Raw genomic sequence first — 288,358 nt, 5'->3', positions numbered from 1 at the left:
CGGCCGACACGCCCCCTCAATACAACTCTATGGCAGAGCCGAAGCCCTGCCTTCGGCAATCTCCGGATCTGCCATAGAGATGTATTGAGGGGGCGTGTCGGCCGCCGCTTCGTGCGGAGGTCGACATCCGCTATCTGGCCGGAGAGCCTGGCCCCCGTACAGAGAGATCGCAGGGGGCCCCAACGGACGGACCCCCCGCGATCTCAAACTTATCCCCTATCCTTAGGATAGGGGATACGTTTTTCACCACTAGACTACCCCTTTAAAATAATCAGTTAGGGTGCGTTCACACTGCCGTTTATTTTCCCCTTTTAAGTTCCGTTGTTGCTGCTTGTAAACGGATTAGAAACTGATGTAAAATAATCCCATTGATGTCAATGGGATTTTTTTGCAATCCTTTGACATCAGTTTGCACCCGCCTGCTCTCATTTCCGGTAGTTTTTACGGGAGAAAAGACTGTGCATGCAGTATTTTCTCTCCCGTCAAAAAAAAAGGAAGAAAAAAACGGATGCAGTAAATTTAACATTGAAGTCTATGGAAAACGGATGAGCCTTTAATGTCATCCGTTTGCAATCCGTTTTTTGATCCGGTTTTACTTCTGAACACATTTTTTTTGGTTTAATAACTGAACAATAACGGATACAAATGGATAACATCCGTTTGCATCAGTTATTGTCCGTTTTTTTAAATGTCCGCTTTTATTTTTGACGGGAGAAGAACGGGATGGGTCTAGACTAGAGATGAGCGAATTTACAGTAAATTCGATTCGTCACAAACTTCTCGGCTCGGCAGTTGATGACTTTTCCTGCATAAATTAGTTCAGCCTTCAGGTGCTCCGGTGGGCTGGAAAGGTGGATACATTCCTAGGAAAGAGTCTCCTAGGACTGTATCCACCTTTTCCAGCCCACGGGAGCACCTGAAAGCTGAACTCATTTATGCAGGATAAGTTATCAACTGCCGAGCCGAGAAGTTCGTGACGAATCGAATTTACTGTAAGTTCATTCATCTCTAGTCTAGACGCCCTTGTGAATGCAGCCTAAATAAGTTAAAAGACGCTGATTCTGACCCTATCATTTGTATCTTTTTGGGCACTAGCTTTCCCCTGCTCTGTGCCTGCAAAAAGAGCATGCTGATGCATACAGAGGACTACTAAGCTCAGAAACCTAATAGTGATGCTTAGTAAGACTCGAGTAATTGTAGGCTTAGAGCGTGGGAAATGCATGCGAGTAGAAAGATAAAAATTACAGGTTCAGAATGAACGTCTTTTAAGCTGTTTACCGGTTACTGTAGTTTAAGGGGCTTTTCTGTCGACATATATATCTTCTTTAAAGAGACTATTATCAGGAAAGGCCCCCTGTTTTATTTTCTAAAGATTTGGCCCTTACATCCTCTCTGGCTACACAAATGCCCCAATCTCACAAAACCCCTCAGATGGGAATTAAGGTTACTTGTAACATTTAAATTATAGTATAATTTATTACCAGTGTTCAATAGGGACCTAATACACAGGGCAATTATCGCCTAACCAGGATGATGTTGTCCTACATAATAAGCCTAATAATAAGCCGACAAACAAGCAAAAGCCACAGCTGATCGCATTATTTTAGCATATTAAAATATCATTATTAGGTAACCATACATCACCCTGTGTAAACTGGTGTGTGACCAATAAGGATGAAAGGGAAGGGCCACACGAATGATCCAGCGATTGTTTGTACAGCCTTGCCTGCACATTAATCCAGCCATGAAAAGGCACTTAAGCCAAGTGCCAATCCCGCTCCATACACTTAATTAAAAACTTTTTTGTAGGGGCCTAAATAAAAGCAGGGACCTTTCCTGGTCCACTACCTTTTAGGGTAAAGCATACATAGTGTCAGCGCCATACTGTAAATGTATAGGCATTTTTGCCAAGGGGTGTTACAGAGCATCATTTTGCTTGTTTGTACTTGTTCAATAGTGAAAGGATATTTGTTATCAATAATATATATATAACTATATATATAAATACATGTGTAATATATATATATATATATATATATATATATATATATGTGTGTAATATATACAAACCAAATAGAATTTGCAGCACTACTTATCAGTCCTTAGTATGTGCGGTGCCAGTGCTCACAAAGACCCCATCAAAGTCCATCCATAGCATAGAAACCAACCATTGGCGCAGCACTCGAGAAAAAAAAATAAAATATTTGATTTATTTTCTCGTGTTAGGCATTACAACGTTTCAGCTCCTCCTGGAACCATTTTCAAACATATATATATATATATATATATATATAACTGTGCTAGAGCAATGCATAAAATCTTTGGAACGATGTCCATACCCTCTAGGCCCATAAATTATGAAGAGGTTTGGTAGTTAGTTATAGTTCCCTGCTCTTTAGGTTGTGAGCCAGTTATAAACAATCAACAACTTTTAGGGGTGCTCCCCCAAAGCCGGACTCCCTTGATAAAGTCAGCGTGAGCTGATGAAAAGTCGGGGGGCGCATGGCTAGCAACTTATTTTAATTAGCGACCATAAAGCCAGCATCTAAATCAATACATATGTGAGTCCATAGCTAAAAAGCTATCCCAAAATAGTGGAAGTCTGATATATCAGAGGACTCACAGATAGCACCAGCTGAGCAGCGGTCGTGTTTTTAAATGTGCACCAAACACTTATTTTGTCTTCCATTTTCATTTAAGAGATATAATAAAGCATTGAAGTTTTAAACGGGGGGATTTCTAGTTTTAGGGTTAACCCCTTTGGAGGAGCACCCCTAAAAGTTGCTGATTGTACCTGGAATCCCCAGGGGACTTGTTGTTTATAAGTTATAAACAATGAAAGGTCATACTGGGCCACATTAAATATAACAAAATGTAAAAAGAATATTAAGGGGCTATGGCTCTTACCCCTGTATTAACTAGCAGTGATTATGGTTTGACCCTAGTACTAAGTTAGTTCTAAGTACATAGTAGTATCTAAAGCTGCAACCAGCTGGAGAGCCACATGGGGGACTCCCGACTCCCAAACCAGTGGCCAGGGACCTACAGATGGTTAAGATGACTTATAGAAGGGATTATTATTGTTAATACCCTGTATGATGCTTGTTAATATTACCACCTTGTAATGTATATTAGTATTGTAGGAATGTAAGAAGAGTCCACAAAGCAAGATAAATGCATAAGAATGAGATTATGCTATATTTGCTTCAGCCAAAATAATGTATTAATGTGGTGCACAGTCAGTGGACATATTGAATAACATTTATTAAGTAACCTACTACAGAAAGAGGGTGCATCCATTCTGCCTGTTTTTTCAGTATTTTGAGGAGTTATATGCAGATGATCCCATGAAGTATCAGTCGTACCGGATTTCACTTTACAGACGGATCATTGTATGTAAATCATGTGCCTGATTGTTCTGTCGCCTTAGCCGTGTCCTAGAGAACTAACAGTAATTCAGCCTGCCTGGCTGCCTGTCCAGATACGTGTGTGTGAAGAGGCTGCGTTGTGTCCATTACCCCCACAGCTTTCCGTCTCATTGTTTCATGTCTTCATGTTAAGTCCTGTGACAACTGCACATTTTCTTACTAACTCCAGCTAATGGCAAATTGCATGTTCAGTAAGCCAATCACATTATATGTCCATATGACCCTGTATAGAGTGCAGCGGCTTAGATATCAGCTCCGTTGTCTTTCTGGTCAACAGAGTAAGTATTTTTCTTCTAATCCTGTGATTTCATTCTAATATTAATCCTTAGGTCATTGGACTCTGGCCCTTGGTAATATAGGAGAGGTATTTTGCCAGTTCATATGCAATGTCCATATGGACTCTTCACCATCTTAAGAATCTGTCACATAAAGGTTTCCCATCCTTATTGTTAAGTTAAAAAGGTACCTGCTTAATGGTAAAATAAAAACAACTGTAACTTAACTTTCCCAACACATACCCTGTTGTTTCTTTTTCTGGATGTACAAACTTTCCCATGGATGTAACATTCCCTTTAATTTAATATTTTTTTTAATCTCTTGTAATCTATTTTATGGCACTCGGATGTGTATGCAGTGAGCTCAAATGCTGAGTTTGCTCTGTTTGCATGTAGCAGCTGTCTTTTATAGCAGAGAACATGCTGCAACAGTCTGGGATTGGAGATAAAGTCAGATCCACTTAGATGCCACAGTCAGTATAAGATATGGTATCTAAATGGCTAGATAGAGAGTAGGAGACTCCCACTGTCACCAGGTCACAGAATGCAGATGAGGATTGAAGGATATCAATGAGTAGTCATGGCAGCTGAAGACCTAATAAAGACCCCCACTTCTGCCATCTTAGTGGTCCTGTAAAGTCATACTAGAGTGTTCACAGGCAGGCAACTAGATTATTAAATGGGATTGGAGGCCTCTTTAATAGGGATAGAAACATTACTCATTTTGGGGATAAAATACTATATAGTGTTATTCCTATTAACATATAAATATATGCAAGACTGACATGTTATTTATTTATTTATTTTATTTTAAGAACTGTACTGAAGACAAGGGGACAATGTGGAGGAATTGTGTTTAGGAAGTCTTAAGATAATACATTCCGAGCTTTTTATCTATTGTTCCAGTGTATTTTACCAGTGCACTTGACGACATCCCAGACATGTGAATGTCATAGGTGGAACAATGTACAATACAATCTACAATAATGGGCAATGGCAGTGACATTTCCTGACTTCCCCCTTTTAAGTCTTCATTATTTTTATTAGTATTACAGGTGATAACTTCACAGTTGGGGTCCTGGCATTAGGTGATGTCAAAAGTGATTGCCAGCCCTATAAATTGAGTGCCAGTAAACCATTTCTTTTTGTTTTTGCTGCCTAAGGGTCTATTCACATGTTTAGTATGCTGCGCAGAGTTGATGGACAGGATTTGAAGCTGTATTCAGTCAATTAATTGCAGATAGAGCTACATCACATCCAAGTTAAAACCACCTTTGCATTTTTTTCCCCTAGTCTGTAGTACACCTGCGGATGGGTAATAAATTAAAGGGGTACTTCACTGGCCAGCGTTCGGAAGTAAATGTTTCGAATGCTGTTTTCACACTGCCGGGGTCAGCCTTGCCCCTCATGACATGACATCATGGCCACGCCCCTTCAATGCAAGTCTATGGGAAGGGGCTTGAAGGCCGTCAGCAGAGTATTTAAACTAGGTAAGTGGGGGGAGCACAATTAAGCAAAGCTAGCAGATAGTGGGATGGCTAGGTTAGAGAGGGGTCAGGAATAATGGCGGGTGGAGAGGCGACATGTAGGGGAGGTTAAGAGCAGTGGATAAGGAGATCCAGGTGTTACAAACCAGCGAAACCAGTGCAAATAAATGTAGCCCAAATAATTGTAACCCCAATAACTAAAAAAAATACAATTAGCCTCAATAACTTAAAAAATAACATTAGCAATAATAACTCAAACTCCCATTAGCAACAATAATTCAATGGATTCAATTAGCCCCAATAACTCAAAAAATCTCATTAGTGAGATTGTATATATAAAACTTGATGGAAATGTAAAGGGCATGTTCAGAAATGCCAGAAGCCTAGCAAATAAAATGGGGTAGCTTGAGGCCTTGATACTGGAGGAACATATTGATATAGTTGGGGTCACTGAGACATGGCTGGACTCCTCGCATGACTGGGCCGTTAATCTGCAGGGGTTTACATTGTTTTGCAAGGATAGGGTGAACAGGAAAGGTGGTGGTGTATGTATGTTAGAAGCGTTATGAAAGTCAGTGTGAACGATGCCATGGCGTGTGATGATTTGAGGATGCGGAATCACTGTGGGTACAAAAGGAAGCAAACACTGAAAAGATAATTTGATGTAATCTATAGACCCCCCCCCCCCCCCCAACACCACTGAGGAGATAGAAGGTCAGCTGCATAAACAAATAGAGTGGGCTGCCTGGGCCGGTACAGTGGTAATAATGGGAGATTTTAACTATCCAGATATAGATTGGGGTCCGGGGTTGGCTAAAACAACAAAGGGGCGACAATTCCTAAATTTATTGCAGGATAATTTTATGGGCCAGTTTGTGGTGGACCCAACAAGAAGTGATGCCTTGTTGGATCTGATCATTTCCAACAACGCAGAGCTGATTGGTAATGTAACTGTGCGGGAAAACCTTGGTAATAGCGACCACAATATAGTTACTTTTGGCTTAAAGTGTAGAAAACAAAGACAGGCCGGGAGGGCAAAAACGGATAACTTTAAGGGTCTATTCGCACATACAGTATTCTGTGCAGATTTGATGTGCAGGATTTCAAGCTGTGTTCAGTCATTCAGTTTACATTGAAATCTGCAGCAGAAAATCCTGCGTATCAAATCTGCGCAGAATACTGTACGTATAAATAGACCATAAAAAGGCAAATTTATCTGGACTGAGAGCTGCACTACAGGACATAGACTGGGGGGAGGTGTTGTCAAATACTGATACAGAAGGTAAATGGGAAATTTTCAAATCAACTCTGAATAGCTATACAGCTAAATTTATTCCTAAGGGGAACAAATGTAAACTATTAAAACTAAATCCTACATGGCTGACAACTGATGTTAAAAGTGCAATAAACAATAAAAACCTTCAAAAAATATAAATCTGAGGGGTCAGCTATAGCATTTACAAAGTACAAAGAGCTTACTAAAATCTGTAAAAAATGTAATACAAACAACAAAAATTCTAAATGAGAGACAGGTGGCCAAAGAAAGCAAAACAAATCCTAAATATTTTTTTTTAGATATATCATTGCAAAAAAACAAGGACAGAACATGTTGTACCCCTTAATAATGATAATAGGGAGGTGGTCACTGGCAATCAAGAGAAGGCAGAGCTACTGAATGGGTTCTTAAGTTCTGTATATACCAAGGAAGAGGGAGGAGCTGACGCAGGCCGGGCCTATGCTGGTAAAGTAATGTACTGAACTGGCTTATTATAGAGATGGTGCAAGGTAAATTAAGTAAAGTAAATGTAAGAAAATCTCCGGGACCGGATGGATTACATCCAAGAGTTCGTAGAGAACTAAGTTCAGTAATTTCTGTACCCTTGTTCATGATATTTAGAGATTCTCTTGTGTCTGGTATTGTGCCGAGGGACTGGCGCAAGGCGAATGTGGTACCAATCTTCAAAAAGGGCTCTAGGTCTTCCCCAGGTAATTATAGACCAGTAAGCTTAACATGCATTGTGGGTAAATTGTTTGAAGGACTTATAAGGGATTACATACAGGAATACATAGGGGATAATAGTATTATAAGTGATAGCCAGCATGGGTTTACTAATGACAGAAGTTGTCAAACTAATCTAATTAGCTTTTATAAAGATGTGAGTAGAAGCCTTCACAGAGGAATGGCTGTGGATATAGTGTTTTTGGATTTTGTAAAAGCATTTCATACTGTCCCTCATAGACGTCTGATAGGTAAGTTAAGGTCTTTGGGCTTGGAAACTTTAGTTTGCAACTGGATTGAAAACTGGCTTATGGATCATACCCAGAGAACGGTGGTCAATGATTCGTACTCTGATTGGTCCCCAGTTATTAGTGGTGTACCCCAAGGTTCAGTACTGGGCCCGCTGTTGTTTAATTTATTTATCAATGATATAGAGGATGGCATTAACAGCTCTGTTTCTATCTTTGCAGATGACACCAAGCTTTGTAGCATGGTATAGTCTATGGAGGATGTGCATAAGTTACAAGATGACTTGGATAGACTAAGTGTCTGGGCTTCCACTTGGCAAATGAGGTTCAATGTGGATAAATGTAAAGTTAAGCATCTGGGTACTAATAACCTGCATGCGTCATATGTCTTAGGGGGGATTAAACTGGGAGAGTCACTGGTAGAGAAGGATCTGGGTGTACTTGTGGATCACAGACTACAGAATAGCATGCAATGTCAGGCTGCTGCTTCCAAAGCCGGCAGGATATTGTCATGTATCAAAAGAGGCATGGACTCAAGGAACAGGGACATAATACTCCCCCTTTATAAAGCATTGGTACGGCCTCACCTGGAATATGCTGTTCAGTTTTGGGCACAAGTCCATAAAAGGGACGTTGTGGAGCTGGAGAAGGTGCAGAGACATGTGACTAAACTAATATGGGGCATGGAACCTCTTAGCTATGAGGAAAGATTAGAAGAGTTACAATTGTTTAGTCTTGAGAAGAGACGTTTAAGGGGGGATATGATCAACTTATATAAATATATAAATGGCCCTTACAAAAAAATATGGAGAAAAACTGTTCCGGGTTAAACCCCCTCAAAGGACGAGGGGGCACTCCCTTTGTGTGGAGAAGAAAAGGTTTATTCGCAAGGGGCGACACGCCTTCTTTACCATAAGAACTGTGAACTTATAGAACAGTCTACCTCAGGAACTGGTCACAGCAAGAACAATTGATAGCTTTAAAACAGGGATAGATACATTCCTGGAGCAAAATAACTTTAATGTTTATGCAGAAATATAAAATCCCATCCCTTCCCCTTTATCCCACCACACTCCTTCCCTTGAATTTCTTGGTTGAACTTGATGGACGTATGTCTTTTTTTCAACCATGCTAACTATGTAATTTACATTGAAATCATTTACATCAAATCCTGTGCATCAAATCTGGTCTGGATACTGTATGTGTGAATAGACCCTAAAGAATAAAATAAAAATGGATCAAAAAGTTGTCTGTACCCCAAATATGAAAGAGTTAACTAATTCTGCTAAAAACAAGACCCCCATATAGCTCTGTCAAGGAAAATAAAAATGAGCTGATAAAAAAATAAAACAAAAATGCTTTGTTTTTAAGAGCTTAAGACTCCACATAGGTTAGTGACATCACAGGTGGTGACTGGGTGGGTAGTGATGTAATGAGGGGTGTGGGCCCTATTTTTTGAGCACCCAGACTTGCTGGCTCACAATCCATCATTGCTGCACCTGCAAGCAGGGGTGATCATGCAATGTGTTTAAAATAATATATAAATCTTCTGGAGGCTTTCTGTTTTTAATATTGATGATAATAAAGAGGTATTCTGAGGATAATTTGTACATTTAAGTACCAAGGGTGGCAGTATGGCATAAAAAAAAAAAAAAAAAAACTCTACGCACCTTGCGGTGTTGGTCCCCCCCCCCAGCAGTGCTTCCTGTTCTCCATCCCCACATGTGAGAAATGCTGTCTCAGCTAAACTCAGCAAGCATTTCCTATGTGTAAGGACAGTTTTATCCTGGACACTTTAAAATGTAACATTTTTCTTCTGGAATACCTCTTTAAAACACTTACAGATGTGTCTATAACCACCACCACTGCTTGGAAACCACTCTATTATGTACACGAGTGAATATACTTTTTACTTAAATTTACAGTATTTTAACACAGAAGAAACTTTTACATCCGCCCCATATTAGATTTTAGCACAGTGTGTAAGCTACTGAAAGCCACTTGATGGCGCTATTACTTTCTTTCTTACTCTTCAGTCACGTTTTTGTTTTACTAACCGTCTTTATGTAGTATTTGATTGTGTTTAGGAGGGTGTTGTTATTAAGTTATGTTACTATCTGTAGGATCTAATGGAGCAACTTGAAAAGCAAGATAAGACGGTCAGGAAACTGAAAAAGCAGCTGAAGGTGTTTGCAAAGAAAATCGGAGAGCTAGAAGGTAATTCTCCAGCTTTTAATGGAACTGCTGTGTAGTGTGAAGTATTACAAGTTTTCTATTTTCATTTAAGAAATTATAATTGTGGAGAAGGGTTTCTACTTGTGTGTAATGTTTAATGTTATCATTTTATATGTAGAATTATTAATAACTTATATTTCTTTTCTAGTTGGTCAAATGGAGAATGTGTCTCCTGGTCAAATAGTAGATGAGCCAATCCGCCCACTTAATATTCCCCGTAAAGAGAAAGACTTCCAAGGAATGCTGGAGTATAAGAGGGAAGATGAGCCAAAGCTGATTAAGAACCTTATATTAGGTAAGCATTAAATGGGAATCGTTTAACCTGTAAAATTGGAATAAAATATGTTATTACTTAGGGAATGATTCAACCTCAAAATCAGTGCTGAATCCATGGCTGATATGGCTCTGATTTTGATGCAATTTGCCATACTGATCAGCACCAAATACAGATTTAAAATGGACATAAGTGATTTTTAGCTCCACGTTTTGAAACTGAGGGGCTTTACACATATCAAGTAACATATCCTGTTTTTTCAGCACTAAATGCAAAGTGACAACCACTTCCAATTGAACTGAATTAATTCCAGTGGGAGCTGGTTTTCAGGCTGAAATAAAGATGCAGAATAGCCTCAAAATCTGCATTCAAACCTGCACTGATTTCTAGTGTAGTTTTCACCAAACAATGGCTTATGTGCCTTGTGCCACATTTGAATTTAGAGGAGTAATGGTATCATGGATGTGATTTTGGCAAACTGGGGCATGTAACGTGTGACTTTGTGCCCAAAAAAGTGACAACATTTTTACTCTTTCACATCACTGTTTGTCTCTCTTGGTACATCGGGGAAAATGTCAAAATGATATGCCGACATGTCCATGTATGGACAAGCATGGGTCCCATTTATTTCAATGGTCCGAGGTTTGGGTAATTTTCTCAACATATCTTAGTTTTGCTTTGGACTGAAAATTGCTGCAAGCTGCGTTTCTCAGTCCGAGTCAAAACTTGCATACGCTTGGGAAATGACCTGAATGTAGTCACTTGCTGATTACGTCTGGGCAATCGAAATGAATGGGGCTCTCCCAGTACAGACATGTCGGCATGTAATTTTGACATTTTCCCTGATGTATAATCTGGTGCATTTGTAGACTGCCATGTCTAAGTGTGTGAAGTATACACTATTAGTAAATCTTCCCCATTATTCACTAAGGTCATGTAAGTTGGTTCAGAAATTATGAAAATGTTCACTTTATTTTCGTTGTTTTCAGACTTAAAGCCTCGTGGTGTTGCTGTGAACCTTATTCCAGGTCTGCCAGCATACATTCTATTCATGTGTGTGCGACACGCGGATTACCTCAACGATGACCAGAAAGTCCGTTCCTTGCTCACTTCAACCATTAATGGCATCAAAAAGATCTTGAAGGTCAGTTATCACTATGTGATAAGAGAAATGTAATAGTCACCTCTTTTTCTCTTGTTATCAATTCCTAACCTAATATCCATGGGGAAGATGCTGCCCATTTGTTTTTCATTCAGGAAACCCCTACTCTAAGGCTAGGTTCACACAGTGGTTGTCCCCTGTCCCGCTATTCTCCCATCAATGCTTACTAAACGGACCATTTTACTAACGGATGCAAACTGATACAAAGGGATGCCATTTAGTGGCATCCTTTTTGCATCGGTTTTTCATTCGTTCGTATCAGCCGCCTACAGACTCCTGCAGCCACTACTACTACTCCCATCATGGAACAGACTAGTTTCCATGATGGGAGTAGTAGTTCCCCGGCTGCGGGAGTCTGCGGGCGGCTGGAGAGACAACAGTAGTGATTGTACTACTACCCCCATCATGGAACAGAGTCTGTTCCATGTTGGGGGAAGTAGTACAGGGAGTAAGGGATGGAACACACTATGTCTTACTTCTGAGACCCGATGCGAGCATACGTTATTAACCAGGGGAATGGGCGGCATGCTCTGTTCCCCAGCTGTGTATATAGTGTCTTTTACTTTCATTTTCAAATCCCCGCCGGGAGCCCTGAGTGGCCATTCAGGGCTTCCGGCAGGGTTTTTAAACTTGCACTGTTAATAATCTAATGTTGTTCCCCTGACCCACGTTCCGCATCTTCTATTCCCTGCTGCTGGTACCCGACGCGCAATTAATATTCCCCGCTGCCCGTACTCATTCCCCGCTGCCCTACTTCAACATTCCACCGGCACATGTCAGTCCATTCCCCGCTGCTCATCCCTGTACCCGAACAAATGCAGACACTATTCTAACAATTAGTCTTTATTCATAGCACAATAGTTTAAAACACATCACCAATTTTTCTGATCAATAGTTCTTGTGTTATGGATAACAAATACAGTAGAACAGAGAGCTGAACCTTTCTTCTCGTACGGATATATAAAGATTTATTGTGTCATGGAATATCAGTTCTACTGCTACATAGACTCTAGTTAGGCACATCTATTTAGTTTCGTTCCTGTTCTACACTATTTGGCAGCACACTGGGTCATGTAGCTGATGATCAAAGCAGGCGCTGTGTATTTGCTCTATTTTTGGAAGGAGTCCTTAGAGACTCTGGGTAGAAGCAGTGATGCAAGTCACTCAGCATGACTGCGGCCATAATACTATTAACAAAAAGAAGTGAGATAGTGAGACTGTAATGTATGATGGCACCAAGCCAGAACTGGTATTCTTGAAGGCCCCTGAAGAAGTGAGATGTTCTGCATCATGGCCTCTTTCCACTGCTGAACAATAACATGGTTACCCAGTAGACTCCTGCCAAGACAGCTTAGTCTTAGCATTTAACCCTTACAGTCAGTCTACATATAACTTACCACACATCTGTGTAATGTCGTGTGTACTGGGTACTTTTACATGTAAAATTTACTGTACCTCTTTGAATTTCTACATTTATTGAATTGACCTGTCAATCTAGTTTGCCAGTAAAGTTAATTATCATGTGTTTATTTTATTTATTTTTAATTTCAGAAAAGAGGGGATGACTTTGAAACCGTGTCTTTTTGGCTTTCTAACACCTGCCGATTTCTTCATTGCCTGAAGCAGTACAGTGGAGAAGAGGTACCATTTAATCTGATTGAATTTATCAAATATATATTTTTAGTTTAATACATTAACATTGCATTTCTATGGTTTCATTCTGAAAGGTTATTCTTTAAAATTACCCTCGGAAACCTTTACTATTGTTATATAGGTAAAACTTCCTATATGATAGGTCGTGACAAAGTCAGCAAAAGGAAAAAGTTAGGAGTCAGGACTTTTTGTTAATGGCCCAGCACAATTTTTCAGATTTTGCGCGATACACTAATTTGTACTGGTATCACTTCTGCAAAGTTTATTTTTTTCAGAGATTTGATTTCACCAAAATTAAAGATTTATTTTTTTTGTGTCTAGACTATTGACCATGCAGGATCAGTAATGTGAAGTGATTTACATTTTTTAGGGGGGATTTTATATATATATATATATATATATATATATATATTCTTTTTATTTATCTTAATTGCACGCCATAATTGTTTTAATGCTGCAATTATGGAATTTAAACAGTTAAATGAGACATCTGGGTGATCTCACAGATAGTAGCCAGTACCTGGCAAGTATAGTTCAGAAAAATCCAGCTCGCTCCACCAATGCGCCCCCGACACGGATCCGCACCCAGCCCGGTGCACATGGATTCAAATAAGAAGAGGAGATGATCCAGCGTGGGTCAATAGAAATCCAGACTTTATTAGAACTCACAGTAAAAGCAGTAAAAGCAACCAGCAGATCAGACGCGTTTCAGGCGCATGCGCCCTTCGTCAGTGATGTCATCCATCTGCACAGGTGTCAGTTAAATACCGACCAGGTAGTGGGTGGAGAGTTAACCACCAATTAAACTACACTTGGACCGCTGACAATCGGTGCAGAGGAGGATACTAATACAAAACATGGACAAAATGTTAGTAAAAGTACAAGAAGCTAAAAACAATACACTAATATGCAATTATGCACAAATGGCTTGTACAACACAGGATAATAACATGGTGATATGAAAAATCATATAAAATGTACACCAGTTATAATTCGCTGTGAAAGTGGAACAAACGTGTGTGTGTGACTGCGGTGCTAGTAATGGAACAGCAATTCTCTCTTTAAATTCAAACCCTTCGGTGCACTGGTGCCCAAGGTGAATTGCCAGAATGCCTCACGTTCCAACAATTTTCGCCGCACACAACCACCACGAGGTCCTATGTGAACACGTTCAATAGCATAACTTTGAAAATAATTAATGTGGCCACCATGTACAATTTTAAAATGTAAAGATGCTGCCGATCGGTTTCTTACGGCATTGCTAGTTATGTCATTGAGATGTTCCAGCGCTCTTACCCTAAGTTTCCTGGAAGTGGAGCCTACGTATTTAAGTTGGCACTGCGAACACTCAATGATATAGACTACATTATGGTGGTTACAATTAATATAATCTTTTATCTGATAATTTTTGGTTTGCTCTGCATTGGAAAATTGTGTGCATAATTTGGCATAATTGCAAGTTCTACAGATCCTACCGCCACATTTAAAAAATCCTCTATTACTCAACCAGTTATTTCTATTAACTGTGTTGGACAATACCAAACTAGGGGAAAGAATATCTCCCAGGGTTTTTGCCTTTTTTGGGACTATGTGGCAGCCTTTGGATAATATTTTTGCTACAGTTTCATCCTGTCTCAGGAAATGGAGATGTCTATTGATAATATTCTTGACCTGTGTAAATTGAGGAGAATAAGTGAGTGCTATGACCGGTTTGTTCTGAAAATTAGAGCGACTGTGTTGTGAACAGTTAATAGATGGAGAAATTAGACGAGAACGGTCCTTTTTAGCAACAATAGTTTTAGCTCTGGATAAAGTACGTTTAGTGTAGCCTCTATTCGCGAGCCTACGTGAAGCCTCACTGATTTGAGACTCGCAAGTAGAGGGACCACTACAATTTCTTTTTATCCGTGTGAATTCTCCTACTGGAATAGCCCTGATGGTATGTGGCGGATGATTACTATCAGCTCTGAGAATAGTGTTACCTGCAGTGGGTTTGCGGAACGTTGAAACAGAAATGATATGATCTGGTGCTGAGCTGAATTCAAGGTCAAGGAAGGAAATGCTGGATGGGTGTGAATGGTGAGTGAATTTAAGATTGTAGGAATTGTTATTAATGTATTCCAGGAACAGTGGTATGGCAGACATATCACCCTTCCAAATCAGGAGGAGATCATCTATGAATCTGCCATACCACTGCACGTGGGAAATAAATGGATTGGATGTAGAAAAGAGGTACTTGGATTCCCAATATGACATAGTCAGATTGGCTAAAGAAGGTGAATGTCTAGCGCCCATGGAAACGCCACTAGTTTGAATGAAGAACATGCGGTCAAAAGAAAAAAAGTTATGTGTCATGAGATACCATGTGCTCATTTTAATGAATTCTTTTAAATCAGAGGTATAGTCACTGTGGTTGTCCAAATGGTACATCAGTGCTTCCATGGCGACATGCCAGGGAATACTGGTGTACAATGAGACAACATCACAAGTTAACCAACTATGCTCTAGCCTCCATGTTAGATGTTCGAAAGCTCTAAGGACATCTCTAGAATCTTTAAGATAACCAGGGACCCTTTGGACCATGGGCTGAAGCATTTGATCAGTCCATATGGATAGTTTTTCTGAAAGGGAACCACAAGAAGATACAATCGGTCTCATAGGGGGGGGTGAGATTAGTTTATGGGTTTTGGGTAGGCCGTACATGATCGGGATAATGGGTTCATCCACCAGCATGTATTCCCTGTCCCTGTTTGAAATGACACCCAAACTAACCCCTTCACTCAGTAGTTTATCCAACTCACTTTTAAACTTGGCGGTAGGATTAGAATCCAATTTTTTGTACACATTTGTATCCGAAAGTAGATAATTAATTTGTTGCATATAAATCGCCTTATCCATCACAGTGACTGTGCCGCCCTTATCAGACATTTTAATGACTATATCATCTGCAATACTAAGTTCATTGAGAGCGGCATTTTCACTGTGCGAAAGGTTACGATGTTTGTTGGGCAGTCCTGATCGACTGTTACCCAATGCAATTAAATCCACCTCCACTGCATTTTGGAATAAATCCATACCATTAGTTCTAGATTGAAGAGGATAAAAGTAAGGGTTAGCATTTCTATGAGCAGGGTTGCTATTGGTAACTGCATCTGATTGTTCTGCAGCTAAATCTTGTAATGTGCATAAGGCCACCTGCTCCGAGAAATGTAATCCACAAAATTCGTTAACATAATTATTACGAGAAATAGGTACATTGTAATCCATAACAACATCTGCGAAAAAATGTTTTTTGATTGTCAAATTTCGTACAAACTTGTTAATTTCACATAACATTTTAAAGATTTGCAGATCGTTAGATGGGGAGAAATTCATTCCCCTACTAAGGACACTGATTTGGTCAGGAGTGAGTGTCCTATTAGATAAATTTAACACTGTTAATTTCTCATCACTTGGCTCCTCAATCTGGGAGTGGCCACGTCTGTTGTGTTTTCTTCCCCCCCTCCGGGAGGGTTTCCTTTGCGCTTGGAGTTTTTTGAAAGATGACGCTGTTGAACAGCTGAAGACTGTGAAGTGTCCGATTCTGTGCTATCTCCATTGGCTTCCGTTTCATACTCAGATGAGCTGAACGTAACTTTTGGTTTGCGATTGCGATTTCTTCTTCTATAATTTTTATTTTTATTTTTGAGAATAGATTTGGGTTCACTTGATTCCCATTTGCCCCACGCATAGACTTGATTGGTTTCATAGTCCCGTATGTCCCGCTGTAACTTGATTTTTTTGGTTTCCATGATGTGGGTTTCCATTTTATTAATGCGCTCATTTATTTTATCCAAGAAATCTTTATATTCAGGTAAATCCTTGTACAGTTCAGCTTCACTCTTAAATTTGTCAATGTCCTCTGTGAGGGTCTCTAATCTGAGAGACTCGAATTTAGTAATAGTCCTCATAATACTTTTGGAACAAATGGTAAGAGCCTCATTCCACTCATTCAGCATTTCATCACAATAGACAATGTTAGGAATTTTCCGGATCCGTAGACCTCTCGGAATAATTTCTTTAGTTAAATAATTCGTGAGAGTGGTGTGATCCCACCATAACTTCATTTCCTGGAATTGCAGGCGTTCAAGATTATGCATACATACTTTAAGGTTCACCAGATTAGGTTCCTGGGATCCTGTAGCAGCAAATAAATTGGCTGCTTTGGCAGAACGGTTCAAGTTAGCCATGACTGCAAAACGCAATAGTGAACTGGGTTGCACACAGTACCTTGCTTATGATCCTGTGAAGTTCTCTGGAAGGTGGTGAGCACGGAATGGCTGTAGAACTTGGCAAGTATAGTTCAGAAAAATCCAGCTCGCTCCACCAATGCGCCCCCGACACGGATCCGCACCCAGCCCGGTGCACATGGATTCAAATAAGAAGAGGAGATGATCCAGCGTGGGTCAATAGAAATCCAGACTTTATTAGAACTCACAGTAAAAGCAGTAAAAGCAACCAGCAGATCAGACGCGTTTCAGGCGCATGCGCCCTTCGTCAGTGATGTCATCCATCTGCACAGGTGTCAGTTAAATACCGACCAGGTAGTGGGTGGAGAGTTAACCACCAATTAAACTACACTTGGACCGCTGACAATCGGTGCAGAGGAGGATACTAATACAAAACATGGACAAAATGTTAGTAAAAGTACAAGAAGCTAAAAACAATACACTAATATGCAATTATGCACAAATGGCTTGTACAACACAGGATAATAACATGGTGATATGAAAAATCATATAAAATGTACACCAGTTATAATTCGCTGTGAAAGTGGAACAAACGTGTGTGTGTGACTGCGGTGCTAGTAATGGAACAGCAATTCTCTCTTTAAATTCAAACCCTTCGGTGCACTGGTGCCCAAGGTGAATTGCCAGAATGCCTCACGTTCCAACAATTTTCGCCGCACACAACCACCACGAGGTCCTATGTGAACACGTTCAATAGCATAAATTTGAAAATAATTAATGTGGCCACCATGTACAATTTTAAAATGTAAAGATGCTGCCGATCGGTTTCTTACGGCATTGCTAGTTATGTCATTGAGATGTTCCAGCGCTCTTACCCTAAGTTTCCTGGAAGTGGAGCCTACGTATTTAAGTTGGCACTGCGAACACTCAATGATATAGACTACATTATGGTGGTTACAATTAATATAATCTTTTATTATTATTTTCAAATTTATGCTATTGAACGTGTTCACATAGGACCTCGTGGTGGTTGTGTGCGGCGAAAATTGTTGGAACGTGAGGCATTCTGGCAATTCACCTTGGGCACCAGTGCACCGAAGGGTTTGAATTTAAAGAGAGAATTGCTGTTCCATTACTAGCACCGCAGTCACACACACACGTTTGTTCCACTTTCACAGCGAATTATAACTGGTGTACATTTTATATGATTTTTCATATCACCATGTTATTATCCTGTGTTGTACAAGCCATTTGTGTATAATTGCATATTAGTGTATTGTTTTTAGCTTCTTGTACTTTTACTAACATTTTGTCTATGTTTTGTATTAGTATCCTCCTCTGCACCGATTGTCAGCGGTCCAAGTGTAGTTTAATTGGTGGTTAACTCTCCACCCACTACCTGGTCGGTATTTAACTGACACCTGTGCAGATGGATGACATCACTGACGAAGGGCGCATGCGCCTGAAACGCGTCTGATCTGCTGGTTGCTTTTACTGCTTTTACTGTGAGTTCTAATAAAGTCTGGATTTCTATTGACCCACGCTGGATCATCTCCTCTTCTTATTTGAATCCATGTGCACCGGGCTGGGTGCGGATCCGTGTCGGGGGCGCATTGGTGGAGCGAGCTGGATTTTTCTGAACTATACTTGCCAAGTTCTACAGCCATTCCGTGCTCACCACCTTCCAGAGAACTTCACAGGATCATAAGCAAGGTACTGTGTGCAACCCAGTTCACTATTGCGTTTTGCAGTCATGGCTAACTTGAACCGTTCTGCCAAAGCAGCCAATTTATTTGCTGCTACAGGATCCCAGGAACCTAATCTGGTGAACCTTAAAGTATGTATGCATAATCTTGAACGCCTGCAATTCCAGGAAATGAAGTTATGGTGGGATCACACCACTCTCACGAATTATTTAACTAAAGAAATTATTCCGAGAGGTCTACGGATCCGGAAAATTCCTAACATTGTCTATTGTGATGAAATGCTGAATGAGTGGAATGAGGCTCTTACCATTTGTTCCAAAAGTATTATGAGGACTATTACTAAATTCGAGTCTCTCAGATTAGAGACCCTCACAGAGGACATTGACAAATTTAAGAGTGAAGCTGAACTGTACAAGGATTTACCTGAATATAAAGATTTCTTGGATAAAATAAATGAGCGCATTAATAAAATGGAAACCCACATCATGGAAACCAAAAAAATCAAGTTACAGCGGGACATACGGGACTATGAAACCAATCAAGTCTATGCGTGGGGCAAATGGGAATCAAGTGAACCCAAATCTATTCTCAAAAATAAAAATAAAAATTATAGAAGAAGAAATCGCAATCGCAAACCAAAAGTTACGTTCAGCTCATCTGAGTATGAAACGGAAGCCAATGGAGATAGCACAGAATCGGACACTTCACAGTCTTCAGCTGTTCAACAGCGTCATCTTTCAAAAAACTCCAAGCGCAAAGGAAACCCTCCCGGAGGGGGGGAAGAAAACACAACAGACGTGGCCACTCCCAGATTGAGGAGCCAAGTGATGAGAAATTAACAGTGTTAAATTTATCTAATAGGACACTCACTCCTGACCAAATCAGTGTCCTTAGTAGGGGAATGAATTTCTCCCCATCTAACGATCTGCAAATCTTTAAAATGTTATGTGAAATTAACAAGTTTGTACGAAATTTGACAATCAAAAAACATTTTTTCGCAGATGTTGTTATGGATTACAATGTACCTATTTCTCGTAATAATTATGTTAACGAATTTTGTGGATTACATTTCTCGGAGCAGGTGGCCTTATGCACATTACAAGATTTAGCTGCAGAACAATCAGATGCAGTTACCAATAGCAACCCTGCTCATAGAAATGCTAACCCTTACTTTTATCCTCTTCAATCTAGAACTAATGGTATGGATTTATTCCAAAATGCAGTGGAGGTGGATTTAATTGCATTGGGTAACAGTCGATCAGGACTGCCCAACAAACATCGTAACCTTTCGCACAGTGAAAATGCCGCTCTCAATGAACTTAGTATTGCAGATGATATAGTCATTAAAATGTCTGATAAGGGCGGCACAGTCACTGTGATGGATAAGGCGATTTATATGCAACAAATTAATTATCTACTTTCGGATACAAATGTGTACAAAAAATTGGATTCTAATCCTACCGCCAAGTTTAAAAGTGAGTTGGATAAACTACTGAGTGAAGGGGTTAGTTTGGGTGTCATTTCAAACAGGGACAGGGAATACATGCTGGTGGATGAACCCATTATCCCGATCATGTACGGCCTACCCAAAACCCATAAACTAATCTCACCCCCCCCTATGAGACCGATTGTATCTTCTTGTGGTTCCCTTTCAGAAAAACTATCCATATGGACTGATCAAATGCTTCAGCCCATGGTCCAAAGGGTCCCTGGTTATCTTAAAGATTCTAGAGATGTCCTTAGAGCTTTCGAACATCTAACATGGAGGCTAGAGCATAGTTGGTTAACTTGTGATGTTGTCTCATTGTACACCAGTATTCCCTGGCATGTCGCCATGGAAGCACTGATGTACCATTTGGACAACCACAGTGACTATACCTCTGATTTAAAAGAATTCATTAAAATGAGCACATGGTATCTCATGACACATAACTTTTTTTCTTTTGACCGCATGTTCTTCATTCAAACTAGTGGCGTTTCCATGGGCGCTAGACATTCACCTTCTTTAGCCAATCTGACTATGTCATATTGGGAATCCAAGTACCTCTTTTCTACATCCAATCCATTTATTTCCCACGTGCAGTGGTATGGCAGATTCATAGATGATCTCCTCCTGATTTGGAAGGGTGATATGTCTGCCATACCACTGTTCCTGGAATACATTAATAACAATTCCTACAATCTTAAATTCACTCACCATTCACACCCATCCAGCATTTCCTTCCTTGACCTTGAATTCAGCTCAGCACCAGATCATATCATTTCTGTTTCAACGTTCCGCAAACCCACTGCAGGTAACACTATTCTCAGAGCTGATAGTAATCATCCGCCACATACCATCAGGGCTATTCCAGTAGGAGAATTCACACGGATAAAAAGAAATTGTAGTGGTCCCTCTACTTGCGAGTCTCAAATCAGTGAGGCTTCACGTAGGCTCGCGAATAGAGGCTACACTAAACGTACTTTATCCAGAGCTAAAACTATTGTTGCTAAAAAGGACCGTTCTCGTCTAATTTCTCCATCTATTAACTGTTCACAACACAGTCGCTCTAATTTTCAGAACAAACCGGTCATAGCACTCACTTATTCTCCTCAATTTACACAGGTCAAGAATATTATCAATAGACATCTCCATTTCCTGAGACAGGATGAAACTGTAGCAAAAATATTATCCAAAGGCTGCCACATAGTCCCAAAAAAGGCAAAAACCCTGGGAGATATTCTTTCCCCTAGTTTGGTATTGTCCAACACAGTTAATAGAAATAACTGGTTGAGTAATAGAGGATTTTTTAAATGTGGCGGTAGGATCTGTAGAACTTGCAATTATGCCAAATTATGCACACAATTTTCCAATGCAGAGCAAACCAAAAATTATCAGATAAAAGATTATATTAATTGTAACCACCATAATGTAGTCTATATCATTGAGTGTTCGCAGTGCCAACTTAAATACGTAGGCTCCACTTCCAGGAAACTTAGGGTAAGAGCGCTGGAACATCTCAATGACATAACTAGCAATGCCGTAAGAAACCGATCGGCAGCATCTTTACATTTTAAAATTGTACATGGTGGCCACATTAATTATTTTCAAAGTTATGCTATTGAACGTGTTCACATAGGACCTCGTGGTGGTTGTGTGCGGCGAAAATTGTTGGAACGTGAGGCATTCTGGCAATTCACCTTGGGCACCAGTGCACCGAAGGGTTTGAATTTAAAGAGAGAATTGCTGTTCCATTACTAGCACCGCAGTCACACACACACGTTTGTTCCACTTTCACAGCGAATTATAACTGGTGTACATTTTATATGATTTTTCATATCACCATGTTATTATCCTGTGTTGTACAAGCCATTTGTGCATAATTGCATATTAGTGTATTGTTTTTAGCTTCTTGTACTTTTACTAACATTTTGTCCATGTTTTGTATTAGTATCCTCCTCTGCACCGATTGTCAGCGGTCCAAGTGTAGTTTAATTGGTGGTTAACTCTCCACCCACTACCTGGTCGGTATTTAACTGACACCTGTGCAGATGGATGACATCACTGACGAAGGGCGCATGCGCCTGAAACGCGTCTGATCTGCTGGTTGCTTTTACTGCTTTTACTGTGAGTTCTAATAAAGTCTGGATTTCTATTGACCCACGCTGGATCATCTCCTCTTCTTAGTAGCCAGTACCTGCCAGGTATGATGTGGGCCCGGGTCCCCCTGGCATGCGTTATACTACTTCATCTGACCCATGATGTAAATGTATGTCATGGGTTGGGAAATGGCAGGCTAATAAAATGGGATGAAAAAAAACAAGGCGCCATGATGAAATTTTCAGACTCCATGGCTACCTGGCTCCTGGGATTTGTAGAGCCTTGATATATGAATTAATGTTTAAGTATATATTTTTAACTTATTTTACAAAAACAAAAAAGTGATATATCCACTTTAATCTGGATTAAGTATTGTTCACATCAGGTTAAGAGTATACGTTACAAAATACCACCAGGACTCACTGTCTTTAATCTTCCTCCATCTCCAGGCATTTATGAAGCACAATTCAACCCGGCAGAATGAACACTGTCTCACAAACTTTGATCTTGCCGAATACAGACAAGTGTTGAGTGATCTGGCTATTCAGATATATCAGCATTTGGTCAGAGTGCTAGAGAATATCCTACAGCCAATGATCGGTGAGTAATATTAAATCGCTAAACTGCTAAACTTTTCATTTTAATAATAATGTTAGGGATCAAAAAGGTAGTATATTGGAAGAGCCTGGGGTTAACCCCTTCCCGCTACAGGACATATGCATACGTCCGAGCTGCCGACAGGTTTGTGCAGCTGGATGTATGTAATGTGCATACGTCCTGTATTAAAAGCTTCACTGCGCGACTCTGCACGGTGAAGCCACGGTGATGTCTGCTGCTTTTGGCAGCAGGGGATCTCTGTGACAAGCAGAGGGACCAATCAGAACGGTCCCACCCCGCGATCGCTCTGATTGGCTGTCCTCTGACAGACTGACCAATCAGAGCGCAGATCACGTGATCGGACTGTTCTGGCTCTGTGATCGCGCTGTTGACAGTCAGTCTGTCAGAGGAGAGTGTGAAGAGAAGAAGTGCTGCGGACTGATCTGCCGTTTTCACGGTGGATCAGCTTTATAAAGTCACAAAAAGAGCTAAAAACCACTCTATTATCCCCCTCATCACCCCCTCCCCCCTGCCATCATCCTATAGTACACCCCCCCCCCCTTCTCATCACACCTCATGGCCCCTTATTGCCTCTCATCACCCCTGAGACCTTCGCCCCTTGTCCTCCTGTGATAGCTGTGGCGTGCTGATTAGTATTTTTCAGTATAAATCAGCCGTCCGCTATCACCAGAGTCCATGATCGTCACCTCTTGTCCCCAGAATCTGTCGCCCCTGTGATCATCACCCCCTGTCACCTGTGATAGTCGCTCCTGTGTCACCAGAGACCGTCACCCATGTCCCCTGTGGTAGCTGTGGCGTGCTGATTGGTATTTTTCAATATAAATCAGCTGTCCGCTATCACCGTCCATCACCCCTGTGCCATCTGAGTTTGCTGTCTGCTGTCATCTGAGACCGTCACCCCGTGTCACTTGTGATTGTCGCCCCTTGTCACTGTTCCTGTTCTCATCCCCTTGCTATAAAAAGTAAAAAAAAAAAAAAGCTAACCCTTTCCTGTCATTCCTTTGTCACTCCTTTGTCACTCCTTTGTCACCCTGTTACAAAAAAAAAAAAAACACAAAAAAAGTCACCCCTTTCCTGTTGTGGTCACCCCCGGTTTTTCGTATTGTGTGTGTGTGTGTGTGTGTATATATGTATATATATATATATATATATATATAATATGCACAACATGTCCAGCACATCACAGTGGATGTATTCGCTGGAAGAGGCCTATGACTATTTGGCCTAAGAGACGGAGTCTGTGAATGATGATGAGGACCCCTACATTCCTGCTCACATCCTCAGCCGACTCCTACTCGGGGAAAGACTCATCAATTGAACCCCCAGAGTGCCCCCCTGTCCTGGGAATTACTGGCAAGATTGTGTGGGATTTGGTGCACCCCACACTAGACCAGGGATACCACCTCTACCTGGACAATTTCTATACGAGAATCCCCCTATTCAAAAGCCTCACTGTACGTAAAAAACAGAAAGGCTTCCCCAAACCTCTGCTGGCACACCCCATGCAAAAGCATGAGAGCAGGGCACTGTGCAGCCATGGCATATTGTGTGTCAGGTACAAGGACAAGAGAGACGTCCTTGTACTAACCACAATACATGGCCATGCCACGACCCCAGTTTCTGTATGTGGGGCCTGTACAGAAATCCATAAGCCAGACTACATCCTGGCTTATAAGAAGTTCATGGGAGAGGGGGGGGGGGGGTACTTGTCTGACCAGGTGCTGAAACCATACAGCACCATGAGAAATCAAGGGCCTGGTACAAGAAACTGACTGTGCACATGGTACAGATGACCTTATATAATGCCTTTGTCCTGTACAGGCATGCCAGCCAGAGGGGGACATTCTTGGTGTTCAAGGAGGTGATGATAAGGAACCTGATATTTGGGGACCAGGAAGGTGCAGGCCTCAGCACTTCCAACGAGTCCTCACGGATTGTGCCAGGGCAGCATTTCCCCAGTGAAATCCCTCACACTGGGAAGAAGCGGATGACCCAAAAGAGATGCAGGGTCTGCTATAAAAGGGGGATCCGCCGGGTCGGGACACTACATACCAGTGTGAGACAAATTATTTTCATTGTACCCCAAAACCATTCCAGCAAAAACAGTGGTACAGTAGGCCCTGGACAATCCTTCCCCTCTCAGCCATGCCATGTGCCCAGGCCGCATAGACCATGCCACACATTGGGTATTGCCGTACCCAGGAGAACACATATAACAATTACTGGGGTGTATGTCTCCTGTGGCGCAACCTGGGCACAACATTTTAGGTGCTGAAATGGCACACAGGTGTTGCAATCACAATTTTTACTATGCACAAACTCTATGAGCATCATCTTTTGGAAAACCTCTTTTCGGTCAAAATGCTCACTACCCCTTAAATAAATTCTTTGAGGGGTGTAGTTTTCAAAGTGGGTCACTTTCTAGTTCTACTGTTTGCACTGCAAATGCATATAGTGTGAGAAAACAGATTCTGCATTTAAAAGGCGCTTCTTTCCTCTTGTGCCCTGCTGTGTGTTTAAATACCAACTTATGCCAACATATTGGGTACTGGCGTGTTCTGGAGAAATTTCCTAACAAAATTTGGGGTGCTAATATTCCTGTGTTACTTGTGAAAGTGAAAAAAAATTGGTGCTAAAAGTGCAAAATACACATGAAAATTTTAAATTTAATTTTCACAGCCTAGTTCTACAAACTATCCTCAAACACCTGTGGGGTCAAAATGCTCACTACTCCCATAAATGAGTTCCTTGAGGGGTGTAGTTTTCAAAATGGGGTCACTTGCGGGGGGAGGGGGGTTCTACTGTTCTGGTACTATGGTGGGCACTGTAAACATGTATGTTGTGAAAAAACACATTTAAGCAAAATCTACATCCAAAATGTCAAAAGACGCTCCTTTCCTATTGTGCCCTGCTGTGTGCCCAAATACCAACTTGAGTACTGGCATGTTCTGGAGAAATTGCCTAACAAAATTTGGGGTGCCAATATTCCTGCATTCCTTGTCAAAGTCAAAATATTGGTGCTAAAAGGGCAAAATATGCATCAAAATTTATTTGAAATTTAATTTTCACGGCCTAGTTCTACAAACTATCCTCAATTACCTGTGGGATCAAAATGCTTACTACCCCCTAAATGAATTCCTTGAGGGGAGTAGTTTTCAAAATGGGGACACTTGTGAGGGATTTCTGCTGTTCTGGCACCATGGGAGGTTTGTAAATGCATATGGCCCCCGACTTCCATTTCAGCAAAATTCTCTCTCCAAAAAGTCCAATGGCGCTCCTTCTGTTCTGAGACCTGTAGTGCGCCAGCAGAGCACTTAACGTCCACATATGGGGAATTTCTTAACGGGGAGAATTTGGACTTCAAATTGTGGGGTCCATTTTCTCCTATTACTCCATGTGAAAATGAAAACTTTGGAGTAACACCATCATTTTAGTTTTAAAAATCAAATTTTTCATTTTCTCGTCCAAGTTCAATGCAAACCTGTCCAACACCTGTAAGGTGTTAAGGCTCACTGCACCCCTTGTTACGTTTCTTGAGGGGGTTTCCAAAATAGTGTGCCATGTGTTTTTTTTTTTTTTTCCTGTTCTGGCACCCTGGGGAGTTGCTAAATGCAACATACCCCCCAAAAACCATTTAATCAAAATTCTCTTTCAAAAAGCCAAATGTTGCTCCTTCCCTTTGAAGCATTGTAGTGCGCCAGCAGAGCACTTAACATCCACATAAGGGGTTTTAACTTTTGGGGGGCATTTTGGGGTAACGCCATCATTTATTTTTTCATTTTAGTGTTAAAAATCAAATTTTCCATTTTCATGGCCAACTAAATGCAACATCGCCCTCAAAAACCATGACAGCAAAATATGTTTTAAAAAAATTTCACAGTTGCTCTTTCTTTCTTGAGCCATGTTGTGAGTCCGCAGAGCACTTTGTCAACATATGAGGTATTTCCATACTTGAGAGAAATTGGGCTACAAATTTTTGGGGCCTTTTTTATCCTAACACTGATTTAGATTTTTCTCCTCCACATTGCTGCTATTCTTGTGAAACACCTAAAGGGTGTTGAAAACTTTGAGGGGTGCAGTTTCTATAATGGGGTCATTTATGGGGTATTTCTCACAGGAAGGCCCCTCAAATCCACTTCAGACTTAACTGGTCCCCAAAATATTCAAATTTTGACATTTTCGTGAAAATTTAGAAAATTTTTGCTATACTTTGAAGCCCTTTAATGTCTTCAAAAAGTAAAAACATGTCAACTTTATGATGTCAACATAGAGTAGACATATTGTATATGTGAATCAATATATATATCATTTATTTGGAATGTCCATTTTCCTTACAAGCAGAAAGTTTCAAAGTTCGTAAAATGCTAAATTTTCATGAAATTTTGGGATTGAAATTATGCAAATATCGACGGAAATTTACCACTAACATAAAGTAGAATATGTTCCAAAAAAACATTCTCGGAATCAGAATGAAAAGTAAAAGCATCCCAGAGTTATTAATGCTTAAAGTGACAGGTCCTTATGGTAAAAATGGGCTTGGTCCTTAAGAAGTTAAAGAAAAAGATATCTGATATTGTGTGTTTGATCATTGTTTCTGTCTGTGTATGCATTTTAGGCTAGTGGCAAATATAAAACTGGTAGAGTCACATATTTCCTTATTCTGAGGAAATACAGGCCACATTGTCATTCTTGTGCAGATATACACCATTATCTGTTATTTTCAAACTACAGTCCTAAAGACCAAACTATGTCAGAAAATCCTATATATTACTTATGAAATGTTCATTGTTATTAAAGAGGCTTTTCCTCTGCAAAAAAAATAAAATAAAAAAGACAGCTTAGATTAAAGCGTACCTGTCATATCTCACAAAAAAGTTATATGTTAGGCAGAGTTCACACTACGTTTTGTACAGGATCCTGGCCCGTGTCTAATTAATTTCAATGACCCCGGATTCAAACAATGACTCCTGTCGGCACATTTTTGCCCCATATCCGGTTTCCTGACCGGACCTAAACCGTGGTATGCCGCGGTTTTAGGTCCAGACAGAAAACTGGATACGGGGCAAAAATGAGTCAACCATAGTCACTGTTTGACTCCAGTCGGCTCATTAAAATGAATGGATTTTGGAGCTGATCCAACTGGTGTACAGGAGCGCTCGGTTTTCCCCTCCCCTAGCTGGATCCGGCAGCCATAATGTGAATTCAGACTTACTCAGTACCTAATTCTGATCATTTTACATTTTTATGTGTCTAACACCTATATATTTTTTTTACAAATTCCTTTTGTCTGTTGCTCACTTTTTGTCATTCTGTCATCTTCCTCCCTGAGTGCTGGGTTCTCTTTATCCAATCACTGCAGGATGCTCTGTAGCCCCCACCTCCTTTTTTTGCATGCTGCTGTCTGACAGGGCAGTAGTGAGCACAGAGGAGTGTTAGTCCCTCCTTACTTACTGGACTTTTTCCATGCCTGGGCTTCAGCTTGGACAAAGATAATGCTGCAGCCAGTCAGAATTATTTTTGGGATAGTAGGGAGTGTTTTTTTATAAGCCATGATTTCTATAAAAAGGAAATACATTTTTCTTATAAAGTATTTTCGAAAGGTTAATGTTTTGCCAAGATGTACAACATATAAAAAGTTTTTGAATCTGCAGTGCCCAATTAAAAGGAACCTGACTCATGCTGCCTGAACCATGAGCAGTCTTAAACAGCTTAGGGCAGTGATGGCAAACCTTTTTGAGCCCGAGTGCACAAACCGTAATGCACGCCAACCTTTTTTCCATCAAAGTGCCAGCACAGCAATTAAATCAGAATACTGAGGTTTAAGTTTAGAAAAAACAACTTAGGTAGGCAGTATGTTCCCCCACATTAGGTAGGCAGTATGTTCCCCCACATTAGGTTGGCAGTATGTTCCCCCACATTAGGTTGGCAGTATGTTCCCCCACATTAGGTTGGCAGTATTTTCCCCCACATTAGGTTGGCAGTATGTTCCCCCACATTAGGTTGGCAGTATGTTCCCCCACATTAGGTTGGCAGTATGTTCCCCCACATTAGGTTGGCAGTATGTTCCCCCACATTAGGTTGGCAGTATGTTCCCCCCACATTAGGTTGGCAGTATGTTCCCCCCACATTAGGTTGCCAGTATGTTCCCCCCACATTAGGTTGCCAGTATGTTCCGCCCACATTAGGTTGCCAGTATGTTCCACCCACATTAGGTTGCCAGTATGTTCCCCCCACATTAGGTTGCCAGTATGTTCCCCCCACATTAGGTTGCCAGTATGTTCCCCCACATTACGTTGTCAGTATGTTCCCCCACATTAGGTTCAGTATAGTTCCCCCACAGACATACAGCCTTCAGCCATATACAGTGTATGGCTGGAGGCTGTATGACTGTGTACTGCCTCACAGGACGGAGCACTGCTCCGGTCAGGGGTCACGACCAACTGCTATGGGCTATAGGCTGAGCACCGAAGCTGAAGTGTAGTTGGTAACTTACCAGGCCGCCAGTGCGCGTCCTCCTCCTCGATACTCCACTCCTTCGTTCCTATGGGCGCACGCACGGGACGTAAGTGGCGTCCCTGCGTGTGCTACCTTTTAAAGTTAACGCGGGGCCGCAGAAAGGAAGCCAGGACATCCTTGTGTCCCGAAAAGATCTTTCGGGACACAGGGATGTCCCGGTTTGCCCCGCCTGGCAAACTATGGCCGCTTGCCCACAGAGGGGGCTCGGCGTGCCACCTGTGGCACATGTGCCATAGGTTTGCCATTAGCTTAGGGTGCTCTTAAAACAATCATTTTTCTTAAACATTGTAGTGCTTCAGAGAGTTAAGAATTAAGGAAGCAGCTCTTCACAGCTTCCCACCTTAACTTGACTGATAGGTCTCTCATGTAAAGAGGCTGGCAGGCTGTTTTATTACTCCATTGAAAAATTAGCTAAAACTAGTCCATGCTCACTATATTGGGCTGTGCTGTGAGCTACGTATGTTTTTCCCACCCATGACCGTTCTATGATCCACCTGCATGCTGTACTTGTTGCCTTCACATTTATACACTTTACTCCCCATTGGTGGGTAGAACGTCAGGTTTTCTTGGGTTTCTTGATTAGTTGGCCTGCCCAATCATTTATTAAGAAAAATCTGTTTTAGGTAGGAAACCACTTCAAAAGGAACCTCCTATCAGTTTTATACTTCCCAAACCACATGGCGCATGAAACTAATGTAGGCAGTGCACTGCTGAGACACTATGGGGGACAGTTATCAAAGCATATAGTAGGTTTTTTTTGCTTAAAATGGTCGGAAAAAAGTCGCACTTGCGACTACTCTCTTTTTTTCTGTGACTTTTTGTTTGTGCAGTGTCCTAAGCAAAAAAAAAATCTTGCTTACCAAAGTAAAAAGTGATTTTGGACTTGCAGTGGTCAGAGATTTATCAAGTGCGAAAGTTGCAAAAAAGTCGCATCGCATGAAAAAACCTACTAAATTTACTCCAGCTCAGACATGGAGCAGAAAAAGCCACTACCAAAGCAAAAAAAGAAAAATTGCTTATGTGAAAGAAATTTATCAACAGGCTGAAAGCAGTTGATAAATAAGTCGCACCTAAGCAAAAAAATTGTAAGAAAAAAAAAAACAAAAAAAAAGGAATACATAAGCAAACATTGATAAATGTCCACCTATAAGTTACTCTCATTACTCTTGTATGCCCTCAGTTTTCAAACTAGGATTACTGTAAAAGAAACAAGTGGATCAGAGTTATTTATAATGTCCCAAAACTGTGCCCGCAGTTTGGGAAATAGCTAGACTAAATACATAAAAAGGTCTGAAGAATTTCCCATAGACATGAAAGTAGGGGGCGTGGCGGGACATCACTAGGGACATGGTCGTGACTTCACGTCCCCCGTCTCGGTGGCAGCGCCCGGCACAGAATGCCGGGGGCTGCACCGGGATTGCGGAGGTAAGATGTATAAAGCCAAATACCCCTTTAGGGTACTTTCACACATAACTGCTGATTAGAAGCTGTGTTCAGTCATTTAGTTTACATTCAAATCCTGCGCATCAAATCTGCGGACATGTGAACGCACCCTTAATGTAGATTGCAATTTTTATGCTACTGAATCAAATGAAAAGCTCAACAATGTAATCCTATGTAATTTTGATATGTATCATAACTGGCCATTCTTGTTGAATATTTGTTCAGTGAATTTTTTTTTGTGTATTTCAGTTTCTGGAATGTTGGAGCACGAGACCATTCAGGGGGTCTCAGGGGTGAAACCTACAGGTTTACGAAAGAGGACGTCCAGTATAGCTGATGAAGGAACATACACGTTGGACTCCATAGTGAGGCAGCTGAACACGTTCCATTCCATAATGTGTCAGCATGGTACGGATCCAGAGCTTATAAAGCAGGTGGTGAGGCAGATGTTCTACATAATTGGCGCGGTCACCCTGAATAATCTGCTGCTCAGGAAGGACATGTGTTCATGGAGCAAAGGGATGCAGATCAGGTAAGGATGACTGTCACATATGATCTGTTCCCAGAAAGCTGAAAAGATGGTCTATCTGCAAAAATGTTAATTTTGTTTTTTCTTTAACAAAGCCTTGGAATAAAACAACAGTGTTGTCTATTTGGCTCCTGTTGGCCCCTCTTAGTGGTAATAAAGGCAGGCCATAGATCAGGGTTTCACTGCATAGATTGTATATTAGTGTGTGAGCTGTCATCATCTCTTCTAAGAGAAGTTATAAAGGGCTGAGGGGGTCTCATTTACTGATTGGTGGGGGTCACACAGTGAGAATGTCTGGTGTGTTTCTCTAGGTTTAGTTTCTATTTGTCACTTTTGGTTTACTGTTCTGTCACTATTTCCAATAATCACTGAATGTGGCCTAGGTTTTAGAAGTACTTGGATAGCTTTGCTAGAGCACTGTTAGTTGGATTAGTTTTTTGTTCCTAAATTTTTAAATCTTCTTCACAAATAATTGGCTTAAATTGGCACTGTCTTTTTAACATCTTGGGGAAAGGGAGGAGTGGCTGAAGAGAGAGAATCTGTTTCCTCTTTCTCTCCTCCATGATGTCAACACAACACATCTAGTGGAGATTAGAGACCTTGCGCTTCCGCTTGAGAATGCCCCACAGATGCCCCACAGATGCTCAATAGGGTTGAGATGTGGTGAAATTCTTGGCCAGTCCATCACCTTTACCCTAAGCTTCTTTAGAAAGGCAGTGGTCATCTTGGAGGGGGATAAGATGTTAGATCGCGTATTGTATTCAATTATCGTGATTTGTATAAAATTATTGTCCCCATAACTTATCTTTCTTTAAATTTAAAGGGTACTCCGTTAAAAACATCTTATCCCCTATCCAAAGGATAGGGGGGATAAGATGTTAGATCGCGGGCATCCCGCCGCTGGGGACCCCTGCAATCACAGGGCCGGCACCCATCATTCGGTGAATGGAGCGAACTCCGCTCCATGCCTGATGACTGGCTATGCAAGCAGCCACGCCCCCTCCATTCACTTCTATGGGAGGAGGTGGAACGACTATGTACTATCCATCACGCCCCCTCCCATAGACAGGAAGCTTCCGTGTTCCAGACGCCAGAGCTGCCGGGCCAGAGATCGCGGGGGTCCCCAGCGGTGGGACGGCCGCCATCTAACATCTTATCCCCCTATCCTTTGGATAGGGGATAAGATGTTTCCAACAAAGTACCCCTTTAAATTTAAAGAAAGATAAGTTATGGTGACAATAATTTAATACAAATAATATGTGCCATCAGTGTGTTTGTAGATTAGGACTGTTACATTGGGACAAGTGTTCTATGTGGTTCAGCAGAATATATTGCTTATATTAAGTCCAGTTGTTAAAGAAATCAATGAATTTCTACCATCTTTCCTGAGTTTAATATCAAGTTGATTCTTAAAGGGGTACTCCGGTGGAAAACTTTTTTTTTATTTTATTTATTTTTTAAATCAACTGGTGGTAGAAAATTAAACAGATTTGTAAATTACTTCCATTAAAAAATCTTAATTCTTCTAGTACTTATTAGCTGAAGAATACTTCAGAGGAAATTTTTTTCTTTTTGGAACACAGAGCTCTCTGCTGACATCTCTGTCCATTTTAGGAACTGTCCAGAGTAGCATATGTTTTCGATGAGGATTTTCTTCTATTCTGGACAGTTCTTAAAATGGACAGAGATATCAGCAGAGAGCACTGTGGTCATGATGTCAGCAGAGAGCTCTGTGTTCCAAAAAGAAAAGAATGTACTCTGTAGTATTCAGCAGGTAATAAGTACTGGAAGGATTAAAAACATTTAAATAGAAGTAATTTAAAAATCTGTTTGACTTTCTGGCATCAGTTGATTTAAAATAAAATAGTTTTCCACCGGAGTACCCCTTTAAAAGACAATGAAACAATTACACTTTGCTTTGTCATGAGGATTTTTGTTTTTCTTACAAAATATACTCCTTCTAAGTTTTGCTTATGAGTGTAATACGCCCATGTCATCACGCCCTGCCAAGAACCATAGGGAAGGAAGATAAGAAGACCAGACTACGTAGACAATGGACAGGTTACACTATAAAAGACAGTGCTGTTATCTGATCAAATTGCATATGCCGGTATGCTATTTGGGAGATGCTATGTATAGGAGTGTTTCATTGTAATCTTGCCTACGGTAATTAACTAATAATCATTTCTTTTTAATTTGGTACAGCTGTTTCACGTTGTCTTTATCTTATCACAGTAATACAGACATTTTGATTTTCTGCAGGTACAATGTGAGCCAGCTAGAAGAATGGCTGCGTGACAAGAATCTAATGAACAGTGGGGCTAAGGAGACCCTTGAGCCTTTAATTCAAGCTGCTCAGTTGCTGCAAGTGAAGAAGAAAACCGATGAGGATGCAGAGGCTATCTGCTCTATGTGCAATGCCCTGACCACTGCCCAGGTAACCAGATGACTACTTTTACATATTACAACAGCTTAGCTTATAGGTCTATGGACATCATTATTTACTTAGGTATTTATTTAGTTTATCTATATTTTATTATTTATCTATTTATTTAATTTATTTGTTATTAGGCATCCTTGTACATATAATATGGTCTCAAACTGTAAACTTGAGAAAACATAGAGACATGTGATGGTATAAGGCAGTGGTCTAAAAACTGGGGACCTCCAGCTGTTGCAAAACTACAACTCTCAGCATGCCCGGACAGCCAGCGGCTGTCCGGGCATGCTGGGAGTTGTAGTTTTGCAACAGCTGGAGGTCCATAGTTTTGAGACCACTGGTATATGATTATGTCCAAATCTAAGTAGTGGACAAGCTTTGGGTAGAGGAGAATTACCAATTGACCTTCCATTAGTAAGGCTGCATTCACCTCTCATGTTTTACATATGGGTGCCGGATCCGACTGGGGGAAGGGAAAACCGTGCGCTCCCGTACCCCAGCCGGATCAGCCCGTAAATCTTAAAGGGGTATTCCAGGCGAAAACTTTTTTTTTATATATCAACTGGCTCCAGAAAGTTAAACAGATTTGTAAATTACTTCTATTAAAAAATCTTAATCCTTCCAATAGTTATTAGCTTCTGAAGTTGAGTTGTTGTTTTCTGTCTAACTGCTCAATGATGACTCACGTCCCGGGAGCTGTGCAGTTCCTATGGGGAAATTTTCCCATCATGTACAGCTCCCGGGACGTGACATCATCATAGAGCAGTTAGACAGAAAACTTCAGAAGCTAATAACTATTGGAAGGATTAAGATTTTTTAATAGAAGTAATTTACAAATCTGTTTAACTTTCTGGAGCCAGTTGATATATATAAAAAGGTTTTTGCCCGGAATACCCCTTTAATGAGCCGACCGGAGTCAAACGGTGACTCCGGTCGGCTCAGTTTTGACCCGTATCCAGTTTTGTGACCGGACCTAAAACCGTAGTATGCGCGTTCTGTGCCCATGGCAGAGGTCACAGAATAGAAAATCAGATACTCATCTGGCGCTCGCAGGATCCGTCCAGGTGGTCAATAAGGTAAAAGACTACAGGTGTGGTAAAGAGTTCAGTCTTTATTTCTTCATAAAGGACAGACAACGCGTTTCGAGGGATCGCCCCTCTTCCTCAGGTCATGGGACCCATGACCTGAGGAAGAGGGGCGATCCCTCGAAACGCGTTGTCTGTCCTTTATGAAGAAATAAAGACTGAACTCTTTACCACACCTGTAGTCTTTTACCTTATTGACCACCTGGACGGATCCTGCGAGCGCCAGATGAGTATCTGATTTTCTATTCTGTGACCTCTGCCATGGGCACAGAACGCGCATCTTGACAAAACCGCCTCGGCCATCTCGAGAAACGGAAGGATACAGGCTGCCGCGGATCGCACTATTTCGATACCAAGCCCACAACGGTGTCGCGCTCGCAGCGCGACGCAATAAAGTGAGCAACTTCCCACCCCCATTTTTTCTCTTGTCCCCACGAGGTAACGGCACAGGGTGCGCTGGTCTTTTGTTCCCTTTTTCTCCTCCCTTTCTAAAACCGTAGTATACTACGGTTTTAGGTCCAGTTGGGAAACTGGATACGGGTTAAAACTGAGCCGACCGGAGTTACCGTTTGACTCCGGTCGGCTCATTAAAGTAAATGGATTTATGTGCTGATCCGCCTGGGGTACGGGAGTGCACGGTTTTCCCCTCCCCCAGCCGGATCCGGCACCCGTATGTAAAAACCGAGATGTGAATGCAGCCTAGGAGGGATTGTGGTATAGTATGGTGACATTGTATCATGCTATGTTGTGCACCCCTTGGTGGCTGGCTATGCTTGCAGTTCTTATTCTCTTAAGGTATATCTTGCCTTTACTATATGTGTACCATGAAATATATAACATAAGATGTTGTCTTTACAGATTGTGAAGGTGTTGAATCTTTATACTCCTGTAAATGAATTTGAAGAGAGGGTACTAGTATCATTTATACGCAACATACAGGTAAAGTGCACCTTTTCTTCTCTCATATTTACTGTAAAATAGGGACTTACATTCAACATTAGACCCCAAATGAGACAGACACAAACCCTTCGGCTTATAGTGTCCATCCATTGTTACATTTCTGCATACCTGATCTGAGGATCAAATGAGAAAGTGAGGCCAGGGACACACGGCCAAATGTCTGCCTGGAAAACACCGACAGTTGTTCGCACATTTGAATAATCCGGCGGGCCCTAGGACCGATCAAAAAATGCGCCCATCTCATAGACAGCAGTGCATGTCCGAGGGGAATCTGCCGAAAGAATAGACAAGTCTGTTCTTTCTGTGGATGCTGGAATTGGGATTTCCACGGCAGAAACATCTGCCATGTGCACAGTGCAGCAGAATCCCATTAAAATCAATGGGACTCTGCTGCAGCGGAATGTCTGTGCGGAATATTCCTGCAGACATTCCGATGTGAACATACCTTAACTCCATGCAGAGTACTATGCCCAGAGGTTTTGTGCATGGGTTCTAGTCTAATAACACCATGTAATAAATACTAAATGTATAGAAATATATGGCTGGCCACAGCTTCCCCTTATGATAACAGCTGCCAAGAGTTTCTAAAGCTCAACCTGCATCATTTGTTTTTTTACATAAAGACATTTTTTAAAGGGGTATTCCAGGAAAAAACTTAATTATTTTTTTTATTTATATATATCAACTGGCTCCAGAAAGTTAAACAGATTTGTAAATTGCTTCTATTAAAAAATGTTTAATCCTTCCAATAATTATCAGCTGCTGAAGTTGAGTCGTTCTTTTCTGTCTGTCAACAGTGCTCTCTGCTGACATCTCTGCTTGTCTCGGGAACTGCACAGAGTAGAAGAGGTTTGCTATCGGATTTGCTTCTACTCTGGACAGTTCCCGAGACAGGTGTCATCAGAGAGCACTTAGACAGAAAAGAACCACTCAACTTCAGCAGCTCATAAGTAATGAAAGGATTAAGATTTTTTAATCAAAGTAATTTACACATCTGTTTAACTTTCTGGAGCCAGTTGGTATATATCATGGATAACCCCTTTAAATAGAGATAGGATATCAGAACTTGTTGAAGCGGTGGATGCACAGAAGAAGAAAGCCATGGGGGGGAATTTATCATTGTTGTCTGTGGTAGTCGTGTTTTACAGTCAATAATTTTTAGCTGTGAAGGTGCTGACATATGTCATATTTATGATATGGCACAGAACAAATTATAAATTTCTCTGTGCAATACACAGCTAGGAAAAATTACCTCAGCACAGTCAATTTTGAAAGTTTCTGTGATAAGTGTTGTTTTACTGTATTGTATTGTTGACCCTCTGCTGATCCCCATAACTTTTTGTGATCTGTAGTTTTTAGTGGTACAACTTTTGCATATATGTGATGTTTTGGTCACTTTTTTGCCGTGATTTTGGGATATGATTTCACCAGAAAATCTGCAATTTTGTACTTTGGTATTTTTTCACATTTACGTTGTTCACTGCAACATTTTACTTAAATAGTTTGGAGATTTCCGCCCGTGGCTATACCTAATATGTTTAAATATTTAATAGTTTTTTTATTTGTACAATGGGAAAAGAGGGTAATTTTTTTTAGGGGAGGGGCTTATTCACATTTATTAAACTCAGGGGGTGCTGGTACCATATAGAGAGAGAAACCTGTTAGGGAAACAATCCCCAACCTATGACTCTCCGCCGGGAGATTCCATGGTGAAAATGAACCAAAAAAATACAAAATAAGGACAAACAATAAAAACCAGTTAAAAAGGCCCAAAATGTAATAGGGCAATCCTTCCACTAGAGGGGGCAACAAAGCAAACCCTCTAGTGAGCACCCACCCACAATGCTTTATAAATAAGTACAATGCTTCTCCACATGACCCGAAAATGTATAATATTGTACTGGTATGTCCTATTGATTATAAATAGTCCACAATAAACTGTAAGCCCCTAAACAGGACAACGCCGAACCCAAATAAACCCCTGTCCCAGCAATAACCCTCAGGATCTCTGACGGAAATTCCGCCTGGAGATTCCATGGTTTGAACCCGGCCTAAGTGTTATTAAATAAGAAGAAAGTGATTGTAATAGGTGTAACATGCTAAGTAAAAACAGCAAAGCCCAAGAGCCTTATACCTAAATATATATCAATAAAAAAAGACTTACAGTAATGTCCTTTTTGTTTCTTCTAGAAAATGTATAATACTTTGTCTTTTATTTACAGATGCGTCTAAGGGACCGGAAGGATTCCCCTCAGCTGCTAATGGATGCCAAGCACATCTTTCCAGTCACCTTCCCATTCAACCCATCATCCCTTGCTTTGGAAACCATTCAGATCCCTGGCAGTCTCAGCCTAGGATTCATCTCTCGTGTGTAAATAAATCGTCACTGATCTTACATCTCTTAGACCTCTAAGTAACACTGGAAGCATTCTGGAATTCACCATTGCATCCTTAGATACTAAAAGTCACATGTCTCCTGTGAATTGTACATCATGTATAAGAGACTGCCAGACAGGTGGCGTATGGTATCCATTAACTCAAATTGTCTTTACCACCCGCAGTTTTGGGGACTTGCCTTGGTCTTCAACCGGATGTAAGATTTCCTAGAAATAGTATTGGTTGCCTTCCTCATATTAGAAGCACGGATGTGAGGCAGGAAATGTTTCCATATCTGAGGAGGAAGGTATAGCTTATTGTGTTAGGCTAAATAGTGATAGTCGATATGATGAATATCGATGTGTACATCACTGTATACACATAAAATAGCCAAACGACATCCTTATTTATGTTAGGGGTATAAAAATTAATAAAGTCTATCAAAGTATTAGAGAAATCTCAGCTTACCGTGTAATGTAGATGTTTCTTAGCACCGTGGTTTACTATGCATATTACTGTGCTGCTGTGTTTTGTGTTCTTCTGATGTTCCAACATCCGTATTAGGCACTACAAATAAAATCCTCATCTCTTTATTATCCACTATGTTTACAGTTCAATGTGATCTTTGGTAGGGGGAGCCACAACGACTTACCTGGAAAGAAGGAAGCGGCAGCTTAAGCACATGACGATAGCTGATAAAATAACAGTTTTTAATGAAATAAAATGTTTAAAAAGCCTTAAAGAATAAATAGGATCTCATTATCATGTATAGTCCTTTTATGGATTTTTTTTAATGTCATATTTGAGTGTTTAAAGTTCATCACAGTAGGATTTGCAGCTGATGGGTTTAATGATTTTTGCTGTGTTTTTGGTGTTTCTATATTCCATGCTGATGTTCTGTGCATATTATTTATTTCATTATATTAGGAATGTGCTACATCCGAAGCTTGTGCTACCGGAATGGTTTCCTAGTACGTCACTGGCGTCAAAGACGGCAATGCCCTGTAGTTACACCTCCTCTGTTCCATATTAGGGTAGAGTTTTGAGCATGTAGGAGACACTATTGCACTACATTATGTTCTGCTAGGCCACTTTATATGTCTTCACATAGCTGGATCAGAGCACTCTAGTAGTAAATACATCTCTAAACTTTATTTAAGCCTTTAGAAGGACTGGGCCATTGATGAACCCTACTCATGGGATTTTCTACACAGTAAAGCTCATGTTCTGTAGAATATATCTCTGCAGAAGCAAAGCACTGTATTTATTAAAGGGTCCAACACCGTGGCCAAAGAACTGATTTTTGTTAAAGGAATTTCTCATGTATTATGTTTATATATAGTTTTATGACCAAATATTTATTTGCCGTGTAAGATGTCTTTGCACTCTGAAGAGGAGTCATTTTATTCTGTAGAGTTCTGAATGCTGGAAGATTACAGTGGAAAATGCCATAGCGTAACATTCTTTTCCACAATTGAAAATGGCCTCTAATTAGATTTAGTGATGCTAGAGTATATATTGCTCAGAACAGGGCAGGTCCCCATGTGTTTGGCCTAAAGCAGGGTTGTTTATATTCATCTGGTCTGCCTTTCTGCTCGTTCCATTAAAGCTCTTATATGTCTTCAATCATTTATGTGCTGGTTTTTATTATATTGAGTCTTTTGATCATGTCCCTTTTTTATGCCAATATCTTATTTCTGTTCAGTATTCATGTGTATTTGTTGTAGCCCTTCTCTCGAATAAGGTGCTTGGAGACACCCTGTTACTACTGATCGGGTGAGTTTCTCACAGGAGAATATTGAGTGCTTTTTTAGATTTTTGCCTGAATTACAAATGGCATTCAGGGTGTGCGATGTTAGTCTAATGCATGAAGACTAAGGCTGTGTTCACATCTGCATCAGCATTTCTGCCAGAAACCTCCATCATAGATTCTGTTGACTTTTTGACCAAATTATGGACTCTCCAGAAGAACCTATGCTCCCATTATGAGTCATTGGGGGTCTATCTGACTCTGCCTGCATCCATTGTATTGGATGTGGTGAGGAAAAATGACCTTAGGGTAGGCGCTCAGGAGTCCGGAGAATTTCACAGCCAAGTCATGGAAGTGAGTTAAATTCAGGCTTTATTTGTTCATAGCATCAATAACGCATTTCGGGGTCATCATGCCCCTTCTTCAGATTGACAGATTTGTCATTCTGAAGAAGGGGTATGCTGACCCCGAAACGCGTTATTGATGCTATAAACAAATAAAGCCTGAATTTAACTCCCTTCCATGACTTGGCTGTGAAATTCTCCGGACTCCTGAGCGCCTACCTTAAGGTCATTTTTACTCACCACATCCAGTTCACCAACAGGATTTCCCTTCGGATCCATCCTGAGACCTTTGGGCCTGCACAGAATCCTTCTTTTACCTCAGATAGAGGTTACATGCGTATATAATATACGCTCCAGGTGAGCAGCCATCTATCAGACCCCCTATCTACCCCACATTTTGTGGTGAACCCCACTAGCTCCCAGGGTAATGCACTAGGCGCCTTTGTGGGCCTTTCCCCTTCAAAGTGGAAAAATTTTCTTCAAAGTGGAAAATGAAAATGAAATAGAAAGAAGCATATTCTTCAACAACATGCAATTGTAAAGTCACTCCGCATACACCAATCTATAATGCATCAAAAGTTTCTTTGACGAGAGGTACCCCTTAAGTACATGTTAGTTCCATGTATGACCCTTTTCCACTGGCAGTGTGTGGTTGTATTTATGACAGGAAACCACAATGCAGATGTGAACAGAGCCTAAAGCAGATAAAATTATATGTGTGCTAGAAGAAATGTCATCTACAAAAAAATTCATCTACTTTTTATTTGACGCTGTTTGTAGATTGTTGTATCTTGTTATCCAGTTATATCTGGTGATAGAACGTTTCTTTAGGCAAAATAATTTCCAGTATGTTGTAATTGTGAATCCTTCCAGTACTTATCAGCTGCTATATGTTCCACCGGAAGTTCTTTTCTTTTTGAATTTCCTTTTTGTCTGACCACAGTGCTCTCTGCTGACACCTCTGTCCATTTTAGGAACTGCCCAAAGCTGGATAGGTTTGCTATGGGAATTTTCTCCTATTGTGGACAGTTCCTAAAATGGACAGAGGTGTCAGCAGAGAGCACTGTGGTCAGGCAGAAAGGAAATTCAAAAAGAAAATAACTTCCTCTGGAACATACAACAGGTGATAAGTACTGGAAGGGTTAAGATTTTTAAATAGAAGTGATTTACAAATCTGTTTAACTTTCTGGCACCACTTGATAAAAAAAAAATGTTTTCCAGTGGAGTGCCCCTATAAAGGATATCTGTCCACAATCTAGATCAGTGTTTCCCGACCAGGGTGCCTCCAGCTGTTGCTAAACTACAACTCCCAGCCTGCCCGGACAGCTGTTGGCTGTCCGGGCATGCTGGGAGTTGTAGTTTCCCAACAGCTGGAGGCACCTGGTTGGGAAACACTGATCTAGATCTTACTGTATACAGAGAGCACACCACATATAACAGCACCCTCAGGCGCTCAGCCCTGCCCCATAACATAAAGGGGTTTGCCCATATCCTCAGGATAAAGTATAATAATCTTATATCTGAGACCCCCCACAATCTCCAAAAGGGAGAACAGAGTCTCCCCCAAGAACAAGGAACAGAGAATGGAGAGGCAGTTCTGTGTGCACACCTGCCGCTCCATTCATTCTCTGTGCAAGTTGCAGAAGATAACCTGACACTGTACTTGGCAGTTCCCATAAAGAATGAATGGAGCAGTGGTGGATGTTCGCTACCACCACTCTGTTCTCAGGAGAGACTGGGTTCCCTGTCTTCAGAGGAGACTCTGCTTCCTGCTCAGGGGATAACGTGTATTTGTGGGCAAACCCCTATAATCTGAAGCAGGAATTGCAATAAGGGAAAACTACTGGTGGACCACTTGGCACTTCTGACTGCTCCCTAAAACATAAGGAACAGCATGAGCCTCCTTATTTAAGGGAAATCTGTCATCAGGTTTATGCTGTTCTTGTTACGGCGAGCGCTCCGTCCCGGTCACACTTGCCGTGAGCGCTATCTCCATCTGTCCTCCGGCGCGTCCGGGATTTGCATCGCGGGACGCGCTCGCGTGCGAATCTTGGGCCGTCACTCACCTTCTTCTTCTGCTGTTCCCTCCGTACTCTCATCACCGGCGCGCGCGCCCCGCCTCCTAGGGCGCGCCGGAGCTCGGGGATTTAAAGGGCCAGTGCGCCCTTGATTATTGTTTGCACCTATCCCTTCTCTATCAGTATGTGCACCTCCCACAACCCCTTGCCGGATCTTTGTCTGCCCAGTGCCCTAGAGAAAGAGTGTCTTACCTTACCGTGTTCCTGACCTACCTGCTCCGTGAGCTGACCTTGCTCCTGTGCTGCCTGCCTTCTGACCCCTTGCTACGTCACTGTTCTCGCTACTGTTCCGCCTGCCCTGACCGTCTGCTATCCTGACTATGAGTTGTCATATTTCTTCTCCTCAGCAGCCTGTGTGGATGAGTCGTGTCAGGGGTAGCGACCTGGGTGCTGTCTGCCACAGCAAGTCCATGCCGCTTTGTGGCGGGCTCTGGTGAAAATCACCTGCACCTTAGATTCCACTCCCTGACACGACCCAAGTCATCATCCACACAGGCACAGCCGATCTACTTCCTCCTTGCCGCTTACAGTTCTGTTCGTAAGCAGCATAAAGTAGCATCTGACACCCTGCTTTTTGGGGTTGAGGAGATAACTATGCGTGTATTGCACTTTTAGACAATTTGACTATCATTGCCACTTTTTAGCCTGCCCTGAGAAAGGCTTGCATAAACCTGCAGACTGATCCCCTTTAAGAACATTCTTGGTTTTGAGGGGAATGGGGAGGGGTTTCATATACTTACCCTACTTGAAAAAAATACATTTACACATGGATTTACACATACTGTGTAAAACAGAGCCTGTTCTGTTGTTTTTGGCTTTATGGTCACCTAGAAACCTGGCGGGACCTTCACCTATGAGACATTTATGGCATATCCTGTACATATACTATAAATGTCCAGATGGCTATACCCCTTTTAAAATGTTGTTTTGAGGACAATTTAGAGCCCCTCTCTAGTGGGCATTTTGCATATTTCCTAACTCAAAGGGTTCTGTCCCAGTGTGGAGAATGTATAATCTAAGCAGCATTTACTTTTGCACTTATACAGGGAATTAAATGTATTACTTCTTGCAGTCAAGCTGCATGTGCTGTGTAGACATTGGCCATTTTATCACACTGGGAAGAACTAGGTTTCCACGTACTTAATAATCTCAGGAGCTCTTCTGTACAATTGTATTGGATGTGTAGGAAACCGCCTTCCTCTGGCAGCTCAGAACATTATGTCCTGGGGACTTGGTATTCATTGTGTATGAGTTATTAGAAAATTGCCTTTTTAATAAACTACTTAGGCAAAAGTCACTGCTTCTTTTGCATGGATATATTGTAGTCACGGTGATATTGATAACAGCATACCTATAATGCAGAGAGCTTTCTCTAATTTCTGTCACTTATATGGAGGTGTATCATATTCCTTACTGAACTAACCAAAAGAGGACAGGTCTGTTCATTCAACATGTAACTTATAATACTCATTATATGGACATAGATTGTTTGAAGATGTCATGACTCCACTAAAGCCCAAGTGCTAACAAGTGATCTGTCTTGTGCTTAGCAAATGTTTGCATCATTAACACTGTAAAGAATTAGCTATCACTGCAAATTGGAGAAAATAAAAAATTGAGAATATGATGTGGTGTCTTGTGCTTTCTTGTACAGCGTACATACACAGATGCTTCTGCGGCAGCATATCTTTTAAAAATTCCTGGGCAACTTCAGAGCCCAAGACTTTCCTCCAGACTATCTTCATCTACATACTTATTAGCCGGAAGTTCCATGCAAGTCTTAGGGACTTCTGGAAAATCTGTATCCAGATCAATATAGTCATGGGCTATAAAGGAGAGGAGGAGGATTGGCTGGAGAGAGCCAGAAGCAGACAGAATGAAGACAGACTACACAAGTCACACTGCTGCTTCTTCGGGTGTACCATAAAGACATCGTTTTGGTTCTTCCACACCCCATCCTACTACTGCCTGTAATATGATGTAAAAAAACTAAAGAGTGAAAACGCTTGGCACAGGTCACAAAAACATATTAATAACTTTGTGCTCTGTTCAGTTGGAGTGGCAGCAATGCCACCAACACACAATCCATGCTCAGCTGGCACCTCTGAGCAATATCCAACAGGGATGTGGCTCCAGTAAAATAGCAAATATATAATGAACATTATGCCACCTTAAAGGGGTACTCTGCTGCTCAGCGTTTGGAACAAACTGTTCCGAACGCTGGAGCCGGCGATGGGTGCTCGTGACGTCATAGCCCCCTCATGCCATCATGCCCCCTCAATGCAAGCCTATGGGAGGGGGTGTGACGGCTGTCACGTCCCCTCCCATAGACTTGCATTGAGGGGGCGTGATGGCATGAGGGGGCTATGACGTCACGAGCACCCATCGCCCGCTCCAGCGTTCGGAACAGTTTGCTCCAAACGCTGAGCAGCGGAGTACCCTTTAAAGTTATGTTAACATACTGCCCTACCACATTTACATGCATTTTACCCTTGGTATATGCCCTAGGAGCCATCAACTGGCCCTCATTGGCACAAATACAATGATTAGGTTTTGTACCTTAAAATTTCTATAAAAATTGAAAAGGGATATGCCCTGAAACAATCCCAGGAATTCCCCACTTTGGCTGTAGTTAATGTATAACACATGAAATATCTATCTTCTCGTAAAAATATAAAATATTTTGTTATACTCACTATGTTAATATTGCTTTGGACAGCTTCTTTGTTATTTAGCGTACTGCTGGAGACTCAATTACATGACAATTGTTTTCATATCCTGTTTGTGGACCGAGTATTGTGTGTTCTTTATGATATCATTATGGAACTGTAGTTTGTTTTTGGATCCTCCCTTTTCCTTTTGATTTGTCTTATTTGATTTGAATGAGAAAATCTAAAATATTTTATCATAAGAATGGACAGTACAGGCTATGGCAGATAATTAAAGGACGTGTAAATCTTCATTTAGTGTACCTACTAACACTCAACTAGAATATCTGGTCAAAGAAGAAATTCTAGTCTTACCAGAAACTCTAAAAGCGGAAGTCCCTTTCTTAGTAAAACAACACAATGAGCTTTACCTGTGAATTTAGACCTTCATTTTCATGCACTCTCTTAATGTCAGGTATACAGAGGGTGATACGACGCACAGGTACATGACCCTAAAAACTACATTTCCATACGTTGCTTATGCTAGAAGTTTTTTGTAAACTTTTTGGGGAATGTTAAAGGGACTTTCCAAGCAGAATATTTTTTTAAATGCTCCTAGGTTCTGTAATAACAAAAAATAAGCCATACTCGCCTACCCCATTTCCCCACTGCTGCTGTTATGACAGTGCCTGGTCCTCTTTCTGCTTCCATTGATGTTTAATTCTGTCAGGAAACCCCCACTTTTCTCATCAATTCATGAATGTAACAGGAAAGAGTAAATGTCACAAAATATTGTGCAAGTGAGTTCATCCAGGAAGACACCCAGGTGTCAAAGAAACTGTGACAAAAATGGGTGTAAAGGGGTTAAAGGGGTTTTGTGGCCTTATCAAAAATATTACAAACAGCAGAGACCACTGAGATCAGTGACTGGCTGCAGTGTCCCATGCTAAATATAAAGGCATTTCATTGGCGGTGAATAGAAGCGGCGTGTGTGTGTTTTTTTGTTATTGTTTTTACCCACCTTATCCTAAGCCCATTTAACATTTAATTTTTTGACAAGGAAGGAATATTCTTTGAATCAATACATTCAATGGCCGTTTTATTTGGTATACCTTGCTAATACTGGATTAGACCCCTTTTTGCCTTCATTATTCATGGCATACTTTCTATAAGGTGTTTGAAACCGTCCTTAGAGATTTTGGACATGATGCCAATCTCCCATTCCACCAAATGCCAAAGGTGCTCTATTGAAGTGAGATCTGGTGACTGTGGAGGTCAATAGAGAACAGTGAATTAATTTTCAAGAAACAGTTTATGATGTGAGCTTTGTGACTTGGTACATTATCCTGCTGGAAGTAGCCATCAGAAGACACTGGTCATAAAGGGATGGAAGTGATCGGACATGGTGGCGTGACGGTACGAGGGGACGTGGTCGTGACAGCACATCTCGGACTCAGAGGCAGCGCCAGGCACAGAATGCCGGGGGCTGCACCGAGATTGCGGGGGTCTCAGCAATCATACATCTTATGCTTTGGATTGGGGATAAGATGTATAAAGCCAGAATACCCTGTTAGTGTACTGCCACAATACTATGATGATTCCTATCTGTGGCAAAGGTAAATCATATGCGGCAAGCTGCTTTATACTAACGATATACGTATAATAACTTATGGCGGTATTCTAGTGCGGGGTAAAGACCAATAGTTACACTCCTCAGCCTTTCCTCTCTGATTCTATTTCTGACATATTTTCAGTCCTATGATCTGTGTCGTGTAGCAGAAATGTATAAATGAGGACACAAATCTAAAATGCCTGATAAAAACCTAGCACTGTATACATCACAAATGCGCGACCAGAAACTGGGCCAAGTCATGCATGCAGTCTATGTCATAGCCGGGTCCACTGGCCATCTGCTGTAGAGTCAATGATTCATGTGTCATGCACGGTTAGCAATGGCTTCACACAGTACTGAAATACAGCAAACATTAGCTTCCCCTTCTGTGGTGCATTACTTGTAGAGGTTTGTTCACACAGAGGTTTGTTCCAAATTCACGTTTGGAAAATCTCCAGTATATGACAAATGCAACAACCTTTAGATTTGTAGAAGTCTTTTCCATTTACTGTATAAAGAATCTGCAGGCAAGCCGGAAGGAAATAATTCTGATGCAGGTTTTCAATCCATAACGTGTTTATTTATGCTGCGAAAATGCTTATATTATTGCAGATTTTCCCTATTGAATTCAATGGGAAAATCGAAATCTAAAGTTGTTTACAATTTTGTCGCAGAAACCCTTGATCCAGAGCAAAATCTAAAATGGTTGATCTTAAATGATTTTTTTTAAATAAAGATTACCATAATTCGCTCCCAAATCCGCAGAGGTAATTCTGCATCAAAATCCTCACGTTTTGTACACTTTCCTCTGTGGATTCTGCTTCGGAAATGCTGCAGACTTTCCGCTGCAGGATACCTATAGCATTTCTGTCTTTTACCATAAGGCTAGGTTCAGACTACAGGTGCGGCCAGCGCCGACTGAATCAGTCGGCGCTAGGACCATGCGGACACTGCAGTCTCCAATAGACTGCAATGTGTTCCGCGAGTAGTTCTGCCTGAAGAATGAGCAACGCCCAGGCGGAAATTTCCAAGCGGATTCCGTTCACAAATTCCGAAGTGTGAATTTGTGAACGGAAACCCATTCACTATACAGTACATTTTAGTAAGCGGAATTTCTGCCTGCAATTTCAAAGCGGAATTGCAGGCAGAAATTTCCTAGTGTGAACCTAGCCTAAAGCAGTGCTCTCCAAACTGTGGACCTCCAGCTGTTGCAAAACTACAAATTCCAGTATGCCCAGACAGCTGTTGGCTGAGTGCTACTTCTGCTGTCTGTACAAGTGCCCTGAGAGAGCCCCACAGAGTTACTTATGAGGGCATTTCAGTCATGTGGCACAGAGTCGGTTTCAGAGCATGCTTTGGCTATATTTGTATGTATTCCATGAAATAATTCTGATGGAAATTCCACCATAATGAACTACCTATTGATTTCAATGGGATTCAGCAGTCCACCAGTTCAGAATTTTTGCTTTCTGCATTCCAAAAAATATGAGGTCAGACTTACATTGTCCGCAATTCCTTGGCAGATTCCCATTGAAGTCAATGGGGCTTAAATGTCGGCGGAATTTCTGTGTTGTGAAAACACGGAAATTCGGCCACAATTCCGTTCAGCATAGCCTAAGGGTGGGTTCACACCACATTTTTGCAATACAGTTTATCAGGTTTTTGATAAAAAAAAACGGATTCCTCAAAACCTGACTAAACTGTTTCAAAACGTGTGTACAAAGTTTTATCTGTCTATGGTTGAAAACCGTATACGGTTTGAAAAATGATGTCCGGTTGCATGAGTTTTTTAAGAAAAAAAACGTATCTGTTTTGAACTTTTCACTACATTATGAATAAAGTTTCACTTGTTTGATTGAAATTCCAGGGAAAAAAACTGTGCAAAATCAAAAACTGTATGGTGAAAACCGGATGGCACTGTACACACATACAGGTCTGTACGGTTCCCATTGACTCCCATGTTTAAAAAAAACTTATACGGGTCAATACGGTTTTTCACCCGGACCAAAAACCGTGGTAGGCCAGTTTTCCGTCCAGAAAAAAAAAAAGTAAAAACCTGTGTGGTTTTGAAAAACTGAGACAACCGTATACAATATGGTGCATATGGTTTTGAATGGAAAGTCTATGGGCACGGTTTGCTGTACGGTTGCATAGGTTTTTTTTTTTTTTTTTTTTTTTTTTTTTAAATGTATCCAAAAACTGTATAGAAAAACCGTGGTGTGAAATTAGTCTGGTCTTCTCACAGCTCGTTCTGGCGATACGTTGGGGTCCGAACACTCAAAACCCTTTTGATCAAAACTGTCCCTAGTACACGTCATACGTTTTGTGAATACTCAGTGACCCTTTAATGTATTGAGCCAAACAATAAAGGTAACATTAGTTACGGTCTCTTTCACGCTACCGTTGTTACACGGTAGTGTGACGGCCATCAAGGCGGGAGAAAAAATACAGCTTGCCCCGTCTTTCTTTTCCAGCTACTCTCGCTGAAAAACAGCGTCGCCCGACAGACCTCATTGACTATAATGGGGTCCATTGGGAATACTGTTGCGCCCCATCAAAATGACGTCCGTCAAACTAAAACAAAAAAGGCGCAACGGTAGTGTGATAGAAGCCTTACATGCGTGGAGAACCAATGGCAGAATCAAGTCGTGCAGGAACGGAGTTCCTGCACTTTTTCCAAAGCAGGAACACTGTTTCCATTAGCAGGAGTCTTGCAGGACTAGCCCTGGAGTGGAAATCATGGGTGAGTTCCCACACTTTTTTCCCCAGGACTTGACCCCTGCATATACTATTTTTATATGTTAGATCGCTCTATATGATGGGAGTTGTAGTTTTACAACAGCTGGAGAGCTGCAGGTTGGTGACCACTGTTCTATAGGTCCTGTGCAGGTATATGGCTTCCTGTACTATCCACGAGTCTATCGCCCGAGCACGTCCCCTGCAGGTTACACGGTGAGGTGCAGCGCCGGGTGCTGGTCCCTTTAAGCAGGTGTCCTGTACAGTCATCCCTACAGGGACCGCCACACCCGCTCAGGTGCGGGGAAAGGGTGCGCGCTCCCGGCTGCAGGTTAGCGGGGTCGTGGACGCGCACCGGGCAGCAGCCCCTCTGAGGCCAGGACTGTGGTGAGAGCGGACGGAGCCCCCGGCGGTCGCCATGGCGCTGGCAGAGCTGTACACACAGGTAACGTCCCCTCCGTCTGCGGCTTCTCTGGAGTTGCTTCCAGCCGGTAACTGAGGTAAAGTTTCCCTGTAAGGGGCAGTGGCCTGTGTGCAGTGCCCGGTCCCAGAGCCCATGGCCTGGACGTCCTGGACTGGGGGCATCTTATAGACCCCCCAATATAGAGGGCACCTGCTGCTGGTCTGATACTAAACTATTCTCACTCTCTGTAATATAATCCAGACTTGTTTCAATGTCTGATAATCTCTGTACAACGTCATAGTAGATGTTGGTGCTATATAAGAAATTGGATCAGAATTTCCTAACCAGGGATGCCTCCAGCTGTTGCAAAACTACAACTCCCAGCATGCCCGGACAGCCAAAGGCTGTCCGGGCATGCTGGGAGTTGTAGTTTTGCAACAGCTGGAGGCTCCCTGGTTGGGAAACACTAAATTAGTTGCATGCAGTAAGGTGGGATACGGCGCAAATTTCTACCTGTCCCGGATATAGACGATTGTTATGGAAGTTGTAGTTTTGCAACAGCTGGAGGCACCCTCGTTGGGAAACACTAAATTAGTTGCATGCAGTAAGGTGGGATACGGCGCAAATTTCTACCTGTCATTTCTACCTGTCCCGGATATAGACGATTGTTATGGAAGTTGTAGTTTTGCAACAGCTGGAGGCACCCTCGTTGGGAAACACTAAATTAGTTGCATGCAGTAAGGTGGGATACGGCGCAAATTTCTACCTGTCCTGGATATAGACATTATGGGGGAGATTTATCAAAACCTGTTCAGAAGAAAAGTTGCCCAGTTGCCCATAGCAACCAATTTGATCGCTTCTTACATTTTTAACAAGGCCTCTGCAAAATGAAAGAAGCGATCTGATTGGTTGCTATGGGCAACTATTCCTTTGCACAGGTTTTGATAAATCTCCCCCTATGTCACCGCAGACGCATCACTTGTCACCATATGGGGGATCTGACAGCTTGTCACCGCCGCATAAAGTCCCTGCGTCACCGCCACATAAAGTCCCTGCTGGAACCATCCCACAGGTAATGGAGGTCATCCTGCTACTTAACATTATAGATGCCAAATGAGATGCTTTGTCCTATCTTGGTGGCACAAACTGGCAATACAGGTGCCAACCAAAAGGCGTCAAGTTGATTTTGTTGGGTCTCCTTGGTTGTTGTCGGGTGGTGACACTTAGAGAGTCATTCATGTAAAATCCGTGATGTGCACCCAATAATGGAAGTCCAGAGGAGGTTACAGGTCATAGCATAAAAACTATCACTATTATTAGGTGTCATTATTCAGAATGACAACCTACAACTAACTGAACTGCAGTTACAACCCGCCTATAAGGATTATGCCATGATTAGAACTCTATGGGACCGAGTACAGCTCTTGGCGATCTTTAGCAGTCCCGTAGTGAGTGAATGGAGGTACAGTGCATAGACTGGACCACTTCTTCACTCACACAGCGTAGCACAGGACCACATTCTAATTATCCGTGGGGGGTGGTGGTGGGGGGGGGGGGGGCAGTAGACAGACACCCCTACCATTTAGATACTTATCACCTGTCCTTTGGATGTGGATAGCTGCAGGGCTGTATTTGCTATTAGGCACCCGTAGGCCTGTGCCTAGGGCAGCAGTGTTAAGGGGGCAGCAAAAAGTAAAATGATAAATACTTGAGATTTAGCTACTGCTGCCATGCTGTGGCTTAACCCCTTAAGGACCAAGCGTTTTTCTGTTTTTGCACTTTTGTTTTTTCCTCCTTACCTTTTAAAAATCATTACCCGTTCAATGTTGCACCTATGACATCAGTCATTTTACCCAAAAATTACTGCGAAACGGAAAAAAAAAAATTTTATTCAACAACAATTGAAGAAAAAGCACAATTTTGTCTTTTGGGGGCTTCCGTTTCTACGCAGTACATTTTTCAGTAAAAATTACTCCTTATCTTTATTCTGTAGGTCCATACGGTTAAAATGATACCCTACTTATATAGGTTTGCTTTTATCGTACTTTTGGAAAAAATCATAACTACATGCAGGAAAATTTTTATACATTTAAAATTGTCCTTTTCTGACCCCTGTAAATTTTTTTCTGAGTACAGGGCGGTATGAGGGCTCATTTTTTGAGCCGTGATCTGAAGTTTTAATCGGTACCATTTTTGTTTTGATCAGACTTTTTGATCGCTTTTTATTCCTTTTTTTTATGATATGAAAAGTGACCAAATATATGCTATTTTGGACTCCATTGACCGTGCGGTTTAATTTACAATATATTTTTACAGTTCAGACATTTACGCATTTGTTTGTTTTTATTATGTTTATATATTTTTTTATATGGAATTTGGGAAAAGGGCAGTGATTTAAACTTTTAATAAGGAAGGGGTTAATGTGTGTATTTTTAACCTTTTTTTTACACTTTTTTTTTTTTTTTTTTTTTTACACTTTTAGTCCCCTTAGGGGACTTTTAGGAGGAGTCATTAGATTCCTCATACAGATCAATGGGGTTACATACAATCCCATTGATCTTTGTGCTCTGCGCTCGATTGATAAAGCCTGGTCCAGGCTTTATCAGTCTGAGCATCGGAGCCGCCACAGCAGGAGAGGTAAGCCCTCAGGCTACCTCAGTAGTGGATCACCCCCCACACTGGACCACTAGGGACTGGATACAGGCACCTTTAGATGCCGCTGTCAACTTTGATCTAAAGGGTTAATAGCCGTCCGCGGCGATCGCTGCATGTCGGCTATTGACGCCGGCCCCCAGCTACAGGAATCAGCTGGGGGCCGGCATGACGCAAGCTCGAGTCATACCCCGTTAATGGCCATTGGAAGAGCATAGACGTCCATGGTCGTTATCGGGATAAAAGGGGTATTTTACTACTTAACCTCTTCAGGACATAGGGCGTATGGATACGCCCTGCATACCGAGTCCTTAAGGACACAGGGCGTATCCATACGCCCGTGGGAAATCCGGTCACCACCGCTAGCCGGTTGGGGACCGGAGCCGGATGCCTGCTGAAATCGTTCAGCAGGCATCGCGGCATATCGCCCAGGGGGGTCGTTATGTCCCCCCATGTTGGCGATGGCCGCAGATCGCTGGACAATTCAGCCCAGCGATCTGTGGCGATTCCGGGTCAATCGGGTCTCCGGTGACCCGGAATTACTGGCTGATCAGACGGCCCCGAACAGCCATAGCCAGCAAGGGTGAGGTGACACTGGTGCCACCTCACGATCGCCCTGATTCGTCGGCCGGTTTACCGGCCGACCAATCAGAGCACCTGCTGCGGGTGTCACTCCCGCAACCCGCTCCGCCCTTCTTCCGGAGGACGTGATCGGGTGCGGGAAGAGGACCCCGGCAGCTGGGGACCCCGATTCCCGGCGTCCCTGTTGGGATCGGGGCCCCAGAAGCAGCGGCGGTGGGACTGACCTGAAGCGGCGGCTTGGAGCTGAGTGACAGCCTCCTGCTGTTGCTTAGCATCAGCTCCCAGAATGCAAAAAGGGCATGCTGGGAGCTGTAGTTATGCAACAGCAGGAGGCAGACCAGCACAACTCCCAGCATTCCCTTATGGGCATGCTGGGACTTATAGTTTTGCAACAGCTGGAGGCACATTTTTTCTATGGAAAAGTGTACCTTCAGCTATTGTATAACTACAACTCCCAGCTTGCACAAACAGCTAAAGTGCATGCTGGGAGTTGTAGTGGTGCATCTGCTGGTTGCATAACTACAACTCCCAGCATGCCCGTTGGCTGTCGGTGACTGCTGAGAATTGTAGTTTTGCAACAGCTGAAGGCACACTGGTTGTGAAACTCAGAGTTTTTTTTTTACCTAACTCAGTGTTTCACGACCGGTGTGCCTCCAGCTGTTGCAAACTACAACTCCCAGCATGCACCGTACACCATGCACCGTACATGCTGGGAGTTGTAGTTTTGCAACAGCTGGAGGCACACTGGTTGTGAAACACTGAGTTAGGTCACAAACTCAGTGATACATAACCAGTGTGCCTATAGCTGTTGCAAAACTAAAACTCTCCGCATGTACAGTCTGTCAGTGCATGCTGGGAGTTGTAGTTTTGCAACAGCTGGATGTCGTCGTCCCCCAATGTGAATGTACAGGGTACACTCACATGGGCGGAGGTTTACAGTAAGTATCCGGCTGCAAGTTTGAGCTGCGGCAAATTTTCTGCCGCAGCTCAAACTGCCAGCGAGAAACTACTGTGGACCCCCGCCCGTGTGACTGTACCCTAAAAACACTACACTACACTAACACAAAATAAAATAAAAAGTAAAAGCACTACATATACACATGCCCCCCTCCCCTCCCCAATAAAAATGAAAAACGTCTGGTACGCCACTGTTTCCAAAACGGAGCCTCGAGCTGTTGCAAAACAACTACTCCCAGTATTACCAGACAGCCACTGACTGTCCAGGCATGCTGGGAGTTTTACAACAGCTGGAGGCACCCTGTTTGGGAATCACTAGCGTAGAATACCCCTATGCAAGTCCCTAATTCAGGCCTCAAATGCGCATGGCGCTCTCACTTTGGAGCCCTGTCGTATTTCAAGGCAACAGTTTAGGTTCACATATGGGGTATCGCCGTACTCGGGAGAAATTGTGTTACAAATTTTGGGGGGTATTTTCTGCTTTTACCCTTTTTAAAAATATAAACTTTTTGGGAAAATAAGCATTTTAGGTAAAAAAAAAAAAAATTTTAACATATGCAAAAGTCGTGAAACACCTGTGGGGTATAAAGGTTCACTTAACCCCTTTTTACATTCCCCGAGGGGTCTAGTTTCCAAAATAGTATGCCATGTGTTTTTTTTTTTTTTGCTGTCCTGGCACCATAGGGGCTTCCTAAATGCGGCATGCCCCCAGAGCAAAATTTGCTTCCAAAAAGCCAAATGTGACTACTCCTCTTCTGAGACCTGTAGTGCGCCAGCAGAGCACTTTTCACCCCCCATATGGGGTGTTTTCTAAATCAGGAGAAATTGGGCTTCAAATTTTGGGGGGTATTTTCTGCTATTACCCTTTTGGGTCTACAAGAACATGTTAGTGTAAAAAATGAAGATTTTGAATTTTCTCCTTCACTTTGCTGCTATTCCTGTGAAACACCTAAAGGGTTAAAACTTACTGTCATTTTGAATACTTTGGGGGGTGTAGTTTTTATAATGGGGTCATTTATGGGGTATTTCTAATATGAAGACCCTTCAAATCCACTTCAAAACTGAACTGGTCCCTGAAAAATATTGAGTTTGAACATTTTGTGAAAAATTGGAAAATTGCTGCTGAACTTTGAAGCCCTCTGGTGTCTTCCAAAAGTAAAAACACGTCAATTTTATGATGCAAACATAAAGTAGACATATTGTATATGTTATGTGAATTAAAAAAAAATTTATTCGTAATATACATTTTCCTTACAAGCAGAGAGCTTCAAAGTTGGAAAAATTTCTAATTTTTCATCAAATTTTGGGATTTTTCACCAAGAAAGGATGCAAGTTACCACAAAATTTTACCACTATGTTAAAGTAGAATATGTCACGAAAAAAAAAAAAATTCCCACCAGAGTACCGCTTTAAGTACTGGAGTATTCCTTTAACAGTCAAACCATGAAGCTTTTATTGATATGCTAATATCGCATCCAACAAAATAACAAGAGTGGTCCGTAGACCAATACAACAGAACGTGAAATACAGAGATACACTTAAATAATACAGGCACCGGTTGGCATCCCTCAGCTAAGTGGGCTAAACATAAGATATCTAATCAAATTCACAGGCCGACACCCTCACAGAGTTACAGAGTAGTGATAATCAATAAAGTGACAAGCAATGTGACATATCGGGGCTATGTGTAGAAGATAACCATGGTTCCCAGACAGCGTGAAAGTTATCCACCATGTCTTCTTGGATTGCAGACAATTTTTCACAAAGCATTATAAGGTTTAATCTAGAGATTACAGTCCCAACATGAAGACCCGATTGCTTCCACTGCGAAGCAATATGAATCCTAGCTGCCATCAGAATGTGCTGCCTAAGTCGAAATGGTTTATAGCGCATCCTAGTTGGCCCGACCAGGTAAAATAGAATCAAGAAGGTCAAGTACCTGAGTCCAGAAGGATGAGACCACAGGACAGGACTACCATGTATGATAAAAGGTACCATTTATGGAAAAATCGAGGGCAAGATTCCCTAGTGAAATATGTTTCTTGTAAACAAACAGCATCAGGGTGCAATTGTGTATAGTCCCTGAAAGCCTTGCTCTGTTTATGTGGGGAGTTAAAGCCCTTCACATTATGTGAGAGAATTTTACTCATCACTGAGAGATAATAGAAAGCTACAGACAGCAATAATCAACAGTGTAGTACCAGCTCAGAGGGTGCCAGCCTGAAGGAGGAAGAGGGAGAGCCTAAAGCTCAACAGTATGTCAGTGGGACCAATGTGACAAAACAAATAATACAAAATTAACAAAATCAAAACATAAAAACAAAACCAGTAGCACAGGAAAGACAGTCCACGTCACGGACCATCCTACTTCCCGAACCCAAAGTGATGGGTATGGAGGTGCAGTAGTCTGAACCAGAGATAACCCTGCTAGACAACACGATACAAGATTGCAAAGGCAGAGGAAGGGGAAGGAAGGGAGGAAAGGAGAGAGGAGGGGAGAGAGGAAAGGGAGAGGGTGCGTTCGGAGAAAGGAAAAGAGAGAAGAGGGCGAAGGGTAGTAGCAAGGAGGAAGGGAGGGAGGGAGGAAAAAAGAGGGGGAAAAGGAGAAGGGGAAGAATGTGGAAAGGAGGGGGAGAAGAGAGGGGGGGAGAAATAGGGGGAAGGGTGGGGGAGCAAAGGAAAGGGGGAGAGGGGTGGGATGGGGAATAGTAGAGGGGGGGAGAGGGAAGGAAAGGGGGGGAAAAGAGGAGGAAAAAGAAGTGGAGGGAGAGAAAAAGGAAATATAGGCACGAAAGGGAGAGGAGGAGAAGGCCTTAGGGTAACTGGAAAGCGTCCCGATCTCTACATGGAGCAACCTGTGGTATTTAATGCAGCAGAGAGGCAGTCAAGCAGTCGGTAGTGAGGGGTGGTGCTGGGTGCAAAAAGTACACAGGAGAGCGTCCCGAGCAGAAGATCCAGTAACCGCCAGCAACTCCAGCAGCAGAGGTGGGGGTCTCCCATAGCAACCAGGGAAAGTGATCACAACTGAGCTCTAACCAGGATAGCGTCCCAACGGTAAAATGCGATCAGTAATGAGTAGCAGAGCAAACTAAGCAGGATTCCCAGCTCCGGGCAAGAAAAGGAATAACTCTAGCGGCTGAAGGGGTCCTCACGGTGGCGTAGCAGGCCTCTGCGACCGGTGGGGGGGTCGCCGATCCTTGAGCACAAGGGCCCAGGTTCTAGTCGGGCGGCTCGGTCGTTGTGGCAAGGGTGGGGGGTCCACCAAGGCTATTTTCAGATGATTGAAAAGGTCCCGGGCCTCGGGGAATGTCTAGACTACATGAGTCCGACCTTGCAGCTGAAAGGTTAGCGAAAAAGGGAAGCCCCAGCGGTACTTCACGCCATCCCGTTGAAGAGCCAAGGTGATCGGCCTGAACTCCCTGCGGCGGGCAAATGTGGAGGGTGCCAGGTCAGAATACAGGCGGACAGCGGGTGCCATGCCTGGGAGCACAGGGGTATTTCTAGCTGCCTGCAATAAAGTGTCCCGAACCTCTGGATAATGTAATTTCAAGACCATGTCTCTGGGAGTGTCAGGGTTCTTGGGTCTGGCTAGGGCCCTATGAATCCTATCGAACCGGAGCAACTCCGGCTCGAGCTGCGGGGCCAGGGCATAAAATAGATCTTTACCTATCTTACCAAGGTCCTTGACCTCCTCTGGGAGCCCCCAAAGAAGTAAGTTGGCCCGGCGGGATCTATTCTCGAGATCCTCTAGTTTAAGTTCCAGAGCCCGGAGTTGGTCGGAGTGGCCGTCCAGATCATGGCGGTCAGCTTCTACAGCATCAGTGAGCTCGTCCAGCTTTGCTTCCGTGTCCGCCACTCGTCCCAGGTCTTGGATCTGGGTCGAAATGTCTGACACCGCCTTAGCCAGGGAGGTTTGGAACATAGTCTTGATATGGCGGTACATAGTCGCCGGAGTTAGGTCAGCTGCAGCAGGTGAGTCATCCTCATCAGAATGTCGAGCAGGCGAGTAGGGGCGCGAGGCGGCCATCTTGGAGCTAGGCCCCTCTCTAAAGATGTCCGGAATCGACTGAGAAAGCCCCTGGGATAGCTTCTGGTTCCTCTTCCTAGAGGAGCGGGACATGTTTCCCTCCACATCGAGGTAAGTATCTGCCAGGTAGGAGCCACACGTGGCGCTAATAAGTGCTTTTAACCTCCAGTCAGCATGGAGCTCACATCAGGTGCTTCCTATCTGTGAGCAGCACGCATGCGCCCCTCTGGAGTATTCCTTTAAAGTGTACCTATCTTTAACAAAAACTTTTTATATAATGTAGATAATACCATTATATGTATGTTTGTAATATACATTGGTTAAAAATGTGTATATTTTTGTCCCTGCAGCTATTGTCTGTGTGTCTCTATGAGGACAAGCAGGGCTCTGTGCAGTAACAGAAAGCATTACAGTGTGCACTGAGGCTCAAACATCTGGATGATTGACAATCCAGGAGTCTGCACAGATCCCTGCTTGTCCTACCCTCACTTCCTGTTTTTGGACTCATCACAGAGACACAAAGACACAAAAATATACACCATTTTTAATCGATGTATATTACAAATATACATATAATGGTATTATCTACATTATATAAAAAGTTTTTGTTGACGACAGGTACACTTTAAGTTAAATCCATATGGGTCAGAACTGCTTTGAATTTACCTGCAGATGCACATTATGTTGTAGAGTGTGATTGGTTTTGCCACTTTCTGTGGATAGGGGTGAGATCCATGGTGAATCTGCAACAAAATCTGCATGTAACTCATATGGTATCTGCTGTGAAATGGTGAGAGATCTGCATGAAAAATTCTGATGCTCATGGAATGGGTTGCATTCAGTCCGAGTGACCAGCACAGTACGAGCTGTAAAAATGCCCCTAAATAGCTGATAGATTGGCATCTTGGGTGGTACAGGCAGATCTCAAGAATGGCACACTGCATGAAAAATTGCTATGGACTGGCCTCAGTAGCCTTTGGCAACATTATTGCCCATCACGTAATCGTATTTCTCTAAGCCGCATGTCAGATCAGATGGGAAATCATAAATGGAGAAACACTTCTTTATTTTCAGGTCGCGTTAAGATGGCCATAATACAGATGCTTATTTACACCCTTACAGATGCAGCATCCAGAGCTCATGTGGGTCATCAGAAATGGAATTAGAGTCCCATAGAAGCTTCTTCACTGGCCAGCGTTCGGAAGTAAATGCTTCGAGTGCTGTTTTCACGCTGCCGGGGTCAGCCTTGCCCCTCATGACATCCCGTCCATGCCCCCTCAATGCAAGTTACTGCCGTCACGCCCCCTCCCATAGACTTGCATTGAGGGGGCAAGTCTCAAAACATTTACTTCCGAATGCTGGCCAGTTGAGTACCCCTTTAACCTCTTTAGGACACAGGGCGTACCTGTACTTTAGATGCGGCATCCAAAGTTGATTGCCGTGTCTAAAATGAAAGTAAAAGCTTCCCGTCAGCTTAGTCGGGCTGATCGGGACCATCGCAGTGAAATCTCGATGTCCCGATCAGCTAGAACGTGAGTGGAGATCCCCTTACCTGCCTCCGTCACGTCCGATCGGCGATTGATTGCTCCAAGCCTGACATCCAAGCTTGAGCAATCGACCGCCGATAACACTGATCTTTGCCGTGTCAATATTGACACGGCAATGATCTGTGTATGATATCGGTATGTGCAGTCTAATAGCCACTGGGGAGGGGGGGGGGGGCTATAACACTGCAAAAAAAAAAGTGTGAAAAAAAGTTAATAAAGATAATTTAACCCCTTCCCTAATAAAAGTAAGAATCACCCCCCTTTTCCCATAAAAAAAAAAAAAAACTGTGTAAATAACCCTGTGTTCTTATGACCTGCAGGGGGTCTAGGTATTTTTTGTAACATAGGGACAAAAGGCATCTGTATTAGGCTAAGTTTCCACTTGGTTTTTTTTCTGGCAGTTTTTGGATTTCTGCCACTGCAGTTTTTGAGCCAAAGACAGAAATGTATTGAAAAGGAATAGGACATATAAAGGAAGGACTTACACTTCCCCTTCCTTATGGATCCACTTCTGACTTTGGCTCAAAAACTGCAGTGGCAGAAAAAACTGCCAGAAAAAAACCTAGTGGAAACTTAGCCTCAGGGCTGTCTGAAATTGGCCTTGTATAATTAGCAGATTCTTTAAAAAACTTTTGGCATCACTATACTTAGTCATAGTGGTACAAGGTACTGCAGCTTTGCCTATGTGTAGATTATGGATTTGTCCTCTCCATTAAAAAAGATGAAATCTGGAGTGAAAATTGGCATGTTTCGAATTTAACAATTTGCTATGTGCTGTAAAGATCCAAAGCATGCAAATATTGTTTGTTAAATCTTCTCCATGTGCATAGTACTGTTATCTACTGCTGATTCTTTATATGCAAATCCCTCTGGAAAATCCACAGCTTTTGCACTACACATGCATTTGTCCTTATGTTTACATGTGGCCAATTTTTGCTCTTTTCCCTGGTCTCTTTGGTGGAAAACTTTTTTTTCTTTTCATATAAACTGGCTCCAGAAAGTTAAACAGACTTGTAAATTACTTCTATTAAAAATTTTTATCCTTCCAATAATTATCAGCTGCTGTATGCTCCAGAGGAGGTTGAGTAATTATTTTCTGTCTCACCACAGTGCTCTCTGCTGACACCTCTGTCCGTATTAGGAACAGAGCAGGAGCAAATCTCCATAGCAAACCTCTCCTGCTCTGGACAGTTCCTGACATGGACAGAGATGTCAGCAGAGAGCACTGTGGTCAGACTGAAAAGAACAATTCAACTTCCTCTGTAGTATACAGCAGCTGATAAGTACTGGAAGGATTAAGATTTTTTAATAAAAGTAATTTACAAATCTGTATAACTTTCTGACACCAGTTGATTTAAAATAAAAATTGTTTCCACCTGCGTACCCTTTTTAAGCACCTGAAAAAGCAGAAAAAAAGCCATGCATTTCCGCTGTTGCAGGGGAACAGCAGTATTAGGCCACGTTCACACGACCCAAAACGTGAGGGCTGTCCGCACATTTAATTGTTCTGGCGGGCGCCAGTACCACTTGGAAATGCACCGCCTCTTAGACAGCAATGCATTTCCGAGCAGAATCTGTAGAAAGAATAGACATGTCAGGATTTTTTCCACTGTGTGAACAGTGCAGCACAATCCCTTTGAAATCCCATTGTTGCAGCAGTTTCCAAGCAGAGTATTTTTCCACCGTGTGAACATAACCTTACAAGGCAGCCGGTCAGATAAATGATGGTCCATGTAATGCTGGGACTTCCCAAGTCTGCCAGAAGAGGAGATGCTCTTGCTTAGTGGTTTACCATTGTAACTCGTAAGTGTGTGTGTGTGTGGGGTGGGGGGTCCTGAATAGAAGACCTCCCTCTATAGTGCTCATATGCCCAATAGGGGAAAGCTGATAGAAACTTATCAGAAACAATCTTACATTTTAGGTTCTGATTTAGCAAAGCTTGTGTCTAAAACATTATGACTATCAATATGTATTATGTAATATTATCAATTGTGACCACACAGTGTGAATACATCCTAACAAGCTGATCCGATCAGAAAATGTGTGAAACTAGCCTCTATTATCCTGGTGTCCAGCAGAGCAAGAAAGCTTGATGATGTATTATTCATGTCACCAACACAACCTCTGACTAGATTGTTATTCCTGGTCAGAATTAGCAGCTTTCATATATATATATATATATATAAGACCCAAACCCTTTTCCTGTGCCCAGTGCATAACCACCTGAATTAAAAAATAGCAATACCTGCACTATACTCTCTTGGTTTGGGTACTATAAACTGGGGTATAAATGTATTTATTGTATTAATAGGACAAAATACTTTCTATATATTTTTGATATATGCAGAGTTTGTTAAAAGGACATTGGTTATTTATCCCCTACTATTAAAGGGGTACTCCGCTGCTCAGCTTTTGGAACAAACTGTTCCGAACACCTGAGCCGGCAACGTGAGCTTGTGATATCATAGCCCCGCCCCCTCATTATGTCCAGCCCCGCCCCCATCAATGCAAGTCTATAGGAGGGGGCGTGATGGCTGTCACGCCCCCTCCCATAGACTTGCATTGAGGGGGCGGGGCGTGATGTCCTGAGGGGGTGGGGCTATGAGGACACGAGCTCCCGGCGCCGGCTTCAGCGTTCGGAACAGATTGTTCCAAACGCGGGGTACCCCTTTAATTCATGTTAGGGCTGTAACTAATAATTATTGTCATAATCGTTTAGTTTATACGATAATTTGTTCGATTAATTTGGATTTTAAAAAAACGGGATTAGGAGGCCAGAGAATAGTTAAAAGGAGTTATCTGGTTGGAGTTTTTTTTTTTCTTTTTATAACAATACCCATTCTACAGCGCTCCTGTGGTGCCTCCTGTGTCCTGCTCTGGTCCCCGACTGCGATCCTCTTTATGAGCTGCAGCGTGATGCAGTTGCACTTTCTAGGCCACGTGCACACAAAGCGGATTAGCTAATGTTTACAAAATTTTTTTGTTATATATTACATTTTATATTGCATACATTTTAAGATCACAGTTAGGCTAGTTTTCCACATTTTTGGGAAAATTGCCACTGCAGTTTTTGAACAAAAGTTAGACGTAGATCCAGTAGAAGGAAGAAGTATCAGGGCTCGTTCACACAAGCAGATTTCTTTTCAAACCCGCAGCGGATCTCCTGCTGCGAGTTTGAAAAGGGACGGGGCCTCCATGTACCCGCAGCAGATTTTCACCAGCGGAGTCTCCATTGTTGAAAATCCGCTGCAGACCCCATTGAAATCAATAGGGTCTGCAGCGGATTTTCAACAGCGGAGATTCCGTTGGTCAAAATCTGCTATGGGTAACGCACGGAGGCCCCACCCCTTTTCAGACTCCAAGAGCCAAGCCCGCTGAGGAAGCCTTGTGTTAAGCGAAATGATCATTGGGGTAGGGTTGGGGTAGGTAAAGTCTCTGCTGGTCCAGGCAGCTGTTTACATTATTGGTCTTGCACATTATTGTATACCTGTTGGTTGCACTGTACAGTCATAGACAGTACTCAGCTGCATTCTGTTACACACCTTTAGTGTGTGTCCAGTCTTTTACCTTCCTTTTGTCTGTTTGTGTCTGTCCTGGTGCCTACAATATTCTGTCTGTTTTATGTTTTTAGGGTACGTTCACATGAGCGGATTTACAGTGTATTTTATGCTGCAGATCCTCTGGTGAAGGCCCGCTCTATACTGTCTTTACATGTGCCTGCTCGTAGTGGCAATATGTTAGGATGAGCAGACACCCTGCAGCGATGTGCGCGGCATACTCGCACATCGCGGCCACTCTCCCTGCTCTGAGCTAGGCAGAGAGCTCCCGCGATGTATACTGCGACTCGCACATCGCAGTGTGTCTGCTCGTAGCGGCGTATTGCCGCTATGAGCAGGCACATGTAAAGACTACATAGAGCGGGCCTTCACCAGCGGATAAGCAGCGAAATACGTACCCTTAAGCTGTAATCTGTGCTCTAATAAAGTATAATATTTTCTTTAAGTATTTTTGTGTGTGTGTGTGCACAATGCTTCTCTTGGTTGATGTTGCATTAATTCAGTGCACACTTACTTATTTTAGTAAGGTGTTTTTGTTTATTGGTGACCCTTTCCAAGCTCGCAGCGGTAGATCCGCTGCTGGGTTGAAAAGAAATCTGCTCGTGTGAACAAGCCCTAAGGGTACGTTCACACGGGTGGATTTATTTGTGGGTTTCCCGTTGCATATTTGAAAGGGGGCGGGCTCTTCTCGGCTGTCCGCAACAGATTTTCCGCAGCGGAATTTACGCTGCGGAAAATCCGCCGCAAGCCCCATTGAATTCAGTAGGGTCTGCTACGGAGAGCCGAGAAGAACCCACCTCCTTTCAAATACGCAGCGGGAAAGGGTACGTTCACACGGTGGAAAATGTGCAGAATATCTACTTGGAAATCAGGGGCGGACATTCCACTCATCTGCCCGATCTGGCGGGCGCTAGAACTGCTCAGAAATGCGCCATCTCATAGACGGCAATGCATATCTGAGTGTAATCCGCAAAAAAATAGACATGTCTATTACATTTTTTTGTGGATGCCGGAATTGGGATTTCCATGGCAGAAACATCTTCTGCAAAAATTCCACCGTGTGAACAGTGCAGCAGAATCCCATTAAAATCAATGCGGAATTCCGCACGGATATTCCGCTGTGTGAACATACCCTAAGGGTACGTTCACACGAGCAGACCCACAGCGTATTTTATGCTGCAGATCTGCCACTGAATGACCTTTGCATGGTGGCTTTACATTTGCCTGCTGGAGTGGCAATACGCCACTACGAGCAGACACACTGAATCGATGTGCGAATCGATGTGCGAGTCGCTGCGCATGCACGGTGTATTCGCTTCATGAGCCAGGCAGAGAGCAGCTGCGATGTGCGAGTTTACTGCGCATGCATGCTGCAACTCGCACATAGCAGTGTGTCTGCTCGTAGCGGCGTAATGCCACTCCGAGCAGGCACATGTAAAGCCACCATGCAAAGGTCATTCAGTGGCGGATCTGCAGCATAAAATATGCTGTGGGTCCCCTTGTGTGAACGTACCCCAAGTCAGTGTTACCCAACCAGGGTGCCTCTAGCTGTTGCAAAACTACAACTCTCAGCATACCCGGACAGCCAAAGGCTGTCCGGGCATGCTGGGAGTTGTAGTTTTGCAACAGCTGGAGGCCCCCTGGTTGGAAAACACTGCCCTAAGTCCTTTCTTTATATATCCCATTCCATTTGAATACATTTCTGGCTTTGGCTCAAAAACTGTAGTAGCAATTTGCCCAAATTGCCCCCCCCCCCCCAAAAAAAAAACCTTTGTGGAAACCTAGCCTTATAAGTTTTGGCATACAGGTTGGTGGTATCATTTAGAGGAAGCTAAATTGTACTGTGTTCACATTTTGTTTGTATATGTGCTCCTTTCCACTATATGGTATACATCCATGGGCTGCCTCTGACCTGCTCTGTGTTATTTTGCCATGTATGTCTTTTAGCCATTTAGAAAAGCACAAGCAACTAGAAAAGTTGCTAGCAATGATATACAGGATTACCACCAGCCATCTTAAATGCACTATGGGAAGACAAGCCGACGGAGGCAATGTGACTCTCGGGCATCATTCTGTTGGAGAATCTAGTATTCATGTGACCGTTACCTACCTAAACATTGATGCAGACTAAGTACATTTTTCTTTCACCCCTCGTCCTCTTTCAGCAGGATAATGTACTCTGTCACACTGCAAAAATGTTCCGAAATGGTTTGAGGAACATTAAAAGAGTTTAAAGGGGTACTCCACTGGAAAAAAAAATTTTTTAATCAACTGGTGCCAGAAAGTTAAACAGATTTGTAAATTATGAAGAAAGCAGGTAGATGCCAGCGAATAAGAAACTTCACCTTTGTTAAATCCACTTTAAAATCATCGACATGGAGAGACTTCAATAAGACAAACGATTAAAATCCCAGGAATCAGCGCCAAGCATGACGCGTTTCAGGTCATGTGACCTTTCATCAGATGCATGGTGGGAAGCAGAGGGGAGAGGGAATATATCCCAGCCTCCTGATGTAACAGGTGAGTAAAAGTTACGAACCAGGAATTAACCCTATACGCTCCAAAAATAGAGGCTCCCTTCTGCTAAACATTACAGGTGCAAAGTCATAAATCATTAAACAAATATAACCATAGTTACAACATAAGTACAAACAATGTGTATGAGACCTGCATGTTTTAAAGAGACACAAACTGTATATCTAGAGGAAAAAGGTTGCCAAACCACTGGTTCATGGATTAAATTAAATGGATTTTTCAAATGCGGTTTACCCAGATGTGTCGTGTGTGCACATGCTGCCAAGACCTCCACGATTTCAGTTCCCGATTCGAATTCTGTGCTGATAAAACAATTTATTAATTGTGAATCTACTCATGTAATATATAAAGTAGATTGCAATAGCTGCAATGTATCATTCTTAGAGCTATTGGCAGCAGTTCATACACTAACGCATCAAATGTCTCTAAACACTTCAAAAATGTTCACGATGACAGTGTAGCCCACTTTTCATTCTCAGGCATTGAGATCGTTTGTTCACACGATAGAGGTGGCAACCGCATCAAATCATTACGCAATAGGGAAATCTTTTGGATTTACTCTTTGCGCACTTTCCAACCACATGGGTTAAATCTAAAATCGGACGTCATTCTACATTATTAATAAACTTTAGGCTACCACTAGTGCTTGAGTTATATTACTTTTTGTAATTTTATTAACAACTACCAGTGGTTTGGCAACCTTTTTCCTCTAGATATACAGTTTGTGTCTCTTTAAAACATGCAGGTCTCATACACATTGTTTGTACTTATGTTGTAACTATGGTTATATTTGTTTAATGATTTATGACTTTGCACCTGTAATGTTCAGCAGAAGGGAGCCTCTTTTTTTGGAGCGTATAGGGTTAATCCCTGGTTCGTAACTTTTACTCACCTGTTACATCAGGAGGCTGGGATATATTCCCTCTCCCCTCTGCTTCCCACCATGCATCTGATGACCTGAAACGCGTCATGCTTGGCGCTGATTCCTGGGATTTTAATCGTTTGTCTTATTGAAGTCTCTCCATGTCGATGATTTTAACGTGGATTTAATAAAGGTGAAGTTTCTTAATCGCTGGCATCTACCTGCTTTCTTCAAAACTTTGGAGGACTATTTTGCTGTGCGGTGGCAGGGTGAGCTGACAGATTTGTAAATTACTTCTATTTAAATTACGTAATCCTTCCAGTACTTATCAGCTGCTGTATAATACATAGGAAGTTCTTTTCTTTTTGAATTTCCTTTCTGTCTGACCACAGTGCTCTCTGCTGGCACCTCTGTCCATTTTAGGAACTGTCCAAAGTTGAAGCAAATCCCTATAGCAAACCTATCCTGCTCTGGACAGTTCTTGAAATGGACAGCGGTGTCAGCAGAGAGCACTGTGGTCAGACAGAAAGGAAATTTTAAAAAAAGAACTTCCTGTGGATCATACAACAGCTTATAAGTACTGGAAGGATTTAGATTTTTAAATAGAAGTAATTTACAAATCTGTAACTTTCTGGCACCAGTTGATATGAAAAAAAAAAAATCTCCAGGAGAGTACCCCTTTAAGGTGTTGACTTTTTGTAGCACTGCAGATAGATTTTAGTTTTTGAGTGGCAGCTGCCGTCTACAAGATTGCCCACAGCTCGGTATGTTGCTTTGGACCGCAGCTTAAAGAAAACTGTCAGAAGATCACCCGCACTGTTACCATGGTGGGACGTCAGCGCTGTTCGTTCTGTGCTTTGCCGCTTATACATATTCATGCAATCCCCTCCGCTTCCCACTCTTCCTGCGCCCACATCCGGGTGTATCCAGGAAGTGGCACATGGGCAGTAGGAATGAATACAGAGAGGGGAGGTGGAGGGGGATTGTATGTAGATGCGGGTAACTCTGCTGACAGTTTCCCTTTAATAGTCCATTTTTAGCGCTACTAAAAGTCAAAGTGCATTAGCATAAAAATTTTAGCATGTGGACTCTGCGCAGAATCCACACTAATTCCATGTAAAATCTGCACTAGCCAGAAACCACCCAAATGAATGCGGACGCGGAATTGGTGCGGATGTGCGAAAATTCTGCCGTGTGAATATACCCTCAATGGGTCAGAGCTGTTTTGACAGCACAAAGAGGATTTACACAGTATTAGGCAGGGGGTTTAACCCCTTAAGGACCCAGGGCATACAGGTACACCCTGACGTTCTGGGACTTAAGGACCCAGGGTGTACCTTTACGCCCGTGGGAATTCCGGTCCCTGCCGTGCGGGGACCGGACTGGAATGCCTGCTGAAATCATTCAGCAGGCACCCCGTGCAAACCCCTGGGGGACCCCCCCATCCATTTCGACGATCGCCTCAAATCGACGATCAACCGGATCAACGATTTGCGGCGAATCCGGGCCAGTCGGGTCCCCAATGACCCGGAAAAAAAGGGTGATAGGTGCCGTCCGACACAGGAGTGGGGTGGCACTGGTGTCACCTCACGATCGTCCTGATTCGTAGGCCGGAATCAGGACACCTGCTGTGGGGGTGTCCCTAATGGCACCCGCTCCTTCCCTACCCCGGAGGGCGAGAGCGTGTGCCGGGAGTGTGTACCTGTAGTGGGGGCCCCTGATCCCTGGCAGTGGGTTCGGGGCCCACAGAGTGGAGACAGCAGCGGCGGCAGGATGACAGACAGGACGTGCCTCCTGCTGTTGCCTGGGAGTTGTTGTCATGCAACAGCAAAAGGCATAGCTACAACTCCCAGCATGCCCTTTGGTAGTTTGAGCATGCTGGGGGTTGTAGTTAGGCAGCAGCTGGAGGCACATTTTTTCTAGGAAAAAGTGTGCCTCCAGCAATTGCATAACTACAAGCCCCAGCATGCACAAACTACCAAAGGGCATGCTGGGATTTGCAGTAGTGTGCCTCCAGCTGTCGCATAACTACAGGTCCCAGCAAGCCCTTTGGCTGTAAGTGCATGCTAAGAGTTGTAGTTTTGCAACAGCTATAGGCACATTGGTTGCGAAACGCAGAGTTTTTTTTTTTTACCTAACTCAGTGTTTTGCAACTGGTGTGCCTCCAGCTGTTGCAAACTACAACTCCCAGCATGCATTGATAGTGAGTACATGCTGGGAGTTGTAGTTTTTCAACGGCTGGAGGCACACTGGTTGCAAAATGCTGAGTTAAAGGACAACTGCAGCGGCATTACACTTATCCCCTATCCGAATGCTGGGACCCCCCCCCGATCTCCCTAACGGGGCGCCGCCATAAGCGCTAGAGGTCGACGGTGACGCCCCGTCTCCTCCCCGTCCCCATACAGTTCTATGGGGGATGCGGGGAGGCACGAATGCTGCCTCCCCGCCTCTCCCATAGAGATGTATGGAGGAGGCGTGCCAGCTGCAACGTCATGCTGTGGCTGGCACGCCCCCTGCACGGGAGAGCCGCGGCCCCGTACAGGAGGTTGCCGGGACCCCCCCGCGATCAAACACTTATCCCCTATCTTGAGGATAGGGGATAAATGTTTGTAACGCTGCAGATGTCCAAACTCTGTATTTTGCAACCAGTGTGCCACCAGCTGTTGCATAACTACAACCCCCAGCATGCATGGTCAGCCAAAGGGCATTCTGGGAGTGTTAGTAGTATGCCTCTAGCTGTTGCATATCTACAAGTCCCAGCATGCCCTTCGGCTGTCAGTGCATGCAGGGGGTTGTAGCTTTTGCAACAGCTGAAGGCACACTGGTTGCAAAACACTGAGTTTGTTACCTAACTCAGTGTTTCGCAACCAGTGAGCCTCCAGCTGTTGCAAACTACAACTCCCAGCATGCATTGACAGACCGTACATGCTGGGATTTTTAGTTTTGCAACAGCTGGAGGCACACTGGTTGCGAAACACTGAGTTAAATGGGCACTGTCAGATACAAAAACTTTTGATATGTTGTAAAGCATGCAAAACCAATAGGTTTTGCATTTGCTTTCAATAGAAAATTATTTCATTATTTCATACTGAAAAAGCTAGTCAAACAACTGCCCCCCTGCCTGCTTGGACACATACTAGTCCTGCTGTGCACATGCGTCATCACCTATGTCATGGACACACTTCCTTGATTGACAGCTGTGAGTGCAGGGCTCACAGCTGGAGGGAAAATCCTACCACTGTCAGCTTGTGTCCCGCTACTGTCAGTGAGGACAAGCTGGGAGTTGTAGTTTTGCTAATCCTAGGGGAGATGTGAGCAGACAGCATACTGAGGGAGGGGGCGGAGACCTGCACAGTGAGGCCACGCCCCCTCCATTTTCCATTTAAGAGGAATTCAGACTAGTGAGCTAAATTAAAAGTGTAATAAAAAAAAATATAAACTTGCTAGACACATAAAAATTAGGCTGCTTTCACACTATAAAATTCATCCGTTTTAAAGATCCATTTGATGTTCCGTTATGAAAACCCTGAAAATCGGCCATTAAACATCCGTTAGAAGATCCCATACGTCCGTTAGAAAATCCCTTTATAGTCTATGGGATTTTTACATTATCCGTTTTAATCCGTTATAGTTCGTTATTAATAACGGCAGTTATTTTGTGATGGGAGAATGAACGCAAGAAATAGTGCATGCACTATTTCTCCCGTTACTATCTTCCGTCACAAAATAATGGCCGTCGCAGCTCACACTCCCAGTGTGAAACTCGCTGTAAACCCTACACTAATTTTAACACTACACTACATTACACCTACACAAAATAAAGGGTACAACACTACATAAACCCCTACACAGTAACCCCCCCCCCCCCCCCCCAAAAAAAAAGGAAAAACGTCTGGTACAGCAGTGTTTCCAAAACAGAGCCTCCAACTGTTGCAAAACAATAACTCCCAGTATTGCTGGACAGCCATTGACTGTCCAGACATGCTGGGAGTATTGCAACCGTTGGAGGCACCCTGTTTGGGAAACACTGCCGTAGGGTAATTTTGGTATCGGAGGCAAGTCTAATTCTTGCATACAGGTCCGTCCCTATGCAAATCCCTAATTTAGGCCTAAAATGCACATGGCGCTCTCTCACTTCGGAGCCCTGTCGCATTTTAAGGCAACAGTTTAGGGCCACATATGGGGTATTTCCGTACACGGGAGAAATTGCCTAATAAATTTTGGGGGGCTTTTTCTCCTTTCACCCCTTATGAAAAAGTAAAGTTGGGGTCTACTCCAGCATGTTATTATAAAATTTTTTTTTACTTTTTACACTAACAAGCCGGTGTCGCCCCATACTTTTCATTTTTACAAGAGGTAAAAGGAATAAAAATTGGAATGCAATTTCTCCTGAGTAGGGAAATACCCCATATGTGGACATAATATGCTCTGCGGACGCACAACAAGACTCAGGAGTGAGAGCGCCATGTACATTTGATGTGATTTGCACAGGGGATGCTGATCGTTACAGCGGTTCTGACATAAACGCAAAAAAATAAAAAACTCTCACATGTGACCCCATTTTGGAAACGAAATCCCTCATGGAACGTAACAAGGGGTATAGTGAGCCTTAACACCCCAAAGGTGTTTGAAGAATTTTCGTTAAAGTTGGACGTGAAAATGAAAATTTTAAATATTTTCACTAAAATGCTTGTGTTATCCCAAAATTTTCATTTTCACAAGGGGTAATAGGAAAAAAGCCTCCCCAAATTTGTAACCCCATTTCTTTTGAGTATATAAATACCCCATATGTGGATGTAAAGTGCTCTGCTGGTGCACCACAATGCTCAGAAGAGAAGGAGCGCCATTGTGCTTTTGAGGAGAGAATGTGTCTGGAATTGAAGGCTATGTGCGTTTACAAAGCCCCCATGCTGACAGAACAGTGGACCCCCCCCCCCCCACATGTGACCCTATTTTGGAAACTACACCCCTCACTGAATGTAATAAGGGCTGCAGTGAGCATTTACACCCCACTGGCGTTTGACAGGTTTTTTTGAACAGTCGTCCATGGAAATGAAAAATAAGATTTTTCATTTGCACAGCCCACTGTTCCATAGATCTGTCTAACGCCAGTGGGGTGTGAATGCTCACTGCAGCCCCTATTACATTCAGTGAGGGGTGTAGTTTCCGAAATAGGGTCACGTGTGTGTGTGGGGGGGGGGGGGGGGTCCACTGTTCTGGCACCATGCCAGAACGTACATGGCCCGACTTCCATTCCAAACAATTTCTCTCTCCAAAGGCCCAATGGCGCTCCTTCTCTTCTGAGCATTGTAGTTCGCCCGCAGAGCACTTTACCTCCACATATGGAGAAATGAGGTTAAAAATTTTGGGAGGCTTTTTCTCCTATTACCCCTTGAAATGAAAATGAAAAATATGGGGTAACACCAGCATTTTAGTGAAAAAATAAAAAAAAATTATTTTTACGTCCAAATTTAGTGGAAATTTGTCAAACACCTGTGGGGTGTAAAGGCTCACTGTACCCCTTGTTCCGTTCCTTGAGGGGTGTTGTTTCCCAAATAGAGTGCCATATGGGGCTCCTTTTGCTGTTCTGGCACCACAGGTGCTTCCTAAATGTGACATACCCCCCAAAAACTTTTTCAGCAAGTGAAATCATTTTAGTGAAAAAAACATTTTTTTATTTACACATCCAACTTTAACGAAATGTCTTCAAACACCTGTGTGGTGTTAAGGCTCACTGTACCCCTTGTTACATTCCTTGAGGGGTGTAGTTTCCAAAATAGTATGCCATGTGGGTTTTTTTTCTCGCTGTTATGGCACCACAGGGGTTTCCTAAATGCGACATGCCCCCCAAAAACCATTTCAGCAAAATTCACCCTCCAAAATCCCATTGTCGCTCCTTCCCTTCTGAGCCCTCTAGTCCACCAACAGAGCACTTTACATTCACATATGAGGTATTTCCTTACTCAAGATAAATTGGGTTACACATTTGGGGGGGGGGTTCTCCTTTTACCCCTTGTAAAAATTCAAAAACTGGGTCTACAAGAACATGTTAGTGTAAAAAATGGAGATTTTGAATTTTCTCCTTCACTTTGCTGCTATTCCTGTGAAACACCTAAAGGGTTAACAAACCTTTTGAATGTCATTTTGAATTCTTTGAGGGGTGCAATTTTTATAATGGGGTAATTTATGGGGTATTTCTAATAAGAATGCCCCTCAAATCCACTTCAAAACTGAACTGGTCCCTGAAAAATTCAGATTTTGAAATTTTTTGGAAAAATTAGAAAATTGCTGCTGAACTTTGAAGCCCTCTGATGTCTTCCAAAAGTAAAAACATGTCAACTTTATGATGGAAACATAAAGTAGACATATTGTATATGTGAATCAATAGATAATTTATTTGGAATGTCTATTTTCCTTACAAGCAGGGAGCGTCAAAGTTAGAAAAATGCAAAATTTTCAGATTTTTCATGAAATTTTGGAATTTTTCACCAAGAAATGATGCAAGTATCGACGAAAATTTACCACTATGTTAAAGTAGAATATGTCACAAAAAAACATTCTCGGAATCAAATTCATAAGTAAAAGCATCACAGAGCTATTAGTGCTTAAAGTGACCAGATGTGCAAAAAATGCTTGGGTCCTTAACCCCTTAACGACGAGCGCCGTAAATGTACGTCCTGGTTAGGTGGTACTTAACGCACCAGGACGTACATTTACGTCCTAAGCATAACCGCGAGCATCGGAGCGATGCCCGGATCATGCGCGGCAGGTCCCGGCTGCTGATCGCAGCCAGGGACCCGGCCGTAATGGCGAACACCCGCGATCCCGCGGATGTCTGCCATTAACCCCTCAGATGCCGTGATCAATACAGATCACGGCATCTGCAGCATCGCGGTCACTAAAATGGATGATCGGATCTCCCTCAGCGCTGCGGCGATCCGATCATCCAGCACGGCAGATGGAGGTCCCATCACCTGGCTCCGCTGCCTTCCCGGTGTCTTCTGTTCTCATCTGCCTTCCCGCAGACCAGAGCAGAAGATGACCGATAATGCTGATCAGTGCTGTGTCCTATACATAGCACTGAACAGTATTAGCAATCGAGTGATTGCTATAAATAGTCCCCTATGGTGACTATAAGAGTGTAAATATAAAAGTTAAATAGTAAAAAAATAAAATTAAAAAATGTGAAAAACCCTCTCCCCCAATAAAAACGTAAATTGTCCCATTTTCCCTATTTCACCCCCAAAAAGTGTTAAAATTTTTTTTTATATACATATTTGGTATCACCGCGTGTGTAAATATCTGACCTATTAAAATAAAATGTTAATGATACCGTACGGTGAACGGCTTGAATGTAAAAATAAAAAAAGTCCAAAATAGAAGATTTTTTATAACATTTTATTCCCAAAAAAATGTATAAAAAAATTAATTAAAAGTTCTATATAAGCAAATATGGTATCAATAAAAAGTACAGATCACGGTGCAAAAAATGAGTCCTCATACCGCTGCTTATACGGAAAAATGAAAAAGTTATAGGTCTTCAAAATAGGGGGATTTTAAACATACTGATTTGGTTAAAAAGTTTGCGATTTTTTTTAAGCACAATAAGAAAAAAGGAGCGTATAGCGACCAAATAAATGATGCAAAAATAATTTTTATTAAACACACATGCTCAAAATTGACAAACATTTAAAATCTCAGAAAAAGGTGCAAGAGGATCGACTGAAATGGGGGCTACACGAATAGGAATCAGCCTAATAGCTGAAAAGCAGCTGCATCAGGGCATCAAACAATATAAACACGGCACCGCATAAAGGTGATCAGTAAAGTGCATAAGTGCATGGCAATGGTAACAGTACAATGGTTGCTATCCAACAGAGCAAACAGTGCCAACAGGCATTCAAGTATAATACTAAGGTGCTAAGAAGAGATGCAAAGGTAAATTACCACAGTGGGATAGGTTGCAAGCGTGTGTCTCCACCACCCGACGTTTCGCTGTGTGACACCCCGGAAGAAGCTCCTCAGCGAAACGTCGGGTGGTGGAGACACATGCTTGCAACCTATCCCACTGTGGTAATTTACCTTAGCATCTCTTCTTAGCACCTTAGTATTATACTTGAATGCCTGTTGGTTGGTTATACTTGGTTGCTCTGTTGGATAGCAACCATTGTACTGTTACCATTGCCATGCACTTTACTGATCACCTTTATGCGGTGCCGTGTTTATATTGTTTGATGCCCTGATGCAGCTGCTTTTCAGCTATTAGGCTGTTTCCTATGCGTGTAGCCCCCATTTCAGTCGATCCTCTTGCACCTTTTTCTGATTTTTATGTGATTTTAAATGTTTGTCAATTTTAAGCATATGTGTTTAAACAAAGGGAATTGTGCATCATTTATTTGGTCGCTATACGCTCCTTTTTTCTTATTCTATTTATCCTGTGGTCAAAGCGTAAACCTGTTATATCAATGTGGGACTGATGTGTTATTTGTGATTTTTTTTTAAGCGCAACAGTAATAGAAAAGTATGTTATCATGGGTATCATTTTAATCGAATTGACCCAAAAAATAAAGAAAACATGTCATTTTTACCGTAAATTGTATGGCGTGAAAGCAAAACCTTCCAAAATTAGCAAAATTGCGGTTTTCTTTTTAATTTCACCACACAAATAGTATTTTTTTGGTTGCGACATACATTTAATGGTAAAGTGAATGATGGCATTACAACGGACAACTGGCCGCGCAAAAAACAAGCCCTCATACTAGTCTGTGGATGAAAATATAAAAGAGATTTTTTGAAGGCGAGGAGGAAAAATGAAAACGTAAAAATTTAATTGTCTGCGTCCTTAAAGGGGTATTCCAGGCCAAAACTTTTTTTTTTATATATCAACTGGCTCCGGAAAGTTAAAACAGATTTGTAAATTACTTCTATTAAAAAATCTTAATCCTTCCAATAGTTAGTAGCTTCTGAAGTTGAGTTGTTGTTTTCTGTCTAACTGCTCTCTAATGACTCACATCCCGGGAGCTGTGCAGTTCCTATGGGGATATTCTCCCATCATGCACAGCTCCTGGGACGTGACATCATCATTGATCAGTTAGACAGAAAACTTCAGAAGCTAATAACTATTGGAAGGACTAAGATTTTTTAATAGAAGTAATTTACAAATCTGTTTAACTTTCCGGAGCCAGTTGATAGATTATATATATATATATATATATATATATATATATATATATATATATATATATATATAAAGGTTTTGTCTGGAATACCCCTTTAAGGCACAAATGGGCTGCGTCCTTAAGGGGTTAAAGAGCCGGCCCTGATAAATCTTATCCCCTATCCAAAGGAGATGATCGCGGGGGTCCCGCCGCTGGGGACCCCTGCAATTTGTCATTCCGCACCCACCTTTGTGATTCCATCACGCCCCCTCCCATAGACCTGCATTGAGGGGGCAGGGCATCACACGGGGGTCGGAGTCGTGACGTCACGCTACTCCGGCCCCATGGTCATCAAGCTGCACACTCAGAGCCTCCAGCGCTGCAGAGAGCTCACAAAGGTGAGTGCAGAATAACAGATTGCAATCAGACATCTTATCCCCTATGCTTTGGGGCCGGAGTACCCCTTTAAATGTGATGGCTGATCAATGTAAAAGATAGAGATCTGGAAGCTGGTGAATCACTTTCCATGTTGGTCTACCTTTTAAAGGGGTTCTCCGGTGCTTAAACATCTTATCTGCCGTAGATGCCTGATCGCGGGAGTCCCGCCGCTGGGGACCCCCGTGATCTTGCACGCGGCACCCCGTTTGTAATCAGTCCCCGGAGCGTGTTCACTTCGGGTCTGATTACTGTCGATCACGGGGCCGGCAGCGTGTGACGTCACGCCTCCGCCCCCGTGTGACCTCACGCTCCGCCCCTCAATGCAAGTCTGTGGGAGGGGGCGTGACAGCTGTCACGCCCCCTCCCGTAGGCTTGCATTGAGGGGCGGAGCGTGACGTCACCCGGGGGCGGAGGCGTGATGTCACACGCCGTCGGCCCTGTGGTCGATGGTAATCAGACCCGGAGCGAACACGCTCCAGGGACTGATTACAAACGGGGTGCCGCGTGCAAGATCACGGGGGTCCCCAGCAGCGGGACTCCTGCGATCAGGCATCTTATCCCCTATCCTTTGGATAGGGGATAAGGTGTCTAAGCACCGGAGTACGCCTTTAAGGTTAATTCTAGTCCTGTGCACTACACACAATGTACAAAGATACTAATGTAAAGGCTCTCATACTGTGTGGTGATTGTCCCCCTGGTACAGCCAGAGTAGTGCAATGTATGTAACCCTGGAACTCCAAGAGGTTGGATGTGTGTGCCCCATAATATGATTTGAATAGTTTATCCAGGAATAGAAAAACAGAGCTAATTCCTGCATAAAACAGGACCACATCTGTCCTCAGGTTGTGTGTGATATTACATCTTGGCTCCATTCATTTCAATGAAACTGATCTGTGATACCATATACAATCTGAGGACAGGTGTGGTGCTGTTCTTCAAGAAATCACCCCTTTAATTGTAAACAGTCACAGGAGTGTCGCCAGTGAAATGCCCAGAATGAATATCAAGCAAAACATAGTCTAGTCTAGCGCTGCCTGCAGTGTTGTGTTGTTGAATGTGATTCACTTTCTATTGGTCCAGGAAAGACCACTGTGGCTTTTAAAAGGGTACCATTTGCTTTTCTCTCAGTACTTTTTCAGAGTTCAGTCTCCATCTCTTTAGACATTAAATATATATATATTTATTTTTTTATTATTTTTTTAATATTTAACTTTTTTTGAAATCTAAAATATATTAGTATCAAGTGTATTAAATGGGTACTCCGCTGCCCCAGCGCCACGTCCCCTCCCATAGACTTACATTGAGGGGGCGTGGCGTGTTGTCGCAACCCCCGCAACCCTGTGACGTCGCAACCCCCGCAGTCCGCACCCAGGGTTGGGGCAACGGAGTAGCCCTTTAAAGAAGGTCGAACATTCATTGAAATGTCCATAAACAAGAGCTTTGTATTGCTGCTCTTAGTAGTCAGCTGGAGGATTTTCTATTGTAGACAGTAGCGTAACCAGCATCTAATCAGTGATAGGAGATGTTATACTGAGGCCATAAAGCGCTGACTGGATTATAATATTTAGTTAGCTAATAAAGAGAACAGACTGCACAGATGTACACACAGCGGCTACATATAAATGTCCAGGATATGCCAAGCTCACTTCACCACAGGTTCCTGCCAGGCAAGAGCTGACTTAGGACACTTAATGCTGTGTTCCGATCTTCTACAACTGAACCGTAAGGTAATATTATCTCATGATGAAAAACATCAGGCACATCCAGCTAATGGTCAATGGATTGTTATTATTGTGGTGGCCCAGTACGGGAGTTGTTACCCTGTACCCTTGCTGTCTTGTTAGGCAGCTTCCCTTCAGTGTCCCCTGGGCCCCCTTGCACCTGTTCCCCCATGTACATATGTTTACTATGTATTATACTGTGTAATGTGTGAAGAAAGCGTTATCACTTTAAGACTGTTTACCATGTGAGTTGTCATGTGATTGTTAGCCAGGAGGTATCAGTGACCAGGTGACCTAAGGGTGACCAATGAGACCCCCCAGAGCCTCCCCCATAAAAGCCCTTGGTGGAGCCTCTGCTCTCTCTCTTGCTTCCTGCTGTGGTCCAGTCAAGTCGAGCCTAAGTGTGTGTCCAGAGTCGTAGGAGGCCTCAAGTCCAGTCTGCAGCCACAAGCTACCAGCCTGTCAGTAAGCCACAGTCACAGCATTGTCAGTCACAAGTCAGTCAAGTCACAGTCATCTGTCTTGTCAACGTGACCTGCACTAAATTGTCCTCATCTACTACAAGTCCCAGCAAGCGCTTAAGGTCTCTGAAGTCACTGGTCACCTCTGTGGGCCTGGCTGAACTGTATAGACTTTTCCACCTAACCTCAGTAAAGCTACCGTTGTCCGTAACTTGGTGTCGGAGTCATTATTGCCCCTGTGCCTAGCCCAGGATCCAGCGGTATACCTTCAGGTGGTATTGAGGATAAACCACGCCCTGGCATCACAAATGCAAGGGGTTAATGCCATCTGCCCCTAGGATAATTCCATCTGCCCTGCATCTCACACCCCATACCACAACTTTTGGCATCCTATGAACAGGATATGGGTGTGCGCCTTATGCGACAAGTCTTCCCCCAGTCTGAACTGTGTCCAGTATTGTCAGAAAATCGCATGCCGATGCGCATAAAAGTTGTGCCAGAAAGTGTACGGGACTCTATCAGTGGAAAGTGTTTTACCCGAGGCACTTGTGAAATTGAGGGGAAGGTGAGGAATAGACCCTTATCCGGAGAAGGAGCCGGAGAAGTGCACAAAAATGTCCCGCTCTGGACAGCGTCCCGCCCCTGGTTGCCCAGGTTGCCACCCACCCCCCCGAACGCCGGTCCTGCCTCTGTGATCAGACACATCACCTAACATGTTCTGCAATGGAATACCCCTTTAAACACTGCTATACTGGCTGTGCACTCATTACTTTACTTTGTAGCAGAGGGTCATTGTAATATATTTACAAGAATGTGAGGGGTGGACTCACTTATGTCAAGTACTGTACATTGCCCTTTCTGTCTCACAGTGAACTGGGTTTCCTTTTGAAATATGAACAGATATTACCATTCTTCATGGTAGAAACTTCTTGGATAGTCACAAGGTGTTTCTCATTGCTAAAGAGTGGAATGAGTTTGTTTGCTATAAAACACTTGTAAAATACCTCTTACTGGAGTTATTTCCTTATCTTTTTATCCAGTAAACTGTCACCATAAATCAAGGCTGCTCTGGTGGATATTTTATTTTAGTTATTTTTATCATTTGCTATGTTGTAGTTATTTAACCAATACCAAGAGTTAGAGGCTACAACGCCTATTTTGATGGGAATATCCCTTTAAGGATGCAGCTCTTATTGACCTTTTTTGCAATACAAAAGCCATAACTTTAATTGTTTTAAACTTATTGAATGGTATGTGATGATTACAGTGATATGTTTAGATATTTTTTATGACATCTATGTAGTAAAAAATATTGTTCAATACCTTTTCTATTTTTTGTGTGCATATTTTTTTTACTTATCATTTTATTTAATTTTTGAATCTTTTAAAAATTTCCTTTAAGTTTTTATTAACTTCAGATTTTATTTTATATTGTAATTATGATTCATTAAAACGCTTATGTATTCTAATGCAATATTGCCTGTGAATTGTAAGTACTAGGCATCGGTTAGGACATTCCTCTGGTTTTACATCATGAAATAAAAATGTGGAGGAACACTTTAAAAAGTTTTTTCCATGCATGTATTGTTAGAGTGATCTAACAATAGCAAAAGTCCAAGTCAGTACAGTACCAACCTGTATTATTATTATTGAAATAAAATAGTAATAATAAATAATATTATTGTATTGTTAAATTAATTTATATATGGTTCTTATCTGCCATGGCGCTGAACAATGTGGTGCAAAAACATGGAAGAGAATATACAATTATATATACAGTGGTCTAGGCAAAACTATTCCGAAGTGGCTAGCAACAAGGTAGCTTGGTTTGGTGGATAAAGACAAGAAGTATAGGATTCAGTATAGAGGGTTTGGGCCATGACTAATATCTAGAGACTAGGGATTGTGTGATTTCACACTTCCTAACACATCACATTGAAAAGTGTGATAAGCATATTTTCTTTGACCTTAGGAAAGGGTGTACCTTGTTGTGCCTGAATGTGTACACAGCTCAGTGTTGACTTGTTGGGCTGGGCTTTTGAAGAGTTGATATTTGCATGAACTGTTTCATTTACCAATGGAGGTGTCAGGATCTCTAGGGATATTGTCATATAACAGGCGTATAAGCACCGTAATTGTGAGGTTATAGGTAGACATGATGTAACATTACTGTGCACTTTATTTTAAAGTAAGAGTGAAAAAATATATAATAATAATAATAATATATATAGATAGATAGATAGATATAGATTAAGGCATTTGTACCTAAAGTAAAAATAAATAAAATCTTACATGCATTATAACTTAGCAGGAGGTAATTCTGCAATGTTGTAAATGTACAGCAAGTTTTGTTGCTGTTTTTGCAACTCACAGGGTCAGCCACTACTCTTACTCAGTCCTGGGACCCCCAAAGTCCTTTTAGTGACGGTGGAGGTTGGGACCCTGCAGTAAACATTAAGCATCAGTAATCCAGTGGATAAACAATTGTTTATGTTGAGGAAAACCTTTTAAGGATACATTTGACTATGTCCTTAAAAATTACCGATTTGGCAGTTTTGTTTAGTGTACTGAACAACATTATTTGCCTTTTTACACAGGAATTACAGGAGCTTGGAATCTTTAATATAACTGAACAACCTTAGTTACATATATTCACTACTACACGTTTATGTTCATTTAACTCCACCTGACATATAGAGCTCTATTAGGATAGGTTCAAACTATGGAATTTCTTATGTGCAAGCGGAAATTCAGAAGTGTGAATGGGAGTGCGGAATCCCATAGAAGTCTATGGGCTTTAATTTGAGGCGGAATTCTTCAAGCGGAAATTCTGCCGTGTGAATAGACCCTAAGGTAGGCCCTGGACATTAGATTGGTAACTTTTATGTTTAGTGATATCAGTTGCAGAACATAATAGTGACAGTTATGAATTGCAGAATTGTGCAGGGAATGTAGAACTTGTACATCTTGTTTAAACTATTTGCTGACTGAAGAGTTAGAAGCAATATGTTCATACACTGTATAAGTAGAATCTAAACTTGCACAAGCATCAAGTGAATGCAGTCTTGTCACATTATATAGATCACTGATCTAACAAAAATCATTCTGTTTGGTTGCAGTATAACCGGGTGTGGATTCCTGATACAGATGAAGTGTGGAGATCTGCAGAGATCACAAAGGACTTCAAGATTGGGGACAATGTGCTTCATTTGTGCTTGGAAGATGGCTCTGTAAGGCATGATGTTACATTGTAATTCTGTGTAGTTGTTGGTGTACAGTACAATGAACAATGCAGGGGGGGGGGGGGGGGGCATTTAAATTGGCACTCTCATTAAAACCAATTTTTGCTATTGCACTCCACCTGGTAAATAAAAATAAAATTCTAATGTACTTTGTTTAAAAAAAATGAAGTTTTATTTGTGTTAAAAAAATGCCCCCATCTCTTGCACAGACTTTGAACTCCTGCTGGCCTGGCAGAAGTCCAAAATCAGGAATGCTGAGGGGTGTGTGTGCAGCATTATCCAATCATAGCTCGTCTCACACAATGAACTATTCTGGGTTGTGTGTAGCAGAGTGAGGGAGAAAGTTCTCCCCTGTATGGCTTCAGATGATGTCACACCTGCTGAGTAATGCCCCTTCCCAGTCTGTGAATCTGACTGAGCAGAAAATACAGAGCAATATCAAGATAGAAAACTAACAAATAATAAAAATAAAGGCAGGTGGTGGTTTATCATGATGGGGGCAGTGAACTGGGAGGATTATAAAATTTAACAAGATTATGAGAGGGACTCTTTAAAGAATAATGGGATACCTGTTACATCCATAACTGCACACGAAACCCAACTATAATCATTAGGGATGGACAAAACCATGGCAACTAACACTATAGCAGCTGACTCCCATTTAAGTGGGGTGTCATTGATCTCCTGACAGAAGTGGTCATCGTAACGGCTCAACAGGTTCTTCCTGCCCCACCAGCCTTGACTGATAAATTTCTGCCTGTTTAGGGAGGGATCTATCAATCAAGGCGAGGAGAAGAATCTACCAAGGACCACCCAAGGTCAGCATGAAGGTGATGACAGGTTCTCTTTAAAAGTAAAGTAGTGCCAGACTATGTAAAGGGGAAGTAATCACACCATCATAAAAAGGATTTATTGGGGCTTCTCTAACATATACGAGAAAAGGTTGGTTGTTTGGAATCATGAAAGTAGATTTGGTATATCATTGTTGTCTTGTAGGACTTGAAATATATGGTTGAGAAAGGTCTACCTCCACTTAGAAATCCAGACATTCTAGTAGGAGAAAATGACCTCACCGCTCTCAGTTATTTGCATGAGCCGGCTGTCTTGCACAACCTGAAAGTGCGATTTATGGAGTCTAAACATATCTACACCTACAGCGGTAAGTAAATACTGTATCATAGCTGCATGGGAACTGTTTGTACAGAATTATATGTATTATACAACTGGAGCTTTTACAACTTTACAGATTGCCCTAACACTTATCATACTGTTTTAATTCCACCAGAACCCCCTATGATCTCCTGCACAGGACCTCAGATCTCCCTGGAAACGGGATGTGTCGATCCCCGCACAAATCCCCCCTCCATGTATCACTATGCGAGAGCCGGAGATAGTCGAAGGCTGTATCTCCAGCTCTCCCATAGAGATGCATGGAGGGGGCATGTCAGAGAGAAGGGGGCTTGTCCCAGTGGTCATATTTTCTGCATGATAGTTCTCCATCAACTATCACTTTTTTTTCTTTAAAATATCATTCTACTGTATCATGAGGCTATATTTTCTTTCCTTCTCTTATAGGGGTATTCCAGTAAAAAACTTTTTTTTTTTTTTTTTTTTTCAACTGGCTCTAAAAAGTTAAACAGATTTGTAAATTACTTCTATTAAAAAATATTAATCCTTCCAGTACTGTTCAGCTGCTGAAGTTGAGTTGTTCTTTTCTGTCTGACAACATTGCTCTCTGCTGACACCTCTGTCTGTCTCAGGAACTGTCCAGAGCAGGAGAGGTTTGCTATGGGGATTTGCTCTGGACAGTTCCTGAGACAGACAGAGGTGTCAGCAGAGAGAAAAGAAAAACTCAACTTCAGCAGCTAATAAGTACTAGAAGGATTAAGATTTTTTATTAGAAGTACTTTTCAAATCTGTTTAACTTTCTGGAGCCAGTTGATATGAAATTTTTTTTTTTTTACTGGAATACACCTTTAGCCCCTTAAGGACCAGGAGGTTTTCCGTTTTTGCACTTTCGTTTTTTCCTCTTTACCTTTAAAAAATCATAACCCTTTCAATTTTGCACCTAAAAATCCATATGATGGCTTATTGTTTGCGCCACCAATTCTACTTTGTAATGACAAAGACAAAATTGAAAAAAAAAATGCCATTTTGTAACTTTGGGGGTTTCTGTTTCTACGCAGTACATTTTTCGGTAAAAATTACACATTCTCTTTATTCTGTAAAATGATACCCTACTTATATCGGTTTGATTTTGTCATACTTCTGAAAAAAATCATAACTACATGCAGGAAAATGTATACGTTTAAAATTGTCATCTTCTGACCCCTATAACTTTTTTATTTTTCCGCGTACGGAGGTATGAGGGCTCATTTTTTGCGCCGTGATCTGAAGTTTTTAGAGGTACCCTTTTTGTATTGATCGGACTTGTTGATCACTTTTTATTCATTTTTTCATGATATAAAAAGTGACCAAAAATACACTATTTTGGACTTTGGAATATTTTTGCGCGGTTAAATGACCGTGCGGTTAAATTAATGATATATTTTTATAATTTGGACATTTCCACACGCGGCGATACCACATATGTTTATTTAAATTTTTATTTACACAGTTTTTTTTTTTATGGGAAAAGGCAGGTGATTCAAACTTTTAATAGGGAAGGGGTTAAATGATCTTTACTCACTTTTTTTTTTGCAGTGTTATAGCTCCCATAGGGACCTATAACACTGCACACACTGATCTTTCACATTGATCACTGGTTTCTCATAGGAAACCACTGATCGATGATTCTCCTGCTCGACTGCTCATGCCTGGATCTCAGGCACTGAGCAGTCATTCGGCGATCGGACACCAGGAGGCAGGTAGGAGACCCTCCTCGTGTCTAACAGCTGATCGGGATGCCGCGATTTCGCCTCGGCGATCCTGAACAGCTCCCTGAGCTAACCTGCATGATTTCACTTTCACTTTAGACGCAGCGTTCAACTTTGAACGCCGTGTCTAAAGGGTTAATAGCGCGAGGCACCGCGATCAATGCCGCGCGCTATTAGCCACGGGTCCCGGCCGTTGTTAGAGGCCGGGCCCGACCCGCTATGACGCGGGGCCACGTCGTGGCCCCGCGTTATAGAAAGGGAAAGGACTCAGGACGTACCAGTACGTCCTTGGTCCTTAAGGGGTTAGGGTACATTCACACATACAGGATCCTGAGATTTGATGTGCAAGATTTGTAACTGCCGATTAGAAGCTGTACTCATTTATTTTACATTGAATCTGCAGCAGAAAATCCTGTGCATCAAATCCTGCACATCAAATCTGCGTACGTGTGAACGCACCCTTAAGAAAGTCCTCACATTCCTCTGTCAACAGTCACTGGAGGTCAGCCATGGTGATAGAACTCTTTACCTCCCATCCTTTCATTGTGCAGAGACACACTTGACTGAATTTGCCTGTGGAGCTCATAACATAATCTCTTGCTGCCCATGATCTATTGCAGTGGTCTCCAACCTGCGGACCTCCAGATGTTGCAAAACTACAACTCCCAGCATGCCCGGGCATGCTGGGAGTTGTAGTTTTGCAACATCTGGAGGTCCGCAGGTTGAAGACCACTGATCTATTGTTTACATATTGACACATTTCATAGAAATGAGCCAAAATGAGCCAAAATACTAGTGAGAACTAGATAATTGGGGGTCCAGCTGTTGGTTGACTCTGTTTGGTTATATTTGAAGAGACAGGTTAGCAGTGTATTGTCTTATGGGTTTACTATGAGCCCATCCATACCTGTTCGGTTTTCAGAGAAGAGCTAATAGATTTGACACATAATGCACTATTCTTAAAGTGACACTTCTGCAAAGACTGAAAAAGTTACATTTTCCCTGAGGGAAATAGTCCACCTCCAATCTTATCCCCACCATTCTGGAGATCCATTGGAGGTCTTCACGCACCTTCACAGTTACTGCATGGTCAGGTCCCAAACAACAGTTGTCATTTTCTGCAGCAGTAAAACTGCATCTGTGTGAAGATCCACTTGAATTGCTAGAATGATGGGGCCAGGTAAAGTGGGTAACTTTAAAATAAAAGAACATGAAGAACATCAATTAAGGAATGATGTACTTAAAATATATGGTGAGCTATTTTAGATAAATTATCACTAAAACTGCAAACCATTTCCAGTGCTTGTATAGATCTGGCCATATACAGTGATCCCCCGACTTATGATGGCCCTGACATATGATCATTTCAACATATGATGGCCTCTCAGAGCCCATTGTATGTTGAAGGCAGCATGGACATATGATGCTGCTGTGTGTTGGGGCCATCGTACAAACAGCTATCTGACAGCGCTGACAACTTCAGCAAATGACAGATAGTTGTATAATGTCCCCGTGTGTCCCGTTCTGCCTCCTGTTACTCACATGCTGTCCTGCTAACTCACACAGGCTTCCATTGTGAGCTCCTTGTAAGCCCCGCCCCCCAGTGCAGCCATAGCCAATAGCCTGGAGCATCTTGCTGCAGGCATCCAATGAGCTGCTGGCTGCACTCCCCTTCCTTTCTTATAGAGCTGTAGTCGGCAGGATGGTAATGGAGGACATTCTGTCTCCCCTGAAGATATTTAAAGAACTGTACAGTACTGTATGTGATGTCACACATCACATACAATACATAGACACACTATACACAAAATACATCAATGTTTCCCTATCAGTGTGCCTCCAGCTGTTGCAAAACTATAACTCCCAGCATGCCCAGACAGTCAATGGCTGTACATGCATGCTGGGAGTTGTAGTTGTGCAACAGCTGGAGGCACCCTGGTTTGTTAAACACTCCCCATACACTCCACATACAATGGTCATCCCAAAACCAATTGGCAGTTTCCCATAGAGATATGTATTCAACATACAATGGTTCCGAGGCCCCAGAACCAATTACTATTTTTACATAGACATATGTACTCGACATATGATGGTTTCAACATATGATGGTTCTCCTGGAACCAATTAATATCATATGTTGAGGGACCACTGTAGTAGGTTCTGGTTGCATATGTTAGTGTGCACTGGCAACCTGGCTCCTAGGATTTGTCTAGTGCACTTAGAACCTGTCAGTGCAGGCATTTCTGTTCCCATGACTAATAAACTCATGTACAAAAAAGTGAAATAAATAGATGTAGGTTTCTTAGACAAACACACCTGTACAAATATTATCCTGTTCACATCCACAAAGTACTTAACTGTTACTCTAATTATGGGAATTGTTTTAATATTTTTCCAGTTACTGTTTGAAATGAAAAAAACCTTTTTAACCCTTTTGTCCACTTCTACTATGTGCCTAGGTTTCAATTGCCTTGGCACATCAAGATATACAGTTTTGTCATTGTGATGGTGCTGGCTCAGGAGCTGTGCCATTCGCTATGGGTGTCAATTGTAATATACAGCTGACATCTTGCTGCAAAGGCCAGGATTGAAGCAACTACAGCATTTTTGTAGTTTTTTAAGAGAGGAGCTCCCTCTGTTACCTTATTGGTGCCCCTTATTACGCAGTCATGAGGCTCTGATGAGCTGTTATAGCAGGTGGTTGTCTTACAAAGGCCCTGTGTCTGCAATATACACTGCTCAAAAAAAAATAAAAGGAACACTTAAACAACACAATGTAACTCCAAGTCAATCACCCTTCCGTGAAATCACACTGTCCACTCAGGAAGCAACACTGATTGACAATCAATTTCACATGCTGTTGTGCAAATAGAACAGACAACAGGTGGAAATTATAGGCAATTAGCAAAACACCCCCAATAAAGGAGTAGTTATGCAGGTGGTGACCACAGACCACTTCTCAGTTCCTATACTTCCTGGCTGATGTTTTGGTCACTTTTTGTCTCTGCCTTTGTGCAAGAAGGAGCACTGCCAGAGCCCTGCAAAATGACCTCCAGCAGGCCACAAACGTGCATGTGTCCACTCAAACGGTCAGAAACAGACTCCATGAGGGTGATATGAGGGCCCGACGTCCACAGGTGGGGGTTGTGCTTACAGCCCAACACCGTGCAGGACGTTTGCCATTTACCAGAGAACACCAAGATTGGCAAATTTGCCACTGACGCCCTATGCTCTTCACGTATGAAAGCAGGTTCACACTGAGCACATCTGACAGACGTGACAGAATCTGGAGGCGCCGTGGAGAAAGTTTTGCTGCCTGCAACATCCTCCAGCATGACCAGTTTGGCGGTAGGTCAGTAATGGTGTGGGGTGGCATTTCTTTGGGGGCCGCACAGCCCTTCATGTGCTTGCCTGAGGTAGCCTGACTGCCATTAGGTACCGAGATGAGATCCTCAGGCCCCTTGTGAGACCATATGCTGGTGCGGTTGGCCCTGAGTTCCTCCTAATGCAAGACAATACTAGACCTCATGTGGCTGGAGTGTGTCAGCAGTTCCTGTAAGAGGAAGGCATTGATGCTATGGACTGGCCCGCCCGTTCCCCAGATCTGAATCCGATTAAACACATCTGGGACATCATGTCTCGCTCCATCCACCAATGCCACGTTGCACCACAGACTGTCCAGGAGTTGGTGGATGCTTTAGTCCAGGTTTGGGAGGACATCCCTCAGGAGACCATCCGCCACCTCATGCGAAGCATGCCCATTTGTTGTAGGGAGGTCATACGGGCACGTGGAGGCCACACACACTACTGAGCCTCATTTTGACTTGTTTTAAGGACATTACATCAAAGTTGGATCAGCCTGTAGTGTGGTTTTCCACTTTGATTTTGAGTGTGACTCCATATCCAGAATTCCATGGGTTGATAAATTTGATTTCTATTGATAATTTTTGTGTGATTTTGTTGTCAGCACATTCAACTATGTAAAGACGAAAGTATTTCATACAATTTCATTCATTCAGATCTAGGATGTGTTTCCTTAGTGTTCCCTTTATTTTTTTGAGCAGTGTATGTTTGCCCTTTAGACCGTTTTTAAGGCAGGCCCTAATAAATTGTAGGTAAAACACTGACAGGAAATAATACACTGTAATAGGACATGCATAATATAGTTAAATGTCATTGCTGTAATACAAAATCTCCCAAAAATACTGTCAGAATTGTGTTTTTTTTTCTATTAAAGGGGTACTCCGCCCCTATACATGTTATCCCCTATCCAAAGGAGAGGGGATAACATGTTTGATTGCAGGGGGGTCCGGACGAAAAGAGCCCCCGCGATCTCCGGGCCGACGCTGCAGCGTTACGGTGACAGATGCTACGCTGACGAAAGCCTATAGACATGAATAAAGGGGGCGTGGCAGCTGTGTTCGCCAGTCATCCGGCACTGCACAGAGTTCGCTTCGTGCAGAGACCACCGGGGGTCCCCAGCAGCTGTACCCCCCGATAAGACATGTTATCCCCTATTCTTTAGATAGGGGATAACCTGTATAGCAGTGGAGTACCCCTTTAACTGCATAAAAAAGTTCAAACTAGCATGACAAAAAAGCCCTCATGAAGCTACATCGATAGAAAAATGTAAAAATTTACGTCTCTGTTTTTCCTGTAGGTATTATTCTAGTTGCAATAAATCCATATAAGGAACTACCAATATACGGAGATGCAATCATCCATGCATACAGTGGGCAAAATATGGGAGACATGGACCCACATATATTTGCTGTGGCAGAAGAAGCATACAAGCAAATGGCCAGGTAATTTCAGGCTTCCAATTCATTATAATTCAGTGCCTGTTTTTTTGGTTATAACAAATTATCTGGTTTATTTATTCATTTATCTTTTTATATAGCACCAATACTTTTCTTTTTTTGTAATACAGCATTTTTATTGCAGACAAGAAGAGGTGGTCCAGCGCAGGTAGGTATGGAACAGAGTACTTTATTGTAGAATCAAAAGCGGTACATGGATAGCATGGACAAAGGTGACGCGTTTCGGCCCTGCAAACGAGCCTTAGTCATACTACATGACTAAGGCCGTTTGCAGGGCCGAAACGTGTCACCTTTGTCCATGCTATCCATGTACCGCTTTTGATTCTACAATAAAGTACTCCGTTCCATACCTACCTGCTCTGGACAACCTCTTCTTGTCTACATTGAATCTAGGCATAGCCCACACCAGTCCGAGCGCTGCGGGCATGGGGAGTGAGCTGATCTTTCTCTTGTACACAGCATTTTTATTGGTAACAGTTTTTTGTATGTTTTATTTTTTTAATTCCCTTTTTTTATATTTTTAAATTACATTTTCTATTTATTTATTTATATTTGTCCCACTAGGGGTCTTGACTATTCATTTGCCTGATTACTAGTATTATACACTGCAATATTTCTGTATGGTTAAACACTGACCTTTGGCAAGGACTAATAATGGTCAGTGGTTAGCTTTTGTGTCCACACCATCACTGTGCCATAAATATACATCAATTTGCAGAAATTGCATAGATTCATGACAAGAATGTACATCATGAAGATGAAAGTAGTTAGAGGGATATTCCGATCTCCACATTCAGTTTTTATATTGTAGGGCATGTAAAGTTATACACTTGTGTAAATATATATATATATAATTTTCAAACTTGCCTCCTTTTCATGCTACAACTGCTTTTCCCTGCCTCTTGTTTACTGCTCATTGTCTAGGCTACAGGTTACACTCTCTGCACAGAGCAAGAGAGGGATGCTGTCTGCCAGGAACCGTACCTTTATGTAAACATAATTATTGGCACATGGACTCTGCTGCTTGTGTGCAAGCTATACTGTTTTGGTGAGTCATGCAAAGTGCTAGTAGCTTGCACACAACCAGTGAATCCCGTGTGTCTATAGTGCCCCAGTTACAGAGCAAGAGCCCTCCTAGCTGAAAACAGAAAGAAGGAGGAGGTTCGGATCTGCTTGGAGCTAAAAAAATAAATAAATAAAAAAAAGGCAGATGAGAACATCCCTATAAAAGAACATATGCATAGCACAGGACCTTAGGGGTTGGTGCATGACAGAAATTAAAAAAAACAAAAACTGTGAAAAGAGAATTCCTGTTTTTCTCCATTAATAGTTTTTTTACCATTTAACTTCATAGAAATATAAGATAGATCCATAAGGGAGACATACTGCTCACTCAGTGTAAGACATAGCAGCAGGAGAGAGGGGTATTAATCAAAGATTGCATGGGGGAGGGGTTGGGTAGTAGGGACAGTTTTGTTAAGGAGTAAAAATATTACTTTATTTGCTAAGTATATTTTAATATTTAGATTGTATGCTCCCCATAGAGAAAGTCTTTAACCATAAGGGTTTCTACCCCCTCCAGAAACTGCCAATTAGAGAATCACTTCAGGTATTCAGCATAGTCTATTATTACATATAGTATGTTGAGGTTCTTGGGTAGTCCTTGTGTTTACCTGTTCTACTTGATGTAGCATGCAAGATTTGTCTGCCAGCTTGGTTCCTTTTTCCCTTTTTATATTGTTTTCTAATGCAGCCTACATTTTCCATGATGCCTCTGGCTTTACAGTGACAGAGAGGCCAAAGCACCAAAAAAGGGGGAGGAGATATGCTCATAGATGTATAGGGTCCTGTGGTAAATACTCTAAATATGAAACCAAAAAGAAAAAGAAACCACTTGAGAACGGACCATGTATAAACTAAAATAAGTTTTATTGAGAATAATATCAAAACATATAATGATTACACACACAGCATGGACAAACAAAAAGTGGGAACCAGGGAGCAGGGGGAGATGAAAAGAAAGTAACAATAGTATATATAGTGTCCAAGTGTGCTGAACAATTTAAAGTGCCAGCAACGTGCCATGAGTAAATAGGACCAATATCTTAAAAACGCACACAAAACGGATCACAGAGAAAACCAGATATGATAGTGGCATAAAACAGTGAGACTCCCTCCGCCCCCCAGTTACCCACCAGACCTCCAACGCGTTTCACCCAACGGGGCTTTATCCAGGAGTGGATTATCCAGCACTCCTGGATAAAGCCCCGTTGGGTGAAACGCGTTGGAGGTCTGGTGGGTAACTGGGGAGCGGAGGGAGTCTTACTGTTTTATGCCACTATCATATCTGGTTTTCTCTGTGATCCGTTTTGTGTGCGTTTTTAAGAGATTGGTCCTATTTACTCATGGCACGTTGCTGGCACTTTAAATTGTTCAGCACACTTGGACACTATATATACTATTGTTACTTTCTTTTTATCTCCCCCTGCTCCCTGGTTCCCACTTTTTGTTTGTCCATGCTGTGTGTGTAATCATTATATGTTTTGATATTATTCTCAATAAAACTTATTTTAGTTTATACATGGTCCGTTCTCAAGTGGTTTCTTTTTCTTTTTGGTTTCAGTGACAGAGAGGGTGAAATCTCATCACAGGCCCTGCCCCGAGTCCTAGGTGAGGCAAGTGATACATCAGTAACACAGATCTACTGTCTGTTTTATAGAGAATCTGTACACTGATAGATTCAGGCAGTGTCAGTCAGGGTAGTTGTATAACTCTGTATCTATTCATTCTATGGACTACTATATCACTGATCTTGTGGTCTCTAAGAGAAAGCAGACATTCTATTTTCAGCAGCATTCTGTCCATGGGCGTCTCATATATGTTTTCAAAACAATTTTCATCCTATAACTCCACTTTAAATCAGTCCAAACTGCTAAAGTGACTGAAACATTGCTCCATTGGGGAGTCTTAACAGTTGAAGGAGACCGTTCATCATGCAGGGTTTGGTTGTTAATGGATCTTCTCCAACAGGAACAATAAGAACCAGTCTATCATTGTGAGTGGAGAGTCTGGAGCTGGGAAGACAGTGTCTGCGAGGTATGCCATGCGCTACTTTGCAACAGTCAGTAAATCAAGCAGCAAAGCCAATGTGGAGGATAGGGTGCTGGCGTCCAATCCTATAACAGAGGTAAACATTATACATTAGGTATCTTTCTTTAGAAATACATCTTGTGATCACAAACTGTAATGTTATGTTCATTTTTTCTTTAATGTATTTGCTTCATATCTCTTAGATAAGCTCATTGAAAAAAAAAGTAGTTGTTGGAACCATTTGAAACTTTGTGTGTGAATATAATGATGATAAATGTAAGTGATCTCAGTAATATAGCATTAAAGGAGAACTATCATGAAGAAAACTTATCCGCAATGAAAAACGTATTAAGTTTTAGATCGCAGAAGGTTCGACCACTGGGACCCCCGTGATTTCCAGCACAACACCCTGGCTCTCTCTGGGAACAGGGCCCATTGACCCCACCGCACAAAACGGTAGTTCTAATTTAAAGGATTTAAGGAGTTTCAAGTACCCTTTTTGTCCACCTCTAGCCTGAATACAGGATGAGATATGGTTGGGAATAAAGTTATACATGTTCTGTATTGCATTTTGCTGCACATTGGACCACAGATGTTGCAGCTGGGCCTGTAGATCCTGCACACGTGTAGGTTGCTGAAGCTGGTCCCTTTCGTGATTGGCGATAAATCTGTCGATCAAACATGCCAAGGAGGTGTTACAATATGACAAAGACATTGCTTACTGTGTGTGGGCCACAATTATCCTGCTAAAAATCACCAGTTGGAAGACCTGCCTTGAGAAGCAAAACATGTGGCTGCAGAATGTCCTGCACTTATCGCTGAGCTGTTTGTCCCTTGTATCTCGACTAGGGGTGACTGACTGTCCTATTGTGAGGCCTCCCCAAACCAAATCAACACACCAGCAGTTGGGGCATGTGTTGCTCCACAGCAAAGGCAGGATTAAAACATTAACTAATAAGGTCTCCATACCCGACAATCATCAGATACCAAACGGAACCTGGATTTATTTGTGTCAGTTGCAGTCCAGGTTTCTTGTTCAGATGGCCAATGAAAATGAAGGTGACACTGTACATAAAGGTGACAGTGGCTGGCTTTCAATGACAATGTGTGCTGTTACACCAAATAAGGATGTGTAATGAAGGTGGCACCTGTGTCTTGATTGTGGGCGAGAAAACTATGGAGCTACTCATGCTTGTTAGCAAGTCAGACAATCCTCTCTAATAGTGGTCTGTCAAGAGCCTGTTTTCCATGTGTGCTTCCCCTTGCGTAAACACAGCTCTCAATACCTACAAGAAGCTTGGTCAGAATTGCCTAGATGGCAGAAAATGTGGCAAAATGACCATCCTCATTCGGTCAATCCAATGATGTGGCCCCTCTCAAAGTCTGTAAACTGGGCAAAATGTCTTTGAGCATGTTATAGAGTCATGTCTAGCAGTCAAGAATCGCTTACCAAGAGGTACACTACCTAAAAGTGACCTCTGGGAGCTTTTATTTTTTATAAGGCAGTGGGGAAGGCGCTGCACTTACAGTACCATGCCATCCATTGTAATAATTCCATATGAAGTAGTATGTCTGTCACATGTTGATTCATATGAAATTGTACTTCACTCATGTTTTATTTGTTCATGTTTTATTGCATTTGTTATTGTTTTAAAATGCTAGAGAATATGTTGCCATTGTATAAAACATGTAATTATTATCATCAGCAAAATGTTTTTTTTAATTTTATTTAAAGGCAATTGGAAATGCAAAAACCACCAGAAATGATAACAGCAGTCGATTTGGGAAATACTCCGAAATTAGTTTTGACAGGAGGTACCAAATAATCGGTGCAAATCTGAGAACTTACCTCCTTGAGAAATCCAGGGTTGTATTTCAGGTAAGTCAAATATTTCACCAAGAGTAATAATCAGAGAAAATCTACCCTGATATTTAACCTCTATATCTTTTATACTCAGTCTGTGTTCTTTTTTATTGTAGTCTGAAAATGAAAGAAATTATCATATATTTTATCAGCTCTGTGCATCTGCTTCCCAGCCTGAGTTCAAGGACTTTCACCTAAGTAAGTCTAATATTGTCTGATTTGACATTAAAGGGGTTAGCCAGGAAAAACTTTTTTTATATAGATCAACTGGCTCCAGAAAGTTAAACAGATTTGTAAATTACTTCTGTTAAAAAATCTTAATCCTTTCAGTACTTATGAGCTTCTGAAGTTAAGGTTGTTCTTTTCTGTCTAAGTGCTCTCTGATGACACCTGTCTCGGGAACCGCCCAGTTTAGAAGCAAATCCCCATAGCAAACCTCTTCTAAACTGGGCAGTTCCCTAGACAGGTGTCATCAGAGAGCACTTAGACAGAAAAGATTAACCTTAACTTCAGAAGCTCATAAGTACTGAAAGGATTAAGATTTTTTAATATAAGTAATTTACAAATCTGTTTAACTTTCTGGAGCCAGTTGATATATATTAAAAAAAAATTTTCCTGGATAACCCCTTTAACATGTATACAGCGAAAGAGAAAATTTTCAAGATTTTTTGTTACTCTTTATTTAGTGAATGCAGAAAATTTTAAGTATACAAACATGGGCGGCTGCACAGTCATTGAAGGAGTTGATGACAGAAAAGATATGATAGACACTCAAAAAACCTTCAAACTTCTAGGTGAGTATGAGGAAGTGGGGTTGATGCATTTTTAAAACTTGTGGACTAAAAAAATAAAGCCTGGCATTCACTTCTAAAGTAAGCAGTAGGTGAGCAGTCTCTAGTATTGTCAGAGATGACTTAATCCTTAGATGTTATAGATGCAAGTCTCAAGCTTATACCATCACTGTTTCCCAGACTAATCGCCCACAGTTTGCATGGATTCTGTGACACAAAATCTTATACAAAGTGTTATAAGACTGAACAGCTATTCCTTATAAATGTTGTTGTGGAAAATGTCATCACTACGGAATTTGATCATAGTGGCCAGCGCTGTATCACTCAGCTCTATGACTGCGCTTACCTGCTCCATCATTATTGATGGCAGTGGAGTCCGTGCACAGTGTCTCCTAAAGAATGATGATGTTCATTCTTTTGTGGATCTGAAATCCACAATTTATGCAATTGTGAATAGAAAACCTATTCATATCAATGTTAAATCCATGCAGCAGGATTTCTGACCAAACTTTTTGTTCGGAATTCTGCTCTGAAATTCCATAGTGGGAATGCACCCTTACAGCTGTAAAATCATTTGTTTACATGCCAAAATATGGCCAAATTTTTTGCTGTATTTTGGCACATATTCTTTGGGATGCAGAATAAAATTGGCCATCTTTTGGAGCTAGAGCTTTTACTGTATACCAAAAACTGCTAAAAATATGATTACAAAAATTGTTAACACGAGTTACACAAATGTTCGGGGCTAGACTGTCAGCTAGTTTCTGCACCATTCACATAACAAGCGGTATATAAAATAAGTTCACGCACGATACTGTTGGACCTTTTTCATTCCTTCAGTTTTCTTTATTTCCCTGAAACGGACTGGAAACATCGGTCAATGTCTCAGCTTTTGCTCATTTTGCTTTAAAATCACTTTACTGTCTTGTAAGACTATGGGATGAAGAAATAACGAAAACTAAAAGAATGAAAAAGGTCCAACAGTACCGTGAGTGAACTTATGTCATATACCGCTTGTTATGTGAATGGTGCAACAACTAACTGACAGTCTAGCCCATAACATTTGTGTAACCTGTATTGTACTGAGGAGAATAGTAGAGCTCTCATTATCTTGAATATAAGGTGATAGAGTCACTCTGTGTTATTATTATTATGGCACAAAAATGGTTAAATAAGAGGCAATTGGCCCAAAAGCAAAAAATATTATAAAAAATAAAAGGCTAAAATAAGTATGAACATTTCATACAATATTTGGCTGAAAAACTGATGTGTTTTTTTTTTTAAGCTCAAAAAACAACATCTATCTGATCATGGCCTTACATGTAGATGTTAGTATTTTGCACTGTTAATCTATGTTCCTGATGTTTGTGAATGGTGATGAACTCAAAGCATGTATTGTGTTTTACCAGATTAACCGAGACTTTCTTCTTTCCTTGTGGCAAATGGCACAATGTTTAGGTTTCAATGTTGACTTTCAGATGGACGTCTTCAAAGTCCTGGCGGCCATCCTGCATTTGGGAAATGTAGAGGTCAAGCGTGTTAGTGATGACAAGTCTTCAGTTGCTGTAAGAACTGGAAATATAGATGATTAAACATTTGTTTAAGGGGCAACCTAAAATACAATATTGTAAATCAGGGTTGAGATTTAGTATCTTCATATGCCTGAAAATATACTGGAAAATTGGTTTACTATATGGCATTTTAGCAGCCTGTATAGGTGACAATGTGAAGAATATGTTCCTCTTATGTGAATGTAAGATGATCACTCATTATGGCCAGTTCACGTGGGCATCTAGATCACATGTGACCACACTATTCTTTATGGGTTTGCAGTGCCCTTTAGAGAAGGCTTCTCAATGGATATATGATCATATTTTTCAGCATGTACCTTTATCACTCGGATAAGAATATAATTACTTATTTTTATGAACCAATTTGTGTGATAAATATTTTCCATTGTATATGCACTGATCAACCATAACTTTGAAACCAGGTAAAGTTAAATGGGCACTGTCACTTTAAAAGACTTTTGGCATGTGTTCGAGTCACATCAAAAACCACAGATTTTATTCAGTCGGGGTCTGGGTGTTCAAACCACAACTGATTGCTAGAATGAGCTGGGAGAAGTGTGTGCTAAGCGCATTCTCTCCCAGGTTTGTACGATGTGACCAAGACAGACTCCCAATTTAAGTTCATAGGACCATGTCAGTCGTGCACACAGTGACCATGGAGAAAAGTTTTCAACCTCTCACCTTTCTCCTTGCTCATTCTAGCCATCAATACCTTTGACATGTCTCCCTTTTTTAAAGTTACAGGTACACTTTAAAAGGGCTTCCCAGACCATCCAGCCTGTTTGTGGCTATTAGAGGTATTTGGGAAGCCGAAAATAGCTGAGCTGAATGTTTTACGCATTTTAATAACTTTGATGGAAGTTGTGTACACAGCATAGCACCACAAGCTGTGCTGTGTACGCACCTACAGTTATGAAAACAGTGTAGCTTGTGCTACTATGCAGTTTACAAAATTCCCATTTACTTCTAGACTTCATATATCTATAAAACAAAAGCAGAGCTCCTCATAGGGCAGTATATTCTAAGCAGTGTGGATGTAGGTGGATATAGGATACACAATTGTTTCAGTGGTCCTCTCACCTGGCACGGTTGTGTAAATGACACAACTACACAAGCGCGTGATAGATAGTGGTGCAGCCTCCCGGTATTGGATCCAGCGAACAGCAGGCCGATCAGTAGCAGGATGTATGAGTAGAAGAAAAACCCGGTTCCAAGGCGCGATCCACAAAGTCAGTCATAAGGTGGTGATAAATAAAGTATTTATTTAGCCAGGGTGCAATGCGTTTCGTGGCATGGGATCCCCTTCGTCAGGCAAATAGGCTTAACATCATTTACAACAGACAAGTTCGTTTTAAATAGACCTATTTGGCGCCAAACAGATGTGGCTCCGCCCAGTGGGCGTGGCCTCAGTGGGCGGACCTACTGCGCCAAAGGCAAGTAGCAATAAAATAGTAACAATTACAAACATTAAAAATCATTACCGCATAAAACATATATGCTTATACAAACAATTAGTGTGAAATTTAAAAGAAGGAAAAGACGCACGCCGCCGAACCTACGGCGCATGCGCTAGGATCCAAGGATAACAGATAGATGATGGCCGGAGCGTAAGATGCGTACGGCGCATGCGCCCGCCCACCCGCACCGGGTAGATATCAGAGCGCACCCGGACCGAGGAGGGCACGAACTGCGAATCCAGCGCGCGTGCGCCTCTGACATCATGTAAACAGACCCACGTGCGGGCGAGGCACGCATGCGCAGATGCCCCGGCTAGTTCACACTCGATTCAAAAGGTAAAAAGGAACCGCGCGCATGCGCAGACCTCCCGCAATGTATAAAAACATTGTACCAAGTTCAAATAGTATGTGCTGGGCGGAGCAGGCTTTGCAGAACAAAAATTACAAGGTAATGTATCAATTCAAACCCAATAATGTGGATATCAATAATAAAATGGGTGATTGAACACTGCGCACTGACAGTGTCATTCGGTTGGATGGACCGGGCTATCAGATGGCATTAGTGGCTACCCATCAACACACAAACACAATACCCTGTAATAGAATACACAGAATTAGGATCATTTAAGGTTAAGAACATATATCACAATTGGTAATGCGGGTAACGAATAATATATGTGGGCTCACAAGAATAAAAATATTGACAATACATAATAATGCATAAAAGTTTTTTTGGGGGCCACTTGTAAGCATTCTTAAAGAATATCTATAAAAATCAACAGTTATGGCTTAACATGTAATGCGCCCCAATTGTGCATAGTAAAACTATAAATGCATAACAATAATAAAATAACAATAGAATAGAATTAACAACCATGATAGATGCCTAAAAGTATACTTCTAGAAATATAGTATTCGTGGGGACTACACCCTAGATATGTTGTACGTCCACCATTTTAATGAATAATATCAATAGCTTCGTTCAAACCTAATGGGTATAGGCTATTGAGCTTGTAGATCCAGTAGGATTCTCTTTTTTGCAATCTATCAAATCTATCGTGTATGTTGATAGGAATCTGTTCGATAGCCCTTAGAGAAAAGGCTGAGAAGTCTTTATTATGGTGTGTGGTGGCATGTTTGGAAACACTGTGATTGAGGAATCCTCGCTGGACATTGAAGCGATGTTTATTCATCCGGCAGCGTAGTTGCTGCATGGTTCTTCCTACATACTGTAATTTGCAGGAACATTCCAGTAAATAGATCACATAAGATGAGGAGCAGTCTACTCTACTCTTTGGGTAAAACATTCCTTAGTCACATTACTTATGAATTTGGTAGAGCCTTCGGTAATGTTTCTGCAACATTTGCAGGTTTTGCTTCTACATTTATATATCCCTGGAGTGCTCTTACTTACAACAGGGAGTGGATCACTATTTTTTAGACGGCTAGGTGCCAGGACGTTCTTCAAAGTGCCTGCACGTCTATATGTGATAGCCGGTCTTTCAGGTATGTGCTTGCCCAATATTGGATCCTGTTTCAGGATATTCCAATGGTTTTCCAGTATGTGTCTTATATTGCCATGGGACGCAGAGTAAGTAGTGATGAAATTATATTTGAATTTCTCTAAGTCTTGAGGGTTTTTCTTAGCTTCCGGGTGGTTCACAGTAGTGGTCGATACACGTTTCTTCAAAACAAGTGTTCCTGCAGACCCAAGGAACTGCCATGGGTACCCGTTTTGCCCCGGCCTTTGCTAACTTATATATGGGTGAATATGAAGATACATACATATATGGAGAAAAAAAAATGGTGCAGCAAGATCAAGCTATTTAAACGGTACATAGATGACCTTCTATTTGTTTGGGATGACTCAGAAGAAGAATTCCATAAGTTCACAGAGTACCTCAATTTGAACACCTATAACATCTCTCTGAGTGGGAAATGTAATCCCCTTACTATAGAATATCTCGATCTTGTGTTGTCCAGCGAAGGAGATGGGGTTGTCACCAAAACTTGTTTTAAGAAGGTTGATGGGAATAGTTTATTGTCGTTCGACAGCTGCCATTTTAAGAAATGGAAATTAAATTTACCATATGGTCAATTTCATCGCCTACGACGAAATTGTACAAGAACGAGTGATTACATCTCACAGAGTAAGATAGTCTCAGAACGACTGAAAGTAAAAGGATATCCGAGCAAAGTTATACAGGCAGCATACAAGCGTGCTCTTATTGATCCGCCGAAACGTTTATCGACCACTACTGTGAACCACCCGGAAGCTAAGAAAAACCCTCAAGACTTGGAGAAATTCAAATATAATTTAATCACTACTTACTCTGCGTCCCATGGCAATATAAGACACATACTGGAAAACCATTGGAATATCCTGAAACAGGATCCAATATTGGGCAAGCACATACCTGAAAGACCGGCTATCACATATAGACGTGCGGGCACTTTGAAGAACGTCCTGGCACCTAGCCGTCTAAAAAATAGTGATCCACTCCCTGTTGTAAGTAAGAGCACTCCAGGGATATATAAATGTAGAAGCAAAACCTGCAAATGTTGCAGCAACATTACCGAAGGCTCTACCAAATTCATAAGTAATGTGACTAAGGAATGTTTTACCCTAAAGAGTAGAGTAGACTGCTCCTCATCTTATGTGATCTATTTACTGGAATGTTCCTGCAAATTACAGTATGTAGGAAAAACCATTCAGCAACTACGCTGCCGGATGAATAAACATCGCTTCAATGTCCAGCGAGGATTCCTCAATCACAGTGTTTCCAAACATGCCACCACACACCATAATAAAGACTTCTCAGCCTTTTCTCTAAGGGCTATCGAACAGATTCCTATCAACATACATGATAGATTTGATAAATTGCAAAAAAGAGAATCCTACTGGATCTACAAGCTCAATAGCCTATACCCATTAGGTTTGAACGAAGCTATTGATATTCGTTAAAATGGTGGACGTACAACATATCTAGGGTGTAGTCCCCACGAATACTATATTTCTAGAAGTATACTTTCAGGCATCTATCATGGTTGTTAATTCTATTCTATTGTTATTTTATTATTGTTATGCATTTATAGTTTTATTATGCACAATTGGGGCGCATTACATGTTACGCCAAACTGTTGATTTTTATAGATATTCTTTAAGAATGGTTACAAGTGGCCCTCCAAAAAACTTTTATGCATTATTATGTATTGTCAATATTTTTATTCTTGTGAGCCCACATATATTATTCGTTACCCGCATTACCAATTGTGATATATGTTCTTAACCTTAAATGATCCTAATTCTGTGTATTCTAATACGGGGTATTGTGTTTGCGTGTTGATGGGTAGCCACTAATGCCATCTGATAGCCCGGTCCATCCAACCGAATGACACTGTCAGTGCGCAGTGTTCAATCACCCATTTTATTATTGATATCCACATTATTGGGTTTGAATGATACATTACCTTGTAATTTTTGTTCTGCAAAGCCTGCTCCGCCCAGCACATACTATTTGAACTTGGTACAATGTTTTTATACATTGCGGGAGGTCTGCGCATGCGCGCGGTTCCTTTTTACCTTTTGAATCGAGTGTGAACTAGCCGAGGCATCTGCGCATGCGCGCCTCGCTCGCACGTGGGTCTGTTTACATGATGTCAGAGGCGCACGCGCGCTGGATTCGCAGTTCGTGCCCTCCTCGGTCCGGGTGCGCGTGCGCTCTGATATCTACCCGGTGCGGGTGGGCGGGGGCGCATGCGCCGCACGCATCTTACGCTCCGGCCATCACTTATCTGTTATCCTTGGATCCTAGCGCATGCGCCGTAGGTTCGGCGGCGTGCGTCTTTTCCTTCTTTTAAATTTCACACTAATAGTTTGTATAAGCATATATGTTTTATGCGGTAATGATTTTTAATGTTTGTAATTGTTACTATTTTATTGCTACTTGCCTTTGGCGCTGTAGGTCCGCCCACTGAGGCCACGCCCACTGGGCGGAGCCACATCTGTTTGGCGCCAAATAGGTCTATTTAAAACGAACCTGTCTGTTGTACATGATGTTAAGCCTATTTGCCTGACGAAGGGGATCCCATGCCCCGAAACGCGTTGCACCCTGGCTAAATAAATACTTTATCACCACCTTATGACTGACTTTGTGGATCGCGCCTTGGAACCGCATTTACTTCTAGAGGCGCACAATAGTCTGCTTGGCAGTTTTCAGCCACAAAAGGCTAAAAGGTCCGTGAAGATTTGGTGCATTGTGGTTAGCTGCTATTTTTAGAATAGGGTAACTGGTGTAGGAAGAGAATACATGACATGTGAATCTATTGATCTTCTTTGCAAATAGCATAAAATCACATTAGACGCTATAGTCTTATTATTCGCACATGCTTTGCATTAGAATTTCACTTTTTTGTCAGTTGTTATAAATTTTATGATAATATAGTACATTATTATTGACAGAAAAATGACAAACACCTTCAGATATTTTGTGAGCTTCTAAACCTGGATGTAGAAAAAGTAGCACAATGGCTGTGCAATAGGAAAATATCCACTATATCAGACACTGTCATCAAACCTATGACAAAGCTTCAGGCTGAAAATGGACGAGACGCTCTGGCTAAAAAGATTTACTCTCACCTATTCGATTATGTGATTGAAAGAATAAATAAGGCATTGCAGTTTTCTGGGAAGCAGCATACTTTCATTGGGGTACTTGATATCTATGGGTGAGTATCTTCTACAAGTACAAGCACACAGGCAGTCATCTTTAGTGACCTCTTATGTAAAAATTTTTTGTTGAAAGCACAATAGTGCACGTACAACATAAAGAGGATTCAAAAGCCATGTTGGAGGTGGTCTTGACTGACCCATGATCAGGAGCCATGGTGCGACATGGTGCAGTTATGTGTCATTGTGTCGGCATGTAACAGCTATGTTTTGTCTTCATCTCAAAGCCTTTTTCAAGACACTTATACATGTGTATCAGCTGTATATTTAATGCACCATTTATGATTGTGTCTAGCATAACTTATGTGTTCTTAAATGATGCTATATAAAAACTTAATGATACAAACCCAGCAGTGTATTTTGGTTTTGTGCTGCCCTAGCCTGTCGCTACACTGTACTCTATATAACCAGGCACAGCATGCAATGTTTCATATGTGCTACCACTATTGGATTTCCACAGTCCAATCTTTAGATTGGGCGCAATGTTTAAATTACCTGAAACTAGTCATGAAGATGCAACTAGCATCTCTGGCAAATAGTCAGTCTTCAGAGCTATAATCATGCCTGTTAGTTAACAAGTGTTAAAAGGGTACTCCGGTGGAAAACTTTAAAAAAAAAATATACTTGTGCTAGAACGTTAAACAGATTTGTAAATTACTTCTATTAAAAAATCATAATCCTTCCAGTACTTATTAGCTGCCGAACACTACAGAGGAAATTCTTTTCTTTGTAAAACACAGAACTCTCTGCTGACATCATGACCACAGTACTCTCTGCTGACATCTCTGTCCATTTTAAGAACTGGCCAGAGCAGCATATGTTTGCTATGGGGATTTTCTCCTACTCTGGACAGTTCTTAAAATGGACAGATATGTCAGCAGAGAGCACTGTGCTCGTGATGTCAGCAGAGAGCTCTGTGTTCCAAAAAGAAAATAATTTCTTCTGTAGTATTCAGGAGCTAATAAGTACTGGAAGGATTAAGATTTTTTTTGATAGAAGTAATTTACAAATCTATTTAAGTTTCTGGCACCAGTTGATAAAAAAAAAGTTTTCCACCGGAGTACCCCTTTAATAGTGTATAAAAATAACTTAATTTTTTATTTTTATTGCAGGTTTGAGACCTTTGATGTTAATAGTTTTGAACAGTTCTGCATAAATTATGCAAATGAGAAACTACAACAGCAATTCAACTTGGTATGTAGACTTCACGTTAAGCTCCAATCACATTCAGTATCTGGGCAGGGACACAATTGTCATCATTTTGCATTACCACCACTATGAATCTGAAACAATGCCAATATCATGTGATAGAAGTGTAGACTTTCAGCTTTAATTCAAGGGATTTAATGAAAATATCTCCTGAACAAACATTTTTCCATATTATCTCTAACTTCACTGGTTGAAAAAGTAAGGAGTTCACATCTGCATTGGAGCTCTGTTCGTAAATTCCATCACAAAGTTTGTTCCTGTGACAAATAAAGGACCTATACTATATCCCTTGAACAATGGACACCAACGGATCTCATTGACTTTGAATAGGGTCTATCTGGCGTCCGTTGTTTTTGAGGAGTTGAGTGAAGAGAAAAAAATGAATCTGCAGAATTTTTATGAACATTCTCAGCAAAGGGAGCAATAACAAGTATGGATCCACTTCTGATCTACAGATGTCATTAAATGGGTACAATGGGTACAATTTTTTTGTATCAGCTGGCTCCAGAAAGTTATACAGATTTGTAGATTACTTCTATTAAAAAATACCAAATCCTTCCAGTACTTATCAGCTGCTGTATACTACAGAGGGAGGAAGATGAGTTGTCCTTTTCAGTCTTCTGACATCTCAGGAACTGTCCAGAGTAGGAGCAAATCCCATAGCAAACCTCTTCTGCTCTGGACAGTTCCTGACATGGACAGAGGTGTCAGCAGAGAGCATTGTGGTCAGACAGAAAAGAACAACTCAACTTCCTCTGGAGCATACAACAGCTGATAAGTACTTGAAGGATTAAGATTTTTTAATAGAAGTCATTTACAAATCTGTTTAACTTTCTGTAGCCAGTTGTTTTCCACCAGAGTGACCCTTTAAATTATGTAGGTCTTATTTTAGATCAGGAACAAACAATTTTTTTACCCAATTCTCATGTTCTGTTTTATGGTAGTATATTTAATGAAAAGTATTTACCTCAATGATTAATTTCTTGTGTATAACAATATGAGGTACATTTATTACGGGTGGTGTAGGTAAACAATTTTTCTATGCCTTTTTTGTGTGGTGGTTATGTGAATGTGCAACAAATTTATTAAATAATTATGTTGCTAGTACACTATTTTGTATGGTTCCTCCACTGCAACATTTTTTTAGACTTTTTAACCAGTTGCACAAAAAAAAATTTGCGACTTTTTTTTTTTTTTTTTTAAATGCTGTCCACAGCCAGTTTTGAAAGCCATGTCTGGGCTGGTGAATGTTTGTTGTGTAATTTAGGGATTTACTAAAGAAAAAAAACTTGTGTTAAGAACTAAAATCTTATTTTAGTTTTATATGTGTCTCCTACCTTAGATTTAGGATAGGGTTACACAGCGACATTGGTTGCACGAAAGGAAATTACACCTAAATTCCATAACTACAACATCTGTACAATTTGACTCGACTTGATTTGTTGCGCATCTTTTGTACAGTTGCAATGTGGCTGTACACATGGAAATCCATTGTGTGAACATAGCACAAAAATGATGTGAAGCCAACCTATATTGACAATGGATGTGCTTCAATTTATCTCCCACCCATAGTGTTATTAGAGGGGCTAATGCATGCTATTGTCCAGGTGACATACTCTGCAATTGCTTTTGGCAAGTTCTTTTGTGGTTCTCATTTGTATTGGAATATTGACCACAATACATTTTTTATTTGTAAACAAATATATATATATATATGTATATATATATATATATATATATATATATATATATTACATTATTCACATGAAAGCTGTAGTTTCTTTGACAGTGTAAAGCTAAATTTCCACTTGTTTTTTTTTTCTGGCAGTTTTTTCTGCCACTGCACTTTTTGAGCCAAAGTTAGAAGTGGATCCATAAGAGAGGAGAAGTATAAGTCCTTCCTTTATATGTCCTATTCCTTTTGAATATATTTCTGGGTTTGGCTCAAAAATTGCAGTGGCAGTATTCCAAAAACTGCCAGAAAAAAAAAACAAGTGGAAACTTAGCCTTAGTAAGTGACAAATACAGCTTATGAACAGACCAGAACTGTTAACCTGTGTTAGTGTTTCTTTAAGACCAGGTGGAAAGCATTATAACACCCTCTAATTCTCATTACGTGTACTATTTACTTAAGGGAATGTCTCTTGATGATCATTGCGGATAGCATACGATTAGTGCATACTACAGATACCTAGGCAAAGTGGGGGAACTGGTTTAACAGGTTAATTACTTGTTATAAGACATCAGAGTTTATAGGAATGATGTATCTGTAATCCATTTACTTTTTGCTTTAAAGCAGTGTTTCCCAAGCACAGTCCTCAAATACCCCAACAGGTCATGATTTGAGGATCTTCCATACAAAGAACACTTGTAGTGATGCCTGATGCTCCGGCCATAATTATATTACCTGTGAAATACTAAGAAAATCCTGAAAACATGACCTGTATGGGGACTCGAGGACTGGGCATGAGAAAACCCCCTAGACATCTTATCCCCTATCCAAAGGATAGGGCATAAGATGTCTGAATGCGTGGGTCCCGCCGCTGGAACTCCCCACAATCTCTGTGCAGCTGGATTCCCATGGCAGGGGTCGTGACGTCCCGCCACGCCCCCCTTCGTGATGTCACTCCACGCTCCCTCCATTTACGTCTATGGGAGGGGGCGTGACGGCCGTTACTCCCCCTCCCATAGACATTAAAAATGCAGTCTAATCTGTAGACATCATATCAAAGTGTAGTAGGAGCTGAGGAAAATTTCCAGGATAACTTGTCATTTTTTCATGGAATTCTCTGCTCATCCTCAGCTTAGTAGTTTTATATATATGAAGAATTATACACAAACTGTTGACCGCCCACATGACTACTTCTCCACCCAGAAGTAGTAGAAATTTACATGAATGCATAAGTATAAAGGGATACACACACATCTTTTCACTGCAGTTTTCAGTTTTTTGAGCCAGCAGGAAGGAGAAATATAAGTCCCAAGTTACCAAAGACCAGGGATTACCTAAGACCAGTGGAGAGAGGAGTGCTAAGTATGATTGTCAACAGTGTCACCTGTACTACAAGCCTGTACCAACATGTCAGTGTGGATGATACTAATGACCGGTTCCCTTTAAGGCCAAAATAGGCCTGGTAATGAAGGGGTTACATTTGCCAATACTACTTTAGCTGCCAAGTAGTAGATCCAAAGGTCAGATTCACCATGTTCCTGTTTACATCTTTGTCGAGTTATAAATGCTGTACTAAATATTCACTGTATGCTGCTGTGTAGACCCTTTGTGCGCCTTCTTCAGGCTACTGTTTTGTGAGCCACCTTTATAGCTCCAAAAAAAAAAAATTCAAAGTCTGAAATTTTCAGTTTTACTTTTTTTGTGTTCGGGATGTTATTTGAGTTATAACTGTGGGCATTTTGGGGAATATTTTGTGCAGCTTATCTTTTTTGGGACTGTAGCAAAAGCTGGAGCCCAGGAACATAATTTTTTTCATTTGTAACATATTTTAGGTTTGAGGCCCATATTATCTGCAAAGTACAGTCATAGATTTACATTGCAATGTAATGTTGCAAGCTAATGTTGTCGCTAGCCTAGATACCAGCAAACAAGAGACGTTTGGCACTGCGGTAATGTGGGAGAAGGCGTAGGGGTATACAGGCTGATATTGCTGACAAGATGTATGGCGGTACTCTGACTGCAGTTAACCTAGATCAACAGACATAACTTGAAAAGAACATAGTCGGCCACTCACCACAGGTCATCTTCAAGCTTCTTTATTGTGCAGAGTAATACTCACATAACTTGTCAGGAGAGGGATAAAGGACAGGGGGGGCGGCGGTACAGACAGGCAACAAGCTCCGTTTCCCACTAGCAAGTGCTCCCCCCGGCCATAAATGCTTCTCTGAATTGGTGTACCAAATATACAGGTAAGTGGGCCAGGTGACCAATGACAAATAGCAACTCCCACACGTGATATCTGGTGTGAAGGATGGGCGTTCCTGAAAGTCAAAAACATACCGCCGCTACATCTATTCTGTTGTTTAACCCTAGGGGGCCCATAGCATTGGATTTAATGATCCAATGTGTTTCTCTCTGTAAGAGTTTCCTATCGATCCTTCCCCCCGCATTGGCTTCTACTTTTTCCAAACCTGCAAAAAGCAGAACCTCTGGGTTATTACCATGTGCTTCCTTCTTGTGGGATAATAAATGGGGTGCTCCATGCTTCCCTGTGCAAATGGTATAAAAATGCTCTCATATTCATACAAATAGGTGGCGACCCGTTTTCCCCTCATAAAAGAAGCCACATGGACAGAATATAGCGTACACTATATTTTTTGAGCGACACGTGATTAATTAATTCACTGCATTATGGATAGATCCTATCCTTAGATTTTTAACTGCCATACTATATTTACAGAAGTTACAATTTTTACATTTCAGGTTCTCTTTTGGTATAAGGTCTCCTAACCAGGTACTCTTAGATTTTTTTTGTTCTCTTTCTTCTGTATTTCTCAATATGTCCCCTATTGTTTTGTTGTGTTTATATGTAATTAAGGGTTTTCTACTTGCAATGCTTTTTAAATCCTCATCCGCCTCGACTATATACCAGTTTGGCCTTATAGCCATTTTTATACTTTTATTCATTGGGGAATTCTCAATTACAAATGCAAAGCATCTCTCATGGCTCTGTCTGGATTTATGGACAAAAAGGACTATGATCCCAATCAAGTCTTCTTATGGCAGAATAAACCCTATACATCTGGATCTGGAATACAAAAAAAGAAGAAACGGATGCCTAAAGAGAACAGGGCTAAATCAGAAGAAAAAGGAGCTTTGCATAAAACTACATCTAAAGATGCAGAAGCCGGCTCAGGAGAGCAACAGCCGATGGTATATGAGAATGTTTCTCAAGCCATTTTAGAGAAAGAAAAGGAAGTACGAGGCAGAGCAGAAGGAAGAATAAACAAAGAGGAGGAAATACCTTTTGTGAGAGCAAAAGAAGAGAAAAGCAATAGTTTGGAAACCTGTGAACTAGTGTCAAATGTCATCAACCTCACCAGTGACCCTCTTGATGATGCCACAATTTCACTTTTGTCAATGGGCATAAATTTTGGACTTGTGGAGAAGTTCAATGATGTCCAGTTTGAGAGAGACTTTGCCAGAGCCATTAGAGACATCAGTTTAAGTTTTTTGCTAATTAGCCACTGAATGAGCATGTTACATTAGAGGGTGAAACTCCATCAGACATAGGCCCATTGGGCTTTATTCCATGTGAATTTGATGCTATTGATAAGGAGTGTGTAGGTATTTTAGCTATGGGTTTTGAGGAGCAACAGTTTGAGAGCGAGATAGAGGGTACACCGGAGCCTAGGAGGTTTACAAAAGGGAAGAAATCAAGTTTATCTCCTCCAATTCGTCAAGGAAGTAACCTAGATTTGTTCTCAAAAGCTGTGATGAGGGATGTAAAGTCCATATTGTATCCTCAACCAGAAGCTAATCTGACTCCAGCAGAATTAAAGTCATTGACAGCACTGAAAGAAAGAGATGATTTGGTAGTTATCAGAGTGGACAAGGGTGGGAGTGTAGTCGTTCTAGAAAGAAAACTGTATAATGAAGAGGCCGAAAGGCAGTTGGCTGATAGGACGACTTATACCACCCTTGTCGCCGATCCTACCTTTTAAAATTCTATCCAATCTAAAATCTTTTTTACACACCTACGTGACAAGAGGTGTTATCTCCAGGAAGAATGCGGAGAACCTCCTCCCTGACTCCCCTAAGCCTGCAAAATGGTATCACTTACCTAAAGTGCATAACTCACTGAGCCGACCCCCTGGTAGACCCATAGTGGCGGGGATCGAATCAGTGATTGAGCACTTATCTCAGTACTTTGACTGGTTGTTGAACCCTCTTTTACCTTCAATCCCATCATACATCAAGGATACAGGACATTTACTGCAAATGGTCAAGGATGTTCAGTGGGAGGAAGGGTACAAATTGTGCTCTGTGGATGTTGTCAACCTGTACACCCGCATCCCTCATGCTGTGAGGGAGTTTTTACAACATACTGATAAGTCTTCTACATTCATAGATTTTATATGTGAAGATCTACAATTCATCCTTTCTAATAATACATTTATGTTTGCTGAACAATGGTACAGGCAAGAGACGGGGAACCCTATGGGGACCCCGGTCTCCTGCATTTATGCTAATTTTTTCTTGGCAGTCTTTGAGAACCAGTACACCTATACCTCCCATGACCCTTATTTACAGTATATAAAAACCTATGCTAGGTATGTGGATGACATGCTAGTTATTTGGTCAGGGTCAGAACAACAATTTATAGATTTTGTCGCCTATCTAAATAATAGCAACACTGTTAAATGGCTTTCCCACATCAATTTGGGGGAGATGTTTTAGAATTCCTGGACTTGAGGTTGATGTCATGTGACAACATTCTTCTTACAGAAGGTTATAGAAAGGAGGTTGCTAGGAACACCCTGCTCCACTATAATAGTTCCCATCAGTTAACAGTAAAAAAAGGAATACCCTACGGGCAATTCATTAGATTAAAAATAAATAATACAAAGGAAGAATCGTACCATCAGCAAGCAGATGAGCTGGAAGCAAGATTAAAACAAAGATCATATCCAGAGGATTTGATTAATAGAAGCAGACAAAGAGCCAATGAAAAAGAGAGGCAGAAACTCCTTTCCTCTAAACCCAGACAGAGCCATGAGAGACGCTTTGCGTTTGTATTTGAGAATTCCCCAATGAATAAAATTTAAGAAATGGCTATAAGGCGAAACTGGTATATAGTTGAGGCGGACGAGGATTTAAAAAGCATTGCAAGTAGAAAACCTTAATCTATATATACAGTGTCTTCATCACAAATCAGTCCCACCTGAGGACAGGATATGAGGACAGTATATGAGGACGGGATATGGGGTTGGGATATAACAACAATATATGAGGACGGGATATGAAGTCAAAAGCTTCCTCCTTTGTTGACTTTCCTCCCCAACAAGGATTAGAAAGGGAAAACCGTGCAACTCCGGGTACTCAGCTAGTCTAAATCTCTATATATATTTAAAACTCAATGTGTGTGTGTATGTTCCAGCATCACGCCCAAACGGCTAAAGATATTAACATGAAACTTGGCACACATGTTACTTATACGTCAACAACAAAAATAGGATAGGTAACTTAACCCTTACTCACCCCCATTTGCCAGGGTTGGGGTTTTTGTTTAACCCCTTCACGACGAGCGACGTACATGTACGGCGCCGCGAAGTGTCACTTGACGCGCGGCGACGTACATGTACGTCGCGGGGTTCCGGGAGCGCCGCGTCACCGGTAGCGGTGATCGGACCGGGATGACTGCTGTTATCTAACAGCAGGCATCCCGGCACATCGCCGAGGGGGGTCCTGAGACCCCCCCATGACCGCGATGCGCGCAAATCGCAGGTCAATTCAGACCTGCGATCTGCGCGATTCCGGGTCATACGGGTCACTGGTGACCCGGTGACCCGGAAAATAAGAGGGATCGTAGGTGTCCGAGACACCCTAGATCCCCCTAAAGGGATAGGAGTTTGGTGGCAGGGTTGCCACCCCTCCTATCCCTGCTATTGGTCGGCCGAGCGACCGACCGATAGCAGACCGGGGGAGGGGGGGTTAAAGTTCGGTTCCCCCGCTTTGCCCACCTATCGGTGTCCGGGCAAAACGGGGGAACCGTCCAGGGAGGGTCGGCGCCGAAGGTCCCTACCTGTATCCCGGATCGCGATCCTCCATGCGGGGATCCCCCACGTGCGGCGGCGGCTTCCGGGTCCTGCTAGGTGAGTTGTTGCCTAACAACATCCGGAGGGCCACAGTTTACAGTGGTCTCTAAACCGTGGCCCTCCAGATGTTGCAAAACTACAACTCCCAGCATGCCCAGACAGCTGTTTGCTGTGTGGGCATGCTGGGACTTGTAGTTTTGCAATATTTAGAGGGGTTCAGGTTGTAGATCACTAAGTGGTCTCAAACTGTAGCCCTCCAGATGTTGCAAAACTACAACTCTCAGCATGCCCAGACAGCAGTTTGCTGGCTGGGCATGCTGAGAGTTGTAGTTTTGCAACATCTGGAGGGCCACAGTTTTGAGACCACTGGACAGTGATTTACAACTTGAACCCCTCTAAATCTTGCAAAACTACAACTCCCAGCATTCAGGAACAGCATAAGGCTGTCTCGGCATGCTGGGAGTTGTACTTGCGTGCCTCCAGCCATTGCATAACTACATCTCCCAGCATGCCCTTCCGCAATCAGTACATGCTGGGAGTTGCAGTTTTGCAACAGCTGGAGGCACACTGGTTGGAAAATACTGAGTTAGGTCATAGAACCTAAATCAAGGTTTTCCAGCCAGTGTGCCTCCAGCTGTTGCAAAACTACAACTCCCAGCATGCATGGTCTGTCAGTGCATGCTGGGAGTTGTAGTTTTGACCCCCCTCCCGTGTGAATGTACAGGCTACATTCACACTGGCGGCAGAATACAGTGAGTTCCCCGCTGCAAATTTGAGATGCGGCAAATTTTCCGCCGCAGCTCAAACTCCTAGCGGGAGACTCAGTGTAATCTGCCGCCAGTGTGAATGTAACCTAAAAACACTACACTACACTAACATAAAATAAAGAGTAAAAGACTACATATACACATGTACACTGCCCCCCCACCCCCACCCCCCTTCTCCAATAAAAATGAAAAACGTATTGTACGGCAGTGTTTCTAAGATGGAGCCTCCAGCTGTTGCAAAACAAAAACTCCCAGCATTTCTGGACAGCAATTGACTGTCCAAGCATGCTGGGAGTTTAGCAACAGCTGGAGGCGCCCTGTTTGGGAATCACTGGCGTAGAATACCCCTATGTCCACCCCTATGCAAGTCCCTAATTCAGGCCTCAAATGCACATGGCGCTCTCACTTTGGAGCCCTGTCGTATTTCAAGGCAACAGAATAGGGTCACATATGGGGTATCGCCGTACTCGGGAGAAATTGCCTAACAAATTTTGGGGGGCTTTTTCTCCTTTTACCCCTTATGAAAAGGAACAGTTGGGGTCTACACCAGCATGTTAGTGTAAAAAAATAAAAAAATTTACACTAACATGCTGGTGTTGCCCTATACTTTTCATTTTCACAAGAGGTAAAAGGGAAAAACGCCCCCCAAAATTTGTAACACAATTTCTCCCGAGTATGGAGATACCCCATATGTGGGCGCAAAGTGCTCTGGGGGCGCACAACAAGGCCCAGAAGGGAGAGTGCGCCATGTACATTTGAGGTGATTTGCACAGGGGTGGCTGATTGTTACAGCGGTTCTGACAAACGCAAAAAACAAAACACACCCACATGTGACGCCATTTTGAAAACTACACCCATCACGGAATGTAATAAGGGGTGCAGTGAGAATTTACACCCCACTGGTGTCTGACGGATCTTTGGAACAGTGGTCCGTGAAAATGAAAAATTTTGCACAGCCCACTGTTCCAAAGATCTGTCAGACACCAGTGGGGGGTAAATGCTCACTGTACCCCTCATTACATTCTGTGAGGGGTCTAGTTTCCAAAATGGTATGCCATGTGGGGGTTATTTTGCTGTTCTGGCACCATAGGGGCTTCCTAAATGCGACATGCCCCCCGAGCAAAATTTGCTCTCAAAAAGCCAAATATGACGCCTTCCCTTCTGAGCATTGTAGTTCGCCCGTAGTGCACTTCAGGTCCACTTATGGGGTACCTCCATACTCAGAAGAGCTGGGGTTACAAATTTTGGGGGGTCTTTTCTGCTATTAACCCTTGCAAAAATGTGAAATTTGGGGGGAAACCCACATTTTAGTGAAATTATTATTATTTTTTTTACATATGCAAAAGTCATGAAACACCTGTGGGGTATTAAGGCTCACTTTATCCCTTGTTACGTTCCTCAAGGGGTCTAGTTTCCAAAATGGTATGCCATGTGTTTTTTTTGCTGTTCTGGCACCATAGGGGCTTCCTAAAGGTGACATGCCCCCCAAAAACCATTTCAGATAAACGTACTCTCTAAAATCCCCTTGTCGCTCCTTCGCTTCTGAGCCCTCTACTGCGCCCGCCGAACACTTTACATAGACATATGAGGTATGTGCTTACTCAAGAGAAATTGGGCTACAAATATAAGTATACATTTTCTCCTTTTACCCCTTGTAAAAATAAAAAAATTGGGTCTACAAGAACATGCGAGTGTAAAAAATGAAGATTTTGAATTTTCTCCTTCACTTTGCTGCTTTTCCTGTGAAACACCTAAAGGGTTAAAACATTTATTGAATGTCATTTTGAATACTTTGGGGGGTGCAGTTTTTATAATGGGGTCATTTATGGGGTATTTCTAATATGAAGACCCTTCAAATCCACTTCAAACCTGAACTGGTCCCTGAAAAATTGCGAGTTTGAAAATTTTGTGAAAAATTGGAAAATTGCTGCTGAACTTTGAAGCCCTCTGGTGTCTTCCAAAAGTAAAAACTCGTCAATTTTATGATGCAAACATAAAATAGACATATTGTATATGTGAATCCCAAAAAAAATTATTTGGAATATCCATTTTCCTTACAAGCAGAGAGCTTCAAAGTTAGAAAAATGCAAAATTTTTAATTTTTTCATCAAATTTTGGAATTTTTCACCAAGAAAGGATGCAAGTTACCACAAAATTTTACCACTAAGTTAAAGTAGAATATGTCACGAAAAAACAATCTCAGAATCAGAATGATAACTAAAAGCATCCCAGAGTTATTAATGTTTAAAGTGACAGTGGTCAGATTTGCAAAAAAGGGCTTCGTCCTAGAGGTGAAAATGGGCTCCGTCCTTAAGGGGTTAAAGTCCCATACAAGTCTATGGGAAATATATGTTACTGCATAACTTCCAAACGGCTGGAGATATTTCAATAATACTTAGTCACATGTTACTTATATGTCCCCTTAAAATATAGGATAGTTAATTTAACCCTTAACTACCCCCATTTGTGAGGGTCGGGGTTTTTGTTTAAAGTCCCATGCAAATCAATGGGAAATGTATGTTCCCACATAACTTCCGTACGGCTGGAGATATTTCCATACCTGGTACACATATCACAGTTCGGGATAGGAGGTAGAGACAGGAGGATGGGTTAGGAGGACAGGATAGGAGGTCGGGATAGGAGGATGGGATGTGAGGATGGTATATGAGGATGGTATATGAGGATGGTATATGAGGACGGGATAGGAGGACGGGATAGGAGGACTGGGTTAGGAGGACTAGGATAGGAGGTCAGGATAGGAGGACGGTATATGAGGACGGTATATGAGGACGGTATATGAGGACGGTATAGGAGGACGGTATAGGAGGACGGGATAGGAGGACGGGATAGGAGGACGGGATAGGAGGACGGGATAGGAGGTCGAGACAGGAGGACGGGATAGGAGTTCGAGATATGAGGACGGGAAATGAGGTCGGGATAGGAGGTCTGGATAGGAGGTCGAGATAGGAGGTCGGGATAGGAGGATGGGATAGGAGGAAGGGATATGAGGTCGGGATAGGAGGATGGGATGTGGGGGATAGGAGGATGGGATATGAGATCGTGATATGGGGTTGGGATATGACCACAATATATGAGGACGGGATATGAAGTCAAAAGCTTCCTCTGTTGATTTTCCTACACAACAAGGATTAGGAAGGAAAAACCAGGCAACGCCGGGTACTCAGCTAGTATGTATATAGATATATGTATGTGTGTGTGTATGTATGTATGTGTGTATGTTCCACAAAAACTTCCAAACGGCTAAAGATATTAACATGAAACTTGGCGCACGTTACTTATATGTCAACAACAAACATAGGATAGGTGATTTAACCCTTACTCACCCCCATTTGCCAGGGGCGGGGTTTATGTTAAAAGTCCTATACAAGTCTATGGAAAATATATGTTACTGCATAACTTCCAAACGGCTGGAGATATTTCGATAATACTTGGTCACATGTTACTTATATGCCCACTTAAAATATAGGATAGTTAATTTAGCCCTTAACTACCCTCATTTGTGAAGGTCGGGGTTTTTGTTTAAAGTCCCATGCAAATCAATAGGAAATGTATGTTCTCACATAACTTCTGTACGGCTGGAGATATTTCAATACCTGGTACACATATTACGGGTCGGGATAGGAGGTCGGGATATAAGGATGGGATATGAGGATGGGATAGGAGGTCGGGATAGGAGGACGGGAAAGGAGGTTGGGATAGGAGGTCGAGATAGGAGGATGGGATATGAGGATGGGATAGGAGGTCAGTATAGAAGGTCGGGATAGGAGAACTGGATAGGAGGTCGGGATAGGAGGTCGAGATAGGAGGTCGAGATAGGAGGATGGGATAGGAGGTCAGGATAGGAGGTTGAGATAGGAGGTCAAGATAGGAGGACGGGTAAGGAGGTTTGGATAGGAGGTCGGGATATGAGGATGGGATATGAAGACAGGATGTGAGGATGGGATATGGGGTTCGGATATGACAACAATATATGAGGATGGGATATGAAGTCAAAAGCTTCCCCCTTTGTTTATTTTCCTCCCCAACAAGGATTAGGAAGGAAAAAGCGGGCAACGCCGGGTAGGTTTTTGTTTAAAATCCCATGCAAGTCAATGGGAAATGTATGTTCCCACATAACTTCCATACGGCTGGAGATATTTCAATACCTGGTACACATATTACGAGTCGGGATAGGAGGTCGGGATAGGAGGTCGGGATAGGAGGTCGAGATAGGAGGTCGAGATAGGAGGAAGGGATAGGAGGTCGGGATAGGAGGTCGAGATAGGAGGTCAGGATAGGAGGTCAGATTAGGAGGTCGGGATAGGAGGACGGGATAGGAAGTTGAGATAGGAGGACGGGATAGGAGGTCGGGTTAGGAGGTCGGGATAGGAGGTTGGGATATGAGGACGGGATATGGGGTTGGGATATGGCAACAATATATGAGGACGGGATATGAAGTCAAAAGCTTCCTCCTTTGTTTATTTTCCTCCCCAACAAGGATTAGGAAGGAAAACCCGGGCAATGCCGGGTACTCAGCTAGTGTGTGTGTGTGTGTATATATATATATATATATATATATATATATATATATATATATATATATATATATATAAAGCTCAACGTGTGTGTGTGTGTATATGTTCCAGCATCACTTCCAAACAGCTAAAGATATTAATATGAAATTTGTCACACATGTTACTTATATGTCAACAGCAAACATAGGATAGGTCATTTAACCTTTACCCACCCCCTTTTCGAAGGGCGGGGTTTTTGTTTACAGTCCAATGCAAATCTATGGGAAATGTATGTTCCAGCATAACTTCCGTACGGCTGGAGATATTTCGATAACACTTGGTGACATGTTACTTATATGTCACATAAAAATATATAATAGGTAAATTAACCCCTAACCTGCCCCCATATGTGAAGGATGGGGTTTTTGTTTCAAGTCTCATGCAAGTATGTAGGACTTCTGGTATCTTACTCCACAAGCTCAGCATCTCCTGGTGAATGCGTCAGTCTGGCTCGCAAGCCACACCCTCCCCGCATTCCATGCCCCATCTTGCAAAAACACGCCCACCCTTTAAGACACACCCCTTTTATTTTCATCTTACAATATCTTTACCACAACCCAGCCCCACCGGAGGATGGGATATGAAGATTAGAAATGAGGATTAGATATGGGGACATGATATAAGGAAAGGATATGGGGACAGGATATGAGGATTAGCTATGGGGACAGCATATGAGGATTAGATATGGGGACGGGATCTGAGGTCGGGATATGAGGACTGGTTATGATGACCGGACCTGAGGATGGGACATGAGGTCGGGACAGGTGGGCGGGATATAGGGATGGGATATGAGGTCGGTATATGAGGAGGGGATATGAGGATTGGATATGGGGAAAGGACATGGGGATGGGATATGAGGATTAGATATGGGGGCAGGATATGGGACGGAATATGAGGACGGGATATGAAGATGGGATATGAGGTCCGGATATGAGGACGGGACATGAGGACCGGATATGAGGTCGGGACATGTGGACGGGATATGAGGTCAGGATATGAGGAGGGGATATGGGGCAAGGATTTAAGGATGGGATATGAGGACAAAAGCTTCCTCCTTTGTTGCATTTCCTCCCCCACAAGGATAAGGTAGGAAAAACCGGGCAGCGCCGGGTATTCAGCTAGTTACATATAAACACAACAAAACAATAGGGGACATATTGAGAAATACAGAAGAAAGAAAACAGAAAAAAATCTAAGAGGACCTGGTTAGGGGACCTTATACCAAAAGGGAATCTGAAATGTAAAAATGTTAACTTCTGTAAATACAATATGGCAGTTAAAAATCTAAGGATAGGATCTATCCATCATACAGTGAATTAATTAATCACGTGTCGCTCAAAAAATATAATGTACGCTATATTCGGTCCATGTGGCTTCTTTTATGTGGGGAAAACAGGTCGTCACATATTTGTGAGAATAAGGGAGGATTTTTATACCATTCACAGAGGGAAGCATGGAACACCCCATTTATTATCCCACAAGAAGGAAGCACATGGTAATAACCCAGAGGTTCTGCTTTTTGCAGGTTTGGAAAAAGTAGACGCCAAAGCGAGGGAACGCATTGATAGGACACTCTTACAGAGAGAAACACATTGGATCATTAAATCCAATGCTATGGGCCCCCTAGGGTTAAACGACAGAATAGATGTAGCGGCGGTATGTTTTTGACTTTCAGGAACGCCCATCCTTCACGCCAGATATCACGTGTGTGGGTGTTGCTGTTTTTCATTGGTCACCTGGCCCACTTACCTGTATATTTGTTACACCAATTCAGAGAAGCATTTATGGCTGGAGGAAGCACTTGTTAGTGCAAAACGGAGCTTGTTGCCTGTCTGTACCCCCCCCCCCCCCCCTCTGTCCTTTATCCATCTCCTGACAAGTTATGTGAGTGTATGTGAGTTATGTACCTGTGGTGAGTGGCCGTCTATGTTCTTTTCAAGTTATGTTTATGGCTAGCGTAGCCCAGCCTAAGTGCTTATTTTTTGGGCATTCACTGGCTAGCATCCTCAGTACAATGTATTACAAGGTCAGGTATATTAAACCCTCCTTTAGACTGGATGCCGCCCCCAAGGGGTAACTAATAGATGTCAGGGTTACACATAACTTATTGATAGGGGGTTACACATACTCCAAATATAGGCCATAAAACAAGGTGGTGTCAGCCAGCCTCCAAGTCATTACTATTTCATCATACAATATGGATTACCATGCATATAAAATACACTGTCCAATGTGTTCTTCCTTCATATGTTTATGTAATAAATAGAGTCTTGTCTTCACAATCTGCTTTAGCATGTATTCAAACTTGAGCAAGAAGAATACATGAAGGAAGATATCCCGTGGACTCTCATAGATTTCTACGACAATCAGCCAGTTATAGACCTAATAGAAGCAAAGATGGGTATTCTGGAACTGCTGGATGAGGAATGCTTGGTAAGTACTTATTTCTGTACAGTTAGTCCACTTGTTATATGCTTGTCTTTTTGTTCATTCTATACTTCTTTTAGCTTCTTTAGCTATTAGCTTAAAGGGGTATTCTGCTTTAAAAAAAAAAAAGTGTGTGTTACAATATTAAAATACCCAACATACAGTCATTAAAAATTTTCAACAGTTCGCCATATAATCTTGTACTTAAAGGGGTTATTCAGGAATTTATATATATATATATATCAACTGGCTCCAGAAAGTTAAACAGATTTGTAAATCACTTCTATTAAAAAATATTAATCCTTTCAGTACTTATGAGCTGCTGAAGTTGAGTTGTTATTTTCTGTCTAAGTGCTCTCTGATGACACATGTCTCGGGAACCGCCCAGTTTAGAAGCAAATCCCCATAGCAAACCTCTTCTACTCTGTGCAGTTCCCGAGACAAGCAGAGATGTCAGCAGAGAGCACTGTTGCCAGACAGAAAACAACAACTCAACTTCAGCAGCTGATAATTATTGAAAGGATTAAGATTTTTTAATAGAAGTAATTTACAAATCTTGCATCTGATCATGCATCTGATGAAAGGTCACATGACCTGAAACGCGTCATGCTTGGCGCTGACTCCTGGAATTTTAAATGTTTGTCATATTGAAGTTTCTCTGTGTCGATGGTTTTACATGGTTCCAATAAAGGTGAAGATGGCATCTACCTGCTTTCTTCATAATTTACAAATCTGTTTAACTTTCTGGAGCCAGTTGATATATATAAAAAAGTATTTTTTTCCTGGAATACCCCTTAACGACCACGGACGTAAATGTACGTCCTGGTTTGGCGGTACTTCCTGCACCAGGACGTACATTTACGTCCTGTGTATGACCGCGAGCATCGGAGCGGTGCTCACGTCATACACGGCAGGTTCCGCCCGCCGGTAATGGCCGACATCCGCGATCGCACGGATGTCCGCCATTAAGCCCTCAGATGCTGTGTTCTGTACAGATCACGGCATCTGCGGCAATGCGCGTAATAAAATAGATGATCGGATCACCCGCAGCGCTGCCGCGGCGATCCGATCATCTGTAATGGCGGCCGGAGGTCCCCTCACCTGGCTCCGGCCGTCTCCCGGCATCTCCTGCTCTGGTCTGAGATCGAGCAGACCAGAGCAGGAGATAGCCGATAATACTGATCAGTGCTATGTCCTATACATAGCACTGAACAGTATTAGCAATCAAAGGATTGCTATAGATAGTCCCCTATGGGGACATAAAAAGTGAAAAAAAAAGTTGAAAAATGTAAAGATAAAAAGTAAAAAAAAGTGAAAAATCCCCTCCCCCAATAAAAATTTACAGTTTTTCCCATTTTACCCCCAAAAAGCATAAATTCTTTTTTTAATAAACCTATTTGGTATCGCCGCATGCGTAAATGTCCGAACTATCAAAACATAATGTTAATGATTCCGTATGGTGAACGGCGTAAACGTAAATTTTTTTAAAAAAGTACAAAAATGCAGCTTTTTTGTCACATTTTATTTAAAAAAAATGTAATAAAAAATGAAATAAAAGTTTTATATATGCAAATGTGGTATCGAGAAAAAGTTCAGATGACGGCACGAAAAAATGAGCCCTCATACCGCCCTATATATGGCAAAATGAAAAAGTTATAGGTAATTACTGATTTTGTACAAAAAGTTTTAGATTTTTTTTAAGCTGTACAAAAATATAAAAGTATCTAGCCATGGGTATCATTTTAATCGTATTGATCCACAGAATAAAGAAAACATGTAATTTTTACCGTAAATTGTACAGTGTGAAAACGGAACCCTCCAAAATGTGCAAAATTTGGGTTTTCATTAAAATTTCCTCCCTAAAAAAATATTTTTTTGAGTTCGCCGTACATTTTATGGTAAAATCTGAGGTTTCATTACAAAGTACAATTGGTCATGCAAAAAACAAGCCCTTATATGGGTCTGTAGATGGAAATATGAAAGAGTTCCGGATTTTAGAAGGCGAGGAGGAAAAAAAGAAAATGCAAAAATAAAATTGGCCTGGTCCTTAAAGGGGTACTCCGGTGAAAAACTTTTTTTTTTTTTTAATCAACTGGTGCCAGAAATTTAAATAGATTTGTAAATTACTTCTATTAAAAAAATCATAATCCTTCCTGTACTTATTAGCTGCTGAATACTACAGTGGAAATTCTTTTCCGTTTGAAACACAGAGCTGTCTGCTGACATCACGAGCACAGTGCTCTCTGCTGACATCTCTGTCCATTTTAGGAACTGCCAAAGTAAAAGGAAATCCCCATAGCAAACTTATGCTGTTCTGGGCAGTTCCTAAAATGGACAGAGATGTCAGCAGAGAGCACTGTGCTCTTGATGTCAGCAGACAGTTCTGTATTTCAAAAAGAAAAGAATTTCCGCTGTAGTATTCAGCAGCTAATAAGTACAGGAAGGATTAATATTTTTTAATAGAAGTAATTTACAAATCTGTTTAACTTTCTGGCACCAGTTGATTTAAAAAAAAAATAATAATAATTTTTTCACCGGAGTACCCCTTTAAGGTGAAAATGGGCTTGGTCCTTAAAGGGGTACTCCTGGAGAAAACCTTTTTTCTTTTAAATTAACTGGTGGCAGAAAGGTAAACAGATTTGTAAATTACTTCTATTAAAAAATCTTATTAGCTGCTGAATGCAACAGAGGAAATTCCTTTCTTTTTGGAACACTGATGACATCACGAGCACAGTGCTCTCTGCTGACATCTCTGTCCATTTTAGCAACCGTGCATAGCAGATGTATGCTAAGGGCAGCATGGTGGCTCAGTGGTTAGCACTGCTGCCTTGCAGTGCTGGGGACTTGGGTTCAAATCCCACTAAGGACAACAATAAATAAAGCGTTATTATTATAATAACGTCAGCAGAGAGAACTGTGCTCGTGATGTCATCAGAGAGCATTCCAAAAAGAAAAGAATTTCCTCTGTAGTATTCAGCAGCTAATAAGTAAAGGAAGGATTAAGATTTTTTAATGGAAGTAATTTACAAATATGTTTAACTTTCTGCCACCAGTTGATTTAAAAGAAAAAAGGTTTTCACCGGAGTACCCCTTTAAGGGGTTAAATGCTGTAATTCTGCCCGCTTCCCCGACAAGCCCACAAATTGGGAGATTCCTGTACTTTTGTCCATTGTCTGCTCCTTCCTCTAGTGTTATCAGCTTTGCAGCACTTGCTGCACGTGCCACTGTTTTTCTAGGTTCCGTGGACACTGTTGTGTTTTTGTACATATGCATACATAAAGGTGGGCATAGCAGCCAGTCCATTGACTAAGGCCTCCTTTACATATGTCTATATCTGGCATCTGGCATGCTTTCCTTCCGGCGCTGGAGGGAAACTGATGCTAAAACTGATCCCATTCATATGAATAGGACAGTTCACATTCATCCGGCGTTTCAGTTCGGACGCTGGTTGATTGGACTCGCCGGACAGCACTGGACAGGGGAACACATCTTGATCTTGTGTTGCCCTGTCCAGCATTCATAAAAATTCCCGGATGCTACACAACTGATGACAACTGATGCATATTGTCATCAGTTTTGGCATCAGTTGTCAATGTTTAGACTGGGGTTACGTATGCCAGACACTGGACATATGTTATCAGAGACTAAGTTAGAGGACTGCAGCCTTCTCTATTAGCCGCAATATTATATTCTCACTCAACTACATATAGTATGTGCAGTACTCTGAGAGTCCTTTAGGCACTTTTTTTGCAAACTTCAGATAGACTTTTATGTGTCTTTTACGAAGGAGAGGCTTCTCTCCGGCCACTCTGCCATAAAGCCCAGATTGGTCATAGAACCACAGAAGGCCCAGAACAACTCTGCAGACAGTGTCAGAGGGCTTTGTTTTGCCCTGTAACCAGGGCTTATATGTCAGCTCCAGGAACAGGGGAAAACTACAACAATGAAAATGCATTTGTATGAGAAAATGCCCCCAAGGTTTTATTTAATTTTTTTATTTATTTTTTCATATTATGGGGGGCACATATATGTACATGCAAACAAATATAATATATATATATATATATATATAAAAAAAAAACATACAGCCTATACTATCTCTTAGAGCCCATTCCCTTATATACACCTCCTATATATTAATGTCCGTAATGGAATGGAAAGGGGACAAATTAAAAACATTATTTTAGTGTCATTTTGTGCTATTTATAAAAAAAAAAACAGACACTTAGATATGTATTTCCTTTTTATTTTTTAACATTTTCTCCTGATATGACAACACAATGACAATTAATTATGATAAAATGACAAAATCAAAGCCTGATGTATCATGGAAAAATGTCAATTTTTTTTTAAAATAATGTACTCGAAGACTGTTCACTTTCTATATCATCAATTCTGCAAACACTAAAAAGCCTGAATATATGTCTGATCATATGGGGTGGGTTGGTTAAGTGTGTCACCATGCAGAATATGCATGTATAATAATGTTGATATACACCACTTACTACTTTTTCCTGATTTTAGTTCCATTATACTAGTTTTTAACTGTGTATAGTTGTGCCTGTTATTTATGGACATGTGAATGTGAACAGTGTCATTACCTGATTTTGCTGCCTGCAGACGACACATATGAGGCAGTGAGTAACGTTTCCCTTGTTAAGCTGACTGCAGGCTCCCCCTAGTGGATATGGAATACCCTAACATTACTGTATTTCCCAGCTACCACAAGGAACTGATGAAAACTGGCTGCAAAAGCTCTACAACAACTACATCAACAAGAACCCCTTGTTTGAGAAGCCCAGAATGTCCAACAGATCATTTATTGTCCAACACTTTGCCGATAAGGTAAATGAGCGCAATATGTGGGCAGCAACTAATATGTCAGTCTATCCAGCATAGTATATACATATGGAAATATGAAGATTTACAAAATATTCTGTCTTCAGATAAGTTTTATGCAAAGAGAGACCTATGTCCCAAACTCTTCCATGTTATTTTTCCTAGCCCTGATCATATATTACATTAATCATTAGTAATAAAGTGTTTATTAGAGGACAGTGATAGTAAGCTCTCACACTTTGAGGGTTTTCCTTCCTGGCATAATAAGGGTATATTCACATGGGCAAAAGATGCCCGAGACAATATGTGGGTTTCATCTCCCATTGACTTAAATGGAGAATATAAAAAAAAAAAATTGCATGTAGTGAAGAAAAAAAAAAAGACTGAAGACGAACTACATCAAAGCCAGCATCAAAAACATATAATACAGCAGGTAAAATAAATAAGATTTGTAACTTATTCCCTGTAAAAAAAAAAAAATGTGGTGCAGTCTGACCATAGGCAGTAAATAGCACTCTCTCTCTCTCTGCCTGTGTATGAAACAGGGATAGCGAGTTCTAATCTCTGCCTATGGCCAGACCACACTTCCTGAATTTGGTCTCCTGCCAGTCCAGCAGGACTGCTTTTGAGCAGACAGAATACAGTCTGGACTAGAAGGGAGACCCCTAGTGGCCAGATTTTTAAGGCCATGAAAGTGACATAAAAAGACATATTTATGGGGAGTAAATTACAAATCTTATTTATTTTACCTGCTGTATGATGTGCAAAAAATAATTTTAATGACAGTGGCCATTTAAGCATTTTTGTGAACATTCCCTTATAGTAATTGTTATAAAGTGAATTATTAAATATTGTTATAAAGTATACAAATACACACAGAATTAAAAATATTTTTTTTTTCTATCCAAAGCCAGGTGTTGGCCACCAAAGAAAATACTGTTTTTTTTTTTTTCCAGTTTAATATCCACCTCTGGCTTTGAAAAATAAAAGCATCAAAAACTGGAAAACATAATTATAGACATCTCTTATACGGAGAAAACTTTAGAGGTCATCAATATATAGTTATGAGGAGGGGTAAACTGTGGCGCTGGCAGGTTTAGCTAACATTGGTGTAAGTTGTTTGTTCTCCTCAACACTAACCCATATATGCTGGATTCACACATGCAGTTTTTGATGCGTTAAAAAAAAAAAGGGATTCAAAAGGAGGGAAATGGAAAGACTTTTCTAATTTTGGATCCATTTTTCTATTTAAAGGACATCTGCAGTGCTGGGCAAAAAAAACGTTTTTTTACCTCATTTAATAGGTCTTTGAAAGACCTTTCCAACGATGTCTCCCCCATCAAAATTGGCCCAGTCTTTCTCCCACTATCAGCACACGAATTACGGAGGAGAAGTGAAAATAAAACTACATCTCCCATCATGCCTTGTGCTTACTTCCTGTAAGCTGCTGCCCTCCCCCTGTTCTATCCCCCCGAGCAAATTATTATATTGTAACGCCCACATCTCCCTTCCCTATGCATACACCCTCCCCTTCTGCTCATCTCCCCCTCCCCATGCTGCTCCTGTCCAGTGATGAAGCAGCTGCCTCCGTGCTCACTGTAGTGTCAGCACTGGAGAGTGGAGAGTGAACGTAAAAATGGTAAAAAAACATAATTGTTTGTCTATAAAACTGTCCTGATAGGGGCCCCTCCATCTTTTTCACAACTACAACTCCAAGCATGCCCAGTTATTTTATATGCTGTTCGGGCATGCTGGGAATTCCAGTGGTGCCTCCAGCTGTTGCAAGACTACAAATCCCAGCATGCCCTGTCAGCTTTCTGCTGTATGTGCATGCTTGGAGTTGCAGAGGTGACTCCAGCTGTTGTAAGACTATACATCCAAGCATGCCGTGTCAGCTTTCTGCTGTTTGAGTGTATAGAGGAGTTGTAGTTCACCAACACCTCTACTGTATCAGGAGACTCCTGGGAGTTGTAGTTCACCAACACCTCTACTGTATCAGGAGACTCCTGGGAGTTGTAGTTCACCAACACCTCTATTGTATCTCTGTAGTCTCCTGGGAGTTGTAGTTCACCAACACCTATATTGTATCTCTGTAGTCTCCTGGCTGGGAGTTGTAGTTCACCAACACCTCTATTGTATCAGGAGTCTCCTGGGAGTTGTAGTTCACCAACACCTGTATTGTATCTCAGTAGTCTCCTGGGAGTTGTAGTTCACCAACACCTATATTGTATCTCTGTAGTCTCCTGGGGGTTGTAGTTCACCAACACCTATATTGTATCTCTGTAGTCTCCTGGGAGTTGTAGTTCACCAACACCTCTATTGTATCTCTGTAGTCTCCTGGGGGTTGTAGTTCACCAACACCTATATTGTATCTCTGTAGTCTCCTGGGAGTTGTAGTTCACCAACACCTATATTGTATCTCTGTAGTCTCCTGGGGGTTGTAGTTCACCAACACCTCTATTGTATCTCTGTAGTCTCCTGGGAGTTGTAGTTCACCAACACCTATATTGTATCTCTGTAGTCTCCTGGCTGGGAGTTGTAGTTCACCAACACCTGTATTGTATCTCTGTAGTTTCCTGGGGGTTGTAGTTCACCAACACCTCTATTGTATCTCTCTAGTCTCCTGGCTGGGAGTTGTAGTTCACCAACACCTGTATTGTATCTCTGTAGTTTCCTGGGGGTTGTAGTTCACCAACACCTCTATTGTATCTTTGTAGTCTTCTGGGAGTTGTAGTTCACCAACACCTATATTGTATCTCTGTAGTCTCCTGGCTGGGAGTTGTAGTTCACCAACACCTGTATTGTATCTCTGTAGTTTCCTGGGGGTTGTAGTTCACCAACACCTATATTGTATCTCTGTAGTCTCCTGGGAGTTGTAGTTCACCAACACCTCTATTGTATCTCTGTAGTCTCCTGGGAGTTGTAGTTCACCAACACCTCTATTGTATCTCTGTAGTCTCCTGGGAGTTGTAGTTCATACACCAGTGTTTCCCAACCAGGGTGCCTCCAGATGTTGCAAAACTACTACTCCCAGCATTCCCTGGTTGGGAAACACTGGCATACACACACACACATAACAGGGACTACAACTCCCAGCATGTGTCATTCAGTAGTCCCCCCCCAGTATGATATTTATTCCCTGTAGTCTATACACCACCAGCCTGTGCAGTGTAATATGTCTCCTTCACACACACGTCCTCCCCTCCCTGCTCTGTGGTTTGCTCTGTGTTTCCCCCATGAAAACTTGAATCCTCCCTGTGATAAGTGAGGTCCTATGTAGACAGAGCAGGGGAGGGGGGAGGAGCTGTGGACGTCCTCATTCTCCCCCTGCTTGAATCTTACAGATAGGGGCGTTTCTGAGGATGAGCCTATGGCTGCCTCAGAAAGCACCCGCTCATGCATATGCATAAGCAGGGGGGACCTGACAGAGGCTAGGGGGAGCACAAACACTGCTGGGAGGAAGAGATCTCCGTCCCCAAGATGGCGGCTGCAATGTAATGAATAGGGGACGGACGCAGGACTACTGGGCTATGCTGGCAACTCTAATATCTCAGAAACGGCTGCATATAGGTAAATAGGACTAATTGACTGAATTGTATAACTTTTGTTTGGGGAACATTTGGGCAGGGATTTTTGACCACTACAGTTATCCTTTAAATTAAATAAAAAAATAAAAAAAAAAAAAAAAAAAATATATATATATATATATATATATATATAGAAGGAGATGGCGCAGCACTCAAAAAATTTAGAAAAAATGTAAATTTATTCCTTCATATCCAACAGAAAAAAAAGCGACGTTTCAGCTCCTCAATGGAGCTTTTTTCAAGCATCAATCTTTTCAAGCTTTTTTCAAGATTGAAAAAAGCTCCAATGAGGTGCTGAAACGTCACTTTTTTTTCTGTCGGATATGAAGGAATAAATTTACAGTTTTCTAAATTTTTTGAGTGCTGCGCAATCTTCTTCTATTGTATGGACCGTGATCTGGTCGGGGCGCTGGCACCTTGCATTTTTGGTATAGTTGTGCTGCATTGACATATATATATAAAAATAAAGAATAAGTTGGTCAGCACTATTGATTCCAAACTATTATACGGACCTGGCTTACAGGTGCAGGCTGCTGGGCTAAATATACAACAACAGGAGAATACAGCAGCACACTGCTAGCACAAAGATATAGATAAAACATGAGTATATAGATACAACATGAGAAGCTATTCAGCTATGGTGCAGTAATGAAATAGTGAGATACTTAGCTTGCAATTTGGTGGCCAAATAGCTTGGACCATCCCACCACGGTAAGGTGATCTCATTGGGACCGACCCTACACTAAGAATATGCCTCTGTGTGAATAGATCAGCAGGCATTGCAGGATCTGGAACATCCAAATCACCTTATATACACCTGATAGAGGTGGGTGGGGTGCAAGAACCAACATGGAGGTAGCCACTCCCCCATATGTGTAATACAAACAAAGAATAAGTTGGCCAGCACTATTGATTCCAAACTATTATACGGACCTATACGCACCCACCTCTATCAGGTGTATATAAGGTGATTTGGATGTTCCAGATCCTGCAATGCCTGGTGATCTATTCACACAGAGGCATATTCATAGTGTAGGGCACGTCCCAATGAGATCACCTTACCGTGGTGGGACGGTCCAAGCTATTTGGCCGCCAAATTGCAAGCTAAGTATCTCACTATTTCATTACTGCACCATAGCTGAACAGCTTCTCATGTTGTATCTATATACTCATGTTTTATCTATATCTTTGTGCTAGCAGTGTGCTGCTGTATTCTCCTGTTGCTGTATATATATATATATATATATATATATATATATATATATAGACAAAGAATAAGTCAGCCAGCACTTTAGTTGATACCAAACTATTATATGGACCTGGCCTACAGATGCACGCTACTAGGCTAGATATACAGCAACAGAAGAATGCAGCAGCACACTGCCAGCACAAATATATAGGTGATACATGAATATGCAGTTACAACATGGAGAGCTATACAGCTATGGTGTAATAGATGCAAATGTGAAACTATGAAATAGTGAGGCACAAATTTATCTCCGCCGGCGGTCAAATAGCTTGGACCGTCCCACCGCGATAAGGTGGCCTCCTTGGGACGGACCCTACACTGTGAATATGCCTCTGTGTGAACAGTTCAGTAAGCATGGCAGGGTCTGGAACATCCAAGACACCTTATATACACACCTGATAGAGGTGGGTGGGGTGCAAGGCAAACATGGAGGTAGCCACTCCCCCGTATGTGCAATACAGACGTGCAGCAGCACACTGCCAGCACAAAGATATAGGTGAAACATGAATATGCAGTTAAAACATGGAGAGCTATACAGCTATGGTGTAATAGATGCAAAAATAGATGCTATTTGACCGCCGGCGGAGACAAATTTGCGAGCTAAGTGCCTCACTATTTCATAGTTTCACATTTGCATCTATTACACCATAGCTGTATAGCTCTCCATGTTTTAACTGCATATTCATGTTTCACCTATATCTTTGTGCTGGCAGTGTGCTGCTGCATTCTTCTGTTGCTGTATATATATATATATATATATATATATATATATATATAGAGAGAGAGATTAAAAACTTTAATGTGTATGATTTTCCAGCCATTACCTAATTTATGCATTCTGCTTTATTTTTGTGGTGGGTTTTTATTGTTTAAAACAATGTGTGCTTATAGGACAGAATTGCTACATCTGATTATTACTTTAAGGGTGGGGTCACATGTGCCGTGTTTTTGCTGCGTATTTGCCGCTGTATATTTTCCTACCTGTTGAAGTCCATGGGTAGCAAAATGACAAAGAAAAAAGTGGGGCTCAGCCTAATATTTAAAGTGGGGTGCTACCATGGTATACAAAACATACTACAGAAAATCCAAGAGCAAGAAAAATACTATACAAATGTGCAAACCCAAAATGACATAAGATAAATCAAATCATTTTATTGCAGAACAATTACAAAAAGACACAGACATTTAAAAACACTTAAAAGGCTCAACACAGCCACCCTACAAGACAGGGAGGAAGCCAATGTGGTGTCTGGGGTGTTGCAGTATGTAGCAGGGTCTGGTGGTATTAACCCTGGGGGCAAGATGTTGTTAACCCCTTAGTGTTCGTGATGCCAGTATGTGGTTATTCCGGTATGGTAACCACCGTTAACCAACCCAAAAACAATTTGTAATAAATGAATGTCTACAGCAAGAATTCTGAATAAACTGGAACTTTTACTTGAAATGCTTAGGGAACAGTCTTTACAATTATGCAGTTCCTTCAGAGGCAACCGGGACACAGGATACCTCGCAGGCTTGCTGGGACTTGTAGTTATGAAGATATTGAAGCAGGCCACTGTGCTACTAATATATTCTTTAGCTGTGTAAGGGGGGGACCCTGCAGGAGAGCCCTATGGATCAAGGGACTCTTGCTGAGGGGACTTAAGAACACCACACCAATATGTCCCCCTCCTGGACTACCGTACTGTATACAATGTATAAGATGACCCACCCTCAGAACACGGAACCACTAAGATGAATAGAGTGCCTATACACACATATGATAAACAATACAAAAATTACTGTGTGACAAGCAAATCAAACCATATCAAAGTGACATAATAAGGGAAAAAGTGTATGCACGAAGTGATATAAAGTAACGCTGCCATTAAGCTGCAGATACCAGCAATAGAAGAGAGGCTTAGGTCAAATATCGAGATGTTAGTCAGAGGTACGGTGTCCACTAAGTCCGCAATTTTTTTATTTTTTGTACTGTTTACCATATGTGTGAATAGGCACTTAATACATCTTAGTGGTACCCTGTTTTGAGGGTGGGTCATCTTTATCATTGTATACAGTCCAGTAGTCCAGGAAGGGGCCATATTGGCTTCCCCCCTGTCTTGTAGGGTGGCTCTGTGTCGAGCCTTGTAAGTGTTTTTAAATGTCTGTGTCTTTTTGTAATTGTTCTGCACCATTATAAAGAAAGAATGACAGAAATAGGCGAAAACAATATAAGAAAGGTATACAAGTCCCCATCTTTCAAAAACGGGGGAGCAAGAACTATAAGTCCAATCTTACATCCGGGGAAAGAGCCATCATCAGACAATAGACAATAAAAAACTTCAAAATATGGGGGGGGGGGAGGTGGAAGGGAAGAAAAGAGAGGTAAAAACAGACAAATAAGAGGACAAAAATCACAAAAGAGACAGGGTCACGGAGGCTTTCTATCAGTAAATCGGTCCCACGGGTTCCATATGGACAGGAATAAGGGAATAGTGTTATTCAGGGAGGCAGTGAGAGGTTCAAGAGAGCGAATCTCACAAAGGCGGGCCATAAGATCGTCTTCTGACAGAAGCAAGGTCTGTTTCCAATGTTTGGCCATGAGAGTCTTAGCCGCGAGAACATGCAGAAAGAGCTTAAACAGCTTTTTCGATAGAACTCTGGTAGATAAGTGTGGGAGGAAAACCATGGTGTCTAATGGGACCAGAACACCTAAGACTGAGTGAACTAGCTTCTGTACCTGCACCCAAAAGTTAACTATAAGCGAGCATGACCAGAAAATGTGGTATATAGTACCTAGACCCACTCCACAATGCCAGCAGAAGAATGTCAGGCTTCAGTTTATTCAAAAGTACCGGGGTATGGTACCATCCCATGAGCATCTTAAATTGTGTCTCTTTATAAGCCGTGCATATCGAGGCCCGTTCTTAGATTTTACGCCATTGTGGAATCGAAATAGTGGTGTTGAGAGCCTCCTCCCAATGACTCATGTAGCGATGGGAGGGAGGGGGGCCATCTGGAGGGGAGAGCAAGAAAGAATAAATGCTAGAAAGGAGTCCCTTCCTCTGAGGACTGCCCCTACACAGCCGTTTGAAGCCCGTGGGTAAGGATACAGTCAGCGAGCCTTGTCTAGAGGACAGATAATGGCAAAGCTGAACATAGTGGGCTTCCTCAGAAGAAGGGGGATTCCAACGAGTAGCTAGCTGGTCAAAAGGAAGGAGAGAATGTGTGAGGGGATCAACTTCATCAGCCCAGCAAAACAGACCTCTGGAGCCCCATTCTCTAACCATACCAGAAGTGGGCCGCAGAGAAAAATTAGGGTAATAGAGAAAGGATTGAAGAGAACAGTAGTGCCAGACATAGCGGGAGAACGACATAGGACCCAAGAGAGAACATGCAAGAGAGGGAGGGGGAAAAGCCCACAGGAAAGAGTTAGGGTGGACCAGAGCAAGCCACAATTTCTCCACTTCCATCCATTTATTGTAGGCGTGGTAAGTAGACCACATGGCCAGATGGCGTAAATGGGCAGCCCAATACTATTTAGTGACATCGGGTACCCCCAACCCTCCCATGTATCTACTGGCCATCATGACCGACATAGGGAGACGGTGGCGCTTGTCATCCCAAAAAAAACGGAAAATAGCCGACTGGAACGAGCGCAACACAGCGAAATGAACTCGGACCGGTAGCGTCTCAAAAAAGCATTGCAATTTAGGGAGAATGGTCATCTTCATCACCGCTATGCGCCTCAAAGAGGGAATATATTGGGACCGCCGTTTTCCATTAAAGCTCAGAGCTCGCGAAAGAGAGCAGGAAAGTTAGTTGAATACAAAGAGGAGTAGCGAGGGGAGAGGGATACACCCAAATACTTAAAAGCAGTAGAAGTGCACTGGAAGGAAAAGTCAGCCCGTAAGAGAAAAATCAAGGAGGACAGGAGATTTAAAGGCAAGGCTTCAGATTTATAGAGGTTAACCTTATAGCCTGAAAGACGACTATAGGAATGGAGAAGTTTATACAGTGCATGTAACGATAGCAAAGGGTTAGTGAGGGTTAGCAATACATCATCAGCGAATAGGCAGATCTTAAATTCCCTACCATGAAGGGTAATGCCAGAGATGTCCAACTCCCCCCCCCGAATCATCGCTGCTAGAGGTTCAATACACAAAGCAAAGATCAGGGGGGAGAGCAGACATCCCTGACTAGTGCCATTGAATAAAGAAAAGGTCAGAAAGGAAGCATGAGGTAATTTGATAGAGGCAGTGGGAGAGGAGTAGAGACCCCGCAGTGCAGTGAGGAAATTGTCCGAAATACCAAATTTCTGGAGGGTAGCAAACAGAAATGGCCAACCCAGCCTGTCGAAGGCCTTTTCAGCATCCAAACTAAGAATCGAAGCCCGGTCTGACCTCTGATTAACCAGATCTATAAGATCCACTATCCATTTTGAATTATCTCCACCCTGTCGACAAGGAATAAAACCAACCTGGTCCTTGTGTACAAGGGTGGGAAGAAAGCAGCAAAGGCGATTAGCCAGGACCTTAAAGAACAATTTCAGGTCAGAGTTAAAGGGGTATTCCAGGAAAAACTTTTTATATATATATATATCAACTGGCTCCAGAAAGTTAAACAGATTTGTAAATTACTTCTATTTAAAAATCTTAATCCTTTCAGTACTTATGAGCTTCTGAAGTTAAGGTTGTTCTTTTTTGTCTAAGTCCTCTCTGATTACACATGTCTCGGGAAACACCCAGTTTAGAAGCAAATCCCCATAGCAAACCTCTTCTAAACTGGGCGTTTCCCGAGACAGGTGTCATCAGAGAGCACTTAGACAGAAAATAACAACCTTAACTTCAGAAGCTCATAAGTACTGAAAGGATTAAGATTTTTTTATAGAATTTACTAATCTGTTTAACTTTCTGGAGCCAGTTGATATATATAAAAAACGTTTTTCCCTGGAATACCCCTTTAAGAAGGGCAATGGGTCGATAGCTCGAGCAATCGGTGGGGGTCTTTACCAGGCTTAGGAATCAACGTTATTAAGGAATGGAGAAAAGACTGTGGGATATCTTCCCTCCCAAGAAAGAATTAAAAAGAGGAACAAGCCAAGAAAGTAGAATAGTAGAATAAGTTTTATAGTACAGGTAGGTGAATCCGTCAGGACCAGAAGAGGGCCCTGCAGGGAGAGTCTTGAGAACTTCCGAGAGCTCTTCAAGAGTTATGGGAGCATTCAGTGTCTCACTGTCAGCTGCCGAGAGAGACGGCAAACTACACTGGGAGAGAAAAGAATCAAGTGCTGCAGTGTGTTCCCCAGAATCCGAGGGAAGCTGAGACGGAAGAGAGTAAAGCTTAGAATAGTAGTCGAAAAACAAGTGAGAAATAGTTTCACGGTGATAATGTAGAGTGCCAGAGGGAGCCTAAGCCACAGCGCGGTCCCGCAAGGGTCTCGCCATCATAGTGTACGCTTTGTTACCCTTCTCATGGAAACGTTGCTTAGCATACAGCATTTGACGTTCCACCTTATGAACAGCTAAGTCACCTAGCTGGGACCGAGCAGCAACCAGGTGCCTCAGCACCGGAAGAGAAGGAGAGGACAACAGAAGGGCTTCCAAGTGAGTAATCTGGGAGCGAAGTTCCCAGGAGGGAGCTAGAGCATCACGTTTTAATCGTGAACCTAAAGCGTTGCAAAGACCTCGGATTACCAATTTATGGGCTTCCCACAAACCCGCATGAGAGGTCACAGAGCCTTAATTATTGTCAAAGTGCTCAAGATTGCTTGCTCAGATTGAGTCCCTGGAAAGGGGGGGGGGGATTTAAAGGGTAGCTCCCACCATCCCTTTTTTTTTTCTTTCTGTCCCTGCCTATTGCCTATCTATCCCTAACCACCTCCCTGCCTTTACATTTTTTTTTACTATATTAAAAATGCTTTTTTTTCTGCCTGGTAGTCTGCTCACTACCAGGCAGACTTCCCCGGCAGGCATGACGTCACTGACGCCTGCTGGGGGGCCTGACTTCCGCCCTTAGTTCAACTATACAGGGTGCCTCCAGCTGTTTCACTGCTACAACTTCCAGCCTGCCCTGACATCTATTGGCTGTCAGGGCATGCTGGGAGTTGTAGTGGGGAAACAACTGTAGGCACCCTGTGGTGAAAACAGTCTCAGCCGCAGCTGCCACAGATCCTGCTCCCCCAGGCCCCGCCGCGCAACACCCCCCACCCTTCTCTCTCCGCCCGCCCGAAAAAGACATTCCGCTCCCCCAAGCTCCATCACCCCCAGACCCCGCCGTGCAACAACCCCCTCCTTCCAACCGCCCGAAAAGAAGACATTCCGCTCCCCTTATAAGACCTCAGATCAGACTTGCCCATCCGGAGGATCAGCGCAGCAATGAGTGCGCGCGCGCTGCCTCCGGACAGGGTAACGGGGGTGGGGCCACGCGCGAGGCTAGTGGAACAGCCTGACAGTGGGCAGTGCAGCCCCAGCTATCAGCGTGCTCGCTCTCGCCTGTTTGATTGACAGGCGGGAGCGAGCACCGCAGTGACTGGATTTCGACTCATTGCCAGGCTGAAATGAGTCGAAATCCAGTAGTGACGTCACTGCTGAATGCATTCGGCCACTAGGAGGGCGACCCCTAGTGGCCGAATTTAAAAGTGATTTTAAACTTGTTTAAAATCACTTTTTTTAATTAAAGTATATTAGAGATATGTTGTAGTACTTAAGTACTACAACATATCAATTTTTTTACTTCATGACAGTGCCCATTTAAGCAAAGAATCATTAAAAAGCAAGTGACATCAGTGAGAGGAGGTAGCTAAAGGAAAGAAGGATAGGGCTATGATCAGACCAGTAACGATCAGTAGGGTGCTTAATGCGCCAGAGGTCATATAACTAGGCCGAACGAACCAAACGCCGGAAAAGCGTAGATAAGCGCAACTGTGAAAGGGATTACGTCGCATTTACCGTCGAGTGGTGGTCCATAGAAGGGGAAAAAGACCAAATTAAAGTCGCCCCACAGGAGCCACGCAGAGGGAGAATATTTATGTAGTCGGGACAAACCCCGACGCAAAAAAGGTACTTGAGAGGTATTAGAAGCATAAACATTACAGAGGAGCAACTGCCTACCATCCATAGAACCCTCAACTATAACAAACTGACCCAAGGGATCCGCATAGAAAGAGGTGACCTGCAAGGGACAAGACCTAGCAATTACAATAGCCACCCCTGCGACCTTCCTATCCGTAGAGGCTAAAAAGACCTGAGGGTAGATGTGGTGAAGAAATTTAAAAGTACACGTCTTGTCAAAGTGCGTCTCCTGAAGGTAAACAATATCCGACTTAAGGGCAACCAACTCTCTGCAACAGTTGTCGCTTACATGGAGAATTAAGGCAATTCACGTTCAAGGAGACGCACTTAGCCATGAGAGGGTAAAGAGGGAGAGAGGGCCAATGCAGATTGGTACTCACTCACACCATGAGAGAAGCCTGTGAAGAAACAAAGACACAGGGGAGAACACAAGGGAAAAACATAACCATAAATGAACCAATGGCCCAGAAGCCAGAGAGGAGACTGTAGAGGTAGAAGGAAACAGGATAATCAGAAATCCCATTAATAAGCCTTCTATTGCCATGGCCTCAGAGGGGGGGAAGTAGAAGAATGCACCAGAAGGGTCGACCTAACATAAGGAGGATCCCACCCCGACCCCAGGCAAGGAAGTTCCAACTTATCAAATCAGGCACAGAGCATAATACAATAAGGAAGGAAAATGTACATTGAGTCCTGGAAGAAGGCAGTGAACTAACCGCCAAAGTTCCGGAGGGATCCCTGACGGTGGATCAGATGGGGCACCTCGGTGACCCGGGGACGATGGCTTCCTACCAGCTCGGGAGTGTTTGCCACACCGTAGGCAAGGGAGGAGGTGGAGGAGTCAGACCCCAGTCAGTAAGTTGAGGGACCGGTAGGTCCAAGGCATCACAGAATGCCGGCAGGTCAGCAAAGGAGCGTAGCACAGCAGAGCGTCCATCATGGTGTGCCTGGAGCGAAGGACCATCTGTACGTGATTTGGGCAGAGTGAAGAGAGGACAGTAGGGGCTGTAACATCCGTCTCTTGCGCAAGGTTATCCTGGAGAGGTCTTGAAACAGTTGTATAGGGGCACCGTCAAAGTCAAAATGCATGAGAGAATGAGATCTCGCCATAATCCGTTCCTTCAGCAGTAAGTCAGCAACACAGCAAATAACATTCCTAGAGGGTCCGTATGTGGGGCGAGGTCGAAGAGCCCTGTGGGCCCGGTCCAGCTTTATCCTATGAGACGGGGGTTTGCCCAAGATCATGTTAAATATAGCCTGAGTGGCCTCTGGGAGCCTACGGACCCTAATGTTGTTACACCTGCCCCGATTATCCAAATCCTCCACATGGTTATGCAGGTCACCCAGAAAATCAGACTGGGCGTCATGGGCCACCTCCAGCCCCTCCACTCTATCTGGAACATACTGTAAATCCTGGCGTAATGTAGAAATCTCAGCCCGGCAGGTGTCTTTAACCTCCGGAAGGGCCTTTAAGTCCTCCTTGGTAGGAATTTGAGAGAGGAATTGACTCAGGTCCGGGGGAACAGGGGTGGCAGCAGGTGCCCCAGAACAGTCTAAGTCAGAGTCCAGACATGCATCCTATGGAGACCCATCCTATGGAGATGCATTAGGTACAGAGCGGGAGGTCCCCAGAGCCCAGGGAGCTGCAGAGGGGCCCTGCAGAGGTGCAGACATGATCCTCTGGTGTTTAGGAGGAACACAGGGGGGAGAAGTATGGACCCCAGGTGAGACACCCTGCAGGGGTGTAGAAGGCTGAGACAATACAGCTGGCCAGTCCTCAGATGTCCCAGGAGAGCACCCCAGGGGACCTAATTGCAGGTAGGAGGGGGCCAGGAGAGGGAGAGATCCCAGGGGATGGATGGGATCCTCTCACCAGTGCCGCCCAAGATGGCCACCCACCCTCAGGAGGATGGAGAGCCTGAGGGCTTAGTGAGGACAGAAGAGGGGATGCGGTGAGCTGAGCCAGGAGATTTCAGGGCAGGGATCCCACTCACCGTCGCAGGTGGAGGAGATCTCTGGCTCCCGAGCGTCGGGCGGCAGCGTCGCCGGGTCAGCGGAGCAGGTACTGGAGGACTCCAAAGATGGTGGCCACGTGAGCGGGCGTCCGGGGCAGAATCCTGCTGCAGCTGGAGAGGGTCCCAGCGGATCTCAGGAGAGTTCTGGAGCTGAGTGGCACCAGAGGAGGCCCTCACCGCTGCAGCACCCACAGACCTGGGGCGGAGGCAGCGCACAGGGCCAGGAAATGCAGGTGGAGAGCCCGTGGCCGAGGAGGATGGTGGACGGAGGTACTTTTCAAGGCTCCCAGGGGGTAAAAGAGAGTCTGAACCAGCAGGTGGGTGCCTCCGTCTGCGTCCGGTGCCCATCCTCATCAGGCAGAGAGCATAAAAAGCTTTTTATTGCAGATTCACGGCCACGGGGAGCAGGAGCTCAGGGATCAAGCGGCCATCTTGCTCTTGGATTTTCTGGGTAGCAAAATTAGCGAATATTTTGCTAACCATTGGCTTATATCTGTAGAAAAATACGCAGCCGCAAATACGCAGCAAAATACTGCACATGTGACCCAACCCTAAAGTGTACCTCCAAAGTTCAGCTCCTGCCCGTTCTGAAGATCAGGTGTAAGGAGACCTATACCACGCTGGATGGTGTAGTAACCGGGACAACCGTAAAATACCCAGCAAGTTCCGTTCACAAGCCCTTTTCAAATTAAAGGTGTTATACAGGATTAGATAAACATGGCTGCTTTCTTACAAAAAAAAAACACATAACCTGTCCACAGGTTGTGTATATTATTACCTCTCCCCTCCATTCACTTCAATGAAACTGAGCCGCAATGCCACACACAAATAAAAGACAAGAGTGGTGCTGATTCTTCAGGAAAACAGCTACCGTATGTTTTTCTAATTCTGGACAACTGCTTTAATAGATGATTGCCTTGGAAACAAAATAGCCCAACATGGCTGTGTCTCTTCCCGCTCTCCATCTCTTGACCCGGAGTGAAAATTGTGGCAGACCACGGAAAATGACATGATCGTAGTCACTAGCTGACTATGATCAGGTCTGTGTGGGCCATAGGGGTGAATGTGTCGGTGCCCAGACACAACTGCAGCTGATCTCAGCTTTTGAAATTGTATGTGTGCATTGGTGGCAATAATCGTGATGTGAACACGGACTTACAGTCTGTAGCAAAAAGCCTGCTTACGCAGAATGTTTGTTTTATGCCAGTTCGGGTCTGTAGTGTTTTTTTTTTTTTTTATGCTGATTTAAGGATGACATTTTGCAGGATTTTTGTTATAGACTTCTTCAAAGGACAAGAAAAATGGCAGAAAAATTTTTTGTTAAATTTTCTAAAATAAAACAACAATGAAACCACTAGTAAAATACTGTGAAAAAATATGTAGACTATATGGTTAAAAATGCTAAAAAAAAAAATTAGTGTATGGAAAAAAATAACAAGCTGGGTTCTTTTTGAATTCACAGGTAGAATATAAATGTGATGGATTTTTGGAGAAAAATCGTGATACGGTTTATGAAGTATTGATTGATCTGATAAAAACTAGTAAGGTTTGTATGTTTATCATTGTCATGATCTTGTTCAGATATTTGTTTAACTTGCTGTTGTTTTTACACTCTTGTGAAAAAAGGAAAAGTTCATTTCTATCTGTAATATAATAATTTAATATGAATGTATTCAGTGTTATGCTTTATGTACTTCTTGGGAGCACTCCTTAGTAGACCAGAATTATAGCCTTTCTTCACACCATGCACCTTACAGAAGAGACACCACTTTTTAGCCTTTTGTTATGCAACTTTATACCAGCTGTATTTGTGTCCCTTTGTAACACTGCTGGTTGGCAACCACCAGCATACCATGTGTCCTGGCTCTTACCAGCATTGGGCCACATTCTCTGTGCCATGTGTCTGCTGTATTTTCTGGTCTTCCTGCTCTGAGTCTTTTGCTGCAGGGGCTGCTCGTGAGCACTGGCTGAGTTTTATAGAGCTATTGTGCACTCCCTAATGGATCCTTCTCCAATCTCAGCCAGGAACCCCCCTTTATAAGTCTGCCACACCTGCTGTTCCTTGCCTCAGCAAGGTTGTGTATTCTGTCTATCTGGCCAGCTGCCACTTGTGGCACAGTGGGTTCACACAGTGGTTCCCCACCTGTGGGGTGTTACATCCTTTATATGTTCATCAATGTTTTTAGAACTTTGCTTGTATAGGCATATGATATAATTTCACACACTCTTTACGAACAGTTGGCCCCAGCTGTTGCAAAACTACAACTCCTAGCATGCCGGACAGCCTTTGGCTGTCCGGGCATGCTGGGAGTTGTAGCTTTGCAACACCTGGAGGCACACTGGTTGGGAAACACTGGTCTAGTGGATTAAAATTTCTCAACAGCAACAACATTTCTTTTTTTTTTAATTCCAGTTCCAGCTTTGTGCTAATTTTTTTCAAGACAACACTGTATCCACAACACCTTACACTGCAGCTATAAAGGTGAAATCTGCAAGGCCTGTGATCAAGTCCGCAAATAAAGAGCTAAGAATGACTGTGGGCAGCAAGGTACTGAGAATTATGTGCAATACAGACATAACAGTATAAATGATTCATATAATGCCTTCTATAAGAGTAGTTATATCAGTCCATTGTTGTGGTTGAAACTTACAGAAATCCATGTGTTTGCCCCCCAAACCATTTGAATTTTAGAAATTTCTGCAACAAAATCTGCCATGTGTGAAACCACTGATAAGAATAGATGCTTCAGAATCTCTTTATGATAGTCACATGATAGTCCAAGTATAGAGGTAGTGGTGAACAGTGCTACAAACTATAATTATTTATACTTTAAAGTAAACTTATATGATTAAATGTAGCTCTCTAAATGTTGTCTGGAGCATGTAGTATGCCTTGGGCGTGAGAGAGATCCATTATGTTAGTGAGATAGGATATAAGAAGACTTTGCTGCTTGAAATCATTTTAGGCCACCATAGACCTGTAGATTTGATAATGCAAGATTTGTATAATGCCTCTCTTGTGTTCTGTGCTCCATATCATATGTCAAAGTGTTTCCCTGTCTTTTCAGTTCCGCAACTCTCTGTGTTTACTTATGGAGACACTTAATGCCACCACTCCTCATTATGTCCGATGCATAAAACCCAATGATGAAAAGCTCCCTTTTGAGTAAGTATGGAGTTAAGGTAGTAGTTTATAACACTTAAAATCTACAGCACTTATTCATATTTCTTGTACACAAACAGTAACATTCTGGCCCTCATTTATTATTGCAAACCTGACATGTTTTGTCGGGTTGTGCGCCAGATTTTGAGAAAAACCTGGCTTGCTCTCCATTTTACTGAGAAAACCTGGGTGTGGCCATCGGGAAAAGGGGCGTGTTCACGACATTTTCACAGAAACCCTACATATTTACTAAGTTTTCCACCGAAAATGTGGATTTGAGCTGAGAAAAACCCGACAGAGTAGAGCATGTGTAAAAAAAAAGCAAAATGTAGGGAAACCTTTTGCAAATACCATGGAGAAAAAAATTGTAGGGTATTACAACCCACAAAGAAACTTACACTCCACTCTAAGTAAATCAGGGCCTCTGTGTTGCTATGTATATTAACTTATTGACAGACAAAAATAATGCAATAAGAAAGAGTTGCTGGAATTGAATGAAACTTTATATGTGTGCATGTCATGATGATATATGTAAGTGATTACAATATTAGGGGAAAAGGATAAGTTTATTGGGGAAAACTGTACAGTTGTAAGGAGGCTCTAGTACCCTGTTGGACCACCTGGATAAACAATGAGATGGACATGGAGGTGTACAGGTTCCGTATGGCATCCTGCAGCACTTTTGCCCAATGATGCTGCAGCTGGATGTGTAGATCCTGCACTCTCATACATTGCCGAAGCTGGTTCGCCATAAAGGCTTAATTTGCGATAAATCTGGTGACTTGGCATGCCAATGAAATGTTGCAATCTGGCAGAGACATGCCTGGCAAATCTTATGACTACTATGTATGACTCCCCAGGTCATCACACCAGCATTTGGGGCAGTGTTTTGGTCCACAGCAAAGACATCATTATAACACTCACCACAGGGCTTCCATACTTGAACCTGACATATTTTGGATTCCAAACAGATCCTGAATTAGTCGCTTAGAAATATATACACTGCTCAAAAAAATAAAGGGAACACTTAAACAACACAATGTAACTCCAAGTCAATGACACTTCTGTGAAATCACACTGTCCACTCAGGAAGCAACACTGATTGACAATCAATTTCACATGCTGTTGTGCAAATGGAACAGACAACAGGTGGAAATTATTGGAAATTAGACAGACACCCCCAATAAAGGAGTGATTCTGCAGGTGGTGACCACAGACCACTTCTCAGTTCCTATGCTTCCTGGCTGATGTTTTGGTCACTTTTGAATGCTGGTGATGCTTTCCCTCTAGTGGTAGCATGAGACGGAGTCTACAACCCGCACAAGTGTCTCAAGTAGTGCAACTCATCCAGGATGGCACATCAATGCTAGCTGTGGCAAGAAGGTTTGCTGTGTCTGTCAGTGTAGTGTCCAGAGCATGGAGGCGCTACCAGGAGACCGGCCAGTACGTGGAGGAGGCCGTGGAGGAGGTCGTAGAATGACAACAACCTAGCAGCAGGACCGCCACCTCCGCCTTTGTGCAAGGAGGATGTTGCCTGCAACATCCTCCAGCATGACCGGTTTGGCAGTGGGTCAGTAATGGTGTGGGGTGGCATTTCTTTGGGGGGCTGCACAGCCCTCCATGTGCTTGCCAGAGGTAGCCTGACTGCCATTAGGTACCGAGATGAGATCCTCAGACCCCTAGTGAGACCATATGCTGGTGCGGTTGGCCCTGGGTTCCTCCTAATGCAACACAATACTAGACCTCATGTGGCTGGAGTGTGTCAGCAGTTCCTGCAAGAGGAAGGCATTGATGCTATGAACTGGCCTACCCGTTTCCCAGACCTGAATCCGATTGAGCACATCTGGGACATCATGTCTCGCTCCATCCACCAACGCCTTGTTGGACCACAGACTTTCCAGTAGTTGGCGAATGCTTTAGTCCAGGTCTGGGAGGACATCCCCCTGGAGACCATCCGCCACCTCATCACGAGCATGCCCAGGCATTGTAGGGAGGTCATACGGGCACGATGAGGGGGCCACACACACTACTGAGCCTCATTTTGACTTGTTTTAAGGATATCACATCAAAGTTGGATCAGCCTGTAGTGTGGTTTTCCACTTTGATTTTGAGTGTGACTCCTTATCAAGACCGCCATGGGTTGATGAATTTGATTTTCATTGATAATTTTGTGTGATTTTGTTGTCAGCACATTCAACTATGTAAAGACGAAAGTATTTCATACGATTAGTTCATTCATTCAGATCTAGGATGTGTTATCTTAGTGTTCCCTTTATTTTTTTGAGCAGTGTCAGTGTAGTTCCAGTTCATAGCAGTCCGGGATTATCATTAACGACACCAGGACACATAATGGGTGCAGTGACATCAACTTACCATCTGCTAGGTGCCTGAAAATAGTCAAGGCAGAGACAGGGGTGTGTAATGAAGGTGTCACCTGTGTCTGAATGGTGGACAAGGAAACTGTTGGAGCTGCTTGTGCTTATAAGTAAATCAAATGATGCTCTATACCAGTAGTCTTCAACCTGCGGACCTCCAGATGTTGCAAAACTACAACTCCCAGCATGCACGGACAGCCAGCGGCTGTCCGGGCATGCTGGGAGTTGTAGTTTTGCAACATCTGGAGGTCTGCAGGTTGGAGACCACTGCTCTATACTGGTGGTTTATCTGAGCCTGCTGTAGCCTGTTAGCCATGTGTGTGTCCCCTCACGTAACCCCTGCTCCCAACAGCTCTTAACTGCTAAGTCACAACAGCTAATTTAACAACCATCCTGCTTCTCTTAGTCAAATTATGTGCTCCCTCTCAAAATCTGTCAACTGAGCAAAAATATTTTCAGCACATCATAGAGGAATATATATTGTAGATGTCAATGAGGTACACTACCCAAAAGTAGCCTCCAAGAGCCATTTAAAGGGGCAGCAGGGCCGGTGCTTTGTCAGTTTACGGCTCTCTTGTGGCAAGGCCCAATTTCTAATCAGACCACACCTGTATTCATTTACCAATCTGTCTAAGACAAAGCTGCATGCTAAGTTTTGCAGCAATATGACATTTCCAACGGACTGCATTATTTTCTTTTGCCAATGACTGTATAAGATAGAGAGAGAGAAAAAGATACAGAATATATTTAATGCAAATAAAATGTAGTTTGCATCTGTAGACCCAGGCAATTTCATATTTTATATCTTAACAAGCTCTGGAGAATGAAAGCTGAGCTGTGAATGGTTAATGTGTCACGGTTTTGTCTTGGATAAATCTGGGCCATTGTGCCAGAAGATATTGAAACAATAAAACGCTGACTGCTTGGGGTTGTTTGGATGGTACCTCCTTGTTTGTTGTAAACTTAGTATTGACATGTCTGCATTCATCTATGCCAACAAAGCATGAATGCTGCAGACATAGACAGCTGTGCATTCAAATAATTCATATAGATCCACAGCGCCAGATCCAACAACTCATGGACACCACTATTGCCCAACAAACCCCATTGACATATAATGAGTGCCTATGATGGTAACTAACTGTCCCATCAAAAACAACAACATTTATGAAAGAGGCTAAATGAGCCCTATATAAAAAATTATCAATTATCAATTTTTTTTGCAGTGAGAGCATTATAAACTGAGCATTATGTTTTTGATACATATTTTTATGAAATTTTCACAAAATCAATAACCACAAAACAATATAAATAAGGCACTGTGCAAAGTGCTTGAATATTAAAGTAAAAAAAAAAAAAAGGAATAGAGGGACATGAACTGGACATAAACTGATCATTGTAAATAGGTTTGTGGCCAGTTAAAGGGGTACTCCGGTGGAAACTTATTTTTTATTTTTTTTTATCAACTGGTGCCAGAAAGTTAAACAGGTTTGTAAATTACTTCTATTAAAAAATCTTAATCCTTCCAGTACTTATTAGCTGCTGAATAATACAGAGGAAATTCTTTTTGGAACACAGAGCTCTCTGCTGACATCATGACCACAGTGCTCTCTGCTGACACCTCTGTCCATTTTAAGAACTGTCCAGAGTGGGAGAAAATCCCCATAGAAAACATATGCTGCTCTGGAATATTCAGCAGCTAATAAGTACTGGAAGGATTAATAATTTTTTTATATAAGTAATTTACAAACCTGTTTAGCTTTCTGGCACCAGTCGATTTTTAAAAAAAAGCTTTCCACGGGAGTACCCCTTTAAGGTCAGATTATATATTTTCCCATCAGCTAGCTAGAGATGCAAAAATGTATCCCAGACCAGGGTTTAATATGGTTTTATAAAAAAAAAAGGCATACAAGTTTCTATTTCCACTTTCTATTGGTAAACTGCTGTTTGTAATAGTATAGACATGACAAATATTATTACAGATCATAAAATCAGTGGGTAGTTAAAGGACATCTGCAGCGTGATTAACACTTATCCCCTATCCACAGGATAGGGGATAAGTTTTTGATCGCGGGGGGTCCGACCGCTGGGACCTCCTGTGATCTCCTGTACGGGGCCGCGGCTGTCCCGTGCAGGGGGCGTGTCAGCCGCAGCATGACGTTGTGGCCGGCACGCCTCCTCCATACATCTCTATGGGAGAGGCGGGGAGGCAGTGTTCGTGCCTCCCCGCCTCCCCCAATAGAACTGTATTGGGACGGGGAGGAGACGGGGCATCACCGTCGACCTCTAGGTCGACGCTACACGCCTTAGCGCTCACTATGAGCGCTAATGGCGGCGCCCCGTTAGGGAGATCGCGGGGGGGTCCCAGCGGTCGGACCCCCCGCGATCAAACACTTATCCCCTATCTTGTAGATAGGGGATAAGTGTATATTGCGCTGCAGTTGTCCTTTAAAAGCAGCACCTAGGTTTATGCCTAGCTTTACCACCTTTGTCCTCCCTAATCTTGTTTATTTATTAAAAGTAATACAATCGATAATACAATGTTGGATTTTATAAAGATTTCATATACACATGTGTATCTTAGCACTTCTTACAGCTACATGCTTGTTTTAACCATTTTTTTAATCTGTGTTGCAGATTTGACTCTATAAGAGTGGTACAGCAGCTAAGAGCGTGTGGTGTATTGGAAACCATCCGAATAAGTGCACAAAGCTATCCCTCCAGGTATATATCCATATAGTGGTGGTTTAAAGGGGTTCTCCGCTGCTCAGCGTTTGGAACAAACTGTTCAGAACGCTGGAGCCGGCACCGGGAGCTAGGGATGTCATAGCCCGATCCTCATGACGTCGCGTCCCGCCCCCTCAATGCAAGTCTATGGGAGGGGGCGTGATGACTGACACGCCCCCTCCCATAGACTTGCATTGAGGGGGTGTGGTGTGATGTCATGAGGGGGCAGAGCTATGACATCACGAGCTCTCAGCTCCAGCATTCGGAACAGTTTGTTCCAAATGCTGAGCAGCGGAGAACCCCTTTAAGGTATACCTGCACCTCAAGCAAAATTGTCTGTGACTGGTCCAGACTAAACCTGACCGCTCCTCCTAGATTCTATTTAACAGGGGTTTGGGACACACATGGCTGTCATGTAGCTACTTCTTCATCTGATCATCTGCAAACCAAAATCATTTGACATTATCCATACAATACATGTAATTCTAGCCATTTCTTTCCAGGTGGACATATATAGAGTTTTTTGGTCGGTACAGCATCCTGATGACACAGCAGGAATTAGCACTGACTGAAAAGAAACATATTTGTAAAGTTGTACTTCAGAGACTAATCCAGGTATAGTACATATCATGTTCATTGTGATGGTTTATTTGTTCAGTGAGCTACTAGTTTAGCAGGAGCAGATAATGTATACACACGTTTAACCTATAACTGGCACAAAGGCCTGAGGATTAGAGTTCGGAATCCTAATATTTAGAATTAAAGGGGTTATCCCAGGATTATATGCTATCACCTATTCACGGAAAAATGATGAGAGTTTGATATGAGAGGGTCTGACAAGAACAGGGGTCCTTAGTGGCTGTCCTTCGTGTTGGATAGGTTATACATTTTGATTCGGGGATTACCCATATAATAGGATGCATTCAATGACATCTAGATCTCAGAGTTCTTTACACTTTACTGATTGTTTTAGTCTACTATTGCTACAGCCAGCATCTAAGCAGTCGTCTAAAGTAAAAGAAAACTATTGCTGGTTTTGTGATCCTGTACAGTAGTAATTAAAGGGTTGTTTTAATATGCAATTGCACTCATCCACAGTTAAAAATAAAAAATAAATCAAATAAATCTGTACTCGCTTTTCCCTTTCAACGGCACGTGGTCTTGGTCTCAACACAAGGAAGTGCCCGTTCAGCCAATCTGTGGTTACAGCAGCGTCCTGCCCCAGCCACCCCACTTGTACAGTGCCACACAATGTTGGCATCTAATAACAAGAGCTTATCTACGGTGACTTCAGCACAAAAGCAGACAACCACAAAGGTGCAGTAGCACCCACCAAAAATATGCACTGCTTGTATTATTTCAGTTGCATTACTGCTTTATTTACTATACTTAAAAATGTGAGGTTCCTAGTGGATTTTAATCAAATGTGAGCTTACCTGGGGATAAAAGGGAACAAACTGTAAGTGAACAAGAGGTAAACAATCCAAGAAAGTCTTTTCAGCTCATCTGTGCCTGTGCCCAGATAACCCCTCTGTAACAACAAATAGTACAGTTATTCCAGCACTTGTACAGATAAAATAGTAGAAAATCATGGAAATAGAAAAATGTATGCCATAGACAAGATCAACATGCTTAACGCTTCATTAACCCTTAGTCATGATCTATACACAGGGGAGTACACAGTGTTTATATATTTTACACACTCCACCCTTCTCCACCTATAGCCTAATAACATTGGATATAACCACTAACTTGGTGAGATAAAAACATTGATGCACAAATGGTACAGAGAGCTCAAGTAATAGCACATAATAGACATATGTACAAATAGGTAGAGGGATCGGATATACTTAATCCCGGAAATTTCTCAATAATAATAGTACACATTTAGGGGTAATGCAGTAAAAAGTTACTTATTCCCTATCCCCAGAATAAGTATGAGATCGTGGGGGGTCCGACTGCTGGGTTCCACCAGCATTTCCTGAATGAGCCCTACTCGGGCCTTTTTGGCACCCCCATAGAGAATAAAGGGAGCATGTGCCGATGCCAGCATGCGCTCTTCTCAGAGATCACGGGGGATCCTTGCGGTCGAACCCCCCCGCAATCTTACACTTATCCCATATACTGTGGATAGGGGATAAGTTACTTTTCGCTGCAGTACCTGTTCGCTGCAGTACCCAACTAAATCTGTTCTAAGGGTATGTTTGCACTACGGAATCTGGTCCTTGTGTGATTCCGCCGAAAGGATGAACGATGCTTAAATTCCACTGCTTAAATTCTGTAGTGTGAAAGGGTCCACGAAAGGCCCATTCACTTTAATGTTATGTTTCATACAGTGAAATACCTGAGCGTAATTCCGTGCACGAAAAGTCTATAGTGTAAACATACCCTAGGATTCAAGCCATTTGGCTGAAGTGTGTCTAATAAGAATATCCAATATATAGCATTGAAATTGCAACCTTGAGATAAAATGGTTGCTAAATTACAATCTTAGAACAAAACCGGAGGATATTTTTGCACAATATTCCTAATGGCTGGAAATCTTGACAAGAAAAGGTAATAAGGGAAAGGCTTATTAACTTTATTTGTATTACAGTATTTTTGTTAATATTAATGAAAATATTGTTTTTAATACACTTTTTCTGTTTTTGTGGCTTACAATATTGCAAGCACTATCTTAATTTGATCTAGGATATTAACGTCTCTCCAGTCGGCCACAGATATCTAATTTCTCTTTCTCAAATCCTGTTTGGGTGGAACAATTTCATTTAGCACGAATACTTTCCCCTACAGGCACACCTTAAACATAGTGCAGGGGATGACAGGAATCTGCCCGCAGCACTGCATTACCTGTAGTTAATATCTCCCAAAGAATCAAATACAAAAATGGAACTTGTTTTTGCAACAAAAAAAAGTAAAAAAACAAACCAAATAAATTACTGTTGATGTATTTGAAGAAGGTCTTTATGGTCGCTATATGTGATGACCATAAAATGATGACATCATTGATGTAGCGACCGTACCAAGAAAAAACGGATTAGTGTCAGAAAAGATGTAAAAATATTTCCACCATGGGACAAGAGGTGCTTTCTGAGATCATGACCGTAGACCTAGCAAGGTTGTGAACCTTTTGCTATAATGCAATAAGTCATGTGGCCAGTAGGTGGCTTTAAAACCAAAGAAATATCAAAACCAATCTGGCAGCTGATCATTCAATGTACTTGTAAAGTGGTTATGTATGCCGATAGGGAGCTGCAAGAGAATGTTCAAAAATGGAACTTACACAGGTTATTAAAATGGATGGCCTCTTGAAGCCATTTATTTTATGGTCCTAATATCCAGGGGTGTTTTTTTGGCACTAATCTATTAATTTGCTGCTGCATTTAACCTATAGGCAAATACATTTTGCATATAAAACTGACTGTGTGTTCCATATCCCTACATGACTTAAATAATATTGCCATTCTAGATGCTATTCATTTTGTGAGAATGAAATTGATGTCCATATTGCTGAGAGGAAATTACCAACTATCAGCCAGTTGTGATCCTAACCAGTATTACTTGCATCAAGTAGTATTGATGGTGATATTTCATTGGCATGGTTGTTTCTTATTATGTGTATGATTATTTTCATGTCTCTAGGATTCCAACCAGTATCAGTTTGGAAGGACTAAAATCTTCTTTAGAGCTGGGCAAGTTGCATACTTAGAAAAATTAAGGTCTGACAAGTTGAGGAATGCCTGTGTTATGATCCAGAAGAACATTCGGGGATGGGTGCAGAGGCAGAAGTTTCTGCGTGCACGAAATGCAGCCATTGTCATACAGCAGTATATCAGGGGACAACGGGCTGTGAGGTAACCCAACCTTATAATTATACTGAAGTATGGAAATATCAAAGACTAAGTGTACAGCATGTTTAGTCACACAGTTGAAAATATGTGCTGGTTTAAAAGCAAGAAAAAAAGAAAATTATATATATATATATATATATATATATATATATATATATAAATATATATACATTTTTATACACACATGGCCTCCAGCTTGTCTGACATCTTCATGGCAGAAAACTGGAGATATTGCAGTGCTCCCCCTTTCAAGGCTGCAATACTGTGCCCCACCAGTACATATAATATGGCATTAGCAAATATGAATCAGCTTGCAGCCGGTATATACATTGAAAAGATACAGAATTTGCATGAGCGTTGCAACTTCTTATAACAGCTGACTATTAGGTTGGCCCAGGCGTTATTTTTACGCTTAGAACAAATTGTATCAGCCAATATGATGTGGATAAACTCATAAGAATTGCTACTGGGTCCCACAATTTTTTGAATTTCCCTTTTTGTCTCCTCTCCAGACAAGCAATAACTGCTACCGCCATTAAACATGCTTGGGCTGCTATCATCATCCAGAAACACTGCAGAGGCTTCTTGGTGCGTCGCATATATCAGCTTATTGTAGTGGCTACTGTAACCATCCAAGCATTCACACGAGGTTATCTGGCAAGAAAGAGATACCGCAAGGTATGTTAACCTATAGCACCCTCAGCTAACCTATATAATTGGGACAACACAGAAACTTACAGGGACACAAAATGACCTGCTTTTAAAAAGTTTATTGTAAGGGAAGCTCTACTTAAAATCTGTTTCCCACATCATCCCTGATGTTACACTTACTGGGGTATAGCGAACTGAGATACTTGGATTTGTTTGGCTGGCTCTTGCTGTATGTTTATTAGTAGTGCGTTCAGAGTGGATAATATTAGTTATATAGATTAGAGGTGATAGCAACATTTTAGTGTTTAGGGGTACTCCGGGGGAAAAAAAATTTTCAAATCAACTAGTGATTTGTAACTAACAGATTTGTAAATTACTTCTATCTAAAAATCTTAATCCTTCCAGTACTTATCAGCTGCTGTATACTACAAAGGAAGTTCTTTTGTTATTGAATTTCTTTTCTATCTGACCACAGTGCTCTCTGCTGACACCTCTGTCCATGTCAGGAACTGTCAAGAGCAGAAGCAAATCCCCATAGCAAACCTCTCCTGCTCTGGAGAGTTCCTGATATAGACAGAGGTGTCAGCAGAGAGTACTGTGGTAAGACTGGAAAGAAATTAAAAAAGAAAAGAACTTCCTCTGTAATATACATCAGCTGATAAGTACTGGAAGGATTATGATTTTATAATAGAAGTAATTTACAAATCTGTCTAACTTTCTGGCACCAGCTGAAAACATTGTTTTCCACCGGAGTACCCCTTTAACCCCTTAATGACGCAGGACGTATATTTACGTCCTGTGCTGGCTCCCGCTATATGAAGCGGGGTCACGCTGCGACCCCGCATCACATTACGTCGTTCCCAGCGCTCATCAACGGCCGGGACCCGCGGCTAATACCACACATCGCTGATCGCGGCAATGTGCGGTATTAACCCTTTAGAAGCGGCGGTCAAAGCTGACCGCCGCTTCTAAAGTGAAAGTGAAACTATCCCGGCTAGTCAGTAGGGCTGTTCGGGACCGCCACGGTGAACAGCTTACAGGACACCGGGACGGCCCTTACCTGCCTCCTCGGTGTCCGATCGACGAATGACTGCTCCGTTCCTGGGACCTATAACACTGCAAAAAAAAAATTTAAAAAAAAGTGTTAATAAAGGTCATTTAACCCCTTCCCTAATAAAAGTTTGAATCACCCCCCTTTTCCCATAAAAAAATAAAACAGTGTAAATAAAAAAAAAATAAACATATGTGGTATCGCCACATGCGTAAATGTCCGAACTATAAAAATATATCATTAATTAAACCGCACGGTCAATGGCGTACGCGCAAAAAATTCCAAAGTCCAAAAAAGCGTATTTTTGGTCACTTTTTATACCATTAAAAAATGAATAAAAAGTGATCAAAAAGTCCGATCAAAACAAAAATCATACCAATAAAAACTTCAGATCACGGTGCAAAAAATGAGTCCTCATACCGCCCTGTACGTGGAAAAATAAAAAAGTTATAGGGGGTCAGAAGATGACATTTTTAAACGTATAAATTTTCCTGCATGTAGTTATGATTTTTTCCAGAAGTACGACAAAATCAAACCTATATAAGTAGGGTTTCATTTTAACCGTATGGACCTACACAATAATAAGGTGTCATTTTTACCGAAATATGCACTGCGTAGAAACGGAAGCCCCCAAAAGTTACATAATGGCGTTTATTCTTTGATTTTGTCACACAATGATTTTTTTTTTCCATTTCGCCGTGAATTTTTGGGTAAAATGACTAATGTCACTGCAAAATAGAATTGGCGACGCAAAAAATAAGCCATAATATGGATTTTTAGGTGGAAAATTGAAAGGGTTATGATTTTTAAAAGGTAAGGAGGAAAAAACAAAAGTGCAAAAACTGAAAAACCCTGAGACCTTAAGGGGTTAAGAGTACTTCTTACATCCAATAGAAAATTACTTATATGATGGTGGCATAGCAGGATATGGGCCCTTAGCCACAAATAGCCACCAGTTGCTTTAAAAAAAAAATTCTACATTGACAAATATTTTATGTTCATAATCTTAATTTGCCATTACCAAGAATTAACATAAGACATATTTCACTTATCATTGCTTATCTGAAGATGCGGGAAGAGCACAAGGCTTTAATACTGCAGAAATATGCACGTGCATGGCTGGCCCGGCGTAGGTTCCAGAACATCCGAAGATTTGTGGTAAACATTCAGCTGTCCTATAGGGTGCAGAGACTGCAAAAGAAACTGGAAGATCAGGTAATTGAGCTAAAACTGACTTAATGAAATGACTACTTTATGTGTGTACTGAATAAAAATCAGCTAAAAATATATTTAAAGTTTTGTAGTAAAGTTTTCAAAAGTTTCCTACCTGCAAGAATTATAGGGGAAATCCAGCCAATGACGTAAATGTCATTTAGATTCCAGACCCCTAAAAATTTCCCAAAAAGAAGGAACTAAGTGTATATGGCCCTACAGCCTCATCAGCGTTGCACGGAAATTTCTCTCACTGGTCACAACTTTCTAAGCTAAATGCCATTGAAGTAGATAACTAAGAAAACATTAAAGCAATATTTAAAACTAAATATGTATATATATATATATATATATATATATATATATATATATATATATATTGTAAACTTGGTCAGATTGGTTAAAAAAGTGGCCCAGCACACATTTTCAAAAGAAGTTTGCCTTGTTTGCACCATGTGTTCCAATTTTTATGAGGGGGTGGCCACTGGAAAGGGGTTTTAACTGTATGAAGTAATATGAAGTACTGTTCAAAGCTGAGAACAACAAGGACATTAAAGGAGAGCTGCAGCGATAGACACTTATCCCCTCTCTGCGGATAGTAGATAAGTGTCTATGGCTGTATACTGACTTCTGCTGTAAAAGTAGCTTCTACAACAGAATAAGTTTGTTCATAAATGATGTGTAAAGTTTATGTTACTGTAGGGTGGGAGTTTGCCTCTTGAGATGTAGCTGGTATTACAAACAACTTGACATACATCCTTAGATTCACTGAGTGATTAGGTAACACTGCCTATAGAAGTCTATGGAAAAGGGAGGAGGAATGAGTAAGAATTGCAGAGACAAAGCTATAGACATAGACAGAAATGCTGCTGGCTTACTGTGTCACCTTATAGCTGGATTCACAGCTTATACTGCTCAGTACTGCTGTAGGGAAGCAAGATCTCCTGTCCTGTCTATGGAAAAGATGTTAGCAGCTAGTCTCTACCCACTCTGTATCTAAGCTCAGAAAAAGTTGACAGTAAGAGATGGAGCTTGCAGAGGGGTTAATCTGGTTATACTGCCATATATGTTCTATAATTTTCAGAACTTATACTGCTCATCATGAAATTACAGTATTACGGTAAGAGATAAGCAATGATACATTATTGTCATTTCCTACAGGAGTTGCCTGTTTTGTTGTCAGCAGTTCTTTCCTTCCAATGAAGAGATCATTTGGTAGAATGTAGCCTATTATCAATGACTTGTCCTAATTTTCTATAGTAACTGAGTTCCTTAGGGTTCCTTGAGTTCTCAGTCAGGATCTTGTAAAGTACGGACTGAAAATAGCTATTGTTGCTTTTTGTTTTAGAACAAGGAAAATCATGGACTGGTGGAAAGACTGACCAGTCTAGCAGCCACTTATGCACATGATGTTGATAAACTCCATAAAGTCGAATCAGAGTTGGAAAAATCTGTCACACAGAGGAAGTCACAAGAGGAAAGAGGGAAGAAATACAAGGATGAGGCTGAGCAGGTGGGTGTGCTGTGTGTTCTCAATGTAAAAAGCTACTATCATGGACTTGCACAGTATAGAGCAATGTTTTCCATACAGTGTTCCTCCAGCTGTTGCAAAATTACAACTTCCTGCATGCCCGGACAGCTTTTAGCTTTAGTCCGCTTTAGGAAATTGTGGCATGAAGGTGGTGTGGCAATACCAGTATACAAAAATATTATAGAGGTTTGTAACCTTATAAACTAATCTTGTTTTATTGGATGAACTTATAATTTAAAGTGTACCTGTTAGATCCCACAACAAAACAAAACTGCTATATGTTAATAAGTACCTCATCCTGATCATGTACATGTAATTTTTTTATGTATCTTATCACCTATATTTCACAAAAAATAGCATATAACAGCTGCTCACTGTCTTTTCCATTTTGTCAAAGGGAAGGGGCATGTCCCTCTCTTGCCTGCACTGTTATGACTCCTCCCCCTCCCTCACTCTGCTGACTCACTGCTCTCTGGAGCCTGGCAGCCCTGCTCTGTAACCCTTTTCTCTCTGGATTTATGATGGACACACACACACACACAAAATTATTATTGGAGATTGCCTGTACTCTACCACCAAAGACAATATGTTGGCCCTTATTTACTAAGAGTGGAGTGAAGGTTTCTTTGTGGGTTTTAATTCCCTACAATTTATTTTCCACGGTATTTACTAAGGTTTTCCTACATTTTCCACTTTCCCTACATTTTGCTCTTTTTATTTATGTATTTTATTTATTTATTTATTTTTTTTACACATGCTCTGATCTGTCTGGTTTTCCTCAGCTCAAATCCACCACATTTTATGTGGAAACCTTAGTAAATATGTTAGGTTTTTGTAAAAATGTCAGGAACACGCCCCTTTTCGGAGACCACGCCCCTTTCCCCGTCGACCACTCCTCTTTTTCGAGTTTTCTTAGCAAAATGGAGAGTTAGTCAGGTTTTTTTCAATTCTGGTGCAAATTTTGGCACAGACAGAGTTTCTGCCGCAATGCGACAGATTGTGGCGCACAACCCAACAAAACATGTTGGGTTTGCAATAGTAAATGAGGGCCAATATGTTGAGTGTATAACCTAGATCTTCCTATGTCATTCATGTGTGTCATCCTTAGGCCCCGTTCACACTACGGAATTCCGCCTGGCGGCCGCCGCCGGAGCACCTTTGGCGCTAGGGCCGTGAGGCACTGAGCCATCACCATTGACGGCTATGCAGTGCTCGCGGAATCCACACAAAGAATGAACATGTTCTTTCTTTGCGAGGAACAATTTCAGCGGCGGAATTGTCTGCCACAGAAATTCCGCAGTGTGAACGGGTCTCGCAGAGGCCCATTCACACTAATGTTAAGTTCACACCACGGAATTCCGCTCGTGGAGTTCCGCTCGTGGAATTCCGCGAGAATTCCGTAGTGCAAACATAGCCTTAGACAGTCCTGTAATGCTGTAGTTTTGGAATTGTTGGAGGTACACTGTTTGAATAACTCTTTTTTGCAGCAGTGTTGCCTTCAGCTGTGTGCCTACAGCTTTTGCAAAACTACAACTCTCAGCATGCCCAGACATCCTTTGACTGTCCAGGCATTTGCAGTTTTGAAACAGCTGGAGGCACATGTTTGGTAAAACTCTGTGTTACAGCAGTGTTGTTGCATGCTGTATTCCTCCTGCAACCTTGTCCATCAGTCATCTCTTGTCCATGACCCTTGAACACGTTCATGCTGCTGTGGGACTCATTAATGTCCCAGGACGTATGGGGACCCCTAGTGGTGGGATTTTCAAAGGCAGTTTTCTTTAATAAAATGTGAACTTTTTTTTAAAGTAATATATTAGAAAAACTATTCTTTTTTTAAGATGCACAACATCTAAAAAAGTTTTTATATCTGACGTGCCCATTTAACCTGTCAACCACAGTATGGTCTAAAAATGTCCTTTAGTCAATCACTTAGCTTTGATTTATGATACAGCTAAAGTCAGGAGACAAGAATAACATTGGACTAGTAGAGAGGAAATATTGAGCAGAATTCTAAAACATGCTTCTAAGTACGCTTCAAATAAGCTTAAAAAAATGCCAAAAAAAATATCTAAAATGCACAAGTAAAACACATGTATTTCAGAATCGTCTCTGTCTTAAAATACCAGTGTATTTTATAGATTTTTTTTTTCGAATAAACCCTTTGAATGTTGCTAAATGTAAATTATCACAAATTTGTGAAACTGCATCAAACTGTATCTTGTCCCGCTAGAAAATATCAAAGCTTCAAGCTCAAAATGCTGAACTTCTGGAACAGAAGCAGAAGTTAGAAGTCAAACTGGAAGAGAAGACCCAAGAGATGAAGGGTGAGTGTTTCCATTTCCCTTCATTCTGTAAAAATAGGCAAAGATATAGGTATCAGTCAATTGTGTATCTTTCTTGTTTTTATCTAACTTTAGTTTCTTCTTACAGATAAAATGGATGATCTCACAAATCAGCTATTTTCTGATGTGGAGAAGGAAGAAAAACATAGATTGTACGTAAACTGTGGGGTGGAAAGAGTCTGCGCCTGACACATTGGTAGAAAGTCACAATTTTAGCAAATAACCTCGTTTGGGCTCTTTTTACCAATTTATGCAATGCTCGCTAAGTAGGAGGGGCTTAGCACAGAAGGATGTTATTTTGACTAAAGGGGTCTTGGCCATCCCCACGCACTGAACTTACTACAATTTACTACGAGCTGTCGCAAATTTTAAAGGCTGCTGCTTGGACAGCCTCACATGTGCCTAGATTTTTCAAGAGTTGTGCACCTCTGAATGAATCCAGTACACTACTACACTGGTGGAGGTTTACTAAAAAGAGATCTCTCTTGCTGAAATCTATTTCTATGCCCAGGCTGCCTGTATATAAAACAATAAACCAGACCCACCTGCCGCCGGACCATCTGTGTCCCGGTATCGCGCTCCAGTACTCTGGTAGCATCACACCGTGGCTCAGCAATGTTCTGCTTCAGCCTGCAATAGGCTGGACAGCAATGTGCTGCATTGACCACCAGCGACCAGTGCTATGGCTCAACGCATTATGATGGCTCTCAGCCTATTGCTGGCCAAGGCTGGACATCACTGCGCCAGCGATTTGTTCAGCTGCGGTGTGACACGTTAACCACAGGCAACACAGAAGAAGACACCACCGGAGAACTGGAGTGCGATACCGAGGGTACGGCGGCATGTGAGTCTTGTTTATTGTTTTAAATGCAGGCAGCCAGGGCATAGTGCTGAATTTTTTTTAGCATGAAACTTCTTTAGACTGGTGTGTGAAACATTGATCTAAGTAATAGCTTCATTATTGTACATTTTTAGAAGTAAATCCAGTGGCAGCAAAGTGTACGTAGTCCTATTACCGCTTTCTATGGTGCTTATTATTTTGTAACCAACAATCTCAGTTCTTTCTCTTATTTATGCTATTTCATCTATGCAGGAAGCTTGAAAAACAGTTTGAAATGCAAAAGAAGGACTATGAAAAACAAATAAAGCAACTGAAAGATGAAATTGAGGCTTTAAAGGAAAAGAACAAACAACTGACTCTACAAATAGAAGAACAAACAAGACTCAGTGATGGGTTGAAACTACAAGTTGCTCATTTGTCTGACCAAGCAAAGGTAAAAAAAAATCTATGATCTTCCACTTTTACCTGTCTTTTATTTCTTTACAGAATCTGTATTACACACTGTAGACACATTCTTTTGGATTTGTAAAGCAGAACAATATTGAATAAATTGCTCAATTGAATAACTTTCAATTGAAGCCTTATATTGTACATCCGTGTGCAGTGAGCTCCCCCTAAAGATGGCTGCCAACAGAAATAATTTTTAGTATTTATGGTTATGTAAAGAGAAGCAGGGGATTTGGAGCTCTGTAACAGAAAAATAAACCATTATAAGGATATATTATAAAAGTAGTCAGGACATCATTTTATATCAATGTAGATTATATTAAATGACTTGCACATTTTATCCAGTTTACTGCTCTAGACAAGTCATACTATTAACCCCTTCAGCATCTTAAAGAGGTAATCCAGGCCGCAATATTTGTTCTAATTAGGGACAGGGAGGTTGTTATAAAAACAAAAAACTTACTTTCCTAGCTCACCCACCTCTATCACAGAGCTCCAGCCCCTGCTGCACTGTTCTTTAGTGTTCGGGGATGTGATGTCATAGGCCTGCTAAGCCAATTTGCATCTGAGGCGGGACATCAATATGGCCACTGATTGGCTGAGGAAGCGAGGAGCGTAATTTATTTATTTTTTTAATTACCACCTCCTTGACCCTAAATAGAAAAAAAAATATTGCTGCCCTGATAACTCTTTAAATCACTAGTAATAGTAAACTTTAACCTTTGACTCATCCTAGATCAACCCATGACCTCCACAGAACACTAGATATTACCATTACCTTTTTTTCAATTAAATTATATGTAATAATGTAATACAAAAACAGTAAAAAATAAAGTAACAATTATAAAATTATAAAACATTATATCCAGTATATCCTCTCCCTTTCATCTAGCTTACCCTAGAACAGACTAGCCTCTTTACCACCCTAGATTACCAGAAATATCAGGTATTATCTCCTGGGTATTTTCCTATATGCATTCCCACTTGAATGATCTTTTAGTTTTTCTATTCTATATCGCTATCCAAGTAAAAATTGTTATGTTGTTATAGTTATGTGTGCATTATCATAGAGGCCACAAGCTCAACATTGCATTAAAAAAAAAAAATGGATGATGTCACTGCCTGCATGTTGATTCTTGGTATCTTTGGATGGCATGTCACATGTCGTATAAACGCTTCACATGGCTTTCAGGAAAATCCCCAACACCTTACGTCAGCTAATAAATAAGGAACTATACATGTCTGACGGAATCTGACCTGACATGTTGAGCTGATATGTACATGGGAAACGTTTATGTCCTGTAGGGAACTACTCACACAGTGGGGTCGGCAATGACAGTATTCACACAGGAAGCGTGTTTCAAAGTGTTTAGGATGTTTATTTAAATAATTTTAGGCACAAAGCACATTGCAAACAAAACAAAAAAACCTAAGCCTGTCTGGCTCTAACTAAACATCAGGATACCTCACTATCCTACTGCAGGCCTAATGTCTGGCCCCAAACAAAATCACAAATTGTCCATAGAGGAAGGTTCAGACCTGGTGGGTTTAGTTGCAGTGCTGGCTGTGGCTGCTTCTCATTTCAGTCTCTCCTCCAGCTCTCAAACCCCAACAGACCTTTGTTTTAAGGCTTCCTCCCCAGCAATCAACACAGGAAGCCTCACCTGAGAACACCTTGGAGAAGGGAAAACCCATAGTGGACTTTGGGTGTGGACTGGAGCACTCCCACTTCCAACCTGTCCTCCAGTCAAGGAAATCCAGCCCAAGTAACTTAAACAAAAGAGACCTGGCAGACTATGCTCTGCTAAAGCAGCATATCCTTCTGGATTTCCTTTATCGTGCCTGGGTGATGAAACCAGGGGAGATATACACCCCATCCATCACTTTCTCATACCACAGTCCTCATATGATACATTGATACACACTGCAGTGCTCACAGTAAACTATACAGGGACCATCACTGGACAGACGGAGTGCCTCTTGCTTTGCCCATATAGCTTACTTTATGGATAAGCAGGATACATTGATTTCTACATGAATTGCGCACACAACAGGGCTAGCCAGACCCAGCATGCAGCAGTGTGCATAGCTAGTACAGTTAACCATTCATTTATATTATACTGTTTTATCTGAGGGTACAGAAGTCGTGACAAGGCCATGCATCATAAGGGCACATGTAAGAGATGAATTTGTGTACTGGTTTGTAGCAAGTGGAGACGTTTGAGGAGATGTGTCCGATGTGCGACTGCCCTGTGCCCAACACAAACCATGTGATTCAATTACCATATTCACTGCTAAGGAGGAATATTCAGTACCTTGATGCAACCTGCAAGTGCATTCATAATCTTAACTATAGTAAAGACATAAACCGGAGTTTTAGTAATTGTTCTCTATGCGGAAGTACACATCGCAGTTCCTGTCATTAAATCATAGGGAAATGCCCTCAGGATGCAAGGTACATTCCAAAAGCTATTCTTCCCTCTTCCCTTTTATCAGGTATTCAAATGAAATGCCATGATATATGATCTTACAGGTAATGACACAATGGAGAACATGCTTTCCCATTCATATTAGGTGAGAATTATCAAACAGAATCCACCAGAATGTGTTGCTTGACTTACAGCAAATTTATTTAGGCCATCAGACACCTACATTTATTTAGGCCATCAGACACTTATTAAGGCCATCATGATGGCTGAAGAAGTATTGAGAGAAAGGAACATGGCTAAGATGTGCCATAAAAGTTATTAAAGTTGTGTCATGTTTTGTCACAAAATATTGACATCCTGGTATGGCAGCCATGAGTTGACATGTAAAAAATATATTTTATAAAACTTTATATACGGTATGTAAAGTAAAACCTTTCCAAAAGACCTCTTCATTGAGATGACCATCCCCTTGTCCAGACTTGATTTTTTGTGAGTTCCGCCATATATTGTACATACTGGCCATCTTATTAGAGAAGACCACCCCATGGCATTGGGGGTAGTCGTCGAAAAGTATATTATATATAAATATATATGTAATCACAGCATCTCAACCTAGATAATAACCTGGCACAGAAACAATCACTACAAAAACTAGCTTAAGTTCTATAAAACTAATAATACAGGCCAAACAGATTATAAATAGGTGCCACCCTTAAGAGATGTAGTTAATAACAGCAGAACAACAATGCTCGTTACAAACCATTTAATGGCACAACAATTAGTTTATAAGCTTATTTTCTTCAAATCTACTACTGTTAATGATGTCATTCCCATCTACAATTCACTGTAATATACACACAAAACTGAAGGATGACACTTTATATACAGGATGAACAAGCCCAAGATACTAAACTCACCTTACCTATCTACAATAACCCTTGTCTTTACCCTGGAATTGCCTTTCCCAAAAACAAGACCATAATAATACAACAAAAAATTATAGAAAAAAAAATGAATATAGCAAATCCCAACGTGTTTTCCCTTGCAATGTTTTTAGGAGAGGTTCATCAGGTGATAACAATTGGAAAATTGCTGCTAAGGTTGATGCTTATTTATAATCTGTTTAAAACATATACTTAGGTCTTCCACATATGCACGGTATCCATCATCTTTTTCCTCTGTTGCTCGCTAAAAGTGACGGAGGGAAATTAATGCTAGAACTGAAACCATAACTTTGAATGGGGCAGTTCACATTTATCCGTTGGACGCCGGATGGATAGACTCACCGGTCAGGAGAACGCATCTTGTTGCCTTCCCCCGTCCGGCATTCAGAAATAATGAATGCCGGCTGCTAAACAACTCATGGCAACTAATGCATGTTGTCATCAGTTGAGTTTTAGGGTTGGGTTCATGTGAATCCTCCACCACCACATTATATGGTCTGCTGTCAAAATTTCCCATTGACTACAGGAAGACTGTATATGCATTACAGTTGTATTGGATATAACATTTCCGATGAGTGGTAAGAGTTTTAAAACATCTGTAGAATTGGCGATATTTAAGCTAAAGCTCATCTCCCCACTGGGAGACACAAAAACTTCATTTTCATTGTGTCTGGATAAGCTGGAATACATGTGATTGTCTCCTGGATCTCACAGGACAGAATGGCAGATCTGTAAAGGATCTGAAAAAAAAACTCTCCTGCTTATCTATTTGCATATCTACATTTTTGGAGTATAGAACATGTGTAACTGCAATAGTTTTATTTGTCAAAACCAAGGTAATTATTACATCATGATATAATCTGTTTCTTGTCCAGAAAATCCCAGAGTTTCATACTCAGATAGAAGTTCTTGAAACCCAGTTAAAGGAGTCTAACAACCAGGCGCAGTTGCAGAAGCATGAAATGCGAGGTAAGATGTGTCTACTCTCATATATTAAATGTATAGTCAGGCATATAGGGGGTATTTATCAAAAGATTTATGTGTTTTTTTTCATGTAACTTTGGCGCAATACTTTGGCGCAGTGTCTTTTTGCGCCAAAGTTTAGCGCATCTTCTCCACTGTCATTTTTACAACTTTCTCAAAATCACATGGTCCTGTGTGTGATTTTAACTTTAGTCAGTAATTCATCATTTGCGGCAATCGATCTTTGGCGCAATTTTGGCGCAAATCCCGTTATTTTGACGCAAATCCCCGCCAAGAAAATTTGCACATGGAAAACACACTTAGCAATATCAGAAAATGTAATGGCGTCAAAATACATAAAACATTTTTTTGGGGGAAAGCAGCGACGCCTCCAGGGCTGCTCAATACTATCCTGCGACATAGTTGTCTCTGAGGGACCTTCACCCTCCGTTGAGCCAGCATTGGACATGGCCACACAGGTTCAGGAAAGGTAAGCACTAAAGCAGTGGTCTCAAACCTGCGGACCTCCAGATGTTGCAAAACTACAACTCCCAGCATGCCCGGACAGCCAACGGCTGTCCTGGCATGCTGGGAATTGTAGTTCTGCAACATCTGGAGGTCCGCAGGTTGAAGACCACTGCACTAAAGTAACAAAAAAAAAAAAAAAAAAACTACCCAAGTTGAAAATAAAATCCATTTCACATGGTGGCTATAAACACCACAAAAGAAAATAACTCATGTCGCTGGCTGATATTGACTTGAATATGGCTGATCAACTGTACTTCACATTGTTCATTACGTCAATAAGATTTCATTGTAAATTGAAGTGGTGACATGTGGTCTTCCTACATGGATTTCTTTACACTATGATCTAACTCATTGAGTTGTGTTTTGTTACAGAGAAAATGTCTGAAATGGCTAAACAACTTTTGGACAGTTTTGAAGTTGAAGATGTTAAAAACAGGTATCAAAAAAGATAGTTCTTTACTACCCCAGAGCTAAAATGTCTGCTTTCATCAATAGAAAAAAATGTAGATTATCCTTGGAAGTTTATTAATGGATGAAATAAATGTCTTGTCCTGAGATGTCTGTTGAAATCAGCTGAGTTTTCTTTAGATGTATAGATAATAATGTGTTTTTCTTTGGTCATACTGGCTCTTTTTAGACTTGCTCAAGAAGATTTGGGAAATATAAATGAAGATGGAGAACTTTGGTTTGCTTATGAAGGCTTGAAAAAAGCAACGAGGTAGGATGTTATGTTCTTCTTTGCTACTGTTACCTTACATAGGCTTTGTTCACATCGGCATTGGCGCTTCGTTCAGGTGAGCTTCATCCCTGAATCTGTTTACTAAAAGAGGGTGCATGGAGGAGATTATGGCCGAGGCACATGGTTGGTATGATAAATTTAATATGATCTGGTTTCCTTGCTTCATGGATTCAAAGGAATTTCTAAGACTCCTTTGTTGAGGTGTTCATGATGTACCCCTTCTATGTCCATTGATTTCTGCTCCCCTCCTTTCATCTACCTCCAAGTTATCTTCTTGGCAATTACCCCTCTACCCCCTCCCTCATTTTATCAGAATTGGGGTTTCTTCTCTCTTTTCCCCCTTCCCCTCTTCTTTTTCTGCCTCTTTTTCTTCTCTTATTATTTCTTCCTACATACTTTTTCTTACAAATGTCTTTTAAATCATTCTGTTATATTTTTTTATATCTTGTTCATTGCTTTTCCTTGTAGTCCTAACTTGCTAACTTGAGCTTTTATATGGCTCACAGTGCATACACAGAGGTGTACCTTGTAGCTTTTGGGCCCATATACAAAAACTGCAACAGGTGCCCATGTTTATAATACTTGTCTCTTATGGGGCAGGTGTGCTTTGGGGCCCCCTTAAGCACCAGGGCCCCAGCACAACTGCTATCTCTGCACCCCCATAGTTGCATTCCTGTTCATACTGATACTTATTTGCCCTTGCTCATCAATAGCCAGGGTACTTTGTATATTTTTACACTTTCCTGTATGCTCTTTTGAGCCTATACTTCTATATTTTATAAAACACTCAGCACTGATATAACATATGTGCAGTTCAGTTTATGTTGTCTACAGTATTTTGATGCATTTAATTGATTATAATAATGGACTGCATTTTGGTTTCATGTTATGGACCTTGTTCTGTCTATGCTTTTTCATTGTGTCTCTGTTGTATTCATATACCTGTTCATACATTGGTATTGCATTTTGTTTTCTGCCAATAAAGAAAAATTACACACAAATAAACAGACACCAGATGGAAACCAGATTGTGTTCCCCATATGAAAATGTTTGCAGCAACACAGGCAAACTGCAGCAGACCCAATAGCTTCCCTCCCAATAGCTAACATCTAGGTCAGCATGAACCCAGAATAAAGTCACCCATTCAGTGCAGTCCGCTGCTAAGCATATGTATTAACACTAAGTGTATTCAAACTGCTTAGAAAATAGTATGTTTCTTGATTTTCTTCCTTTTGTTCCTTCTCATTTTTTGCATGTAACGCTGTGTTCTGTGGTTTATCTGCTGATTTCCTCTGTGGGATGTTTCTGCTGTGGTTGTCTGCCTGCACTGCCCATGTGTGTATACTACTTTTCCGATTGTACTAGTTTATGTATAACATGATATTGGAGAGTGGTGCTGGTTTTCCCATGCGAATATGTTTTCTGCCATACTCCTATTGCATGCGTGCGGACTGTGCTTTGGTGCTGTCCCACTGTTTTCACTGTGATGTTACACTGGATTTGTCTTGGGGGAAGGACACAGGACTAGGGGGAGGGGGGTGGGAGTTTTTGTATGGGAGGGATGGGTGGGGGTTGGGGGTTTTGTGTTTTTGTATGTTTTTTGTTTTATGCAAAAATATTCAATAAAAATTTTCTGATAAAAAAAAAGAAAATAAGAAAATAGTATGTTTACGAAATGTATTTATTAGAAATGTTTGTATAGCTTATGAACAAACCTATCAAATCTATATAGATTGGATCACATATCAAGCCTTCCCTAATGCTAACTGCATATACACAATCATGTTGTCTGTATACATTGTTCTGTTTTTTATTTTTATTTTTTTATAGAATACTAGAAAACCACTTTCAGACCCAGAAGGAAGCTTACGAAAAAGAAATTGAAGTGCTAAATTTCAAAGTGAATCATTTTAGCGATGACATAAAAAACATCCAAAGATCAGTGAAGGAAGAGAGAGAAACAAATGACGTCCTCAGACAAGAGATTATGAGGCTGACATCTGAGAATAAGGTTTAAAGTCAATCATTCGATGATGGATATTCTATGTGTGTGGTGTGTGGGTCCGATGATGTAACTATGGGGGACTTTTAGTTCAAGATAAGACAAGCCTGTGTATAGAGTTACAAATGTCTGCATTTTTACATTTTAAAGTGTGCAGTGAATTTATTTTGGGAAGTTGTAAATGGTACAGAAAGAAGCATACAAATGTCAATGTCAAACCACTTGTATATCATGGTCCCTCTAAAGTTGCTACATATGGAAATGTAGTGTCCTCTATAAAGAGCAGAGATTTGTTGACGGAATTATGGTGAAACAGTTTTGCAGTAGGTTTACAGATTTTCCGTATGCAGTGGCACTCCTGACTATCTGATTTGCCAGGAATACAACACAACCCCTTTTCCTTAACTGTATGCCCCAGAGTGCTGCTGGTCCCTTTGTAGGAGGGAAAATAAATTCACCAGGACCTTCACCAATCATAGCGTTATGTCATTACATTAAAAGATGGAGATAGCCTTTATCCATCTCCCTAGCATATGCATTCACTTTATGATAGAAGGGGGGGGGGGGGAGCGTCTGTCCTCTGAGACCTCTGCATAGGGATAGATAACTGTCAGCTAAACCCTCCAATTACTTTCTCACATAGGGGCAGCCTAACCGTTTTAGCATGGTCTTCACACAAAATCCCATAACTATATAATCTTATAGTGGATTGCACAAAAAAAGCTTTGTCGCTATTTGTTAAGTCTAATCAGAAATGACTCTTTTTATTGTATATAAGATGTAGCTTATAATGGTAAATATAAATTCTGACATTCTGTATATTGATCTTTCTATTTACTTTTAAGATAATAGCATCTCTCAATTCTAAGATTTCTGGTCTTGAGAAGGAAAACATGGATCTTCAAGGTTGTCTTTATGAAAAAAATATGAAAATGCCAGGTACTGTAAAACTACCTTTCCTAGTATGATATCAAGTGTGCTTCATTTTGTTACACAGGTTCCAGAGTAAATAATATATAAAACTCACTTGTTACAACAAAGAAATGGAAAGATAATACAATATAAATCACATTATCACACACACACTGCCTAAAGCACTGGCAATGCTACAGTCATGGCCGTAAATGTTGGCACCCCTGAAATTTTTCTAGAAAATGAAGTATTTCTCACAGAAACGGACTGCAGTAACACATGTTTTGCTATACACATGTTTATTCCCTTTGTGTTTATTGGATCTAAACCAGAAAAGGGAGGGAAAAAAGCAAATTGGACATAATGTCACACGAAACTCCAAAAATGGTCTGGACAAAATTATTTGCACCCTTAACTTAATATTTGGTTGCACACTATTTGGAAAAAATAACTGAAATCAGTCACTTCCAATAACCATCAATAAGCTTCTTATACCTCTCAGCCGGAATGTTGGACCACTCTTCCTTTGCAAACTGCTCCAGGTCTCTCTTATTGGAAGGGCGCCTTTTCCCAAAAGCTATTTTAAGATCTCTCCACAGGTGTTCAATGGGATTTAGAGCTGGACTCATTGCTGGCCACTTCAGAACTCTCCAACGCTTTGTTGCCATCCATTTCTGAGTCCTTTTGGACGTATGTTTGGAGTCATTGTCCTGCTGGAAGACCCAAGATCTCGGAAGCAAACCCAGCTTTCTGACACTGGGCTGTACAGTGTCAGAAAGCTGAGTTGCAAACTTTTTGATAATGTTGCGCACTGTGGACAAAGGCAAATCTAGATCTCTGGAGATGGATTTGTAACCTTCAGATTGTTGATATTTTTCCACAATTTTGGTTCTCAAGTCCTCAGACAGTTCTCTTCTCCTCTTTCTGTTGTCCATGCTTAGTGTGGCTCACACAGACACACAATTCAAAGACTAAGTGAACTTCTCTCCTTTTTATCTGCTTTCAGGTGTGATTTTTATATTGCCCACACCTGTTACTTGCCCCAGGTGAGTTTAAAGGAGCATCACATACTTGAAAGCATCTTATATTTCTACAATTTTTAAAAGGTGCCAATAATTTTGTACATCCCATTTTTGGAGTTTGGTGTGACATTATGTCCAATTTGCTTTTTTTCTTCCCTTTTTGGGTTTAGTTCCAATACGCACAAAGGGAATAAACATGTGTATAGCAAAACATGTGTTACTGCAATCTTTTTCTGTGAGAAATACTTCATTTTCTAGAAAAATTTCAGGGGTGCCAACATTTACGGCCATGACTGTATGTTTCCCAGAGTTAGTTTATGTCTCTCCAGTTCCAATATGTGAACTACCTGCTGCTTTATGTCATGGTGCTCGGCTTAGTAAAGTACAGTCCATTACATTCATAAAGTCTTAAAGCCACTCACATCATAATATTCACAACAAAAACTTTACAGGTGGTTTATAAAACTCCTTTTACATTTTATCTTTTGGCTTGAGCATTTGTTACACCAACCTGTTCCATTGGAAAGTTGTCCGCTACTGGACACCTCTCTTGCAATGTACTTTTGATACTATGCTGTTGTCTCATAACCCCCACATAGGTCAGGTCCACACTATCAAAATGTGCAGAATATCCGCCTGGAAAACACGGCGGACATGCCGCAGATTTGAATAATTCGGCGGTTGCTAGGAACGCTAAGAAATACGCCGTCTCATAGACAGCAATGCATTTCCGAGCGGAATCTGCAGAAGGAATAGACAGGTCTATTCTTTCTGCGGATGTCGGAATCGGGATTTCCATGGCAGAAATATCTGCCGCAGAAATTCCACTGTGTGCACAGTGCAGCAGAATCCTATTAAAAGCATAGAGTTCACTCAAATGGAAGTGGATTCAGATCACATTTCTAGAGCCCTTCCAATACTTCTGTTATGTATGAGGTGTAGTAGATGAGCAAACATTAGGGCTATATTTTGTAAGTTACTATTATGTATAATATAAGAAATCACAGAACAAATCCATTGGCAGGAACAAACTTTGCTTGCTGCTTTTATATGGGTGACAGAAGCCCAGTTCACATTTCCCAACAGTCAGACCCCTTGTGAGCGTACATTTATGCCCTATTTTGTTAACCCCTTAATGACTATGGACGTAAATGTACGTCATGGTGCCGTGGTACTTAACGCACCATGGCATACATTTACGCTCGGTCATGAACGCGAGCATCAGACCGGTGCTCGCATCATGTGTGGCAGGTCCCGGCTGCTATCAGCAGCCAGGGACTCGCCGGTGATGGCAGACATCTGCGATCATGCCATTAACCCCTAAGATGCCGTGATCAATACAGATCTGATCATCCAGCATGGTGGCCAGAGGTCCCCTCACCTGGCTTCGGCCGTCTCCCGGGGTCCTCTGATCTGGTCTGAGATCGAGCAGACCAGAGCAGAAGATGACCGATAACACTGATCAGTGCTATGCCCTATGCATAGCACTGAACAGTTATTAGCAATCAAAGGATTGCTATAGATAGTCCCCTATGGGGACTATTAAAGTGTAAAAATGAAAAAAAAAAAAGTAAAAAAAAATTAGAAAAATCCCATCCCCAATAAAAATGTAAAATGTCCTTTTTTCTCATTTTACCCCCATAAAGGATAAAAAAAATAATGAATACACATATTTGGTATCGCCGCGTGCGTAAATGTCCAACCTATTAAAATATAATGTTATTGATCCCGTACGGTGAATGGCGTGAACATAAATAAAAATGCAAAATTGCTGCTTTTTTGTCACATTTTATTAAAAAAAAAATAATAAAAAAAATTAATAAAAGTTTTATATATACAAATGTGGTCAATAGAAAGTACAGATCATGGCGCCAAAACTGAGCCCTCATACCGCCGCTTATACGGAAAAATAAAAAAGTTAAAGGTCATCAAAATAGAAGGATTTTAAACATACTAATTTGGTTAAAAAGTTTGTGATTTTTTTTTAAGCGCAACAATAATAGAAAAGTACATAATTATGGGCATCATTTTAATCGTATTGACCCATAGAATAAAGAACACACGTCATTATTATCATAAATTGTACGGCGTGAAAACGAAACCTTCCAAAATTAGCAAAATTGCGGTTTTCTTTTTAATTTCCCTCACAAATAGTATTTTTTTGGTTGTGCCATACATTTTATGGTAAAATGAGTGATGTCATTATGCAGGACAACTGGTTACACAAAAAACAAGTCCTCATACTAGTCTGTGGATGAAAATATAAAAGAGTTACGATTTTTTGAAGACGAAGAGGAAGAAACGAAAATGCAAAAATAAAACTGGCCTGGTCCTTAAGGTCAAAATGGGCTTGGTCCTTAAGGGGTTAATAGGTGATAAGTGTTCATGATGGCAAAATCCCTATTAACCTAGGTTCACACATAGGGGGGGATTTACTTAGACAGGTGTTTTTACATGCTGGTCTTAAAGGGGTACTCTGAATGAAAACAAATGTTTTCAAAACAACTGGTGCCAGAAAGTTAAAAAGATTCGTAAATTACAATTACTTCTATTTAAAAATCTTAATCCTTCCAGTATTTATCAGCTGCTGTATACTACAGAGAAATTTGTGAAATTCTTTCCAGTATGACAACAGTGTTCTCTGCTGACCCCTCTGTTCATGTCAGGAACTGTCCAGATTAAAAGCGCATCCCCATAGAAAACCTCTCCTGCTCTGGACAGTTCCTGACATGAGGTGTCAGCAGAGAGCACTGTGATCAGACTGGAAAGAACTTCACAAATTTCTCTGTAGTAGATCTGTAGCATAAAGCAGTTGATAAGTACTAGAAGGGTTAAGATTTCTAAATAGAAGTAATTTACAAATCTGTTTAACTTTCTGGCACCAGTTGATTTAAAAAAAATTTTTTCCACCGAAGTTCCCCATTAAGTAAAATTCTGCGCGCTGTAAGAAGCAAATGCTTCTTAATAAATCTGGCACATCTGTCGCTGCCCGGTGTGCCTCTGAATGAGATGTACACCAGCTAGGAACTGTGATAGATTTCAGCTCAAACTTATTACTGTTTGCAGAAGTAGATTTTAGTAAATCTGGTGGGAGTAGGAGTGCACCCACTTTCTGTTAAGCCACTCCACTTAAGTGCAGTGCGCCAAGTTGCAAAAAGATGCACATTTTTGCGCAAAATGGGACTTGCGCAACAATATGCAACTTTTTTATGCTAAAACATTAACATACTTAGTTGAAAAATTTCATAGTTTTTGGTCAGTATTTAGTCCTAATTTTGGAGCTAGCTTTGGTTAGTAATTTTAGCAAAACACAGCAGTGGCTTTTTTGGGTAAAAATACTCATCCCAATACAATGTGTGATCCAATATATGTTTTTTCTCCCCCCAAGAATAAATACTGTATGTGTTTTGTATAAGTAGCATTATTTTCATAACAGCCTATATCATTATTAATTGGTTTGATATTCATTACAGTAATCATGACATAAAATATCTGTCATTTATCTATCTGTCTCTCTGACTATTTCAAGGGCTTGTTGATAAATTAATATTTAAATGTGTAAAAAAAGTTTGATGCTTACATCTATAATGACACTATTATTTTTCATCACACATATATATATATGTTGTATACCACACTGAACATTACAGACAAAGGTGAAAAAATATCCAACCTCAAAAATCACCAGCAGGAAGAAGAAGAAGACATGTCTGGGAAGTAAGTCAATAAAATATATGCATATATGTATAGTTTAATTGACAGCAGCAGATGCTGCCAGTAGAGTACCAAGCAGATGGACCAGCCTGAAATACATTGAGGTGTAGCTGTGTGCAGAGAGTGGACAGACAATGGACTTATGTAAAAGCCAAGTAAAACATTGCGGTTACATAACAATAGCAGAACATTTTGTGACAATAACACGCCATTCAATCTGACTTAGTCATAGATATTTTATCAACACTTTTTCTGTACCGAGTCTTTCTTTTCTATAATTCTTGCATTTACCCTATCAAGAAGCCATGTTCACACACTGTAAAATCACAACAATGAAAGAATCGGCAGTAAATTAGGTAGAAAAAGTGTCAGATTATTTTTTTTTTACTTTTTCTAGTATTGTGTCCTATTATGGTTTTTGGAAAAGTGACAGTCAGTGCACACGTTGGGCTGAATTTATCATTCCCTTCATAGTAGCATAGCAACATAGTTTATAAGGTTGAAAAAAGACAAGAGTCCATCGAGTTCAACTTAAGACCCTTCTGTGTTGATCCAGAGGAAAACAAACCCCCCAGGAGGCTGATGCCAATTGCCCAATGACAGAGGAAAAATTCCTTCCCGGCTCCAATATGGTGATCAGAATAAATCCCTGGATCAATGTATTATCCACATAAGTCTGAAACTTGCAATATATGAAAAACAGAAGCAGACAAAAGTGCAGATCATGTGCCGTTACTCTGGTGGAGCAGAGGTTACCACTAGCAACATAGGGAATGATGCTTACCTTATGGTGTTATGCTTAGAGCACAACACCTATTGTAGCTTGGTTACCCAATTCCTGGGTGTGTGTTCAGGGTGCAGCTGGGATCGTTCCCGTCACTGGTATAATTCAGGGCGGTCGGAGAAGTCTCAAACCCCTTGAAACGCGTAGTCCACAGCGCTAAAAATAAAGGAGTATATTTTATTATTTTTCCTGTCTGTATCGGTTTCTTTATAACCACCGGGTGAGCGCCACGAGGATCGCCTTTTCTGCAAACTGTAGTTCTCTGTTTGAGAATCCACATAAGTCTAGCATTCATAACCTGTAATGGAAAAACATCCAGACACCCCTTGATCTGGCAGAGAGTTCCTTAATCTCATTGCTCTTACAGTAAAGAATCTCTGTCTGTGCTGATGGTGAAACCTTCTTTCCTCTAGATGTAGAGGATGCCCCCTTGCCATGGTTATCGGCCTAGGTATGAAAAGATCACTAGAAAGATCTCTGTACTGTACTGTGTACATTGTGATCAAGTTGCCCATAAGACGTCTTTTCTCTAAACTAAGTAACCCCAAGCTTGATAACCTGTCTTGGTCCTGTAATCCTCCCATACCATCAATTATCTGTGTCAACCTCCTCTGCACCCTCTCCAGTTCAGCCTTGTCCTTCTTATATACAAGTCCCCAGAATTGGACACAATCCTCCATATGTGGTCTGACTAGTATTTATACAGAGGCAAAACTATGTCCTTGTCAGGTGCCTCTATGCCTCTCTTGATACATCCCATGGCCCCAGCTGCTTGGCACTGATCACTAACGTGGAGTTTACTGTCCAACAGTACCCCCAAGTTCTTTTCGGTAGAAATTTTACCTATTTTACCTGTTTACTTTTACCCCTATTTATCCACATTAAACTTAATTTGCCATGTCTGTGCCCAAGCCTCCTGCTTCCCCAGATCCTTCTGTAATATTATATATTGTCATCCAAATATAGAGATCCTACTCTGTAATTAACTGTAATTATCTTCAAGGTCATTAAAAAACATATTGAAAAGAAGTGGACACAGTACTGACCCCTGTGGTACCCCACTAGTAATTGTCACCCAACCAGAGTAAGCTCCATTGATCCTCTGCTTCCTGTCATTGAGCCAGTTGCTAACCTATTTACATCTTTCCTCCTCTAGTCCAAGCATCCTCATTTTATGTACTAACCTTCTGTGCCGCACAGTATCAAATGCCTTAGAAAAGTCCAGAGATATAACATCCACAGCTTTAGCCCGATCCAATCTATAAATTACCTCCTCATAGAAGCCGATCAGATTAGCCTGACAGGACCGATCCTGCATAAAACATGTTGTTGCTGTGTTAGAAGGTTATTTTTGAGATATTCCAGAATAGCATCTCTCAGAAAAGCTTAAAAAATCTTACCCACAGCAGATGTTAAACTTACAGGTCTATAGTTCCCAGGATCCATTTTTGAATAGTTTTTTATTTATTTATTTTTGCATAAAAAATTGCCTCTATGTGCTTGCTGATGCATGGAAAAACCAACCACAGCTTATCTTTTATTTTACCAGAGCAATTTGAAAAATGAAAGCTGAGCTGTGATTTTTGCCTTCTACAGATACCACCCAGAAACATTGAGAAATGTATTCTATGATGGCCGCTTTTCAGTAGACGTTAAATGAGTTATCCAAAGCCTTATGAAAGATTTATTACGGTATCACTGACCAGATCGCCCATGTACTCATTGCCTCAAGAATTTCTAGCTGTCGTACCCCCGAAGGCCCTCAGAAACATCTATTTTACTGACTTTTTATACCTATTACTTATTTTTTTTTTGTTTTCATTTAACACTGTATGAACATAGCCTTAAAGGGGTACTCCACTGGAAAAAAGTTAAACAGATTTGTAAATTACTTCTATTAAAAAATCTTAATCCTTCCAGTACTTATCAGCTGCTGTCATGATCTGCAGGAAGTTTTTTTCTTTTTGAATTTCCTTTCCGCCTGACCACAGTGCTATATGCTGACACCTCTGTCCATTTCAGGAACTATCCAGAGCAGGATAGGTTTTCTATGGGGATTTGCTCCTACTCTGGACAGTTCCTAAAATGGACAATGGTGTCAGCAGAGAGCACTGTGGTCAGGCAGAAAGGAAATTCAAAAAGAAAAGCACTTCCTGTGGATCGTACAGCAGCTCATAAGTACTGGAAGGATTAAGATTTTTTAATAGAAGTAATTTGCAAATCTAATAAATATAGGAGAAACAGATAATGTCCGGCACAACCGCGGAATACTTGCTAAGAGCTCCCCCACTGTCAGTCCATACAATTCCGCTTAATGCAGTAGCTGCGATACTGGGAGTGATCTCGGGTATGCTGGCGGTGGTGCGATCAATTAGTGCACAAATCGCATAGGCAATATGGTAATAGTAGAAGAAGGATGCCCTCACCGCAGTAGCAGGTACAAAACTTCTTATATATTTAGGACCGGTGAAGAGACATAAAACCAGCGTGTGGAGGGCAGGGAGTGCAGGACGCCACCGGCGTGACGGTAACAGCCGTTTCACCCGCGCATGCTTCTTCAGGCCACACCTGTCAGTGACGCCAGGACAGGTAAATACCCGCCCTGTGCCGCGTCACTGATCAGGTGTTACAAAGAGATCATGTGATTAAAACCATGATAAAAACATTAGCACAGGTAATGCAAAACAGTATAATAATTACAAAAATATATAATAATTACAAAAAAACTCCAAAGTCAATCTTATCATTAAGGCCCAGGGGCCCCTGGGCCATAGTGCGGAGTATCCAGACCGCTTCGGCTTTAAGCAAGCGTTTTTTTCTATTCATACCCTCTACTACTGGGATTTTTTCCAGACCGAAAAACTTTAGGGATGCAGGATTACCTCTGTGCGATTCATGTAGTTGTTGAATCACACGGGGAGAACCCTTCATTGATTTCAATGAGTATAAGTGCTCACGGAACCGTGTGTGCATTGGGCGAGTGGTACTGCCCACATAAAACCGCCCGCACTGACACACCATTGCATATACCACAAAACTGGTGCGGCAGCAGATAAAGTCCCTAACTGTAATATCTACACCCCCCAGAGTATAATTAGGTCTGACTAATAGCACCACTTGCACCACTTGCAATATGTTTTTATCATGGTTTTAATCACATGATCTCTTTGTAACACTTGATCAGTGACGCGGCACAGGGCGGGTGTCCTGGTGTCACTGACAGGTGTGGTCTGAAGAAGCCCGCACGCACGGGTGAAACGGCTGTTACCGTCACGCTGGCAGCGTCCTGCACTCCCTGCCCTCCACACGCTGGTTTTATGTCTCTTCACCGGTCCTAAATAAATAAGAAGTTTTGTACCTGCTACTGCGGTGAGTGCATCGTTCTTCTACTATTACCATAATTTACAAATCTGTTTAACTTTCTGGCACCAGAAATTTTTTTTCCCAGTGGAGTACCCCTTTAAAGGAGTACTCCACTGCTAGACATCTTATCCCCTATCTAAATGACAAGGGATAAGATGTCTGATCGCGGGGGGTCTCGCTGCTGGGGCCCCCGCGATCTCCCGCAGCACCCAGCGTTCTAAACAAATGTCGGGTTCCTGCGGCAGTGGTCTTGACCTCACAACCATGCCCCCTCGTAACATTACGCCATGCCCCCTTTATTCATGTCTATGGGAGGGGGTGTGGTGACATCACGGCCTCCGGCTCCGAGCATTCTGGACAAAATGTTCAGAACACTGGAGCACCGGAGTACCCCTTTAAACTGTGCAAAGTGTGAACATAGCCTAATTTGAAAAGAATTGGAGAAATGCTGAATCCCATTGTTGTTTGAACCCAACATTCCTGATGTGTACATTCTAATAATCTTCTAATGATTTATGGTAGTTCTGCTTGGCTCGGACGTTACAACTGTAGCAACCTGGCTGACATCTACAGATCTATAATAAATGTAGATGTTTCTTTTATATGAGCCTTTAGTCTGAGTAATAAAATGGCAAACTGTTTCCACCTTTGTAATGTATTTAGTATAAGTACCTATCTTTTACTGTATTTGTACAAGAATAGCAAAGCATGACTATCATTTCTATTATTTCAGGCTCAGGAGGAAACATACAGAAAATGAAGAACTGAAAGACAAGGACGACAAAGATCATTTGACAGAGAAAAATGAAATATATATTGAGGTATAGTTGTCTGAATTCTTTATTTCCTACATAAAAACCATACAGAGGAAATGTGGTATTACCCAAAACAGCCAACAGTGTATCAGATTCTGGGCGATATAGACACCATCCTATTGTCTTCTCTGAACTAAATATTCCATTACAACTATGATGTTGTAAATAGAGTTAGTGTATTGTATTAGAAGCATCCATTTACATACCCGCATCTCTCTCTTTACAAGGATTATGAAGAACAGGTGGATAAAAAGGATAGAATTATTAAAAAACTCCAAGATCAGATCAAAGCTCTCACAAAGAACATGGATACAGGTACATGTTTTATAGAAGGCCTACTCTGATATAGGTGTATCTTACAAAGGTTGTAATATTGTTATTAATATGAGAAAAACATTTTTTTACAGAAAACCAAACAAATGTGCCCAGTGTTTTTAAGGACTACTTGGGAATGCTGGAATTCTCACCGGAAGATGAAGCTAAACTCATTAGCAATCTAATTCTGGGTACGTACGATGATGTATGTTTTAGTAATATTTATATTTGTATCTTAGAAAACAAAAAAATGAAATGTAATCTGTCATCAGTTTTGCTCTCTCAAAAACCGCTGGCAGCCTCGTATTGGGGACTGGAATAGGAGTGAAAACATATGTAGGGTTCTGTTTATGTTGACTGGGTGACTGAGAAATACATCTTTAAGTGTCCTGGCACTGCCTTCACATGTGCCCAGAATACAGACCCTATTGCCTAGTGTCTTCCAAGCTCCTTCTCTGAGCTCTAGGTGACAGCTCTAGAGTCCTCTTAGGAGACCACTAGAGCTGTCACTCATATCTGATAGAAGAGGCCAAGAAAATGCTCTGGGCACTAAACATGAGGCGTCCACCTACTGGCCACTTACTGCTGACTGCTGATTCCCTGTAAAAGATAAATGGGTTGCCTTACTATGGCTTCATATTCTGTGCTGGTACAGAACATGTTGAGATGTTTGCATTCAGTGCAGTGAGGAAACAATAAATTTGTGGGTCCCCCTTGCAGTGACATAGTGGGGGGGGGGGATCTAAGTAGGGGCCCCCTAGGCCTGAAGGTATCAGTAAATAAAAAATATTATTTTTTGTATAGAATGCCATATCAAAATTGTATGCCACTGCCATCTATCTGGTCTGGCAGACAGTAGCCACCTCTGGTCACTGTTCTAAAGTGGCCACGACACAGCCCGAGCTGCTGAACAACATTACTCACCTGACCTGTGTTTCCATTAGGCTCAGGTGCAGGCAGCGTCTCGGCAGGAGTAACCCTTTAATAGCCATCAATTTTAAAATTTTCCACCTACAGGCCCATATGGCTTGTTTCTTTGCACCACCAATTGTACTTTGTAATTGCATCACTCATTTTACCACAAAAGCAAAAAAAATTATTTGTTGCAAATTTTTGGGGCTTCCTTTTTATACGCAATGCACTTTGGACTTTATGGTACAAAATCTATCTATAGCCTTAACTCCATACAATTACAACCATTCACAATTTATATAGGTTTTGTTTTATTTAAATTTTTTACTTAAAAAAAAAAAATTTACTTCCGATACGTTTCACGGAGCAGGCTTTGTCCTGGACAAAGCCTGGTTGGCGAAACACGTCGGTGGTGTGGTGGGTAACTGGGGTCAGTGTAACACCACTTTGTGTTTATGAGACTTACTCTGCATTACTAGTGCTTACAAACACTATCTGCTTATATGCTCTTTGACATATAACTTGTGCACTGTTCACTTTATTCAGTATAATTGTGGTTACATGGGCTTATGATTCGGTGCAATATAATGGATCGTATGAGTGGCTCTCATCTTTTATATGTGTATTGTTCATCCATGATCCCAGCCACTATCTTACTATGTACTTTTTTACCCTTCTGTTTTATCTGATTGTTATTTGTTATATGCATGCTATATAGGGCTCACTACCTGCAATCCCGAAGAGTATTATCCCCCCCTCCCGAGTACCCACACTTTTTCTCTATGCCCAATGCTCTATATGTACTTTTTATGAACCGTATGTCTTATCTATATATATATATATAAAACTCAACGTGTGTGTATGTGTGTATGTATGTGTGTATGTTCCACAAAAACTTCCAAACGGCTAAAGATATTAACATGAAACTTGGCACACATGTTACTTATATGTCAACAACAAACATAGGCTAGGTGATTTAACCCTTACTCACCCCCATTTGCCAGGGGCGGGGTTTATGTTTAAAGTCCTATACAAGTCTATGGGAAATATATGTTACTGCATAACTTCCAAACGGCTGGAGATATTTCGATAATACTGGGTCACATGTTACTTATATGTCCACTTAAAATATAGGATAGTTAATTTAACCCTTAACTACCCCCATTTGTGAGGGTTGGGGTTTTGTTTAAAGTCCCATGCAAATCAATGGGAAATGTATGTTCCCACATAACTTCCGTACGGCTGGATGGGAGGTCAGGATAGGAGGTCAAGATGGGAGGTCGCGATAGGAGGTCAAGATAGGAGGACAAGGTAGGAGGTCAAGATAGGAGGACGGGATGGTCGGGATAGGAGGTCGAGTTAGGACGTCGGGATATGAGGACCGGATATGAGGTGGAGATAGGAGGTCGGGATAGGAGGACGGGATAGGAGGATGGGATAGGAGGACGGGATAAGAGGTCGAGATAGGAGTACGGGATAGGAGGTCGGGATAAGAGGTGGAGATAGGAGGACGGGATAAGGGGGTTGAGATAGGAGGACGGGATAAGGGGGTTGAGATAGGAGGACGGGATAGGAGGTCGGGATAGGAGGACGGGATAGGAGGAAGGGATAGGAGGTCGAGATAGGAGGTCGGGATAGGAGGTCGGGATAGGAGGTTGGGATAGGAGGACGGGATAGGAGGTTGGGATAAGAGTTCGGGATAGGAGGTCGGGATATGAGGACGAGATGTGAGGATGGGATATGATGACAGGATAGGAGGTCAGGATATGAGGACAGGATATGGGGTTGGGATATGACAACAATATATGAGGACGGGATATGAAGTCAAAAGCTTCCTCCTTTGTTTATTTTCCTCCCCAACAAGGATTAGGAAGGAAAAACCGGGCAACGCCGGGTACTCAGCTAGTATATATATATAAAACTCAACGTGTGTGTGTGTGTGTATGTATGTATGTGTGTATGTTCCAGCATCATATAAAGATATTAACATGAAACTTGGCACACATGTTACTTATATGTCAACAACAAACATAGGATAGGTGATTTAACCCTTACTCACCCCCATTTGCCAGGGGCGGTGTTTATGTTTAAAGTCCCATACAAGTCAATGGGAAATATATGTTACTGCATAACTTCCAAACGGCTTGAGATATTTCGATAATACTTGGTCACATGTTACTTATATGTCCACTTAAAATATAGGATAGTTAATTTAACCCTTAACTACCCACATAACTACACATATTACGGGTCAGGATAGGAGGTCGACATAGGAGGACGGGATAGGAGGTCGACATATGAGGACGGGATAGGAGGACGGGATAGGAGGTTGAGATAGGAGGACGGGATGGGAGGTCATGATAGGAGGACGGGATAGGAGGACGGGATAGGAGGACGGGATAGGAGGATGGGAAAGGAGGACGGGATAGATTGACGGGATAGATTGACGGGAAAGGAGGACGGGATAGGAGGACAGGATAGATGGACGGGATAGGAGGACGGGAAAGGAGGTCGGGAAAGGAGGTCGAGATAGGAGGACGGGAAAGGAGGTCGAGATAGGAGGACGGGAAAGGAGGTCGAGATATGAGAACGTGGTAGGAGGACGGGATAGGAGGTCGGGATAGGAGGTCAAGATAGGAGGTCGGGATATGACAACAATATATGAGGACGGGATATGAAGTCAAAAGCTTCCTCCTTTGTTTATTTTCCTCCCCAACAAGGATTAGGAAGGAAAAACCGGGCAACGCCGGGTACTCAGCTAGTTGATAATAACGTAAAGTGATTTTATCTCTACTCCACAGTCTATATAGTGGTTTGTTCTCCCTTTTTGGTACATTATATTGTTTTATACCACTTGACCCATTTTGTATATATAACAATGCACTCACCTTTAACCTCCTGAATAGGTGATTCTTATATTTTAATAGTTTGGATATTTATGCGTGCAGCAATACCACAAATGTTTATATTATTTTATTAGAAAATATAATTTTTTTTATTTTACATCTTACATGAATATTTGCACCTACTTGGAGCAGAAAGGTGTGAACTCCACTGCGCTCCTCTCTGGTGGGACAGATGTTACCTTACTGGCAGGGGCGTAGCTTGAAACCACAGGGCCAATTGCAAAAAAAAACTACCCTGGGCCCCCTTACCCCCCAGGATGGACTGGAACCAAAAATAGGCCCAAGTATTTTAGAAAAAGCAGCAGATTTTTTTGGCGGGGGTCCGACTGCTATACAGATATTGCATAGCTACTACTCCCATCATGCATGAAGAGTCTCAGGCATTATGAAAGTTGTAGTTTTGTTAGAGCTGGAGAGCCACAGGTTGGGGTGCAGTGTCACCCATTATCACTGCTGAACTTACAAGTGACTACAGCAGTGATGGGACAGTCAGGAGAATGCACAATGATATCAGTGACATGAGTGGCGTCTTCTCTGTTGTCTTTCCTTTTCTTCTTTATCTGGTCCAGACGCCAGGACCTCTTCCTGCTACATCTTCTCTGCAGAGTCTGACACCTGGACATCATTGGCTCCTCACGTTGTTAGCAGATACTCATCCTCTATATAAATACAATAATCATTATAACCCTGCCAGATACTGTACCCCCTGAATATAATACTGCCACACACTGTACCCTCTGAATATAATACTGTCACACACTGTATCCTCTGAATATTTTACTGTCACACACTGTATCCTCTGAATATAATACTGCCATACACTGTACCCCTGAATATAATACTGCCACACACTGTACCCTCTGAATATAATACTGTCACACTCACTGTACTCTCTGAATATAAACCTGCCACACACTGTGTCCTTAATAATAATACTGCCACACACTGTTTCTTCTCACTTCAGCTGAATAACACCACTGCATTATCCTTCAGTCCCTTTTGTCCTCCTCCAGGCTCCTCTGTCCCCCCCCCCCCCCCCAGACACCCTAAGTCTTCCTCCCGGCTCCTCTGTGATACATACATCTATCATACACAGATCTATCATACATACACAAATCAACCATATGCACACACACCTATTATACACACACACACACATCTAGCATACCCCCCCTATTCTCGCTCTCCCCACCCCGCAGATCACTTTGCTGGAGATCAGTGCCAGGTGCTGAGGATGTAGCTGGGTCAGAGGCAGCAGACTCCGATGCTGGTAATCGTAGGCCAGGATGAAGTGTGAGGCAGTGGAGGCTTCTTCTGTGTACCGCCCTGGGGGTGACTAGAGGATATAGCACAGCTCTAGGGGTGACTTAAGGCTATAGTGTAGCTCTGGGGGTGACTAGAGAATATAGTGCAGCTCTGGAGGTGATTACAGGATATAGTGCAGCTCTGGGGGTGACTAGAAAATATAATGCAGCTCTGCGGGTGACTAGAAGATATAATGCAGCTCTGGGGGTGACAAGAGGATATGATGCAGCTCATACCATACATATACATACATCTATCACACACACACATCATACATACACACACATCCATGCATACATACAAACACACACCCATCATACATACACACACATTCATCATACACACACATCTAGCTCTCCCTCCCCGGTCTCCTCACCCCACAATCAACGCTACTGGAGATTAGTGCCTGGTGCCGAGGATGCCGCAGACATTGATGCTGGTACTCGCAGGCCAGGATAAAGTGGTAGGCAGATCCTTCTGGGCACCTCACTGACGGGGATGTAGCAGGGTTAGAGGCAGGGTCACCTCAGGGGCTTGGAGCAGATGTGCTTGGCTGTGCGGGGGAAGGCCTATTCCAACTCCCTGGCCTTTCTGGCCCACCCATGCCCTGCGTTGGCCGAACTTTATTTAAAAAAACAAGGGCTAGCAGTAGCGGGTTCCCCCAGACTGGCTGAGAGCCCCTACCTAAAGGGGGCCCCCTCACTACGCCACTGATTTAGTGACGTATTGCTTTAAATGTCCCTATTCTCAGTTATAGCGAATGCACTACAGGACACATCTTAGTGCCATCCATTTAGAATTAAGGGAACACTAAGATAAAACATCCTAGATCTGAATGAATGAACTAATCGTATGAAATACTTTCGTCTTTACATAGTTGAATGTGCTGACAACAAAATCACACAAAAATTATCAATGGAAATCAAATTTATCAACCCATGGAGGTCTGGATATGGAGACACACTCAAAATCAAAGTGGAAATCCACACTACGGGCTGATCCAACTTTGATGTAATGTCCTTAAAACAAGTAAAAATGAGGCCAAGTAGTGTGAGTGTGGCCACCTCGTGCCCGTATGACCTCCCTAAAATGCCTGGGCATGCTCCTGATGAGGTGGTGGATGGTCTCCTAAGGGGTGTCCTCCCAGACCTTTACTAAAGCATTAAAGCAAAGCTTAATGCCTTCCTCTTGCAGGAACTGCTGACACACTCCAGTCACATGAGGTCTAGCATTGTCTTGCATTAGGAGGAACCCAGGGCCAACCACACCAGCATATGGTCTCACAAGGGGCCTGAGGATCTCATCTCGGTACCTAATGGCAGTCAGGCTACCTCTGGCAAGCACATGGAGGGCTGTGCGGCTCCCCAAAAAATGCCACCCCACACCATTACTGACCCATCGCCAAACTGGTCATGCTGGAGGATGTTGCAGGCAGCAGAACATTCTCAACGGCATCTCCAGACTTTGTCACGTCTGTCACATGTGCTCAGTGTGAACCTGCTTTCATCTGTGAAGAGCTGGGGGCGCGAGTAGCTAATTTGCCAATCTTGGTGTTCTCTGGCAAATCTGCACGGTGTTGGGCTGTAAGCACAACCCCCACCTGTGGATGTCGGGCCCTTATAGAGTCTGTTTCTGACCGTTTGAGTGGACACATGAACATTTGTGGCCTGCTGGAGGTCATTTCGCAGGGCTCTGGCAGTGCTCCTCCTGCTCCTTCTTGCACAAAGGCAGAGGTAGCGTTCCTGCTGCTGGGTTGTTGCCCTCCTACAGCCTCCTCCATGTCTCCTGATGTACTGGCCTGTCTCCTGGTAGCGGCTCCATGCTCTGGACACTACGCTGACAGACACAGCAAACCTTGCCACAGCTTGCATTGATGTGCCATCCTTGATGAGCTGCACTACCTGAGCCACTTGTGTGGGTTGTAGACTCCGTCTCATGCTACCACTAGAGTGAAAGCACCGCCAGCATTCAAAAGTGACCAAAAAATCAGTCAGGAAGCATAGGAACTGAGAAGTGGTCTGTGGTCACCCCCTGCAGAACCACTCCTTTATTGGGGCGTCTTGCTAATTGCCTATAATTTCCACCTGTTGCCTGTTCCATTTGTACAACAGCATGTGAAATTGATTGTCAATCAGTGTTGCTTCCTGAGTGGACAGTGTGATTTCACAGAAGTGTGATTGATTTGGAGTTACATTGTGTTGTTTAAGTGTCCCCTTTATTTTTTCGAGCAGTGTACTTAGTCTACATGTCCAAACAACACAACTGCAACAAAACACCCATAGACAGAGCCCGTATACTGCCCCATTTGGTAGTAGGTCCACATATAGTAGTAACCTCTTGTATTGCTCCCCTGCAGCTCACTGTGCTCTGATCTCCATGGCTCATCATCTCTGAAATCTCAGTGCAGGTAGCATCATTTAAAGACGCTGCCCGCACCTGAAGTCCCAGCTGAAGTGACAGAGGAAGAGGCCACTAGCTCTGTCCTGTCGCTGTGTACTATCAACTATGTGTGCGTCTTAAGGTCACATACACGGTGGAAAGCCGCACTTGTCAGCAATTTCCAGACGCCCACCCTCCTTCCCCTGCTGGCCCTGTCATGAGCATTATGCCCCCAATACAGATACCAGGTTCAGAGTACATCCAGAGGCTCACCTGTGTAGTGTCATTCTACACACTGGGTGTAGTCTAGGGTTCCCACCAACACTATTTTCTAAGAGGATCTGCACTGCACTCACTGAACAGCGGGAAGGTAGGATAGTATGGTAACAACCCTTAGTTGTTTTTTGAGATCATTAAGATCTTCATCAATGTGATGTAATTTAATCTAGATGAAAATGCGTTAGGGACCCACTACGTACAGGTGGCTGTGACGTGGCTTGCGGGCTTGCACTTAATAATTATCAAGCACACCAAGAACTTGTTAGTTTAATAACAATAATTTTGCTGAGAAGCCTATGATCGCTGTGCATGTTGTAGTTGTGCGGCCATGTCTGTTTGTTTCTCTATTTGAATTTTCAATCTAAATTATTATGTCAGTCACTGTAGCTGTGTCTTGTAACGCATGATGTTTTTATGTTTTTCATTATGGCAGATATTAAACCCAGAGGCGTTGTGGTGAATATGATACCAGGACTTCCAGCTCACATCCTCTTCATGTGTGTTAGGTACGCCGACTATATCAATGATGCAGAGAGAATTAAATCTTTGATGAATGCCTCTATCAGTGGCATTAAACAGGTTATAAAGGTGAGATATACACCAATTCCTAAGGCTCTGTTATATTGCTTTAAGTTAAAACTTTCATCTCTATCTGTAACTTACTTATACTCTTCAGTTGTTTTCCACTCTTTGTTTGAAAAGAGATGTCCCAGCATGTCATTAGTAGTGTGGGACCAAGGAGACAGTGGTAGGGACTGTAATAGAATTGTAAGATAAGGTTCACACCGTTTCTACTATAGTTTTTTACATAGACTCAAATGCAAATTGTAGAAATTGTGGACACCTTTCCTGTACTGGCTCTACATTTCTCCAGGATTAGCCACTACAGGAAAATTGTGGGACTTCATGCCACACAGTTAAGCATAAAATACATAGTCGGGTAGAGTTTTCCAAGGGAGGAGCTGCCCACAATAATGCCTATAATTCCCTCATGGGACAAATTGACCCTTTAAATGTGTCTGTTAAGATCTGCCAGTCTTTTATTTAGACCCATTAATAACAAATCCACCATGTCATAGCTCCTGGATTTCTATAGCTCTTCAGTGGAGTCTTCAGGTGAGTCTGGCCAAACTTATGTACATTATCTATAGCAATTATGTTTCCAGAGGTCCTTAATATGTCTATATAGCAGTGTTTTCTCTATTCCTACATATTATTTAACACTATGGATCTGATTTACTAAGAGTGGAGTGGAGTTTTTTTTTGTGGGTTTTAATTCCCTACAATTTTTCCCACGGTATTTACTAAGGTTTCCCTACATTTAGCATTTTTCCCGACATTTAGCTTTTTTTTTTTTTTAAACATGCTCTGATCTGTAGGGTTTTCCTCAGCTCAAATCCACCACATTTTCTGTGGAAACCTTAGTAAATATGTTGGGTTTTTGTGAAAATGTTGGGGACACGCCCTTTCTGGTGATCACGCCACCTTTCCCAATGGTCTTGCCCCTTTTTCGGGTTTTCTAAGTAAAATGGAGAGTTGGTCGGGTTTTTTTCAATTAAATGTTTACAAAACATGTCGGGTTTACAATAGTACAGTAAATCAGGGTCTATGTGTGCACCATCAGCATTTACTATATGGGGATAGATAAATATTTTTTTTTCATCTGAATTATTGTAGGAACACGCAGATGATTTTGAAATGTTGTCTTTCTGGTTATCCAACATCCACCATTTCCTCAACTGTTTGAAACAGTACAGTGGAGAAGAGGTAAGTTACACCTTGGTTATGCAAATATGTGCTTGAGATGTGATGTGAGTGAATAAGAACTGTTACTGTACAGCTCAATGGTCCCATCTCAGCTGAACTGTCTGTTGGTTGATATACACCTGTGCGAGCCACATGGGACTTTGTAACAGTTTTTTGTTCCTTTTTTGTACTGAGGTTTTTAATAATGTTAAATTATAAACATACTGAGAATTCTGCCTATATATTTAACTAGACTAATAATAAGTGACACTGCTTTTATTAAAGTGCAGACTAGTGTTTGCTATGTTATTTTTTTGTTATTTTTAATAAATGAGATTTCCAGTCAGCTGGAAGTCAGCTACATGTCAATCAGACATCAGATAAGGGAGAAATATTGACTTGGGGATTTAAAGGGGTACTCCGGTGGAATTATTATTATTATTTTTTTATGAAATGGTGCCAGAAAGTTAAACCCGTTTGTAAATTACTTATAATAAAAAAAATCATAATCCTTTTAGTACTTTTTAGCAGCTGTATGCTACAGAGGAAATTCTTTATTTTTTGAATTTATTTTTTGTGTTGTCCACAGTGCTCACTGCTGACACCTCTGTCCGCGTCAGGAACTGTCCAGAGTAGCATAGGTTTGCTATGGGGATTTTCTCCTGCTCTGGACAGTTCCTGGACAACACAAAAAAAAAAATATATAAAGATTTTCCTCTGTAGCAAACAGTTGCTAAAAAGTACTGAAAAGATTAAGATTTTTTTTAATATAAGTAATTTACAAATCTGTTTAACTTTCAGGCACCAGTTCATTTAAAAAAAAAAAAAAGTACCCCTTTAAGTCTGTACAGTTGACCCATTATATTTAAACTGCTTGTTCTGGACCTTAGCAAATCTTATCCATAAGCTGCATAAAAAATTTGCCTTTTACAGCTGATTTCACCCATTTCAATGAATATGGATAAATCCACAGTAAATCCCAGACAACATAAGCATGTAAAATCTACAGCAGAAATCTCTGGCTGATTTGCAGTGGGGAAACCCAATGCATGTGAATTAGCCCTAAGTGTCAAACATTACATAAAGAAATATGGTATTTCTAAGGCTCACAATCTGGTCTTCAAAAGCAGTAGGACCACAATGTGACTACCAGGAAATAATAACACATTGTCCAAAACACAGTCTGTATTTACAGGTATTTAAAGGGAACTTATATACTTCCAATATATTACTTGCAGGAGTTCATGAAATACAATGTGCCACTTCAGAATAAGAACTGTCTGAAGAATTTTGACTTGTCTGAATACAGGCAGATTATCAGTGACCTGGCTATTCGTATCTACCACCAGTTCATCACTGTGATGGAGAATAATCTCCAGCCAATGATTGGTAAGGGAATACCCTAATAAAAAACTAGTAGAAGAAATAGTCTTATTGTACTAAACTAACATATATTATGTTCTAGTACCTGGAATGCTAGAGTATGAAAGTCTCCATGGGATATCAGTAGCGAAGCCTACAGGATTCCGAAAGCGTTCATCCAGTATAGACGATACGGATGCATATACTATGACTTCAATACTCCAGCAGCTGAGTTATTTTTACACAACCATGTGCCAGCATGGCATGGACACTGAACTTCAAAAGCAGACAGTAAAGCAACTATTCTTCCTGATTTCCACCGTCACTCTCAATAGTCTTTTCCTGCGCAAGGACATGTGTTCTTGTAGGAAAGGAATGCAGATAAGGTACGAATGTCAATTGTTTCAAATGTAAATACCAAAAACAATTGTGAGAAGCATATGAGCTGGTATCACCTGAACCAAGTTTTTAGATACCTGAAGTTATTTTCTCATATAAATATAATATTTTTAGAACTTTTGTTCATATAGAATTGAGCAACTGTTTCTTATTCTCAAATATCTGTTTTAAAGAAAAATTCTTTAATAAAAAAACAGTTATAAAAAAAAATAAAAAAAAAAATTGAGCAACTGAAAAAAACTGCTTGGAAATCCCTCAGTACTTGGTTGGTCTGTCTTCTCCGTCCCCCCAGCCGCCACAGAAGGAGCATAATTTCTATTCGTGGGTTGAGTCTGGAAGACACATTCAAGTGAATAGTTGAGCTGCAAAACCAGACAACCCCTGAAATGTAATGGTAATATTTCTGAAAAGCTTTATAATGTCATACAACCCCTTTCATTTTTTTTTATTTTAGTCACATTCAAAACCTTAGTATTCTGAATCCATACATATGAATACCACCTAGCTACTAAGGACCAATGGTCTCTGCAATAAATAATAGTTATGTAAGCAATATGATTTATTAGTTGGTCAGTTATGGATCTAAGATTCAGATTATGACTATTGGACCTTGGCAGTGCAACAAACTAGGGACCCTTCGTCGAATTCCCTTGGTAAATTACCTTACACAACATAATATTTACATTTTAGTGATTCTATAGACTATGTTTAATGAATCAATATGTATTTCCACAAAGACACTGATAAAAATAGAGTTCTTTATAAATACACAAATAATTAAATATTTGATAGAAAATAATCAAAGCAGCTTTGTTTACTAGTGCATACTGTATTAAGCAGAGGTGTTACACTCTTGACAATTAATATGAACCATAAATTCATCCAGTTCCTGTAGTAAGGGATAGTCTTGTGTATATTATAATGCTTCCCATTAGGAAAGAGCTGGGCCATAAAACAGTCACATAGGTTGTCTGCATATGTGCAACCATGTTTTAGACAAAGCTATGAAGAATTGTATGCCAGCTACACAACATTGCTATTTTGCTAGGCAGTAGTTTTATCTCCGTTCAATTAACATTTCAACTTTAAAGCATACCTGTCAGATCCCACAGAAAAAAAAAAATATATGTTACTCAGCACCTAATCCTGACCATGTACATCTCATTTTGATGCATATATCACCTATATTTATTATAAAAATCCCTCTTTTCATTAGCTCACAGTGTTAGAAATCCTCTCGGGGAAGGGGGCGTGTCTGTCCCTTGTGGTGGTGGGAGGTGATTGGTGGGTCTGCTCTTGCAGCCTTGTCCATGAGTCATCTTTTGTCCATGACTCATGGACAAGCCTGATACTGCTGCAGGACTGGTTAGTGTCACATTAGGTATGGGGACCCTTGTGGTGGTATTTTCAGGAGCCGTTTTCTTTATTAAAGATTTAAAAAAAATTAAACAGCCATATTGCAAAAGGTCATTAATTTTCATCTGTAAGAACATATAAAATGTTTTTGGATCTGACAGTGCCCATTTAAGGGTAGAGTCACATGTAGTGTAAATGCTGCAAATTTTCAGCTACAGATTTTCTGCAGATTTTTTTCTGCAGCATGTGGATGAGATGTTTTAAATCTTATCCACATTTATCTACTGTGTGACCCTACTCTATGGAAACCTAATGCATTTCAATGGGCTGCTAGGTTGCTCCATTTGCTAATTTCTATCCATTGCAACCTGACTTGCTATAACATTTCCCATACATGCTTTTATTCATTATCTAGATGTAATATAAGCTATCTGGAAGAATGGCTACAAGGAAAGAATCTGCATGGAAGTGCAGCCAAGGAAACCCTAGAACCTCTTTCCCAAGCAGCATGGTTGTTACAGGTTAAAAAAATCAAAGATGAAGATGCCAAAGAAATATGTGAGCGCTGCAATGCCCTTACTACAGTCCAGGTAATGTTAGCCTTAAGTTCTCTTACTATTATTTTTATGATTTATTTTTCATAATGCCCCTGGTTCCAGGGCACTGTACCTATGATAAAGGGTTAAAATATAGTGGGCGTGAAACAGAGAAAATGACAGGCTGATATAGATAAAGAAAGGGCCTTGCCCATGAGGGCTCACAATCTACAAGGAGTTAGGGACAGTTAGTGAGGGAGACAGCTGGTCATCTGTGAGCAGTTATGGAAGCCAGTCATTTATAGGGCAGTACAGTGGCAACAGGGTAATTGTAGGTTGTATGCTGTCCTGAAGAGAGGGGTTATAAGGTTGCTTTAGAAGAGCTTAATGGGGTAGCGAGTTCCAGTGTTTGGGGGAAACACAGTAGAAATCTTGGAGAACGTTGTGTGAGGTGCAGACAAGTGAAGAGCACAAGTGGAGGTCTTGAGTTGATCAGGGATTAGATGAGGGGTGGTATCAGGAGATCAGGTCAGGGATGTATGAATGGGTTGTGGACAGCCTTTTATGTCATGGCTAACAGTTTAGTATAGCCAGTGAAGGGTCTTTTTTCTTCTATAAAAATGTAAAAGGGGTTAATAGTGTTAACTACCAGATGCTTTAATAACATTAAATTGTTCCTCACCACAGCCCCAATTAAAGGGCACTACAGTAAGATAATACATGGGTATATGGTGCAGATTATTTCCTGTAGTTAAAAGATTCTATTATTTAAAGTAGGTCCTAAAACAGACTTGCAGCCTTTACTCTTTCCAGTGCTGCAGCCCACTCCTGGCCCCACTGTTAGTTCTCTGAGCAGTCATATTTTATCCCCTGACCCAAACAGCCAACCATTGCACAGTTGTTACGCCGAGCGCTCCGGGTCCCCGCTCCTCCCCGGAGCGCTCGCTACACTTCCCTCACTGCAGCGCCCCGGTCGGTTCCACGGACCCGGGGCGCTGCGTTACCACCTCCGGCCGGGATGCGATTCGCGATGCGGGTAGCGCCCGCTCGCGATGCGCACCCCGGCTCCCGTACCTTACTCGCTCCCCGTCAGTTCTGTCCCGGCGCGCGCGGCCCCGCTCCCTAGGGCGCGCGCGCGCCGGGTCTTTGCGATTTAAAGGGCCACTGCACCGCTGATTGGTGCAGTGGTTCCAATTAGTGTTTACACCTGTGCACTTCCCTATATCACCTCACTTCCCCTTCACTCCCTCGCCGGATCTTGTTGCCCTAGTGCCAGTGAAAGCGTTCCTTGTGTGTTCCTTGCCTGTGATTCCAGACCTTCTGCCGTTGCCCCTGACTACGATCCTTGCTGCCTGCCCCGACCTTCTGCTACGTCCGACCTTGCTTCTGTCTACTCCCTTGTACCGCGCCTATCTTCAGCAGCCAGAGAGGTTGAGCCGTTGCTAGGGGATACGACCTGGTCACTACCGCCGCAGCAAGACCATCCCGCTTTGCGGCGGGCTCTGGTGAAAACCAGTAGTGACTTAGAACCGATCCTCTAGCACGGTCCACGCCAATCCCTCTCTGGCACAGAGGATCCACTACCTGCCAGCCGGCATCGTGACAACAGTCTTATTATGATCCTTTCTCAAAAACTCCTTCTACTCCTTCTAGTTTAGATAAATACTATAGGTTTTTGGCCTATTCGCTGGTATTTTGTAAAAATTCTGTTCTATGTATTGTTGTAAAGTCATTCCTTAGTTGTAATCTCAGCGATGACAGACTCTTCGTGGAACCCTTTATTCTTGGACATCTATCCATTCTTAGTGATTAATGGATAATATTTTCCCCCACTGTTATACTTCTTTGTGATGTTGTACTTTATGTGACTTCTTATTCTTACTACTACTTATTATTTAAACGCTACACCCCAACTATTGGAATGTTATTTCATTGCCTTGTAATCTTTATTATTCTATTCCAGATTGTTAAAATACTGAACTCATACACTCCCATAGATGATTTTGAGAAGCGAGTAACACCCTCATTTGTTCGTAAGGTTCAGGTAAGACTTGCAATGTGCAGAAGACATACTGGTTTACCATTTTATCAGGGGATATTTCATCAACCTCCTTTTTATTTTGCCTATTAGCTGTACAGTGGTCCCTCAAGTTATAATATTAATTGGTTCCAGGACGACCATTGTATGTTGAAACCATTGTATGCTGAAACTATAACTCTATGGAAACCTGGTAATTGGTTCTCAAGCCAAAAAATGTCATCCAAAAATAGGAAAAAGTGAGGATTAATGAAAAATAAGTAGATAACTAATATAGATAAAGCATATAAAAGTAGGAAAGAGCTGCTGGGAGCTGTAAATCACTGTCTATGTCAGTGTTTCCCAACCAGGGTGCCTCCAGCTGTTGCAAAACTACAACTCTCAGCATGACCGGACAGCCGTTAGCCGTTGGCTGTCCGGGCATGCTGGGAGTTGTAGTTTTGCAATGGCTGGAGGCACCCTGGTTGGCAAACAATGGTTTATGTAGAGGACAGGAGCTTCTTCAGGGTCCTATACAGTACACACAGTGTCCCAAATGGAGCCGCCCTTACTTGGTGTCCAAAGGAGCAGCTAACCTTTGGAGCAGGTAAAGAGTACAGAACTTGTAGTTCTTCCCTGTACTGTAGGGGGCGCTACCAGACAGCCAGTCAGTGCATGCCCTTCAATAATACAGGTGATTTACCAGTAAAATGCCCATTCTGATTGGTCAGTTCCTCCATTTGTGACACGTTTCACAGATCTGGACTGTCCGTACATTGTATGTTGAGTCTGGTTTCAAGTTACAATGGTACAGAAAAAAACATTGTATGTTGAAACTATTGTATGTTGAGGCCATTGTAAGTTGAGGGATCACTGTATGTACTAAGGAGCTATAATTTTACCTTTGAATTCAATGATGCTGTTACAATAGACTAGTAGGTGAGAGGTTTCACAATACAGACGAAGTTCTGTACATTAGCTGGGAAAAGTGGAGTTGCTTTGTGATGTTTTGTGCGGTGAGGGACTGCTGTAATGCTTCTTTGACTTTAGTGATCAAGTAGTTTAAAGGGGTATTCCAGGCAAAAACTTTTTTTGATATATCAACTGGCTCCGGAAAGTTAAACAGATTTGTAAATTACTTCTATTAAAAAAATCTTAATCCTTCCAATAGTTATTAGCTTCTGAAGTTGAGTTGCTGTTTTCTGTCTAACTGCTTTCTGATGACTCACGTCCCGGGAGCTGTCCAGCTCCTATGGGGATATCCTCCCATCATGCACAGCTCCCGGGACGTGACATCATCATTGAGCAGTTAGACAGAAAACTTCAGAAGCTAATAACTATTGGAAGGATTAAGATTTTTTAATAGAAGTAATTTACAAATTTGTTTAACTTTCCGGAGCCAGTTGATATATATAAAAAAAGGTTTTGCCTGGAATACCCCTTTAACCCCTTAAGGACCAAGGGCGTACAGGTATGCCTTTGCTCCCTGGTACTTAAGGACCAAGGGCGTACCTGTACGCCCATGGGAATTTCGGGCCCCGCCCGACCGGGGACCGGGCCGGGGTGACTGCTGATATCTATCAGCAGACACCCCGCGCAAATGCCGAGGGGGGTCATCAGAATTCACACTTGCGATTTGCGGCTATTCCGGGTCATGCGGGTCTATAGTGACCCGGTGACCCGGAAAATAAAGGGAATCGCGGAGGTCCTAGACACCCACGATCCCCCTGTAGCGATAGGAGTGAGGTGGCAGAGGTGCCACCCCTCCTATCTCTGCTATTGGTGGTCTAGACACGACCACCATTAGCAGATCGGGGGCGGAGGGGTTTACTTTCAGTTTCCCCATTCTGCCCACCCACAATAGGCAGGGCAGGACGGGGAAACCGACAGGGACCGGCGCTGAAGATCCACTTACCCATCGCCGACGTCAGTGGGCGACGATCAGCAGCGGCAGTGGGCGACGATCGGCGGAAGAAGAGGACGGCGACGCAGCTCCCTGGATCCGACGGAAGCCGGTGAGTTACTTAGCAACATCTGGAGGGTCTCTAAACTGTAAGCCTCCAGATGTTGCAAAACTACAACTCCCAGCATGCCCAGAGAGCTGTTTAGGCTTGCTGGGAGTTGCAGTTTTGCAACAGCTGGAGGTCTACAGTTTGAGACCACTGCACAGTGATCTCTATACTGTGCACCTCCAGATCTTGCAAAACTACAACTCTCAGCATGCCCACACAGCAGTTTGCTGTCTGGGCATGCTGGGAGTTGTAGTTTTGCAACATCTGGAGGTCCACAGTTTGGAGACCACTGTGCAGTGGTCTCTAAACTATAGCTCTCCAGATGTTGCAAAACTGCAACTCCCAGCATGCCTAAACAGCAAACAGCTGTCTCTGCATGCTGGGAATTGTAGTTGTGTACCTCCAGCTGTTGCATAACTACATCTCCCAGCATGCCTTTCGGCGATCAGTACATGCTGGGAGTTGAAGTTTTGCAATAGCTGGAGGCACACTGGTTGGAAAATACTGAGTTAGGTAACAGAACCTAACTGAAGGTTTTCCAACCAGTGTGCCTCCAGCTGTTGCAAAAGTACAATTCCAAGCATGCACGGTCTGTCAGTACATGCTGGGAGTTGTAGTTTTGAAACAGCTGGAGGTTTGCCCCCCCCCCCATGTGAATGTACAGGGTACATTCACACTGGCGGGTTTACAGAAAGTTTTCTGCTTCAAGTATGAGCTGCGGCAAATTTTTCGCCGCAGTGCAAACTCCTAGCGGTAAATTCACTGTAAACCTCCGCCAGTGTAAACGTACCCTAAAAACACTACACTACACTAACACATAATAAAGGGTAAAACACTACATATACACCCCTTTACACTGTCCCCCCAATAAAAATAAAAAAACGTATTGTACGGCAGTGTTTCCAAAACAGAGCCTCCAGCTGTTGCAAAACAACAACTCACAGCATTTCCGGACAGCAACTGACTGTCCAGACATGCTGGGAGTTTAGCAACAGCTGGAGGCACCCTGTTTGGGAATCAGTGGCGTAGAATACCCCTATGTCCACCCCTGTGCAATCCCTAATTTAGTCCTCAAATGCGCATGGTGCTCTCTCACTTCAGAGCCCTGTCGTATTTCAAGGAAACAGTTTAGTGCCACATATGGGGTATCTCCGTACTCGGGAGAAATTGCACTACTAATTTTGGGGGCTTTTTTTCCTTTTACCCCTTATGAAAAAGAAAAGTTGGGGTCTACACCAGCCTGTTAGTGTAAAAAATAAATATTTTTTTTACACTAACATGCTGGTAATATCCTTTACTTTTTATTTTCACGGGTGGTAAAAGAAAAAATAAATAAATAAATTTGTAACTCAATTTCTCCTGAGTACGGAAATACCCCATATGTGGGCGTAAAATGCTCTGCGGACGCACAACAAGGCTCAGGAGTGAGAGCGCACCATGTACATTTGAGGCCTAAATTGGTGATTTGCACAGGGGTGGCTGATTTTACAGCAGTTCTGACATAAACCCAAAAAAATAAATAGCCACATGTGACCCCATTTTGGAAACGACACCCCTCACGGAACGTAACAAGGGGTATAGTGAGCCTGAACACCCCACCGGTTTTTGACAAATTTTCATTAACGTTGGATGGGAAAATGAAAAAAAAAAAATTTTTTCACTAAAATGCTGGTGTCACCCTAAATTTTTCATTTTCACAAGGGAAAATAAAAAAAAGCCCCCCAAAATTTGTAACCCCATTTCTTCTGAGTAAGAACATACCCCATATGTGGATGTAAAGTGCTCTATGGGTACACTACAATGCTCAGAAGAGAAGGAGCGCCATTGGGATTTTGAAGAGAAAATTTGTCCGAAATTGAAGGCCACTTGTGTTTACAAAGCCCCCATGGTACCAGAACAATGGACCCCCCCCATATGTGACCCCATTTTGGAAAATACACCCCTCATGTAATGCTATAAGGGGTACAGTGAGCATTTACGCCCCACAGGTGTCTGACAGATTTTTGGAACAGTGATCCGTGAAAATGAAAAATTTAATTTTCCATTTGCACAGCCCACTGTTCCAAAGATCTGTGAAACGCCAGTGGGGTGTAAATGCTCACTGCACCACTTATTAAATTCTGCGAGGGGTGTAGTTTCCAAAATTGGGACACATGTGGGGGGGTCCACTGTTCTGGCACCACGGGGGGCTTTGTAAATGCACATGGCCCCTGACTACCATTCCAAACTAATTCTCTTTCCAAAAGCTCAATGGTGCTCCTCCTCTTCTGAGCATTGTAGTTCGCCCGTAGTGCACTTCAGGTCAACTTATGGGGTGCCTCCATACTCAGAAGAGATGGGGTTACAAATTTTGGGGGGGGGTTTCTGCTATTAACCCTTCCAAAAATGTGAAATTTGGGGGGAAACACACATTTTAGTGAAAAAATTTTTTTTTTTTTTTACATATGCAAAAGTCGTGAAACCCCTGTGGGGTATTAAGGCTCACTTTATTCCTTGTTACGTTCCTCAAGGGGTCTAGTTTCCAAAATGGTATGCCATGTGTTTTTTTTATTTTTTTGCTGTTCTGGCACCATAGGGGCTTCCTAAATGCGACATGCCCCCCGAGCAAAATTTGCTCTCAAAAAGCCAAATATCACTCCTTCTCTTCTGAGCATTGTAGTTCGCCCGTAGTGCACTTCAGGCCAACTTATGGGGTACCTCCATACTCAGAAGAGATGGGGTTACAAATTTTCGGGGGTATTTCTGCTATTAACCCTTCCAAAAATGTGAAATTTGGGGGGAAACACACATTTTAGTGACATTTTTTTTTTTACATATGCAAAAGTCGTGAAACACCTGTGGGGTATTAAGGCTCACTTTATTCCTTGTTACGTTCCCCAAGGGGTCTAGTTTACAAAATGGTATGCCATGTGTTGTTTTTTTTTTTTTGCTGTTCTGGCACCATAGGGGCTTCCTAAATGCAACATGCCCCCCAAAAACCATTTCTGAAAAACGTACTCTCCAAAATCCCCTTGTCGCTTCTGAGCCCTCCTGTGCCCGCCGAACAATTTACATAGACATATGAGGTATGTCCTTACTCGAGAGAAATTGGGCTACAAATATAAGTATACATTTTCTCCTTTTACCCCTTATAAAAATTCAAAAATTGGGTTTACAAGAACATGCGAGTGTAAAAAATGAAGATTGTGAATTTTCTCCTTCACTTTGCTGCTATTCCTGTGAAACCTCTAAAGGGTTAAAACGCTGACTGAATGTCATTTTGAATACTTTGGGGGGGTATTTCTAATATGAAGACCCTTCAAATCCACTTCAAACCTGAACTGGTCCCTGAAAAAATGAGTTTCAAAATTTTGTGAAAAATTTGAAAATTGCTGCTGAACTTTGAAGCCCTCTGGTGCATGAAGCCCTTTATGATGCAAACATAAAGTAGACATATTGGAAATGTCAATTAAAAAAAAATATTTTGAATATCCATTTTCCTTACAAGCAGAAAGCTTCAAAGTTAGAAAAATGCTAAATTTTCACATTTTTCATCAAATTTTGGGATTTTTCACCAAGAAAGGATGCAAGTTACCACAAAATTTTACCACTATGTTAAAGTAGACTATGTCTCGGAATCAGAATGATAACTAAAAGCATTCCAGAGTTATTAATGTTTAAAGTGACAGTGGTCAGATGTGCAAAAAACGCTCATTCCTAAGGAGTAAAATGGCCTGGTCCTTAAGGGGTTAAAGTATATACTTGTCTTTACCCACTGACATTTGACAGAAGATGAATAATTGATTTTAAGCCAGTGGGTTTCGGTGAAAACACAACATTTTACTGAAAAGTTTGAACACTGAAATGCAGTAATGTCACATATTTTGTAGATAAATCATACTTACTATGACTCCCACAGAAGCAGTCAAGTTGTCTTCTATATTGTGTGCAGGTGCAGTAAACATGGAGACAACCCTCCAAGTGTGGCAGAATGTAAAGTAGAGTTATCCTGCCATGTCCCATCATTCTTTTCACTCACTGATGACTTAAAGGGGTACTCCGGTAAAAAAAACTTTTTTTTGTTAAATCAACTGGTGCCAGAAAGTTAAACAGATTTGTAAATTACTTCTATTAAAAAATCTTAATCCTTTCTGTACTTATTAGCTGCTGAATACTACAGCGGAAATTCTTTTCTTTTTGAAACACAGAGCTGTCTGCTGACATCATGAGCACAGTGCTCTCTACTGACATCTCTGTCCATTTTAGGAACTGTCCAGAGCAGCATATGTTTGCTATGGGGATTTTCTCCTATTCTGAACAGTTCCTAAAATGGACAGAGATGTCAGCAGAGAGCACTGTGCTCGTGATGTCAGCAGACAGCTCTGTGTGTCAAACGGAAAAGAATTTCCACTGTAGTATTCAGCAGCTAATAAGTACAGGAAGGATTAAGATTTTTTAATAGAAGTAATTTACAAATCTGTTTAACTTTCTGGCACCAGTTGATTTAAAAAAAAATAAAAATAAAAAAAAAATAAAAGTTTTTCACCGGAGTACCCCATGAACAAAGTTTCTTAAACATATTTTTTTACCAGGTGCAAAAAATCTCTTTAGTTTGTAGATTGCCTTATGTATATAAGAGTAAATGTTTGTTACGCTTGCCAACTAACTGCCTTAGAGGCATAAGAATGTGGTCGATGAAGCTTTGTTACAGGAAATATTGCATCAACTTACATAATGTTTCAGGTACAGGTGGGCTGCTGTGGACCTTAGAGGTGCCATATATAGGAGTACTATACTAATGTCAGAGATATACATACTAGTTATCTGTGGCTTAGATTACGAATGATAAACTTCAGTGAATATGGGCAAAATTGACCTATTTATGCCATTTCCATTGACACTTATTGGAGAACAGTTTCGCCCCACATCGAAGTTACACTGCATGACCTGCATGACTTTGGTTATTTGCTGCATTGTGGGTCCCCCGATTTAAAAAGTACTCTGGTCTCCATTTTTGGTGACTCGTTTGGTTGTCATTTTGTTACCAGGAATATAAGATTAAAAATAACCCTTGCAGTGTAGGCAAAACCCCCAACCAAGGATATGAAATCTTTGCTGAACTACATTCCACAGTTTGGCATTCAGTCTGAGATGACCAATTTTTTTTTTAGAAGGGATCTTAAATATTTTATTTATAAATATATTGTAACTATTATTTTATAAAAATATACACTTTTATTTTTTTTTCTAGTCCATGCTAAGCAGTCGTGAAGATGGGTCACAATTAATGGTGGACAGCAAATACCTCTTTCAAGTGACGTTCCCATTCAGCCCATCTCCTCATGCGCTGGAAACCATCCAGATTCCCAGCAGCCTCAAGCTTAGCTTCCTTAAGAGAATCTAGAATATGCACAGGCTCCGGGCGCAGAACTTGTACAACCCTCTCTGGATAAACTGCCTACTGTTCTATATTTAGATACTTTGTAATGTTTGGATTGTAAACTTATCATTATCTCATTGTTCCATGGATTTATTAGGTAAAAGGTTCTTGAGGAAATACACAGTAGAAGAGCAGGAGGGTATGGTGTGAAGACTTTGTTACAATATCAAATCCTAGGGCAGAAAGTCCCAGTATAATAGATTAGAGCTAGTATTTATAATATAGAGTTCAAACTAGTCACAAATTGTAATGTGTCATTGTTTTCTTTAGTTTTTAATGCAGAGATGAGGCTTTTTATAATAAAAATGTATACAATGGTTTTAGCCATGTAAGCAGTTTAGTTATACATGGAGTGAGTGAAGATACATTTGGTGCTTGATATTCTCACACATGAAGTCAGGAACAAGTATTTTCTGTAGCAGAAATTTAGCTTGGATTTCTGGGCCCGGGGCAAAAGCTATACCTAAAAGCCAATGCTCCAGTAATCTAAATTACTATTAAAATTATTTTTCTGTCTTTCTCTTATACTCTCCCCCTGCCTGGTGTGTTAACATGGCCACACTGATGTTCCATTCTTGTGTGTTGAAGTTACTGCCTCTGTAACCCTACGGCTTTTGCAGGATATCTGTAGTCCCTTCTTTCTTTATTCTACAAAAATGTATCTGGCCAAACATTTCGGATTGCTGGTTTTCCAAAACTCATTCAGCTGACAGCTACAGTATTTCTCAATTCCCACATACTGTACTCATGCACTCCTAGCTTGGAGAGGGGAGTAAGCCACTGCCAGACACCTCTGGCAGCGGCTTATCTGCTATATAAGATATGCATATTGAAACCCAACATGCCTGACCCTTCTCTTCCCTGATCTCTATCATTGGGGAGGGAGTCAGGGGACAACCACACACACGCTGAAGAGAAAATATTCTCATGAAATTCTAACTTACCACTGATTTCTTATTAGTTGCTATGTCTTATCATGCATTGTTTTTGTACTGTGCTACTGTTTAGATATTTTAACTATCACTGTTGAATTTTAATTTAATTTTAGCGTTTTATGTTTGGAGAATGTCACAGAATAGGCTGTACATTGTATGAATTTGTTCACACAGATCTATTTGTTGTGCATCTTCTTAAAGGTTTCCTGAATCAACGGTTGTCAAAGAAGTGTATTTTTCATGTGCGTACTTAAAATACACTGCATGATCTATTCTTAGCAATGTGGGGCCCTTGTTCTTCTCACTGAGCTGAAAAAGGAAAGAAAGACATAAATTTGTCCATATATTTCATCTGTAATTTTGAGCTGTTTAGTATGAACAAGACCTAAGAATTAAAAACATGACGTTTACGACTATTTACATAAAGTTTATACAATAATAGTAATAAAATATTTTATTTACATGTTGGTTAGTTGTAGAGCTCTTCCCTATTATACATCTATCATATCTTTGTATATTGTCCACGAATTGTTTCTTCATATCTTTTGTAGATAATGAAAAGGAAAAAGCAACTGTATCCAAATTGTCATTTTTTATAGTGGTATTTTATTTGAAGACACATATTTGTATGTTTGTTATATATCGTTATCATGTGCCTCATATATAAGACAGGAGAGCAATTTTTACAGCTGAATGGTGCAAACCACTTGGAGCTGTTTGTGTCTCTGATGCATGTAAAGTCTTCTGTAGTCTACAGGGGGCACAACAGTTTAAGGCCCCCAAAAAGTCATATGAACCCCCCAATTTCGACGTTAGTGGCTGATGTCTAATGTGTATGGGGGACACCTGACAGATGATGTTTGGAGGGAGATAAGCCGCTGCCAGTTAATCCTTGGTGGCTTACCCCTGCCAAGGATTAACTGTTTGCCGAATGGCCGTTCAGCCAAGAGGTATTACAAGTGTATGGGTATCTTTTGTTTTTGTGTAGTTCATGACTATATAGAAGAAATTACAGGCATCAGCTGGAGTGTCAACAACCATAAGAGGACTGCACCATTATCCTTGTTGTAAAATCATTCGCTAGCTGTGCGCTTTGACTGGAGAACCTCTTTTTAGACTGGGTTCTGTTACACATGAAAAAAAATTGTAAATGAAGAAAATTATGTACGTGAAGACACAGACAAATGTTTACAAAGAAAAATCATTTCACATAAATAAATGCTATTCAATAGTGGATTGGCTTAATAGGGATTTCTTGTCTCATTTTTACTACATATTAAACTTTATTTTTTATATACACACTGTTGTCATCCATTTTCCATCCCAGTGTTTCCCAACCGGTGTGCCTCCAGCTGTTGCAAAACTACAATTCCCAGCATGCCCGGACAGCCAAAGGCTGTCCGGGCATGCTAGGAGTTGTAGTTTTGCAGCAGCTGTAGTCACCCTGGTTGGAAAACACTGTTCCGTCCTATACAAGTGGCAAGGATAATACACCGTTAGTAAAGCTTCATAAGCTATCAATATTAGATTGGCAAGGGCCTGACTCCCTGGACCCCTGCCATTCAGCTGTGGTGTTTAAATGTTCAGTGTTTAAATTGGTTTCAATTCTGTACTTTCTTGAAAATGTCATGTACATGTAGCAGTGGTGCAAGGTACTGCAGCCTTGTCCTGTTCCTTTGAATAGAACAATAACACAGTACCCTGCACCGTCACTAAAAATAATACACTGTTGGCAAATACAAACAGGTTAGCAGCCGATGTAGACATTGAAGAAGTTGCAACAGGAGCATCATTAGATTGGTAGGGTCTGAGTTCAAGAACCCCACTTCAGCTTTTTGATGTCCTATCCTGACCATGACTGGAGGGACGTTAGACCCGCCCCCTTCCCCTTAAAATCCCTTACCAACCCATCACCCATTCCACCACCCACCATTCTTCCCATAGAAAACCCGACACATGCTGTGGTGAAAATGGGCCCGTCAGGCCCGTTTATTAACAATATTCACATATACGTAACAGTATTACATAAACCAACATTTATTCAAAACATTTTCTTCACCAACCTGGGCACTAACAATTTACCCCTGGCCGCATTCAGCTCCCAACAACTCCTGGGGTGCCGATACACCACCAGGAGGCCCATTCAACTGTGTCCCCAACAGCTGTCAACACCATCCCTCTAAACCAAACTCTGCAATTGTCATCAGTTAATCCCACCAAGGACCCCTTTTACCTGCCAAAACCCAGAATGTCAGCGGCAAACCCAGAACAAACTAGGGTGGGCGGGACCTTTCTCGTTGCTTTCTCCCGCCGGAGTGAGCTGTTCTCACCTCTGGCCACTAGCTATCACTTCAGGCTCCTCCTCTTCAACTCATCCTGACCCCTATGCCCCTCATGTCACCCATGTACACCCCCCCCCCCACCCAAAACTACCTCAAAAACTCCCTTATGCTCACTAATCAAAAACTGGGTGAAGGGGTCTCTAACACCCCCATCTCACCGCCACTGCACTAATGGGTGCCCCTTTGCTCCCATTATTATTGTTGTTGTTATTACAATATATATTTTTTATTGCTACTCATAGTAGATTTTTAAATAGGTTATCTAAAGTTAAAGCTGTAGTTGAAACGATTCAAAACCATGATTTTAAACACATTTCTGAGATATCCTGCGCTAAGAAATGTAGATTGTAAAATATAGCAAAGAAATGTTGTCTCTCAGTAACCATCTCTTTTAAAGACACTCGTTTTAATACCTTGCTAAGTAGATTACCAGTCTAAGGGCTGTTCTGCTCCTATTTGCAGTAAGCTCCCCTTGTGCTTTGTTCTGCAGCTGATCTTCAACACAGTAAGTATTAAAATGTATCTATATTTCTATGAAAGCTTTTATTTTGCCCTTGTACTGTGCACATCTTAAAGTGAATTTGGTTGTGCCATAGTGTTAGCTTGTTAAATGTTTGGCAGTGCCAACAGAATGCCCAGCAAAAGGAAAATGTTTAGTTAAGTTGTTAATAATGTAGACATAGAACATACAGGAGTAGGTAATGGTCTGTTCCATGGTCCACCTTGTCATTTATAGTCATCTTTCGTGTGTATTGTATTCATGTGATGGTGTAAAAAAAAAAAAAATAATAATAATGAATAAATATATAAATAATATTACCAATCACAGCACAGCTTTCAGTTTAAGAATTATCATTTGAGCCTTGTTTGGTGGCGTTTGCTTGGTTTTCCTGTGAGAACGTTTTAAACATACTGTCAAATGACTTAAGTTTTACGCATCGCAATAAGTAAGTTTCTGGAGGATCTTCTGGTTCGGGTTTGAGAGTAAAATAATTTGTGTGCGGTTGGTTGCTATGGGTATATGAAGGACAAAAAAGTTAGCATATTTGCTGAGCTTCGATTTATCTGAAACGTGCTGTTTATTTCTTTTCAGCTATGTAATTGTAGATTTTCTTTTTAGTTTTGAATACGTGTCTTAATTAGTATTGCAGTAAAAAGTTTTTCCACCAAAGCATGAAATAGGCCATATATTAGTAAATCAGAAGTAAAAGCAAATGTCGGAGATTTGTAACTAGATTTGCTTTATATTCTCCTATTATATTAGTGTGGCCATTTTAGCACTAGCAACACTTCAGATTTAGAGGTCATAGTCAAGTCATGCAGTCCGTAAGCGAATTGAAGCAGTAGTCTAATATCAGAGGAGCTCTTTCAAAGGTGATTCACAAAACAACAAGGTACCCCAGTAGATACAAGGGTAAGTTACAAACTACTCAACCTCGAGACCCCTTATCAGGGAGCTGTTACTTGTTTTTCATTTAATTCAGACCCCCCCCCCCCTTTTTTTTCTTTTTAATAGCCGCTTATAAAAGACATTCACCTTGGTGCACTCTATACTATTCAGTCTATCGGTTGTACCTAAATCAAGGAGGAGGAAACATAGAGAATGTAATAGGCTCCCAAATATGCAATAATAAGGGGCCTCTAAACGGGGGAAGATTGACAGCATTGTAGATCCTTATATACCCTGTATGCTAGTTGAATAATGTTTTTTTTGTTCTGGTAGACTATTTTGTACGAGAAAATCTAAATAAAAGCAATCTAATGCGGTTCAGTACATGACAGATGATGCACTGGCCATGCTGATCCCATCTTATATTATAGCTCCCTTTTCCAGATATTACCTGAAATAGTGTCAGTGAAAAATGTATTAATCTAAGAGCTCATTTTGGGCTTTTCAATACAGGGATAAGTGTTATTGTGGTGCAGGACTGGGTTTGTAAATATATGAATTCAGAGACGTAGCTGCCATGAGGCGACTGAGGCAGACGTGCTCCTCCTTTTTGTTTTTTTCTTACCTCCCAGGCAGCCTGCAGCGTGCAGTCCTTTAAGCGTACCGCAGTAGCTGCCTGGGAGTATAGCGAGACACATGTAATTGATCACGTGCGAAGTGGTCCCGGCGCCCGGCCGTCTGTCAGTCCTGTGCCTGCACCTCCATCTGTGTGAATGTCTGTACTGCTGAATGTCGCAGTGCCAGGCCTCTTGTTTCTAACACCTGCCAGTGCCAACAAATAGGTAACCCCTCCCACCGACCTGCCCCCTCCCCATCAGCCTTCCCCCACCTACCTCCCCCACCTCCTACCACAATAACCCCCCCCCCAAACCGCCCCACCCTTATCCAAAGAATAGGGGATAAAAGTTTAATTGGAGGGGGGGGGGGGATACAGTTTCATAACCTCTTAGGTCAGGGTTTCCCAACTGGGGTGCCTCCAGCTGTTGCAAAATTACAATTCCAACATGGTGGAAGTTGTAGTTTTGCAACAGCCGGAGGCACCCTGGTTGGGAAACAGTGCCTTAGGGCCTAACCCCTGAAAGGACAAGTATCATGTAGGGGGTAAGTTTTAGATCACGGGGGGTCCAAACCCTTGGGCCCCTCGCGATCTCCTATTTAGAGCCCTGGCTCTCCTTTACAGCAGTACGTCATGACCCCCGACCTAAGCGGGGGCCACCACGCCCCCTCTATAGAGTTCTATGGGAGAGCCAAATATTGCCGAACGGCTCTTCAATAGAGCTATATGGTGGCGGCCCCCGCTTCGGGAGGGGATTGTGACGCGCCATTGTAAAGGAGAGCCAGTACTCTAAAAAGAGATCACAAGGGACCCCTGCCCCAGGACCCCCCATGTTCTAAAACTGACCCCTATCCTTCAGATAGGGGATAAGTTTTTTTTACTTGATGCTTGTCCTTTAAAGGAAAACGGTCCCCCATTCACCCACACTTAACCCAATACACTGGGTTATAGTGCCGGAGACCGATGCGGGGTCTCTGACTAATATACATACCTGCTGTCTGGCGCCCGGTCCCTCTGAAGATCGGCTTCCTTTGTGAATTGCGCGCTGGAGGCTAGTGGTGGCTGGTCACGTGAGCACCTGTGCCTACCGAGCACTCACATGACCAGCAGCCATGAATATTCAAATCCAGCCAGCGGGCCCGCCTCCAGTGTGCAATTTGCAGAAGAAAAAAGCCGATTTCAGAGGGACCGGGTGCCGAACTGCAGGTACGTAGATGAGTCAAAGACCCCACATTGGTCTCCTGGTCACCCACACTATAACCAAGTGTATTGGGTTTAGTGGGGGTTAACGGATGACCGTTTTCCTTTAAAGTATATGTGTCATCCAGATCTTTTTTTCAGCCATTATGCCCTGGCTGAAATGATATATAACAACAAACTCGACTTACCTGGCGTCGCTCTTTTGGTGTCCTGGCATTGCCACTCCAGTCCTCCGTTGCAGTCTTCTTCCTGCCCATGGTCAAAACATAAAACTGCAGCTCAGCTAATGGCTGGCAATAGGCTGAATAGCCATGTGATGCATGGAGCCCTGGCACTGGTATTCCTGGTGCCGGGGCTCAATGCATCACATTGTCGCTTAACTTATCACCATTCATGGCAGGACATCACTGTGGCCAGCCATTAGCTGTGACATGTTGACCAGGGGCAACCAGGAAGAAGACAGCAGCGGTGATACTGGGGCACCAAAGAAGCTTTGTCAGGTAAGTGCTGTTTGTTGTTTTAGATGCTGGCAGCTCGGGCATAATGGAAGAAAAGTTTTTTGCACCACCAATTGTTCTTTGTAATTAATTTTTTTTTATGTTATATAAAGTGACCAAAAATCATTACCGGTAATTCTGGCAATTTTTTTATGTTTACACCATTGACCGTGTGGTTTATTTAATTAAAGTTATATTTTAATAGTTCGGATATTTACGCATGCGGCAACACCACATTTTTATTTTTGTTTATATTTAAAAAAAATGGTAAAAGGGGGATGATCAAAACTTTTATTAGGGAAGAGGTTTATTTACATTTAGGGACTGATCTGATAAACCAGAGGCAGGTAGGGACCCTCCACTTTGGTGGACCTGATCTACTCAAAGGGCATTTTAGATGAATGTCCATTCTACATGTATATACAAAAATAAAACTGTACTCGCCTCCAGCGCTCCCTCTATGCCCTGCTCCAGACCACGGGTCCAATCCTCTTCCTAAGCTGCAGTGTGCCGCTTGGGCCCAGAGTGACATTGGGCCCCAGTTTGTCATGCTGCTGCTTAGCTGGCTGAGGCGGAACGTCACTACGGGCAGTGGTTGGCTCAGCAGCAGTATGACACACTGGGCCAAGATGTCACACCGGGCCCAAACTCCACGCCCAAAACATGCTGCAGCTCAGGAAGAGGATTTATCCTGTACTGATCCTGAGTTATATCCTGTATTATACCCCAGATCGGTACTCACTATTCTGCTGGTGGGGTCATTGAGTACATACATTACATTACTTATCCTGTACTGATCCTAAGGTATATCCTGTATTATACCCCAGAGCTGTACTCACTATTCTGCTGGTGAAGGTCACTGTGTACATACATGACTTATCCTGTGAATTCAAGTAGAGAAAACAAATAGACATACTCACACATCCACAAATAGTATTTTGATTTACCGTACTTGCTTCTCAGCATAAATTCAAAAACTAACAGGTTGTGAGTATACATTTTGATCAAAAATACAAGCCCACTTGCCACGTCAAGGCCACCTATTTAGAGTGGGTCCCTAACGTTCCTAGCATAAAATGGCATAGCACTGGGCGGCGACCACCACCGCCACAACACCAGTGCCCACAGGGGGAACGACCCACTGGCAGAGCAGCCCCAAAGCCACTTAAACCAGTCCCAGGGTCACGCCTCCCCACAGACATGGCGCCACGGCAGCAATGGATGCCGCACAGCACCACACCGGTGTGAACAAGGTGGAAAAGCTCACTTACCATGTGCTCCCAGTCAGACTGGGAGGGTGCCAGAAAGGTAGGGGCCCTTAACAGCTTCCTGCTCATTTATATAGGGTTGGGCTGAGGGGGTGGGGCATAGTGCAGACCAAGTAAAAACAACAAAAAAAGAAAGAAGGGGATAGAAGACACAATGTGAATTCAAGTAGAGAAAGCAGACATGGTCGCACATCTACAATTTGTATTTTGATCTACTTGCTTCTCAGCATAAATTCAAAAACGAACAGGTTGTTAGTATACATTTTGATCAAAAAGTACAAGCCCACTCGCCACGTCAAGGCCACCTATTTAGAGGGGGTTCCTAACGTCCCTAGCATAAAATGTTCGGCGTCCATTGCTGCCATGTCACCATGTCTGTGGGGAGGTGCGGCCCAGAGACTGGTTTATGTGGCATTGGGGCCGCTCTGCAAGTTGGTCGTTCCCCCTGTGAGCACTGGTGTTGCATCGGCGGTGGTCGCCGCCCAGTGCTATGCCATCTTATGCTAGGGACATTAGGGACCCACTCTAAATAGGTGGCCTTGACGTGGCGAGAGGGCTTGTACCTTTTGATCAAAATGTATACTAACAACATGTTAGTTTTCGAATTTATGCTGAGAAGCAATCAGATCAAAATACAAAATGTAGATGTGCGACCATGTCTGTTTTCTTTACTTGAATTCACATTACTTATCCTGTACTGAAGTTATATCCTGTATTATACTCCAGAGCTGTACTCACTATTCTGCTGGTGAGGTCACTGTGTACAAACATTACATTACTTAATCCTAACTTATATTTCATTGTAGTCCAAAACTGCCACAGATATAAGAGAAACTGGGGAGCATCACATTAGTTAACTCTGTTTCCTTAGGAGAATAGGTAAGTGACCTGCTTCTTCCACGGAAGATTTTTCACAATGGGTGCCACCCATCAGTCAAAATCTCACTATTTTAGTAAATGCAAGGTCACATTACATTACTTATCCTGTACTGATCCCGAGTTAAATCCTGTATTATACTCCAGAGCTGTACTCACTATTCTGCTGGTGGGGTCACTGTGTACATACATTACTTATCCTGTACTGATCCTGAGTTATATCCTGTATTAAACTACAGAGCTGTGCCCACTATTCTGCTGGCGACGTCACTGTGTACGTACATTACATTACTTATCCTGTTCTTCTTCCGAGTCATAGCCTGTATTATACTCCAGAACCACTTAAAAAAAATTTTTTTTTTTAATTATTACTATAATTTTTTGGGGGGAAGGGGGGGGGGGGATTTTCTGGTCTTTCCTCGGGAGCAGGTGGAGCTAGATACAGCTCTGTATGTATTTTGTAATTTACAACACTTAGATTTGACTAGGTGAAATAAGTGGTGTGTGTGCCAGAAGTCACCCATTCTTTCTGCAGACGTCCCAGTAGTGAGATGTCTGTTCTGTTCTGACATGTCTCAATGAGACATCAGTTCACAGGTAAAGATGCACATACACCTAAAGCTATTCATAGGATACAGATAATGTTTGTTTTAGATATAAATATTACACACTAATAGTGTTGGTTAAAATGTGGGTGTGGGTAAAACTGATATTATTAGGAGTGTGCCCTTGAAGGACGTTCTGTGATGTCATCAGAGTATCGACTATTCCTGTTATCAGCATATTACTTCATACAAATTATGTTATGGTCACCTTATCACAACACCGTAAGGTTTACACATAGAATAAATATACATAAAAGTAGCCTGTATTATAGTCCATAGCTGTATCCACCTTTTTGTTTATTATATTAATGCATATGTGAACATATTTTGATGCATTTTATAGTAGAATCAGAAAAGCCCAATTTTAATATGTTGTTAAATTAATATATGTATGTATCTATAAAACTCAATGGCCCTGATTTACTAAGAGTGGAGTGGAGTTTTCTGTGTGTTTTTTTTTTTCCGGACAGGTATTTTTCCACGGTATTTACTAATTTTTCCCTAAGTTTTGCACTTTTTCCATATGATTTACTTTTTTCACAACTGCTCTGAGCTGTTGGGTTTATCAGAGCTCAAATCCACCACAATTTATGTGGGAACATTAGTAAATATGTTGGGATTTTTTTAAAATGTCCAGGACCACAACCTTTTTGGTGGCCATGCCCCCTTTTTCAGGTAAAAATGGAGAGTTGGTCAGGTTGGTTGGATTTTTTGGTTGCAAATTTTAGTGCACAAAGCATGCAACACAATTTGGGGCGCAAAACCTGGTTAAAAAAAACTGTCGGGATCACTTTAGTAAATAACCCCCAATGTGTGTGTATGTATTTTGCATAGAGATACGTCACTCTCTAAATGTGTGTGGGTGCAGGAGTAGGAATCCCAATCCTTTGCAACATGTAGATAAAACTTAGCACACCACTTTTGAATTGAATCAAGGTAACTTTATTTGCAATCCCAAAAATTATGACGTTTCGGTCAACATTGGACCTTCATCAGCTTCATCCAGCGACTACAGGTCGCAACACCATATACCCTTTAACACGGCTATATGCCGACTTCATTTCTTATACCTCCGCAGCAATCCCGTTTGATGAAGGTCCAATGTGGACCGAAACGTCATAATTTTTGGGATTGCAAATAAAGTTACCTTGATTCAATTCAAAAGTGGTGTGCTAAGTTTTATCTATATGTGTGTACTGTATGTATGTGCGTATGTTCAAGCATCACTTCCATTCGGATTGAGAAATCTTGATGAAACTTGGTTCACATGTTACTTATATGTCAACTAATGGGTTAAATTAACCCTAACCCATTCCATTTGTGATGGTGTGGGTTTTTGCTTTTCATCTCCTGGTGAGTATGGCAGTCCAGCCTTATTTGGTTTCGGCTCATGACCAAAAACATTTTTCGCCCGGTGCACCCATACCACAGATCTTTCAACCACAATCTCTTCATCACAGCTCAAACATTCTGAGAACAGGATATGAGGACAAGAGCATCATTGTTGCTTTTCCTCTCCCACAAGGTTTAGGTAGGAAGAGTGGGCAGCACCAGGTAGTGTGTGTATGTGTGTGTGGAGAAATGGCATAGAAATCCTGGAAGGCAGTCTGGGTGTGGGAATCGAGAGTTGTCATGGTGCCTGCTATGGCATACCATTTGTGTGCCTATATAATTTTTATGCAAAGGCTTAATGCACCAGCATACCGACATATGTCAGTGCATTGCAGTGAAAGGGGTACTCCGGCCCTAAGACATCTTATCCCCTATCCAAAGGATAAGATGTCTGATCACAGGGGTCCAAGCTGCAATCTCTCATGCAGCATCCACCTGTCTCAGCTGCACGAAGCGATAATCGCACCATGTCTTAAGACTCACGTCACGACTCCGCCGCCTTGTGACGTCATGTCCTGCCCCCTTAATGCAAGTCTATGGGAGGAGGAGTGACGGTTTCTGTAACAGGGTCCCCAGCTATATTGCTTCACATATGCTACTGGGTCCTCATATAGAAAAAAAGAGACCATATTGTCATTTGAAATTAAAGTTTTAACATGTTTTCTAAAAATGCCAAAAGGTTTGGTTGATTGCTAGATATAGCTGCAAGAAGCATGTAGTTATTCATTTCACTTCCCAGGTCACTACCCAATTCGACTTACAATGGAGCCCGCCTCCTGCAATGAGCCCAATCTGGTATATCTGCAATGAGCCCAATCTGGTCACATATTTTGCGATATACATGTTTATTCCCTTTGTGTGTATTGGAACTAAACCGAAAAAGGGAGGAAAAAAGCAAATTGGACATAATGTCACAATCTCCAAAAATGGTCTGGACAAAATTATTGGCACCCTTTCAAAATTTTGGAAAAATAAGATTGTTTTAAGCATGTGATGCTCCTTTAAACTCACCTGGTGCAAGTAACAGGTGTGGACAATATAAATGCCACACCTTAAAGCAGGCTAAAAAGGAGAGAAGTTCACTTAGTCTTTGCATGGTGTGTCTGTGTGTGCCACACTAAGCATGGACAACAGAAAGAGGAGAAGAGAACTGTCTGAGGACTTGAGAAATTTGCAAAAGAAGAGTGGTCCAATATTCCGGCTGAGAGGTGTAAGAAGCTTATTGATGGTTATAGGAAGCAACTGATTTCAGTTATTTTTTCCAAAGAGTGTGCAACCAAAAAGTAAGTTAAGGGTGCCAATAATTCTGTCCAGTCCATTTTTGGAGTTTGGAGTGACATTATGACCAATTTGCTTTTTTTTACTCCCTTTTTTGGTTTAGTTCCAATACACACAAAGGGAATAAACATGTGTATAGCAAAACATGTGTTGCTGCAATCCTTTTCTGAGAGAAATACTTCACTTTCTTTAAAAATTTCAGGGGTGCCAACATTTACGGCTGGACTGTAAAGAACGTACATCCCAAAAAAGAATAAATAGAAAAAACACTAGGTTTAATAAATAAAATAAAAATATGTACAGTATTGCAGATTTGTGCTGGTCTCTAAAGACCAAACAGTCCCTAGCAGCACAAATGAATGCATTTGTGGATACATACAACAAAGACGACTTAAAAACATTTAGGGTAGGGGCACACACAGCGTTTATGCAGCATATTTCACGCTGCACAAAATCCACTGCGCAATGGGAACTATGTGTATTCTCCTATGAGCAGACATATAGGGTTACCCGGCAGCAGCTCAGTGTGTGCAGTAAGGTTTGGAGGCGGGAAGCCCTGTGCGTCTGTTCATAAGAGAATATGCAGCATATTTCCCACTATACAGCAGATTTCGTGCAGCGTGAAAAATGCTGTGTATACGCTATGTGTGACCCTACCCTTAAAATTTATAACCGACCAGGATATACAGCCTCAATGCAGAGCTATAAGCATCACTAGATAAAAGTCTCTATGATGTGATAAATATTGATATATAACTGCCTATAAACAATAATAATACACCTATGACAAAGAGGCAGGGACATGGACTGCCAAAACAGTGGGGGTCCAAACCCCACATATATGAAAAGTTTTTTTTTAAATGTTAGTAACACTTTAAGAAGAAGGATTCAAGCAATATGATTAACATGATATTAATTTAGTAGATGTTATGCATTTCCAGATTAGGTAATATAAAACTACACACATACATACATATAGGTAAAACATACAGTGCTTTACCCTATGCATCTACTAAATAAATCAGTAGGGATTAAATGCAAGCAGCTTATCTTGCCTAGAGCATCCTATTGTCTACAAGCCATTAGCTGCTATGGAAATAGAAGGGAGGAGGCCGATCTAATGCTCTTTGCATCTCTTTCTTCCAGCTCACCAAAGACTGAAGGATGTGTGATCAAACCTTCCAGACTGTCCTGTTTGGACCTTGTTCCAAATGCAACAGGGAAAGACCACTGCGGACCATTTACAAAAAGGCTGTGCCTATCACTGTTTGTTCACTATGTGTGGAGTTGGTATGTTAACATAAAAAAAAACAATTATTCCAAGCACAATACAAAATGGTTTTATGTATACATTATTGCAGAAAAATAGTGGTGTGCAATGATCGCTGTGGCAAATCTTGCTTTATTTGGTCACTTCTCTCCACTCCATTAAATATGTATTTACGCCATCAGCACAAGAAGGAAAAAAATAGCGGATCATAGATAACATTCACCTTTTCTGTCAGGCACACAGTACAAGCACCAGCAGAACCAATAATACCAACATATAGTAAACATATAGTCATCCAGTAGATACCATGTAAATAAGACCATGAGCTGTGCAGCATTTACATTATATATTAATAATTTAGACACTCACTGTTAGATGCTTTGCAATAGTTTTTTCTTTATTCGGTCATTTTCATAAAATTCAAAGCTGTAACATTCAAAGCTTGCAGATGATATATTCGGCATACAACCGTCCCAGCAGAGATGAAATTCACTAGTCGGGAGCCATCAGGGTCTAACGCGAAGTTTCGGGGGAACGCCCCCTTACTCATGCGTGAGTAGGGGGGCGTCCCCCGATCCACTCTGGGCCTCCATATAGCAGTTAGGCCACTGATGTGCCCTCATTTTGTATTTGCCCCACTTCTGTGTCCCTGTATATTAGTTAGGCTACTGCTGTGCCTGCATATAGTACATAGGCCTCCCACTGTACCCCAATATACAGTGGGGCAAAAAAGTATTTAGTCAGCCACCAATCGTGCAAGTTCTCCCACTTAAAAAGATGAGAGATGCCTGTAATTTTCATCATAGATATACCTCAACTATGAGAGACATAATGAGAAAAAAAATCAATAAATCACATTGTCTGATCTTTAAAGAATGTTTTTGCTAATTATGGTGGAAAATAAGTATTTTGTCACCTGCAAACAAGCAAGTTTTCTGGCTCTCACAGACCTGTAACTTCTTCTTTAAGAGTCTCCTCTGTCCTCCACTCATTACCTGTATTAAAGGGGTACTCCACTGGAAAACTTTTTTTTTAAATCAACTGGTGCCAGAAAGTTAAATATATTTGAAAATTATTTCTATTTAAAATCTTAATCCTTCCAGTACTTATCAGATGCTGTATACTACAGAGGGAGTTCTTTTCTTTTTGAATTTCCTTTCTGTCACGACCACAGTGCTCTCTGCTGACACCTCTGTCCATTTTAGGAACTGTCCAGAGTAGGAGCAAATCCCCATAGCAAACCTATCCTGCTGCTGCAGTTCCTAAAATGAACAGAGGTGTCAGCAGAGAGCACTGTGGTCGTGACAGAAAGGAAATTCAAAAAGAACAGAACTTCCTGTGGAGCATATAGCAGCTGATAAGTACTGGAAGGATTAAGATTTTTAAATAGAAGTAATTTACAAATCTGTTACAGTTTCTTTCACCAGTAGATTTAAAAAAAATTTTTTTCCAGTGCAGTGCCCCTTTAATGGCACCTGTTTGAACTTGTTATCAGTATAAAAGACACCTGTCCACAACCTCAAACAATCACACTCCAAACACCACTATGGCCAAGACCAAAGAGCTGTCAAAGGACACCAGAAACAAAAGTATAGACCTGCACCACGCTGGGAAGACTGAATCTGCAATAGGCAAGCAGCTTGGTGTGAAGTAATCAACTGTGGGAGCAATTATTAGAAAATGGAAGACATACAAGGCCACTGATAATCTCCCTCGATCTGGGGCTCCATGCAAGATCTCCCCCCGTGGTGTCAAAATGATCACAAGAACGGTTTGTAAAAATCCCAGAACCACACGAGGGGACCCAGTGAATGACCTGCAGAGAGCTGGGACCAAAGTAACCAAGGCTACCATCAGCAACACACTACACCACCAGGGACTCAAATCATGCAGTGCCAGATGTGTCCCCCTGCTTAAGCCAGTACATGTCTTGGCCCATCTGAAATTTGCTAGAGAGGCTTTAGATGATCCAGAAGAGGACTGGGGAAATGTCATATGATCAAATGAAACCAAAGTATAACTTTTAGGTAAAAACAACTCATGTTTGAGGAGAGAGAATGCGGAGTTGCATCCAAAGAACACCATACCTACTGTGAAGCATGGGGGTGGAAACATCATGCTTTGGGGCTGTTTTTCTACTAAGGGACCAGGACGACTGATCCGTGTAAAGGAAAGAATGAATGGGGCCATGTATTGTGAGATTTTGAGTGAAACCTCCTTCCATCAGCAAGGGCATTGAAGATGAAACGTGGCGGGGTCTTTCAGCATGACAATGATCCCAAACACACCGCAACAAAGGTGTGGCTTCATAAGAAGCATTTCAAGGTCCTGGAGTGGCCTAGCCAGTCTCCAGATCTCAACCCCATAGAAAACCTTTGGAGAGAGTTGAAAATCTGTGTTGCCCCGCGACAGCTCCAAAACATCACTGCTTTAAAGGAGATATGCATGGAGGAATGGGCAAAAATACGAGCAACAGTGAGTGAAAACCTTGTGAAGACTTACAGAAAATGTTTGACCTCTGCCATTGCCAACAAAGGGTATATAACAAAGTATTGAGATGAACTTTTCTTATTGTCCAAATACATAGTTTCCACAATAATTTGCTAATAAATTCTTTAAAAATCAGACTTTATGGATGTTTTTTCTCATTATGTCTCTCATAGTTGAGGTATACTTATGATGAAAATTACAGGCCTCTCTCTAATCTTTTTAAGTCAGAGAACTTGCACAATTGGTGGCTGACTAAATAAGTGTTTTGCCCTGCTGTAGATAGACCCCCTCTATACCCCAATATAATAGTTAGATCCACCTCTGTCCCCACCATATAGTAGATATCCCCTCCCTATGTGCCCCCAGATAGTAGTTAGGAGACCCACACTGCCCCATATAGAAGTAAAGATCCCTACCCTGTCCCTATATAGTAGTGATGACCCCCATCCTGTCCATAAAAAGTAGATAGAATCCCCACACTGTCCATATATAGTGGATAGGACCCTTCACACTGTCCCTATATTGTAGATAGGACCCCCACACTATCACTATATAGTAGATTGGACCCCCACATGATCCCTATATAGTAGATTGGACCCCCCAAACTGTCTCTGTACAGTGGATCGGACCCCCTACCGTCCCTATATAATGGATAGAACCCCCACACTATCTGTAGATAGAACTCTCACACTGTCCCTATAGAGTAGGGACTCTCACACTGCCCTAGTATATAAGACTATGGTACCCCTTTACTGTCCCTATATGTGGCACTGGCAGCAAAAAAAAAGCTACTTGCCTCGGATGTCCCAGCAGGCTATAGCATCCAGTGCTGTGTAGTTTCACTATCTGTACGCATTAAAGATGTACACATAGTTAAAAGCTGGGCTAACACAGGCAGCATCATTATCATTGGCTGATGCTGGAGCTGGCAGACATGTCTGTCTCTTCATTGACTGATACTGATGCTGGCTTAGGTGGAAGAATGACTCTCTGATTTAAAAAAATAAAAATAAACCTACAGAGCTACTCTACAGTAAGAAAAATTATGCAATTGACAATAGCCTAGTTTACGTTTTCACATTACTGCACATTAATACTCCCTTCCACCTATAGATGCATACCTGTATCTTCCCTTTGCACTAAAAAGTAACTTCACCTCAAGTGCATAACTCCCCTATTTATTTGTCAGTGTCACCTTGGTTCACCCATGTTTTTGTTTTCGTTGTGGATCAGACATTTGTGCTTGTCACAATGCTCATGCACCTAGTACACCCATTCATGCACTAAATGTGACAACTGCTCTCTCTCCCATAAAAAGACAATATCATCCTTTTAACTGCAGTGGCTTAATAGCATTGTTTAGTCTTCTTTAAAATGCGTCTGTCATCTTATATTCGTCTTAAGCCTTCAGCTGGAAGCCACCCCTTACATTTCTGTTATCCCATTGAACAATTCACATTAAATCTTATTTGTAAGAATAATGTGCATCGATGTTCAGCTTTGCTCGCTTCTGCATTGAAGGTGCTGTTTGGGGCCTGCAATGAAGATTCTGTTTAATTAAAAGGACAAAAAAACAAAAAAAAAACCTCTGCACTATTTTTTCGCCCCTTTAGAATCCTGCAAAATAAAAGACTCCAGACAGAAACCCAACAGATGCCAACCAAGACATCTGTACATTTCTTTACATAGGAGTATATGCAGAGAAACTTACAAATCTCTTGCCCGGCCGGGGAGCATTGCGCAATGTCACCTGGAGTGAGACCCTGCTGCGATTAAGAAGTTTTGACATGTCAAAAGTTGTTTTTAATAGTAGAAAAAAGTCCCAGCACTCACCAAATATCAAGCAATGGTAATTTTATTCCATATCCAAAAGAATAGGATGCGAGGCCAAAACGCAACCTGTTATTTTGGCTATGGAATAAAACTACCATTGCTTGATATTTGGTGAGTGCTGGGACTTTTTTCTACTATGCATTGATTACTCCTCGTCCTCCACTTACCACAGAAGTGCCGACCTTCACCTACTCCAAAAGTTGTTTTTGATGACAGTAACACTTAAAGGAGAAATACGGCGCTAAACTTTTATCTACAATAGTGCACAGACTGCAAAAAAAACTTTTACTCACCTTCCTAAGTTCCCCCTGTGCGCCGGTATTGGCCTCCCGTTCCTCCGGCGCTGCTTGGGTCCATGCTTCTTAGGCTTCAAACGTCACACTGCGCTCAGCGTATCGACGGCTGTAGCGTATCCCCCCTTGGCCGATGATAGGCTGAGTACACTTTCATGTAAGGTTGGCTCCTTACATGACAGTGCGCTCAGCCTATCACCAGCCGAGGCAGGACATCGCTGTGTGACGTTCTGAGCCTAAGAAGCAGGGACCCAAGCAGCACCAGAGGAACGGGACGCCCATACTTGCGCAACTGGGGAACTTAGGAAGCTGATTTTTTTTTTTTAGTTATTGCAGCCCGAGCACTATTGGAGTTAAAAGTTTAGCGCCACATTTCTCCTCTAAAGGGATAAACAGATCCAGGTTACCTAAGATGGTGCCACTCCTTTAAGTAGAAGCACATGTATAAAATAACAAAACAGGTAGCAAAAAGATAAATAATATAACTAGTTAGGAAATAGGAGAAGGCATTTACGTATAAGCGAAAAAAAATTGATGCATGATTGCATATATAGTCTCTCTTATCCACAATCCTAATGTCATTCAGAAATAGATATGTATCTATTTTACAATGATTCAATATATGAATATGTAAAGCTAAATCATCTCCCTATTACGGTGTTGTAATTTAATATTGATGATACCGTGTTTAGAAATAGCAAAAAGATAACAAATGCTCTTTTGTATTTGACCAAATAAAGCTGTTCTTGTTGCAAAGAAAAAAAAAAAGACTTGTCTCCAGCCAAGCAGCTGCTGCTCCAGCATCCCTGATAGTGCAGCCATCCCCATCATACACTGCTCCACTTCCACCTCCCTCCTCTCCTCTCCTCCAACCTTCTCTCTCTTGTTTATCTCAAGATGGCAACCGAGGGACTGCAAGAGAACGAGACCCTGGCCTCCCTGAAGAATGAGGCAGAAAGCCTGAAAGGGAAGCTGGAGGAAGAGAGAGCCAAGCTGCATGATGTGGAGTGTACGTATGCTCATGGCTGTGTCTGTGCATTGTGACATCTGCTCAGGGACTCAGCTGGAAGTCACCAGAGCTGGTGACATGACAGGGGGGAAGATCCAGACAAATTGTGTCTGTAACCGGTCACTGAGGCTTGTAGGGTTCTTGCTCTGGAACGCCGCAGTATCATCCAGCATGCATGTACTGTAGCTATTGTATCATCTCATGCACTGTACAAAATCCTCCCTTTTCTGCACACTTCTCAGAATTTCTATTCTTTTCGCACACGTACAGTCATTGAGTCACTGTACCGTATAGAGGTCAGGAGGGTGAATCAGATGCTGTGTGTGAGCGCAATATTTAGAAACACAATAACGACAGAACTTGTGCTATTTATGACATTATTTAGAATAAATAACCGGATGATACATTACACTAAGATGGCCGCTGTCCACTGTATAACAATTTAAACATAAACAAAATAGCAGTATATATAGTGCACTGTGCCCCTGTGCACTGTAGATTCTTGCAATAATATTTTCCTAATCCAAAAGTTTAAAAAAAAAACATACTTAAAGTTAAATGCAGGTCATTGTAAACATTTCATCAATTTCAGTTAAGGTTGCCACCTGGCCGTCATTTTGGCCACCCTGCCAGTATTTTTATATTAAAAATCCTGGCAATGCAATGGCCGGTATTTATCTAATCAATCCTCCCATTCCCGTAATGTTGCACTATAACCTATATCAGTGTTTCCCAACCAGAGCACCTCCAGCTGTTTGAAAACTACAACTCCCAGCATGCCCGGACAGCCGTTGGCTGTCCGGCCATGCTGGGAGTTGTCGTTTTGCAACAGCTGGAGGCACCCCTGGTTGGGAAACACTGACCTATACTATATACTATTATATGGTCCAACATGCTGGGAGTTGTAGACTTCGTTTGGGGCAGCTGCTGAGCCACAGGCTGTATCAGGGCATGCTGGGAGTTGTAGTTAGTAACTAACGGCAACTCCCAAATTTATGTAAAAAAAAAAAAAAAAAACGATCAAAAAGTCACATAAAAAAAAATTTGTACTGTTAAAAACTACAGATCGGGGTGCAACAAAATGAGCCCTCATACAGGCCCGTATAAGGAGAATTTAAAAAGTTATAGGGGTCAGAATGGGACACAATTCCCCCCCCCCCCCGCATATGTGTATCCTGTGATGTTACGCATATATAATTAATTATGCAAATTAGCATGGCCGGTACTTTATTTATTTTTTAGCAAGAAAGGTGGCAACCCTGATTTCAGTGCATAGGTCATGAAATGTCTACTGTACATTTGCCCTCAAACCACATAAGGCCTCTTGTATTATTGTTCTTTATTACTTCTTGCCTATATGGCCCAAACATATACCACCGTGTTGTACATCGATGGCACAATTTATATGACAAAGAGGCAGTACATCATGTGTTCCTACAGAGCAAAATATTGAAAAGCGTTCAGCCACACAACTTTTCATAGAGAAATAAGTGCCATATATAGTTTAATAAATCATGACACCAAAACAGCAAATGCATTTAATGCATAAAAACACAACAAAAATGCACATGTGAAGACAACCTTATCGTCTAGCTTATTGAACATTGATAGATGGGGCTAATAATTAATTATTTATTAAATATCACCTCCTAAAGTACATTACTATAAGTCAAGGCAAAGCGGAAAAAATGTCAATGGCACTAACCCATAAAAATGTCACTTTATTTCTTCATATTAAAAAACGTATCAGTGGACATCGGGAAACGAATGTCTGGGAACCGCATCATTACTATAAGTATTTACAGATATTCATTATAAATCAGTGAGATTCACTTTCCCCTGAAACTACCTCTTTAAAGCTACATTCATACATAGTAGTTTGGTCAGTATTTTAGCTAAAACTTAAAGTAGGTCTGAAAAGAGTGCAAATCTCCAAATGAGGACCAAATATTGACCAAAATACTATGTGTGAACCCTGCCCCCATCGTCAACAAGGAGGCATGAGCTGGTGGGTCCTCTTGACATCACAGGTAGCGATGACAGCATAGTTGTGACGTGCTTTGTCAATAACATTTCCCATTTAACCCCTTTCCTCTCTGACCATTTTTCATTTTTGCTACTCCTCCCCAAACACGCTCCAAGGCGCCAGAACAATGCAATCACCACTCTCACCTCCTCAGGGATAACCTGGTGTGGCTATGCAACAGATGAAGGAATGAAGGAGTAAATCCACATCAAATGCAAAAAAAGTTTTTTACCCAAATATCCATGGTAAAATGAGGGTGCGTGTGTGCGCGTGTATACCCCGATACACCCCCAGGAAAGGCAGGGGGAGAGAGGCCGTCGCTGCCCGCTTTTCTCCCCCTGCCTTTCCTGGGGTCTAGAGCGCTGCTGCCGGCCCTTCTCTCCCCCTGGCTATCGGCGCCGCTGCCCGTTCTGTCCCCCTGACTATCGGTGCCGGCGCCCCATTGCCGGCGCCGATAGCCAGGGGGAGAGAAGCGGCGCCGACAGCCAGGGGGAGAGAAGGGGCAGCGGCACCCATTGCTGGCGCCGCTGCCCGATTGCCTCCCCCCATCCCCGGTGGCATAATTACCTGGGACGGGTCCGCGCTGCTCCAGGCCTCCGGCGTGCGTCCCCTGTGTCTTGCTATGCACGGCGCGGCGCATTGACGTCATTATGCCACCGGGGATGGGGGGAGGCAACGGGGCAGCAGCGCCGGCAATGGGTGCCGCTGCCCCTTCTCTCCCCCTGGCTATCGGCGCCGGTACCGATAGTCAGGGGGACAGAACGGGCAGCGGCGCCGATAGCCAGGGGGTGAGAAGGGCCAGCAGCACGGCTCTAGACCCCAGGGAAGGCAGGGGGAGAGAAGCGGGCAGCGACGGCCTCTCTCCCCCTGCCTTTCCTGGGAGTGTATCGGCGTATAACACGCACATAGACTTTAGGCTAAAAATTTTAGCCTAAAAAGTGCGTGTTATACGCTGATAAATACGGTATATGGGAACTGTATTGCAAAAACGTGGTGTGAATGCAGCCTAAGCCTGTGTCCAACCAGTAGCAAAGTGGTAATGAAGACTTTATTCTGCCGCTGTTCTGGACTTTGTGGTGTGCAGCACTGGGATAGAGTCTTCTTCACAACTTTACTACTGATTATTATACAGTATACTAAACTACATGAGCATATTATTCAAGATAATAAAGTAAATATCTTGTCAACTCCTCTCAATTCTCCATTCTACATAGATTACACCTCAGTCTAAAAGTGTGACACTAAAACCTAGATTAGACCCTTCTCGCTGTTGTACATATGTGGTGGGGGTGTTCAAAACTTAAACTATTGGTGATATTTTTAGTTGTAGTATTCCTTGTACCGTAATGGTGTGTGTATATATATATATATAAGGAAATGCTAAAATTACAATGGGTGGAGAAACCCATCAATGATACAATCAATGATACATAATGTATTCCTTTTGATAGAATTATTCTAGCTTGAGCTGAACTAGTTCAACAGTTCCTAAAAATAGATTCAGGATGGGTCAGAGCTGGGAATAAGGTTAGAGAACAAGAAAAAAATGTGGTATATAAAACACATGAAACATGACAAATATCAGCATAAATAGAAAATACATCTCTGTAGAAAAGTGTGTAATTTTATTTTGAATCAATTATTATTTTATTTGCAATTATTTTTTTTAAGTTCTACAGAACAGCACAAGAACAACAATACCGAGTCCCGAGAACCTGGATCACATTAGTCAGTAAATAAAGGGGCTCAGGAAATAGCAAACAATGAAAATTCCCTGGTTTTCCTTTTTTGTTATTTTTGTTAATGATGGTTAATGACATTGCAGTCTCTCAATGAATTCCACAATCATTTCTTAAACATCCGCTAGCGCAATTTAGGAAGGATATAGAAACAGTCATTTCTTGCACAGAACTGTGAAATAATAAGAAGTTAGGCCATTAAGATTTTCTGTTTTGAGAAGTTTGATCTTTCAACCTCTTACTCAATCCGTCTTACCACAGGTCTCACCTTCATAGTCAAGAGGTTAGTCTGGTCTGGTACCTGCATGTAATAGGCTGGATCTATTCTAGCCGGCCATGTCTTTGTAGGCCTAAGTCTATGTATACATATTATTTCACATCATGCCGTCTTAATATGGTCTGTTTCACATCTGTAATCCTTTCATTTCAATTGTCTTCACTGACATAATACAAACACTTCCTTGAGAATCTTCAATGTTTTCAAAACACAAATATTTTGAGCTCAGTGTCAGGTTATTAAGTGTAAACCTTATGTCCTCATAGAATCATTATGTAATACTTATGTAACAGAGGGATGAGCAGAATAGGATTGTCCTGGGTGTGAAGATCAGTCATCTGGAATGAGGGTGTGTAATCTCATAGCAAAACACTGCTTACTTCTTTACATTCAGTGTCACATATCTTTTTTTTTCCATAATTTTGATAGTTTCCTTTGTCTTAATTTAAAGGTAAATGTTTCCATAGTCTAATTTCAATTAGCATTCTGTTAGTAAAGGTGTGCAAACCTTTGTCTTTCAGAAATGACATTAAAGGGGCTTTTCCATCTGGTCACATCTACCCACAGGGTATAACTATGTGATTGTAGAGGGGAGCGACGGGAGCATCACTGGGGTCCCTCATGATCTAAAAATGCGGACCCCAGTCTCCTGTAAGAGTGGAGTGGCGGGTCACACATGTGCACTGTGGCTTTATTCATTTTCTTTGGGAGCTGTGATAAACAATTAGTACAGTATTTGGCTGTTTTCAGCCGCTCCCATATAAAATGAATGGAGCAGTGGCACATATGCACAACCTGCCGCTCCATTCCAACAGAAGACTGGTCCCAGATACTGAGACTGTGGGGAGGGTGGATCCAGTGATCGGTAACCCCCCACAGTCTGATGGTTATCTCCTATGCAGTGGATAGGGGGATCTGTCAGATGGGGAAACCCCTTAAATCTATCTACTACATAAACTTCTGTTCCTTATTTACTTTCTTGACCATTTAAACATGTACATCTAGAATATTACATGTATAAGGTCACAAAGTCAACAGCTGACCTGGTACTGTACATTACTGATTTATATTACCCCATCCCCATACAAGCACATGACATACTATTATATCTTGTGAAATAGTCTCTCTTCCAGGAAAACTGACCTAATACATCATGAGATTTCCACCCTTTTATAATTGCTTCATTGTTTTCGAAATGCTCTGCATGTCAACAACCAACATAGACCATAGAAGATCTAAACCTTTCATGTACTTGCCAGGGATGGGCATATGATAGGTTGCCCCTGGCCCATTTGGTAGGGTGTCCTTATTGTCACTATGAAAGCAGCTTCCAATGTTCTACTGGATTGCATGTACTTAACTAGTAAATGTCATGGCTCATAATAACTGGTGGATTGTTAGGAAGATAGAAAGGTGGTGCTCTAACATGACAAGGGCTATATTTACTGGTCTGGCATGGGGAGGGGGGGGGGGCACTCTTGTATGCCCATGGTCCTTGGTGCCCATGAATGCAATGATATATATGATGACAGTATTGATTGTGTACAGTATGATCAATAAATGTAATGGGAATCATTTATATGGAATTATTTGTGATTCATGCTTGCAGTGGCAGGTTCAAATGTACCAGAGTTACACCACCATTCAGTGGATCTGTTGTCTCTTCTTCATCTTGATGTATGAAATATATGATCAACCAATAGCTACTACATTGTATCGGTATATTGATTAGTTTAATGGAAAAAGGCAGTTATCCAGTTTAGGCTTTATAGGGAAATAAAGTTGTACAGCTAGCACACCTATGTTCATAATCACATAAAGAGAAGCCATTGGTTCTACTATATGTGTAATGCTGTGTGTAAGGTCTTGGTTGTGTCCTTTGTAGTACATCAAGTGGCTGAACGTGTGGAGTCTCTTGGCCAGTTTGTCATGAAAACAAGGAGGACATTGAAGGGCCATGGAAATAAAGTGCTCTGCATGGACTGGTGCAAAGACAAAAGAAGGATTGTCAGCTCATCTCAGGTAACCTGTGAATCATGGACCGAAATACTGTCAAAATATTGTGTTTGTCCTTCCAACAGGAATGACTCATTTGTAATGTACAGTATCTGTGGGTTTGCTGGCATATGCAGATGTGGTGCTAGACAACAAAGTACAGGATTTTTTTTTTATAAATGTTTTATTATGACTTGGACTTCACAATCAGTATATTATATTTGTATATTTTATATTGTTGAACTAACAATAAGACTTAGTGTATTATGATATATTAAAAGCGTTTTTCCAGATATTACAATTATAGTAGCTCTATAGCTACAAAATTGCTGTTACACTCCTTAGGCTAAATTACACTATGATTTTGATTTCAGGGAAATAACCCTTTGAACCCCTTTCAGAAAATACTGAAAGAAATGTATTTTTCAGTATTTTACAGGTTCCATGGTAACTATCCAAAATGGGATAACAAAAAGCATTGTATAGGGAAGACTGGGTATTGTGAGGGTTAGGCTAGGGTTCCACACAGGTTGTTTTCTGGCATTTTTTGGAAAACTGTCATTGCAGTTTTTCAGCCAAAGCCAGAAGTGTTGTCAGAAGGAATGGGAAATATAAAGGAATGACTTATACTTCTTCCTACTGGATCCATTTCTGACTTTGGCTGAAAGACAATGTCAGTTTAAAAAAAAAAAAAAAAACTGCAGAAAAAACCCTGTGTGGAAAGCCAGCCTTATAGTGGGTATTGAAGTTACACTGACAAAGTGGATAAATTATATAATTGTCTTATAGTTTGATGTTGTGTAAATCTGCTTACTCTATTGCACTGACATCCACCTGCCTTATGCATACATGTTTTTTTTTTTAACATAGGATGGAAAAGTGATTGTATGGGACGCTTTCACTACAAACAAGGTATGATGCTTTTGCACAGTCTAATGTGAAGTGCAGTCTGCACCTGATCCCAGCTGGGGTGGATGTTGTGTAAAACTTTTGCAAAAAAAAACTCAGGTCATCAATCAACTCATAAACTGTGCACCTAGGAAACCATGCTTACACCACACCTATAAAATGCCCATTGGATTCACTAACACTAAACGCTATATATGCCATTCACTAACACTAAATGCTGTATATGCCAAGTTGCATAATAAGTGTGACTTCTTTTAAAGGAGTTATCCAGCATGAGGTGATTTTAGTACATACCTGGCAGACAGTAATGGACATGCTTAGGAAGGATCTGCGCTTGTCTTGGGGCTAAATGGCTATGTTGTGAGATTACCATAACACATTTTGTGAACTGGTATTTCCTGTTTAAGCTTCCTTTTTTGCCTACAAATCCCATAATTCCATTGTCCTCCCTCCCACACATCAATCTCCCCACCCAATGAAACATAAATGAGCTGCATCTATTCAAAAGATCTGTGGTTTTCAATCAGGGTGCCTACAGCTGTTGCATTAGTTGCAGATTGATCTCTCTCCCACCAAGCGATCCCTACACCCATTGAAGCAGACAGGCTCCCTGTCATCAGCTGACAAGTGAGTCAGGTCTCGGCCACATTGCAACCTGGGAAAAATCTGAGACAACAGTCATTTTGTATGCTGTTACAAATAAATATTGGAGTGAAAATCACATAACAATTGTGAGAAAACCGTCACACACAGGTACAGACACTTTATTATGAACTACACTATCTTTACAGCCCCTGTAGCATAGTCAAATAAAAAAAATCCTGGAATACCCCTTTAAGCTGTTTTCATATTTCAGCACATATTTTAGAACATATTTATGGACAAAAATGTCCCAAAAACATCTCCTTTTAAGCAGCCGTTTCGAGGGCTAAAGCTTTTGCTGGAACCCAAATAACTGATGAAAATAGGGCAAAACCAGCAAAAAACAAAAAGTTACAAAAAAGAGCCAAAAGCAGCCAAATGTGAAAAGAAGGCTCACAATTTTTGAAAAATTGTAGACATTTTTAGCCTGATAAACTGCATTTTATGAGTTTCTAAATGAAGGGCATTAAAAAATGAAAGGCCTTTAAAACTTCTGCCTTGCTCACCAATACAGCTTGTCCGACTCTGGGTCCTACCTTCTGAAAAGTATAAAGTATATGGCCATTATTGCTGTAAATCCTCTTTACATCCTTCATGCTATTATATCAGTGAATTCACTGGAATGATAGTTTTTTTTCCTGTATCAAAGTACATATCAGAATACTGAGAGCTACAAGAATGTTGTGCAGTCAGCTGGTAGAATGGGATTGAAAGCACAGCTGGTAAAACCCAATTTAACAGACAATTACATAACATCATCTATGATGTCACTGGGGACTTCACAGGACAATGCCCATGTCTATATCACCTGGGCATACATAATCCACACTTGTCTTCTATTACCCACATCAAAGGCTCTCATCTCATGTGTAACAATCACATTCTGCACACATAAGTCTTATTTCAAATGTTACCTAGATAAATAATGATTGTTAAAGGTTTCTCAGTCTTTCCACAAATAAATATGCTTTAATCCTATTGTTCTGCATTGTCAATGTAACCTCAGAATTTAATCCCTTTAACCTGGTTCCATTAGGGACAGATTTAGGGCAGTAAACACTGTTAGGCTGTTACACAATATATTTTGGACATTATTTGGTCAGTATTTTTAGCCCAAACCAGAAGTGGAGTCAACAAAAAGAAAAACAATAAGATATGACCTTTTTTTCCGTGGACCCACTCCTCATTTTGGCTACAAATACTGTCCAAAATGCTGTGTGTGAAACCATCCCAAGAGTATACCAATGTGTTATTGATTTGTAAAATAAATCTATTAAAACAGTCTGGGGTCTTCTTGTGATCCCTAAACCCTCTGTTGTAGTATGCACCAGCTAATTGTCAAGACCAATCGCAATGGAGGGGGCATATACCTGTGTACCCACACCATCATTGTGAGAGTAAATCAAGTTATAAGCTCCTCCACAGAGGAGTGCTATCAGACAGGAGAGAGCACAGAGGAGTCCTATCATACAGGAGAGAGCACAGAGGAGTGCTATCAGACAGGAGAGAGCACAGAGGAGTCCTATCATACAGGAGAGAGCACAGAGGAGTCCTATCAGACAGGAGAGAGCACAGAGGAGTCCTATCATACAGGAGAGAGTACAGAGGAGTCCTATCAGACAGGAGAGAGTACAGAGGAGTGCTATCAGACAGGAGAGAGCACAGAGGAGTGCTATCAGACAGGAGAGAGCACAGAGGAGTCCTATCATACAGGAGAGAGTACAGAGGAGTCCTATCATACAGGAGAGAGAACAGAGGAGTGCTATCAGACAGGAGAGAGCACAAAGGAGTCCTATCATACAGGAGAGAGTACAGAGGAGTCCTATCAGACAGAAGAGAGAACAGAGGAGTCCTATCATACAGGAGAGAGAACAGAGGAGTGCTATCAGACAGGAGAGAGCACAGAGGAGTCCTATCATACAAGAGAGAGTACAGAGGAGTCCTATCAGACAGAAGAGAGAACAGAGGAGTGCTATCAGACAGGAGAGAGTACAGAGGAGTCCTATCAGACAGAAGACAGCACAGAGGAGTTCTATGAGACAGGAGAGAGCACAGAGGAGTACTATCAGACAGGAGAGAGCACAGAGGAGTGCTATCAGACAGGAGAGAGCACAGAGGAGTACTATCAGACAGGAGAGAGCACAGAGGAGTGCTATCAGACAGGAGAGAGCACAGAGGAGTACTATCAGACAGGAGAGAGCACAGAGGAGTCCTATCAGACAGGAGAGAGCACAGATGAGTCCTATCAGACAGAGGAGTGCTAGCCCACCCTCACTTACTGGACTTTGTCCATGCCTGTGCTTCAGCTTGGACAAAGCTATGATTTTTTTTAAGCCATGATTTCTATAAAAAGGAAATACAATTTTCCTATGAAGTGTTTTAGAAAGGTTCTTTTTTTGCCAAGATGTACAACATATAACAAGTTTTTGTATCTGATAGTGCCCATTTAAGTAAAAAGTTTTATAATAATATGACATGATAGTGTTCTCATTTTACCAATTTTTATTAGTTTTTATATGTACATGCAAGAAGCCCCATTTAGCACTTCATACCACAACCACAAAAATATACATACAAATAATACAATACCTTACACTATCAACACAATATAATACAGAACAATACACATGAGATATCTAAAATCTCTGATTCTATTTCTTCTGGAGATTATTACTCTTTCCTATCTCACATTTTAAGCCTTAAAGGGGTACTCCGCAACCCTAGACATCTTATCCCCTATCCAAAGGATAGGGTATAAGATGTCAGATCGCCTGGGTCCCGCTGCTGGGGGCCCCCGGGATCTAGGCTGCTGCACCCACCTGTACCGCTTCCACCTCACACCGGCAACGCTGGAGGCTTTGTAGACCGACCACAATGGCGGACGAGCGTGATGTCATGACTCCGCCCCAAAGTCTATGGTAGGGGGCGTGATGGACCTCCCATAGACTTGCATTGAGGGGGCAGGGCGTGACGTCACACGCGGCGGAGTCGTGACATCACGCTCGTCCGCCATTGTGGTCGGTCTCCGAAGCCTCCAGCATTGCCGGTGTGAGGTGGAAGCCGTACAGGTGGGTGCAGCAGACGAGATCCCAGGGGCCCCCAGTAGCGGGACCCCGTTGATCTGACATCTTATCCCCTATCCTTTGGATAGGGGATAAGATGTCTAAGGGTGCGGAGTACCCCTTTAAGCTCCACTAACCCCACCTCTTCTGCAAAGCTGAATATCTGCCATTACCTAAGGCAATCACCCTTTCATAGATAATCATATTGTTAATTCTATACACTAATTCTGTTAGGAATACACACCGATTTTCATTGACAACTGGCAATAGTGCACATAATGCAGAAAAAAGGTCTATATTATTGAACTGGGATTGTCTCGATTTCCAAAAACAATAATACTACATGTGGGGTCCATATAATATAACTACCTAGTATCTCCTGTATTATCTGTCTACACTCTGCCCAAAAGCTTCCCAGTTAAAAGGGGTACTCCAGTGGAAAAACATTTTTTTTTAAATCAACGGGTGCCAGAAAGTTAAACAGATTTGTAAATTACTTCTATTTAAAAATATTAATCTTTCCAGTACTTATCAGCTGCTATACACTCCAGAGGAAGTTCTTTTCTTTTTTAAATCCTTTTCTGTGTGACCACAACTCTCTTTTTTTAACCATTATTTGCACATGATTTGCACATTGAAATGACTGCTGCATTATTGTAAATGCTGATTTCCAGCTTTCATTTACTATCCTCATTCCCAGATCATGTTCCCACTGGCATAAAGGAGGAAATTTGTGAAAGATATCCACCTCTATAAAGACCATATACAAGAGCTTTAAAGGAGAACTGTAGTGCAATATAACCTTTGGATAGGGGATAAGATATAGGTTGCGGGGGTTGGACCTCTGGGACCCCCTGTGATCTCCTGTATAGGGCCGCGGCAGTCTGCAGGGAGCGTCATGTTGTCCCCAGCAGGAAGCCGTGTCAGACACCCCCCTGCATGTTTCTCTATGGGATACATGGAGAAGCGTGTCGGCTGCTGCGTCATGCGGGGACGGAACGCCCCCTTCCAGTATACTGCCGCAGCTCCGTACAGGAGATCGCAGGGGGTCCGACCCCCGTGATCTATAACTTATCCCCTATCCTTTGGATAGGGGATAAGTTATATTGCACTGCAGTTCTCCTTTATGCCCACCTGATTGCCCTTAACATATTTCTTTTATTCTCTATCCACCGTCAATTCAGAAGCACTAAAGCTAGATTTAAAAAAAATGCAGAATTTGCAAATACAGATTTTGGCAAGGAATAGATGCCTCAAGAATAGATGCATGAAAAAGCTCTTTAATGGCCATATTCCTCATCCCTTTTATGACATAATATCCATTCCCCTTACCAATGCGGTCATTATTGCGTTTGAACTCACAACATTCATTATCTTCCAACATGGAATGCATAGGAAATCTTTAAGACTATGTGATTGCATGTCATAATTCTCAATATGGACCCAGTGTAGTAATGGCGGAGGGTTCCACCACGTTCGCAACCTGGCTACATAACACCCAATCCTCCCACTCGCTGGTGTTTACAAAGTATTGAGAGGGCAATTCTCTGTCCAGATATAACCAGCATGTCACGATTCGGCTTCCAGGTAGTGGATCCTCTGTGTCAGCGAGGGATTGGCGTGGACCGTGCTAGTGGACCGGTTCTAAGAGGCTACTGGTTTTCACCAGAGCCCGCCGCAAAGCGGGATGGTCTTGCTGCGGCAGTAGCAACCAGGTCGTATCCACTAGCAACGGCTCTACCTCGCTGACTGCTGAGAAGGCGTGGGACAGAAGGACTAGGCAGAGGCAAGGTCATGGATCCTCTGTGTCAGCGAGGGATTGGCGTGGACCGTGCTAGTGGACCGGTTCTAAGAGGCTACTGGTTTTCACCAGAGCCCGCCGCAAAGCGGGATGGTCTTGCTGCGGCAGTAGCAACCAGGTCGTATCCACTAGCAACGGCTCTACCTCGCTGACTGCTGAGAAGGCGTGGGACAGAAGGACTAGGCAGAGGCAAGGTCAGACGTAGCAGAAGGTCGGGGGCAGGCGGCAAGGTTCGTAGTCAGGATGGGTAGCAGAAGTTCAGGTACACAGGCTTTGGACACACTAAACGCTTTCACTGGCACAAGGCAACAAGATCCGGCAAGGGAGTGCAAGGGAGGAGACTAGATAAAGGCAGGGAGCAGGTGGGAGCCAATTAAGCTAATTGGGCCAGGCACCAATCATTGGTGCACTGGCCCTTTAAGTCTCAGAGAGCTGGCGCGCGCGCGCCCTAGAGAGCGGAGCCGCGCGCGCCAGCACAAGACAGCAGGGGACCGGGACGGGTAAGTGACCTGGGATGCGATTCGCGAGCGGGCGCGTCCCGCTGTGCGAATCGCATCCCCAACGGCCAAAACAGTGCAGCGCTCCCGGTCAGCGGGACTGACCGGGGCGCTGCAGGGAGAAAGACGCCGTGAGCGCTCCGGGGAGGAGCGGGGACCCGGAGCGCTAGGCGTAACAGTACCCCCCCCCTTAGGTCTCCCCTTCTCTTTGTCCGGTAACTGCCTCCCCTGGGATGAGGACACCGGGAAAGAATGGAGGGTTTCCTCAACGGCAGGCAGTACAGCAGGAGTGGGAATGGGGAGGGAGGGCAGAGGGCGAGGCCTGGCACGGGGCAGTGTGACACCAGGACGGGGGCCATGGGGAGACACAGAGGCTTGCCTGATGGGACTGGGAGGGGGGGAGAGGCACTTCCTGTGGCAGGCAGAGTCCCAGTTCCTGATCTCCCCGGTGGTCCAATCAATGGTGGGGGAATGAAGCCGGAGCCAAGGCAGACCGAGGAGGACCTCAGAGGTACAGTTGGGGAGAATGAAGAACTCAATCCTTTCGTGGTGGGGTCCGATAGACATCAGGAGGGGTTCTGTGCGGTAACGCACGGTGCAGTCCAATCTGGCTCCGTTGACCGCGGAAATGTAGAGCGGTTTGACGAGACGGGTCACCGGGATGCTGAATCTATTAACAAAGGACTCCAACATAAAATTCCCGGAGGCACCAGAGTCCAAGCAGGCCACGGCTGAGAGGGAGGAGTTGGTTGTAGGAGAAATCCGCACGGGCACCGTGAGACGTGGAGAAGAAGACTTAGAACCAAAAGATGCAACACCCACGTGAGCTGGGTGCGTGCGTGCGTTTCCCAGGCGTGGAGGACGGATAGGGCAATCCACCAAGAAATGTTCAGTACTGGCACAGTACAGACAGAGATTTTCTTCTCTACGGCGATTCCTCTCTTCCTGGGTCAGGCGAGACCGATCCACTTGCATGGCCTCCTCGGCGGGAGGCCCAGGCGAAGACTGCAAAGGATGCTGTGGGAGAGGTGCCCAGAGATCTAAGTCTTTTTCCTGGCGGAGCTCTTGGTGTCGTTCAGAAAAACGCATGTCAATGCGGGTAGCTAGATGGATGAGTTCTTGGAGGTTGGCAGGAATCTCTCGTGCGGCCAGCACATCCTTGATGCGACTGGATAGGCCTTTTTTAAAGGTCGCGCAGAGAGCCTCATTATTCCAGGATAGTTCAGAGGCAAAAGTACGGAATTGTATGGCGTACTCGCCAACGGAAGAATTACCCTGGACCAGGTTCAGCAAGGCAGTCTCAGCAGAAGAGGCTCGGGCAGGTTCCTCAAAGACACTTCGGACTTCAGCAAAGAAGGACTGGACTGTGGCTGTGGCAGGATCATTGCGGTCCCAGAGCGGTGTGGCCCAAGACAAGGCCTTTCCTGAAAGAAGGCTCACTACGAACGCCACCTTAGACCGTTCTGTAGGAAACAAGTCTGACAACATCTCCATATGCAGGGAACACTGAGACAAAAATCCACGGCAGAGTCTGGAGTCCCCATCAAATTTGTCCGGCAGGGACAAGCGGAGGTTAGGAGCGGCCACTCGCTGCGGAGGAGGTGCAGGAGCTGGCGGAGGAGATGGTTGCTGCTGTAGCAGAGGCAGAATTTGCTGTAACATGGCGGTCAACTGCGACAGCTGCTGTCCTTGTTGGGCAATCTGCTGCGATTGCTGAGCGACCACCGTGGGAAGATCAGCGAGACTTGGCAGCGGCACCTCAGCGGGATCCATGGCCGGATCTACTGTCACGATTCGGCTTCCAGGTAGTGGATCCTCTGTGTCAGCGAGGGATTGGCGTGGACCGTGCTAGTGGACCGGTTCTAAGAGGCTACTGGTTTTCACCAGAGCCCGCCGCAAAGCGGGATGGTCTTGCTGCGGCAGTAGCAACCAGGTCGTATCCACTAGCAACGGCTCTACCTCGCTGACTGCTGAGAAGGCGTGGGACAGAAGGACTAGGCAGAGGCAAGGTCATGGATCCTCTGTGTCAGCGAGGGATTGGCGTGGACCGTGCTAGTGGACCGGTTCTAAGAGGCTACTGGTTTTCACCAGAGCCCGCCGCAAAGCGGGATGGTCTTGCTGCGGCAGTAGCAACCAGGTCGTATCCACTAGCAACGGCTCTACCTCGCTGACTGCTGAGAAGGCGTGGGACAGAAGGACTAGGCAGAGGCAAGGTCAGACGTAGCAGAAGGTCGGGGGCAGGCGGCAAGGTTCGTAGTCAGGATGGGTAGCAGAAGTTCAGGTACACAGGCTTTGGACACACTAAACGCTTTCACTGGCACAAGGCAACAAGATCCGGCAAGGGAGTGCAAGGGAGGAGACTAGATAAAGGCAGGGAGCAGGTGGGAGCCAATTAAGCTAATTGGGCCAGGCACCAATCATTGGTGCACTGGCCCTTTAAGTCTCAGAGAGCTGGCGCGCGCGCGCCCTAGAGAGCGGAGCCGCGCGCGCCAGCACAAGACAGCAGGGGACCGGGACGGGTAAGTGACCTGGGATGCGATTCGCGAGCGGGCGCGTCCCGCTGTGCGAATCGCATCCCCAACGGCCAAAACAGTGCAGCGCTCCCGGTCAGCGGGACTGACCGGGGCGCTGCAGGGAGAAAGACGCCGTGAGCGCTCCGGGGAGGAGCGGGGACCCGGAGCGCTAGGCGTAACACAGCAATTATACTATATGCCTGTTTAAAGAAAATTGGGGGTATTAAAGGGGTACTCCAGTGAAAAACTTTTTTTTTTTTTTAAATCAACTGGTGCCAGAAAGATAAACAGATTTGTAAATTACTTCTATTAAAAAAATCTTAATCCTTCCAGTAATTATTAGCTGCTGAATACTACAGAGGAAATTATTTTCTTTTTGGAGCACAGTGTTCTCTTCTGACATCATGACCACAGTGCTCTCTGCTGACATCTCTGTCCATTTTAAGAACTGTCCAGAGTTGGAGAAAATCCCCATAGCAAACATATGCTGCTCTGGACAGTTCCTAAAATGAACAGAGATGTCAGCAGAGAGCACTGTGCTCGTGATGTCAGCAGAGAGCATTGTGTTCCAAAAAGAAAAGAATTTCCTCTGTAGTATTCATCAGCTAATAAGTACTGGAAGGATTAAGATTATTTAATAGAAGTAATTTACAAATCTTTTTAACTTTCTGGCACCAGTTGATTTAAAAAAAAAAAAAAAAAAGTTTTTCACCGGAGTACCCCTTTAACCCCTTAACGACGCAGGATGTATATTTACATCATGCACCGGCTCCCACGATATGAAGCGGGGTCGCAGCGCGACCCCGCATCACATCGCGTTGGTCCTGGCACTCATCAACGGCCGGGACCCGCGGCTAATACCACACATCGCGGCAATGTGCGGTATTAACCCTTTAGAAGCGGCAGTCAAAGCTGACCGCCGCTTCTAAAGTGAAAGTGAAACTATCCCGGCTAGTCAGTGAAATCGCGGCATCTCGAACAGCTTACAGGACACCGGGAGGGCCCTTACCTGCCTCCTCGGTGTCCGATCGACAAATGACTGCTCCGTGCCTGAGATCCAGGCAGGAGCAGTCAAGCGCCGATAACACTGATCACAGGCGTGTTAATACACACCAGTGATCAGCATAGGAGATCAGTGTGTGCAGTGTTATAGGTCCCTATGGGACCTATAACACTGCTAAAAAAAAAGTGTTAATAAAGGTCATTTAACCCCTTCCCTAATAAAAGTTTGAATCACCCCCCTTTTCCCATAAAAAAATAAAACAATGTAAATAAAAAAAATTAATAAAAATATGTGATATCGCCACGTGCGTAAATGTTCAAACTATAAAAATATATCATTAATTAAACCGCACGGTCAATGGCGTACGTGCAAAAAAATTCCAAATCCCAAAAAGCTTATTTTTGGTCACTTTTTATACCATTAAAAAGTGATCAAAAAGTCTGATCAAAACAAAAATCATACCGATAAAAACTTCAGATCACGGCGCAAAAAATGAGCCCTCATACCGCCCTGTAAGTGGAAAAATAAAAAAGTTATAGGGGTCAGAAGATGACATTTTTAAACGTATACATTTTCCTGCATGTAGTTATGATTTTTTCCAGACGTACGACAAAATCAAACCTATATAAGTAGGGTATCATTTTAACCGTATGGACCTACAGAATAAAGATAAGGTGTCAGTTTTACCAAAATATGCACTGCGTAGAAACGGAAGCCCCCAAAAGTTACAAAATGGCGTTTTTTCTTCGATTTTGTCACACAATGATTTTTTTTCTGTTTCACCGTGAATTTTTGGGTAAAATGACTAAAGTCACTGCAAAGTAGAATTGGTGACGCAAAAAATAAGCCATATGTGGATTTTTGGGTGGAAAATTGAAAGGGTTATGAGTTTTAAAAGGTAAGGAGGAAAAAACGAAAGTGCAAAAATTGAAAAACCCTGAGTCCTTAAAGGGGTACTCCGCCCCTAGACATCTTATCCCCTATCCAAAGGATAGGGGATAAGATGTCAGATCGCCACGGTCCCGCTGCTGGGGAGCCCCGGGTGCGGCACCGCGCTATCATTACAGCACAGAGCGAGTTCGCTCTGTGCCTAATGACGGGCGATACGGGGGACGGAGCAGCGTGATGTCATGGCGCCGCCCCTCGTGACATCACGGCCTGTCCCCTTAATGCAAGTCTATGGGAGGGGGCGTGACGACCGCCACATTCCCTCCCATAGAATTGTATTGAAAGGGGCGGACCGTGACGTCACGAGGGGCGGAGCCGTGACGTAACGATGCTCCGGCCCCTGTACTGCCCATCATTACGTGCAGAGCGATCTCGCTCTGTGCTGTAATGATAGCGCGGTGCCGCAGCAGGGATCCCAGGGGTCCCCAGCAGCGGGACCGCGGCGATCTGACATCCTATCCCCTATCCTTTGGATAGGGGATAAGATGTCTAGGGGCGGAGTACCCCTTTAAGGAGTTAATGTGGGTAAAGCTCTAAATAAATAAAGACATTTTGGGAGGAAATACCGCTTGAATGTAGCTATTCTTCCCACCCATGAAACATCAAAATGTTAATCGCTTTTGTGTTGAATCAGAAACTATCTTTTATTAAGGGCTCATAGTTGGCCTGATATAAATCTCTGCTGTTCCTTGTAAGGACCTTACCAAGATATTGGATATTATCCTTTCTCCAGTCAAAATCATACAGTTCCCTTAATCTCTCCATTACCTCCAGGGGAACATTTATTGGGTTTTTAAATTATTTAAATGATAATATGACAGACTTTATAAAAGAAATTATGACAAGATATATATATCAAAAAGAGACATTACTGCCGCCACTGAGCTAATCTGGTTTGTCAAACTCAAAACCACCTCATCAGCATATAATAAAATAACATGTGACCTATCCCCTATTTTAAAGCCAAAAATTCTTGGATCTGTCCGAATTGCCTGAGCCAAAAGTTCCGCTGACAAACCAAAAATTTAAGGGGGACATGATAGTGTATTTATTTTTATTTATTTTTTTATATCTCATTATACAGAGAGTATGTTCCATTATTTCAATTTCATTTTTTTTTTGTATGATAATAAATAAAATCTATCTATTATTTATTAATTTATTTATCTATGATATATTTATTTATGTATGTATATGGCACCAACATATTCTGCAGCAATTTATAATTCTAAGGGGTGCAATATATTCTGCAGCAATTTATAATTCTAAGGGGTGCATATAAAGACAATAATCAGATATTGCAGAATTACACACTCATTATCTATGAAAGTGCTTCCCAACCAGGGTGACTCCAGCTGTTGCCAAACTACAACTCCCAGCATGCCCGGACAGCCAAAGGCTGTCCGGGCATGCTGGGAGTTGTAGTTTTGCAGCAGCTGGAGGCACCCAGGTTGGGAAACACTGATCTAAGAGCTCAAAATCTACAGCAGGAGAGTTTTTCTTCTGTTTTTTTATGCTTTAAAAGTCATGAAGAGTTATTGTTTCTTTTTCTGTTTTCTAGGAGCATGCAGTCACCATGCCGTGCACCTGGGTGATGGCCTGTGCGTATGCTCCTTCTGGGTGTGCTATTGCTTGTGGGTAAGTTTTGCATACTAAGTTCTGCTTTCAATATATTTTTTATGTGTGTTGTACATGAACAAAAAAATCCAGACTATATTTTACGAATATTTGAAATTAAAAATTGTTCAGGGGTAAATGTAGAGTCACCTCAAGAATTTAATTGAATTACCCACTTTCCCAGTTATTTGGCTGTAGGAATTGAGGTTCTGAAAGGCTAATTCAATAGCATAACCAGTATGGCTGCAGTTCCTGTTGTCACCTTTGTACAAAAAACTATTGCAACTGAATAGCAATATAGTAATATAGTATAATATCTGTGTAAGCAATAAAGACACAACAATCAAACTTTTGCTATTGTTGTAACATGTCATTTTTTTTTTATTGTACACTAATTTTGGAGTTTGCTGTGGAAATCCTCTGCAGGTCAAAGTTTATTTACTTGTTTTTTCCTGGTTTCAGGGGTTTGGACAATAAGTGCTCTGTGTACCCTCTGACATTTGATAAGAATGAAAACATGGCTGCTAAGAAGAAGTCAGTGGCAATGCACACCAACTATTTGTCCGCCTGCAGCTTCACTAACTCAGACATGCAGGTACTTACTTAGAAAACGTCTGGGCACAAACTTTTTTTATATGTTGTACACCTTGGCAAAACATTAACCTTTCGAATATACTTTATAAGAAAAATGTATTTCCTTTATATAGAAATGATGACTTATAAAAAAAAAACACCCAATACCATCCAAAACACAGCCCTGTCTGACACAGCCCTGTCAGCATCTTTTTTGTTCAAGTTGAAGCACAGGCATGGACAAAGTGTCATGACCGGGGGATGGACAGAGAGAGTGAGCCCTAAGCTGTCCCTGGAAACACTCTCCCTGCCTACTTGCCCATCCGCCATAAACGGCGGGTCAACAACTAGGAACCGGTCCCTCCCTGCGCTAAAGTGCATTGGGCGTAAAGGTACACAAATAATACTGTACATAGTTGTGGACAGGTCAGAAACATAATGGGAAAACAACAAAATAAACCAGGCAGGATATAAATATACAAACAGGGAAGGATATAGCGTACTAACATACAGTTCAAAAACCGGAATAAAGATAAACATCAGATATGAATAAATTAACAAGGCAAGATATGAAATAAGTATACAGCAGACACCAGGAGATGCAGGGGATGAACAGATGAACTGAATGTAAAACACTAAACAAGTCAGGAAACATAGAACACTGTTCATACTGGACACTGGACAAAGAACAAACTAGACTCCCTACTCCAAACATGGAGGGACATCAATACCAAAGCCAAATAGACTACTAGCCAACAAGCACACTCCAACGTGTGATCAAGATACTGGCCTAGAAGGAAACAGAAATATAATACACGGAACACTGGACTGAGAAACAGATGAATCTGAACAGACTCCACAAAACCAAACTCCAAAACGTGGAGGAATACAGGTCAGGATATAAAACAGGAAAATATAACACCAAACTCCACAACATGGAGGAATACGGGTCAGGACTCTAAACAGGAATACTAAATACAGAACACAGGTACAAGCAAGACTCACAGTGTGAACACAGACTAAGATATGACAAGGTACTAAAGCAGAACAGAACTAAAAGTCGACAGATGTACTTAAAACCAAGCAGACTAAAATCAATATCATAAACCGAAATCAACCATGGTTAAAACTCAGACAAATAGACACAGCAAAGGTAAAACTAATGACCAGCCAAGAGTTCAGCAGAGTTCGGGTTTACATAGCTCCACCCGAGTTCCCATTGGCTAATAGCATTAACAATTCTCTAGCCAGGGAGAATAGCACAGAAAACAGTTCATACAGTACATAAAAACGAAATCTGAACAGGGCCTAAAACGGAAAAATGCAAAAACACAATAACGGACATTACACAAAGTCCAATAAGTGAGGGTAGGGCTAGCTCTCCTCTGTGCTCACTTCTGTCCTTTCAGACTGCAGCAGAGAGGAGGGGGTTGCAGAGCATTCTGCAGTGACTGGATGAAGAGACCCAGCACTCAGGGAGGAAAAGGAGTCATGCAGAGTGAGGACACGCCACCTCCAAAGCACAGAATGACAAAGTGAGCAAAAGATAGAAGATATTTGTTAGTGAAATATAGGTGCTAGACACATAAAATTATATGTACATGACCAGGATTAGGTACTGAGCAACAATAATTAACAGTAACATAACTTTTTTATTATTTTTTGTGGGATATGACAGATACACTTTAAATTAAAAAAATGTGCCACCAACAAAAAAACAAAACAAAGGAAACAAAAATGTTATTATTTAACTATATGGTGTGGTTAAAGCAACAGAAGGAATTCAGTCCCTTTATCCCTTCCATGACAGGCCTCACACCAGTTGCATGGTAGGCTCTATGCAAAGTATATCACTGATACTATGTACTTAATTTTGCTGAATTTGGAATTGATATATGCATATAAAGTGTTATGAGCCCAGGGTGATAACTCTAAGCAGAAATGAGAACTTTGTTGTGCTCCTTGTCACTATGTTATAACTGTTTGCACCGTACCTTTTATAAATACTGTTGTAAAAACTGTTATATTAATGGGGTTATCCAGCGGGTAGGAGGGGTCATACCTTTGCCCGTTGCACATGATATGAAAAGAAAACGAACCTTAACCTACCTCAAGTGCTCCCGCGTTGCCTCTGACTGCAATACTCTTCCTTTCAGAAATCGTGACACTTAGGCCCAGAGTGACGTCAGTGATTGACTGAGCGGCATTATGAGACTCTGGACCCCAAGTGTCACACTTTCTGACAGGAAGAGAATCTCGGCCAGAAACCTAAGCGGCACACCGGAGGCACAGCAGGACCGCGGGAAAGTAAGTAAAGGTTTGTTTTTTTATATACTGTGCATAACCTAAATACAATTTCAAATCTTGACACACTTTTTTTTTTACGTAAAAGTAAGTCAACTGAAAAATGGTCTAAATTTATATTACACAATGGGGAGATTTATCACTGCTTTTAGAGCATTTTTTTTGTCTATGCTTTGGCGCAGTTCAGGCGCAGGAAGCATATTTAGCGACTTTTATGCATCTTTTGATATAGACAGTTTCATTCTTTTTGCCTACCCATAGAACTTTTTCTTTTTGACCATGCAGCGGTCACGTATTTATCATTTGCGACTTTTGTGCGCAAAGGTAATTTTTTAGGTGCAAAGCTACACCACCTACCAGTAGGCGTGAGAATCACTTCTACCTTCCGCAATTCAACCTTTAACCTCTTGTGGACGACAGCGTCCTACTCCCCTTCTATGACCTGCGCTGAGCGCAGGTCATAGCTGGGTGGTCCTGGGCTGGCGGCTATCTGCCACCAGGACCCATCTCTAATGCCAGACATCACCGATCATGGTGATGCCTGGCTTTAACCCCTTAGACACCACAATCAAATTTGATTTTAGCGCCTAAAATGCAAGTAAAAATGTCCCGGCAGCTCTGTGAAAGTAAATAAAAACACCTAACCTGCCAAATTCAGGACCCGGGAAAGTGTCTACTTCCCTCCCTCACAAGCGTCTAGAAATTCATTATCCTGCTGCACCTTCTTGATAAATAAGATGAACGCTTGTCAAACCCACCGCCCAAATAAACGTGGGAAAATAGCTCTACTGTAGACATTCTTTGATAAATCTTTTAAACAGCCTGAGCCACTGTGACAGACTGTATTAGACTGCCTAGTTTACACTGTCTAAGTTAAACAGTTTTATATATCTGCTCCATTGTGTCCCCATATGTGTCCTGGTTTGTAAAGAAATATTTGTCTAAAACAGTGTGATGCTCACTGCGGCCTCTTGGTGGGGTGCGTATAAGCAGTTAATGCTTCCAGAATGTCCACTTTAACAAGGTTCTAGTTCAGTGTTTTTTAAACAATATGTCTCCAGCAGTTGCAAAACTACAACTTCCAGCATGCCCAGACAGTCAGAGGCTGTCCAGGCATGCTGGGAGTAGTAGTTTTGCAAAAGCTGGAGACACACTGTTTGGAAAACACTGTTCTAGTTGATCAAATTGATGTCAACTGGCTTAGAAAGGAAGAACAATACACGTGTGGTTACCCATATGGATTGCAGCAGTGCATCTACATGTATATAGATACCTATCTCTAAATGCCATGTAGTAGTGATACCATACATACATATACAATCAGCAGTTCTCGGCTGGGGTGAGGATCTAAATATATTTAAATGGGCACTGTCATCAAACATTTTTTTAATATGTTATTGTAAATATGAAATAAAACATCTTGCTACAAAACTTCAATTATAAAAAATTAGTCTAAAACACTTTATTTTATGTTTGAAAATCTGGCCACTTGGGGTCTCCCTCCTAGTGGCTGGCTGCAGAGCGGCTGACATCACCGCTGCATTCGGACTGATCCAGGCCGGTCATCAGTCCGAATTCAGTCAAGGCAGACAGGCGGGAGTGAGCAGTCTAAACATCGGAATGGCGTGCATCGGTTCCCTGGCCTCACGCGCCGGCGCTGCCTCAGGACACATATGTCCTGTACTTGGGTATATCCTTTTTGGTCCCGGGTCTCGGTGGTGTAGAATGGCAGGTGGGCGATGCACCTATACTCCTCCTTGGATAGCACATGTACTGCTAAGCAGGGAGGAGGAGACCCTGGAGCAGCCTGCCGTGCTATTGGACGCTCACCTATGCGCGTTCCCGACAGGAGCGCAGCATAGATGAGCTAAGCGCGGAGGTCTGCCCCCAGTAGGCATCATTGACGTTTCGCCTGCTGGGGAAGTCGGTCTGGTGAGTGAGCACACTACCAGGTAGGATAAAAGAGATTTCTAAGCTAGTAAAAAAAAATATTAGAGGCAGGGAGGGGGTTAGGGATAGGTGGGCAATAGGCAGGGACAGAAAAAAAAAGTAGGATGGTGGGAGCTACTCTTTAAGCGGTCTGGTCTGTGTAAAATAATAACATAGGGATCTTATCTGGGGTCTGATCTGGGGGTCTGATATTACTATAGAGGTTCTAAATATATTTGGCCACACTCTTGTATATCTTATATACCTCAAAAAGGCCACTCCCATTAATCACAAGTCAATTTTAAATTTTCCAAGGTTAACATATCTACGTATAGAAGTGGGGAACTTGAAGGGTACATGCATAGCTGTAGAGATAAAGAAATGTAATTTTGGTTTAAGGGTAGGGTTAGTGGTTTAAGGGTAGGGTCACACAGAGTGCATTCACAGCGTATTTGATGCTTCGGATGCACTGACAGCAGTCACAGAACGACTGCAGAGCGAGCTCCCTGCTTCGGTAGCTCTGTGTGTCCGCTTGTGACTGTGGGCGTGAAACGAGCGGCCAAACAGAGGTACAGGGAGCCCGCTCTGCCTTTGCTCTGTGAGTGCTGAAGCGTCAAATACGCTGCAAATGCGATGTGTGTGACCCTAGCCTTTTAAATGAAATCAGTTTTTAACACAGATTTAAAGCTGTGTTCAGTCATTTAGTTTACATTAATATCTGCAGCATATATTATGTACGTGTGACTACACCTAAAATGTTAAAGGAGAACTGTAGTGCAGTATAACTTATCCCCTATCCGAAATATAGGTATAGTATGCTGGAAGGGGGGCGTTCCCTCCCTGCATGATGTGGAAGCTGACACGCCCCCTCCAGGTATCCCATAGAAATACATGGAGGGGGGGAGTCTGCCATGGCTTCCTGCTGGGGACGAAATGGCGCTTCCACCAGACTGACGTGACGCGACCCCATACAGGAGAACGTGGGGGCCCCAGTGGTCATAACACTAAGAAACACCTACATAGTAAATTGTAAAAAGATACATTCCATCAGTTGCTGAAGATATATGAGCATCTGAAATGTTTGGGTTTTGTTGGTACGGTATCTAAGCAACTTGTAAAACGGCTATTTTAAAGCCTCTAAATCTCTATAGGAAAATATGAAACTCATCGGTTATTTAAAAGACAGCAGCCATGGGATGTCATCACAGCATACATGTGACATACACATGAGTCACAGGAACATGCCCATTCTTATTGCTGTGAACTTATTATTAGACTTTTAGAACAATACTCTTGTTTTGATCAGATAGGCAATTCTCTTAAAGCAGTGATATAGACATACTTTTGAAATGTAAAGACCTAAGACCCGCTGTGATCATGAGTTATAACTGGGTAAAGGGTGCAGTACTGCACTTCACTTTTCCACCATCCACAAGATCCAACTGATGTGCTCTTTTATAGATGATTTAAGGGGTATTCCATCTTAAATTGCTAGAGTATAGCAACTTTATTGTTGGTGAAGATCAACCTGTGCAACCTACACTGATTCTAATAATAAAGGGGCAGGACTGGTGTAGTATTGGTTCCCCCATCCTTCCTCGTGATCCCAGGACGCCTGCTGCACCCACCATGGTAAGATAGAGAGGAAAGAAAAGCCTGTTGAAATTCACCAGCTTCTTCTCCATGGCTGAGTAGTCCCAAAATGACACTGGCAGCTCTCCTGCTTCAGAGCGCACAGGTAACCCGGGGCACAGGTATTCTCCTGCTCAGCCCTGCATACCATGAATGGGAGCCATGCCTGGCTCTGCTTCTTTCCCAGGCCTGTCTACTACTTATCTGAGGGTGCCTCACTTACACTCATGGAGGCATCTATGATATGTCTTCTTGCCTCACTTACACTCATGGAGGCATCTATGATATGTCTTCTTGCCTCACTTACACTCATGGAGGCATCTATGATATGTCTTCTAGCTGATCTTAAAGCTATAATTCAAGCTGACTTCAGATCTGTGGTGTCTAAGAATTAATACCAATATCCAGTCCCTTGAATTCTGCACCTCTCAAATTGAGCATAAGATGGGGAAGCTAACCTCTGCACATAACTCTGTTATGCCTATGACACATTTTTCCTAAACATGCATAAAACCAAAGGTGGGATCACAATAGCATATATCTCCAGATGACCATGAGTAACTCTAACCTTGCCTTTTAAGAACATTGGTAAAGGGACCTAGGGCAATCTTTCTCACCCTCCCAGTGGAAATCTGTGTATTTGTTAGCCCCTAAGGTCTCTCAATGGGCCAGTCATCTTGAGTCATCCTGAAAGCTGCTGTACTGCTGGTACTTCACCCCCTCCTGATTAGCCCAAAACTTTCCAGATGTATGCCCACTATGTTGGTGATGTTATTCTGAGACGTGCACTTTACTATATGCTTAGTGGCAATGTCCACCAGTGCCGAGGTTCTAGGCTCATGTTAACAATGTGATATATAAAATTCTGAGATCCTCGATACTTTGGGATCCTTAAGCTGCCTTACTATCACTTAAATTAGATTGCTTCCATATCTCTTATTTAAAGCGTACCTGTCAGATTCCACACCAAAAAAATGACTTACTTATGTTACTTAGTACCTAATCCTGAACATGTATATATAATGTTTATGCCTCTAACACTTATATTTATTATATCCCCCTTTTCTTTAGCTCACAGTGTTAGAAATCCTCTCAGGGGAAGGGGGCGTGTCCCTCCCTTGTGGTGGTGGGAGGTGATTGATGTGTCTGTTCATGCAGAATTGTCCATGAGTCATCTCTTGTCCTGTATGACTCATGGACAAGCCTGGTGCTGCTGCAGGACTGGTTAGTGTCCCAGTAGGTATGGGGACCCCTATTGGTGGGATTTTCAGCAGCAATTTTCTTTATTAAATATTAAAAACATTTTAAGGTTGAAGTGTAGACTCCTCAATATTCTCTCACTTTCTTAAATATTAACTTCTGGTAAACTTACTTGTACTACTTTCCATGTTTGTACCACAGATTGAGGACTTGAAAACAATATGTAAATGCCAGCTCCTCCATTAATTCAAATCAATTCAATTGTAAACTGTACCCATATGTTTCTGTCTTTTCCAAAATGTCAGAGCAATGAATGACCCACTGCCATTGTTAGATGTTCACTTTTCTATGCATCGTTGTAAGGCAAGTGATTGACTGGGACATGTCCTCTTTGTTGAGCTTCTTTTAATAAAAAGCTTGTTGAAAAAAAAAAGAAGAATCATGTGTAAAATTGACCTATCCATTGTTGTTTCACTCACAACAGTTCCAAACTCATAATTGTTTTTTAACATTCACTTATAATGGGTCTATTAGATTTCTGTCACAATTTGATTTTTTTCTTTATCGGATAGAGTTGTGCAGAATCTTTTGCTATTCTATGTATAAAAAGTGGAAAATGCCCTTTCAAGTGTAAATAGAGCCTAAGGCTGCTTTATAGATGGGATATATAAAGAAATATGAGAAATGTGTACCGTAAATATGCATTGTGTCCCCCAGCACACTTTGCTTGTGGCTGAATGTTATGCTAGGAATTGTGCACACATTTCGTGCTGTTACATTTGGCTTACTTATATACATATCTCATCTGTGTGTATCTATGTCTGACCCATGTACTGCTTGTTTGCACATCCAGATCCTGACGGCCAGTGGAGATGGGACATGTGCTCTCTGGGATGTGGAGAGTGGTCAGCTGCTGCAGAGTTTTCATGGACATGGGGCTGATGTTTTGTGCCTGGATCTGGCACCATCTGAAACAGGAAATACCTTTGTGTCCGGGGTAAGTGATGGAATATTGAAAACAATGGGACCACAGTACTATCAAGACTAGTATACAATTCTCCCAAAGTATGATGTGAAGGGTTTCCTGGTAGAAAAATTGGGAATTTTTTTCTACGTGGGATGTCACTATCTTCTGCCAGAAATGGTGATCAGTGAGGGAAAAGTGCAGATACCTTGCTAGTTAAAAAAGCATTCCATAATTGTCTTCTGTTTATATAGTGCAACATAGGCTATTATTAGAGAATAATGTAGATGTTTTTGTGTGTGCCTTGTGCTTACCTATTTTAGCTCATGTAGGCTTTAGTTTGAATGTAAAATCTTTACTGAAGTGATTCTGTGTTGCTGCCTACCTTTTCCATGAATCACCTGGCTGAGAGTGTGGTGTTTGATCATTGTACCTGTTCATCTAATAAGGCTGCCGGCGCTGGAAGTCACCTTGGTTAACTTATTAGTCTCATAAGTGAATTAGTGCCAGTTCACATTATGAAGTTCTGATTCAAAGTGTGTTTTTTTTAGAACAATATTGCCAAGCGGCATGTGTGTGATTTGACTTCTAATCACAATTGAAGTGTTGTATGAAGATCTGAAGTCTTTATGCTGTGTTCACACATTGTACTTTTTACCACATTTTTTGCACATTGAGGCTGGGTCTCCACTGAGTTTTTTGCAGTGGTTTTATTTTGTCCAAAAAAACGCCAGAAAAAACTCCAGAAAAACTGCCCTGTGTTCTTGGCTTTTTTTCTGGCGTTTTTTCTTGCGTTTGAGGCTTTATGTGGAAATAGCTTTTTTTTTGCACTTTGGCGTTTTTTGGTTCCCTTTGGGTACCAAAAAAAAAAAAAAAAAGGATGCTATAGGGATGTAATGTGTTTAATAAAGTGTATTTCTGTTTTTTTGACTTATTAACCTTTATTTTAAAAAAATTTTAGGTTATACTACTGCTCCCATCATGGAACATACTGTTCCATGATAGGAGTAGTAGTACTTTGACTCAATGTCACATCGCCCGGCTGTCACATTTGTCAGCCACGTCGATCCTCCTGTATACTGTATAGGCTGGCCGCTCTTCTCTGGTCCCCTGTACTGCCGTATATTTACTAATATTCATATTTCCCGCTGAGATGTGATTGGCCAGAGGGTTCTAGCCAATCACGAATGTCTGGGAAATATGAATATTAGGACATATACGGCAGGGACCTTAGAAGAGCGGCCGGCCGGCTGCATCTATACTTTATACAGGATGATCGCAGCTGATGTCTAGAGTGACATCAGCTGATGTCACTCTAGACATCAGCTGTGATCATCCTGTATAAAGTATAGATCCGGCCGGCCGCTCTTCTAAGGTCCCTGCCGTATATGTCCTAATATTCATATTTCCCAGACATTTGTGATTGGCTAGAACCCTCTGGCCAATCACATCGGGAAATATGAATATTAGTAAATATACGGCAGTACAGGGGACCAGAGGAGAGTGGCCAGCCTATACAGTATACAGGAGGATCGCTGTGGCTGACAAATGTGACAGCCGGGGCAATCTGACAGTGAGTCAAAGTACTACTACTCCTATCATGGAACAGTGTGGTCCATGCTGGGAGTAGTAGTACTAACTAAAAAGGAATAAAAAAGTTAAAGACACTCACATACACTATATTTTTATAATTGTCGGATACATTTTAGTGCCCTGCCCGCCCACATAAATTGCTTAGTGTTTCAAAATTAAATAACATTTCTTTATAAAAAAAAAAATATACATTTTGTTAGATACAATTTTTTCTAACACTAATGTATATTTTTTATAATTTTTTTTTATGTTACCCTATGAAATTTAAATAAAACAGGTATCTCCCTCACTTTTTTGGATCGCTAAAGTCCAAAAAAGATTAAAAACCGCTTGCAAAAACGCCAAAGTTAAAACCCACATAGCGTTTTTCTTTGTGTTTTTTCACTCCCATAGACTTCTATGGGGGAAAAACGCAACGTTTTTGCAAAAAAAATGCCAGACCCTCAGCAAGCAGACGTTTTTAAAAATCCAGCGTTTTTGACCAAAATCACAAAAAAACGCCAAAAGAATTAAAAAAGATGCCAAACTCAAAAACGCCAAGTGGATAAGGGTTTCTGCAGTTTCCTATAGACTTACAGCTAATATCTGTCTGCAGCGTTTTTTTGCAAAAAAACGCCATGCGGCAAAATGGGCGTTTTTGCGAAAAATTACTCAGTGGATACCCGGCCTTTTACAGCATTTTGGCTGTTTCTGCTGTCATTCTCCAAAATTGCTGACAACATTTTATGGTTATTTACACAATTGCGGTAAAATAGCATCTTTTTATAGCATCTGGATGGGGAGGGGCCTTTCAGCTGCAAGGGGGGATAAGATAGGTAATGTCATTCTGTAGTTCACAGGAAGTCAGCTGACCCAGGGCTTGACTTCACGTTGACACATTAAGCAACTGCGATTTCCTGTGAGTCAAGCTAGTGATCACATGACCAAATTAGTAATAAAACGCATAGATGTAGTTGTGCTGGAATAAAACAAATGACGCTGTATGACTAGTAATAGGGAGTGTGCATAATAAAAAAAAAAACTTAATAAAAGGTGCACACAAAGGGTTAGTAAAACTGTGGCTTGTTGCATTGAGTTTTGCAAGTCAGGAAATATACAATCATTGAAGCATTGAAGGAAAGTCTCATACAAAAAAATGTATCCCCTATCCGCAGGATTGGAATTGGGGGGGGGGGGGCCTGCAATCTCCTGTAAGGGGCCCCGGCTCTCCCCTGGAGAGGCACATTATGTCCCCACCTAAGGCGGGGGCCGCCATGTCTCCGCCACATTTCTCTATGGGAGAGGCAAAGATTGCCGAACGCATAGGGGATACGTTTTTTTGTATGACATATCTCCTTTAACTTACTATGTCATATCCAAAATGACAGCAATTTCTTGATACTATAATTTTTGCTAAATATTTCATATATTAAATCTACCTGTGTCAGTGATGGGGTTAAAATCTCGACGTGTATTTCCAGCCTTGGATAGAAACTGAGAGTGAAGCGAATAATCTTTATTATAGGTTCAGCTGATAACTGTATATGTTTTTATTGTTCTCCCTGTTTAGGGCTGTGACAAGAAAGCAATGGTATGGGACATGCGAACTGGACAGTGTATTCAGTCATTTGAAACCCATGAATCTGATATCAACAGTGTCCGGTGAGTATCAAATGCTCCTGTAATGGACACAGTATATATTATAAGTATATCTGTGGGTCATTTTCTATACTAGGTTATTCAGGGGCTCATTCATGGCCAAAGCAGAAGTGCTGGAACAGTGTCAACAAGAAATGTACACGTTCCATACTGGAATTATAAGTTCTTCCTTAAAATATGTAACTCAATTTCAAAGCAGTATATAGTACAGTATTTCTATACCATGTATACTGTTTAGTGTTGCTTTGAATTGTAACTAGCAAGATTAAATGTTATAAATCTTTTAATCTTGCTGTACACGATAAAAACATTGCTTGACAAGATCTGACAGGTAGCATAAACAATATTGTGCATCAGCTATTTCATATGTCCCTTATTCTGTCATTCAGGCTTCTACAGTGCCCTTAGGCTAGGTTCACACTACGGAATTTCCGCCTGCAATTCTGCTTTGAAATTGCAGGCAGAAATTCCGCTTACTAAAATGTACTGTATAGTGAATGGGTTTCCGTTCACAAATTCACACTTCGGAATTTGTGAAGCAGAATTTGTGAACGGAAAAGTCGCTTGGAAATTTCCGCCTGAAGAATGGAGTTGCTCATTCTTCAGGCGGAAATACTCACGGAACACATTGTAGTCTATTGGAGACTGCAGTGTCCGCACGGTCCTAGCGCCGACTGATTCAGCACTCGGAATCTCCGGGCGGAAACTTTCGGCCTGGAGATTCCGCAGTGTGAACCTAGTCTAAAGGTCTATTCACAAGGCAGAATTTCTGCTTGCGGAATTCTGCCTCAAATTAAAGCCCATAGACTTCTATGGGATTCCACACTCCCATACACACTTCTGAATTTCCGCAAGCGGAAATTCAGAAGTGTGAATGGGAGTGTGGAATCCCATAGAAGTCTATGGGCTTTAATTTGAGGCGGAATTCCGCAAGCGGAAATTCTGCCGTATAAATAGACCCTGCATTGGTAATGTTGAGCCCACCACTCTACTCTGTGTGTTAATATATTATGTGAAAACCCCTTAAAGGGGTACTTCGGTGGAAAACATTTTTTTATTTTTATTTAAATCAACTGGTGCCAGAAATTTAAACAGATTTGTAAATTACTTCTATTAAAAAATCTTTACCCTTCCAGTACTTATTAGCATCTGTATGCTACAGAGGAAATTCTTTTCTTTTTGAATTTCTTTTTGACCACAGTGCTCTCTGCTGACACATGATACCTGTATCAGGAACTGTCCAGAGCAGGAGAAAATCCCCATAGTAAACCTATGCTGCTCTGGACAGTTCCTGACACAGACAGAGGTGTCAGCAGAGAGCACTGTGGACAAGACAAAAAAAAAGAAATTCAAAAAGAAAAGAATTTCCAGTAGCATACAGCTGCTAACAAGTACTGAAAGGATTAAGATTTTTAAATAGAAGCAATTTACAAATCTGTTTAACTTCCTGGCACCAGTTCATTAAAAAAAAAAAAAAAGTTTTCCACTGGAGTACCCCTTTAACTTGAAATATTCACTGACGCTTTCTTTTTCTCTAGGTATTACCCCAGCGGAGATGCATTTGCGTCTGGCTCGGATGATGCGACGGTAATTGTGATGACTGTGTAGGATGGTGTGAATAATGCTGCTCCATGATGTGTGCCTTTTCTTTTCTCATATTATTCTTGTATTTAATGACTTTATTGGCAACCTGAGGTAGCCTTCACCTCAGACAAATGTTTATGTAAGATTATGTGTGCAGTGCTCTGAATCCTGCTTATGTGTGCACACTTCCCCAGACCTTCTTGCTCTTTATAAATCACTATGCGGTTCTGTCCTCCACAGCATGCTGTCCTGTCTGACACTAATGCTTGCAGCTGATCTCAGGCTTGTTCACATGGGGACATAATAAGACAAACAGAACATTAATCCCTTGTCTAATAAATATTCCGGGATGCATGATCACATTTCTATATCCTCAATATTAGTTACATCTTTAAACAAAACTGCAAATTTATTTTAAAAAAATAATATATACCGTATATATATATATATATATAAGATGCAGAAAGTACAGCAGCACACCCAGTAGTAAAGTGCAAAAATTGGGATTTATTGACCCATATCAAATGCGACGTTTTGACGGCATCCCACCATCTTTTTCAGCTTGAAAAAGATGGCGGGATGCCGTCGAAACGTCGCATTTGATATGGGTCAATAAATCCCAATTTTTGCACTTTACTACTGGGTGTGCTGCTGTACTTTCTGCATCTTGGATTATTTGAGCCATCTGCGATTGGGACTGCTATCCTTGCTTGCACCCCAAGATTCCGTCAGAATACGTGGCTGTGCTGCCTACCCTCTATATATATATATATATATATATATATATATATATATATATAAAATTAATAATACATTTATGCTGGTGTAATGTGTAATGGTCTTGGTGGCACACACAGAACACATCTTTTTGAATTTGAACCTGCCTTTTATTCCATTTTCTTGGAGACCTACTACACTGCAAGAGGCCCCACTGGAATCTGTCTAGACATGTGCCTCTGTAGCTCCCAGTGCGGACACTCTCAGTCAGAATATCACTGCAATGGGCTATGACTGTATTACAGAGTACTCCCGTGGACATTTTTTTTTTTTAAATCAACTGGTGCCAGAAAGTTAAACAGATTTGTAAATTACTTCTATTCAAAAATCTTAATCCTTCCAGTACTTTTTAGGGGCTGTATACTACAGAGGAAATGCTTTACTTTTTAGATTTCTCTGATGTCATGACCACAGTGCTCTCTGCTGGCATCTCTGTCCATTTTAGGAACTGTCCAGAGCAGCATATGTTTGCTATGGGGATTTTCTCCTGCTCTGGACAGTTCCTAAAATGGACAGAGATGCCAGCAGAGAGCACTGTGGTCACGACATCAGAGAAATCTAAAAAGTAAAGCATTTCCTCTGTAGTATATAGCCCCTAAAAAGTACTGGAAGGATTAAGATTTTTTTAATAGAAGAAATTTACAAATCTGTTTAACTTTCTGGCACCAGTTGATTTAAAAAAAAAAAAGTTTTCCACGGGAGTACCCTTTAACCCATTAACCAACATGGACGTAAATGTACCTCCTGGTTTGGTGGTACGTCCCGCACTAGGACGTACACTTACATCCTGTGTATGACCGCGAGCATCGGAATGGTGCTCGTGTCATACACGGCAGATTCCGGTTGCTAGCAGCAGCCGGGGACCCGCCGGTAATGGCCGACATCCGCGATTGCGCAGATGTCCGCCATTAACCCCTCAGATGCCATGATTAATACAGATCACTGCATCTGCGGCAGTGCGGTACTTTGAATGGATGATCGGATCGCTCGCAACGCTGCCGCGGCGATCCGATCATCCAGCATGGCGGCCGGAGGTCCCCTCACCTGGCTCCGGCCGTCTCCCGGGGTCTTCTGCTCTGGTCTGAGATCGAGCAAACCAGAGCAGAAGATCACCGATAATACTGATCAGTGCTATGTCCTATGCATAGCACTGAACAGTATTAGCAATCAAATGATTGCTATAGATAGTCCCCTATGCGGACATAAAAAGTTTTTTTTTTAAAGTTGAAAAATGTAAAAATAAAAAGTAAAAGAAGTGAAAAATCCCATCCCCCATAAAATTTTAAATTGTCTGTTTTTCACAATTTAACCCCAAAAAAGCATAATTTTTTTTATAACCATATTTGGTATTGCCGAGTGCGTAAATGTCCAAACTATCAAAATATAATGTTAATGATCCCATACGGTGAATGGCGTAAATGTAAAAATAAAAAAAAGTCCAAAAAATGCTGCTTTTTTTTGTCACATTTTTTTCAAAAAATTTTTTATAAAAAATTATCTAAAATTTTTATATATGCAAATGTGGTATCAATAAAAAGTACAGATGACGGCGCAAAGCATGAGCCCTCATACCGCCCTATATACGTAAAAATGAAAAAGTTATAGGTGGTCAAAATAGGGCGATTTTAGATTACTGATTTTGTACAAAAAGTTTTAGATTTTTTATAAGCGGTACAAAAATATAAAAGTATCTAGCCATGGGTATCATTTTAATCATATTGACCCACAGAATAAAGAACACGTGTCATTTTTACCATAAAGTGTATAGTGTGAAAACAAAACCCTCCAAAATCCATAAATTTCCTCCCTAAAAAAAAATTTTTGGGGGTTCGCGGTACATTTTATGGTAAAATGAGAGGTTTCATTACAAAGTACAATTGGTACTTATATGGGTCTGTAGATGGAAATATAAAAGAGTTATGGATTTTAGAAGGCGAGGAGGAAAAAATGAAAAAGCAAAAATAAAATCGGCCTGGTCCTTAAGGTTAAAATGGGCTTGGTCCTTAAGGGATAAATGACTACAGCTCGCTCCTTAGTGAGCATGCATTACAGATCCCCAAGGCAGATAAGCAATTCCTCTTTACCATCTGACTCTGCGTCCAGGAAACCTTGATGAACACTCAACCTGCTCATAGTAGAACAGTAAAACTTAAAGGGATACTCTGCTGGAAATGTATTTATTTTTTTAAATCAACTGGTGCCAGAAAGTTAAACTGATTTGTAAATTGCTTCTATTAAAAAATCTTAGTCCTTACAGTACTTATCAGCTGCTGTATGCTCCACAGGAAGTTCTTTTCTTTTTGAATTCCCTTTCTATCTAACCACAGTGCTTTCTGCTGAGATAGATTTGCTATGGGGATTTGCTCTTACTCTGAACAGTTCCTTAAATGGACAGAGGTGTCAGAGCAGAGAGCACTGTGGTCAGACAGAAAAGAAATTCAAATAGAAAATAACTTTCTCTGTAGTATACAGCAGCTGATAAGTAATGGAAGGACTAAGATTTTTTTAATAGAAATAATTTACAAATCTGTTTAACTTTCTGGCACCAGTTGATTTAAAATAAAATTTTCCAGCAGAGTACCCCTTTAAACCCTTAAGGACACAGCCCATTTTGACCTTAAGGACACAGCCAATTTTATTTTTGCTTTTAGTTTTTTTTGCCTCCTCAACTTCTACAATTCATAAATCTTTTATATTTCCATTCCCAGACCCATATGAGGGCTTGTTTTTTGCGTGACCAGTTGTACTTTGTAATGACATCACTCATTTTACCCTTCGGGCCCAGAATAGAGGCATTGCCTTGACGATGATGCAGAGGGATGTTGGTAATGAACGTACCTCTGCGTCGTCGTCAAGGCAACGTGACTATTCCGGGGCCGGGCCCGAAGCGCGGAGAAGAGGCCTCCCGGAGGCAGCCCGGAACCACTATCCCACCGGACGACCTCCTCACCGCACAGTCCTGCAGCACCGGACCAGCGCCGAGCGGAGGTGAGTACAGAACTAAAGGGGGTGAGACTCGGGGTGAGTACAGAACTAAATGGGGTGAGACTGGATGATGTCGAAGGCCGCAGTGGTCTTCAACCTGCGGACCTCCAGAGGTTTCAAAACTACAACTCCCAGCAAGCCCGGACAGCCGATGGCTGCCCGGGCTTGCTGGGAGTTGTAGTTTTGAAACCTCTGGAGGTCCGCAGGTTGAAGACCACTGAGGGCGGAGAGTTCACTCGAGTATAAGCCGAGGGGGGTGTTTTCAGCACGAAAAATCGTGCTGAAAAACTCGGCTTATACTTGAGTATATACGGTATGTCCACCATCTTGGCTGATCTGATCCCGGGCGATCAGATCAGCCATTATAAGTACCACACTACCACAGATGCCATGGTCTGTATTGATCACGGCATCTGAGGTGTTAATGGCAGATATCAGTGCGATCACTGATGTTCGCCATTACCGGCAGGTGTGCAGCTGCTGACAGCCGCCGGGGACCCACCGGGAATGAAGCTCCTGTGCTCGCGTCACAGCCACGCCATAAATGTATGTCGCTGTGCACTAAGTGAGGCTATGCAGCACCGTACATTTACGGTACATGTCCTTAAGGGGTTAAAGGTGTAGTCCAGTATAACAAAACGTATGCCCTACGCGCAGGGGATTAACAGAATAAAAATTTCTGGGATCCTTCTACTTACCTAATAAAGCAGTGACATACAGTCAATATGGGGAGCAATATTACAAGCAATGTAAAATAATCCAAAAATTACATATTATTTAAAACAGGATCTTTTTATTAACATTTTTGGTTTATATGTTTGTATATTCCAGTTTTATGCTGACCACTAGAGCAGACACAGTAGGTCCACACTGATAATGCAGATCTCTTGATTCTTTTGCAGTATAGACTGGTACAGTATAAGCAGAGTCATCTCATTATCACTAGAAGGCAAAGAATATATATGGACATTTATCAACAGGTTTAGTCAGGTTTTCTTTACTATAATTGTCGCAAAATTGTCGCAACTGTGACTACGCAATTTTTTGTGCGACATTTTGACTGGAAAGCGAGAAAAGCAAGTTTTCCAAAAATTAACTACGTAGTAATAATTTTAAAATGGACTACGGGTAGTCAGGTATTTATTAACTGCGACAGTCACAACTGCGCAAAAAAAAGTCTCAACAGGGTTAAAAATTGACTAAATTTACTCCAGCTCAAACATGGAGCAGAAAAAGCTACTACCAAAGTAAAAAAGGAAAAATTGCTTACGTGAAAGAAAATTATCAACAGGCTGAAACCAGTTGATAAATAAGTCACACATAAGCAAAAAAAAAAAAAGTAAGGAAAAAATAACTAAAAATAAAGAATACATAAGCAAACATTGATAAATGTCCCTCATAATGACTACTCTATAATACAGCTATGGCTTTGTATTTATCACCCCTGGTCTCTACAATAGGGCTGTATTCCATCTCTTTCTAAAGAATGTAGAAATGAGGTTTCTCAATTGTCCCATTCATTTTAGTCGCCATAAAGTACACACATCCTGATGCGCTGTCTATACAGACAATGCAGAAAGGGTATATCTCTAAAATAGCTGCTCCAAGAAAAGTAAAGAAAAAATAAATAAAAACATTTGAAATAAACTAACACATTATAATTCAGAAGAAACACATAATTTCTCTTCCACGTACTGGCGTTCGGTTCATAAAACCTAAATTAAATACATGAGGCATTCTCTTTAACAATAAGCTGGTATTGAAGAAATGTTTTCCACATTTGGCTTCTTTAGTTCGAATTGCGTGTTACTTATCATCCTCATCCAATAATCAATTGTCCAGTTCTCATGCATTTCATTAAATGCTGTAGGCAAAACTGGTTTTAATTTCATAGTGCAGTTAAGTATAACTCATATTGTGTTCCCAGTAGACGCATTAGGTTAGTGAGTACGTGCTGATAAAAGTGGGGCATTAATATGAAAAAGCTGTCGTGGCGCTGTTATACAGCATGTCCTCATTTACACTCATTAGTTATCCCCTTGATGGTACCTTAAGTGCCCCACTGACTGCCCCCTGGCTACACTGTGTAGAAGTATATCCCTGTAAAGGACAATATATGTTCCGTACCTCTTTACGTACATAGCTTGCATGTTGACGTATAAGTATTAGTACTGGAGGGAATGTTATGTAGAGAAGTGATGCAGTGATGGGCTTATTGAATGGAATCTAATGATAAATGTAATGTATGCTACTCTCTACGGTTGCTAATGTGTCTAATCATATGACAAGAGGGTGATAGGTTGGCGTAGTTTTTAAACGTCTGCCTTACACTGGGGTTATTGTATTGAATACATCCAAGTTAGCATCTGCATTGAGTTTGTATGTGTTTTCTCCAGGGAGAACGGTTTCCTCCATTTTGATAGATTAGATTAACTGGCTTCCAAAGAAACTGGTGCAAATGTGTCCGTACGAGCAAGTGTAGAGAGAGACAGGCTTGGACTGTGTTCACACTTGCATGATCATTTCCGTGTTGAGGATTGACTTAAAGGGGTATTCCAGGCCAAAACTTTTTTTTTATATATCAACTGGCTCCGGAAAGTTAAACAGATTTGTAAATTACTTCTATTAAAAAATCTTAATCCTTCCAATATTTATTAGCTTCTGAAGTTGAGTTGTTGTTTTCTGTCTAACTGCTCTCTGATGACTCACGTCCCGGGAGCTGTGCAGTTCCTATGGGGATATTCTCCCATCATGCACAGCTCCCGGGACGTGACATCATCATTGAGCAGTTAGACAGAAAACTTCAGAAGCTAATAACTATTGGAAGGATTAAGATTTTTTAATAGAAGTAATTTACAAATCTGTTTAACTTTCCGGAGCCAGTTGATATACATAAAAAAAAAATACCCCTTTAAATAGGGTTATTTTGTGGTGTCTGTCATTTTGACTTGAAGAATAGGGCTTAATGCAACTGAATGAATGTGAACAGAGCTGAACTTTTACATTATTGTATATATATAATGGATGATAAATAATAAAATGACTTATTAGTTGCAACGCTAGTACAGTGATCCCTCAACTTACAATGGCCTCAACATACAATAGTTTCAACATACAATGTTTTTTTCTGGACCATTGTAACTTGAAACCAGACTCAACATACAATGCTACAGACAGTCCAGATCTGTGAAACGTGTCACAAATGGAGGAACTGACCAATCAGAATGGGCATTTTACTGGTAAATCACCTGTATTATTGAAGTGCATGCACTGACTGGCTGTCTGGTAGCGCCCCCTACAGTACAGGGAAGAATTACATGTTCTGTACTCTTTACCTGTGCCAGGGTTAGCTGCTCCTCTGGACACCAAGTAAGGGCCGATCCATTTGGGACACTGTGTGTACTGTAGAGGACCCTGAAGAAGCTTCTGTCCTTTACATAAACCATTGTTTCCCAACCAGGGTGCCTCCAGCTGTTGCAAAACTACAACTCCCAGCATGCCCGGACAGCCAACGGCTGTCCGGGCATGCTGGGAGTTGTAGTTTTGCAACAGCTGGAGGCACCCTGGTTGGGAAACACTGACATATACAGTGATTTACAGCTCCCAGCAGCTATTTATTACTTTTATATGTCAGGATTTGCTTTATCTGTATAAGTTATCTTCTTATTTTTCTTTAATTCTCACTTTTTCCTATTTTTGGATGACATTTTGGGCCTTTAGAACCAATTACCACGTTTCCATAGAGTTATGGTCTCAACATACAATGGTTTCAACATACAATGGTCGTCCTGGAACCAATTAATATTGTAACTTGAGGGACCACTGTATCTTCGATAATTAGTAATATTTCCAACTGTTGTTGCATTAGTATATTAATACAATATATCAAATCAATTTTATCCTGAAGTCAAAATCCACAAGAGATATAAGTTCCCTCAAGAATCTATGATTATTGTTAGGAAATCTATTGAGCATTTTTCTTAGTAATATCTGTAAAAGGTAGATGACAACCAACGAGGCCGCCAGCCACCAGTCATTTAAACTGTGCTAAAACAAGTTTCAGAATGTTAAGGGTGACATTGACAGAACCCTACTGATGTCTGTTAACATGATCCTCATGTATCTTATTTACAGTGTCGTATGTATGATCTGCGAGCGGATAGAGAAGTCGCCATCTATTCTAAAGAGAGCATCATTTTTGGAGCATCAAGTGTTGATTTCTCTCTTAGTGGTTAGTGGCACTTTTTTCTTACCTACTTTTTATTCTAAAAAATGTATATAATATTCTGTCTAGTAAAAAAAAATGAATTATCTAATATTTTGTCATTTTTTTCTATTGTATCCCTTTCTGGGATTACTGGATGACAAGAATTAGAGTATTAAAATGTCTACCTATTAAGTAATACAAGAGCAGGGGACATAGGGCTGATTTATATGGAAGACACAAGTTAAAGGGGTACTCCGGCCCTAAGACATCTTATCCCCTATCTAAAGGATAGGGGATAATACATCTGACCGCGAGGGTCCCACCGCTGGGGACCCCTGCGATCTTGCATTCGGCACCCACCTCTTTGAGCTGCACGCCGCGCCTCCAGCTCACAAACTGCCGGGTGGCGACCATGGGGCCGGATGCAAGTCTACGGGAGGGGGCATGACGGCCGGGGATGCAATGGCCAGGGATATTATTACCGAGTTTACAGCACAAATGCCGTATGTGAAATACCTGAAAACATGCATCAACACAGCAGCAGTCTCCCGTAACAAAGACTGTGTAATTGCTGCTCTCTGTTTCCAACAATATAAATGACACAATCTGCACATTCCAGTGGAATCCTCCTTGCTAACATCTACAGGATAAATTGCATTGCATACATACTTTTATATATGATTACTTCTATTTTATAGCATTATGTGTTTCTTGGAAACCATCCAGTGTCTGGAGGCTCAAGATAATGACTAGAAGATAAGTAGAAATCCCTACAAGCTACAATTTCCACTAAAGTAAAAATAACCAGTAATTATAAGTCCATGCGTAATGTTATTCTATGGTGTTCCCAGACTCCTGAATGGCAACCGTGGGATACAGTACATCCAGGGCTGGATTAAGGTTCGTGTCGGACCCCTTTCTACCTCTGGAACCTAACCCAGCCCCAGCTCCTATTAGGCCAGGATGTATAAGCCCACTAAGTTCCCAAGTGGTTGGATGCCCCAGGGTTTGCTTAAAGGGGTACTCTGGCCCTAAGACAACGTATCCCCTATCCAAAGGATAGGGGATAGAATGTCTGACTGCGGGGGTGCCGCCGCTGGGGACCCAAGCAAAATCTTGCATTCGGCACCCACCTCTTTGAGCTGCATGCCACGCTGCCAGCTCACAAACTGCCGGGTGCCAAATATGGGGCCGGAGTCCGGGCCCGTGTGACATCACGCCCCGCCCCTGCAAGTCTATGGGAGGGGGCGGGGCATGACATCACATGGGGACAGATTCGTGACGTCATGATACTCCGGCCCCGTGGTCGGCAGTTTGTGAGCTGGCAACGTGGTGTGCAGCTCAAAGAGGTGGGTGCCGAATGCAAGATTTTGCATGGATAGGGGATAAGATGTCTTAGGGCCGAAGTACCCCTTTAAGTAAACCCTGGGGCATCCAACCACTTGGGAACTTAGTGGGCTTAAACAACCTATCCAACTAATGGCCATTCCTATCTGAAGAGGTAACCAGGCATCTGTTTATCTGAAGTCTAATTGAGTTGCTGGCTCGGATGTCTTTATAACTTGCATGGACTTCAGTGGAGAGGACCCCATACATCCTGGCCTCCTTTTCTATACGTGCTGTAATAGGAGCTGGGGCTGGGTTAGGTTCCAGAGGTAGAAAGGGGTCCAACACGAACCTTAATCCAGCCCTGGATTTACTGTATCACACGGTTGCCATTCAGAAGTCTGGGAACACCATAGAATAACATTACGCATGGACTTATAATTACTGGTTATTTTTACTTTAGTGGAGATTGTAGCTTGTAGGGATTTCTACTTATCTTCTAGTCATTATCTTGAGCCTTCAGACACTGGATGGTTTCCAAGAAACACATAATGCTATAAAATAGAAGTAATCATATATAAAAGTATGTATGCAATGCAATTTATCCTGTAGATGTTAGCAAGGAGGATTCCACTGGAATGTGCAGATTGTGTCATTTATATTGTTGGAAACAGAGAGCAGCAATTACACTGTCATTGTTACCAGAGACTGCTGTGTTGATGCATGTTTTCAGGTATTTCACATACGGCTTTTGTGCTGTAAGCTCGGTAATAATATCCCTGGCCATTGCATCCAGTCAGCACTTCTGATTTACTTACAAAACAGTTGTTAACAGTCTGACTGGTACTGGATGGCAGGAAAATGCCAGTGCAATGCTTTATAGGGATGTGTTACTGCTGGGCTTCAGATAGCCTTCACATACTGGAATAGAGAGAAGCGCCTTCCCGTAATGATGAATCACAACACGTCAATGGATGGCACTCAGTGGGTGGATTAGGGCATAGGGGCTTATTTATCAAGAGGGTTTTTTCAAGAAATTTTGTGTCTGGTTTTCTCTTATTTGTTTGTATTTTGCTACAAATGTATTAAAATGTCTTCCAGAGGTTGATACATTAGTTGCAAATCATGCAGCACTCCCTGTCAGAAAACTGGATTGTGTAATGTCAGATTTATCATTAGATATGTCTGGATAAGTCTACTCCTCGATAGTATGCCAACCTGTATATGCCTTCCATAGTAGAGTTCAAGCAAATTGGAGGATATCCTTTCAAAAACTGCATTTCTCCATTAACTTCACATGCAAAAAGTACACCAGAGAGTTTCAACCCAATATATCTGCTCTACAAGCGCTCCTAAAGGGGCAGTTATTATTACAATTATTTTTCATCTGCTTGAAAAGTGTAATATTCCACATCGCTAGAAAAACTCATACAGTTTAAGTGAACGGGTTAAGCTGACACGTCAGAGCTGCTGTTTACCGTTGGCAGCAGTAAGGATTAAAGAGGTTTTTAAATCAACTGGTGCCAAAAAGTTAAACAGATTTGGCACGAAAACAGCAAAAGAAAAAACAAAAACCTGACATTTAATTTTACAGCCGTAACCAACAGCTGAAAGAAACAGACCGTAAACAGAAGTAAAGAACGGCTGAAAAAACTTGTGTGAACAGAAAATAAGGCTGAAAATGAGTGAACATAGCCCTATAGTGATTTAAAGGGGTACTCCGACCCTGAGACATCTTATCCCCTATTGCGGGGGTCCCACCGCTGGGGACCCCCGCAATCTCTCATGCAGGACCCACCTGTCTCAGCTGCACAGAGCGATGACCACCCTGTGTCTGAAGACTCACAACCACGGGGCCGGAGAATCGTGACATCACAACTCCGCCCCCTTGTGACGTCACGCCCTGTGGTCGTGAGTCTTCAGACACGGAGCGATCATCGCTCTGTGCAGCTGAGACAGGTGGGTGCTGCATGAGAGATTGCGGGGGTCCCCAAAGGTGGGACCCCCGTGATCAGACATCTTATCACCTATCCTTTGGATAGAGGATAAGCTGTCTTAGGGCCGGAGTACCCCTTTAACACTGTAGTTTTGTGGTGCGGTTTCCTTCTTGCTGATCACTGCCTGGCTTTTGATAAAAAAAAAAAAAAAATGACAAAAATCCCAGAAGTGTTTTTTCTAAATCTGAGAGTTTGGTACGATGTATTCTCTGGATTGCTGGAATCTAGGCAATACAATCAATTTAAAGGAGAACTTTGGTGAAAATGTACTTATTCTCTTTCCACAGGATAAGGGATAAGTAGCTGATCATGGGGGTTCCAACCGCTGGTATCCCCTGTAGACGGCATGCGCTCCATTCATTTCTATGGGAGCGCCGATGATGCCTGAGTGCTGTACTGATGAAATGAATGGAGCGTGTGCCAGCTGCAGCACGCACTCCTCACTGAACACCGGAAGGTTAAACAGATTTGTAAATTACTTCTATTAAAAAATCTTAATCCTTCCAGTACTTATCAGCTGCTGTTATGATCCACAGGAAGTTCTTTTCTTTTTGAATGAGAGAACTTTGGTGAAAGGAGAACTTTGGCGAAAACTAGCAGGTTAGGTTTTCCATGGGGATTTGCTCCTACTCTGGTCAGTTCCTAAAATGGACAGAGGTGTCAGCAGAGAGCACTGTGGTCAGGCAGAAAGAAAATTCAAAAATAAAAGAACTTCATGTGGATCATAACAGCAGCTGATAAGTACTGTAAGGATTAATATTTTAATAAAAGTAATTTACAAATCTGTTTAACCATCTGGCACCAGTTGATTTAAAAAAATGTTTTTTTAGTGGAGTACCCCTTTAAGGCCCCTTTCACACAGCAGAATTTCCAGCTGGAAAAATTCTGTCCAGAAGTTCCACAGGCAGCAGGCACCAACAGGACATGCCAGTGCCAAGACTGCTTGGAACTCCACGGTCTTTATAGACAGCAAAGCATTTACGAATGGATTTCATAGACAGAATTGACATGTACATTCTTTCTGTGCAGTCCAGAATTTGAATTTCAGCTGCAGATGTTCCTGCTGCAGAAATTCTGCTGTTTGCATGGTGCAGCAGAATCCCATAGAAAACAATGGGAGTCTGCTGCAACAGAATTTCAGAGCTGAATTTTTCTGCTTGATTCTGCTTAGAAATTCCTCTGTGTCAATGAGGCATAAGTGACTGCTTTACACATCTTGTGCGTTTTTCCTTTGTGTATACCATGAAAAAGTAATGTATACAAGTATGTTATGCTATTTTAATACAATGTCATGTAGTGGCTTTGTGCTTTAAGCTCTTGGGTAGTGGCTTTGTGCCTTAGACTCATGGGTTGCTTAGACTGGCGGGCCAGGTTGCTTGGCAGTTCTGCCATGACCTGTCACAGTAGCTGGTGATGGTCATTTCTCAGCTACCTGGAGGAGCTGCCCATGTCAACATTAGCTGAGGAAGAGCCTGGCCCTGACCGGTGATGCTGGAACACTGTACCACAATGCTGATTAGAGGGGAAAAGAGGAGGTGATATGCTGTATAGTGCATCAATTCATGTGCTTTTGGGGGACCCATAGGTGAGAGGTGTCAGTCGTAGATGAAGGCTACAGCTGGGACTTATAGGTATTGCCATTCCAAATTAGATCTAAAGTAAATAGGGAGATCAGCAGTCCTGAGCCCTTATGAGTAGCCTGGATCGTCCAGTGCTGAGGTGCAGTGGACTGGACAGTAGTTATTGGAGGGATCAGAGTTATAACTAAAATGTAAGTAATGCATTATGTTTAGAAACAACACAATATGCACCATATTAATCCCAAGATAGAACGGACGCACTACCCTTGAATTGTTACACATATTGTGATAACCCATATTTTTGTTTCAGGTCGTTTGTTATTTGCTGGGTACAATGACTACACAATCAATGTGTGGGATGTCCTAAAGGGAAGTAGGGTCTCCATCTTGTTTGGTCATGAGAACAGGGTCAGCACTTTACGTGTGTCTCCAGATGGAACAGCATTTTCCTCAGGATCATGGGATCACACACTAAGAGTAAGTTCCTTTTTTTGTTACTCCACTCTTCATATTAACCCCTTAAGGATGCAGGACGTAAATGTACGTCCTGGTGATGTGGTACTTAACGCAACAAGACGTACATTTAAGTCCCATACATAACCGCGAGCATCAGAGCGATGCTCGGGTTATGCGCGGCAGGTCCCGGTTGCTGATAGCAGCCAGAGACCCACCAGTAATGGCCAACATCCGCGATCGCGCAGATGTCCGCCATTAACCCCTCAGATGCCGTGATCAAGACAGATCAGGGCATCTGCGGTGCAGCGGTCACTAAAATGGATGATGGAATCACCCGCATTGCTGACGCAGCGATCCGATCATCCAGAACGGCAGACGGAGGTCCCCTCACCTGGCTCCGCTGCCTTCCACAAGTCTTCTGCTCTGGTCTGCGATCCAACAGACCAGAGCAGAAGATGACCGATAATACTGATCAGTGCTATGTCCTATGCATAGCACTGAACAGTATTAGCAATCAAATGATTGCAATAAATAGTCCCCTATGGGGACTATTAAAGTGTAAAAATAAAAGTAAAAAAAATAAAAGTAAAAAAAATTTGAAAAGCCCCCTCCCCGATAAAACATAAATTGTCCCATTTTCCCTATTCCATCCCTAAAAAGTGTTTAAAAAAAACTTTAATATTCATATTTGGTATCGCCGCATGCATAAATATCTGAACTATGAAAATATAACGTTAATGATACCGTACAGTGAACGGCGTGAACGTAAAAAAAAGTAAATATTTGCTCCTTTTTATAACATTTTATTCCCAAAAAAAAATGATAAAAAATGTATAAAAAGTTTTATATAAGCATATATGGTATAAAAAAAATTACAGATCACGGCGCAAAAAAAGAGCCCTCATACGGAAAAATGAAAAAGCTATAGGTCTTCAAAATAGGGGGATTTTAAACGTACTAATTTGGTTAACCTAATTTGAAACCTATGGGTAATACATGTGACCATTTTATTAAGTAAACCTCACTGTTGTGTAAGTTTGTGCAGCTTCCCCGTTTCCTCCTACTAAAATATGCAATTGCTGGTTGAGTAGTGGTGGTTATATATTCGGGCTCAGCATCGCATCAGGTGGGGAGTTATATTTTAGGTGGGGAGTTATATTTCAGGATACACATCACTGTTGTAATAATTTTACCATATTTCTCTATTTTTTCCACAGATCTGGGCGTAAATCCAAATTAAGAAAACATAGAATCTTGAAGGACTCTTCAGTCTCACTGTACTAGAAAAATGAAGCAGGTTCCTCCTATGGAAACTTGTTGTTTTGTAGCATATTACTGTCCTCAAGGTTTACACGTACTACTGAAAATGACTAGGTTCTGCTCCTGCTAAATAAAGGTATCCATTGTATTCATATAAAGGTCAGACCCTAATGAAATCTATTGGCTTGCTTGGATCAGATGATTCAGATAATAATATAAAGGTAGATGAACACTTGAAGACATTTACTGAAAACTGAAGTTAGCGAAACCTCTTTCCAGGCCAAAGGGCTCCTAACCTCCACTTGATATTCTATTCCATTGGTTTCCCAAATGGCTACATTGTGTCAAAATATTGCACTATGTTTAATCAGTTTTGCTGCGTGGAATGGTTTATGTTTCTGTTACCTTTGGAATGTTAGTTGCGTTTTGTACAGTGAATAAGCTATTATTGGATCTAGTTGGCTTTCTTGACAGCTATGGAATAGACCGTGGTTAATCTCCATCTTTTGTTTACTATTAGTAGAGACTTGTTCCCTTTCCAGGACAAAATGACTTGTACCTGAACTGCATTGGCCTGCTTATAGACTTTACAACCCTTTATATTCTGTTTAAAGAATTTACTCATATCCATTTTCTCCTTCACAGTATGATGTGGTACATGAAGCCACATACAAAACTGGTAAATGTATCAGAAAGTTCATGATAAAAGATAAAGACTTAGCTCGTATTGCTTACACAGTGACCCCCCGACCTACGATGGCCCCGACATACGATCATTTCAACATACGATGGCCTCTCAGAGGCCATCGCATGTTGAAGGCAGCATCAACATACGATGCTTTTGTATATCGCATAAACGGCTATCCGGCAGCGCAGACTTCTTCACCTGCCACCGGATAGCTGTTTACGGTGCCCCGTGTGGTCCACTGACGATCACTTACCTGTCCTCGGGGCTCCGGCAAATCCTCTTCGGGATCCTCTCCATCGTCGGCGCTCTCCATTGTCATCATCTCGTCGCTGCGCACGCCGTCCCGTCATCCAATAGGAGCGGCGTGTGTAGCGACGTGATGGCGGCGACGGAGAGCGAGGATGCCGAGGAAGCAGAGGCCTTGCCGGAGCGTTGGGGACACCATGGGGACGCGGCAACAGCGATGGAGGGTGACATCCAGGGCAGCAGTGACGAGCGGTGACGGTCCGGAGCGGCAGGGACAGGTGAGTACAACTTCCTATACCAATGGTCTTCAACCTGCGGACCTCCAGATGTTGCAACGTTGCAATGTTACAGCCAACGGCTGTCCGGGCATGCTGGGTGTTGTAGTTTTGCAACATCCGGAGGTCCGCAGGTTGTAGACCCCTGTCCTATACTTTGCATTGCACGGATCCCTCAACATACGATGGTTTCAACAAACGATGGTCCATTTGGAACGGATTACCATCGTATGTTGAGGGACCACTGTATGTGTAAAGGATCCAATAGAGTGATGGTATGATTTAGGTTATTCACCTAAATCCAGTCAATCTAACTGTTAAGATGGGTGACAATAATTGTCATAGAAAGCATTTAGCATTATGTAGCACATTCTCTGTTTTCTATACATGAAAGTTATAGATACGGTTGATCTTCTAATCTATATTTACTGATATTCATGTGTCTGCATTAAAAGAGACTATAAGTAACATGGTGTCCTGTATCACATTGGCACAGGGACCCATAGCACGAGTAGTAGACCTACAGCACGATTGGTTAATATCAGAGTCAATGGCCCTGATTTATCAATCTGCCTTAGACCAAAAAGTCTGGTATTCGGTTTTCCCATAACAACCAATCACAGCTCAGCTTTCATATCTTAACGAGCTCTGGTAAAATGAAAGCTGAGCTGTGATTGGTTGCTACTGGCAACATGCATAAAATCATAGAGATAACATAGCTTTGTGTCAACCGCAATCTCTAAGGACATGTATGATTTCAGTATTGAGTGATCATTAAGCTTATTATTAAAATTTAGGAAATTATGGAATATATAGAGTACTATATATTATAATATGTTACTGTTTGTTTGAGTGAACACCAAGTGCTGAAGCCACAGGCTTCTAAGCATTACATATATAGCGTGTTCCACTTACATTCACAAACTATAGTGAGTATGATGCTCTGTGAAACTAAAAAACATGTAAATGTAGTATGTATAATACCTGTATTATTAGATAGCATATTTTGTTGGAGAATCGACAAGCAATACCTTATAAATTCTCAGGCTGAAAGTAGAAATCGCATTCCTTTTCACATGGTTAGTGAAAATATACCTACCTGTCAGTGAGTCAAAACTACAATATACAGCGCCTCTACAGCCAAATATTTAAATATTTGCATGTGCCCGTTTTCTTAGACTACCTAATATCTGATTCAGGTCGCAGTTTGTTCTCTAGTGCTGATCTTTCTACTCTGTACTGCAGATGCAGTAATAAGGTGCTACCATTCTGAAGGCTATGGGGGCCATTGGGAAGTCTTTTAGTCACCAAGTTACCCATTTACATGCAAGTATACATGGACCCTTCTCTGATCTCTCCTCTTTACACTCCTTTTCTGTCAGTCTTGTGTATCGTACTGCCATAGTCTTCTGAGGCTTCTTTAGTAGTACACAAGGGAGAAGCATTACTTTGCTCGTGTCTAGTTTAAAGTCCTGTGAGACGTTCAATGGTTAAATTAAAAAAAATTGTGTTAGTATATTTCACACACTAATATTAATAGTGAATGCACTGCTTGAGATATGCTTTAAGATGTGTAAGAAAGTAGCCTTAGCTTTCAGTCTTCTTTACTTACAGCCTAGATATCATAGAGAATAGCAGGAGCCGCACTCACCATGGAAACATCCACTTAAACGGGTACTCCGCCCCTAGACATCTTATCCTTTATCCAAAGGATAGGGCATAAGATGTCTGATCGCAGGGGTCCCACCACTGAGGACCCCTGCGATCCCGGGTGCGGCACCCCAGACATTTGGTGCACGGAGTAAACTTTGCTCCGTGCCGGTTGACTGTCGATGCGGAGGCTTATGACAGCACAGGCGTGCCCCGCTCTTGACGTCACGGCCACACACCCTCAATGCAAGCCTATGGGAGGGGGTGTGATGTCCGTCACGCCCCCTCCCATAGACTTGCATTGAGGGGGCGTGATCATGATGTCACGAGCCTCCGCCACTGCACCCGATGCTCTAAACTGGTGCAGCAGGGAGTTCGCAGGGGGTCCCCAGCAGCGGGACCTCCGCGATCAAACATCTTATCCTCTATCCTTTGGATAGGTTATAAGATGTCTAGGGGCGGAGTACCCCTTTAACCTTGGATTGATCAAACTTTCCATTGACAATATCTATTTACTTATTAACAAATCAGTTTTGAGCTAACATTTACTTATGTGCCAGGAATGTGGACTCTGATAGTAGTGGAATGAATGAGATTATTCTTTGGTTGTGTCATCAGAAAACTGTAAACTTTTACTTTTTGTCGGTCATTTGCATATTATGTACAGTATGTCCTTTGTAAAGCACAATAATTTATCTATAGAAATATGTGGTATGCAGTATTCCAGGAAGACAGATACAAATCAGCTATATACCACCCTTTAAAAAGGTGTCTGCTGCTTTACATAGGTACTGATCACAAGGACATTGTGTTGTGTTTGGGATGTCAGTAAGACAATGCAACAATCAGGACAAGCTAAATATAAAGTACTATACACTGCTCTTAACAAGGGGCAGCAGTACGTGTGCACATTGAGATATAGAGTGAGGACATATTATTCCTCAAGGACATTTATATGGGAAGACATTGTGAGGAAGTTCTTTTCATGGGACTGTATTAAGGGCTATGGTTTTTCTTTTCTTATCATTATTTGCTGCACATAAAATAAGTCTTCACTAGGTAGAAACCTTTGGTAAGATCAGAGTATTACACATCTTGTAACCTCAAAACTGATGTCATTTTATGCATTATTTATTCATCCATTGTAAAAAATCAAAAAAGTGAAGCATGTCCTGAACTTTTTAGTTTTTTTTTTAAATAAGGAAACTGTATTCAGTTCTGTTGTTTCTATTGTTCTGTTGTCTCTATTCATGTAATCACACTCACACTCAGTCACGCCAGTGTGAAGACATAGCCCATGGTCCTGATATAGTCCTCGTCCGTTGGTCATGCCACAGATGTATATACACAGCCAGTGCTACCATATCCTGAATTGAATAGTTCCTTTATAGAATGTAGACAACACCAAAACTGTATTGCACTAGGAGTAGCCTGCCTATGATATTTATTACTTCAAGCTGATGCACTGTTGTATAAATAACACTTGAAAAAAATGTATCTTTGACTTTCTTATATTGTGTCTGGTGTTTATTGTCTGTGACACTAGATATATAGTAGATATGTATAAAAATATTTTACAAATTAATTCAGTATGTCTTTTTTCATTTATCACAACATGCAAACTATCGCTTCTAAAGTTTTTATTATGTAAATTGTCCATATCCAACAACATGTTTCTACAATTAAAGGGGTATTCTGATGTCAAGTAAAAGAATTAAAAATGTATATAGCATTCCTTACCTGGCTGCCTCAGTTCTCAAACCACCAAGAATCAATTTGTTGTGTGCATCTGTAGTTCACTTCTCTATCACTTCAGAAAAAAACTTCTTCCTGGTCGAGCATTTGCTCAATACTACAATTCCCAGAATGCACTGCTTTACAGCCTAGAGCTGCTGCAGAACATTGCTTTACAGAGCAGAACAGTCAGCTGAACCTGCTGTATTCATTCCCTGTCTGTTCCTTTGCCTGTGGCATTGTTCAGCACAAGGCATAATGCTGTGAACGCGTTTTCTTCTTCTCTAACATTCCCAATAAAGATATATATATATATATATATATATATATATATATATATATATATATATATGTTTATATGACAGCAAGATTGTGATGTAGGCTTTAGGGGCTGGTCAGAGATAATGGCATCACTCAGGGGGCGGGACTTGAGCTTAGAGGCAAGATCCAGCCAAGCCGGGAGAGAGGGAAAATCCAGGGAGCTGCTGAAACAATACTCCACTGAACCAACTTCTTGTCAGTGGTTTTTCTGTCAAAACCATGCTGAAGCCAATACAATTTATGATGATAATATATTAGTAAGTCAAATATCTTTGGATGATTTTTTTTTTAAATGCACCTGATACTGGAATACCCCTTTAGGTCTAGTGCAACTGGACAGAGATTGCAGAGAGTCAGGAGGGGGCTGTGCACTTTTCTCTAATAATTCTAATGGTCAGTGGGGGTCTAAACACCCAGACTCGACTGATCAGAACTTTTGACATATCTCTGTGACAAAGGCCCCGAGAAGATCATGCCCATTTGCCATTTAGACTGTAATAAAGCAATGACTGTGACAAGCAATAATGCTTTGGTACATTTAGTATACTTTGTACTTTAGTATAATTGTATGTACAATTAGGTCTGTACACCTCTTAAAGACCTCTTAAAATAAATAAAAAAAATTTTTTTTGCTATTTTAACACTAATAGGTTGCATATATTTATACTTACTGACCAAAGTTTTTATGAAACTTATACTTTCAGATGTCTACTTTATTTTGAAAGCGTTCCTTTTTTTTAATTAACATTTTAAATGAATCAGAAGCCTAACAATTTAACTTGAAATTTTCAAAATCTTTTTTTTATGTGCTATGCAAGGTTTGCAGAAATTTGAAGGTGGTAGAACATAGGAACCCCCCTTCCCCCCCAATGACCCTGCTTTAAAAACTAGACCCCTGAAGGTATTCGCTAGGGGCTACAGTGAGTATTTTAACACCATAGTGTTTTTGGCAGGAATTATTACACAGTCAGTGTTAAAAATGTGAAATTTGCTTTTTTTTTTTTTTACAAATGCATCATTTGTGGGACATATTTATTGTACATCGCTTCTGATATTGAAAGAAATGCACCCTTTATGTTATTGAGCTGCTCGGCCTGTGTTTGAAAATACCCCGACTTAGGCCATATTTGGTTCCTTGGCCGCGTGGTAGGACCCAGAAGGAGAGGAGCCTGCAAAGGGTTTTAGCTGCCAGAACGATACAGAACCCCCACAAGTGACCCCATTTTGGAAACTACACCCCCTAAAGTATTCATCTAGACCAAAAGTGAGGGCTTTGAGTCCTTTTTGTGTGGCTGGGATGGTTAAAAAATCAGTGGAAATTTTTTTATTTGCTTTTTTTTTTTACAAATGCATTATTTGTGGGAAATATTTTTTGTACATTGCATCTGAAAAGTAGAAAATGCGCCCCATAATTTATTACGCTGTTCATCCCCAGGCTTGAGCAATCAAGCCCCTATTATGCTGATCCATGCAAAGCTATGGCTTTGCAGGGATCAGGGTAAAAGATCAGTGTGTGCAATGTTATAGCCTCCTATGGAGCTATAGCACTGCAAAAAAAGTGAAAAAAAAAAAAAGTTTATAAAGGTAATATAAGCCCTTCCCTAATAAAAGTTTGAATCACCCCCTTTACCCATAAAAAAACTGTGTAAATAAAAAAAATATATGTGGTATTGCCACGTGCGTAAATGTCCGAACTGTAAAAATATATAATTAATTAAACCGCACGGTCAATGGCGTACGCGCTAAAAAATGCCAAAGTCAAAAATAGCGTATTTTTGGTCACTTTTTTATATCATAAAAAAATTAATAAAGAGCGATCAAAAAGTCCGATCAATACAAAAATTGTACCGATAAAAACTTCAGAACACGGTGCAAAAAATGAGCCCTCATACCGACCTGTACACGTAAAAATAAAAAAGTTATAGGGGTCAGAAGATGACAATTTTAAACGTATAAATTGTCCTGCATGTAGTTATGATTTTTTTCAGAAAGAAATACGACAAAATCAAACCTATATAAGTAGGGTATCATTTTAATTGTATGGACCTACAGAATAAAGAGAAGGTGTCATTTTTACCGAAAAAATGCACTGCGTAGAAACGTAAGCCCCCCAAAAAGTTACAAAATCAAATTTTTTCTTCAATTTTGTCGCACAAAGAATTTTTTTTTCCGTTTTGACGTGGATTTTTGGGTAAAATGACTAATGTCACTGCAAAGTAGAATTGGTTGCACAAAAAATAAGCCATAATATGGAGTTTTATGTGCAAAATTTTAAGCGTTATGATTTTTAGAAGGGGATGAGGAAAAAATGAAAATGCAAAAACGGAAAAACGCTGAGTCCTTAAGGGGTTAAGAACACCGACAGAATTAGCACCAGATAAAGAGTAAGCCTAAAGCATTTTTTTTTTTATCTTTTCTTAGGTACACTTTAAGCTTTTTTCTCTTTTGTAGTTTTTCCAGAATACATTTTTCACAAAGCAACAACCAGAGAAATTATCTGGTTACTACAATAGGGAACCTACAGAACCCTCAGCCCTGGATATGTTTTGTTTGTAAGACTTCGTGTAAGTTATCATTGGTAATACATAAGTAAACAGAATAGAGTTAGCAAACATAATGGGGAAACCCACAGAAAAATCAATATTCCGGCTTTCTGGAACTTTTCGTTGATGGAGGACACAAATAGCTGTAACCACAACTACCCAATAAATATATGCTCCAGTAAATGATAAAAGCAGGGAGGGATAAACACATGCCAAAAATCATCGGCAGGAAATAATGGAGAAATAATCCAGTTTATTTCCTCAGGGAATTTAAAGCGCAACTGTCACTAATTTGTACTCCCATAAACTAATCCCAGGATGACAAAGTTGTAAACAATTATAATTCAAGCATACCTTTTCCGGCTATCTAGCAGCTTTGATCAGGTTAAAAATTGCTTTATAAGATGGTCAGCAACAGTCAGTTAGGTGTGGCACCACGCTTATCCCCTATATGTCAGCACTGGGACCGCTGTGTGATTGACACAAAGGTCCCAGCGCATAGACCTCTTATTCTTGTTACATGCAGGTGGCGAGTTTTCTACTGTAGAAGAAGAAACAGTGCCCGTAGAGTGCACACCAGTGATACGATGCGGGCGGCCAGTTTTCACAGCAAGTGCTTGGAGATAAATTTTTATGCATGATACTTCTCCTTTAAAGGGGTACTCCACTGGCCAGCTTTCTGAGCTAAAAGTTAAGAACACTGTTTTCGCACTGCAGGGGTTGGCCACGCCCCTTGTGATGTTATGGTCACGCCCCCTCAATGCAAGTCTATGGGAGGGGGCGTGATGGTAATCACGTCCCCTCCCATAGACTTGCATTGAGGGGGCATAGCTGTGATGTCATAAGGGATGTGGCCGACCCCCGCAGCGCAAAAACAGCATTTGGAACTCCGAATGCTGGCCAGGGGAGTACCCCTTTAAACCGCCCCCAACCCTCCAATAACTTTACTCTTTGCCTGGACATAAAAGTGCCTTGGTCAGTAAAGGGTTTAAAGCGCAACTGTCATGAAATTTTGGTGCAGTAACTTTGTACTGTGTGCAGGTGTACAAAGTGCAGCAATATTTTTACCTCATATTTGCAAGCTTTCATGACTGCAAAAGAGGCTTTATTCAAAGCCACTGACGGTCGATTAGGCGTGGTGCGAGGTACGCGATGCCCCGCCGCCACCACGCTCATCACCACGGCTACCCCGTATGTCCACGCTGGGACCTCTGTCCACGCAGGTCCCAGCGCATGCGCCCTTCAGCTAATCCAACCTGCTCGCTGCTGTGTGCTATCCAGCAAGCTCCCGCCGCCTTCTCAAAGCACTTGCCCAGTGCTAGGTGCAGAGAGCGTGCTTCCTCTCTGCACCTAGTATCAAGAACTAACCTGATTGTACGCTACTCTGCGCAGGCGCACTGAGGAGGAAGACGGCGGCGGGAGCGAGCGCTTGCTGGATGACACACAGCGGCGTGAAGGTTAGATTAGCTGAACGGTGCATGTGCTGGGACCTGTGTGTCATTCACACAGAGGTCCCAGCGCCGACATACGGGGTAGGCGTGGGGGTGGGCGTGGCGGCGGCGGGGCATCGCGTACCTCGCGCCATGTTATCTGACCGCCAGTGGCTTTGAATAAAAGCCTTTTTTGCAGTCATGAAAGCCGCCAAATTTCAGGTAAAAATATTGCTTTACACACCACCTGCACACAGTACAAAGGCTGTGTGCAGGTTATTGCACCAATATTTCATGACAGTTGTGCTTCAACATGGCACAAGTCTTACAGTACTTTTGACAGAAAAATGCATTGCTCTTTGTCATACGGAAAGGTACTTCAAAAATAGAAAAATGTATACAAATTATAGTTTGTCTGCTATCAAACCAAGACCAGGAGAAGAAACTGCAACCATTTTAGTCATTAACACAGTGTTTCCCTACCAGGGTGCCACCAACTGTTGCAAAACTACAACTCCCAGCATGCCCAGACAGCCTATGACTTTCCAGGCATGATGGGAGTTGTACTTTTGCAACAGCTGGAGGCACCCTGGTTGGGAAACAATGTTTCAATAGAACATGCAAATCATGTTTACCAGTATAAAAAGAATGCGATGCATTTCAGGTCTAGCAACATTGTTATGGAGGGCCTTCTGGTATTTGTATTAAGAATAGTAAAATTACTCATTCACAAGGTATTATAAGTTAATATTACTGTATATTATATTGTAAAGGTAAACACATTTTTTTCTTTGTATGTAAGAACATTTGTATTCCTTTTCTTTATTAAGAAAGAAAGCATTAAACAACTAAAGACTAAAATAAAAATACACAAAATATTTGTGCATTCCACATAGAATGTGAAATGGTGCACAAAGTATACAGGGTGTAGCTGCTTTTGTTAACATGATTGTCTTCTTTACTGATATACATAGGAACAGCTTGTTCTTACCACCTGTAAATGTGCCATATTAAGGGGGTACTCTGGGGAAGTAAACCCATAGCCTATTCTTTCCTTTTCACAACCTATTTGATATAGAGCAGTTTCCCCTTTTTCAGTAGTCATTTACATGCAGGGAGTGAGGATAAGATGTCATTTAGCCATTCACCGCTTCTCTGTCCGACTCCCACTCTGAAAGCAGCCCCATAACTTCCTGAGAGACACAGAGTAATGCTTTCTTTAGTGCTAAGAGCTAGAAGGTATGTGCTGCCTCAGCCAATCAAACACTGTATCTCTCAGCTCACAGCAGGAGGGTGGGGTCTGCTCTCAGAGAGGGAGCTGGCTGTCAACAAGAGCAGAGCAGCAGGGACTGTTTTTTATATACACTTCCCAGGAGTACCCCTTTAACACTTTTTTAAGCTAAAATGTTAAAGGGAACATTGCACTTTTCATCTCTGCCACTGTCCATTAATGGAATTCTGTAGTAGTTCAGTCATACATTCAGATAGAGGCAGTTTTGTAACATCAACCTTATTTATTTTGTGTGCTGCTAGTTCTATCAATTCAGCCAGCAATGTGGGCAGTAGACGACCATTTTTTGTGAACTTGAAGCAGAAAGCATAATAGATGATACATTATTTGTGTTTTTATCCATTTTACATTGGCTTCAAACATACAAATTAAAATTTAAAGTGCACGTTCATTTGGATAATAGGTATATAATATGGAAATACTGCTTTAATATATCTGAAAGAGGTTTTCAAGGAAAACAACTGCAATAGGAGCTAAGGCTGCAGAATCCCGATGCCTACACAGTCACTAGGCCTGCAGTGTGTAATATGGATGCTAAAATGTATCTACTTATGAATAAGGCCAAGAGAGGACCAGCAGGGGCAGGCCACAATGCATTTCCTGGTAGAGGTTACAGAAACACACAAAAAATAGCAAAAAAAACAAAAACAAAACAACAACAATAAACACAATAAACCCACAAAAAAACAAATGTATGCATGAACGGTATATCAATTGCTTGTTTTACAGTTAGAGAAATCAAATATGTTATAATATCAGAATAATGGATATATAGAACAGTCACTTATTTTACTGCTGAGGTTTAGATGACACAACATAAACCTATTAATAGACTCATACAGAGGACAAATAATTGATGTAAAATTTCAGTACGATAAACAACAAAATGTAGCCCTGTGCCATGGGAAACAGCTTAGATGTCATAAAAACAGATGCCAAACAAGGTCAAAATGTATCATCCAAGAGGAAGAACAGTCACAAGTCACAGCTTCCAGGCAGGGACAGATAATTGGAGAGTTGCAAAACACTAGAAAACTATGCCCATGACAATGCCCACAATACGTTCACTGTAGTTAAAATTTTGAAATTGATCATATCTCATATCTAAGGACAATCAAAAAGTAATGTTTAACACCTTAAGGACCAATACAAGTAAACCTGTACACCCCTTAAAGACCAGGCCTGTTTTTTCAAATCGGGGATGTCTGACTTTATAGAATAACTATATTTTTAGAGAATTTTTAGAGAATAACTCTGGTAACGTTTTGCCAATCACGAAAATTCTGACACAGTTTTTTTTTGTCACAAGTTGTCCTTCATGCACATAGTAAAAGTAAGCCGATATCATTTGTATTTTTTTTTATTTTTTTACAATTTTTTTACATGATTTTTTGCTATTTTAACATGAATAGGTTGCGTATATTTATACTTTCTGACCAAATAGTTTATGAAACTTATACTTTCAGATGTCTACTTTATTTTGAAAGGATTTCTTTTATTTTTCATTAACATTTTAAATGAATTAGAAGCCTAACAATTTAACTTGAAATTTAGAAAATTTGAAAAGTACATCTTTTCTTCATGTGCTGTGCAAGGTTTGCAGAAATGACCCCATTTTAAAAACTAGACCCCTCGAGGTATTCGCCAGTGGGTATGTTAACACAATAGTTTTTTGGCAGGAATTATTACAAAGTCAGTGTTAAAAATCCAAAATTAGCTTTTTTTCACAAATCCATAATTTGTGGGACATCATTTTTGTACATCACTTCTGATATTGCAAGAAATGCACCTTATATTTTTTGAGCTGCTCAGCCCTTGTTTGGAAATACCCCTGCTTAGGCCATACTTGGTTCCTTGGCCGTGTGGTAGGACCCAGGAGAGAAGCGCCATTTGGCTTTCAGGGCATCATTTTAGGCCGAATGGATTATAGGATGCACTTCCATACAGACCCCCCACAAGTGACCCCATTTTGGAAACTACACCCCCTAAAGTATTCACCTAGATCAAAAGTGAGTACTTTGAGTCCTTTTTGTGTGGCTGGAATGGTTACTAAGTCAGTGGAAACATTTTAATTATTTTTTTTTTTACAAATGCATCATTTGTAGGACATATTTTTTGTAAATTGCATCTGAAAAATGCGCCCCATATTTTATTACGCTGTTTGTCCCATGTTTGGTAATACCCCTGCTTAGGCCATATTTGGTTGCATGGCCACAAGGTAGGACCCAAAAGGAGAGGAGCACCATTTGGCTTTCAGGATATCATTATACATATTATAGGCCGCACTTCATCTTGCAAAGCATTCTAGCTGTCAGAACAATACAGTGGTCCCTCAACATACGATGGTAATTCGTTCCAAACGAGCCATCGTTTGTCGAATCCTTCGTATGTTGAGGGATTTGTGCAATGTAAAGTATAGGAAGCTGTACTCACCTGTCCCCGCCGCTCCGGACCGCGTCCCGATGTTGACCCCGGGCCTCCGCTGGGCTCTCCTGGTCTTCTCCGGTCCTCCGCAAGGCCTTACTGGGCCTGCTTAGCGACGTCATTACGCCGCTGTGTATGCCGTTCCTATTGGATGACGGGAAGGCGTGCGCAACAGCGTATTGACGTCACCGGAGAGGGCCGAGAAGACACCGGAGGACCAGCGCTGGACCCGAAGGGCACCCCGGAGCATCGTGGAGGGGTAAGTACTACTCACCGCACCACACGGGGAACATTAAGCTGCTATCCGGCAGCAGCTTAAGCATTTTGCGCTGCCGAATAGCAGTTAATGCGATGGCCCTGAAATAAAAAAGCATTGTATGTCGATGCTGACATCGACATGCGATGGCCTCTGAGAAGCCATCGTATGTCGATTTGATCATATGTCGGGGCCATCGCATGTCGGGGGGGTCACTGTACTGCACCCCCAGAAGTGACCCCATTTTCGAAACTACACCCCCTAAAGTATTATTCACCTAGGGCAAAAGTGAGTACGCTGAGCCATTATTGTTGGCTAGAATTATTTCAGTCAGTGGAAAAAAAATAGTAATTAGCTTTTTTAAAGAATTTGTGGGACATCATTTTGGTAAGTCTATACACATCCATGGTCGTTAAGGTGTTAAAGTATATCTGTGAAAATTCCCAGTCAGGTTTTTGAGAGGGTGAAGGTTTAAAGAGGAAAGAACAGATATCAGAATATTATTAACCTCTTAAGGACCCAGAACGTATGGGTACGTCCTGGGTCCCGGTCCTGCGATATAACGCAGGGTCACACGGTAATCCCGCATCATATCGCAGCGGGCCCGGCGTCATAGTGAAGCCAGGACCCGCCTCTAATAGCGTGCGGCACTGATCGCGGTGCCGCGCGCTATTAACCCTTTAGCCGCGCGCTCAAAGCTGAGCCGCGCGGCTAAAAACGAAAGTAAAAGTGCCTGGCTAGCTCAGGGAGCTGTTCGGGATTGCCGCGGTATAATCGCGGCATCCCGAACAGCTGTAGCACAGGAGGATGTCTTCTTACCTTCTCCTGTGCTGTCCGATCGCCGAATGAATGCTTCAAGCCTGAGATCCAGGCTTGAGCATTCAATCGCCGAAAACACTGATTGATCCATTCCTATGGAGATGGATCAATCAGTGTAAAAGATCAGTACATGCAATGTTATATCCCCCTATAGGAGCTATAATATTGCATAAGAAAAGTGTAAAAAAAAACATTAACCCTTTCAATTATCCCTTCCCCTAATAAAAGTTTGAATCACCCGGCATTTCCAAGAATAAAAAAAACCAGTGTAAATAAAAATAAACATGTGGTATCACCGCGTACGGAAATGTCCGAATGATAAAAATAAACTGCTTTTTAAACCGCACGTTCAATGGCGTACGCGCAAAAAAATTCCAAAATCCAAAATAGCGCATTTTTTTTATCACTTTTTATACCACAAAAAGGTGAATAAAAAGTGACCAGAAAGTCTGATCAGAACAAAAATGGTACTGCTAAAAACTTCAAATCACTGCGCAAAAAATGAGCCCTCATAGCGCCCTGAACACAAAAAAATAAAAAAGTTATAGGGGTCAGATGATGACCATTTTAAACGTATAAATTTTCCTGCATGTATTCATGATTTTTTTCTGAAGTGATACAAAATCAAACCTATATAAGTAGGGTATCATTTTAACCGTATGGACCTACAGAATAAAGATAAGGTATCATTTTTGGCAAAAAGTGTACTGCGTAAAAACGGAAGCCCCCAAAACTTACAAAATAGTGTTTTTTCATCAATTTTGTCGCACATTGATTTTTTTTCCCGCTTCAGCGTAGATTTTTGGGTAAAATGACTAATGTCATAATGTCATTACAAGGTAGAATTAGTGATGCAAAAAATAAGCCATCATATAGAATTTTGGGTGAAAATTTTAAAGAGTTATGATTTTTTTAAGTTAAGAAAGAAAAATTGAAAATCAAAACAAACGGAAAAAGCCCGGGTCCTTAAGGGGTTAAGCTCATTGGCCAGAGTCATTTATGAGTGTTAAAATTTACTGTAGATAGTGATGTGAAAAAGGTTAAGAAAATCATCAAAAATTCTTTAAAATTCATCCATTCAGGTTATTTTATGGGGACACATTCTTTTAACGTTGATGGTCTATCCACAGCTGTTTGGCACAGGCGCGTCTGGAAAGAGGAAAACTCTGTTGTGTAATGGTAAGGCTAGGTTTCCACTTGTTTTTTATTTTGCAAAAATGCCAATAAAAACTCCCATTCTGCCGCACGGCGTTTTTTTTTTTTTTGTGAAAAAATGCTGTGGCCAGATGTTAGCTGCAAATCAATAGTTAACTGCAAAATACCAGATTCACCAGTGTTTTTTTTTTATCCTTTTGGCGTTTTTGGGCTCCTTGGCAGTATTTAAAAAACAACCTCTTATTGAGACTTTTTTCGGGAAAATCTTGGCGTTTTCCTCCCATAGAAGTCTATGGGAGTGAAAAAACGCCAAGAAAAACGCTATGTGGGTTTTAACTTTGCCATTTTTTATTCTTTTTTGGACTTTAGCGATTCAGCTAAAAAGTGATCGCCCTGGGTCCGTTGCAATCCTTCTGTATAATGTATAGATGCGGCCGGCAGCTCTTCTATGGTCCCCTTCACTGCTGTATATATACACATATTCATATTTCCCACAGAGAGTTGTGATTGGCCAGATGGTTCCAGCCAATTACAACTCTCTGTGGGAAATATGAATAGGTGTATATATACGTCAGGGCAGGGGACCGCAGAAGAGCGGCCGCCCGTATCTATACATTATATCGGAGGATCACAGCAGGTGTCAGGCGTGACATCCACTGTGATCTGTCTATTAATTAAGGTACTACAGCTCCCAGCAAGGGGTTAAGTGAGCCAGCATAAAAAGAGGGGGAACCCTGGTTTTTTTTTTATAAATAAAAAACGCATAGGGTTCCCTGTTTTTTTATTTTCAGCCAGATACCAAACAAGCAGCGGCAGCCTGACATTACCAGGGTGGGTGAGGACCATTGTTACTGGCCCTCCCCAGCCTAAATAACGCCAGCCTGTTACCGCCTAGGCCCAGGAACGCCATTTTTGACGGTCCAGGCCTGTTGGTACCGGCTCTTCCCGGCACCCCTGTGGTGGTGGGTACCGGTGTAATAATTGGGGGTTAGCGCTAGCTGTTTTGGGGGCTATCGCTAAGCCCCGGCTTAGTAATGGATTCCGTCTATTTGACAGCTTCCACTACTAAACCTGAAGTTTCAATAAAAAAAAAGACGACACATTGGAATAATTAGTGCAGTAGTCCTCCGAATCTGCCATAATCCTCTGCATACACGGATCTGAAACGAGAAGGAAAAAAACCCACAAAATATTGTTTAGTACATTTTTGGCGCTGTCCTCTGTGGAGAGTGCCCATAATGCAATGTCTTCCCAAACAGGGATCCTCCAATTGCTGCAAAACTACAACTCCCAGCATGCCCAGACAGCCTTCGGATGTCTGGGTATGCTGAGAGTTATAGTTTAGCAACAGCTGGAGTCTCTCTGTCTGGACACTGCCAGAAGGGTCTGTTCACATTATACAAAACGGACAATGTGAACAGAGGCTCATACTTACCAGCCTGGCTCCGGTCTGTAGCTTCGCCCCTAATGACATCATCAATCGGGGGCGGAGCTACACTGACCCCGCCGAGACAGGAGCACAGGAGGTAAGTGGACATCTTCTGTATACACTATATACAGCTATCTATAGATAGCTGTATATACTGTATACCGCCTAAAGGGGCTATAGGAGCAGGGAGTCCTGTCAGTCTGGTGACAGGACTCCCGGCTCCTGTATATACACGGGTACACTATGCACCCCCTGTGTGCTATACGGCCGGGGGAGGTGAGTAGTGATGCTGTACATCACTCCTCATCTCCTTACACTCTGTAGACCGGGCGCTCAGCATCCGACCCATAGAGTGGTACCTGAAGACAGTGAGAAAACTGCCACAGGGGACAAATTTGGCTGTTTCCACATACCAGGGAAAACGCCAGAAAAAACTGCCAAAACACAGGAAAAAGCTGTGGCAGCTTTTCTGGCATTTTTGCTGATGCTTTTTTAGGTGTAAAAAAAAAAAAAGCCAAGGGGAAACCTAGCCTCACTGCAGCATAGATCCCATTGAAGTGAAAGGGGGCTTCGCTGCTGTACTGCACTTAACTTTGCGCCACCACTACACAATGAATTGAGCCAACTGCTTCTGTATTGTGCATATACCAGAGCAGTGACTCTGCCAAACAGCTGATGGGCAGGGAGCTGGCTGTTGGCACCCTGATGATCAGACCTTGATCAATGGTAAATGCCTGGAATAGCCCTTTAAGTGCAGCCTAATGTAGTGTAGCTTACACTAAGAAGGTTGGAGAAAAAGATGTCAAATTAATACAGATTTTCAATATTTATACTGGTTTGAGATGGGAGTTCTCCTTATCAATAAAATCTGCTAGCCAAGTCGTCACAATTTTGCCTGTTGACAGTTTCTTTTTACCCTTTTTTTTCACTTTGGTTTTCGTGGACATGCTCCAAATTTATCATTTGGTGCAAGTTGTTAGTAATTTTGGCTCAAATGTTGAAATCAGCTGTTCACAGCGCCATTTACACAGAACTTACCACCACAGAGGACAGCGTATTTTACCCTGTAGAGCAGCCATTTCGGAGTCCCTCCTGCAGTATATCAGCAAGCGACGTGAGTTATTTTCTTTTGTGGGGTTTATAGCCACCATGTGAAATGGATTTTATTTTCAACTTGAGTGTTTTTCTTTTTCTTTATTGGTTACTTTAGTGCAGTGGTCTCCAACCTGCAGACCTCCAGATGTTGCAAAACTACAATTCCCAGCATGCCCGGACAGCCGTTGGCTGTCCGGGCATGCTGGGAGTAGTAGTTTTGCAACATCTGGAGGTCCTCAGTAGAGATGAGCGAACTTACAGTAAATTCGATTTGTCACAAACTTCTCGGCTCGGCAGTTGATGACTTATCCTACATAAACTAGTTCAGCTTTCAGGAAAGAGTCTCCTAGGACTGTATCCACCTTTTCCAGCCCACGGGAGCACCTGAAAGCTGAACTCATTTATGCAGGATAAGTCATCAACTGCCGAGCCGAGAAGTTCGTGACTAATCGAATTTACTGTAAGTTCGCTCATCCCTAGTCCTCAGGATGGAGACCACTGCTTTAGTACTTACCTTTCCTGAACCTGTGTGGCCATGTCCAATTCTGGCTCAACGGAGGGTGAAGGTCCCTCAGAGACAACTATGTCGCAGGATAGTATTGTGCAGCCCTTTTTAATGTATTTTGACGCCTTTACATTTTCTGACATTGCTAAGTGTGTTTTCCATGTGCAAAATTTCTTGGCGGCGATTTGCGCCAAAAAAATGGGATTTGCGCCAAAGATCGATTGGCGCAAATGATGAATTACTGACTAAAGTTAAAATCACACACAGGACTGTGTGATTTTGAGAAAGTTCCAAGAATGACAGTGGAGAAGATGCGCCAAACTTTGGCGCAAAAAGACTCACCAAAGTATTGCGCCAAAGTTACGTTAAAAAAGACACATAAATCCTTTAATAAATACCCCCCAATGTCCTAAGGATTCTAGCCAAATTAGGTCTTATGTTAACCATCTCAATCCAAGGCAATCCCCCTATGAATTAGAAATGATATAATATCTATAGTACCTGATCCTGCTCACCTTCTTTTCTTCCTGATTTTTTGTTCTCTTAACCATTTCTTAGCTATGCAGCGGGTGGCTCTGAAACATAATGTTCTGCATATCTTTTTTCTTTCTCTCATTTTCTTGAAACAGAAATTCTAAAAATGCAAGTTATTCTCATAATCTCACATGATAATGTCCCTATCCCCTTAAGGTTTTTCCATTTTTGCACTTTCATTTTTTCCTAATCAAATCATAATTCTTTCAATTTTTCACCTAGAAATCCATATGATTGCTTATTTTTTGCGCCACCAATTCTACTTTGTAATGACATCAGTCTTTTTACCCAAAAATCTACAGATTACAAAAATTTGTGCGACCAATCTGAAGAAAAAACAACATTTTGTAACTTTTGGGGGCTTCCGTTTCTATGCAGTACATGTGTGACATCACAACTCCCTTGTGCCGTCATGCTCCACCCTCTCAATGCAAGTTTATGGGAGGGGGCGTGGCAAGTTAAAAATCAAAAGTGTGAATGGGAGTGAATGCCATAGAAGTCTATGGGCTTTAATTTGAGGCGGAATTCTGCTGAGTGAATAGACCTTTAGGCTAGGTTCAGACTACGGAATCTCCGGGCAGAAAGTTTCCGCCAGGAGATTCCGTGTGTGGCCAGTGCCTACTGAATCAGTCGGCACTAGGACCGTGCATCCAATAGACTACAATGTGTTCCGCGAGTATTTCCGCCTGAAGAATGAGCAACCCCTTTCTTCAGGCAGAAATTTCCAAGCGGATTCTCCGTTCACAAATTCCGCTTCACAAATTCCGAAGTGTGAATTTGTGAAGGGAAACCCATTCACTATACAGTACGTTTTAGCAAGCGGAATTTTCGCCTGCAATTTCAAAGTGGAATTGCAGATGGAAATTCTGTAGTCTGAACCTAGCCTTAACCCTCATCCCACAGAGAAACTAGGAAGGGGTTAATGGGCCAGCCGGGGGGCCTCAGTGACTTTTTATTTACAGAAGGAAATGACAGAGAGCTCAGGACTTCCCCGTCTGGATTCTCTGTGACACAATGCAGAGTGTTATGTGTGAGAACAATCCCCGGAATGCTTCACCGCTGGAACCGAGCAGAAAACGTCACCTGGCCTAGCACGGAGCCGTCACGTGAGCCGTGTGCTGCGATGACGTCACGAAAGGACGGGAACGCCGTGTTCCCAGCTGTCAGGCGGTGGGAGCACGTATTGTTCTCGTGTCATTGTCTCCAGCGTCACCAGCAGAGGGCGTGCGGCGCGCTCATCCCACACACAATGAATAAGATTCTTGAATGGAGAAGGGGGCGGTGCTCGCAGCCAATCAGCGGAGGGGGGCGTGCGGCACATAAAACGCTCGTCCTATAAACAAAAGGTGGCGGTGACTTGATTTTATTCAATCATAGCAGACAGGACCATCCCGGAGCGTGTGAACTGCGCCTAGAGGCCATCCGGGAAAGGGCCATTGTTATAGCGCACGAGCACCGGCAGGGGGCGTGGTCTGGAGCTCTTATATGGAGTGATCCCCGTTGTTGGCTCTTATCCTGAGAATATGTCTGAGCAGCTAGAGAAGGAGACTGGCGTCCTGCTGGAGGACTACTTCCAGCGCTGCCTGGGCCAGGTGCCCCCCCAGCCCACGCACCCCGCTGCCGAAGCCCTATGGCGGGTGGCGCAGGAGGTTCAGCTCGGGAACAGCGCCTTATTCCGGTCGTGCGAGGAATTGGACGTGGAGCCCTGCACTATCCTGGAGCGTGTGGCCCCTGAGGTGGCCCTGGATGGGGGACTGAACTGGGGGCGGGTGGTCGTGCTCATCGCGTTCGCTGGGACCCTGGTACAGAGGCACAAAAGACGCAAAGCGGGGACCCCCCGGGAGCTGGCGGGGGTGCTGAGCCGATTCCTGGGCAGAGAGCATGGTGACTGGCTGCAGAGGAGCGGAGGCTGGGTAAGGGCACCCACCTATTACTATGGCATCTGTACATATGGGTAGGAGACTACTACTCTCAGTATAACTAGATGACTCCCAGTCTGCCTAGCCATGCTGGGAGTTGTAGTTTTTCCACAGCTGGAAAGCTAGAGCGCTGGGGTAGTGTTTCCCAACCAGGGTGTCTCCAGCTGTTGCAAAACTACAACTCTCAGCATGCCCGGTGGCTGAGCATGCTGGGAGTTGTAGTTTTGCAACAGCTGGAGGCTCTCTAAATGGGAAACACTGGTCTAATAGCCTTTGACCGTTTAGGCAGGCAGGGAGTTGTAGTTCTGAAACAGCTGGAGGCACCCTGCTTGGGCAACACTGATCTATTAGTCTTTGGCTGTCTGAGCATGCTGGGAGTTGTAGTTCTGCAACAGCTGGAGGCACCCTGGTTGGGTAACACTGATCTAAAGTGTTTCGGCTATCCAGGCATGCTGGGAGTTGTAGTTCTGCAACAGCTGGAGGCTCCCTAAATGGGGAAACACTGGTCTAATAGCCTTTGGCCGTTTAGGCATGCTGGGAGTCGTAGTTCTGCAACAGCTGGAGGCGCCCTGGTTGGGTAACACTGATCTAAAGTGTTTCGGCTGTCCAGGCATGCTGGGAGTTGTAGTTCTGCAACAGCTGGAGGCCCCTTTTTTTTGGGAAACACTCTGTATGATGAGAACTATTTGTATCCCTGATGGATTAAATCAATTCACGTGCTTAAAAAAAGAGAAGTAACCCCCAGCCTTGTGCGTCGTCCAGAACAATCCATGTGATGGTGGCTGCTCCTTGGCACAGAACTGGATGACCGCGCAGCATGTGGGTGGTTATTGCTGCCTGCCAGGCCAATCCGTGCTGCGCCATGTGGGACGACCCATGAGTCAGACTGAAAGCATTTCATGTGGAAGTTGGCTCATTCTTGGCTCGCTGCGCTTTATGATCCTTTTAGAGTTCTATTTTAGCCCAGAAATCCGCTCTGATCTGTGGCTTGTATAGGAAAGTTCTTATCAGACATTTAGGTGAGGTCGGTGACTCAGATTAAGGAATTCCGAAGGCAGCGCTTGTATTCTATGCAGACCGGAATCCGATATTCAATGCTTTAATGGAAGGGTTTCCCAACCAGTGTCATTTGGCTGTTGCAAAACTACAACTCCCAGCATGCCCGGACAGCCAAAGGCTGTCCGGGCATGCTGGGAGTTGTAGTTTTGCAACAGCTAGAGACACAATAGTTAGAAAATACTGCCTAGGTATCCGAACCGTGTACCTCCAGCTGTTGCAAAACCGCAACTCCCAGCATGTGCTGTCCAGGCATGTTGGGAGTTGTAGTTTTGTAACATCTGGAGGACCACAGTTTGGAGACAACTGCTTTGGGTGCTTGGCAATAGGTTTGTTGATAGCTGTTTGGGTATTCCATGTCCTGGTACATCCATATGGGGCAGATCGGTAGTCCTAGATAGCCTTACCCACAGGGTCAATGCAGAAAAGCTTCGGGGACCAACCTGGGTTCACACCACATTTTTGCAATACAGTTTTCAAACCGTACGAAACCGTATTGAAAAACGTATGCATTGACTCCATTGAAAAATGTATGCCAAAAGATGCATCCGTTTTGCGTCTTGTACAGTTTTGTCCGTTTATTATTATTATTTTTTTTTTCATGTACCCAAAACCTTAGCCTACCACGGTTTTTGTTCCGGGTGAAAAACCGTATTGCACGTATACATTTAAGAATAAAAAATGTATTTAAATTTTTTAACATGGGAACCGTATGTGCTTACGATATCATCCATTTTGCACCACACGGATTTTGACTTTGCACAGTTTTTTTTTTCTTGGAATTTCAATCAAACAAGTGAAACTTTATTCATGATGGAGTGAAAAGTTAAAAACGTATCCCTTAAAAAAAAAAAAAAAAAAAAAAAATTTACGGATGCAACTGGACATCATTTTTCAAGCCGTGTACGGAGTAAAATTTGTACACACGTTTTGATAGTTTATTCAGGCTTTTCGGAAACTTTATTTTATTTTTATTTCTTTTTTTAATCAAAAACCTGATACGGGAACTGTATTGCAAAAACGTGGTGTGAACCCAGCCTCCCCTGTTGTGACTTGGCACAGGGAGACACT

The 288,358-nt window shown here is 41.9% G+C and overlaps 4 protein-coding genes across 5 annotated transcripts in view; all 4 read left to right on the top strand.

The window, feature by feature from the left end:
• MYO5A (myosin VA) overlaps window positions 1-40,317 on the top strand; it is a 198,946-nt gene extending 158,629 nt beyond the window's left edge. The window contains exons 31-40 of one of the 2 annotated variants that reach the window (XM_056572329.1): window positions 3,318-3,392; window positions 9,561-9,654; window positions 9,821-9,967; window positions 10,936-11,090; window positions 12,660-12,749; window positions 22,726-22,876; window positions 31,103-31,385; window positions 33,645-33,819; window positions 35,766-35,846; window positions 38,090-40,317. In XM_056572329.1, the coding sequence (XP_056428304.1) occupies window positions 3,318-3,392; window positions 9,561-9,654; window positions 9,821-9,967; window positions 10,936-11,090; window positions 12,660-12,749; window positions 22,726-22,876; window positions 31,103-31,385; window positions 33,645-33,819; window positions 35,766-35,846; window positions 38,090-38,242 (1,404 nt within the window). In that variant the 3' untranslated portion in view covers window positions 38,243-40,317. The remainder of the gene's footprint in view (window positions 1-3,317; window positions 3,393-9,560; window positions 9,655-9,820; window positions 9,968-10,935; window positions 11,091-12,659; window positions 12,750-22,725; window positions 22,877-31,102; window positions 31,386-33,644; window positions 33,820-35,765; window positions 35,847-38,089) is intronic. The other variant, XM_056572328.1, reaches the window with a different exon arrangement.
• Window positions 40,318-49,616: 9,299 nt separating this feature from the next.
• MYO5C (myosin VC) lies at window positions 49,617-199,682 on the top strand. The gene is made up of 41 exons (XM_056572326.1): window positions 49,617-49,856; window positions 81,431-81,541; window positions 82,550-82,712; window positions 89,090-89,234; window positions 92,280-92,436; window positions 94,075-94,218; window positions 94,320-94,401; window positions 94,890-94,997; window positions 96,453-96,559; window positions 102,485-102,750; window positions 103,864-103,945; window positions 119,364-119,504; window positions 124,218-124,343; window positions 139,703-139,786; window positions 140,654-140,788; window positions 141,309-141,406; window positions 146,416-146,502; window positions 147,009-147,120; window positions 150,148-150,359; window positions 150,869-151,034; window positions 153,127-153,273; window positions 154,619-154,783; window positions 157,032-157,125; window positions 157,232-157,295; window positions 158,237-158,417; window positions 162,680-162,773; window positions 163,668-163,731; window positions 163,933-164,013; window positions 165,865-166,045; window positions 166,882-166,975; window positions 171,621-171,687; window positions 176,565-176,652; window positions 176,874-176,961; window positions 177,054-177,152; window positions 185,176-185,330; window positions 186,420-186,509; window positions 187,727-187,877; window positions 187,954-188,236; window positions 190,021-190,195; window positions 192,105-192,185; window positions 199,401-199,682. The coding sequence occupies exons 1-41, from the start codon at window positions 49,830-49,832 to the stop codon at window positions 199,551-199,553; spliced, it is 5,148 nt and encodes a 1,715-aa protein (XP_056428301.1). The 5' UTR covers window positions 49,617-49,829; the 3' UTR covers window positions 199,554-199,682.
• An 18,978-nt stretch (window positions 199,683-218,660) lies between these two features.
• On the top strand, window positions 218,661-269,969 carry GNB5 (G protein subunit beta 5). The gene is made up of 11 exons (XM_056572325.1): window positions 218,661-218,883; window positions 224,811-224,947; window positions 225,791-225,832; window positions 237,857-237,933; window positions 238,375-238,507; window positions 246,404-246,547; window positions 249,657-249,748; window positions 251,284-251,332; window positions 259,226-259,322; window positions 264,512-264,678; window positions 265,875-269,969. The coding sequence occupies exons 1-11, from the start codon at window positions 218,772-218,774 to the stop codon at window positions 265,884-265,886; spliced, it is 1,062 nt and encodes a 353-aa protein (XP_056428300.1). The 5' UTR covers window positions 218,661-218,771; the 3' UTR covers window positions 265,887-269,969.
• A 15,695-nt stretch (window positions 269,970-285,664) lies between these two features.
• BCL2L10 (BCL2 like 10) overlaps window positions 285,665-288,358 on the top strand; it is a 9,163-nt gene continuing 6,469 nt past the window's right edge. The window contains exon 1 of the mRNA XM_056572324.1: window positions 285,665-286,225. Within this exon, the coding sequence (XP_056428299.1) occupies window positions 285,836-286,225 (390 nt within the window). The 5' untranslated portion in view covers window positions 285,665-285,835. The remainder of the gene's footprint in view (window positions 286,226-288,358) is intronic.

Source organism: Hyla sarda, chromosome 4, assembly GCF_029499605.1.
Source record: "Hyla sarda isolate aHylSar1 chromosome 4, aHylSar1.hap1, whole genome shotgun sequence".
Lineage (NCBI taxonomy): Eukaryota > Metazoa > Chordata > Amphibia > Anura > Hylidae > Hyla > Hyla sarda.
The sequence above is the reverse complement of the archived record's forward strand: the minus strand, read 5'-3'. Positions and strand labels throughout refer to the sequence as shown.

Excerpts from the sequence above, each read along its gene's own strand:
- MYO5C (XM_056572326.1), top strand. The coding sequence starts at position 49,830 with ATGGCGCTGGCAGAGCTGTACACACAG. Across the intron at positions 176,653-176,873 it reads AAAATGAAATATATATTGAG|GATTATGAAGAACAGGTGGA; the intron begins GTATAGTTGTCT and ends TCTCTTTACAAG. Across the intron at positions 186,510-187,726 it reads AACAGTACAGTGGAGAAGAG|GAGTTCATGAAATACAATGT; the intron begins GTAAGTTACACC and ends TATTACTTGCAG.
- GNB5 (XM_056572325.1), top strand. The coding sequence starts at position 218,772 with ATGGCAACCGAGGGACTGCAAGAGAACGAGACCCTGGCCTCCCTGAAG. Across the intron at positions 224,948-225,790 it reads GGATTGTCAGCTCATCTCAG|GATGGAAAAGTGATTGTATG; the intron begins GTAACCTGTGAA and ends TTTTTAACATAG. Across the intron at positions 249,749-251,283 it reads TCTGATATCAACAGTGTCCG|GTATTACCCCAGCGGAGATG; the intron begins GTGAGTATCAAA and ends CTTTTTCTCTAG.